Source organism: Pan paniscus, chromosome 6 (genome assembly GCF_029289425.2).
Source record: "Pan paniscus chromosome 6, NHGRI_mPanPan1-v2.0_pri, whole genome shotgun sequence".
NCBI classification, from domain to species: domain Eukaryota; kingdom Metazoa; phylum Chordata; class Mammalia; order Primates; family Hominidae; genus Pan; species Pan paniscus.
In genome coordinates this window covers 23,955,690-24,244,047 of record NC_073255.2, presented here as the reverse complement: position 1 = coordinate 24,244,047, position 288,358 = coordinate 23,955,690, and the positions used below count along the sequence as shown (strand labels likewise).

The window sequence follows — 288,358 nt, the reverse complement described above, 5'->3', positions numbered from 1 at the left end:
AATATCTGACTTCTGATATTTAGTAGCCATGTGACCTTAGCCAAGTTTAGTTTCCTCATCACTTAATAGAGTAACAGCACCTGCATAATACAGTTTCTATTCTTTTTCAAAGACTTGCTGAATGCTGACTACATCAGTTAGGCATGGAAGATAAGATAGTATTTAGAACACCGGCTCTCAGTGTAATCACTGGCCCAGCAACATCAGCAACACCTGGAACTTGTTAAAAATGCAAATTATCAGGCTCCACCCTTGATCTACAGAGTAAGAAACTCTGGAGTTGGCACTTGGCAATCTGTTTTAACAAGCCCTCCAGAGAGCTCTGATACAGGTTAAAGTTTGAGATTCACTGGTTTCAAATGGACGGTCCCATCATCTTGGACCTTAGATTGTAATACACTGTTGTGAGCATTTTTCCAGTCAATACATATATAAGCACTCAGAATTCTTCCAGGTACAAACTTGGCAATCATTAAATGTTTGCTATTATTTTTATTATTGACTACTACTAGTACTGATATAACTATGAAGTAGGAAATACTAAAAATTTACTTTCATGAGACATAACTTCTATGATATTTAGTAGATATTTACATTATGAATATGGAGGAACATTCATCATAAATAAATGTCTCAGTACAAACTTTAAAATATGGTTTTGTAAATTTCAGAGAAGAAAGAGATCATTTAGAAGTTAAAACTCCAAGTGCAACAGGTAATGTAAATGACTCTTAAAAGTCCTATACTAAAGAGGGAATTGCACGCATTATATAAGGGGCCACGGCTACTCACCTGCACCCAATTGTTGCTACGTGGAAACGCAAGCCCAGCAGTGCCAGATTTTATGATTTTTCAAGTGAAGCTGGAAATCTGGAGTTTTATATAAAGTGTCCTGCCTTTTTAGTATTTAAACCTAATTCAATCTGTGGATCCAATTAAATGTTTCTGTAGGCCACACTTGGCTCTAGAGCCATCAGTTTGGAACTTTTATTTCACCTATTCCTTTTCATTTTACATGCATACAAACGAGGGCCCAGAGAACTTCAGAAACTTATTTAAGATCACAGTGTCAATGAGGAATAGAAACGGGAATTTATGACTCTCTTTTCATAATCACAGAGCCTCGTTCAGCCTTTTCCTATTCTGAATGACATTTACCAAAATTGGGTGGGGTAGAGGGGAGGAGGATCAGAGATGAAATTGTATGAAATGAGAAATTACCGCACAATGTAGGATTTAAAAAGCGCTTATGAGTTAAATTCCAACATGAATTGGAGTCTTTCAAAGATCTAATATTTCAAGTACTCAAGTTCACAGGAGAGTAGCTTTGTTTTTTTTCTTTTACTACACCAACCTGGTCTGCTTCTTGGAATAGAGTTTCTGTTTTGTTGAGGAAAATTCATATTGCTTCTTTTTGTCTCTGAATGTTTTCACCATCTTTATTCCTTTTTATTGTCCCTGGCGGCTCAGGCCTTAACACAAAACTTTAAGAATTTTGCTTTGTAAATGCTGTGTTTGCATGCAATTGAGAAGAGGCCACTTCATTTGTATGAAAAGAGTTGAAAGACTAGCAGATCAATACAAGGCCAGATTCCATATGAGGCACCTCACACTGCACCCAATATGGCATTTCCAGGCCCCAAGTGAAGCTAAAGTTAGCCATACTATACACCATCATTCAAACTTGTTTAGATTTTTTCTTTTGATTCATGCCTTTGCTGCATTTTGTACATCCTCCTGACCATTCTTAGCAGCTGTAACAACACTTGTGGTATTACCAGTAATTTGCAACTTATCAAACATGATTGAACCTTGTTCTTTTGTGTAAACGAAACAGAACTCTTTGGTTGGCTTTCTTTATACTTTGGACATAGTGTAAAGGAAATGGAGACTATATTTGCATGCCAGACAATGAAACATAACACACAGTGTATACATGCCTTTGACATTGTAATTACTAGCTGTTGTTTAGATTCCATGTATGGTCACTGGCTTTGGCTGTGTTGAAATCAGCTGTATCAACATTTAATCAAAGTCTTATAGATTTTGGTTGTATATTTTTCTAACGTCAAAATAGAAATGCTGAGACTAAAAAATAGGTTGGAAGGAATGGAAATGTGTATGCGATACATTGCAAAAATAATGAACATTCACGGTATAATAAATGAAGTTTTTCTGATTTTGTCAGTAATGAAATCAAACATCACATGGAGCTCATTTAAAATTATGATTATTTCTCTAGAAGTCAGCAACTACTAATTAATTTTGCTTCAGTTTACATTCAAAATAGCCCCCTTTGCAACATATTCTATTTAGGTATTTTGTGATTTAACAAGAAAATTTTTTTTAATTGTAGGATTTTTCTTTTGGCAAAACCATAATATATAACTCTTGAAAATAACACAGAATATACAACAAACACCATATCATTTAACAGTATGTTATGTAATGACATTGAGCACCATAATGTCTAGTAGTACTTTGCTCCTGGGATAAATTTGTACAGATTTATACCTGGGACTTCTAAAGCTTCAAATGCAATTTTTTTTTTTTTTTTTTTTTTTTTTTTTTGGTGGCAATGGCTGGGGAGAGAGGTTGGGGGGAAAGGGGAAATGACCTGTGGTGCCAAATCCAGGCCTATTGCTCTATGCATTTTTAGAAAACTCCCAAGATAATGGTATTCTCCATCCTTTATTACTCAGATTAATGTCCCTTATTGAATATACAGGGTTCCCATAAAATTTAAGGCTACAAAACCATATACCCATAACAAGTGATGAATATATTTATTATCTCTTATACTACATGATGCTATATCCAGAATTATCTTTCATTTACAGGATCATGTAATTTTTATGTACCATATAATGCAACTATGGTATAAATATAATGAATATTAGGTTTTTGTACTCATTAACCGATCATCATGTGCTTTTGATATATAAAGCCCTGGAAGAATCACAATAGAGAATATAAAGGTAACTGAACCTGAAATCTGTCTTTCCTGAGTTTATAATACCAGAATACATTGCAATTACACAATATAGAAAGCAAGTCATGCAGAAACATGATTGCATTATGTGCTAGATCAGAAAAGAGAAGAATCTCTTCTAGCCATAGTGATCAGGAATGTCTTTATGGGGAATTATATTGAGGAAAGACAAATATGGGACATGTAGGGCTAGAGGGACTACCACTGATGTTCTCTCAAGAAGACAAGGCTGCAAAGCTGAGTTTCAGGAGATGAGGTTTGTGAGTCTACAAATATGATCAGAAACATGATTTAAAACTAGATGAATGCCAGGCACGGTGGATCACTCTTGTAATTCCAGCACTTTGGGAGGCTGAGGCAGGAGGATCACTCGAGCCTGGGAGTTTGAGACCAGAATAAGCAACATAGCAAGACTTCATTTCTACGTAAAAAAATTATTTAAAAAACCAATAAGGTGGTCATGGTGGCATGGGCCTGTAGTTCCAGCTACTTGAGAGGCTGAAGAGGGAGGATCACTTGAGCCCAGAGACTGAGGCTGCAGTGAGTTATGATACCACCACTGCACTCCAGCCTGGGCAAGAGAGTGAGACCATCTCTCAAAAAATAAAAAATAAAATAAAATAATATAAAAATAGATGAATATATGCGAGCAGGACAAATTTAGGGGTACAAAAGAAAAATGAAGTTGCTGTAATGATTTCTGATAGATTATAAGAGACTGATGTGTGAAAGAGGGGATATAGGAGACAGCAGTAGAATTAACAAAGGAGGCTAGGAAAATATTGTTGATTAAAACATCAAGCTTGCATGAGTTGGGGAGTGGTGGAACAATACTGCAAACACAAAAAGCTGAATGGGGAGGAGAAGTAACTTCAGAAAGAGGTATATGAAATTTACAAATAAAGGAGTCAGCTAGTTGTCATGCTCAGCTAGCACCTGGGAAAAAGAACCGGGCTAGAGATGTACATTCACAAAATAGTTTTCCATTGGTTGACGAAATTACCAAAGGGTTATAAGGAGTCAAGAACAGAAACTTGAGTAAAAAGTAGAAGGTCCAAAAGCATTTGTTGTTGAACGTGCCAGACCCAGAGAAAGAAAAAGAAGACAAACAGAAGTCAACATAAGAGATTTTCAAGGAAAGCTTGGTTTTAACAACATTAAATTTTTTAGAGAATATGGGACTATGTGGACCGAAAACAGTTTGTAAGTAAGACATTATTGCAAGTTTTTGCAAGGTGGCTTAAATTTTTTTCTTAGCTTGCTAGACAGAAACCACTGCAAGAATAAGTAATGGAAAAACAGAAATAGTAAAAATACAAGGATAGACGTTTTTAGGTGAATTGTAGCGTGGAAACACCAAGAAAATCCTTTTGCCATTCTCCATTAATATACTTAAATATCCCCTTTTATAGAAGAGCATGTTAAACCCCCACAACAATTATAAACTAAAATCTGTTTGCCACAGACTGTGTAGGATTATTCAATAACAAATGAGCACATGCCTCTATAAGTGATTTTAAAATAAAAAGCACAATTTCAATCTGTGAATTAGTATTGTCATCATCCTCACAATAAACTGACCCACAAGGCAGCTAGCCTACTTAGGCTGTTCTCTAACTTCAAAGTTAAGCAAATGGGCCTTAAAAGTAGCCCTTAAGACTGGGTAAGGATTAGCAAATTAAACTCAGAGACGACTCAAATGTACTTTAACTATAAAGACATTAAGAGAGGCTTGTCGGTGGCATAAAGGGTCAGTAGGATACAGAAAATGTTGCTGCTTGTTTGCTTTAATTGTACAAGACTCAGTTATATTTTAGACTGAAAAGAAGGATCCTTTAGAAAGACAGCTGGTATACAGGAATACTTGATGGAACTAAATCTCTTAGGATATAAGAAAAAGGAACCAATGGGCACTATTTGAAATCTCACATTTGGAAAAGGAGTCTATTTCTTCTTCTGATGCAAGATAGAAAAAACCATGATGGTAAGACAGTCTGAAAATGAATACTGAAGTTGCATAATTATATGTGCATATGAAAATTTGGTTTTAGAGTTCAACATAATTCTAGGTAAAATTAAGGAATCCATAGCACACCAATTTTTAAAAAATCAAATCTCTTGGTAACATTTCAAAATATTAGATTCTGTATTTAACTCAACACACTTCTAATCTTAGTATAAAACATAGCCAGCTTTTGTACTTTGGACTATATATGAATAATGTTAATCACTTGATGCTTAGCCAAAAACCACTATCTGGGGCTGCTGTGGACTGGCTCTTCATGCTGGCAAAGCTCCTCAAAGCAAGGGAGCAATTTAGCAGGAAGCCTGACTTATTATTCATCCTCAATTTGTATATCCTTTTTTTTTAGGGACAGGCAAAGTTTACCAATAGTCTCTAAATACAGAGACAAATATAAATATATAAATTTATACAAATATATAAATATAAACAAAATATCCTTCCCTATTAATCCTACTAATGAGAAGTTAAATGCCTAAATTTTATAAAGGCAGATGCTAGCAATAAATTTACAGCTGCTCCATTGGACTCTGAATGAGACATCATTTGTCAATACATAAAAATAACGATGCTGGTGAGGTTGCAGAGAAAAGCAAAGACTTATACACTGTTGGTGGGGGTGTAAATTAGTTCAGCCATTGCGGAAAGCAGTGTAGCGATTCTTTAAAAAACTTAAAACAGAATTACCATTTGACCTGGCAGTCCCATTATTGGGTATATCCCAAGGGAATATAAATTGTTCTGCCATAAGGACACATGCATGTGCATGTCCACTGCACTGCTGTTCACAGTAACAAAAACATGGCATCAGTCTTAATGCCTGTTGACAGTAGATGAGATAAAGAAAATGTGGTATATATACACCATGGAATACTATATGCAGTCACAAAAAAAGAATGAGATCGTGTTCTTTGCGAGAACATGGATGGAGCAAGAGGGCATTATTCTAAGCAAACTAATGCAGGGACAGAAAACCAAATACCACATGTTCTCACTTATAAGTACGAGCTAAACCATAGGAACACAAGGACACAAAAAGGGGAAAAACAGACACTGGGGCCTACTTGAGGGTGGAGAGTGGGAGGAGGGAGAGGATAAGAAAAAAATATCTACCTAGTACTATCTTTACTACCTGGGAGACAAAATAATCTGTGCACCAGACCACTGTGACAGGCAGTTTACCTATATAACAAGCCTGCATATGTATTCCTGAACCTAAAAGAAAAGTTTTTACAAATTGGTACAGATTAGAGAGCCCACACATGAGGCAAAATGGAACAGCTATGAGCCCCTTTTGGAGAGCATTAAAACACGACTTTTTCACTTTCAGAGATTTCAAAGGCTATCTTTGTTTTCTGTAAATGGGAAATGATTTTTCAAATCAACAATGCTTCCTTGTAGTAGTAGCAAAACACTTTCTAAAGAGGACTTCTCTATAGGATAAAGTCTTCTTTTTATTTAATCAGAAGACTTGGGGTGTTTTGAGATATGACAGGCGTTGTCCTGGCTAAAGCAACTCAAAGGCAAACACAGAGCTGCACTGGTAACTGTTACTCTAAGACATAAGAAGACGTCTGTGCAGAAAACATTGTAACAGTCCTTGAAGTGTTTTTGAATGATGGCAAAAGTCAGCACTATGTCTTTTTAATCTCGCAGAGAGAGAGAAAAAAAAGAATGACAAGTAACAGCACCCAGATCACCCTTTGAGGAGATAACATTGACTTGAAATTGCTCTAGACAGAGGAACTCTTGTCTAGAAGTTGAAGGTTTTAAGCCTTTAATTGTATGCTCACAGGAACAAAACCAATCTTTACTTAGTTTGGAAATTATTCATTCAAAACATAGTATTGACACCAACTATGTGCCCGATGCAAGAGTTGGGAATATAACAGTAAACAAAATATAGAAATCTCTACTCTTACTGAGGTTACGTTTTAAGACAACAGACTGAATAACCAGAGTAAGCAGGTAGATATTGTCTGGTTGGGGTGCCTAAGTGTTTTGGAGAACATCAAATCAAAGAAGAGAGATGAGGGAGGATGGCCTAACAGAGAAGGAATTGAGACCTGAAGACAATGAAGGAATGAGCCATGTGAAAATCTGGAGGGTTCTCCAGGGGAACAGAACTGAGAGTACAAAGGCTTCAAGGCATAGATGTGCCTGGCAGGTTTGTGAAAAAAGCAGAGGCCAAGGCTGCTGAGGCAGAACAAGCAAGGAGAGAAGGATAAGGAATAAAATCATAGGAATAGTTTGTAGTTCCCTGTGGTCCATTGGAAACACATTGGCTTTTACTCTTTGTGAAATGAAGAGTTACTGAAGAATGTATAAAATGATGTGGTATTCTAGGAATCGCTGGCTGCTCTAGTGAAAATAGGAAAGGAAATCAGGAGCAGAAAGCAGGGAGACCCACGATGAGGCTATTACAATAATCCAGGTGAGAGATGATGGTGGATCAGACTAGGATGGCGGCTGTAGAAATGAAGAAATGTGATTGGGTTCCAGATGTATTTTAAGTAAAGTGCTGACAATATGTCTTGATGGATTTGATACGAGGTATGAAAGAAAGAGGAATCGGGAATGATCCCAATAGTTTTGGTCTAAGCAACTGTAAAAATAAAATTACCATTGGCAGAGAAGAGTAAGACAGAAGGAGAAGATGATTTGGAGTGATGGAAAATGTCAATAATTTACTTGTAGGCACATTAAGTTTGAGAGATGCCCATTTTACATCCAAAGAAAGATGGTGTGGGAGTAGTAGGATTTAAGATTTCAGAGTTCAGGAGAGAAGTTTAGGATGGAGATACAAATCCTGAAGCTGTAGGCATACATGTGGTATTATATCCCTTAGCGATGATTTAATAAGGGATTTAGTGTAGATAGAGAAAGGAGGAGGACCCATGACTAGGCTTCAGAGATGAGAAGGAAATAGCAAAAGGGAGTGAAGAGAAAATGGCTACAGTAATTGAAGAGTGTGGGTCTTAGCCAGAGATACATATGTTATAAAAGGAGTGCTTCACAACAATGACAAAATCAGTATTGAGAATAACCACCGGAAATGTTAATGGTGAGGTCAGTGGCGGCCTTAGTAAGAGCAGTTTCAGGGGAAGTGGAAGAATAAAAGCTCGGTTAGGGTAAACTAGAGAGAAAATGGATGGAAAGCTGTAGACTAAGTATAGAAAGCTCTTTCAAGTACATTTCCTATCAAAGTAAGGAGAGAAAGAGACGCTCAAAGAGGGATGTGTCAGGACATTTTAGTTTTTTTTAAGACAGAAAAAGAAAACATGTTAGTATGCTGATAGAAAAAATCTAGTAGAAAGGCTAAACTTGATGATACAGGAGCAAAACAGAAATGCTGTCACAATGTTCCGGAGTAAGTCAGAGAGGTTGGGATATAGTGCACAAGTGATAGATTTGGCCTTTGTCAAGAGCGCAATTTATCTAGTGAAATAGGAAAACCAGAGTAGAGGCCAAGATGCAGGTGGAGAAGGACGTAGTGGTGGAACAAATGGAAATTCTCTTCTGATAGATTTTTATTTCCTTAGTAGAAAGGAAGGGGTCATCAGTTAAGATTGAGAATGGGAGATGAGGTGCTGGGGGTTTGCATGGAGAAGAAAAAGCATGGAGAGTCATCTAGAAGGGTAGGAATGGAAATGGGTTAGGGAAATAATTGCTATAATTCATTAACAGTCCAGCTGAGTTTGGTAATCATAAAATTAAAGTGTGACTATTTTTGTCTTTATTTTCCAGCCTCCTTCAATCAGCTGCTTGGGTACATCCACAGAATTTACAGAGCTGGATTCAAGCCAAACTTTACATGTTCAAATGGTTAAAAATATTGACTTCACTTTTATTTTTCAGTTGTATCATCATGAAAAAGTGATACATATGAAATGTTCTTGATCATCAACAGTGCTAAATTACTCCAGTTCTAATCCCTAATTTTTTATGCTGTACATAGATTTGCCTACGTAGATTGATTTAAATTGTTTCACAATATAGTATGTCTTTAAACCATGGGTCAGCAAATTTTTTTATAAAGGGCTCAATAGTCCACATATTAGGCATTGTGGGCTATATGGTCTCTGTCAGGTATTCAATAGCTATCAATAAAATATTCAGATAAACTTAAAATTTGTGAAAACATCTACAAGGGTGCCTGGCATTAACAAAGATAATTAGAACATTTTCCTTCAGTGGAATGCATAGTTGGAATCCTTGATGTCCAAGGGGTAATATACAAATCAACAGGATCAGCTTTACCTGGGAATTCCTTAGAAATGCAGAATCACAGGCTTCACATCCTGTCTTATTAAAGAGTCTGCGTTTTAAAAAGAGCCCTATGTGGTTGTATGCACATTAAACTTTGAGAGCTTTAGTTCAGAAAGCAAGACTAGGATTTTCCGTATGTGGAATCAAATAACCTGTAACAAATATCACAAAGTTAACAAAAACTGGAATAATATGAAGCAAAACGAGAGAAATAAGAAAAGAAGAAAAGAGGAGGGAATTCATTTCCTGATCAGATGTCCATCAAACAATAAATGGATAAATAAAATGTGGTATATCCATAAAATAGAATATTATTCACCCATAGATGAATCTTGAAAATATTATGCCTAGTGAAAGAAGCCAGTCACAAATGGCCACACATTTTATTTCCAATTATATGAAATGTCCAGAATAGGCATATCCATAAAGACAGAAAATAGATTAGGAGTTGCCAGGAGCTAGAAAGAGGGAAGAATGGGAAGTGATGGCTAACGGGTATGGGGTTTCTTTTCCGGGTGACGAACATGTTCTGGAATAAGATCATGATAATGGTTGCACAACTCTGTGAATAAAAGCTAAAAACCACTGACATGTACACTTTAAAATAGTGAACATCATGGTATGCAAATTATATCCCAATTTTTAACATCCAAAGAATTGAAAAATGGAGACAATAATTTAAAAAGTGATGAAAGGTTTCCTTCCATGGCAATTTTGTGGCAATTGTGTTTAAAGAGTTCTAGAATTTCAGGAAGGAGAGATGAGCAGAGACTGCCATTCCTATAAAACTGACTGAATCTATAATCAGAAGGAGTTTTTCTTTAGACTTTAGGTGAGTTTGATAAGGATGAAAAACTGCAGAGAAATTGGTTTTCTAGTGTACCTAAAGTAACCTACCTTGGGCCAAGTTGGCAGGAAGGTTGCTGGCAACTACTCCTGAAAGAAAGAGAGGGAGGGAGAGAGAATTTGCAAGTTTGGTATGTTACACTGAATGTAACTTGAGTATCTTCCTGTATTAACTAACACCACAGATCTCTGCCACCAACCCCACAACACCACACCCTGTAGCCACAAACAGCCTTCAGGTTTTTCCTCCCCGCCTTCATAACGGTCTTAAGGCCAACCTCATAATCTGAATTGGAAGATTTAAGTTGTTTGTATATGCTCCAAAAGGAATCCCAACTGTTTGAGTGTTTCACATACTTCGGAGTCAGTAATCACACAGCCTGGGTGATGACTGAATGAGTCACACTGAGGAAAACACAGACTGAAGTTGAATCTGGACTACAATTTGCAGATGTGCCCTCACACCCACTCAAAATGGGAATCTCCACTTATTTAAAGCCTCTAACTGTAACTTAGTACCCATTCCCTTACACTGAAACTTTACAAAACCCACAGGTTTTCTGAGTTGAAAATTAATTTTCAAATAAAGCTGAAAGTTAAGTAGCAAATTCTTTACATTTTGAAAAATATATATGAAGAGAGCAGTGAGTGCATTAGTTACTAATATTTAGCAAGCTGTGATTTTTAAGGTTTTTAAGGATAATTTTCATCTTAAAGTCAATAACACCAAGCTTATCTATTAAGGAGTAAATCTTATTTCTTCTTTTCCTGCACCCACAGTAAAATGATAGTGGTAGGACAGCGTATAATCACTTTCACAAGCAAAACCTAACTTCCTAAAAAATTCCATTTTGGGCCGGGCACAGTGGCTCATGCCTGTAATCCCAGCACTTTGGGAGGCCGAGGCGGACGCATCACGAGGTCAGGAGATCGAGACCATCCTGGCTAACACAATGAAACCCCGTCTCTACTAAAAAAAAAAAAAAATACAAAAAATTAGCTGGGCGTGGTGGTGGACGCCTGTAGTCCCAGCTACTCGGGAGGCTGACGCAGGTGAATGGCATGAACCCAGGAGGCAGAGCTTGCAGTGAGCCGAGATGGTGCCACTGCACTCCAGCCTGGGCAACAGAGCGAGACTCCATCTCAAAACAAATAAAATTAAATTTAAAAATTCCATTTTGGATTAACTCAATAATATAGTTAACTCATTTTGTAAGAATGAACGAACGTAGGATGAGCAACGGTGACTTAGAAATAAAACAGATTATAGGCCAGGCGTGGTGGCTCATGCCTGTAATCCCAGCATTTTAGGAGGCTGAGGCAGGCAGGCTTGAGACCAGGGTTCAAGACCAGTCTGGGAAACATGAGGAAACCCTGTCTCTACAAAAAATATAAAAATTAGCTGGGCTTGGTGGCAAGCACATGTGGTCCTAGCTACTTGGGAGGCTAAAGTGGGAGGATTGCTTGAGCCCGGGAGGTCAAAGCTGCAGTGAGCCGAGATTGTGCTACTGCACTGCACTCTAGCCTAGATGACACAGCAAGCCCCTATCTCAAAAAATAAATAAATAAAAGATTATAATCTTTTAGGGAAATTCTGTTAAAGTCTCTTTTAGTCATAGTATGTTTACCATAGTTCAATAGCTTTAGAAGAAAAAGTTGCACTATACCGCTGTATATTCTTCTCGAGGGCTGGTCCTTATGTCAGTGAAGCAGTAAGTAAATGTTATCATCTCCAATGAAGAGAAGAGAAAGAGTAGATATTAAAGCTTAGAATATAAATCTAATGTGGAATGCCAAATAGATTTCATCATTTGAACCAAGAACTTAATGGTGGCTGCCTTGAACAAGGACTTGTGGAAGATTCTCAAGCTATATCTAGTTCCCTAATCAATTAGATAAGTCTGCTACGAGCTTTAGAAGTGAAACGTGGGTAGAATTTCTATATGATATTTATTGCTCAGGTTATAATTTCAGTCCTGAATATATAATCCCTCTCAACCTCAGGTCACCATACTAAGTCAGGGTGAAAGCTCAGCCCTCAGTTAAAATGATTTTACGAAAAAAGAGCATTTTCAGGAAAACTAGAAATCATCAAAATGAGAATATCTTGAGGAAAACTTAACAATCAAATGCCAGTTTGAAAAAAAATGCACACATCTGAAAAGCGGGTGAGCATCCAGAGAATACCTCCCAGGGAAGTTAATTTGTGTAGTCTAAGTATGCATGGTAATGCATCAAAATGCAAGTCCTTAGAAAAATAACCCGCCTTGTTGTTCTTGATTCTTGTCTGCTTTCATTTGTTCCTTGACTTTAGGACTCCCAAGATTAGTAGGGTCTTTTCTTAATGCTTTTGCTGTTTAGGTATTTCCTTATAAATTTGCCCATTTTTCTTAAGGATTTTTGTCATTTCTTCCAGCAAATCAAAATATTTGACATGGGATAATAATCAATCAGAACTACATCTTGAAATACATAATATATAGACATGCATGTTTGGTTTTGTGAATAATGTTATATAGCTGTGGTCACTAAAATAACTTAAAATATACATTTTTTTGTTTTACTTGTGCAGCATTTGCAATTTCAGTCATTAAATGAGCTTTGCAGGTGTGCAAATACCCTGTTAATCCTGGTGTTTTCTGAAAGACTGCTAGCCACATCAACCAATATTTTGGAAGACTGGCAAAATGGAGAAGCTTTTGCAGAACCCAACAATAAATTAATAAGACGAGTTGTATAACAACTGGAACTTTGTTGAGTTAAAAAATAAGACCACCTGAAATTTTATTTTTTAAGCCATCAAGGATTGGATTTTTAAATGCAAAACCAGATATGACCAATCTTGTCTGTCCTTTCCTTTTTCTTACATGTAAACATTATTTTCTTGATGGGGGGAAGTCCCTAACCTGTACTTCTCATTACAAAAATAATAATAATAATAACATTCAGACTGCTTTGTTGAGTTTTGGTCTGGGGTATTTCTTTTAAGGGGCACTTGTGTGCAGTAGAGAGAAACCATCTTTACATCTTCAGGGTGATGTGTGGCTTTTAGAAAATACCAATGAAACTACTTAGATGGCATGCAGAAACAAGTAAAAAAATACCTTTACCTTTTCAGTGTATTTTTAATGGTCTTTCCACACTGTTTTTAGCTGATCACACAAACAGCTTTACAGTAACAGTGTTCTTTACTGTTTCTACAATAGAAAAGTAATCTGCACAATGTGCACATGTACCCTAAAACTTAAAGTATAATAATAAAAATAAATAAATAATAATAAAAAAGAAAAGTAATCCGATATGTAATTCCCATTGTAGAGTCAGCCTAAGCTGTGAACTTTAAAAATGTGTCAGTAACAGAAGTCAGGCTTTATATTACTTTGTAGCTGCCAACAATTCAGGTTATATTTTGGGCCCAAATTCTGTAAATTATGAAGGAAAATAATTCACTCAGTTCTACGTAGAGCTTGAGAATACCTCTTCCACTTGGATGTCATGAAAATGACTGGAAAAATGGCAAGTTCTCAGGTATTATCGCCACCCCAGTGGCAGCCAGTTATCCATTGTTTTCAAATGATCCCATACATTTTTAGTTCTTATGAATTTGCAATCATTGACTCACTATGAATTTGGTAACCCTTTGTATAAATAATTCTCCTCAAAAGAGAGGACGAACTTAGCACTGAGAAGCATATAGGCATCTTAAACATCCTTTGAAGACCAGCCTAAGGGAATACTGTTTATTTTTTTGCTGCATGTGAAAGTTCATTCTCAGGATCAAGTTTATTTTGTCCGCTAACTTTGTTAACCTTTCCAATTTCTTCAGTATTTGGTATCCTTTCACAAAGAGCTGTTAGGATAGAACAGTTGCATCAGGGTTAAAGGCCAGAGCCATTACCACGTTAACCTGAGGCATATATACTATTTCTTGAGCTCCCAATGTGTTTCTGATTACTTTTTTAAAATAAAAAATGCCAAGAGTATTATAGCATTGTACAAGGCATCTATAAAACCTCCTATATCTAGTACATGTTACGTAAATGCTTAAAATATTTCTATTTGTAAGGTCACTCCAAAGGGCAGGAAGAATACAGTTTTTTTCATTAAAAGAATCAGTTTTGATGATTTTATTTTAGATAACATAGCTGAATTTGTGATGAAATGAGAAATTTGAACTTTTTCAAAAAGTGATGTATTTCTACTGATCTTTTAAAATAATATTTATCTGAGCATGGTTAATGACTGAAACAATATCCATTCTTATTGAAATCATACTATCATAATGAATAACTAACTGAGAGATATTTTCTTGTAAAGATTTACTGCTAATCCCTTGGTCGTAATTCATTTCATTTAAGAGACATTCAGCCTATCGCTTAGAAACAGTATTTGCAGACTTCACCAGGGTAACAGCTCTAATCCTTAAGGTAATCATCTTTCACCCTCCTCTCCAGTTCTTTCTCCTTTTAAGTCTTCACTGGTCTTTTTAGAAAAACAAAAACTAGAAGACAGCTATTATTCTCCTCCATGGGACAGTCTACTCCATTCAGGCAAGTAATATCGTCTTCTGTTTACCTTCATCTAAAACAAGTGCACAGGGTCACCCTCTTCATGCTGATATTTTCCCAAAGCCAAAAGAAAGACTATGTCAGGAGACAGTCAGATTGCCAACTATAAGAACCTAAGAAGTAAGCTCCATTTGCCTTTTTATTTTTGTATTCAATACCCAAGGGAGAGGAGAAAGAGAAGATGATAAAGAGGGGAAGGAGGAGAAAGAGAAGAAGGAGAAGGAGGAGAAAAGAAAAGCTATGTTTCTACATCAGAACTCATCCTAAATCAGTCTGAATGTCTTCTTTTACTTTTGCTAATATTCATTAACAGCATTCCAAAGCATACTATGATCAGCAACAAGGCAAGAATAATTAATACTTCGTTATTTTATTTAATACTGGCATATTCCAATATAATTTCAGGCCAAGGAAGTATTAGTACATAAAGAATGGAAAGTACTAGTACATAAAGAATGGATTACCTGCTTTCATATACCATAGCAAAGGACAGGATTTCATAAAGATTTTGTGTGTATGTTTATGTCAAAGAAACAACTGTCAAAAAGGAAAAGTATTTCAGAATTCTGTAGCAGGCATAGGTTCTTTAGGACCCTGAAACTGTTTAGTTCCTTTTATTACTTTTTAGTCATCTACCCACATTTATCATCGGCATTGGCTAGAGAAATAAAAGTCATTCATAGCCTTGAACAATAATAGACAGTTGACAAATGCATGCAGTTTGGTAATGAATGCTAGCTTTTTTCAAACAACTAGCCAAGGTCTCTGACATCAAAAGACCTTCTACATGAGGAAAAGATAAAATTTTGATCCTGAATCTCAAGTTTGTGCTAGGTTCTAGAAGTTATTTAAATTTCTATTTTTCAAAAACATAACTTTAGTCCATATAAATTTAGAAAAAGCACTATTCTACTACCAGAAAATTTATTTGCAAACCACTTCCATGTGAGGCAATAAGAATTAATCTACATTTTAGACTTAGCATATGCTTCCAAATATTTGCTTTCTCCTATACCTTTTTATTTGAATCTGCCCATGATTCTAAGCTAGAAACCTTCAAATCTCTGACCTCCTCTGCCATTCAGTTTCCACATTATCTAAACTCCACCTCCTAATCTCCCTACTGTCCATGAATCTCCACTGCCATTGCCTTAATTCAAATTCTCATGGAATGCTGGGCTCAACTACCTGGTGGGCAAGAAAATCATGTTCTTCTGGTGTCAGTAAAGCAAACACAATATAAAATATGAGAAAAGCTTAGGTTCAATGAATGTATGCAGAAATTTGAAATTTGAAGCTCTGGAAAGCAGTTATAATTATATAAATTGTGTGTTATTTTAATTTCAACATTTGTGTATGCTTTGTGTATTATTTTATTTTTATTTATTTTTATTTTTTGAGATGGAGTCTTGCTCTGTCTCCCAGGCTGCAGTGCAGTGGCGCAATCTCAGCTCACTGCAAGCTCCTCCTCCCGGGTTCACGCCATTCTGCTGCCTCAGCCTCCCGAGTAGCTGGGACTACAGGCAACCGCCTCCATGCCCGGCTAATTTTTTGTATTTTTAGTAGAGAACGAGGTTTCACCGTGTTAGCCAGGATGGTCTCGATCTCCTGACCTCATGATCTGCCCGTCTCATCCTCCCAAAGTGCTGGCATCACAGGCGTGAGCCACTGCGCCCAGCGTGTATTATTTTAAATCGTATAAAAGGGGCCCCTAGAATCTTTTCAGTGTTCAGGTCTTTTAAAATTTCTTTTCAAGCCTTTATCCATCCTTACTATCACCAGTGACATTTTTCCGAAAACTCACCGATTGTGTCACTTACTTGTTTAATGATCTTGATGGGTCCCTAACAACAGAAGGAAGTTTCACATGCCTTAGCTTCACAAACCAGGCCCTCAGTGGAATAGCCAGAGCTTGTCTTTTCAATCTTATCTTCACACATTCATCCTTTATCCATTAATCACACTGAACTGTAAGTTCTTCAGGCATAGATGTTTTTTCTTTAATCTTTCTCTTGAATTTTCCAATAGGATCTTATACATTGCTCTTTCTAAAAGCGCAGTGGCTCATACCTATAATCCCAGAACTTTGGGAGGCCGAGGTGGGCAGATCACTCGAGGTCAGGAGTTCAAGACCAGGCTGCCCAAAATGGCAAAACCCCTTCTCTACTAAAAAAAATAAAATAGTTGGGCTTGGTGGCACATGCCTATATTCCCAGATACTCAGGAGGCTGAGGCAGGAGAACTGCTTGAACCCTGGATGCAGAAGTTGCAGTGAGCCAAGATCACACCACTGCACTCTAGCCTGGGTGACAGAGCAAGACTCCATCTTAAAAAAAAGAATAATAAAAACTAACAACAGGCATATAGTCATTAAGACTTCATTAAATTTAGATTATTTTCCTTTGGACAAGCGCTGACACTTCTTTTGCCTATTCTTCTTTGACATTTTATCCATTCAGGTTCCAAACAATCCTGCCTTTAATATGCTCTACAGATGACATTTCGACTGGCAACATCCTTCCTCAGACATTTTGTTTTTATAAAGGCAGGATGTGGCTTCTTCATTCTGACCTTTGGGCACTTATTATTATGAAAATACATAAGTGAATTATAAAAATCCATTTATTGACTCACATGTTGGTTCACCATATAAAATCAGCAAAAATGTCACCACAACTTCTACATACCACACCCCAAAAGGAGAAACTTCATGTACTACCATACTATTAAGTAGCCTCAGAGATCTCTACCCACTGTTTTAATGCTGAGTTCCACAATGAGGTCATGTGAACAAAACCTCAGGTTCCCACATAGGGTGGCTCACTGTTGAAGGAAAGGGAGCTTTCACTTCCTCGAGCTGCAGATAGCCTCATGCACAAACCTTAGGAACAGGGCCAGACCAAGATCCGTGGGTACTCAAGACAAGCTAATAATTTAACATCCTTTTAAACCTATACTTTTCAAAGTCTAGCTAGATCACTATGTATTTAGAAAAGAGGCTGGGAACTCAGTAAGAAAAAGAGAAAAAGCAGAAAAGGAGCATTCACACAGCTTCTCTTGTCATGAAAAATCAACATGAAAACAGCAAAACTCTGGGCTTGTAATGGTCACTTTTATGTGTCACCTGGACTGGGTCATGGGGCACTCAGACCTTTGGTCAAACATTTGGTTGTTTCTATGAGGACATTTTTGGATGAAATTAACTAATAAAGCAGTTGCCCTTCCTAATGTGAATGAGCTTCATCCAATCAGTTGAAGGACTGAATAGAACAAAAAGTTTGAACTTCCCCTGAGTAAGAAAGAATTCCTCCTGTCCAATGACCTTCAAACTGGGACATCAGCTTTTTTTCCCTGCCTTTAGACTTGAGCTAAAACATCAGTTCTTCCTGGGTTCCAAGAATACCAAGCTTCAGGCTGGAACTATACCATTAGTTCTCTTGCAAATAACTAATTCAGGAAAAAACAAAACAAAATGCAACATAATATTAAAAGAATATTAAAAGATGTAAAGGATGTTTATTTCCAAAAAGCAAGGATGTTTCCATATTTTAAAAATCTATTAATTCAACATACAAGTAGATCCAAAGAGAAAAATCACACAATTATGAAAATGCTAAAAAAAGTTTGATAAATCATCTTTAATAATTTCCTATAAGTATGTATGTGTGTATATATACATGTGCATATGTATACACATACACACATATATACACACACCTGTATTTCAGGCTTACTGCAGAAATACCAAGAAGATCTTCAGTAAAGTAAAAATTGAGACAAATATGCCCACTACCTCACAATCATTTAACACTATATAAGAAGTATTAGCATTAGAGTTCAACTAGGAAAATAATTAGAAGCATAAAAATTAGATATACAAGATCAAAAATAGAATTAGCTACACTGTCATGATTGCATACATAGAAAATCTAAGAGATTAAAATTCTAGAGAATTCAGTAAATTGGCAAGGACAATCTGAAATCAATATCTTTCATATAGACACACAATAGACTAGAAGATATAATGGAAAAAAATCCTTTTTTACAACGAGTAACTAAAACAATAGAAATATTTTAAAATTTGTCTACTGATAAGCTTGCAAGAAATGCACAAGATCTATAGAAGGCAAATTTTAAAATACTACTATATTTTATAAGAGAGACCGGAAAAAATGAAATTTTTATAAAAGGAAACCCCCCAGAATTTAAAGTAACTGATAAATCTAATGCTACTTCTATGAAATATTAGAAAGATGTTTCTGTTTCTTACCAGACAAACTGATTTTTGCATTCATATGGAAAACTAAAAACAAAGGATTAAAATAAAATAAATTATGGGAGAGCCTAGTACTACCACATTTTAAAACACATTCAAAAGTAATAGTAGTTAGAAGTGTAAGATAATAGTGCAGGAAGAAATAAACAGATAATTTGAAAAGAACAGAATTTCCAGGAATTAACCCAAATACATTTAGGAAATTGCATTCCGAAGGTTGGAATTCAATCACTACAGGAAAAAATGGATTACTTAAGAAATTGTGTTGAGAAAGACAAATAGCCACTTAGGATAAAATATTTTTGGTTACGTACCTCAAGTCTTACACAAAAGTAAATTTCAAATGTATCAAAGATTTGAATGTGATAAATTAAACTGTATAAATGCTAGAAGAAATAATGTTAGCATGTTTTATAATCTCTGACAGTTAAAGACCTTTTTTGACCCCCAAAAAAACTACATAAGACACTGATAACATTATTAGATTTTTAGAAAGGTGTGTTGGTTTTATTGATTTGTCAACTTGGCTAGGCTATGTAAGGTCTCCAGTTGTTCAATCAAGCACTAATCTAGATGTTGCAGGTAAGGTATTTTGCAAACATAAATATTTATTGATTTGTCAACTTGGCTAGGCTATGTAAGGTCTCCAGTTGTTCAATCAAGCACTAATCTAGATGTTGCAGGTAAGGTATTTTGCAAACATAAATAAAATTTCTAATCAGTTAACTTTAAGTAAGAGAGATTATCCTGGATATTCTGCATGGGCCTGACTGAATCCACTAGAAGGCAAAAACGCAGGAGAGAGATTTCCTGAGAAAAAGAGACCTTCTGCCTATGGACAACAGCCTCTAGCTGTTATTGTGGAGTTCCCTCCTGCTTGGACTCTTCCTTTCCTGACTACCTTGCTGTACAGGCTAATAGCTCAAGCCTCCACCTGTGGGTTTGAGACTGCCCATAATCTCACTCTTCCTGACTGGCTGCCCTGCAGATTCTGGACTTGCTTAGCCAGACCCCACAATCAGGTAAGTCGACAGACAGATAGATAGATAGATAGATAGATAGATAGATAGATAGATAGATAGATAAAAAAATGTATACTACTACCTCCAACTGCTTCTTTGTTGAACCCTGGTTGATACAGGAGGGTAACTATGTGTTTAGGATGAGAGATCTAGGAGATAAACTTTTGGCTGTATCTACTCTTACATCTTTACAATTGGAAAAATGTGAATATATTACAAATTCAACAAATAAACCAAATACATTTAGATAGTATGCCCTAAACACAAAGTATTGAAAGCTCTGCATTAATTAATAGAAATGTGTTCTAACCTCTTAAAAGGACTTACAAACCTGCTATTTCGCTATTTTCTACCAAAATTAAATTCAGTATTTTCTCAAACCTTTGATAGTTGCTGTTTGCCTACACATGGTTCTACCCCTAATTCTATCTCAAGTACCTGCATTTTTAAAAATGTATATTGAAAACTTAGTATTTATCTTGACACATAAAAATGAGCATTGGCTTATTCCAAGGCTTCAAACTGACCTCCTAGCATGAATTGGCCTTCATTTATCTACTTGGCTTGCTCTCCCCAAAGCCCTACCTCTGCCAACAGCAGTACAGAATGGTAGAGAGCCCTGCTCTTAGAGTGTAGACATCTGGGGTTCAGTCTAACCATAACATTTATTAATTTTGTTATATATAATATCTAACCAAACTGCTCTAAATTCAGAATAATCTTGTGTAATGGTAATAGAAACAGTTGCTCTGTCCACACCACATAGCATAATAAACCTGGAAGCATTTGCCAACTGTGGAGTGCTGAGTAAATGCAAGTGACTGTTTTTATCCCTGTTAGTTATTTTAGATTTGAGTCTACTTGCACTTGGACTGATGTAGCTACAAATCAAGAAGGAAAAGAAAAGAAAGGGGTAAGTTATTTGATAAGTTGCCCCGCCTAGGCTGCTTTCTTAACCTCATTTAGTATAGTAACTCCTGAAGGGAGGTTAACTCTGCCAGAGTTCCAGAACAGGTAAGAAGGGAAGCTAAATTTTAAAGAAAAAACTGTCCGGCTTTGAAGTTGGTACTACAATGGAATGGCCACACAAATAACTTTCCTTGTTTATTTATATATCACAAACATAAATATACATGTAAATTAACCCAAATCCTTAAACCCAAAGAACCATGGATTAAAGTTAGTTAAAACAATGTTCTACATTAGAACCATCCAGTTTTTTTTTCTTTTTAATCTTGCCGTTTCATTTGTGTTGGTGTTTCGTATACTCAACAATAAAAAGAGACTGGTACTTCCTTGAGATTCCATTTGATAAGGAAAGAAAAATTAGACTAGAAGACTGAGATTGCATTAAAATGTCCATTTAGGTGGTTGAAGAGAAACATTGAACACTTTGTTCAAAATCATTCTGTTCACAGCCTTGTGGATTTTCTCAGAAATAAAATTACTTCAGAAAACAAGTTTTTAAAAATCCCTCCGATTAACTATAGATTTATTCTAATAGGGCATACATTGGATTATATAAAAAAGGTATTTTTTTTCTGAATGTGGGATAATACTATAAACATATGGCTTTTGCCAAATGTTAATTTTCTCTGGATAATCTTACTGTAAAACTAAAAACTATATTTATTTTTAGACTCACTTTATTTTTGAGGCCATGTATTAATATACTATTATAGTAATTATAATTGGATTTGTATTTTAGATTCAGATGAAGCTTAGTCATTTGAGTATCTACTATGTGCCATATCTATTTCTATTATTTCATAATTTTTATAATAATCATGTGTTGTAGTCCTATTTTTCTTAATGAGGTAATAGGCAGAGAGGTTGTGAATAAGTAAAGCCATATTACATATTTGAAATTTGCTAAGGGAGTAGATTTTAAGTATTCTCAAAAAACGGTAACTATGTGAGGTGATGAATGTTCTAGTTAACCTGATGGTAGTCATTTCACAATGTATATATATAACCAATTATAGCACTGTACACATTCAATATATATGATTTTGTTTGACAATTATACCTCAATAATGCTGAAAAAACAAAACATAAACAACCAAACTGTATATCTAAACTGGGAGCACTTTATTACATACAGATTATACCTTAATAAAGTTGATTTTAAGAAAAACTGACCCTACTTCTGGGGACATGTCTAGAACTTTACAATGTGGTTAGAAAGATCAGTCTTCCTCATACCCTCAAGCTGTGAGACTGGCCTGCTTCTTTTAATTCATTTGTCCTACAGATAGAAGACAGAAGAGACTTCCTCAAGCAAATTTTTATTTGCATCACTTCCCTGCTCAAATCCTTCTAACTATTCCCAATTATTTTAAAATCAAGTTGATACTTTGAATTGGGAAGCCAACAGTTAATTACTTGATTACTACAATTTGACAGAGCACTTATTTTCCAAACATATCATTCAGAATTCTGTCTTCTAATTACAAAGTGTCTTCCTTGTTTCCTACCAATTCTTCAGGAATTTGTTTCAAGTTCAACTACTTTCTAAAACTAGTCCAACTAAAGGCAAGTGCCTCACTTCTCCATGTTCACACACTCGCTCATGTGCACACACAAATGCCTATGACTGATCATGTATATATATATGTATCTGTTTTTTGGTTGGTGGTGACTGTGTTGCATGTAACTTATCATGCTTCAAGCATCCTTTGTAAGTGCATGTAAAATACTGTAAAATTGGAGGCCTTTGTAAATGTTAGTTTCCATCCTTTTTACTTTTTTCTGATTATAAGCACCTTGAGGGCAGTGTTGCCATTTCCGTTTACCACCTGGCTGGCTATAGCTCTTCTAATATGGCAGGTGTTCAATAAATTGCATTGCATAAGGATCTGTGGTTGACTGATTAACTTCTTGGCAAATGAAATTTATTTAATATTCCCCTTGAGTTCACAAATGGTTTATGCACTTCACAAAGCACCTTTTACTTAGAATCATTCTGGCCTTGCTTGAATCTGACCAATAACCTCTAAATAAAACACTAAGGTCTCTAAAAAGAAGACTGTCTTTTAGCCACATGGAGTATTTTCATTTTCATTACCCTATTGTTGCACACATATCAGACTGGAATATGGTTTACATACTAGAACCTTCCAACCTCCAACCCAGCAGTCTTGCACTGGTCTTTCTGTGCTCTGTTTTCTTTGTGAATCACGGATTAGTAGTGTAGCCTTTCTGACCTGCAATAAAACTCACACATTCCCTTAAACATATGCTACTCTACAATGAATTTCATTGAAGGAAAAAATACACGTGAATTCTACCTGACTGATTTTTTTTCAGCTTTGGGGTACTGTGGTTAGATCAAATAATGCAAGTTATGTCGGAGAGAGCCAGGAACTTCAGGCCTCCATAAATTCTGATCCTGTAAATCCAATTACAGAATTAGAATATTTTTCTTTGTCGAGGCTTCAACTTCTTTTTGTTTAAACATCAGGGCTTTCTAATCAACTTGCTATTGTTTCTCAGACAAAACAGAATCAGAATTTATATTCTAAGGAAGGATGTGGCACAAGATAAATGATGGGAAATAAAGCTTACTACTGGAAAATACTCTTTAATAGTTTTCACTTGGATACCACACTTTTGTTTACTCTCTCTCTCTCTAGCACTAGACTTTGGAAAATACACATTATCCATACCACACCAGCATAAAATGAAGCCTGATTCTGTATGTATTAATACTTATTTACATTACTAAGTCAAACAATTTTTAAGTCACATTTAAATATGTTCATCATTTCCAAAGCTTTTTAAGAAAAGGGATATTATTTATCTATCACTAGAAAATACTGCTATGAAACTCTCCTCTGCCCTCTCCACACAGAGAAAAGATATATACACACATATTAATTGTTTGCCTTTTTCTACACAAAAACTCTGGAAGAATAAATTATTAAATTTTTAGCAAAGTATTTTAGGTATACTTCAGCCTCATTTTTTAAGGGAAGCATTTCTATGAGTTATAGCAATTTGTTTCTATTATGAATACACACAAAGCACTTCTAATCTTCTTTTTGAAAGTAGACACTGGGGGGAGTTATTTTATCCCATCATGAATTATGGCTTTAAATTTACTTTGTTTTTAAAAATATTTTTAAAATTAATATACTTTGGGGTTTTTTGAGTAATTTTACATTCCCAGAAAAACTGGGTAGCACATACAGTTTCCATACATTATTATCCAACCCTCCCCACTTATAATTTCCTGTGTTATTAACCATTTGCATTAGTGTGGTACATTTATAATATTCTTTTAATATATACCTTTGGTAGCATTTATATTAATAATAATCTATGCTTAATAGCAGCTGAAAGTACATTTTTAAATGGATATTTTACCTTTATGTTAAAGATAAACAATAAAGATCTATACAGAGTTACAACTATATATTTTTATGAGATATAAATAGTACATAATCCATCCCATTTTTATGATACTTTATAAGATTTTAAGCCTACCTTGATGCTTTTTGAAACACACACACGCACACACACACACACACACACACACACATGCACACACAAAACTGCTTGTTTATTTTCTGAGGCCTGCGTGGGCACTTTACTTCACAATGTGCTAATTGCTCTGACTTCGGCCCGGGCTCTTTGCTGGGCTGCACACCTCTGCCTGCTACATCTGTGTTTACATAACTTGTGGGATCACTCAGAGTCCTGCTGCAGGTCCCTTTAGCTTCTTTCAGGACCAGGCCTCAGTGAGTCTAACCAAAGTCAAAGTCACCCAGATCAGTTACTCCCGAGAGCTTACTCTGGTCAGAATCTACCTTTCACTAACAGTTTGATGCAAAATCATACACAACATATTCCCTCAACTGAGGACATATGGTTTGCACGACTGTAAATTTAAAAAGTAGTTGATAAATTACTTTGTAAGATCTTTACTATTAATTTCTGTCAGGGGACAGAAAAATAGTAAAGGGCATCTACCATTGTTCCAAAAACACCTCCTGCAACAGGACAGAACTCTCTGCAGTGTCATATTGAAATTAATCTTGCTCTCTGCTGGTTACTGAGTGCTATTCAAAATTATTCAGCTGAAGTTAAACAGAAGTATTGTTCTTACATAAGAGTATAAAACCAAATTCATATATTTCACATATAATTAATGTCTGCAACACAGGTCTAATAATGTCAGCAACAAGACATGGATGGAAGAAAGACAAATATGTAAATATTAGAAGTCAGACCCACAAATATAATGAAATAAAAACTAGTTGGAAACTTATGCCTACTCTAATACAATGGATATATCATTTGTTGTGCTCTGGGGTGTTTTTTAGGTAAAGCACAAACTAATTTGTCAGTTTAAGTGCCTGACAAAGAATTCAAAATAATTGTTTTAAAGTAGCTTATCAAGCTACAAGAGAACACTGTTATACACCTTAATAACATCAAGAAAAAAATACACAAACAAAATGAAAAAATCAACATAGATATGGGAAAAAAACAACAAGGAGAAACACTGGAATTGAGGAATACAAATGAATGAAATTTAAAAGGCAATAGAGGGTTTCAACAGCAGACTTAATCAAATGAAAGAAAGAATCTGTGAACTCAAGAGAGACATTTGAAAATATCTAGTCAGAAGAGAGAAAATGAACAGTGAAAAGGGATGTACACAAAAGCCTGTGGGATTCATGGGACACGTTTGCACTACAGGAATTTCATAAGATAAAAGGACAAAAGTTTATTTAGCTCAATAATGGCTGAAAACTCCCCAAATCTACTGAAAGATACAACCATCTAGGTACACGAAGATCAAAACTCTCCAATCAGGTTCAGCCCAAAGAAGACTTCACCAAGAATTTTATAACCAAACTGCCAAAAATCAATGACAAAGAGAATCTTAAATCCAGCAAGAGAAAAGTGGTTTGTCACATACGATGGAAACACCGTACTGGCTACCAGATTTCTCAGCAGAAACTTTGCAGGCCAGGAGAGGTGTAACAATATTTTTGAAGTACTAAAAAAAAAAAAAAAAAAGGCCGGGTGTGGTGAGTCACGCCTGTAATCTCAGCACTTTGGGAGGACAAGCTGGGCAGACCACAAGGTCAGGAGATGGAGACCATCCTGGCTAACACAGTGAAACCCCATCTCTACTAAAAATACAAAAAATTAACCGGGCGTGGTTGCACGCACCTGTAGTCCCAGCTACTCGGGGGGCTGAGGCAGGAGAATCGCTTGAACCCAGGAGGTGGAAGTTGCAGTGAGCAGCCCACTGCCCTCCAGCCTGGGTGACAGAGAGAGACTTCATCTCAAAAAAAAAGGAAAAGAAAAAGAAAAAGAAAAACCTGCCAACCAAAAATAGTTTGCCTGGTAAAGCTGTTCAGCAAGGGAAAGATCAAGACTTTCCCTGAGAAACAAAACCTGAGAGAATTCATTATTACTAGACTTGCCTTACAAGAAATTCAACAGGAATACTTCAAGCTAAAAAGATGGATTCTAATTAGTGAAATAAAGTAATATGAAAGCATAAAACGTACTGGTAAAAGTAAGTATAGAGTCAAATTCAGAATATGTAATACAGTAATGGTGGTATGTGTATAACTTATAGCTCTAGCATAAAGGTTAAAAGACAAAACTATTAGAAACAAATAGAGCTACAATAATTTGTTAATCAATACACAATATAAAACTATGTAAATTGTGTCATTGGAAACGTAAAAATTCGGGAAGAGAGTAAGTATGTAGTTTTCATATGCAATCAAATTAAGATATTAGCTTAAGATAGATTGTTAAGATTATAAGATGTTATATGTAAGCCTCATAGTAATCACAAAGCAAAAAGCTACAGTAGATAAAGCAAAGATAAAGCAATCAAACCATGTCATTAAAGAAAATTATCAAATCACAAAAGAAGAAAAATAAGAGGAGAAAGGAACAAAGGATCTACCAAACAAGCAGAAAATAAATAACAAAATTACAATAGTAAGTATTTACCTAAAAATAATTACCTTGAATGTAAATAGATTAAATTATCCAGTAAGCAAAACATGGAGTGGCTGAATGGATTAAAGAAAAATATATACAAGATCCACCTATATGCTGCCTATCAGACTTACTTCAGCTTTCAGACTAGACTGAAAGCGAAGGATCAAAAATGATATTCCATGCATATGGAAACCAAAAGAAAGCAGAGGTAGCTATACTTACATCAGACAAAGAATACTGTAAGTCAAAACTGTAAAAAGAGAAAAAGAAGGTAATTATATAATGACAAAGGGGTCAATTCATCACATATATAACAATTATATATATGTGTGCACTTAACAGCAGAGCACCCAAATATGTAAAGCTAATACTAACAGAACTAAATGGAGAGATAAACAGCAATATAATAACAGTAGGGACTTCAATACCCTACTTTGATCAATGGATAGATTATCCAGACAGAAAATCAATGAGGAGACATTGGACTTGAACTATCTCAACAAATATATACAGAACATTCCATTCCACAACAGCAGAATACACATTCTTCTCAAGCATAAAACAGAATATTATCTACAATGGATTCTATATTAGGCCACAAAACAAGTCTTAACAAATTTAAGCAGAGTGAAAGTAGATATTTTTTTCCAACTATGATAGTATAAAAATAGAAATCAATAACAGGAGAAAAATTGGAAAATTGACAAATATGTGGAAATGAAACATGTCCTTTTACCCAAAGATAACAGTCTTTTATCCAAAGATAACAGCCTTTGGATAAAAGCTATCTTAATTGATGTGAAGTGATATCTCATGGTGGTTTTGATTCACATTTCTCTGATGATTGGTGATGCTGAGTACCTTTTTATATACCTATTGGCCATTTGTGTGTCCTCCTTGGAAAAAATACCTATTTAGTTCCTTTGCCCACTTTTTTAGATCAAAGATGTTATCACTTTATATTTATTTTCCAAAATCATGGAACCAACCCAAATGCCCATCAATCAACAAGTGGATAAAGAAATTGGTATATATAAATACAATGGAATATTACTCACCCATGAAAAGGAATGAATTAACGGCATTTGCAGTGACCTGAATGAGATTGGAGACCATTATTCTAAGTGAAGTGACTCAGGAATGGAAAACCAGACACCGTATGTTTTCAATGATATGTGGGAACTAAGCATGAGGACACAAAGGTATAAGAATGATACAATGGACTTTGGGGACTTCGGGGGAAGGCTGGGAGGGGGCAAGGAATAAAAGACTACAAATAGGGTGCAGTGTTTACTTCTTGAGTGATGGGTACACCAAAATCTCACAAAGCACCACTAAAGAACATACTCATGTAACCAAATACAACCTGTAACCAAATAATGTATGGAACAACAAAAAAAAATTTAAAAGGCTATTATCAAAAGTTCATGGCAGCATTATTCACTATAACCAAGATATGGAAACCACCTGTCTCTTGATGGATAAATGGATGGATATATCGTGTGTGTGTGTGTGTGTGTGTGTGTGTGTGTGTGTGTGTACACAATGAAATATTAATAAGCCTTAAAAAAAAGAAGGTCCTCACATTTCCAACAACATGAATGAACCTGGAAGACATTATACTAAGTGAAATAAGCCAGACACAGAAAGACAAATACTACATAATCTCATTTATGGGTAGAATTTAGAGACGTTGAACTCAGAAAGAGAGAGAATGATGGTTACCAGAGGTTGGAGGGTGAGGAAATGGGGAGATTTTGGTCAAAGGTTAAAAAATTTCAATTAGGCAGGTTGAATGAATTTTGGAGACCTAATGTTCAGCATGGTGACTATCAATTTTAAAAATGCACTATATGCTTGAAATTCAGAGACACTAAGAAGGTATGTCTTAAGTATATAGGCATGTTCATTAGCTTCATTGTGAAAATTATTGAACAATGTGTATGTTTATTAAAACACTGTGTTATACTACTTTAAAAGAAAGAACTCATTTGTTCCAGTGTGGGATTCTTTAAGGTAAAGCAAAAGCTGATTTGTCCACAAATTTAGAAGCAACACTTTACATTTAAAGAACTAAGTAAAGCACATACAAATTAATAACATGCATTTCTAATAACACAGGAAAGAATTATAATTAAGAACTTTTAATACAGTTCTAAAAATATTAATAAGTCATTGGCTTTGTGGATTGATATGTGTTTATTTTACATTTTTAATCCTTTGAAAGTCTTTTTACAAATCAGTGGTCTTTAAAACTGACCTGCTAGTATTATACTCATATAAGTTGACAAATTCATTCCCTACCTATCATGAAGTAGCATTAAGATGAAACATACATTTTGTTAACTGTCTTTTGTTCAAGGCAGTTACTGCTGTTCTATATCACTGCAGGTAATTCAATGACTATATTAGATATTTTCTCTTCAAAATATTGCTCAAAACTCACCTACACAGAATATGTGAGGTTTAAAGAAATATAATATTGATCATCTTGAAAGGAAGCTGTTTAATACTCATTTTAGCAAATATTTTCATCAAAAATGTGTGTTACATGGTAGAAATAGCCTATATTATGTCTTTGCAATAGAATTGAATTCTCTTTTTTTTTAAATTATACTTTAAGTTGTAGGGTACATGCGCACAACGTGCAGGTTTGTTACATATGTACACATGTGTCATGTTGGTGTGCTGCACCCATTAACTCCTCATTTACATTAGGTATATCTCCTAATGCTATCCCTCCCCCCTCCCCCCCCTCCCCCTACCCCACAACAGGCCCCGGTGTGTGATGTTCCCCTTCCTGTGTCCAAGTGTTCTCATTGTTCAATTCCCACCTATAAGTTAGAATATGCAGTGTTTGGTTTTTTGTCCTTGTGATAGTTTGCTGAGAATGATGGTTTCCAGCTTCATCCATGTCCCTACAAATGACATGAACTCATCATTTTTTATGGCTGCATAGTATTCCATGGTGTATATGTGCCACATTTTCTTAATCCAGACTATCATTGTTGGACATTTGGGTTGGTTCCAAGTCTTTGCTATTGTGAATAGTGCTGCAATAAACATATGTGTGCATGTGTCTTTATAGCAGCATGATTTATAATCCTTTGGGTATATACCCAGTAATGGGATTGCTGGGTCAAATGGTATTTCTAGTTCTAGATCCTTGAGGAATCGCCACACTGACTTCCACAGTGGTTGAACTAGTTTACAGTCCCACCAACAGTGTAAAATTGTTCCTGTTTCTCCAAAACAGCATGGTATTTCTACCAAAACAGAGATATAGACCAATGGAACAGAACAGAGCCCTCAGAAATAATGCCACACATGTACAACCATCTGATCTTTGACAAACCTGACAAAAACAAGAAATGGGGAAAGGATTCCCTATTTAACAAATGGTGCTGGGAAAACTGGCTATCCATATGTAGAAAGCTGAAACTGGATCCCTTCCTTACACCTTATACAAAAATTAATTCAAGATGGATTAAAGACTTAAATGTTAGACCTAAAACCACAAAAACCCTAGAAGAAAACCTAGGCAATACCATTCAGGACATAGGCATGGGCAAGGACTTCATGTCTAAAACACCAAAAGCAATGGCAACAAAAGCCAAAATTGACAAATGGGATCTAATTAAACTAAAAAGCTTCTGCACAGCAAAAGAAACTACCATCAGAGTGAACAGGCAACCTACAGAATGGGAGAAAATTTTGGCAAACTAGTCATCTGACAAAGGGCTAATATCCAGAATCTCCAAAGAACTCAAAAATTTACAAGAAAAAAACAACCCCATCAAAAATTGGGCAAAGGATATGAACAGACACTTCTCAAAAGAAGACATTTATGCAGCCAAAAGACACATGAAAAAATGCTCATCATCACTGGCCATCAGAGAAATGCAAATCAAAACCACAATGAGATACCATCTCACACCAGTTAGAATGGCAATCATTAAAAAGTCAGGAAACAACAGGTGCTGGAGTAGAAATGAATTCTGATGAATGTTAGTACTACTTCTTCATTGGCTTTTGACAATGTTAGTAGCTCAGAGAACAGATTATAAGGGTATCAGAAAGCCCATTTAACCTTGAGGGTGGCTCAGTGAGGTTGGATCCAAGGCTAAAACAGAAGGAAGGATGATGGACCTCTCTGATGTGACACATGGTGGTGCCCTATTTACTCTACTGACTAAAAGGCTAAAGCCACGCATGTGACCACCTTACAAGCCATTGTTCCTCTTACTCTCTATGACATGTACTTGGCTTCTCAGCAGAACACATCTACCCTGGCAATACATCCAGCCTTCTGCCGAACTGGCTCAAATTAAAAAATAATCATAAGAATAATAAATAAATAATAAATAAAAAAAAATTATTCTACATCCGAAAGTGCACAAGGTGTTAGGAAACTAAGGTTCATTGCATGTTAACTTTAACTCAACAAATTCTTGTTATAGTGAATGGAATATAATACAGAGAAAAAGTAATAAATGTTTCATATTTTATAAGACCTAAGGATTTTATGTGAGATTTTTTATTTAGTTTTTACTCAAGAGAAAATTTTAAATCTTTAGTTTTATTGACTACCCTCTTAGGAGATTCCTAATATGACTCAGAATTTTTTTCCCAAAAACTTTTGCCTATAAGTATTAGATATTAATTTTCAACCATCAGTAGGTAACTTTTTCTTAGTGTCATCGTAAGTTGGAAGATGAGCTATGTGCCTTTTATAGATAATACCAATTACCTATAGCTTACAAGTATTGTGCTTTACTGAAGGCTCTTTAGGACCTCAGGATTATACTTTCTATCAGCTATTCTATATATACACATGATAAGCATTTTGCTACTTTTTAAGATTTCTTAACACTATACAGAAAAGTTTTTTTTTCTATTATCTTCTTTTCACAACTATTTTCTAATTTGAGGTTATATGCTTTTGTACCTGCCTATGATTTTTCTTTCATACAGCCTTCCCAGGCATTCTGTAACTCTATGTCTACCCACTCAGCCAAAAGCAAGTTCCTAACTCTGAAAGTCTAAGATTTTAATTATTTGGTCATGGCATTATTGACAAGATATAAGAAAACAGGTTTGCAGAGACTTAGGTTGCAACAAAAGTTACATCTACAAACTTTTAAGTAGTATGTGTGCACATGTGCATGCACACATGTATATAAGTGAAGGGAGGTTTTGCTTCATTTACACTTGACCAAAAAAAAAAAAAAGATTATCTAGCATATTTCATCCATGCACTGTTTTAACAGCTTTTAGAGTCAGTTTTCACTTTTGCACCATTTGGGGTTTATGTCTAGGAAGCATCCTCTGGCAAAGGCTGTGCAATATTTGTGAAAGGAGTAGCACATAAGTTACCAATAAATCAAATGAACTTCACATTTGAAGTCTATAAAGGAAATTAGAGTGGTTTACATCATGGGTGAACCAAGACTGACATTATTTAGAAGCATTAGATTGGAAAGATAAGGAAAATCTACATCCTCTTTTGCAGAGGGACTGTTGATAATGGTAGCAAGAAAAGAAAGTGAGAGAGGCGGGGTTTCATCAATAGTACAGAATGCAAAGGCCACATTGTTTATCTGCACTTTCCAAAAAAAGGAGAGTTTTGTTCCAAACCAGTATCATAATTCTCTTCAGGTAGATGGTGTGGCCGTAACAATCTAATCATGGAAAGAAAATGGCAGTGAAAGCTTTGAGAAGAGTACAAAAGTTTGAAGGGAATGAAAACTAAAACTATATGCAGACCAGCATATGCTTTATTGCTGCTAACTTTAGGGCAAGCTCTCAAAGTGTTTTTTAAATTTAATTTTTACTGGTTCTTGATGAAATGAGAGCAGACATGGACTGCTAAAACTTTGTTTTTACAGTAATGAAAAAAAGCTGAAAAGGAAATAAGCAACTACATTCATTTTTTAAGTCAAATGACGAATCCTGCCACATATTTCAAAAGCAGCTAAAGAAGAGAATAAAATAACAGCTAATTTAATCTGATTTATTTGAAAACCTAGATGTGTGTGCAAGTTTTTAAAACCATGGTTTAACTCATGCTGCGTTTTAATTTGATATCTTTTCTTTTGAATTCAAACGCACTAAATTCATAGTATTATCTTCTTTGTAAAACTTACATATATTTATGTTCCCATGCATAATTTAAATTCCCTTGTCCAAAATAATAATCAATTGTTTTATCAGAACTTAGTAGCAACCTAAAGAAAAATAAAAGAATCCAATGGAGCACTTCCAGTTATTATGTATGGAGATAGCTCTGAACAAATTCATATTTATCTGTTGGCGGACCAGGTATTTTTTTGCAAGTCTCACATCACCTGTTAAAATACAGTAATATACTTCCAGAATACAACTGCCTAGTGGAGTGAAGTTTATTTGTAGGATGAAGTTGTATTTAATTCCTTATTTTTCTTACTTACTCAAAATGGCCTCTAAATCTGATTTCAACTGTTTTACATAGGTTAATCCTTCTCTGTCAGTGGACAAATGTTTGCCACAGAAAGAATCACGATTAAACTTATCAATAAAATAATATAGAAATAAATCATTCAATCTACTTCCTCCGAATTTTTCTATCCAGAGCTCCTTTTCTAAGTCCCTTTGGCCATAAAACTCGGTGAATCTACTAGATAACAGATAGTTGATCTAGAAAGCTGTTCATTATACCTTGAAAAAAGTACTTCTTGCTAAAGTTTCTAATTTATTTTCAGTCTTTAAAGAGACCATAAGAGAAATTGAAAGTCATGCTTAGCTATATTTCTTGTTTTATACTTTTTTATCCACTTTACATTTAATGCATTTTCCTCTTATTTTTATATAGTGTCTGCATCACTGACCTGTTCTCACTTGCGGTAAAAGTTTGCAATTTTTTTTCCCAAAAGTAATATATGTGTTTGGTAGAATATCAATTGTTGAATTGATAAAGGTATTTTTACTCTTGAGATTTTCTGGTTTACTCTTCTTTTTACTATTACTACAAGAGGGAAAAAAAGGCATATCTACCCTAGGTTTAAAATTTTCCCTGAACTCTGAAAACCTTCCAGCTGTATCTTAAAAGGAGACTTTGGCTTTTGACTCTCTTTCCTGTCTTATGGATAAGAGCCTAGCTGTTTTCATAAACAGTGACCAGCTGTTCAACTTCTAATACTGTTCAACTATCTCCTACTTTTCACAGGAAAAATACATCTTGATTGCATCTTCTTCTCCCGCCTAAGTTAGGAAACTCATTAAAGATTTCAATTTATAAATGCTTCCTTAAGCTGGACACGCAAAAAATGTATTCAGCTGCTGGTGTAAACCTAGCAGTTGTCTGTAAGTTTCAACAACCTCCCTGTAGTTATTAAGCAGACTATTTGGGGATATTTTAGAATCTTTAGAGTAAGACACTATCAATGTAAGAGGACAGCTGAGGGACAAGTATACGTTGAGCATTTATGAGAAATAGCCTAACCATGTAAATTTGTTTCATGCAATTAGCAAAGTTGGCTACATGGAAATGTTATGGGAGCAACAGATACTGCTTGTCTTTACTGCCTGATCCACCATGTAAGGGCCTTAAGAACAGTAGTACAATTATATGGGGTGAACAAACTAATTGTCACAGCTAAAGAATAATCAGAATACAGGGAATATAAAACTCTAAGTTGACCCATCACATAGTAATCTAAATGCTAAATGCTTTATTTATTTATTTTAATTTAATTAATTATTTATTTTTTGAGACAGAGTCTTGCTCTGTCACCCAGGCTGGAGTGCAGTGGTTCAATCTCGGTTCACTGCAAGTTCCACCTCCCGGTTCAAGTGATTCTCGTGTCTCAGCTTCCCGAGTAGCTGGGATTATAGGCACTGCTACCATGTCTGGCTAATTTCTTGTGGGTTATTTTTTTGTTTTTTGTTTTTTTTGGCTTTTTTTTTTGAGATGGAGTTTTGCTTTTGTTGCCCAGGCTGGAGTGCAGTGGCGCAATTTCAGCTCACTGCAACCTTCACCTGCCAGGTTAAAGTGATTCTCCTGCCTCAGCTTCCTGAGTAGCTGGGATTACAGGCACGTGCCACCACACCCAGCTAATTTTTTTGTATTGTTAGTAGAGACGGGGTTTCATCATGTTGGTCGGGCTGGTCTTGAACTCCTGACTGCAGGTGATCCACCTGCCTTGGCCTCCCAAAGTGTAGTAATTACAGGTGTGAGCCACTGCGCCTGGCCAGTTTCTTGTATTTCTAATGGAAACGGAATTTCACCATGTTGGCCAGGCTGGTCTCAAACTCCTCAAGGGATCCACCCGCCTTGGCCTCTCAAAGTGCTGGGATTACAGGAGTGAGCCACCACACCTGGCCAATGCTTTATTTTTTCAAGTGAAGACTTACTTAAGATTAAAAAGATGGCAGGCAGAAAAGAAGGAGAAAAAATACAGGTAAATTTTTAAGAGCAGATAAAAAATAGACAGTTTTTTTCATTAAGCTTTTCTAATTGAAGAACATTATTAATTATTCTCAAATAAAATATTTACTTTTGTGCAAAAACTATCAGGTGAAGAAAGTACCACTATCATAATCCAAATGATGAGAGCAGGTATTCTGGGAACACCTCTTATTCTGATTAGATAAAGAATAAATATATATGTCTATATCCATACGATATATGAACTTGAATATAGACATGGACAAGAACATTGTTACAGAGATGCCTCCTTCTTGAAATTAGACTGCCATAGGCCAGGATTATAGGGAGATGGAAGGAGGAAGGAGATGAGAGAGGAAACTGGAAAATATTTTCCACATGTGAGTTCAAATATTTGACAAAGAAAATTCCTGTATGAATAATTGTTCAACCATTGTTCCCTCAGAATATTGTGAATCGCAAAGGTGTTACATGAAGTTCAATGTAGCTCAGAGTCTGTTACTTGTGAGGCTATATGTGTATTTTCCTTACTAAACAAGTACCTGTAAGTTTGCAATTCCATGGGACCTAGTAATCTAAGGAATGTTAGCAAATGAAAGAATAAATATCAGAAGGTTTCCTGCTACGTACATTTAAAATGTCAACAGAGTGTGATGTTTAGGCATCTTGGAGAATTCTGAAATAAGATCCTGGGCACTCTGTCTGAATAGTTACGGCTAGATTAATTGGATTGACTACTAAAGTAATACTTTGCTTATTTTTTCATTATATTTCGGGTACCTCTAAATTTTATTAAGAGACACAACATAAATGTAACCTTTACAAAAATGAATTTCTGATGTCTGACTTGAATTTTCTTTGAAATTTAGAATTTGCAACTTCTAGCAGCTATGGATTTGCCATGAAAGTATGCCCTCAAGAAGGAAAGGAAAAGCTCATATATCAAGGATAATTTAAAACTTTGGAAAAATAAGGCTATTTTAGATTTATATAAAATGTCTCCATGTATAAAGCACTTTGACAGCCATTATATCATTCCGTTCTCTCAACAACTCTGTAAGGTTGGCAAGGAAATGGTATTTTTCCCATTTCCCAGATGAAGAGGCTGAGGCTCCAAATGCTTTCATGCGTTGCCTTAGAACAATGTGCTAGTTAAGCTGCAAGACTTGAATTCTGACCAGCTTTGTCCAGCTCCAATAATCTTCCTTTCCTACACCATCTGCCAGAACAGCTACACACAGGGCATGAAGGGTGACCAGTTATTTAAAATATCAGAAATTAATAAATACACTACCTTTGCTTTCCAAGTAAAACTTTTTTCCTGGTAGGAAAAAAAAGATAACTCGGGAATATTAAGCATGCAAAAAACTTTTCTTCATCAGTTTGGTTCTTTTCAAATTAAAGAGATTTAGTGAACTTGCTGTTGGAGATGACAGTAAACAACTCAAAATACAAACACACCAATCAAACCTATAAGTACAGTCATAGTCATTGATATTCAGAATCGCTGTTCCTTGTCTGGTTAATTAATACAATTTTAAATATTTCATATGAAAGAATTTTTTGGAAAAAAAATGAAATGAACTTAAGATTGACTGGAATTTACAAGCTCATTTAAAGAAAAGTCTCAGCTATTTTTTTCTTAAAAATGTAATATCTCCCCAGATGGCAGTCTTTGTAGTTTGTGGCACTGATTCAAAAGGCATATTAACTGCCACTCTACTAGCTGCATCAAGCATTTACAGGCCTCCCTACAGAATGGGTTCAGCAGTAATTAAAATAACACCCTTCCTCAGGGTGAAGTTACACTTGAAGACTTCTGGGATGTTTTTCTTTCCTTCCTTTGGGTAAATTCCTTCTCCCCGAAATATAAGAAAAAGATGAGAGTGGAGAGAGCTTAAGAGAAAGAAGATGGGGAGAGAGGGAGAGAAGTTTAAAATAGTACACCAAAGCGTGTGTCACATAAACTATGTTAAAATGTTAGTATTTCTTCCATTCCCTAGCAGACATTGATAGACAAACAGGTTAAAAAAAAAGCAAGGGGGAAAAATATCATTTACTCACTGTAGCAGCAGGAAATCAAGGAAAGAAAATAAACAGGGCTTGAATTGTGGGCCTTTAACCTGCTAGTCAGACAGTTTCATTCTGTGTGTATTTGTGTGCTGGTAAATGGCGAAGGGGAGCTACAGGGACGGGAGGGCTGTGGGATTCTCGGGACTCCCACAGCTACCAGTCCAGCTGTACAAACACGCACAAGCTTTGTTAAGGTACGGTGGGCAACAAGCTCAAACTGCTGAGCTATCTGACCTATAAATCCCTCGCAAAAGCTCCACTTGAGGGGAAGCCAGAAGTTATGTGTAAATTTTTTATCCAGCCAGAAGCTAGCTATTGGTCACTTCCGTCTCCCCTGTCTTTTTCTCTCAATGGATCCTCTGCTCTGGCGGGCTACATTTTAAGTATGTGTAGATGCATAAATGGCTATCTTAAATTCTACTTCTCTCTAGGCTAAACAAGAAAGGGGATGACTCAGAAGCACCCCCCCCCCACCACTTCATGACACAGCTTAGAGCATATGTTCCAAAATTATGAGCCATAACTTTAGGCAGAGCAATGACACTTTCTGTTATTGTTTTTATAAATTTCTTTTTCAAACTCAGTAAGCGCATCACTTTAAAATACCATAAATTTACAAATACAATTTTTTTAAACAATGCAAGCACAAGAGACTTGAGATATTCCCTTATATATGACACAACTTACTTTGCTCTGTTTTTAACTTTGCTTTTTTCCTGATTCAAAACAGATAATCTTAGCTTGGCATATTGTATCTTGAATGCAAACAAAGAGGTTCTGAATTGCTAACTCCAAAGAGAATCTTCCTAAGATTTTTTTTTCTCTTTTCTAAACATTTCTGAACTCTAAGTGACCTCCTTTTATGAAGCTTTCAAATGGCATCCAAACACCTTAAACATCGTGCAGTTACTAAACTGTATACACTATTAAAAAGCTGAAGAAATTACATAAAACTATAACACGTGAAGCAGGCTTAATTTAAGTAGAAATGGCTTTTGTAATCATTCAGAAACCTAGAGATGTCTCTATGTTTAAAATATTTAGAAGCCACTTTGGGCTTTCCAAAATCCTGAGGAAAAAATATAATCCACACTAAAAACAAAAGGCATGTACCCACAGAGAAATGTTTACTCTATGCACCTTCTGTTCTGATAACTTAGAGTTACGTGATTTGGGTAGCATTCAAACAATATTGAATATTGAGAGACATTAAGCAAAAGTTGCATTATACTGAAATAATATTTCATGTTAAAGATTTATTTCAATAATTGTCACTGAATTTCTACAACACACTGAGCACCAGACTAGAACTAAAAAGGGTGGTAAGTGATGAATCATTGCTCTTGCTATCTTATCAGAATGTGCACTCAGGGAAAGAAGATAAAACAAGCACAGCCATAACTACACCACACAACTAAAAGAGAGAAGTACACCAGAAAAGTAAAAACGCAGAACTATGGACATTCAGAAGTGGCAGGAAGGACTTCCAGAAAGAGGAAGTCAATGAAAATTATGCCTTGGACCTTTTCATCTTCTCAAAATATATCATATATATCATATGAAGGATGGATAACTTCCATCACATTAAAATAATTATAAAGAAATAGAGACGACTTGTGGCAAAAGAGTTTGTAAACATTCTCTGACAAGGAATTTGAAGGAAAGAGATTTTGTTTCAGTGAACCAAATCCTGGGAGATGCAGCCTCTAGTGTAAAAATGAAGGTGCACATTCTAGAAAACAAGGAGAGGGTTCAAGTTTTATAGCAAGAAATTCCTGCCTGGGTTGCCAATCAGATCTGTTTATGCAAATGAAAGATTGAATCTTCCTTAGTTCTGATTGGTCAGTGCAGCTGAGCCTTGATTGGTTGGGGCAAGTAAGAGCTGACTGGTTTGTTTCAAAGCCCCAAACCAGAAGTCTCTGTCTTATGTTTCTTTCAAAGGGCAGTGGTGGGTGTGCAAGAGGGCATGTGATGGCATGAAGCTGGGTGAGGTTCTGGCTTTCTGATCCAGGCCTGACAATAGGAACTGGTTTTGCTTGATTGTAGAAAAGAAGGTTCCATGATATTCTCACAACATCTTTCTGAGAACATAGAGTTACTGATGGCTCCCTCACCCAGCTATGGCTGCATAGTTCTGTTTCAACTTTAAGCACTTCTGTTAGCTGTGGGGAAGTCCATTTTGTCTGTTGGCCAGGAACACACTTTAGCAAGTTAAAGGCTAGAGTAAGTGACTTTCTATTGAAAAAGATAGCTCAGCTAGGATAACCAAAAAAGAAGTAGATTCCTGGTCCCTGACTTCCATTCAGAAGGCAATATCTGTTCATCTCTCTGATATAGATTCAGAGAACACAGTTTTATATGATCTCTTGGAACCCAGAAAAGTCTAGTAATGTCAGCATTGATTATATGCTTTATCAAATTAAATTGATATAAAATAATACAACTTATCTCACCATCATTTATCCCTAGTTCTAAAGGCCAGTTTTCCAAGTGTTCTCTTGATATCTCTAATATTCTAGGAAATGACAAACAAACCCCAATATATGGCGGCTCTAACAATAAATAATGTATATAGCAATTCTCACATTTAAACAAATTTACAAGAAAAAAACAACCCCATCAAAAAGTGGGTGAAGGATATGAACAGACACTTCTCAAAAGAAGACATGTATGCAGCCAAAATACACATGAAAAAATGCTCATCATCACTGGCCATCAGAGAAATGCAAATCAAAACCACAATGAGATACCATCTCACACCAGTTAGAATGGCGATCATTAAAACGTCAGGAAACAACAGGTGCTGGAGAGGATGTGGAGAAATAGGAACACTTTTACACTGTTGGTGGGACTGTAAACTAGTTCAACCATTGTGGAAGTCAGTGTGGCAATTCCTCAGGGATCTAGAACTAGAAATACCATTTGACCCAGCCATCCCATTACTGGGTATATACCCAAAGGGTTATAAATCATGCTGCTATAAAGACACATGCACACGTATGTTTATTGCGGCACTATTCACAACAGCAAAGACTTGGAACCAACCCAAATGTCCAACAATGATAGACTGGATTAAGAAAATGTGGCACATATACACCATGGAATACTATGCAGCCATAAAAATGATGAGATCATGTCCTTTGCAGGGACATGGATGAAGCTGGAAACCATCATTCTCAGCAAACTATCGCAAGGACAGAAAACCAAACACCACATGTTCTCACTCATAGGTGGGAACTGAACAATGAGAATGCATGGACACAGGAAGGGGAACATCACACACCGGGGCCTGTTGTGGGGTGGGAGGAGGGGGCAGGGATAGCATTAGGAGATATACCTAATGTTAAATGACGAGTTACTGGGTGCAGCACACCAACATGGCACATGTATACATATGTAAGAAACCTGCACGTTGTGCACATGTACCCTAAAACTTTAAGTATAATAAAAAAAGAAATTTTCAAACTAAAAAAAATAAATAAATAAAAAGTAAATGCAGATGATGTTTGGGATCACTATTCCTGGTGACTGTGGCCTGACTACAGTTACTATTGCTTCTTGCCTTATTTCTGTGAACTAAGAAAGACGTAGGTAATAATACTGACCAGGACCAAGGTAAATTTAGAAAAAAAAAAAAATCGTGGCACAAAGTCACAGAAAGTAAAGCTCTGACTGCTGTTACAGTGACTCTGAACTTTAGGTGTACACATAATAGTACATCACCTCACTCTGTCATCTTTTAGCGCACATAAAAGTTTGCCGCTTCAAAACCAAGTATATCACATACAGAATTTTATCTGACTTAAGCCACTTGGCAATTCAAATATAAAGAAAAAGGAACACTCTTAGCTAAACAGAAAGAAGGAAGGAACTAGATTTAAAACAGAATAGATGTAGCTAAACTAACCATGACCTTCAGTGGAAAAACTACTGACCGGAGATTTAGGACACTTAGTTGTTCCACTGAGTCCCTCTGTAATACACAGAAGTTACTCAATTGCTGTTTGCTTTGCTTTGTTCATTTGTAAACTAAAAAAAAAAGAAAAATTGTTTTCCCTCCCTACCTCGTATGGATTTGAAAATATTTTTAAACCAATTGCAGTATAATTATTAACAAAATGCCTTAAGACAACAATAACTGAAACAATAATATAAAATGACAGAGCAAATTAAAAAGTTATTAGTCATCCATTCATGATCAAATGTAATTTTTTTTAATTTTATAAAATTTATTATTTAGATTCACCAAATATGCCAAATACCAAAGACAAATTATAATTATTGCAAAATTTGTCTCATACTCATTTTTATTATTCTTGCAACTTTTTAGTAAAATATTAATACAGTAAAGTGTATTAGAATTATTATTTAATGGCCTTAATATATTTACTTTGCTCATTTTTCTCAACTAATACACTGGACACAAAACAAATTTTCCACTGAATTCTAAGCTTCCATCTTCCTGTTGTATAAACTTAATAAGTGATGTTGTTTTGGATTTTTAAAAATATTAGAGAGTAGAGATTAATATTTGAATACCATAACTGACAAGATACTCCATAACATCAATGAAAACATTTTCAATGCAAGATGATATATAGGCAATCGTTTTTAAAACTGCTGACCAACCAATATTTATGTCTTCATAAAGCATTTTAAAATGTAATATATTTCAGATGTCAGGAAATATTTTATATAACTTTATTTGGTTATTCTGAGTTTTGATATTAACCCACAGTAATTCTCATAATTTCACAATATAAGATTAATTATTCATCATGATTATCTCATATCCCATCATTATATGTATTTTCTTTGGAGTGTAGACCTCCATATACATACACACACACACACACACACATACAAAGATATTCAAATGGCAAGTAAAGATCCATGTACTAAATTATAGTTTATAAGGGAATTTGATATTTCTTGAGTGACCATGTGCCATTAAGTTGCAACACTAGACACCTCACACATCACTGAATTCTCCTCCAATCACGTGAAGTAGTATACTTACTCCCTGTTCATTCTACCGATCTACCAAACTAGTGGATATGCATTTATGCTAAGCATGTCCTTCTGGGGCCCTGCTGTTATCAGACCAGTTTTGCTTTTATTTATTTGTTTATGTGGCCATGCAAGGTTTCATTTCAACAAATATTTTTCATGGCTAGCAAGAGTTAGAAAATTACAGAGACTCCCAAGCATCTGGGATTAGTCCTTTCCAATCCCGTAGATTTATAATTGAGAAGTCAGGAAATCACCACTAGAAATTCATTATAGCCACCTGACTATTTTCAGAAGGAAGCAAATTATTGCTGAAGTTATGTATCCTTGATTTTGAGAATTTAACTTTGCTATGTGATCTACATATAACTTTATGGTAAGCAATGCAGTTAACATCCATGTTTCCAGGAGACCCTTTAACGTGTACTTTTGTGAACATAAACAATATCTGCAGTGTGAAAATGGGAAGGTAGAACAAAACAATTTCCTTTACAAATGTACTTGGCTTCCTCCCCCAAATCTGCAACTCCAGTCTAATCATAAGAAAATATCAGACAAACACAAACTGAGGAACATTTTACAAAGTATCTAACCAGAAATCCTCAAAACTAGTAAGGTCATCAAAAACGAGGAAAGTGTGAGGAATTGTCACAGCCAAGTGGAGCCTAAGGAAACAGGACAAGTAATCTTAAGATGGTATCTTGGGTGGGACCCTTGGACAGTAAAACAACAACAGGTACAAACTAAGGAATTCTCAATAAATTATAGATTTCAGTTAATAAAAATGTATCAATATTGATTCATTAATTGTGACAAATGTCACAATATACTACAGAAGATACTAATAGGGTAAATTGTGTGGGATGGTATCCTTACTATCTTTGTAATTGTTCCATAAATCCAAAACTATTCTACAATATAAAATTTTTTAAATGTGAAAAGTGTGCTTGGTGAAAAACATGTATTTTCAAAATTTTGAGTAATCCGGAGGCTGTAGAAGCTATGTACAGTTTTCATAAAGGAGAAGGAGAAATATTTATGTTTAAAAGAGATTAACTGTAAATTACATTTTGTTTCTGAATCCTTTGCTGATGCTTCATTTCACCTGTGTTAACAGGAGCAAAGGAGATATTACAAGTTTAAATTTGTAAATTAATTAACGGATTGAGTAAATTACCTGCATTTTATTAAAATACATTTTGCCACTGAGGAGCACCAACTTAAAAAACCATTCCTCAAAATTGACATTTCTTTATAGAAAAGTAGTGGAACAAGAAATCTAAATATAACAATCCAAAGTTTTAGTGGTGCAAAGGAGAAGCTGTTATATACAAATAAAATATTTTTTTCTAATATGTGCCTTCTGAAGTTGATATGAGGGTAATAATACCATTATCTTTACCTAAAGTATAAACAGTAAATTATTTTCTGATCACACGTTTATGGAATGCTCACACAATTGTACAGCACAGCTCACACATCCTTTAAAATGGCTATCTGGCACCAGAGATGGATGGGGGTGGGGATCTAAATATTCATAAAATGCCTCTAGAGAAGCAACCATTTTTTTCTTGGACCTGAGAGATGGAGTTTATCTATTCAGTACCCATAGTGGGAAGGTCACGTTGTAAATTTGCTGTAGATCTGAAACTAAATTTACATCACTGAACAGACTCAAACCTAGAAGAAGGTATCACATCTCTTTTGGATCATCCTCTAGTCTTCATATAAGTTACGTCTAAAACATCAAGGTTAAAGAAACTTATTCTCTAAGGATTTCTATGATTGACAACTCACCCTTTCTTGGAGGATTTATCAACCTCAAAGCATTGCTTCCTTACACCTAACCAACATCTCTTTTAAGTCAAGCCTTCTTCACCTCTTATAGTTCTTTACTGACAGGGAGCAAATTGATTACCACTCCTCCATCTCAAAAAAAAAAAAAAGAAAGAAAGAAAAACTTATTTTAGGCCTTAGCGTGTAGTAACAGTTGTTAATTTTCAATTGCTAATTATAGCATAGATTAGACCACGCAAAGCTAGCACAGAACAGTGTAACATGAGTAAACTGTATGACAGCAGAGACATCATTACTATTATGGTGGCATTATTAACAGAGTTCTTCCTGTATTAGAAGATCATGCATTTCCCCACCTTAGGGACTTAACTCATCAATTTGGTGAAAGTTCTAAATCTCGACCTGACTAACCTAGACTGAAGCAGCAGAGTTACTAATCTCTCCTCATAATGAGTGCAGAATCTCGAACCACTCATGTCACCTCTGCATTGTCAATAAGCAAAATAATAGTGAGCAATGGCAGATGGAGCTAAAAAGACATCTAAGATCTTGGTCTCCTTGAAAGAGAAAAAAAAGCCCATTCACAGATACAGTAGTATGTGTGTGTTTGAGGTTGAAGTACTGAGAAAGGAGGAGCAAGGAGAATGAATGACAGATGTGAATATTTTGAAAAAGTAAACTGGATTATTTTTTAAAAATACAATAAGAAGTAACTACAAACTGTCATGATGGAAAGTAAAAAACTATCCATTCATCAAGACTCAAACACACTTATTTTCTTTCAACCTCAAGAAAACACAGTACTTCTTTTTGTCTGCTCAGGCCCTTCTTAATCATCTTTAGCTACTCTCCTTAATGCAACTGTGTGCATCTACATGGGTAAGACTTTCCTATTTTAAATAAAAAGGAAACATCTGGATTGATGGAAATGATGAGCATGCTTTAGAAAGGTGCTGTTGAACAGCAGATAATAAAGTACTCATAGCCAAAAGAATATTAACATTGTTTCAAGGTCATGTTTTATATAAAAGATAATGCTTTCCTTTTGGAATTTTAGATGTTCCCAACCATTCACACTGTTTGAAGTGCTGAGAACCATCGACCCAACTCAGCTCGTAATCTCCTTCTACTTTGATGTTTCGCCATGACCAGGCTCCAGGAGTTGCTCAAACAAAAAGATGACATATCCTAATGACCTGTGTGTTTTTCTTAATGATAGACTCATAAAAAGATGCTGAAGGTAGAATAAAAATATATGTGCTTACCTTTCTATATTCCTTCTCATGTGTACTTGTGCATAAGAACATAATTATGTCTGGTTTTGTGCCTCTGGCAGACACTATTGTTTACTCACCCAGCAGGTACATCTCATCTCCTCCCTATTTGTTGAACTGCTCCAATTTTTTTCAGGTATGTTCTCTCTCATAAGCTTACAGGAAGTTACCCAGCCCCGAAGAGTGAATGCAGATTATTCGTTCTAAGCAATCATGGTCACTCCAGTCCCTTTCATGGTAATTAGTTTAGGGGTAGGCATGAGATGTAAGCAAGACCAATGAAGCATAAGAGAATTTATGGATTTGTGGGGAAGCTTTTCCTTCCTAAATACAAATTGTAAAATATAGCTTGTTCCTGCCTGGATGGCATCCAGCGGTACGTTAGAACCAACTTATACTGACTCGTGATGGTGCATATCTCTTCCCAGCTCCACATTCAGAGACATCATGTTGGACCTGGGAATCGTTTGACCCTGGTGGGAAAATTTACAACATGAAAATCAGCAAATGCTGCAAATTAAAACGCTTTTTATTTTTATTTTCCAGATAAAAGGTGATTAAACATTTACCAGACCATCACTGAGTAGTCTCTGGAAGTGTGATGTTTGGCTCTAGTGACACCATCTCGTTACCAGGAATACAGACATTAGTGGCACACTGAGAGTGCAGACGGTGGAGGTGGGAGTGTGATAGTGATGAGAAATCCTGAGTTCTTTATAGCATTCTTCAGCTGCCTAACCAGCCCTGGAAGCACTTCACCTTCAGATCCCTTCTTATGTTAACTAATAGATCTACATTGTTTAAATATCTACTGCTGAATATCTTGTTACTTGACTTGAAGCTGAAAGTAGCATGTACAGTCTGTGAAAACAGACATAGAATGGACTCAATTTCTCCACTAAAGAAACTCTGAAATTATGTTTCATTTTACTAAAAGAGGTAAGAAAAGAGAGTATTTATTGCAAAGTATTTTCATTTAAAGCTTTAAATTTAAAAGGGGTGGGGGCATTAAGTGAAAACAATAGTAAAACTGCACCCACTATTTCTTTTCTAAGTTAGGAATATGATCACTAACATTTTCCTTAATTACATGATTAGGGATACATTTAGTATTTGTAAAACAAGATGTTCTGAGGGAAATATAAGAGTAATAGCCAGAGCAGCAGGGTGAGCACAGCTAACCACTGCAATAACATTAGACTAATCCTTCTTACCACACAGGGACTACCAGGACACAATCGCATCCAATTCAGACCAGAATTTTAGTGATGGGATTTCCATGAAGCTGGGATTCTGCCCTGAATATGTTATATTACGTCCTTCTGTTCCTCGGGCAGTGGGACGAGGACGGTGTGAAATGAGTTGTTCTGGTTTCATCTGAAACCAATTACCATGAGTGGACCCAAATTGCTAAGACTGCTGCCGAGCAGCCGCATCCCAAGTACAGCTGGGAATCAGCTGGGGAGTGCTGTCAAGAATTCTCCCTATCAATTGATTCCAGGCCAGTTTGTGATTGCCTTTCACCTCTCAAGCATCACTTTTCTGTTCTCCAAAAACTGTTCCAAATGGCAAGAATTTGCGAATAAAATTAAGTAAGGAGGGGGAAGGGAAAGAACGGGCGAGAGAAGACTCTGGAAGTAGGACCGATCAGGAAAGGAAGAACTTGGCATGAGACCGCAGTGAATTTATTTTACTGGTGAATACTCATGTATCTGGGATCAATTTTATAATGAATGAATTCTTTTTCTTCCCCCTGCCAAAACAACTCTTCTTCATAAAAGCAAAAACTTGTTGGTATTTAAATGAATTGTCTAAAAGCAATAATTATTGATTTATTAATTACAAATTTGGGTTTCTAATTTTCTCCCTTATTCTGATTATTTCTTAGTTTAAACAAAAGACCCCTGATTTCATAGAGAACTTGTTTCTACAGTACTCTGTGGCTTTCATGTAACAAGTATAGGTGAAATGCACAATTTATGAGTTTCCCAAAAGGCATTAAGGGACAGTCTTTTTAAGAAACAGTAGATTTTAACATACATTACAGGAAATAATATTTTTAAAAAACAAAACAAAAATGTTTTATTCTTGTAATCAGCAAGAAAAGAATGAATGAGCTAACAAATGACTGATATTTCCCAGTGGTTTCCAAACTTTGCTGCACATGGGAATTATCTGGTGATTAGAAAATTTCTAATATTCTGATTTAATCATTATGGGCTTGAACTGGACATCAGGATTTTTAAAAGCTCCCTAGGAGATTAGGATGGGCAACCAAGTTTGAGCTTTATCAATAAGACAGCAATAGCAACAATAATCTTTATTTGCTGGAGAAAAGGTTGTCAATTTCATTATATTTAATATTCCATACATGCCATAGGTATTCTTTTATTTCATAATGAAATTAATTTATATAAAGAAAATTTGAAAACATATTCTAAGCACTCAAGAATACTGAACACCAGGCCAGGCACGGTGGCTCGTGCCTGTAATCCCAGCACGTTGGGAGGCTGAGGTGAGAGGATTGCTTGAGCCCAGGAGTTTGAGACCAGCCTGGGCAAGATAATGAGAAAAAGAAAAAAAATTAGCTAGAGGTGGTGGTGTGCACCTGTGGTCCTAGGTACTTGGAGACCTGAGGCAGGAAGATAGCATAAACCCAGGAGTCTGAGGCTGCAGTGAGCTATGATTGCATCACTGCACTCCAACCTGGGTTACAGAGTAAGAATGCATCTCTAAAAAAAAAAAATCAAAATAAAAATTGAAGATAAATATGATCAACACAAAATAAATTTGAGAAAATTAAGATTAAAGCAGAAATTACTAAAATAAAAAACAAATGAAGACCTCAAAAAGAAGAGTTGATCAAAACTCAAACCTGTTTCTTTTAGAATGTTATTTTAAAGGCCTAGTTAAAATTCTTTAAGAAATAAAGGTAAGATAAATATTTTTAAGAAACATAAAAGAATCATCAAAATGAACACATCTGTCAATAAATTTGAACATTTAGTTATAAATATAAGTTTTTTTGGAAAAAATAAATTACAAAAAAAGACTCAAAAACATAAACTACCTCATGTTAAAAACTTGGTTTCTAAGTACTATCTCACCTACTAAGAACTATGGTTTTGGGGAATAATTGTTGTTTCCAGGGATGTGGCTAGAAAAGTACAGGACAAGCCTAGCACACCTTGAAGTGCCACAGAATAAGAACGTTCCAGGAGTGAGGGGGACATGTCAAAAGGACCCAGGAGCCAGCTTACAGTGACTCCTACTCACCAAATCTAGGATGAGATCAAACTAGACAAAGGCAACACCGGACAGTCATATTAAACTAATCTTACTGATGAAAGTGAATGGAAAAAATGTTAAACAAAACTTCAGCAAAAGATCTCAGCAATATTAAAAAATCATAATGATCATCTTCCACTCCTGCTCCTCCATTCCTAAAGAGCAGAGTGACCTTTTAAAAACAGAAGTCAGATCATGTCACTTTCCCTCTTCAAAACACTCCAAAGGCTTAACATGTCCCTTGGAGTAAAAGTCAGTTTTTACAATTTCCTACAAGCCCTCTCCTGATCTGCTCTCCTTCCCTTGACCTCTCTTATCTTTTCTTCTACTCCTTTCCTGTATACTATAACACTGCCTGGCTTTCTAGGTGTTTCTTGGTCATTCTAGGCTTTTATGCTGTTAAGGTCAGATCTACTTTGAAACATTTTCTGCTATTAACTCATTTTAAAATTTCTGAGATAAACTGTATTTGTTAGACTCATTAATAATTGCTCTCTCACATTGTAGCTTCTCCAAAGAGCTTGCACTTAGTATTCAGAATCATGCTTTTGTTTCTGTTTTATTGATGTCTCTTTCTCCCTAGTAGACTGCAAGTTCACTATTTTATACTCAGTGGAGAATACAGTGTCTAGCAAGTAATACCAGTTCCTAAGTATTTGTTAATTTTTATCAATCATCACTAGCATAAAAGACTTGACCTTCATAAGACAAGAGCCAAAAGTCCTGAAGAAAAAATAGCATGTGCTGCAAAGGGAAATTGACGATATCAGAAATTTAAAGCTGAAGAGAAAAACCGAAATCTGAACTGAAAATAGGCAAAAACTGCCTAAACAAATGGCAAAACATTAAACTTATATCATGTAGAACAAATAAGAAATTCAGAAAGCAAGAACAAAAAGACAGGATGCTATTTGGAGGGGCTGGGGATTTAGAGGGACAGGGATTGGATACCAAACTTTAGAATTATAGATATAGATATTTTTATTAGAGAAATTATAATTACACATAAAAAATTTTTTTAGATAACTTAAGACAACATTTTTGGACTTAAACCAAATTTAAGCATAAGAGGGAAAAGTTTCACTATCTCCCAAACAAATATACAACAAAATCCTTGAAGAGATATACCTTAGAATTTTTACATATCAAGAACAAAGAAAGCATTCTCCAAGTGCTTTGGGAGAAAATAAAATAAGCAGAGAAAAATGCCAGAATAAGACAATGGAGGAAGAACATTTTAAAGATACGTGTTACATAGTAAAATCTTTAATTGGGTGCAGAGGAGGATGATCTGGTTAGAAAGGATACTTTTTTTTTTTTTTTTTTTGGCATCTCTCTACTTTAACACAACCATTTTGTATTGACTTCTTTTTAACTCTACCCAAAATTGTTTTATTAGACTTCCCTCCAAATACCCTAGAAACCACTGGGTGCAGTAAATAGAAGGGGAATAGCATATTACCATAGCCATTCTTGTGCTAATGACATTCTAAATTGTCTTCAAATTTTGAGAGTTTTGTATACACAAATGAGTGACGAGTCACTCAGGAGATATTTAGTAAATGAAGGACTGAGGGGATTGAAGAAATATTTGTTTAGGGCTAGCTAGGGAAATATTTGCCCGACCTGTATTGTTTACTCCTCTTCTGTCATCAATTCTCTTGTTATTTGAAAGCATGCTTTTTTTCCTCGAAACACCACTCTTAAATGTCATTTCTCATTACACACAATCAAATATCTCTAACTACAGTATATTTGTTTTATCTTTCAGCAGGATAAATAAAAACTACCCCACAGGATCTCTAGTTCTGGTAATGCAACAGACTAACTCTCTGACAGCTGACAATGAGAAACCATGCACGGACTAATGAAAATAAAACATTTTGAAGTCTCTGGTGTACAGTGAAAATCAGGTAGGGATCACAGAGGATTCACCCTTAAAAGTAAAGAATCTCCCCGGATGAGATCCACATATTTATGACCTTTCCCTTGTGGGAAAACTCTAGTCCTGTGGCACAGGTTGAATAGAACTCGAAAAGAAAGCAACAGTCTCTTGAGTCTGAGAAACCTGATGAGGTATAGAGATGGACTAAATGGAGGCATAAAGTGAATTCCTAGGGATTTGGAAATGTTCTATATTTTGAGTTGATCATTGGTTACATGCATGTCTACATTTGTCAAGCTCATCAAATTGAACACTTTGGATATGTACATATCTTTGTATGTACATTTCTCTTGGTTTTTTTTTTGTTTAATAAAGGAGAGGCAAAAATATTTGTATTATACAAGCCAAGAGCATTTTTGCCTAAAGATTAAGGCAATCTGAAACCAGATGAAAATTAAGATGCAAAAATAATAGCCATATGTTATGAAGTTCATAACAAATGAAGAAGTAACATATATAAAAATAATAGCAAGACAGTAAAATATATAATTATTATAATGCTGTAAGATTCTTACCTTGTACACAAAGGGGTACAGGCCGTAATAAGATAGGCCATAAGACAGGCCATAATAAGATAGGAATGTATACTGCAACTCCTGCAATAACCACTATAAAACAATATAAAGAAAGATAGCTAAAAAGATAATAAAAGAGATAGGATAGAATACATTTAGAATACATAGAAATTTAAAACACAGAACGGAGGCCCAAAGGGAAAAAATAGATGTGGGGCAACTACAATTCTTATACATTACTGGTGTAGACAGAAAATTGTCCAATCACATTGGAAAATAATTCATACATTTCTAATACAAAGTTGAGCCCACATTTATCCCAAGTCACAGTAATTCATCTATCGTAAGACATATCCCTATGTAATTACCCAAGAAAAATGAAAACATGTCCACAAAATTGCTTCTACAAGAATGTTCACAGTAGTTTTAATCATAATCTACAAAAACTGCAAACTATCCAAATTTCTGTAAAAGGAAAGTGGCTAAACAAATTGGTGTATTCATAAAATTGAATATTAGGAATAAAAAGATTAAACTGCTGATATATGCAACACTATGGCTGACTATCAATGACATTTTGTTGACCTCAAGCAGTCAGACACAAAAGAAGATGTGCTGTTTGATTTCATTTGTATAAATTTTTCGGTCTGCAGACTATTCTAGACAACTCTATATCAACTATAGCAATGGAAATCACAAGTTACCCTGGGGAAATGTAGATAAATTGGAAAGTGTCTCTGGGAACTTAGTGTAATGGAAAAGTCTTACATGTTTAATTGGTCACAAAGATGCATTCATTTGTCAAAACTCTTCAAACTTTATACCAACTCTGCTCATTTTGTTATGTACAATAATACCTCAATAAAAAAGAAACAAAAGCACACTGTACCTTACTGTTTTGACTTTTTCTATTGAAATATTCCATTTACATACACTGTCTACATTACATATTGTTCCATGATAAGTCATCCTTAAAGAAGAACTTTAATTGTTCAATAAGTAAGTAATGTGTTCTCATCCAAGAAACGCTTTTTGTAGAAAGGGACTTGGTAAATTTTTGTACATTGTACTTTACATTTAAAACAGACCAGAACATTTGTATAATTTTTGGTCTTTATTTGGATACTTTTAAGTGAATATTATTTCACCGATATGTTAATATATGCCTGATTAAAATAAAATGTCAGGGCAAGGAGGGGTGACTACAGTCATACTTAGAAGTAATTAACATCATTTTTTTAAGGGTCCTACAATGCATATATATCCCTCAATGCTCTGAAAGTAGCAAAACCCAACACCGGCTTACTTAAGCAGAAAAGAAATGTGTTTAAAAAATGTGTGTTCAATCACAGGATCTCTGTGCTAGTTTCTGTCCTCCAAGAAGGAGACACCAGGACAGAATTAAAAGTTCAAGTATTTCATTAAGGAAAATATCCCTTTAAATAAAATAGGAAGGGATCTGGGTCAGCTTGGAGAGCCATCAGACCTTGCAGCAATTCCATGCCTGTGAAGGAGAGAAGGGGAAAGATCAAATGGGGGATTCTGAATACAGGCTAAAGAAAGCTTGGGCCAACAGACGGCCCATTGTTGCTGAGTTCAGTCACTGATTCGATGCAGCTTTTTTTGGAAAGCAAGGACAAATTCAGTAATGAATTCAGAGCATATCAGCTATACCCTTGCTCAATTAAGCTTTTAATAGTTGGAGGTCTGTGAGAAACATTCTCATGGCCACCACAAGCACCAAGTGGACTAACAAACAAGTGTCAGAGTTATAAAACCAGGAATAACTATCAAAATTATATTTCAGAACTGTCTAGTGAAGACCCGACCAAGTCACCTCTTAGGATGGCGTAAGGCAGCTTGCATTACTAATAATGGAAAGTACTAGATTTTAGATGCCACCATTAGCAGTACAGACATTGACTCGCTAGGAGCTGAATCTTTCTGCAACCTCCAACAGAAAGGAGTTCTGGCGCTCCTTGCATCACCAACTCCTGATTTGATGTCTGTGCCAAGTGAGTCAGAAAAGTTGAAGTCTAAGTCATTGGTCCACACCCTACCTAGCATGACATCTGGGAAATCAAGTATCAGACATTTGGTGAGAGGTGTTGCATCTTACCAAAACTCAAAGATGAGAAATATTTGAAAGATAGGTGCCAGGCAGACAAAAGAATGACAAATATCCACAGCAATATGCTACTAAGAAGAGATGAAAATAGTATTTCCAAAATTGTCAGTTATAGGTATACTGTTCAACATTTATTTCTGAAAATTCTAAATGATCTCTATCCATCATTTGTTAGGTCAAGGTAGTTACTGACACTAACGTATTTTTTTAAGAGAAATTCTTGGGAAGAATGGACATATAGCATATATCTAAAGAGGATTAGAAGGCAACACATTTGTCAAACATCTGGAATTTTCATTGAAAAATCTTTCTGACATGAATATTTTGACTATACCTGTAACCCTAATAATGCCAAAAGAAAATTCCCAGGTGTCAAATATTTCCTAACTTTGCTGACTAAAGGTTACTTGTTAGACTCTATAGCTTTAAGGACTTAATTTTAAAAGCTGCATATAGTTTTGCTCAAGGGCTATTTCCACAGCCATTTGATTAAGCACAACTTAAAAATTTCAGGAAATATATTTGAATGCACTGATTGAACAAGCCACAATGCTTGTACTTATAAAATTAGACATAATTTTTTTTACCCCTGAACTTTAAAGTTGCCTTCTCATTCAACTCCTTCCACCTTATTCATTATTTATATTTTTGACATTAGAAAATAATGCCAATGTTGCTAAACTACAAGAACATTTTCAACTATAAACCGTACTATAAATGGGTTTTCAAATGTAACTACTATATACACACAAATGCAGATAACAGGCAGAGAGTGCAGGGAGAAAAAATATCTTCTAGAAATGCAACAAAATATTTCCTAGCCATAATTAATTAATGTAACAAACGTAGAGTGACTCATATACTATATTTTTGAATCCTAAGTGTAAGAAAAGTATAAAAAATACTAACGGATAATTTCACAAAATCTGCTATATTTTTTGAAAACATAGTACAACTACAAGAAAATTATTAAAATTTAGGTGTAATATTTCTAGTTTTGGAAAACTATAATCATTTTATAATTGTATGATATGCTAAATAAATTAAATTTATAATATTTATCTTGTTCTTGTTTTATGTTTTCACAACAGGTATATTTTAAGACATGAAAACAACTAAATATTTGGCAAGTCTTAGTTTAATATATAGAGAATTTCTTCTATAGAGTTGAGTGTTCATAATAAGCTACACTAAAAATATTTTTGAAGTACAAAATAAGCTTAATGTGGCTTATTAATATAAGTTCAATTATAATTTATTGAATTAAGTTCAATAGTAACTTTAACATATAATTTTTTATTTAAGCCATAAAAGAATATGTTTAATCTTCTTTTAATTTTAAACAGAATCATATATGATAATCAAATCCAGGTCAGGCCTTATATCTATTTAATTAGCATCATGAGTTTTAGAGTGAGTCAATTAGAACTCCAGAGATACAACTTATCAGTAAGAAACCAAACACCAGGCAGGAAACAGAAGTTGTCCAAAGTCATACCACTCACTAGTGGTGGATATTACAGAATTTTGTATATTTTAACTACTATGCCATTGTTGTTTTATTGTACTATATTGGTTTTCTGATCATATTAATTCGATGGTTGTTTTATAGTTTTTAGATATTTTCCTTTATATAGCACAGGAGTTATATAAACACAAACATAAAAATGTTCAAATAGAAAACCAAACGCTGCACGTTCTCACTCATAAGAAGGAGACGAACAATGAGAACACATGGACAGAGGGAGGGAAACAACACACACCATGACAGTCGGGGCAGGGGAAGGGGATGCGGGTGAGGGGAGGGAGAGCATTAGGACAAATAACTCATGCATGCGGGGCTTAAAACCCAGATGACAGGTTGATGGGTGCAGCAAACCACCATGGCACACATATACCTATGGAACAAACCTACACGTTCTGCACTTGTATCCCAGAACTTACAGTAAAACAAAATTTTAAAATGTTCAAATAAACTCTTAACGTTTTAATTCTCTAGACTACGTAAACCAGTACTTTTAAAAAGTATTTTATCTCTAACATTATTTTGCATATATTTTAGCTACCTAACAGATTACGTACTACCATGCTTGGCATATATGCCTAAGATTTTGTGTTGAATAAGCATAAAATGACCTTCTACATATAGCGGATATTTGAGGAAACCATGGCATTCTGTTACCTATTCAGCAACATCTCCGTTTTCTCTGCCCTTCCTTGATACCAGAAATTTGGTTATATTCAGAGCCGTAATATACGAAGCCCCTAGCAATGAATTATGATTAATCCAAACTAAGCATGATAATCCTGCTTCCCATTGTCAGACACAAGATATTTCTTTTCTTACAGCTACAACTGATCATGTGACTCAGTTCTAGCTCACCGACAAAAGGAAAAGTTCGGTAGGGATATTTCTTGGAAATCTTTAGCTTGCCTACTAAAGGAGATGGGTATGTTTGGGGCAACATGTCTCTCCTTTTTTATATTCTAAATACGGTCATGATTTCTAGAGTTGGAGCAGCCATCTTGCCATCATAAGGAAAAGACCAAGAAAATTGTGGAGATATCTCTCCTGATGTCGTTGCACATAGTAACCATTATCACAGCTCTGATTTTTTTTTACCAGAATTATTTATTACTATTGTTGTTATTATACTTTAAGCTCTAGGGTACATGTGCACAACGTGCAGGTTTGTTACAGAGGTATACATGTGCCAGGTTGGTGTGCTGCACCCATTGACTTGTCATTTACATTAGGTACATCTCATAATGCTATCCCTCCCCCTTCCCCCAACCCCATGACAGGCCCCAGTGTGTGATGTTCCCCACCCTGTATCCAAGTGTTCTCACTGTTCAATTCCCACCTATGAGTAAGAACATGCAGTGTTTGGTTTTCTGTCCTTGCGATAGTTTGCTCAGAATGACGGTTTCCAACTTCATCCATGTCCCAACAAAGGACATGAACTCATCCTTTTTAAAGGCTGCATAGTATTCCATGGTGTATATGTGCCACATTTTCTTAATCCAGTCTATCATTGTTGGACATTTGGGTTGGTTCCAAGTCTTTGCTATTGTGAATAGTGCCACAGTAAACACAAGTGTGCATGTATCTTTATAGCAGCATGATTTATAGTCCTTTGGGTATATACCCAGTAATGGGATGGCTGGGTCAAATGGTATTTCTAGTTCTAGATCCTTGAGGAATCGCCACACTGTCTTCCACAATGGTTGAACTAGTTTACGGTCCCACCAACAGTGTAAAGGTGTTCCTATTTCTCCACATCCTCTCCAGCACCTGTTGTTTCCTGACTTTTTAATGATTGCCATTCTAACTGGTGTGAGATGGTATCTCATTGTGGTTTTGATTTGCATTTCTCTGATGGCCAGTGATGATGAGAATTTTTTCATGTATCACAGCTCTTATTTTCAGATATAACTGCTACATGAAAAAAATGTAAGCATAAATTCTCTTTTAAGTCACCTTAAGTCAGGATTTCTGACTTTCATCTGAATGTGTTCCTAAGTTATACACGCAAATGTAAGCATTGTTGTAAATGCAATGAAAATATTATTATCATTTAGGGATGTTTGCTGATATGTTGTTTCCACCCACTAGTAAATGTTTGTTTTAGTCTGTTTTCTGTTTATAACAGAATACCTGAACTTGGATAATTTGTAAAGAAAATAAATTTATTTCTTACATTCATAAAGGCTGAGAAGTTCAAGGTGGAGGGATCACATCTAGTGAGAGACTTCTGGCTGGTGGGGACTCTCTGAAGAGTCCTGAAGTGGCACAGAGTACCACGTGGCAAGGCGTCTGAGTATGCCAGAATGCATGATTAGGTCTTTCCTTCTCTGTTTATAAAGACACCACTTTCACACTTTGGGAGGCCAAGCTGGGCAGATCACGAGGTCAGGAGATCAAGACCATCCTGGCTAACACGGTGAAACCCCGCCTCTACTTAAAATACAAAAAACTAGCTGGGCGTGGTGGCAGGCGCCTGCGGTCCCAGCTACTTGGGAGGCTGAGGCAGGAGAATGGCATGAACCAGGGAGGTGGAGCTTGCAGTGAGAGGAGATCGCGCCACCGCACTTCAACTTGGACGACAGAGCAAGACTCCGTCTCAAAAAAAAAAAAAAAAAAAAAAGACATCAGTTTCACTCCCATGAACACCCACTATTCCATTAATCCATGAATGGATGAATCCATTCACGAGAGTGGAGACTTTATAATCCAATCACCTCGTAAAGGCCCCACTTTCAATACTGCCACATTGGGGATTAAGTTTTCAACACATGAAATTGGTGAACACTATCAAACCCTAATAATATTTAATATTCAATGAATTTTATAAAAAATTTCTTTGATCTGTGTTATGCGTCACAACTAGAAGCACTATAACATAACCAAATCTCTACTTACCTTATATCAGATAGACAAACCAAATAGAAGTTATTATGGTTATGATTATTGTCAATTCTGTGTATGCTATAATGATTATTCTTTTTCTGAAATTGTGGAGTGGAAGCATTGATCACACTACTTAGCAATTGCTGACTTTGTTGTTGCATGCCAAATACTATTCAATTTGGCCTTTTAAACTTCTTTAGTTTCTAAAGTAAGACTGTAAGCATTGAGATTATATCAATTCAGAGATCCACCATTCAATAAAGCTTCTCACCCTGTTGCAAGGCATGATTAATTACCAAATATTTTCTTCACAGAACCCAGAGGCTTCCTGATTGGTACATACTGTTTTCCTAGGTGGACATTCCTTATATGAGGTCCTCTTTTACAAGTGGGTTGCTGTCAGGACATTCTAAGTACAAGAAATGTATCCATTACGCTGTATTTCAGCTCAACTAACACATAGCCCTCAGCTCTAGTGACATCTGCACAGCCTTAGTCCTAAAACAGCACCCTCCCTGACGGAGTGAGGAGGAGTTTACAAAGCCCTTGTCTCTTCTGCTTTTGTTTCTTAATCATTGTTCTCAATCTGACCTCTGTTGAAAACCTCTCATTTTTGAGTAGAATAAAATTTAATTTCTCTTACTCTATCATTTTGTTTGGATGTTTAGGATACTCTTCAGTTCCAAGTTCATTTCTACTTAGGATATCTCTACCTTTAATTTTCAAACCCTGTACCTAGGGTACACTCCGTGTAATCTCAGCTCATGGAATCAAGTATAAATAAATACCCAGGCTATTTTTCTCTTTGAATGAAAAGAAAGCCAAGAATTTTCTCTAAGATTAGCCACAGACATTAATTCCAAAAGAAAAATAGCGAATTTTCCTAAACAGGCTATTATGAAAATGCCACCTGACATGGGGGATAAAGATTTATGATAAATATTATCTAAACTGGATTGAACAACTTAAATCCTCTACTAGATTACAGTGTAATTATGTTTCTAACGCAAATGTACTGGATTAATCTTCACTACATTTATACACATATAAAGTACTTAATAAATACTTTTTGATATTAGGAGTTAAGGAATTTTACAACTAAGTAATAATTTTCTGTACAACTTTATTTATTAACTTATTACTGCTGTGATGTAATCAGCACTAAAAATATTGACCCTCTACTAAGTATCTCTGGTTGTTTCGGTACTTACATAGGGTGCATAGCACTGCCAAATAATTTTTAAAGCTGATCCAATAAAAAAAAAAATGGCTGGGTGAGGTGGCTCATGCCTGTAATCCCAGCACCTTGGGAGGCCGAGGTGGGTGGATTACCTGAGGTTGGGAGTTTGAGACCAACCTGACCAACATGGAGAAACCCTGTCTCTACTAAAAATACAAAATTAGCCGGGTGTGGTCACACATGCCTATAATCCCAGCTACTCAGGAGGCTGAGGCAGGAGAATCACTTGAACTGGGGAGGCAGAGGTTGCAGTGAGCTGATATTGTGCCATTGCACTCCAGCCTGGGCAACAAGAGTGAAACACTGTCTCAAAAATATATATATTTTTTTTTTCTGAAAGGGGGGATAAGTGTACTTTTGGAGGTGATGGAACTGTTTACTAGCTTGATTATGGTGATGGCTTCATGGGTGTATGCATGTGCCCAAACTTATCAAATTGCATACATTAAATATATATAGGATTTTATGTCAATCATACTTTAATGAAGCTATTTTTAAAAAGAAAAAGTAGTACTTTTTCAAATGCCAACAATGTTTTATTTCAGTTTACACAAAATCATTCACTACTAGTGTTACAACATTAGTTACCTCCTTGGGATCCTATGAAGATTCTTTGCCAGCTTATGAAAACCTGAGTTGCTAGAAGAGTGGTTTTTAAAGCCAAACTTGACAGAAATTTAATTTGTGGCATACCAAATGTAGCGATTTTCCATTCCTCTTAGAAAAGTCAAAGGGTGATGTAGCCTTATGGGTTACAAATATATCAGCAGGCTAAATCTATTCCTGGAGCTCATTCATCATTATAACACCCCTTTGACATGGGAGGGTGACAAGGATTATTGTTCTTATTTTAAATAGGATTGAAAAGTCCTTGACTAAATCCTGGTTTGAGAGTGAAAAGCAATTGGACTAGACTCTTATCCATGATTTTACCTGAATGCGGATCTCTAAATATTAACGTAAACATCCTTTGCTACTAAAACTCATACTTTCTAGATTATATATAAAGCCTATTCTCATTCAAAAAATTCTAAATAATTAATGCACTATGAAAGGTTATGTATGTCTTTTTAAATTTTACTATCATTTTCAAAAAATTAGATATGAAATAGTAAAACGAAACCATATAATTAAAACTGAGATTTAATTAATAAATATTATGCCATATTTGCTTCATCAATCAAATTGATATTTTTTGCTTACATGTTTTAATTACATTTATCATGACATTTTATCTTTAAATATTAAGGTACATATATTTAGAAAGTAAGCTATGTTTCTATATGACTGTGACACTTGTATAGATTGGAATTCTCCAGAGAAACCAGGACAATGGGATATATATACATACACAGAAAAAGACTGATTGTGAGAAACTGGCTCACTATTATGAAGGCTGAGAAGTTCCACAATCTGGTATCTACAAGCTGGAGGCCCAGGAAAGCCAGTGGTGAAGTTCCATTCAATCCCCAAGGCCTGAGAAGCAGGTGAGCCAATAGTGTTAAGTCCCAGTGATATAGTTTGGTGTCCCCACCCAAATCTCATGTTGAATTGTAATCCCCAATGTTGGAGGAGGGGCCTGGTGGGAAGTGATTGAATCATGGGGCAGAATTCCCCTTTGCTGTTCTCGTGACAGTGAGTTCTTACAAGATCTGGTTGTTTGTAGTATGTAGCACCGCCCCCTTCACTGTCTTCCTCCTGCTGTGGCCTTGTAAAGCATGTCTCCTTCCTCTTCACCTTGCACCATGATTATAAGTTTCATGAGGCCTCCCCAGCCATGCTTCCCATACAGCCTGTGAAACCAAGAGCCAATTAAGCCTCTTTTCTTTATAAATTACTCAGTCTCAGGTAATTCTTTATAGCAATGTGAGAATAGACTAATGCACCCAGACAGAGTCCAAAGGCCTGAGAAATGGAGTTCAAAGGGGCCTGAGAACCAAGAGAACTAATGTCCAAGGACAGGAGAAGACAGATGGCAAAGCTCAAGCAGATAGAGCAAATTTGACCTTTCTCCACCTTTTTGTTCTATTCAAGCCCTCAAGGAATTGAGTGACGGCCACCTCCATTGGTAAGGGTGATCTTCCTTAGTTTACACATTCAAATGCTAATATCTTCTGGAATTACCCTCACAGAAACAGTATGTTTTATGAGCTATCCCTTAGCCCAGTCGAGACATAAACTTAATTATCACAACATCTTTATCAAACGTGACAAAATAATAATTTTTAAATATAGTCCTCCCTTACCCATAGGAGAGATGTTCTAAGACCTCCAGTGGATGCCTGAAACCAAAGAAGGTAGCAAACCCCATATATACTATGTGTTTTCCTATAAGTACATACATACTTATGTTTAATGTATAAATTAGACACAGTAAGGATTAACAATAATTAACAAAACAGAATTAGAACAATATATTGTAATAAGTTATGGGAATGTGCCCTCTCTCCCTCTCTCAAAATATCTTATTGTACTGTACTTACACTGCTTCTTGTGATGATGTGAGATGATACAATGCTCATCCGATGATATGAAGTGAGGTAAGTGATGTAGTGATATAGTGTTAGGCTACTACTGACCTTCTGTGTTCCTGAATCTTAGTAACCACCCCTTATGTGAAATAAATCGCTCCGTGTCACTTGTTTCAGGAGATCCCATTGCTAAAGTCTTCCTTTATATAGGATCGATGCTTTCTGGCTCAACACACTGCCATCAATCAAACATCATTTCTATTCATGTCTTCTACCCACAAATGTAATACCTTTTCCATCTTAACTAAGCACTGATCAAGCACTGCGGCTTCGCCTTTGGAGTCTGAGGTACAACAGCAAAACTAGCATGAATTTCTCCTTCTGCACAATTTCACAGATAGAAAGTTAATTCTTACCTTAGAACTTAGCATCCTCAGCATATGATGTTTTTTCTCTTCTTCATCAGTGCAAAACTTTCACATTTTGACTTAAAGGAAGCATTTTATGGCTTCTCTTTGGCATATCCAGATTGCCAGCATCACTACTCTTGTACTTTGGAGCCATTATGAAGTAACATAAGCATTATTGAACACAAGCACTGAGATACTGTGACAGTTGATCAATAACTGAGAGGACTTGTAAGTGACTCAGGGGCATGTGGCATAGAGAGCATGGATTTTCTGGAGGAAGGGGTGATTCATGTCCAGAGCAGGACAAAGTGAGACGCCACAAGATTTCATCAAGCTACTCACAATGGCATGCAACTTAAAACATGAATTGTTTATTTCTCGAATTTTTCATTTAATGTTTTTGGACAATAGTTGATGGCTAGTAACTGAAACTTCAGAAAGCAAAACCAAGGATAAAGGGGAACATCTTTATTGTCTAATATCCAGTACATATTTAAATTTCTGCAATGGCTCCAGAGTTATGTCTTACAGCTAGTTCATTCAAACCAGGATTCAATCAAGGACTATATATTTCATCTGGTTGTTCTGTCTCTAAAATCTTTTTTAATTTGCTAAAGTTTCCCTTCCTCAACTTGTCTTTTATTCAATATATCAGCTTATTGAAAAGACTGGGACTTGTAGGTGGTCTCATTTTCTGTTGTTGTTGTTTTTTTCTTTTTTAATCGGTTGCTTATTCTGTTGTTTGACTTGTTCCTCTATACCTTGTATTTTCTGTAAACTGGTCCAAAGAAATGACAGATTTAACATTTTTGGCAAGTGTACTTCTTTAGTGATGCTGGAAAGCCCCTATTTATAATGGAAAAATAGTAGAATAAACCTAAGGTTTTAATTTGTTTTTGCAAGGATAATATAATCATTTCTGAGTTTATGGCAACGAATGGCTTCAAATGCTAGGAACTTTGGAAGATTTTCTTATTCATTAGGTGACAATCTGGATCAACGGCTAGGCAGTTAAAGGTCTTCAAGAGCTATAATATGGAATAAACTTTGCAAAAATTCTGATGTCAAGAGGTTTCCACTTCAGTTAATAAAATTAAAAGGATCAAAAGGGGCTCTGAGAAATCTACAAACCAGACTGGAAAACATGTTTCTACTCTGGATGACACACACTCAATGGAAGCTTCATGACTAAGAAACATGTTCTCAACAGAAAAAAAGACATCTGCTTAGTTTGGATTCGTTTGGGAATTTCTCCTTGGTACGGCTATAGGTAACTTCAAGGTAACCTCAAGGCAACAGAAAGGTAACCTCAGCCTCCTCTCCTTCCAATTGTGTACCTGTTCCTGAAATTATGGTTGTCACTGGTCTTTGTTGCTAGAAAATACTGTTTTAGTTGATTTGAAAAGGTGTAAGGAATTTTTCTCATTTTTAATTTTTGAATTGGGATCAAATACATATAAAAGGAAAGCCTTGGTAATTTTACTCTCTTGAGTGGATAACAGAAGCAACTATGAATATGCAAAGCAGAGTACAGACACAGTAGGAAGGGGTATTGCTGTTTCTCTAAGCTACAAGTAACATTCTTCTATTCTTGATTCTTAGAGTTTAGTTCACACTATAGTTTGCTACTATGTTGGGGCAGAATTAATGAAATATTTATAAAGTCAAGGACTCACCCTTGAGGAATGGCTAAGCTCTGTTGAGCATTTTATTTCTTCCAGACCACACAAGACTCCATTTTAATCATGCTCCTCAGATGTTCTTTAGATCATTTCTACCTAAATGCATTTTTAAACTAACATCTATGCAGAGTTTATTTATTGCTGCTTCCAATTCCTCCCTCAAGGTATTAACATAATGATGACGTCTGCCTTAAAACTTGTTTCATCATTTTGTTTTAAAAATAGAGATGGGCTTATGCAAAATTGCTAAGTACTTAGATTTAAGTTATTATTAATTTCAGTTTTATATGGAGTCTGTACACACATCTGCCATACAGATACAAGTTTAAGAACTTCAATATCAATCTCCAAAATCCTTTTCATTTGGCCAGGACCTTCTGCTTTCCTCATTTTAATTCTTACTTGACAGTTAGAGGTGGTTTCCTAGTTATCATAGACCCAGCTTGGTGGGTAACTTGTGGTATTGCAATGGTAACTACATATTAAACCACGCTTTATCTACGCAGTGTTATACTAAATAGTTAGAGGAAAATTATCCAGTAATTTTTTTAAAATTAGCTATACAAATAAAAACATAATTGTTCCATTGTATTCAACTATTTACTTGAAAAAATATCCATTCAATGTAACAAACTTTAAGAGATTGATTTATTTGGGAATGTTGGCATGAACTATTGCTACATAAATTCTTTAGACAAATTTTATATTAAAATTGGAGTTTCAGCTAAATTTATCATTCATTTTAAAAAACACTTTTTCAGTACCTAGTACTGTGCCAGGTCTATAGCAAAAATTCTTAAACTCTAGAATTTATATGAACACTTGCTAAGGAAGAAAATTTCCAAACACATCCCTAGCCTCTGTTTCAGAAGCTCTAAGGTAGATCCAAACATCTGCATTTCAAACAGTCTAGTTGTTTCTGATACAGATGGTCAGTGTTACATGCTATGAAAAGCACAGGTCTATACGGAACAAGGATTTTAAATGAAAAATAGAAGAAAATCAAAAGAAATATAAGTCAGGTAAATGTTCAACACAAAAGAACTATGGGATATGCCATTTAAGTGGTATAAAATGTTTCACGAGATATTCCGATTGAATAGATTCTATCCAATTCCATGTTACATAAAACAAATAATTTAAAAAGTATTTATTATGATGAATAAATACCTAAAGACCTTTAAAACTGAATTACAGCCAACCCTTGAACAGCAGGGGTTTGCACTGCATGTGTCCACTTATACACAGATTTTTTTTCAACCAAACGTTATACATGAAAATACAACATTTGAAGGATACAGCCTACCTACATGGAGGGCTGACCTTTCCTATTCATGTGCTATGCAGAGCTGACTGCAGAGCCTGAGTATGTGTGGATTTTGGTATACATGAGGGGGTTGAGGAACCAATCCTCCATGTATAACATCTTTTAACATTTTTATTTTTTTATTTTTATTTTTATGGTTTTTTTGAGACGAAGTCTTACTCTCTCACCCAGGCTGGAGTGCAGTGGCATGATCTCAGCTCACTGCTACCTCGGCCTCTTGGGTTCAAGAGATTCTCCTGCCTCAGCCTCCCAAGAAGCTGGGACTACAGGCACGTGCCACCACACCTGGCTAATTTTTGTATTTTTAGTAGAGATGGGGTTTCACCATGTTGGCCAGGCTGGTGTTGAACTCCTGACCTCAAGTGATTTGCCCTCCTTGGCCTCCCAAAGTGGTGGGATTACAGGAATGAGCCACCATATCCGGCCTTAAAATTTTAGAATAGTGTTTGTATGACTCTTCACCTCTGAAATAAAATTTCAGTTTGAAGTACATCATATTCAAGCCAACTTAGAAACATTGTAAGAACACTATTTTCCACCATATTTCCTTTAACTAATTACTTTCATCACACTTGAAATTTCATCTAGTACTCTACATTTTGGCCTGCAAAATAAAATTTTTATACACTGGACCTAAAGGATTTCATCTATTTTTGCCAGAATAATTACAACTAGTATTATTCCAATTTATGGCTTTTCCTCTCCCCTTTATTATATACATCTGCATAAAAAACTACTTCAAACTTAGTGACTTAAATCAAAAACACTTTCTTCACTCATAATACTGTGGGTTGTCTAAGCTGCCTCTGTTGTTTGCTAGGGATCTACTCAAGTTGTTGGCTGAAGACTGGATAGTCAAGGAAGGCCTCAGCTGGCAGTCTGGAGACTGGCCAGAGGGAAAGCGACAACTACAGCTCGTGTGACCTATGTTAACCAGGTATATACAGAAAGTGGTGTTCTGGGAAAGCAGACTTCAGCATAGCCCTGCTGACACTTCACAAAGTAGCATAATGCAACAAAGCCATTGAAATACCAGACAATGGGGCCAGTCATGGTGGCTCACGCCTGTAATCCCAGCACTTTGGAAGGCCAATGTGGACAGATCACATGAGGTCGGGAGTTTGAGACCAGCCTGACCAACATGGAGAAACCCTGTCTCTACTAAAAATACAAAAATTAGCTGGGCATGGTGGCACATGCCTATAATCCCAGCTACTCGGGAGGCTGAGGCAGGAGAATCGCTTGAACCCAGGAGGCAGAGGTTGCAGTGAGCCGAGGTTGCGGTGAGCCTAGATCGCGCCTTGCACCATTGCACTCCAGCCTGTCAACAAGAGCAAAACTCCGTCTCAAAAAAAAAAAAGAAAGAAAGAAAGAAAAAAGAAATACCAGACAATGTTAAACATGCACATCCCAGCAATTAGAAATTTGGAGTCCTAACTCAAAAGGATCATGAATCCTAGTTATTAAATGCAGACAGGTTTTATATACTGAGGGTGTAGCCTCTAAACTGAGGTTATAATCTGGTAGATGTTAGTGTTCTTTTCTATTAAGATTTGCACTTATTATAAAAATTACTGTCACCTTCTTAAAATTTAGTAAAAATATGTTATCTGTGGATAAATGAATGGGCAAATGAGATCTAGAAGTACAGACAGAAGATGAGCTGAGAGAGAATGAGAAAATGGGAGGCCAAGGCAGGGAAATATAAAACATACTACTTACTTATTATCTGGATATGTTTTAATATGTAATATTATTTTTAATCTTAAAAGAAGGTGCTAAAATATCACACATGTTATTTTTCTGCATAATCAAAATTTAAGCTCTTTACATTGGGTTTTTTCTCTGTCTTCTATTGACTCTAACCTGGTGCATCTTGAAGGTTACCATGTTTGATTTATTCACTTACATAAGTGTGGTGCCTTACACAGTGCCTGGTCCATATTAATGACATAACTCATGAACAAATAAACTCCTTTTTGAAGGTTTTTTTTTTGAGAAAACATGGAATTCCTATATAGGAATGAGTGCAAGCAATAGCATTTGCAAAGGAAAAAACAATGAAAGGTTTTGGATAGTTTACAGCAAGAATTAAATCCCCACTTGTTCTTGTCCATATCATTTTACTTTGTTAAATTATTTTCCTTTCTAGTAATTGTCATTTGACCATTGGCAGAAATGATTATAATGAACAGCATCTTTTTATTACTACCTTTGTGTGAAAGGATTTTTGTTTCAGCTGACATAATAAGAGTATCAAGAGATTCATAAAATTTAAGCTCTCTAATTTTGAAACATAACAGGCAAATTACGTACTGTAAAAAAATAATATGGCTTGCCTTATTACAGAAGGTCTTTCAGAACTGAGAATCTGGCAGATTTATTTATGCATTGCTTTCAGGCATTCCTTAAATACCATCCTGAGACATGTCAATTAGATGACAAAAAAAAATCAGCTTCAAAATTGATAGACCCTGAGTACAATCAGAAACTAACCTAGGCCTCAATAGAATTGTTCCATTTAACATTCTGAAGATATGATATCATCTTTATCAAACTACAAAGGAATGAGCTTTGAAGTTAGACATCAAAACTTTTCAATCTTTTCCTGATTATAATATAAATTGACTTACAAAGCCATCATTACCTAAACATGTAATTCCTATAAGCATATATTGAGAGCAGGGTGTTTTGTTTGGTTTTCTTTTTCACTGTAAAAATTAAGCAAGACTATGATGGTTATAGAGTATTATTTTTACAAAATAAAAATTTTAGGCATTCCTATACCAGTGCAAGAAAAAAATTATACAGTGATTTGAATTTTTTTTTCAGCGTAGAGCAAAGGGCATGGGATAAGCAAGAAAATGTATTTACATTGGGCCAAACCGTTAGTTGAATTAACACTAAATGATAATACTGAAAGTCTGTTACAGCCCAGAAATAATTCTCAGGTGAGTATTGTTATCCTTCATTTTAAAAGGAGGATGTTGAAGCCTCAAAAAGTCAATTAACTTATTTAAGAACATGCTAGCAAAAGTAGTAGGACCTGATATCAATTCTGTCTGATTTGAAAGCAAATTCCACTTCTGGTGAGGGAGCAATTGAGAAAAGAGTCTTAAAATTAATCGTGGCCAGTCTGGCATGTAAGGAGCTTGGAAGCGGCTGCTCCACTACAAGTAAAAAGGTGAACTGAAACATCAATAACTCTTCTTAGACCCATGAGAGAAGTGAGACCACAGGGCAAATGACTGACCCCAAAATTGGAGACACAGACAGGCGGATACAGAGACTCGCAACTTAGTAGGGCAGAAACCCATCAACAGGAACCTCCGTGGAAATTAGTTCCAGGGTAGAAAAACCTGCACTGTGATGAACTGCTGGAGGCTCAGAGGGAACAACTCTTGAGAGTTAAAAATTCAATTCCAGGGAAACCTAGACATGGAGAACCTCACACTCTCGTGAGATTTACCTCCAGGAGCTCTACCAAGTCCTCACAGTGAAAACTGGAGAAAATACCTTTTGCTTCTAGCAGGGATACAGGAAAAGAAACCATTTTGAAATACACCAGAGCACTCTGTTCTTCAAAAAAAAAAGGTCATCTCTTAGGAGAAACTATTTTACTGGAGCCTAACCTACCTTAGGTAAGTTAGGAAAAAACCCAACTCCAACCCCCTCCAGCCATCCTGTCCCATCTAGGGTCAGGGGACTGAGATGCCCCAGTGACGTTCATATTCCAGCTTCACAGGTTTATCAAAAGACTACGACATAATCATAGGACTATACAAACACTTGCCCTGCCCCAACACATTACCACCACAGTACTAAAGGCCTGTGTATTGCAGTTCCTTTTACTCACTACATACTCTTCGCCATTCAACAAGATATTACAAAGCATGCTAAAAAGCCAATCACAGTTTGAAGAGACTGAACAAGCATCAGAATAAGAGTCAGATACAGTAGGAGAAGTTGGAATTATCAGACTGGGAATTTAAAACAACTATATATTTTTTTTTGAGACAGGGGCTTACTCTGTCATCTAGGCTGGAATGTAGAGGCATGACTAGGGATCATTGCAGCTTTTACCTCCTGGACTGAAGGGATCCCCTTGTCTTAGCTCCCCAAGTAGCTGGGACCACAGGTACACATCACCAAACCCAAATTTTTAAAATTTTAGTAGAGACAGGGTCTCACTTTCTTTCCTAGACTAATTTTGAACTCCTGGACTTGAGTGATCCATCCGCCTCAGCTTCCCAAAATGCTGAGCTTACAGATGTGAGCCAATGTGCCTGACCTAAAACAACTATAATTAATATGCTAAGGGATTTAATAGAAAAAGTAAGTAGACAATAAGCAAGAACTGATGAATAATGTAAGCAAAGAGATGGACATTCTAAGAAAGAATAAAAAAGAATTATAATCTCTATAATCTCTTTTATAGAGATTAAAAATACTATAAGAGCAATAGAGAATACCTTTGATTGGCTTGCTTGCTTGCTTATTTATTTTGAGAAGGAGTCTCGCTCTGTCGCCCAGGCTGGAGTGCAGTGGCATGATCTTGGCTCACTGCAACGTCTGCCTCCCGGTACAAGCGATTCTCCTGCCTCAGCCTCCCGAGTAGCTGGGATTACAGGCAGGGTGTCATTGTGTTAGCCAGGATTGTCTGGATTTCCTGACCTCGTGATCCGCCTGCCTTGGCCTCCCAAAGTGCTGGGATTACAGGCGAGAGCCACCACACCTGGCCTTTGGTGGGCTTATTTACAGACTGCACACAGCTGGGAAAAGATCTCTAGGCTTGAGGAGCTCTGAAGAAAAAACCTCCAAAACTGAAAAGCCAAAAGGAAAATGTCTGAAAAAAAAAGAACAGAATATCTAAGAACTGTGGGACAACTACAAAAGGTGTAACATACGTGTAATGAAAATACAAGCAGAAGTAGAAACAGAGAAATGAACAGAATATATACGTGAAACAATAATGAGTGAGAATGTCCCCCAAATTAAGGTCAAACAGCAAACTACAAATACACAAATCTCAGAGAACACCAAGCAGGCTAAGGGAAGGAAGGAAGGAAGGGAGGGAAGGAAGGGAAGGAAAGAAAGAGAAAGAAAGACAAGAAAACTGCACCTAGGCATATCATTCTGAAACTATAGACCATCAAAGATAAAAAAAATCAACTTATTTATCAAGTAGGAAAGATAAGAATTACATCTTCTCAGAAACCATGCCAACAATAAGAGAGTAGACTGATTTGAAATGATGAAAGAAAATAACCTTATGTATTCTGTACTTTGAAAAATTATCATTAAAAAGTAAAGGAGAAACAGACTTTCTCAGGCAAACAAAAATTGAGGGAATTTGTTGCCAGTAACTTGCCCAGAAAGAAATGTTAAAAGAAATTTCTTCAGAGAAAGGGAGACTGACATAGATCAGAAATGTGGATTTACAGAAAGAAAGGAAGAACATTAAAGAATAAGGGTAAAATTAAAATTTATATTTTTCTCATTATTAATTGATTTAACAGATAACACTTGATTCAAAATATTTGCCACAATGTATTAGATTATGTATGCATATAGATATAAATACTTGTATCTTCTTATGTATAGTGAAAGGAATGACAGCAATGATACACAGGATGACAGGGAAGAATTAGCAATGTTTTGTTATAAGATACTTCCACTATCTGTGAAGCAGTATAGTGTTATTTGAAAGTTAACTTTGATTAGTTTTCAACGTATATTGCAAATTATAGATAAACCACTGAGAAAAAGCATTACATATCGAGGAGGAAGAAATAACGCTGTTTTTGCAGATGATATGATTATTTAGGAAACCCGAGATAACTGACCAAAAAAAACCCTCCTGGAGTTAATAAACAATGATAGAAGGTTGCAAGACACAAAGTTAATATACAAAAGTCAATCACATTCCTATATACCAGCAATGAAAAAGTGAACTTTAAAATTAAATATACATTACCATTTACTTTAGCAGCTAAAAAATGAAATATTAAGGTATAAATATTAAAAAACGGCCGGGCACAGCGGCTCACGCCTGTAATCCCAGCACTTTGGGAGGCCAAGGTGGGTGGATCACTAGGTCAGGAGATCGAGACCACCCTGGCTAACACGGTGAAACCCCATCTCTACTAAAAATACAAAAAATTAGCTGGGCGTGGTGGCGTGCGCCTGTAGTCCCAGCTACTCTGGAGGCTGAGGCAGGAGAATGGCGTGAACCCGGGAGACGGAGCTTGCAGTGAGCCGAGATCGCGCTGCTGCACTCCAGACTGGGAGAGAGAGAGAGACTCCGTCTCAAAAAAAAAAAAAAAAAAAAAAAAAAAAAAAAAAAAAGTTCAACATCTATGAGGAAAACTATAAAACACTGATAAAAGATATCAAAAAAGAAATAAAGAGATACTTCATGTTCATAGATAGGAAGACTCAATATTGTCAAGATATCAGTTCTTCCCAGCTTAATCTACACATTCAACACAATCCTAATACAAATCTCAACAAATGATTTTGTGGATATTGACAAAATGTAAACCGTATGTACAGATGACTTCCTCAGGGATACAAGTATGGGAGTTAATAGAGAAGCCCGGTACTATGCACTAGGGGATACATACACTTAATGGGAGAAAGAAGGATTGGCACAGGAGAATCAAAACTTTCCCCAATACTTCCTGTTTAATACCACATTTAATATTTATAATTAACATTAAATGACTATATTCTTCATTTGCCTCATAATTTTTTCTAGTTGAACTGAATAATTCCTAAGACTTTCACATATGTGATAATATTGTACATAATAAACAAAAAGTTGTAATTGCCAGATACTTTGGTCATTATTAGCATGATCAAGTCAATTTTTCCTTTATTATCAGATCCAAAAACATGTGATTTCTTTTGTAAATGGAATCTCTAAGTTAATATATTTAGGATAAAATGTCTAATTGTTAACAAAGTACACACCAAAATGGAAGAATCTTTCCCCACATTCTGGAATAACTACTTCTCCAAAAGTTCCTTTGCAAAAACTCCTCTAAGGAGGAGGGTTTTCTAAACCAACAGTGGTCAATTATTTTTTCGAAATTCTTTCAACCACGCTCACCTGTGCTGTGCCTTTTAACCTCTGTTGCCATCTTCCTGTGGATTCCTAGGATCCGGTTTTCTTTCTAGGGCTTTGACCGGAAGCCTGGAATTGACCTCTGGGACAAAAATATGTCTCTGGGTGGGGGTTGCATTAACTCCTTATAAGCTAAATGCTAACTCCTTATAAGCCAAATGCTAAGGTGAAACTGTGGAACTGAGTCCTCCTCCAAAAAGGGAGAGGAAAGGATGTCTTGTGACACACCAGGTAACTGGTAGCTACAGTTATGCTTGCTAGGATTTGGGTGTATGGTGCTTGGCTTTGGTTAGTTCCCTTGGTCTTACTTTCCCAAAAAGGAAACCTTTGCATGATGGGCATCCCATTTATTCCCTGTTTATTCCATCATATGGAAGACTTTGCAGGATAACTGCTCAGAACTAAAATATTAATCCAGATTTCTACATTATCCATCCCTTTTGTTCTTTCTGAGCTGCAGCCAGAGATTCTTGGTAGGTTCACAGGAACAAGCAGGGTTAGTCTAAAATGCAGGCAAAAACTTAAAAACAACTAGTGGGTTTAGAATTTAATGACAACTATATAAGTTTTTAAACATAATTTCTCTCTCTCCAGTCCTCTATTTCGTTAAAAAACAAATGATCCTAGGACTGAGTTGTTTAATAGACTTTAGTCTTATACTTGACCTCATTACTTGCATAAAGTAGAGCAAGAATAATTATTTCTACATAAGCCTTTTGGATTGGCTTTGATGGAAATGTGTTCCAGAAGGAATCACTGATAAGACCTTTTAAAGCTCAGCCCAGCCAAGGGTTTGCATCCTCAAATACCAGCGAGTTGGGTGATCCTCTCCTCCTAAGGCCCCAAGATAAACTTGGAGCTCCTGGACCTGTTAGAAAGTGACAGTCTTTACTGACGACAGTCAGGAACCCTGTTCAGGACTGTGTAGGAAAGGGTATGAGGCCAGTTTCCCCATTAACTTTAGTCTAGTTAAATAGACTAAAGTCTATTTAAACAACTCAGTCCTATGAGCTTTTATTGGCTCTATGAGTCCAGCTTGACTCCTTAAACGGAAGCATACCCTTCCAGTCAAAGCCTTGGTAAAATAACCACTTTCTCCAACGTGTCCTGCTGCAAAACAAAAATGGATTCTTACCGCACTGATGCAAACAACTATATTGCCATAAGAATAAGAATATTCACAGAGGCCAGGGGCGGTGGCTCACGCGCGTAATCCCAGCACTTTGGGAGGTGGCCAGATCACCTGAGGTCAGGAGTTTGAAACCAACCTGGTCAACATAGCAAAACCCTGTCTCTACTAAAAATACAAAAATTAGCTGGGCATGGCGGCGTGCGCTTGTAATCCCAGCTACCCAGGAGGCTGAGGCAGGAGAATCAGTGGAACCCAGGAGGCAGAAGCTACAGTGAGCAGAGATAGCGCCACTGTACTCCAGCCTGGGCGACAGAGCAAGACTCCATCTCAAAAAAAAGTAAAAAGAATACTCACAGATATTTTCCAAATTCTAGAAGAATGAGGCAGACAGAACAAACGTGCTCCAAATTTTGATCACATTAGTATATACCTTACTTAATTATTAAGGCTGTAATCAGTTCAAAATCAGTTTCCTTGACTCTGAAAAACAAAACACGGATCAGCGATATTCTAAGCAAGTCAGAAATGTTGCTTCAGCTTTCTGAGGTCAGTCCATTAGTTAATTCTTGTTTTGCTTGATATTCATGAGCATTTCAGCTCTTTATGTCCTATACATTTTCCTTTATTCCAGTGTTACAGTCTCTAAAGTTATCAGAAGCCTGTATTTGAGAGCACCTGTTAAAAGTTCTACAGCTCATTATAAACCGTCTTTGAAAAGGATTAAAACAAGACGACAGTTATCTGTGAATAGCATAATGTCCAGGGTAGTTACAGTTAGAAACACAATTGACAAAGAAGTTTGGTTATCTCTGTGGTCTACAATACCTTAACAACCCTAATTATTATTGATGGCATATACTTAGCCATTAGAATTTTATAAATCCCATACAATTTTGGAACATATATTAGCATTATTCACAAAAATATACCTAAAGAAGATTGAACATCATTTTGGCAATCTCATGTATCTAAACATGTCAATCCTGTTTACCTCTCTTTTCTGGACGCTTCATGGGCTCTCTGAAGTATGCGAAAAGCCAGGTGCCAGGGAAGACAATTTTGAAACTGAAGTTTGATTTTGGGAAGGCTGTCAAATATGTTCGAGGTTTAAAACACTTGATATTATGAAACAGAATTCCAGATTACCATGTTATTTATTTTGCCAAAACAATTACTCAGAAATTTTAAAGAAGCAAAAATCTTTTAAATCCCCTTCAAATTTAGTCAATATGTCCACACAAAGAACCTCTTCTGCAAGATTGATTTCCACAATTCTTCTACCACTTCTTTGAACCTTCAGCTTTTCCTGTCTAACTCAAAACAATCCTTTAACCCTAGGCCAAAGTTTACATTTCCATGCCTCCTTATAACCTTTTACTATAAAACACATTTTACTGTTCTTATACCCCTTGCATGTAAATCTATTTTCAGTAGTTTCAATTATAACTAGGAGTTGTAATAGTAATTTCTGCAAGTTTTAATTTTAAGGTAAAACTTGGTAAATTGCTTTAATTGTGTGCTAAGTGGAGCCAAGGTTTACCTTCTTAGTTAAGGGTGTGTTTTAGTTCATATGCCCCGGCGCCTTACCAATAGTGAAGCCAGAAAGTCAAATAGTTCTCAAAACCTAAAAAGCAGTTTGTAGCCTCAAAACACTTAGCCAACCTAGCATCTGACCTGCATTTTACCAAGTCTTTAGGGCTGTTTTTATTTCTCAAAGATTGAAGTCACAGTCACGTGAAATGAAAGGTACCATAGCTTTTAACTTCCCTTAACAAAATACTTGATCCCAGCGCTTTTCTTCCGGCCAAATTATTTAAAGCTCTTTTTAGAGCCATCGCACACAGTGCACACACATACAGGCAGAAGAAAACCCAGTCACTGGGTGAGGCCCTTTAAGAGACAGGGCTAGGAAAACATGCAGATATTGAACCTGAGAGGGCTCATCCCCTCAAGCAGGATTGCTAAACAAAGCCTTGCCACCGGAGTTACAAGCCATGCCCTCAGGGTGTAAAATAAGAGGGAGGCTTGATTTCACAACCACAACTTTGCAGAAAATATAAACAGTGCTAGTTGGGTCGGGGGTGAGGGGGTCTTGGCCTAGTAAAACAGCTTCTAGGCAGGGCGTGGTGGCTCACGCCTGTAATCCCAGCACTTTGGGAGGCTGAGGCGGGCAGATCACGAGGTCAGGAAATCGAGACCATTCTGGCTAATGCGGTGAAACCCAGTCTCTACTAAAAATACAAAAAAATTAGCCGGGGGGTGGTGGCATGTGCCTGTAGTCCCAGCTACTCAAGAGGCTGAGGCAGGAGAATCTCTTGAACCCGGGAGGCCGAGGTTGCAGTGAGCTGAGACGGCGCCACTGCACTCCAGCCTGGGGACAGAGCGAGACTCCATCTCAAAACAAAACAAAACAAAACAAAATCTTCTAGAAAGAAAATAAAATTTTAAAAGTTAACTTGCTGACAGGGTACAGAAGGGGAAAGAAAAGAAACAGTTTAAAAGTGCATGGGGAAGAACCTCTTATTGTTATGCAAGTGGTTCCTCCACCAGGAAGATAAGTTTAAGCTTACTGTCCGATAGAGTTAAACCCCTTGGCCATGGAAGGGGAAGGCTGGGGCAGCCTCCAGTAGCTGGGAACCAGCCAGCCACCTGTGCAGGACCCTTGGGGTCATGCGTCCCAGCCCCAGCAGCGAGTGGGGAACGGTGGGAGCCGCTGCTCACCGGTGGGTCCCCAAAAAGGAAGGAAAAGGCCATGAAAAGGCCCGGGAGCTACGGGGGTTGGGGGCATGGTTTCCCCCACCCTCTAAAGTCCGAGGATGAAAAGGCTTAGAAGCAACAGCGAGAAGTTTTGAGTCCCCATTTCACTCACCGCTTCTCCAGCCCCCATGTTGTGCGCCAAAAATGTTTCAGGACTTTTCCTTAGTTCAGCTAAAGACGGGGTTCTTTGTCCCACGTCCATGAAAATTTTGCCTCGCAGACAATTTGAATGGTAAGACAGGGTTTGATTGGGTGAAATGGAAGAAAAGGAGAAACAGGGAGTGTCAGTAGGCCAAAGTCCCTGCTAGAGTGCTTACCCACCATAGCTTGAATCCCAGGTTCCACGCAGGAAGAGGAGGGGCCAGCCTCCTCCCTGCTGCAAACCTGAGGCTCCACCTCAGTGGGCAGGGTGGTTAGAGTTTCCCCAGGGACCCCCTCCCACCTGGCTGTCTCATTACTAAGACATCTTGAACAAGGAATTTACTTTCTTCCAGCTTCAGTTTCATTGTCCAAAGAAATGAGGATAAATAATGTCTTCTTATAGGTTTATTATTAGAATTAAATTAAATGAGATACTTGTGTAATGCTATCCCAATATCTAGCATACATTATTAAATATTACTACTTAAATATTTACTATATTTACATATTTAATATTTAATAATTGGTAACTATTACTATTTCTTAAATAAGTTCAATATATAGTTCTTACTTCCCAAATTGGATTTCAATGTAATTAAGAATAAAGTTTATATCTCTTACTTATTATTAACAATAATAGTCATCACTTATTGACTACTGACCACTTTATATGAAGTGTCTCATTAAAATTAGTAACAATCTTATGATGAAGTTATTGTGAACCCAGTGAACAGATGAAAAGGAAAATGTGACTTCGAAAGATTGAGGAATTTGCTCCAGGTGACAAGTTATTAAAAAAAAGGAAGTGGGCTGGGCATGGTGGCTCACGTCTGTAATCCCAGTACTTTGGGAGGCTGAGGAGGGTGGATCACCTGAAGTCAGAGTTCAAGACCAGCCTGACCAACATGGAGAAACCATGTCTTTACTAAAAATACAAAAATTAGCTGGGTGTGGTGGCATGCGCCTGTGGTCTCAGCTACTCGGGAGGCTGAGGCAGGAGAATCACTTGAACCTGGGAGGTGGAGGTTGCAGTGAACTGAGATCACGCCACCGCACTCCAGACTGGGTGACAGAGCAAGACTCTGTCTCAAAAAAAAAAAAAAAAAAAGGAACTGGGAATAAAGAATAAATTTTAAAGCCTGTGCAACTAATAGCAAAACATAAAACAAGCAGCAGAACATAACCTTAATTGTATATGGAGGTAGACATTCAGTAGATCTTTGAGAACCTGATGTGAACCAACAAATGTGACCTCTTCTGTTGAAGATAAAATAAGCAATGGTTCAATGTGAACCAACAAAATGTGACCTCTTCTGTTGAAGATAAAATAAGCAACGATTGGTTGTTAAAGAAGCAGCAGTAAGACTCTCAAAACTAACTAGTAGAATAAAACCAGAGTCCAGATTTCCAACTCCTATTCTGTCATCAAGAACAGTGACCTCAAGCAAAGCCAGTATCCTCATAGCCCTCCGTGATCTCAGCAGTAAGAGGAGCAGTAGAATGGCACAGTCATGTGGAGATGAATATGATGAAAATGATACGGTGTACATATATTTCATGCAGAGTAGTGAATGCCAATCAAATCATTGTGATACAAATTTAAAGAATAACTCATCAAAAGACATTTAGATTCATATGTAATAAAACCTTGCTTTGCTTAAAAAAAGAGAGATAGAGAAAGGGTATTAACAAATGAACTGTTGAAAGTTGAATTCTGAAGAAGAATAATTTAGGGAGGTATAAGAGGGTCTAGATCTCATAGAAGCCCCTTGGGCATTTCCCACGTTTTAGTTTGACAAGTCTTAAATGCGAAGATAGTATAACGTGGAGTACAAGAGCCAAAAAGCAAGAAAACTTGAACAATGATAAGGGGACCCAAGAACAATTAAATACAGAAATAAAGTGGTTGTGTGATATTTTCTTTGTAAACATATTTTGTTAACTTTTTCACAAAGTTTAGTTGTTTGCAAAGACTTCTTTAAATGTCAGTGTATATATGAATAACAAAGGAGAGAATGTAAAAAGAACACTAGAAATAGAAATAATTCCTATTAAAAGGTACATGTTTCTACTTTTCTGAGGGAATGATATTCCATCTACTTAATTGTGTGGATAGGCACATCCTTTTGAAGAGATGAAGAAATTGCTGTATCGTATCAAGTATAATTTTGACTTGTGTCTTGTCCTGACCAAAGAGAGAGAGAGAGAAAAAAAAAAAAAAAAAAAAACAAGGAGTGGGAAAAAGGAAATAGAAAGCCAATTATATGCTGATTTGCTAATGTTATTTTTCAGATTAAATGCCACTTCAAATTACAAAACCTCTGGTACTTGAAGCTGTCAGTTTTCTGAGCACTTTCTTGAGAAGTCTTGTCTTAGCAAAGAGAATGTTGAAAAACAGGGCCCCTCAGGGGGCCAAGGAAACTTTGACAGAGGTTTAACAGTCCTTGAAATTATATCCCCAAACCTTAGAGAGCCTGCTGATTCAGTGGGAAAGGACATAAACTGAGCAAGTTATAAATAAACTCTTTTATCAGAGGCGATGGTGTCATGGTGACTTCAAAGACCAAACCATGGATAGTAAGTTCTCTGATGTCCTGAAGACAGTAAGAACTTTATTATATTGGACAGGTCATTCTTGGACCTAAGCTGAAATTTGATAACAGTAGTGGGTTTTTTCCTCTATTTGTACAATTTTGAATTAATTTCTAGTCAATCAAGGTCACTAATGTATATCATTAAATTTTAAAGTAACATGATAATGTATATTTTATGATATATTATTACTGTTTCTGTCTCACAAGAGTCAAGATTTTTCCAGTGTACAATATCATCTTACATAATACTCTCCATAGTAAAAATTTATTTTGGGTAGCAAGTTTTTGAAGAGGCACTGAATAGATTACCTCAAGTCTGTCCTGTATAACTTATAATCTACAATGTGCCTTTCTGTGTCCCATAGTAACCATGAAGGAAATAAGACAAAAGTGGGGATCTTGCTAGTTAGATTGAGTTAGTGGATTCAATTTCTGTGCAGTGACTTTACAGTCTAAGAGAAGAATGAAGATAAATGTAATAGTAGCCAAAAAATGTGTTATTGGAAAGATAAATACGGATAGTTATCCTTTGGTTAAGATAGATTTTTAAATGTTAGTGGGAGAATAACATTCAAAGAACTTTTTGAAAAATATTCAAAGTACAATTTAAAAAGCACTTGTAGAACAATTTGAAGTCCAGCTACCTCAAAATACACTGTGAGGGAATTAAGCAATTCAACACACAGAAAATATGTCATACTATACTGAAATAGCTAGCACATAAGCAGTCAGATATGAGCTGTGGCCCTCGTGTATAAGTTAATAGACTTTATAAAAGTGATACCAATAACCACTTAAAACGTAAGACTTTAGGCTTTTGTATCTACTAACATGTATTAGAGAAGTAATAGGAATAAATTTATGATGACATGGCTATAACAAATATAGCAAAGATCTGTGTAGCATCTGCTTTGACTCTATTGCCAATTGGAGCCAAGTACATGGGTCTCATGAACACTTAGTGTGTGTGTGTGTGTGTGTGTGTGTGCATGTGCATTTGTTGCAAGGTAAACCTTGTAAGACGGATATTCAAAAGAACTAAAAAATTGAGAATATTGTCATTGGCAAAGGAAAAGAAATAAGTTGAAGTCTTGCCAGCATCTGAGGAAACTAGCGGAAGGGGCTTCACTCCAAAGGATACAGAGCTTCTAGTGCAGAGGTGTTAGGATCATCTATGTCAGACAAAAAAGTAAAGGAAAATAAAGCAAAATAAGTAGAAAGGTTGCACCTGTGCCTTATACCAGGGAAGCCCTTAATTTAGGCATACGGAATGGTTAAATGTTGGGCATATACTCATTAATGCTGTCCTTTGCACATTTCTAGGAGGTACACACACTTTCTGCTAAAACATATAAACGTCATGTCGCAGCCCTCCACAGAAAAGCAGAATGGACAGAATAGCAACATTCACACAGAAAGCATGTGAGTTTTTAACACATATTTGTTGCTGCTTTAGTGTACTGAACGAAGCATGTAAGCCACTGTTCTCTGTAATTCCTTCATGGCTTTACAATGAAGCCAATGCTCTTTGTGTGCTAACAAGATGGCAGGCCAAAATTTCCAAAGAGAAGACCCACAATGTAAGTAAATAAATAAATAAAATGGTGGCAAATGTGAAGTGATATGAAGGAAACTAAGCAAGAAGCAGAGGTAGAAAATAGCAGGGTTTAATCAATAAACTTCTTCCTAATTAAGTAATTCTTGGTCTGAGGCCTTAGTGAGAAGGAGGGAAGGGGAGAATGGGAAACAGTGCAAGTGAGGAGGGGGGCAAATTCCAAGAGAAAACAAGAACATTTACAAAGACTCTAAGGAAGAAGGATTGAGGAACAGAAAGACTTGTTTGGCTGGAGTAATTGAGCTTGGTGAGAGCAGCTCCAGACGACACAGGTTGGAGAACTGGTTAGAGCCAGATGGAGAGAAGTGAGAATTGTATTCTAGCTGATAAAGCCATGGAAGGATTTCATGCAGAAAAATCCTGATGGAGTTTATATTGTAAGATCACGCTGATGCTCCACCAAACAGAGCAAGCAGGGACACAAAGTCTGAGTTGCGAGTCACCTAGGGGCAAGAAGTGCTCCTTTGCCATTGCCCAGTTCTGGACCTTGTCTCCTCTCCTTTAGCCTCCTCACTTCCCAACCTGTCTCTTGTCTTTTACCCACTTAGATGATTCTACACATAAGGGCCAACTTGATCTTTCTAAGGATGGAAATTTCCTGATGTTCAGTTTTCTTTTGAGTAAAGTCAGTCATCAGCCTCACACAGAGTATCTCAAGGATATGACTGCAGCAGCCTAACTTACTAACATGGCTTGCCCAGGTGAATACAGTTTAAGGTGCTAGTGATTTGGTGTCCCAATTCAGTGTTTGGTTTTATTAAATTTTATCATGAGAGGAAAGGGAAAGCAAGAATAAGAAATTTTCCATTTAATGATAACTTGTAAATAAATTTTAAGAAAAAAATGATGTTCTCTCTGATTTAATATTTAAATACTATATTTTCAATTTTTCGTTATTGCCAATTATCACAACTATAAAGATGAAGGTTGATAAATCCAGAGTCATGAGACAGATAGAAATGCATTGCTATAATTAAGAACTCTGTATTCTGGGACGTTGCAAGATCATTTATTTCTAGGTAAATTCTCCCGCTACCTTCTAAAAATCTGAAGGCAACAGTGCTCACACCACCGCAGCATTGATGCTCACGTCTCATGTCCTTTACAATCACTCAAATTCAACATTAAGGATTTCAATCATTAGTACGTTTACTCATACCTAATAATCTAATGAAATTTTGAAATACTTCTGGAAAAATCAGTATGTGATCAAATAGAAACATTTTCTAAGATATCCTTGAGAAAGTGACTTACTTTTATTGAAATTATTTTTTGTGGTTATGTATGTAGGAGTGAAGTGTTTTAGTTGTCTGTGTTTAAAGGTCCTACTCTCTGCACCTAAGAGCCAGTGAGCTCTCACTCTTCCCCTCACTGGGAGCCTCTCTGATCCATCTGGAATAGAAGCCCTATCAGCCCCTCCTCTTTTCAACCCAGCTTGCTGAAGGCCTCATAATATCATCAGCAATCCCAGCTGTGGCTTTCTGAACAATACTTTCTTTTGTGGTAGTTGTCAACTCTGCTTACAGTAACCAAACAGAAAAAAAAAGAGTCCCAGATAATCTAAAAGTCTTCACTCTAAAGCAGCTCTCCTCAGCACCTGATAGACTATAGAGAAGTGGTCTACGCTGATAATTTTGAGTTGAAATAAAATGGATAAATTGTAATACCAATGTAAACAAGGTGATCTTAGGTGATATTCATGTATAAATAAGGCATTTACAGTCAAATTAAAACAAAATCAGGAGCACACACAAATTTTCCTTTTGACCATAATTAAATCATCTCTTCTGAATATGTATATTGTATGCAGAGGGGGACCCTGAATTAATATTTTTAGTACATTCATTATATAGAAGGTGCTTTATATTTCTAGTTAAATTTAGTTCATACTGCACTATTTTAAAGTTATTTCTTTTTATAAACAAGGAGTAAGACTTAAATAAGAAATTAAAAGAGTTTGAAGCCAAGGCCTGTAGCATATTTTCACTTCTGTGTAGAATAAGAAAAGATTTCCAAAATCCTTCTCATTGATATTTTTGAATAAGTCAAAGGAAGAGAGTATTCTTTGCGCAATATTAATCTTCAATCTTTGTCATGGTATAAGCCCATCATACATTACAATATGCAAAAAAATGTATAAGAAGATAAGCTTGCAGACTGTCATAAATGGATCCAAACATCCTAGAAGTTAGGGTAAAATGATTCTCCTTTTACATTCAAGTAAACAAAAACATAAGCATTCATATTCTTCCTTTTTAACTTTACTGTGATACGATTAATCCTGACTAAAGCATCTATTTAATTGACTTTAACATATCATAGGAAAAATGCCAGCTAATTACTAGGTAAATTTGAGGGACAACAAAATAAACTTGGTGGCTAGTTTTTTACTTTTTTAAAAAATTATTTATCCTCTGTGCCCATTTATTTAAGAGCTTAAGCACATTGAAGGATTAATGACTTAGTTATTCCATCATTGGTTAGTGGTTCCAGAAATAGATACTGCCCAATGAAAACCCATAGTACAACTTATTCATTATTATTTTTCTCTAAAATTAAGAGTCTAATAAATAAGTTTCTGCTTTACTCTTTATTTTAACAATGAAATACATATTTCTGAATTGCACATGTATTTCTATAAATAGTACTCACTATATGCAGATATATGTAAGAATCAATAGTAAAAGAATGAAATACCTGGTTTTGATTTTTAAAAAATAAGCACAAAGCCTTAAACTTACATTAAGTAGGGGGAAAAAAATCCACTCCGGTATCCAGTGCTGGGTAGAATACTCCAGGCTCTACACAATACACTATTAATGGGGGACGAAAGGGAATAAATGGTGGAAATTTCAAGAAGATATCCTAATATTGACATCTATAAAACAAACAAATTCAAGCTTCCTAATCTTCTCAACATTAATTGAGTCCTATTATTGCAATTGTTATATAGTTTATGTAATAACTAGAATTTAGGACAATGATACAAACCTAACAATTGTGAAATAAAAATTTTAGTTACTAGTTTGTGATAATTTCATTCCATTGTTGCCATGTGAACACCAGTGAGTCCTTAGGTATTTAGAATTATCTCCCCAGTGTTTTGCTGTGATTTTTACAAACTAACAATGACAGTAGATTCAGAGTAGGTTTAACAGTCACTTTCTATAACAAATGACAAACAGATCCTCAAAGATCTCTTACATTAAAAATAAAAGGTTTCAGCCACCTCAAATCCATTAGGACGACTACTATCAAAAAAAAACACTGGAAAATAATAATGTTGATGAGGATGTAAAGAAATTGGAACCCTGAACCCTGTTAGTGGGAATATAAAATGATGTAGACACTTAGGAAAACAATATGGCAATTCTCCAAAAAAATGAAAATCAATTTACTATCTAATCAAGCAATTTCACTTCTGGATATATACCCAAAATAATTGAAAGTAGGGTCTCAAAATGTTATTTATGTAGCTATGTTCATGGTATCATAATTCACGATAATCAAAAGGTAAAAACAACCCACATGTCCATCAATGTATGAATGTATACACAAAATGTGGCATACATATGCAATGGAATATTATTTAGTCTTACAAGGAAGGAAATTCTAACACAAGCTACATCATGGATGACCCTCAAGGATGTTATACTAAGTGAAATAAGCCAGTATAAATAATACATGATTCCACTTATATGAAACACCTAGAGTAGTGAAATTCATAGAAATGCAAAATAGAATGTTGGTTGTTAGGGGCTAGTGGGAGGAAGGAATGGAGAGTTGTTGTTTAATGAGTACAGAGTTTTAGTTCTGCAAAATGAAGAATTCTGCAAATAGAGAATAGTGATGGTTGTACAACAATAAGAATGTACTTAACACTGCTGATCTGTATACTTAAAAATGGACAAGATGGTAAATTTTGTATTAAATGTATTTTGCCACAATTAAACATAATAATAAATAGAAAATAACAGATTTCAAAATTCAGGACTACTTGCTATACCATGCATTGTACATCGTTATGGTTATCTTCAGGTTGCTAATAATAGTGAACATTCTTTGAGTGCTTTCTACGTTCATCAGTTACATACATCATCTTCTTTAGTTCTCACTCCAGAAATGGGTACTATTATTATCCCAAGTTACAGGTAGAGAAACTAAATGACAGAAAGGGGAGGTGCCTGCCCAAGCTCACACCCATTGATGGTGAAGAATAGATTTGCATCCAAGCCTATTGGCCTCCCAAACCCATACCACTAAGGAAATTCTGATTTACTCAGGTAATTGGGTTTTTTTTTTTTAAGTGTAGAAAGAAAAGTATACAGAGACATGCACTTTCCTTAATAAAATCATTTATACCAAATCTTCCATGAGAGGCTTCATGTATTCATTTGTTGATAAATGTATAAGAATTTTACTCAGTATTATTCATGATACTCACAAATGAACATTTGGAAATGTAGGCCTTGCTGATCCAGTGCTGGGCTGGCAATCTGGTGGTCTGGGTAGTTGATATTTGTGCTTCTATTGCTGACATCACAGCTTTGGATATTTCTGAATCTTAAATTTTTCATTAGTAACGTGGGATACTTTCATCTTTCACCTACAGTATTGTGTATTGGAAAGTGCACTGCCGTCAGAATCAAAATACTTCATTTTAATTTTAATCGATATTAGTTATGTTACTTTGGAAATATCACTTCTTCAAGTCTTGCTTTGTTACTACAAATTGAGGGCTGTGTACAATCCTTTAAGGTGTATGTTCATAATGTTATTTCAACAAAATAATATAAGGATTGACTATAGTCACTTTCTTGAGTTACTTATTATGGTTTGATATAAATTAGAATTCAATATATTTCAAAATTAATACTTAGATATATAGGTGAACAAATACTGCTTTCCAAAATAAAACCTAAACAGTTTTACCAGAAAACATTTTTACCATGTTGATTTTTCAATAGGATAATTTTTATATTTATTTCTATCCTTAGAAATACCACCAGGAAAGAGAAGGAATTTATTAGCATGGTATTCACTTTCTTTCTTTTCCCCTTGCATATCACGATGACGTTCCTCATTCCATCATTCTATCACCATCTTGACAGTCTCCAAGCAATATTTCATCCTTCCCTTTTCATCACCATCCTTATTTTGTACATTCCTTCAAGAAGCAAAAACAACTCTCTCCTCTCAAACACAAATAACTTAAGAAATTCCTATATATACACAAAGTACAGCCTGTTCCACTTCTCATCTTGACATCTTGCATTTCCATGCAGTTCCATTTTTCTTGTTGAATGTGGGAAACTTGGTTGCCCCCTGTTTCAGGACACATTTCTACTTAGTGTCTTCTTCATCCTCTGTTTGCAGTGAACATGATATTCGCTAATCAGTGAAGAGACATTAAACTATGAAAGGATGGTCCTCTCAAGTCTTCTGCAGGCATTTCCTCAGAGAGCTAAGGAAAATATCATGATGACTTTGATGAAGACGTAATTTGTTAGAGTCTTTAGAATTTGCAAATGGTCAATTCAGTTCAATGTGTGTAATGTCTCTTGAATTCCTCCAAGTTTTCTCTATACAGTGCATGGCTTTATTTTTAATTAAATATAATCCTAGTTCAACTTTTTGACCAATATTACTTGTTATTTAAATTAAACCTTAAAAAACAAACAAAAATCCTTCCATAAGAAATTCATTCTCTTATACAGTTAAGTACACACATATATATACACACATATATACATATGTACATATATATATCTTACCATTAAATCTAACATTTTAGCTAATTTAATGTTGGCCATCTATTTATACAAGTTCAAAAGTACAATTTTGAGGGCAAATTAAAGATTTGTGAGTAGATCCTCGCAAATTCAGAAGACAATCTATGGTTCGCCCTACCCAGAGAAAAGTTACTAATTCATAGAATGAGCTCTTGTGGAAGCATGTCAGTTGCCTGCACAATTGCATAAAATGCTGTCCCTGCCACTGTTACTCTCACTTGCAATCTTCCCTCCCACAAAAGAATGAGATTGGTAGAAATTTTTCTTCAAAGGTGAAAACACTGGACCAATGGCTTCAACTACCCTCTCAAATTCTTTTTCTAAACTGCTATAACCAAATTCTCTTCAATTTTAAGCAGTACACATAAGCACATAAGTTAGAAAATTTGTTATGTAAAACAAGACATGGGAATTGTTTGGAAGCAGTTTGACTAAATTTTATATTACAACCCATGTTATTCTGTTAGAAGGTCAAAAAAAGAGTCTTGGTATATTTATATTAAATATGTATTAGATTATGTAATGATTGCACAAATAAGATTTGAACAAAATGGCTTCTGATATTCTACCTTCTTTAATAGAAGAATTAAGCAAATTAGTGAAATTGCCAGAAACATATAAGGATGCTTTTGATCCTTGCACAATCTCAAAAATGACCTCAATGTCAGCAGTGTGAGAGTTCAGAAAACATAGGGTTCAAGCAGCTTAGGAATTGGTAACACTAATAATTAGGAAGTACTGTAAAAATAGTTTCCTTCATTTCAGTTGTAAAACTTTGTAAAAGATACGTATCAGAGTATCCACGAGTATGTTCAGTTAATAAGAAAATCTTAAAAAGAAATGAAGACATCTATCTTATAAGAGCCTGCACAATGTCTCCAATTAGGTAAATCCTCTCATTACATTTCTATTCTTTAAAACCTATTATACAGTCACTTAGATAATTATTATCAAAACAGGCCTCTCAACTGATTTATCTAGAAGAATGGTTCTTATCTTCTTTTGGAAACATAGTACTTCATATTTTAACTTTTCTCAAGGACCTTAATTGTCAGCAATTTGTCACTAAATCATCTGCAAAGGACACCACAAAAAAAGTACAGATAGGAATTCTGGGCAGATTAAGCATTTTAATTAGTCATTCACTTCTGCTTTCAATGATTTCATAGCCAGGGGATTTGGCTTTCAAATGTTTCAGTCTGATATCCTCCATGTCAGAATACTTACTCCGTGAAGAAGAAAAAGAATACTTAAAACATTAAGGTGCAGAAAAAGATTGTTTTGAGGTGAAACAATTAATCTCACTTTCTGCCTGGACTAGATATCACAGTGTGAACTGACACTAATAAACACTTGATTACAAAATAGAGAAGTAATTGTTTCCCATGTTTGCCTGCATGCAAATATTTTCCCATATTAAAGTATTGTTCCTTAGTTTTACTGATTTTTTTCTCCTTTCACCTCATCAGTAACCCTACAACTAACAGAACCATTTATAATGTTTTTCAAATTGATAACTGTTTTATGTTTAGGCTTACAAAGTCATTTTCTCTCTGTGGTTCCTGAGAAAAGTCACATATTCTCTACAAACTCCAAGGAATATTTATTGTAGAATCATGTAGAAAGAGTAGTTGTTTTCTTGTTATACAAATAAGTTTAAGAACTAAAAATATAATCCACTGCATAGGTAATAAGGGTTTAACTTAAGAACAATTGTTTTCTGAGAACACACTGCATTTTCTGTAAGTGCTTTGATGGCCACCAGTCTCTCATTCTGGGTGGGTTGCATTCCACTGCTGATGTACTTAAGTTTTGTATTTCATTCAAATGTCACTATTAGGGTTGTTGGTTTTTCAATGTTTTAGTCTTGGAGACCCAACAAATCTGCAGCCAATGAAAACTCATTTTTTTAGTTTTGTGCCCAAAATATATCATCATGTAACTTAAAAAGATCATACTTTTATTGCAATATCAGATGGGCTAAGTTTGTTACCTCCCAGCAGATTAACCTCCAAGTCTGTATCAATTCATTAAACATGCACATCAGTCACCGTACTGCAGCATAATTTATTGCAATTAAGCACTTCCGTGTTGGGGAACCCAAATGAGATTGACCATTATCAGTGCTGTTAATGGTTTTCTGAACAGTTGCCAGTTCATTCACCCCACCAACCCTTCAATAATAAAATAATTTTGACAAAGGGCCCATGTTTCAACATTTTTAATAAAAACAAAATAGAAAAACCATCAGTAACTGAGCAGTAAAGTTTCCTCTCTCTTTCTTCCTTGCCAAAACTAACAGAAAAGAAAATGTCAGTCTGGCTCCTTGCCAGAAAAAGAGGAAATTGAATGGTCTCAGTTCTTATTCTTTGACTAGTAGCACTGTGTACATAGAATGCTTGGCTCCTGGGTTCATTTTGACAGAACTGAAATAGAGATAAGAAGTTTTGAGGACTCCATTCTGCAATTTATAGACCTTGATTCTGTTTAAGATCTTTCAATACCACATAACAAATCAATGTGATTTAGAAAATAACATTGTTTCTGCCACTGACATAAGCCATATGTGAACTGCTAAGCTACTATGCAAGCCACAGCTATAAATTTTGGTCACTTGCAGGAGAATCCTCATTATTTGGGGCATCAAAATAATTCAAACCATTAACATCATCTTGAATGATGTCTCACTAAATTGCTGTCTGGTAATGAGCTGAAAGGTTTCTCACACTAAGGGAAGATAAAGCTCTTTTGAAATAAATTTCCCAGGTAATTTATTCAGAATGATAGGACCATGGCCTCTGTTTAAAAAAAAAACAGACTCTGATATATTAAAGTCATTAATGTCCCATTCACATATACAGTGACTATAATCTAAGGAATACAAATATTAGATACAGACAATGTTCTTTTCAGACAGTAGAGCTATTAATTACAAAGATGCCAGAAACATACATATATATGTGTCTATATATATATGTATATATATGTGTCTATATATATGTATATATATGTGTCTATATATATGTATATATATGTGTCTATATATATACATATAAAGTGTGGAAATTTGTTCTTCTATAAAAAACAAAATGGGTTCTTCCTAAGCTGTTAAACTTACTCCACATATCCTACTGAGAAGAAATCAGAACTGCCATCATTTTTGCTGGAAATAGCTAAAATAATGTATGTGGCAAAAAGGGTACATGAAATAGTGACTTTGTAATTTTCTACTTGTTACCCTCGTTTTACAGTGCATACAAAGCATAGTACTGGTATGGCTTAGCCAGTGGGAATCTAATCTCACATAAAAAGAAATCTAAATTTTTAGACCCTCTTCAGATTTAGTCAATTATTCTATGTTTCTGGTATATGTGCAGATGTTTTTTAAACTGTATAGAATCAGAAAGTATTTTTAACATAATTCACTATTAAGCTTCATTTGTAAATATGGGAGGGGAGGAAGCTGTGAGATTAGACAAATAAAATGAGATTAGAATAATGAATCAAATTCAAGATTCCAAACAATACTCAAGGGCTATATTCTCAAAAGCCATCTTAATTGGAGTTCTAGTCTCTCTCCATTTCTTCTTTTCTTCTCTTAAAAGTGCAGCTACACCCAAAACTGGTCGGTTCTTTTCCATTTGCACAGAAAGTCATTCAATTCAGCCAATTTCTAAAGTCAGTCCAAATCCACCTTCATAATAACTACAAAAGATGTATTTAATTTTTCATAGAAATTTTTTTATTCCCACATTGTAGGAATGTTGGGTTCAAAATACACATTCAATTAAGTTTAAATGTCCATATAATCATCATAAGGCTAACAATAATCAATAAATTATCTGCTTTAAGATTTTTATTTTTCAAAATTAAATACTTTCAGATGATTGGGTATTTAAAGATAATTCCTTATTTAATATGAAATACCAAATATGGTGGTCCAGAATTCTTGGTTTGAAAAGTAAATGTTGTCAAAAACTAACCTTATGAAATACAAAATAGATACTGAACTAGGATTTTAAATTAATGTCTATCCTTTTATCTAAAAAAAGATTTTTCAAATTTAAAAATTGCATAGAACACAATTCAAAATGTCATTTGCCCCAGTTTAAAAATAATAGAGAAAAAAGTTAATTTTGTCTACTAATTTCATATAATACACAATGTAAAACACATATATAATGTTTGTATTTATTTTTATTTATTTATTTATTTTCATATAATACCTTGTATTAGGAATGGAAGAAGAAATTTATTAGAAGCCTAAGACGTAGATCACTAGATGAAAGCATTTCCAATACATTAAAGAAAATAAAAGAAATATCCATTAAGGGTCCTTGTGTCATTTGTCAAATGGGAAATTTTAAGGTTAGTTATGAATTGGATTTAAGGTAGGAAAGAAAAGGATTCAGCTGTTAAAGGTGGAGTAGTTTTCTAGAGTGGAATGTGTGCAATAAAAAGCAGAAGGTTTGAAGGTGCACCCCACAGGTGGAAGGGAGAGAAGCCAGACAGAGTAGTCATCACAGTGGAAGCTGAGTCAAGTTACCAATTAAGAGAAGATGAAATAAAACCTGAGTGGGAAGTGGTAGTTTTCTAATTATAAATATCCTCGGTTAGGATATATTATAGAGCGTAATGCCACCAAATAGAGATGAAGTGGTATATGATTGGTGTGGATTATATTATCATCTCATTTTTAAATGAATGGTCTCATGTTAATGTTGGGTTTGAGAATCAGAAAAAAAAGTGGGGACAATACTTGATTAACTTCTAGTTTGGGGGAGAAAATGTAAATAATGCTGAAATTATTACCATGAGATTTTTTACATGGCACTGAATGACATATAGATTAGAAACAATTTGCGAAGAAAGGAACCCCTTAATGAAAGGACTGCAGTTTAAAACCAATTATCTATGAGTTGGTAGTGCTTACATGCCTCTCTCTCTCTCTCTCTTTATATATATATACATATCTATATAAAATTTCACTTAAAATATCCCATTGAGCTATATAATACATAACATATACACATATATGTATCTATACACTTACATACATATATACTATGTATGTATATGTATGTGTGTGTAAGAATATAATATATATTAATCTTAATGGGTTATTTTAAATGAGATACTAATACAGGTTGCTAGATTACAGTAGAATAAAGAAAACACAATCCCATGATGAGGCAGGATCCTGCAAAACATCAACCTTTGCTCATTCATGCCTCTGGAAACAGAGGTTGGTTTCCCTAATCCCTGTTTTTCCAACCCTATCCAATCATGTTCTAAGCATAAGAGTACTACAATGTCAATCCCAAGATAATGGTACTTGCAAGACCCGCTTCAGAGCTGCATGAAGGAGCTGGCATGGTGAGCTGGTTACAGAGAATACAGACTTTGCTGAAACGGTCTATCTGAAAGTTGGCTGACAGGTGGCAAAAGAACTTCTAAGAGAAGCAAGACGGTGATGAAAAATTAATTAGATGCTAACATGTTTGATTTTCCTTCCTCCTCCCCTCCCTCCTCCCTCCTTCCCTCCCTCCCTCCCTTCTACCTTCCTTCCTTCCTCCCTCCCTCCCTTCCCCCCCTCCCTTCCCCCCTTCCTCCCTCCCTTCCCCCCTTCCTCCCTCCCTTCCCCCCTTCCTCCCTCCCTTCCCCCCTCCCTCCCTTCCCCCCTTCCTCCCTTCCTTCCTCCCTTCTTATCTGACTTTCTTTCTTCCTTTAAAATTTCTTTTTTCTTCTGTCCCTCCCTCCCTCCCTCCCTTTGTTCCATTTCTGATAGGAGACGTACCTTTAGCCACCAATAAATTATCAAGAAAAAATTTGAAGCTGCTGACATTGAAGATTACCAGATTCTCCCCTGAACCTTCAGTATACTTAACTGAACTGACAAACATTTTGCCTATGATCAAATTAGACAAAAGGATTAAGACCACTGTCATTACAGTTTTTCCCTTCTGTTTAATTTTAACATACCTTCTACACAAATGAGATGAGGTGAAGAGAGCATTTGTTTTCATTACCCTGTACCTAACTGAAGTTCTCAGTATTCGCTCGCATTTTGTCTGCCTCACAGATGTTTAGGCCAAGGACAGCAGAGTGGATCTGTGATGTTCACAATATCCATGAAATCACAAATACACTGTAGCACCAATGAGATTTCAAATCACGAATGCACTGTAGTATCAATGAGATCTAAAAAATTAAATGTGTGAAACTTAATTTATCCACCCCAGAAGGATTAAGAGTAGAGTTTAGTCTGCCAGGATGCAAGACTTTGATTCCGGAGAGTCTAGGTACTAAATACTTGTGCTGAACTCTCCCTCCAGATACAATTATGCAAGTTGTTTATGGGGAAAAAAAAGCTATCATAAGAGTCACAATTTTTAATCATTATTCTCTTTTATGGGTGTATAATTTTCTGGGTAAAAATGCTCTGGTTTGTCGGAAATTTTCTTCTTTGGTATTTCACCATTCTTTAAAAAGACTTGGATAAATAATGGATCAGCTTCCTTAGAACTAAGATTCTATTTTTTAATTACAAAATAATTAAAGGTTTAACATTTTTATTTTGAGGCTGAAATTTGTATTGCCATTGTATCTCACCTCTCCCCGGCTAAACTATTTCCTCTTCCAAGGTAAGTCCCCTTGAAAAGTTACCACAGTCTTTTCTCGTTACTAGACTATTTTAACTTTAAAAAGAATTTAAGCATTTTAAGAGAGAATGTGGGGAAAAAATAACTCACAAACTATTAACCTGAAAACTTTACTCCAAAGGAGCATTCTTTCTTATATTCAGTGAATTCGGTATGTGTATGTGTCTTTCCCCAGTTTAATTCTAATTTCATGATGCCAAGGTCCATCTGTGATGTCACTGTTTCTCCCATGACACCAGGAACAATATCCAGCATGTGTTAGGTCCTCAACAAATATTACTGATTCCCTCAAATCCAGGAAGATATCTTACTTTCTTGAAATTGTTTATCATTTATAAGTTGACTTCAATTTTACTAAACTAAATAACATTTATGGGATCTGAAAAAATAAACTTAAAACACATGGGACACGTGAGACTGGAATTTTATTGTAGATTTTGCAAGTAAAAGATAAGCAAATAAAACCATGCAATTAATTAAGAGGAAAAATTGTCATAAGTCTTATATAGGTGCAAGTAACTGTCGGTTGTTGTTATAAATGGAAGCAAACGGAAAAGTAAATAACCCAAGCTGGCAAATCTTCCTAGGAAAGCTTGTACTTTGAATCAAGCAATTGTGTTTTTACACTGACATTTGACTAAGATGGAATCTGCTGCGCTGGGGATCCACTCCAAGGGAAATAATAATGTCCTACTGTAAAGACACCACACAGGAGGCTCAATAAAGTTGTTCAATGTCTTCAACCTTTTTCCTTCTTCGCATTCCACCCCATGCTGGGCATATACCATTATGGAACAAATTCACATAAAAATTTCCCTCTTGCGCTTGGCCCCCAGAGGATTGCAAGTAGTTCAGTTTTCAAGTTTCAAAAAACTTTCGGTAAAAGCTAAGGCAGAAATGACAACAAAAATGTCACTCAAACACATAATACACAGTCAATAATTTTTGCCTGAGGAGTCACTAGCAAATATAATGGTTAGTTATGACTGTAATGCATATATTTATCCCAGATAATATGAGATTTGTGTGTGTGTCCTAGTCTTGGATGTTCACTGGAATGAAAGTATTTTTTTCTCCCAGAATCTTTTTTGGAAAGCTCATTTCACAATCCTATGCCAAATATATTCTTTTCAATATCTTAAAGGTTTTACTTATTATCACTGGAATTAATAATCACAGAAGCTGCAAGTAATTAAAGATAATTTTCACAATAAAATTAAACTATACTCCAAAATTTCTTGACAGCCTCTGAAACACAACAAAGGAATTTATTCATTTTAATGTTCTTATAAAAATAGAAATTAAATTAGTCCCATAGAAATATGAACAAATTTTAAACAACCCCCCATGACACACATTGATCTATGTAACAAACCTGCACATCCTGCACATATAACCCCGAAATTCAAAGTTAAAAAAAATGAACAAATTTTAAATTAGACATTTCAACCTGTGCTATTTAGACCTGTGCTATTTAGACAAACTTTACGAGATGCAAATGATGAAAAATAGGCTACCTTCTCTTTGAATCAATAGACAGTGCAAATACCAAGAAGGCAGAGGACAACTCTGTTCATTTCTCTTCTCCACACTCAAAGCCCAGAACAGTGTTGAATGAATTTTAGAAGTATTTATTACATGAATGAATGAATATTCCACAAACACATCAATAGGTTTTTCACAGAGAGGCAGAGATGAGATGAAGGAAGTTAAAAAATCTGAAGACCTTATCTCAATATTAAATATTATCTTAATTACTAAAGCCAATCTCTGGAACCTTGAACTAACATGCATTTGAGTGTGTGTGTGTGTATAAATGATATCAGTCAAGCTGATTGTGACCCAATCACAACTTCTCACCCTTATATTACAGGCAGAGAACAGAGATTATTATTGAATATATTGTTCTCTTTATAACATTTGTACATATAGGTTGAGTATGTCTTATCCGAAATGGCTAGGACCAAAAGTGTTTCAGATTTAAAAAATTTTTTAATTTTAGATTATTTGCAAATGCATAATGAGATACCTTGGGGATAGGATCCAAATCTAAACACAAAATTTATTTATGTTTTACATACATCTTATGCACAGAGCCTGTAGGTAATTTTATTCAATAGGCTTAATAATTTTGTGCATGAAACCGCGTTTGTGAACATTAAACCCTCAGAAACAAAGGTGTGACTATCTCAGCCACCCATGAGGCAATCTGTGGTTATTTGGCATGACCATCATTCCTGACTCTGAATTTGTATGCTACCTGTAAGCCATCATTTTCTTATACTTATTCACACATAAGTACTTAACAGTAAAAAAAGACATACTATTAATACAATGATAAAAACAATGTGTTCAGGATAATGAAGCAGCCCAGTAGCATGACCAGAATACCTGTATCAGCTATCAAACAACAGCAACAACAAACAATGGCAGGCTTTCAGTCCCCACCTACAGTGCTGTGCTTTGATGAAAAGATTGCTGTGCACTGTATTTTTTGTTGTTTTTTTTTTTAGGTGAGAAGAAACATCAGAAGCAGTTGAGGGATCCGGAAGTGGGTCCTGCAGGGATGAGGAAGCATCCTCCCGGATGGCTTTTTTAAATGTTTCCTCCAGAGTCATCTGCCTCATTAACAATGGTTTTGTTTTAGAGAGTTCTTTGATTTTATCAGCTTACATCATTTATTTTTCTGTTACAAACGCACACTGCTCTAGTCCCTCAAAAAGCCCACCACCACACATTTTCACATTTCACCATGCCATTTATAGACTCTTTTTCTACAGTTAACAACGTCATTTTCATTGTCACTGTTATCACAATCACCTTGATTCAGAACCATTCCCTGGCTATTTCGCCATCTGTTAAGGAATTAACAACCGGAGCTTGATTATTGATGTTAAAAACTTCTTCAATATTGACTTCTGCCAGCTTACTGATGGACTTTGAAGGTACATTTTTTTTGCATATTTAAGGAGGTCAGACATTATTTCTTTCTCACTTGGCATATGAAATCCTTCTACGTCGCCACCTTTTTCATCATCATCACTGAATACAGTTTCAGGCCAGATATTGTGCCAGGCATGCACAACTGTGTCTTTAGTCACTGCGTTCCAAGCATTTGCAACAGCATATACAGCACCCTTCATGCTAAACTTTTTTGAAAACCTTCCACATGCTCTCCTCTGTTCACTGCTACTAGCATGCTGTTTGAGAAGCTGTTTTTATGTTTACTCTTCAAGGTATTTATATTTACTCTTCAAGGTATTCTTCTAAGAATATGTTGGTCATTGTTGAATTAATACAGTCACATTTGGAGGAAAGTACATGGGATAAACGTTATTTTTGATGAGAATTTCAGCTGGAGGATGAGTGGAAAAGTTGTCGAGGAATAAGAAAATCTTGCAGTTGTCATCCAGTCCAGCTTCCTTGCAGTAAGCACAAGCCACTGGTATAAAATGTTTGTGAAACCCACCAGCAAAATTGTCTCTGATGATCCATACCTTTGGGTTAGCATAATAACGGTCTAGTAAGACATTCCCTCCTTGAGAACAGCAAGGGTGCAAAGGTCTGTCTATCACAGCCAGTTTACACTTATGAGTGCCTACTACATTAACACATCTCAGCACAATTATTTTGTCCGTGGCATCCTCAATTTCTATAAAGGCTGTCTCACCTGTTGTAGTCAGTGTCTTTTTGTGGTAAAAAAGCCAAAAGCGTGATGTAGTCAGTGTCTTTCTGGGGTAATAAAGCCAAAAGCATGAAGTTTCATCAGCATTATATGTTCATTATATGTTCCAGTGTCATATTTTCATCATCAATGGCCTTGGCACACTCATCAATGAATTTCTCTGGTGTTTTATGATGAGCAGCTGCTTTATACCTAATGTCCTTAAAATTTTAATGTCATGTCTTTTAAAAAAAATTCTGCAGCCAGTCTGTTGAATATTCACAGTCCCTTTCAATTTTCAGTTTATTGTGATAGATCTTTTCTTGTTTTACCATCAGTATACGAGAAAGTGGATGTGTTCACTGCAACACTTAGGGTTTACTCTTTCAATACATGATTGAGATCTTCATTTTTAGCTTTATGTAGTGTTTCTCTATCTTTCACTAACTTCTGTTCATCACTTTCAGAAGAACTTCAATGGTGTATCCTTCTGTTTCTTCAGGTTATATACAGGAGTCAGTCCAACACCATACTCTTCTGTAAGACATTTCACACTATACCATTGTCTAGTTTCTTCAACAGTGTGACCTTCTGTGCCATAGATCAACATAAGTTCTTCCTCTTTTTCTTATTCCTGTTAGCCATTGGGGTATGTACACACCTTTTTGACATTTTTAACAATATATTTACACCACAGAGCAGAGAATAAGCAAAAAGTACAGTGAGCAATGTCTGTAGGTCTTGGCCCCATGTGAGGCATGAGGAAGACCCTGCTGTTGGCTTACCCGGCCTGCACACATGCCATTTTATTACCCTTTGTGGGTGTGCTTGCATGGAGGAATCTGGGCGTGTGGGAAACAGATCTATCACAGCTGATGCGGGCTGGGAGGGTGTTTTCTCCCTTGGAGATGCTGAATAAATTGTGTGTTTTGTGCCTGCATTTTAATACGACCCAGCACATGAGGTATAGTGTGAAATTTTTCACTTCTGGTATCATGTCAACACTCAAAAAGTTTCAGATTTTGGAGCGTCTCAGATTTCAGATTTTTGGATGATTCAGATTTTGGATGAGAAATGCTCAACTTGTAATGCTGTAATATTGACCATCTTACAAAATAAACAAGCAAACAAAAAATTCTCCAGGCCCTAAGTATCCCCCACAGAACTTCTCCACTGCTGTTTTCCTTTCTAAAGAAACTCCTGCCTGCTCAAAATATACCTATATTCACTCTCTCCAGTTTCTCACCTCTCCTTCTTTATTCCACCAACTCCTGTTGGGTGCTCATCCCCACTCATTATGGAAACCATTCTTTTAAAGATCTCCATGGATGTTCTTCTGGCCAAAGCAACTGATCAATGTTCAATATTCATTTTAAATGATCTCTCTGCAGTGCTGAACACGGAAGATCATCCCCTTCTTCTTGGACACTTTGTGCTCCAAGGGTTCATAGTCCCTAATTTTACTTCTTCCTCAATGGCCAAGGCATCGCAGGCTCCTTTGCTGGCTCCTTCTCATTAGAGTTGCCTGTGTAACATTCAAGTGGATATGCCCAGGTAAATAATCCAGTCCTCTGTCTCATTCACATGAGCTCACCACATTGGCTATTTTGCTCATCCTTGAACTGGCCAATTTCATTCTGGCCTAAGAACTTGTTTATTTGCTGTCCTCTCTGCTTAAACCATTGTTCTACCAAATAGCTACATGACTCATTCCTTTGCTTCATGCATATCTCTACTTAAATATCACTGTGGAGAGGCCTGATTTGATGTAGCCCTTTTCTTCATGGTCACTGCAAGGACGCTGTTTCATTTTCTTTATAGCATGTTATTAATAATGGCATGTCACATATTTATTCATCTCTTTGTTTATTGTCTCTCTACTAGAATATAAGACCTATGAAGTCAGAAACTCCATCTATTTCATTCACCACCACTGTGTTGGTATCAGAAACAATGTGTGGCATACTATGGAGCTCCCTAAATGTTTGTTGAATGAATAAATAAAAAAGAATAGCATCACATTTAAGATGTGGTGTCAGTATATTCCATGTTTTGATATGCCACTAACCTACCTTGACATACATATTCAATATAAACATTTTGACATCTACAATCTACCTTGGAAATATTCTGAGCAAGGTACTGTGTATATGTATGTGGGTGTGCACACTTATAAGTGTGGAGGAGGGGATGTATTTCTACATTATATCCCTCAAGGAACTTACAGTTTATTTGTACACAATTTAATTACAACATGAGGCAATATATGGTAGATGTAACAGATGAATTTGTTTATTTTTTCATTTATTCAACAAATATTTGCTGAATATCTCCAAAGAACCTACACTAAGAAAGGCAATAAAAAGTGGGAAGAAACAAAAAACAAAGAAGAGAAATGATAGGAAATAGGTGGCAGTATTTTAGATAGGTTAAGACTTATGCAAGCAGCAGGTTGAAATTAAAAGAGTTCATAATAGACATGACACAAAGGAGATTTTAATACATTAAAAATACAGTAAGGAGTAAAAATGAACTGAGTGACATTTCTAAACAAAAGCACCTGAAAAAGTATAGGTGGTGAAATACCCCATGTAAAGAAGCATTTTCTTCACTCACTCCCTAGAGAAGGATGATATTTTTGTTCAGACTACATAGTATATAGCAAAGATGTAAACTCCAGAAAATTTATTTCAGGCATGAGGGGGGAAAAGCTAAACACCAGGGAAAATACATTCCAGACTACGACAATCAGATCAAATCGCATAATTTTATGAAATAGTATGTGGAAGCATCCCACATATCTTTTTATCCTAGATTTTTTTTTAGGACCAAACTAGTAAAGTTTTCATATAGAATTATTGTCTTGTTTTGAATCTGTAATGGTAGACATTACAGAATTGTCAAAAGAGGTTAACTTCAATTTTTGGCTATTTACATTCTTACGCATTTTAAGAATCACTCCACATGAATATCTGACTTTAACTTTGAAAAGCTTTTCACTTTGAGAAAAGTGTTAGGTATCTTAGAAAACCACAAAATTTATTTGTGACTATATGAGAAATACAGTGCTCAGTATTTTTTTTTTCCACTGGGAATGTTTGTTTGTTTGTTTGAGTGCTAAATAAAGTTTCATAAAATGGTTGCCATATGGGTCTGGGATAATGTCTACGGCTTAATTCTTTCTGAATATTTTAGATCAATTATCAGTCTTTATAAATAAATATGCAGACAATTATCAAGACAAAAGTTTTTTTCAGAACTAACTAAAACATTTTAAAAATTTAAGGAAGCTGTATATACTTTATTCAAATATATGGCCAAACACTCTCTCAGACATTGTTCAACTGGGGCTTTGGTTCTTCTTAATTCACCTGAGCACTGATTTGTTTGCCTTCAGTGGCTATGAATGCCAGAATCCTAATATTATCTTAGAACAAACTCTTGTAGTTAATATTCAATAACTATATGAAAAGAAGAGCAGCACCTGTCTGCGGTGGGGAAGGATTAGGAAGACCTGGACTTAGCAGACACAGAAAGTGGGCTCAGAAGCAGAACACCTATAAATTCACATTTTATTAGCCTGGTTCACATCCTGCTGGACTCCTCTTTCACTCCACAAGAGAAAATTCCTGTTTACATCTATAATCTCCTTGGGACCATGGAGGAGTATGAATTGTGCTCTATGGAAAGAACCAAAGTCATATTTGGGAATAATAAGCTTAATATGACCTGTGAGGGCTGTACATTTACTAATCTAAATTCCTCTTAAGAGATTTATCATCCTCAGTCCAATGAACTTAAACAGGAACCTCCTGTGATCATCAGTTACTTTAGTATTCTACAGTTAATAAACCAACAAAACTGACAGTGGAGTATGGCTTAAATTCTTATTTTAAAAATAAAGATAGACCAGCATGGCTAGAGCATGAAGTTATCTCTATTCTCTCAATGTAACTGGGTCTCTGAAACTTAGATATAGAGTGTTGTTAAAATATGTTTTTGTTAAATAAGCAAATACTTCTATTCATATGAATTCTATTTCATAGGAGACTGAAATTAAACAACTTGGGAAAGTAACCTAATTAGAGGAAGCATAGAATGTAAAAATCAGTGTAAATGTCAAAATATTCTATCCAAGCTCTTATCAGAAATAAAGACTCTGTCTTAGACTGAGTTATAAGAATATGTGGTCCTTAAAGATATAGATGGTATAATTCAAATAAAATATTATAAACATATCATCCAACTTTATCTTTAGTCGTTTAAATTCTTGTTTCAGGTAAACTGTTTTCTTTGAGCCACCCTATACAGAAATGGAAAGCCCTGAGAACAGCAAACCACAGGGTGCTAGCGTAGGGGCGAGAATCCAAAGACAGTTTAAGGGATTTTCTGGGGCTGACTTTGAAACAGTTTTTTAAAAATGGTGAGAAGTCACCTTACAGGGTTAATTTACACTATTATGGTACATTTGTTATGACTTTTGTTATGACGCTGGGGGTTAGAGTTTTTACTTCTCCAATCTCTCCTAGCTCTTATTATACTTATTTCATTAATAACCACATAGCCTGCCTTGTTCTCAAAAGCATTTGTAGTTGCTTATAAAAATTCACATAGTAAAATAAAACTTTTTAAATTAGGAAAATCAGGACACAGAGAAAATGAAGCTCATATTTTATGAAGATGCCAGAGAGTAAGAACTCGGAAATAAATGTGTATATTTCTGCAAAAGAATTAAAAATGGATCATAAATTCAGCTCTGACTCCCCTATCAGACAAAATAAATTGAGAAATATGATCAGTTATAAATTATCATTGTGCGTAAGATAAAAAAATACCAGCTCTTCCAGAGAAACACACATTTTGCTACACTGAAGTCTACACAAAACTCTCCTACGGTTCATCACAGAAGGGACACTGAGGAAATTTTGGGGAGCGTCATCCTCAATAATAAACCTGCAATACACAGAGAGCTCCACAGAGCTGTTTCTCACTGTGGCTGCCCCACCTTATTCACCGACTTCATGCCAAAGCACAATTTAATGTACAGAATTCAAAAGGACTGCCAAAACCACACAATCTAAGCAGGCAGCTTTCTGATTGCCTAACTTTATTCAGGGATACATTTTTATGCTATTTAGCAGACTAGATGGATCAGGATGCATATACTTCAGGCTATTTTTTTAGTATTAATTTTCAAAAAACGAGCTTTAATAAGAGTTGGATAACCAAGGCTACATTCTATGGCAATACCCTAGAGTTTAGGCATTGCATACAGCTGATCCTGACTGACAATTTATCCAATCCAAACTTCCAAAATCGCCTCTGTCAGAACCTTACAGGATCCTAGTCTGAATCATTTCCCACCCTAACTCTACAAAAAAGGTTAGCAAGGCAATATCTTCATGTAGGGCCAAGATTATTTTAGAAAACAGTTCTGGCTGTGCTACAACATATACATTATAACATAATATACATGACACCAAAATTTAAGCTCCTCAAAAGTGGGGATCTTTGTCCATTTTCTTTACTGCTACTAGAAATAATGTCTGGCATATGGTTGATGTTCAACCAGAATTTAATTACTGAATGAATGAATGCACAATGAATGATATGAGTAAAAGTAGTCCAAATCAGTACCCCACAAAATGGCAGTTCTTAGGATTTTCAAGAACAAGAACCCCTTTTGAAAGTAAAAAATCACAACAATAACTTTGCTAACCCCACATGTTTAGAATTATTCCTTTTTGACAAAATTGCTTAGGAAAATTATAATGAACAAAGCTCCTAAAAATCAATGGTGATTAATAATTGGATTTATGTCTTATTATTTATATGCATATATTTACATTTAATAAATGTAGGATGTAACAGCTTCATTGTATATAGATAATGCTTGATGTATATTTGGATTTATGGATGCATTATATTAACTTGGATATCTCCCAAGGGTACATAATCCATAGGTTGGGAAACACTAGATAAAAGCTTTGTCTTTATTATGTTGACGTTGAAATTGGTCTCAAAGGATATTTCAAATTGCTCACCAAAGCTATAGAAAATGGTGTGGTTAAGTGCATGTTTCGTGAACTCTGCAGTCCTACATTTGAATCATGGCTTCACTGTGTTCTAGCTAAATGGCCTTAAGAAATACACTTTACTTCTCTGAAGTATCTGAAAAGAACATAATTATACCCACATCAAGAAAGTATTGTGGCTGAGTGTGGTGGTTCATGCCTGTAATCCCAGCACTTTGGGAAGCCAAGGCGGGTGGATCACTTGAGGTCAGGAGTTCGAGACAAGCCTGGACAACATGGTGAAACCCCGTCTCTACTAAAAATACTAAAATTAGCCAGGCATGCTGGTGGGTGCCTGTAATTCCAGCTACCTTGGAGGCTGAGGCAGGAGAATCACTTGAACCCAGGAGGTGGAGGTTGCAGTGAGCCAAGATTGCACCACTGCGCACTCCAGCCTGGGTGACAGAGCAAGATCCTGTCTCAAAAAAAAAAAAAAGGAAAGAAAGTACTATAAGGACAAGTGAAACAATATGTGCAAAGGGTTTCACAAATAGTAAGAGCTCTGCAAAGTGCTCCCTTTTTTTCAAGAGATACTAGATGGATAACGAAAATTAATTCATGAGAATACTCTTAGTTCCTTGCAATACATTCATTTCACTAGCACAAAGAGGCCTTAAATGCTGCATTTGAAAGGATTACCTGATCTGCCAGGGACCTCCTGTTGCCCCTCACTCTTGCAATGTCATTATGATAGAGGTTCTAAACAAATTCAATATCTAGATTAGATACAGCTCTTGAAACTTATCCTATAAGCAGTGCCCTGAACTCAGGGGTGGAAAGCAAAGGAAGAATCAATAAAAGATCTCAATGTTCTTCTATGCTGCTGTCACATTTCTCCACAAATATTATATACTGAATGAGCTAATTTCATACCAGGCTAAAAGGGCAAATAGTAGCCCCGACAATTCCCTGGTGAAACATTGACAATCGATATGATACTAATGAATGAATATTGCTTTAATATTTTTTTACTCAGTATTTTGTTTTGGTTTATCCAAAAGAAAATCTCAATAATCAACGTGCCTTTAGTGTGTCTGTAACAGGGACTCAGGGATCCCTTTCATCTCCTTTTCTCCCAGCAACAGACAATAGTCTCTTTATTGTAGTTATTACTGACATTAATGCAAATATTTCTGACAAGTGGAAAATCTTCTTGTAATTAAATTTCTGTTGTACTTTAATGTTTGTTCCCTAAAGAAAGTTCCTGTTAACAGATTTCAAGCTGTGATAATAATGTTTTCTTCCTATGTTATCAAAAGTTGTAATCTGTTTTCTTTCCTGGACAGCACTCAAAGTAGCTTTAAGATTTTTTTTTAAACTGGAAATGGTACTTTTTTTCAAAGTTTGCATGAATTGTTCTTAAATATCAACTTAGAGTTTCAACAGAGTGAAGGAGATCATTGGGAACCTAGTATAATAACTTGATTTAGAATATTAAGTCTCAGCAAAGGTCACAGTCTAGAAACTACGGAGTTTTTTAGAGGTGGATGGGGAAGTAGGAAAGAGATACATTAACGGAAGGGAATTTACATGTGCTTTTAGACTCATAGTCTGTGATAAATAAGTTACTACTTTTCAATATCATATAAATCAACTCTGAAAATACTTTCATTGATTTAACTCCTCATTTTCTTCAGCTTTTGACTAATTTACATATGAACAGTCCATCTTAGCATAAATATACAATGACTAATAATATTTATCACAATAAAATTTCAGCTTCGCCAGATAATTACCTTTGAGCCAACTATGTATACTACCAAATTTATTCATGAATAAGACTGAATTCAACATAGCTAAAAGTCAGCTTTTTAAATTCTCTTATTTGATGTTATCATATACCTATTTTGAGCTTTTTTTTGGGGGGGAGGACCGAGTCTTGCTCTGTTGCACAGGCTGGATTGCAGTGGTACGATCTCGGCTCACTGCAACTGCCTCCTGAGTTCAAGTGATTCTCCTGCCTCAGCCTCCTGAGTAGCTGGAATTACAGGCACCCACCACCATGCCCACCTAATTTTTGAATTTTTAGTAGAGACGGGGGTCTCACCAAGTTGGTCAGGCTGATCTTGAACTCCTGACCTCAGGTGATCCACCTGCCTCAGGCTCCCAAAGTGCTGGAACTGCAGGCATGAACCACTGCACCCGGCCCTATTTCGAACTTTTTAAGATTACTTTTAACTTCTTTAAAAACTGGAGCCCCTCAAATAAAACAAATCCTTTTTAAAATGTTCCAATTAAATAACTGATTTTTTTAAAAAATAGGATTATAGTATATAAAACATTAATAGAAAAAAATCTGTCATCTCCTCTACATTAACCAGTACTTATAAAACATAGATGTGATAATAAAAAGTGCTGCCGAAACAACGAAACCTACAGCAGCTTCATAAACTTTAGGCTTCATCTAGTGTCACTAAACAAGCCAAATACTCATTTCTCAGGATGTAACAAAGTGACAAGCGCTCACAGCCACAGGAATGGCAATGGGCACACTCTGGTCCCAAACAAAACTGGAGGGGACAGGTAGTCATTAATTGAGTTGGAGTAAGAAGAGTCCCCAGAAACTGAAGTTTTTGTTTAACAAATGAAAATAATAGCGTCGGGGAAATTAAGCGATGTAACCAAGGTGTCAGGGTGGTTCGACATTACACAAGAACAAGAATTTAAAGCTGTTGACTTCCATTCCAATAGTCTTTATCCCAGACTCCTCCTCAATAGAGATCTCATGCTAGAAAATTTTTATTCATAGATATTTTACAGCCTTGTGAATGGAGAATCCATATTGCCCAGATGGAAATCAAATTTTAGTTTTTAAAAAAATATATTGGAAATTCTTCCTTCTACTAGATCTGCAAAACTAACTCATGGCTCCTGCAGAGATAAGCTATCAACTGACTAAGGACGTCAGGAAAATGTATCTCTAGAACATTTCATGAAAGGAGGATGTATTGCTTATCACAAACCACTTACATAGCCAAGTAGTAGAAAAGTTCAGACTTCTAATTTTCATTAATAAAGTTATACAACTTGTTCTCATTTCAAAGATGAAGTGCCTATTTGTAATAGTTAAGCAAATAAAAATAACCATGGAATAGACTCCGAGGTTTCACAGTCTTAAAATTGACCTGAGTTATTAATATTTTAGGCAACAGGTGTTTCCTTCAATGAAAACAGAGCATTAGCAGCATTGGAGGTTCCTGATCAAGGTAAAAATGAGGCAGGAATTGGCACAGACTTTGTCATAAATATTTGACAAATTAATTTTGCTACCACTATTATGAACTAATTGATTTTTGAAGAAAATGTTTACAGGTACTCACCACTAAAATTTTGCTATGCTAGTACTAATTCTAGGCATTTGGTTATTCTCTTTTGAAAACAAAAATGTAAATTCCCCATCCACTAATGCCATGAGAGAGATGCTGAAGCATGCTAAAGATAGACTTCAGTGTGCACCAACCAGTTAATCACAATCAGAAGTCCCAACTCCCAGGTTATCAAACTGAACAATGATCTAAACCCAAAGGCTTGTTTCTGGTGCCATATACTTCTTCCCTAGAACCCTAAAGGAATTATTACCAGGGCAAGGAGATCATACTCAGCAGTATTCAGCATCCTTCAGTCTGGTGAAGAACTCACTCTCAATGAAATCCTTTCTCCCTTACCTGTCCTGCACACACACACACACACACACACACACACACACCCTCATTGTTAGCCTTCAGCAAATTGGGAAATATGACAGACAACTGCTATTGAGGAATATCCAATGGCAGAAAATTAATCTCTCAGTGGCAGAACTAACCAAAATTGTAGGCCATAAGCACTATAGCTAATGCCAGTATACATGAAAATTATCTTGTTTTCTGAGAATTCTGTTTTACAACCATGTGGAGCTCAAGATTTTCAATTATAGTCCCACCATTTACAATGTACCTTCATTCTAGTTACTTGTTTTCAAACCTCTTTTTTAATCTTAAAATGAGGATAAAAATAGTTTCCATCTTTATAAGGTTATTATATGAGCAAAAATGAGATTCTGTGTGTGTGTGTGTGTGTGTGTGTGTGTGTGTGTGTGTGTGTGTGTGTATGGCTTAGCCCAGTGCTCAATAAGTATTACCTATTCACATTGTATCCCTTTAAAAAAAATCCAACAATATTAAGATTATTGTATTTGAGAACACATTTACAGATCAGGACCCCCTACACACACACACACACACACACACACACACACACACAAAATAAAAGCTTTGTGGCTATTGGCAACATACTTCTTAAAATGCATGTTCTTTATATGGTAGATGTTATTAGGAGTGCATAGTATTAAATATGCATGACATTAAATGTGTAGTTACATACACAAATCTGGTTACAAAGTGAATTTCCAAAAACATAAAATATAACTAAGAGTAAGAGAGTAAGGGAACATGAGAATATGAGAAACAAGGTTAATACATGAAAAAAAAGGACAGCAATAAGTAATAGGAATTTACCCAGGCATAAATAAAAATATGCTTGGGAAAAGATATGGCACTATACTATGGGATTTCATACAACAACTTATATTATTTCTCTCACCACTGTTAACTAGCATATTTATTAGGTGATGCAAAAGTAATTGCTGTCTTTACCATTAAAAGTAATGGCCAGGCCGGGCACAGTGGCTCATGCCTGTAACCCCAGCACTTCTGGAGGCCAATGGATCATGAGGTCAGGAGACTGAGACCACCCTGACTCATATGGTGAAACCCCGTCTCTACTAAAAACACAAAAATTAGCCGGGCGTGGTGGCGGGCGCCTGTAGTCCCAGCTACTCAGAGGCTGAGGCAGGAGAATTGCTTGAACCCGGGAGGCGGAGGCTGCAGTGAGCAGAGATCATGCCACTGCACTCCAGCCTGGGCAACAGAGCCAAACTCCATCTTAAAAAAAAAAAAAAAGTAATGGTCAAAACGGCTATTACTTTTGTACCAACCTATATGAAATCTTATATGAAAATGATTGTGTAGTACTGTAGTATTTTGGTCACTGTATAGTGATAAGTTTCTTTAATTTTTATGTTATATGCATTTAATCAAAAAATTGATGTAGGTTTCTGACAGTTTTGTAAATCCTGATTTTTTTCTAGGTGAGCCACATTATATCATGACTTTCAGAAAGCATTTTCTAAAAGAGCAACTTCTGAGAAGTGAATAATTTAAATCTCTATTTAAATTATTAAATCTCTATTAAATCTTAAATCTCTATTCTTAAATTCTGTCCCTCTTCTTCTCTTTCTCTCCCTCCCCCTCCATCTCCCTCTCTCTGTTCTCCTTTTAAAACTGAGTCCTAAAATCTAGAGTTGACTGCTGATACATAAAGGTTGAAGGCGGTTACTAAAGTCTTAGGAAGCCTATTGGCTTTACAATATCAACCAATATAATGATGGAGGGTCCAATCGACCACATGATGACTCAGCATTAAACAGATCTTTTATTATAACATTGTATATTTTTTAAAAATTGAGCTAAAAAACATGAAAATTTTATACAGTGAGGGTTTCTATTAAAGAAATAAAGGCTGAGGTAATGAAATAAAAAGATTCTTCCATGTCATTTTTGATCTAAATTCACATGAAGAAATGTCAATATATGTGAATCACTTTAACCAAATTCTCTGTTACCTAACATAGAACATAACATTGGAGATGTTTAGGGAAAATTCATCTTTTCATCATGTACCTCCTTCTTTAATGCTTGTTTAGGCTTTGACCAATCAGGATAACTTAAGGACATCTTAAAATAGAGATACTGTCCCTTGATCTTTTACTGCCTAAACTCTCCTTCTATTTACTTATTTTGAGTGAAAGATTTGGAGAAAAGGACTAATCATTGCTAATGAATTTGGTGCTGGTGAAAAATGCCAGATGGGCAGTCATGGGGACTGAAGTTCTTTTACTCAGAGGCTAAACCAGAACATTTTCCCCTGTTCTTTGCTTTCAGATGCAACCTAGAGTTTTGGGCTATCTGGCATTTCCAGACCTATACAATCTCTCCTTCATTAATCAGCATTTTCACATTTCATCAGGCATCATTTCTGATAGGCATATTCTAGCTACATAGAAATGACAATTTCTCATTACTCGTTTCTTAGACAGCTTTTACAAAAATAGGAGATTCAAATTAGCAATATCCTTTGGGATATGTTATACAGTATTTTAGAAAGATGAACTTAGAAAAAGCAAAGTTATTCATATAATGATGTTTTGTCCTTTCAGGCATCTAATTGAGAAAAGATTTCTCCACACAAATCGATACTTTTGCATGTGTTAGGCCAAAGTACCCATGTTAGCACATTCCTGACTTAAAAAAAATCATATTAACTCATGATGGTGTTCTCAACTAGTAAGCCAAAGACAATCTTCAATTCAAGTGAAACAGCAATGGAGATGCCATAATAAATTTTTTGATAATGATTATTTCTTCAGAATAACTAACATTCCACTTGTGCCTACAAAGTGCTAGTCACCAAAATTTTGAAAGACAATTTTTATTTTCAAAAAATCTAAGACTCCAGGGATTAGATGACTTAGGTGAGGTCACCCAGATGACAAAGAGAAAGGATCAGAATAAGCCCTAAATTTGTATGAACGTTAACTCACTATGTCATAGTGTTTCCCTGTTGTCAAATCTCCATCTTCAGAACAGACCACTAGTCTCACGTGCTCAGCTACTTCTGAGATATTTTCAATTTACTGTCACTATGTTCAAAATGGAATTTTAATATCCACTCACTACCCAGCTCCCATTCTGTTATTTGTACCACTGTTACAAATGCCTTTTGGAGTCACATTTAATGTTTCTATCATTTACAGCCATACTACTCAGGTATTTAAGCTCCTATTTTTTCCTTCAAAATTCCTTTTGGTTTTCAACAATAACAGGACTTTTTAAATTTTATATACTAAAGAAAAAAATGAAAATTCAATACCTCTTTGAATACTATTATACATAGAAGAAATAAGTTCTGGTGTTCTATTATGCCACTGGGTGACTATAGTTAATAACAATGTATATTTCAAAATAGCTAAAAGAGAGGATTTGGAATGTTCTCACCACAAGGAAATGATAAATGTTTGACGTGACTGATACTACATTTTCTTTCCAAGTCATTCTGCAAAACTTCATCCAGTTGATCTATAACAAAGCTTTTTAAGAATAGTTCTTACCTTAAAAACCTTCAGCAAGTTGTTCTAAGTCTAAAACACTGCTACAAAAATAAAGCTGTCTGTAATCTTGGCTTACTTTCTGTCTTCAGTATCACTTCTCCAAAATGAGCACATCACTCTGGCTAGCCGTGACATAGTTTTCCTTCCATTCTTTGTTTATGTCTGACAAGCTGTTGCCACTTTTCCTTAAATAATACCTTTTTGTTGAGCATTCATTTAACATGCCAGCTCCTTTATAAACCCATCTCCAAGCCTCACTTTCTGCTTCCTTCATGTCTTGGATTGAAAGTATCTATTTAAATACTCGTTTACTTAACTCTACCTTAGAGTATTCTCTTTGTATTTTTTGTATGTTTTTCTTGAGAGCAAAACCAGGTCTTATTCGCCCTTCTCTTGGTTGTACAACAGCATCCAGGAAGTAGAAAAGGATTAATAAACTCTGGCTGATTGATTGATTGGGACTGATGCTGCCTTCTACAGCAGACGTTTATTTTAAAACATAAAGCTGTGACTTTTAAAATATTTTATAGGCCAGGCACGGTGGCTCACGCCTGTAATCCCAGCACTTTGGGAGGTTGAGGCGGGTGGTTCACGAGGTCAGGTGATTGAGACCATCCTGGCTAACACGGTGAAACCCCGTCTCTACTAAAAACACGCAAAATTAGCCAGGCGTCATGGTGGCCGGCACCTGTAGTCCCAGCTACTCGGGAGGCTGAGGCAGGAGAATGGCGTGAACCCGGGAGGCAGAGCTTGCGGTGAGCCGAGATTGCTCCACTGCACTCCAGCCTGGGTGACAGAGTGAGACTCTGTCTCAAAAAAAAAAAAATTTTCTAAATTTTCTCTAAATTCAAATATTAGCATATTAGAAAAGTTTTAAAACAGCAAGGATTGGATAAAGGGTGAGTTCCTTATCCACATAGGTTAGGTTTTAGATGTGTGAACCGTTCAATAATTTACTATACAGACAACTAATTTCAAAAAATTATAATTATATTTTAATTCTATGTCTTTAATAAAACAGAACCTCAGTAATTTAGCTCATGTTTGTGTGTTGCTTAAACAAAACCTGAAATCATATCATTTAGTTATCCCAAAGTCATAGATTCTTGGTAAACTTATGCTACTATTTGAAGTCATTGTTAAAAATACTCACTGCATCATAAAGGTAAGCTCTGTTTTCATATATTTAATTCTACTAAGGTTATTAAACTTGATGTTAGAAAATTTAAACATATATTGCCAAATATTAGCACTTCAGATATTTCTAGCAAAGTTTACAAAGCTAGAAGAAAAAACCTAGCAAATGAAAATACAAAAACATGAAAAATGAGCAAAACAACTGTATAATTTCACAAATGTTACAGAAAGCACCGACACTTTGTAGTTAATTATCTGATTCTCTATTCTGGATCACAGAAATTATAATGCAATAAAATATAAAGCAATAAAATAAAAGGGAGGAAATTTTCTAACATTTATTACAAGCAGATAGTTCAAATTTAATTCTATCGTTAATAAGTACATACCCTGGACAAGCTAACACCTCTGAATTTCCAGTTTCTTCATCTGAAAAATGGTGCAATAATTCTTATCTGTAATTATAATGAGAATTAAGTGTGACAATATATATGAAGTCTCTAGAACAGTAAGCAGATGCGTATGAGTCATTTACTTATTTTCTTTACCAGCTCCATGCAATTCTGAATGACGAATGACCTAGAACTGGCATCAACTTTTACTGCTCTGTCTTCCCTTTCAGATATTTTTTATTCACTTGCCTGATCTCATTGTTCAACTCTAGAAGCATGAATATCATTTCTAAGTGGGAAGAACATGGCCTCTGTTTCCAAGTTATCTATCAACTGCATACATTGACTTCCTTGCTTAATGTTTGGCTTCTTCGCCCACTCTGTCTGGTTTCCTGACCAGCTCTGGGTTCCTCAGGCCTCAGTGCTTACCTTTCCTGTTACCTCGAACTCTATGTATATGTATGGATGTTATTTGTTTGTTTGTTTTCCCTTCAGTGTGATAATGCATCTGCCTACAGCCTCTGCTGAATCCCTTGGAACTAGAATCCAACTCGACTTTTATCCTTACAGTGCTATCAGTTTTTATAATCGTCACAGCAACATACCACTTTTTTAAGTGATAAATGTCCCAGAAGCTGGTGCCTCATCATCCCCAGGACAGCTAAGTGAAGTCTATATCCAAGTTGGTGAAAAATGCTAGCGTCTAAGAAGCTCTATACAATCAATTCAATATAATTTAGAGCTTGTTTCTCTCTTATCTCCCATGGCATGGCTGCAGGGATTAACAGGAGAGATGAGAGTGATCAGAGTTTGTAGATATCCAGGAGCTTATCTCTTAGTGGAATCATCATTGTGATTTCTATCCTGCTTGAAAAATCCAGTCACTACCGTATTGGTAACATCGCTTTAATGGCTAGAAATAGGTAAAAGAATCCAAACCAGATCACAGTGAATATCAGATTCACCTAGGGAGATTGTATAAGATGCTTCTGCCTGGTCCCTACCCAAACAATTAAATCAGAATCAGTTGGGATATGATGTCCTGAAAGAAGTCGAACACACACATTTGTTCCTGGGACTTCTGTGCGTGACCACCTCTCTGGCTTCTAACTGAGCAGGCTAGGGTTTCAGGTTTGTAGTATATTAATAGATTTAAAAGTTCCCGAGCAATACAATTGTATTTGCACATTTTCTCAGCTGGGAGGAAAATTTCATGGCAATGGCTGCGGCAGATGCATGGAAAACACACAAAGTAAAACTTTACAAGTTTCATTGACTTCTATTTCCAGAAAACATGACCCAAGAAAATGCATTTTGGAAGATTAATTTTTATCTATAGTTTGTTGTCTTTGATGATAAAACCTTATCTGAGAATTGCTGTGAAACTTTTGTGAGTTCCTCTGACCATTTTGAAACATCAGTAAAGTAGAAAATGAAACCACTTATTTACCAGAGTGATAAAGCATACAAGATTTACATGTAGTCTCTACACAGTTTTTCTTTAAACAATCTGGTTTCTTTAAGGCGCAGTGTAAGGGGCTGATATCAGTTCATGTTGGCTGAGTTGTGTTTACCATGAGATTTAGTTTCTTTCTTAAGTACTTTAAACTTAGTAGGTTCAAGGATGCTCAGTGGGTCCAGACACTCAATAAATGCTTTTTGATGATGATAATGCTGAAGATGCAACATGAGTGTTCTTGTATTCACTCACACTGAATGTCTTACTAAGGTTCAGACTGGCCTGGCGCGGTAGCTCATGCCTGTAATCCCAGCACTTTGGGAGGCTGAGGCGGGTGGATCACGACGTCAGGAGATCAAGACCATCCTGGCCAACATGGTGAAACCCTGTCTCTACTAAAAATACAAAAATTAGCCACATATGGTGGTGCAAGCCTGTAGTACAGCTACTCGGGAGGCTGAGGCAGCAGAACTGCTTGAACCCGGGAGGTGGAGGCTGCAGTGAGCTGACATCTAGCCACTGCACTGCAGCCTGGGTGACAGAGCAAGACTTCATCTCAAAAAAATAAAAATAAATAAATAAAGTTCAGACTTTTTTCTTAAGGTTATACAATGTCATTGTTTCTTAAAGTTATATAATGTCAATGTATTAGTCCACTGCTTCCATGTCTTCATTTTCTTAGTGCAGAATCCAAAAACACAAGAAAGGAAATAATGGCTGTGTTTTCTTAAAACAAGCTGGGATCTTCTATCCATAAGACAGGTAACACAGAAAAACTCCAACATGCTGTTTCGATGCTGTTATCTTTCTCTAGTACCTCCACCTTTTTTTTTTTTTTTTTTTTTTTTTGCCTCCCCTCCCTGATCTTCCTAAATACTGCTCTTCAGGCAGTGTTCCCACAGGTAATGCTGTGAAGTAGGGGCTCAGGGTCAGGGGCCAGTGGGCTCGCTTTCATGTATGTAGCTCTAACTGTAACCCAATGCATCTCTTTCCCCTGAGCAAAGCATTTGTCTTCTCAGCATGAATTGCTACATGCAGAGCAGGATAGGATCCTGCAGACTGTCTGAGGATCAACATTTGGAGACTTAAGACTCACACAAGGTTTAATTGTATTACAGTTGATGAGAAAATAAATATTGAACCATTGCTAGCACCTCATCATGCTTTGAAAATTTAAAATTCCTGATTGGCCTAAGTATCAAGAAGTTGGTCTCTAACATCTGACTCGACTAGAGACTGCATGCTGAAAGAGTCATGCATAGCTAGTTGTTGCAGTGGCTTCTCTATAAAACAAAGAATAGCCAAAAACACTACGCAGACCCCTTCCAATCAAAGAGACTGAACTTTAAAAGCTAACTTTACTGACTGATTCTGAAGTTTTTATTTTCTTTGCCAGACAGGTTCAAAAAGAATGTCTGTTTTCGTTTCATCAAGCTTAATCCATACATAACATCCTTTCCCACTATTTACTAGACTACAGCTATCAAATGAAGATATGATGTCTGTGTTTGGGTTAGTTACTTTAAATTCTAATGACCATGATGTAATCACTGTAATCAAGAAAAGCTTGTCTGTCTTTAGATTTAGGTCCTTTGCCATTGGCCTGGCACACTTTTGAGCCTTTTCATTAAGCTAACCACAATTTTGCCTAATTTGTAATTATCTGAGCTTGCTTTACACAATCTGTGGTCCTAAATTAAAGCTTATTCCATTGTGTGTGTATGTGTGTGTTTTGTGGTAATTTTTGTTCTGGCAAAACCGTTAACAAATATTTAGATAAGAAAGCTTTATCAGCAGGGTATTTTTTTACTCGACTGATGTGTTTGTGCATTTGAGTGTTTCTTTCTAATTATGCATTTTTTGGTAATTATATCTAAAGTGCAGATTATTCTTTGCTCAAGCAAATGTTTAGAGAAACTTTAAAGTTTAAAAACATTGAAGTTGAAAAAAGATGAAAATTGCAATGAGTATACACGTGAATATAAAATGTTCTTTCAATCTTTATTTCTTTGTGTTTTTTAAACAATAAAGGTTTGTATGAATAAAATAGAACCCATACACATATTCCTAATATGGGGAAAGTTAAACTATTGTAATGAAAACCCCACTATGTTCCCATTCTACACACCAGCTTTTAAGAATTACAGAATTGGCCGGGCGTGGTGGCTCACACCTGTAATCCCAGCACTTTGGGAGGCCGAGGCAGGTGGATCACCTGAAGTTGGGAGTTTGAGACCAGCCTGACCAACATGGAGAAATCCCATCTCTACTAAAAATACAAAATTAGCCAGGTATGGAGGCGCATACCTGTAATCCCAGCTACTCAGGAGGTTGAGGCCGGAGAGTTGCCTGAACCCGGGAGGCAGAGGTTGCAGTGAGCCGAGATCATCCATTCCACTCTAGCCTGGTCAACAAGAGTGAAACTCAATCTCAAAAAAAAGAAATTATTACAGAATTATCCTTTTGGTCGGTTGTTCACTAAAAAGGAGCCCTAAGAACCCCTCCACTCTTTTTACAAAGGAAAAATACTTGCTTATAAATTTGGAAAGCACAGATCATTAAATAAATTATTTTGGTAAAAATATCCCATTCTATCTGATAAAGTTTTGCTACTCAAGCACACTTAAATCCCATTTCATCAGATATACCCTAGATAACATTAGCATTTAGCTACATTCCTGACATCCCTTAATGTATGAAAATCTACTGAATTTGAATGCCTGTGTATTTAATTTACACATCTGGGATAAATATTTTTCATCTTTTAGGTTGCAAGGTGAGTAGAACAAATGGGGAAAGGGAGAATGATTTAGTTGCTAAGTAGCAGACTGCCAAGGAACAGAGATTATTAAACCAAGGCCTGATAAGCTTTCAGTAGTGACCTGGGAAAGCGATGGAAAGGGAGGGAGCATTGTCGCCTCTCTGTGCCTCTTTTCTACTATTTTAAAGCTGGGAATAATGGTCTATTCAAATAGGAACGTGTATAATTTTTGCTATGCCATATGTAGGTATGACTGTGGAAGATTGTAAATCTTCCAGTTCCTAGTGATGCCTTACTCCTTTGCCTCAGCATTGGCAGAAGTATATAGATGGATGGTTAGCATTAACCCCACAGGATGCCATACAGCAAGGTTAATTAATTAACCTACATTAATTAATCACCAAGTTGGTTGAGATAAATGAATTGCCATATATATTCTAGTACAATAATCTTTAGCTATATGCTATTTTATTTTGACCAACATAATTCATGAAAATCAATAAAAAGAAAGAGGCAGCAGCATTAATTCAGTTTAAGCAAAACTCCATTTAGACCTTATTTATTATATTAAATAATCATTTAAATGCCTGATGTCAATATGACCAATAGAGGAACTAATTTTAACATGATAATAATGACTGACTCCCAGGAATATTAGGGAAACAGCAATTTACTTAGGTGGGAATGCTGAAAATTGAAATAAAATCAATCAAATATGATTAATATAATAGGGTGTTTAGGTTAATTGGTGTGATGCATGTTTATTATAAAAAGTTGTTGCTGAATCCATGCCTGTTAACCTTTAACCCTAGAGACTTATTTAACAGTTAACTTACTTACCAGCAGGATATCTTCAGGATTTCTCTGCTAGGTCTAAGCATGGAGAGGCAAGTCCTGACAGTGAGAGAAATGAGAAAAAAACAATTTCTCTTGTTTCCTAGAACATATTTTTTCATGGCAATAAATTCTTCTGGGGAAATTCTAATATAGTGAGAAAAATACCGTGTTCTTATTTAGATGAACTAATAGAAAACAACTATAAATGTTTTCATAGTATTAAGTTTAAAATTGCAAAACTTTGAAGAACCACTGACCAAGAAATTGGAAGAAACATGAACTACAGATGCATGCTTTTAATCTTCATTAACTTCTAGTAAACGTGCATTATGTATTCTTTATGTGCGTATGTATACATGAAATTGAGATGTACATTGTGTTCTTAGATTTTAAAAATTTAAATGCATATATTTTTAACATTGAGATTTTAGTGAGACCTTGAAATAAAGCTACTCTTCCATGACAAAAACCAGGATTTACAGTCTCTGCTTAAAGGAAATGCAGAAGATGTGGGCAACTCATGAAGGTTTTCATGGTGCCATTGGTTATACTGCCTCATTACACCATTCTGTCACTCTCGTGATCTGTTATCCAATGCACTATATGTTTAATTTAATGTTTATGTGTTATATCCCCAAAATATTGTAATCTCCTCATGGGAACGGATTCCAGCAATGTCCAACACAATGGCTCCCACACAGTGGCATTTAAGAAAGTGTCTGTTGTCTTACTTTGACTTAACTCTTTTATTTGGAAGGTTTGATTAGACTAAAAAGAGTCAGGGGGACCTCAAACATCATAAGGAAAGAAAACAATGCGATCAGGCAAACACAAATGAAGAGTTCTCTGCTGTGTTTGAAGAGTAGAGAACTTATAGAGAGAGACAGAGAGATGAAGCTAAAAATATAGGTTCAGTGGGCATTGTCAGGGGCTGGGTATAGGATTAAAGAAGAAATTTATCCTTTGGATATACAAGTCACATATCCAACGTCAAAGAATGCCAGGGAGTTAGAGGTATAGGTGAAGCATGCCTGGTAGAGGCAATAATAGGAACAGTGGCAAAGTGAAACACTATCACTCAGAGGAAATGGACAGCCAATACTCAGCTCTAGCAATCAGTGATGTTTAGAAATGCAGGCACAGTGACGCCAGACCTCCAGATACCATCAACAGTAACCAGAAATCCATGACTTTGTAAAATATTCTAATTCTTTTTTGTGAAATGTGTTGGTATGAATCTTTTTGTCATATTTTTATGGCATTAAGTTTGAACATTTTTATTGTAAATTGACAATTTATAATTGTATATATTTATGGGGTACAAAGTGATGTTATGATTTATGAATACAATGTGTAATCATTGAATCAAGCTAATTAATATATGCACCAACCCAAATATTTTAACATCTTTTGTGGTGAGAACATTTGAAATTTATTCTCTTAGCAATTCTACGATGTACAGTACATTTTTCTTAACTTTAATTTTAGGTTCAGCGTACATATGCAGGTTTGTTATGTAGGTAAACTTTTGTCACAAGGGTTTGTTGTGCAGATTATGTCGTGACCCAGGTACTAAGCTTAGTACCCAATAGTTATTTTTTCTGCCCCTCTCCCTCCTCCCACTCTCTACCCTCAGGTAGGCCCCGGTGTCTGTTGTTTACCCCTTTGTGTCTATGTGTTCCCATCATGTAGCTCCCATTTATAGGTGAGAACATGCAGTATTTGGTTTTCTGTTTCTGCATTAGTTTGCTAAGGATAATGGCCTCCAGTTCTATCCAAATTCTTTCAAAGGGCATGATCCATTCTTTTTATTGCTGCATAGTATTCTATGGAGTACATGTACCACATTTTCTTTATTTAGTCTACCATTAATGAACATTTAGATTGAAATCCATGTCTTGGCTATTGTGAACAGTGCTGCAATGATTATCTTTATTTTTAAAAACACTGCTTGGGTCAAGAAAAACTTATGTACAAGCATGTTGTGACCGGTACAGCATTAGTTTATGACTTCTAGCACTGGCAAAGAACTATGAAATAATTTTGATTTTTTTAAGCATAAGGAGTAAAGGTTTTACTGCCACTTTCTGAGTATAATAAAAGTTTTGATATGACATCACATGACACAGGTATAGTGATGCTGCTCAATAGACAACCAGCAATTTTAATAATGAGTCCAGAGCTTTGCTGAAAGTATAGATGGGTCAATGTACTCAAACATGCTAAAAAAATGTAGCTCTTCTTTTAAACTTATAAATAAGCTAATTTTCTTCTTGAGCCATCACCTACTGGTTAGTGGAGGGAAAAATTAAAACTTTAACTTTATCCAGTTTAAAACTCAGCCTGGTACACTTATGCAAATAGTCTCTTTAGGTAATACTGCTTCTTATCTGACAATCCCTATCCCAATTCTTATTTTAAACAGACCTCCACATGTTTACTGGCTGTATCCATTTGTTTCTAGCATAATGATCCCCATCCACCTAATTCCTGGGCACCTGCTGGCATCTATCTCTAAACTGTTTCTAAACTCCACAGCTGATTAGCTCATTGCCCATTGCTTGGGTGAAGGGGATTCCCCTGGCACATCCACCATCTGTCCTTTGCTGACTTTCCCCACAGTTATCACAGGTTTCATTGCTAAGTCTCTGCTGGGTCTCCATCAGTCCCCAAGCCTGATGGCCCACTGCAATCTTGGCCATGGCTCACCAACACCCAACGCCTGCACCCCACAAGCCCCCTGGATCTCATCTCAGCAACCAAACACAGGAGGTGAAGGAGGCTGATGTGTGCCAGCCCGACCTATCCTCTGTAACTATGCTGCTCTGTCCTGTTGGCTAGACCAAACAAACTGCCCTATATTGGAACCCCCTCCCTCCTTGTTTCTTACAGATGGGGAGTTAGCTGATGCCATCTCGTTCTCAATGTCCTACCCTAATTATATAACATACCTCATGGGCAGATGAATTAGAGACACTACCATGAATTAGAGACACATGAATTAAAGACACACATCTGACTACTTTTCTCTCTTCCTTTCCCTCTTTCTCCAATGCTTTTCATGTTTTCCTGAGGCTAGAGAGAGGAAGTTGCCTTTTACTTTCTATATGTCCTGTTTTCTACCATGAAAGTGCCTCACTGGGGGAAGAAGAGGGGACATTCTATCCACACAGAGGCCTAACTCTGTGTATGGCTCCTTCAGGCTGGATCTTTGATATCTTAATGTGAGTGAAAGAAATTTGGACAACTCTTTCCCTTCCCCTAAACCTGGCTTTCAAGTTTATTGTCTTCTGTGCAAACACAGCTAAATATTAAGTCTCTCTCTCTTCAGAAACATGTCCAATGTATTAATCTATACAACACTACCCAACCCCAAATCCCATCCCCAGAGGCAGGGAAATGCTCAAGTCCAATAAGCAGGAAAGTCATGTAGTCAGAAATGCAAAAGAGAAAAGCATATGAGAACCCTCAAAATATTACTTGCGTTACTTAAATTTTATAGAGAGTTATAATAATGAAAATTAAATAAAGCTACAACTCCCTTCATCCCAAACTTACTTAAATCTTTTTGCAAATTTTGCTTCTCCAGTTGCATTCCAAGGCAACTTCTAAACATTCAAGGCTTCTACATTGCAGGTCTGATATAAACATGCCATGAACTTTTTTGATACTGGGGAACATGGGTTCTGAGGCTTTTGGACATATTGAACGATTTATCTTTTCATTCTAACTAATTTTTACTCTCTGAATCTAGAAAGCCCTCAAAACACAAAATGATTTAATACAAATGATGTAATGCTGTGTATATATTTTAGGCTTTTCCTTGCCAAATTTCCATTTAAAAAAAAGAAAAGAAAGAAAAAAATATTCTCCGAAGACACTGCGCACGATGAAAGCTATTTATATCCTTCCACTCCTCCATTGCACAAAATGAAAACCTCCTTTTAAAAGCTTGTCAACAAATGCTTCAGTATAGTAAAATACAGTAAAGCATCCTTTTTTAGTGTGTCACAATTAATAACAATGACTAAATATATTGCCTCCATAAAAAACAAATATTCTCTGATCATGTAAACAGAATCAACATTTAAACCCCAGTGTTTTTATGTTACTTCAGGAATACAACAGCAAACTAAAATTATGTGTTAATGGATTTGAAGTTAATGTACTGCTTTCAAGTCTATTCATCTATAGATTTTGATTAGGTGGAGAAATTAATATATAATCTGTACTAATTTAAGGATGTAGATTTTTCTTCACAGCATTATGAGAAATTAATTTTATTTTTATAGGCAAAAAGAAAACATGTACAATTTCTATTAATATCTATCTCTCAAATTTTAACAAACTGCCATCGAAATGAAAACTGTGAAGAATTGTAACTATTGAATGAACATAAAAATAGAAAATAGCAACGTTTAAGACATTCGCTGTTCTTATTTTAGAAGATGACTACACAAAGCCAGCCTAAAGAGAGGGATAAGATTTCACATTTTATTGGCGTTTAGGGAAACTTTATACCCTGTCTCTGGAAAATCAGAAAGGGAAGTGGTTAAAAGGAATCCACATAATAATGTATGGGAAAGCCAACTAGAATTTACAAGGGAGGGGACTCTGCTGGTGAATCAAAGAGCTGCCAAATCACGTTGCACAATTTATTAATCGTGGGCTGTTCCACCAGCCAGCAGTTTCGCCATTTTCTCCTCATTTATGACTCTATTCCCACTAACCCACTAAATTATTTTTGGTGCAAAATATGTGTTATGAGTGAAAACACAACACAGGACAAAATTAGAAGAAAGTAAACATTTGGCAGCTTTCAAAAGCAGGTGGAATAGGTCCAGATTGTACATTGTGTACAAGTGGAGCATTAGATTTTGGCCAGGGAATATTATTTGTTGTTAAATGCTACATAATTCTCAGTTTGGTTTTTAAGAAACAAGGACTCGGCATGGTTTTGAAGTCCAATTACTGTGGATCTGTTGGTGCTAAGAAATGCTATGTGCCCTTGACCCTGCTCCAGTTTCCCAGCTGTGACACCAAGCCAGGGAATTTTGCAGATGACTACTGACAGAAAAGATTTTTCTAAGAGTTCACTTGAAGACTCTCTTTATTCACTTTGAAAATGTCCAAACATCACGTTACCACTGCTATGTTCTACATGTGTATAAATTTTCTCATTAAAAAATATTAAGCTATCTTTGTAATCCCTTTCTTTGATCTTTGTATGTAGCCAATATTTTAAAACATTGCATTTCTATGTACCCTAGATTCTCTAAGGCAGGATCAAATCAGACAAGAGGTTTGGCTCAGTACTTCTCACCCTGCTTTCCTTTCTACCCTCTATCAAAAGCTAAGAAACTGTCAACTGTGATAATTTGGGCTCAGCGGATGTAAAATTGTGGTGAGGAAAATCCTCTCTAACAATCTATGTATACCACTTACTTAAAATGAAGGGCAATGGATCACAGAAACATCATCTCCCTTTCAGGTCATATCAAATGCTTTTTGTCCCATGTCAGGCCTGCATGTCACTGGACTTTTTAGCCTCAATTAACCTCACTGAAGAGGGCTACAGGACAAGTACGTTCATCTATGAATATCTTTTTAAACATTCTGGATTAACACTCTCTGCTTAAGCAAATCATACAGAGAGGCCATGCAGACAAAGGAATGTATAGACACAAAGGAATCTGCTCCTCACTGCTATTTGGCAATTTTCAGTGCTTCTCTTGTCTATTGCACTCCTGATATCAGATGTTACTGATTCCTCCAGTTCCCTCTCCATACCCCTTCATTCCCAGAAGGGAAATGTCACTTGTTAATTTACTACTTGGGCTGAGCCCAATGAAATGCACTTCTTCAAATCCCCTCTCTAGCCTTCTTCCATCTTTACCCAACTCCTTTTTCGCCAGTGCTCCTGTGGAGCTGCATCAGCTTGCCATAGCAGATATCCTCATCTCCGCTTTAGCTCTCATCCAGGGATCTTGCTCCATCTTTACCATTTTTTTCCCTTTGTCACTGTCTCTTCCCTTGCTGACCATTGCCTTTTAATAACAAATAAAATCAAGCCTTCCTTATACACAACACCTCTACTTATCCGCTTTCCAATCTCTCAAGAAGACCTAAGATTCACAGAATCTTAGACTTCCAGAATATTAAAGCTGGAAAATAACTTGTGGAACTTTATTTAAACTAAACCATTTTGTAAAATAAAGGAAAAATCCCATGTCCCTTTGTAGTCTTTCCTCTATGCCCATAATTTTGAAAAATCTATTCGTCCAAAGGTAAGAAATGAGTTTTGTTTTTTTGTTTTTTTTTTTTTTTTGAGACAGCATCTCACTCTGTTACCCAGGCTGGAGTTCAGTGGCATGATCATGGCTCACTGCAGCCTCAACTACTCAGGTTCAGGTGATTCTTCTACCACAGCCTTCTGACTAAGATGCAACTACAGGCACCCACCACCATATCCAGCGAATTTTTTTCTATTTTTTGTAGACACAGGGTCTTACCATGCTGCCCAAGCTAGTCTTAAATGACTTAAATTGTTCTTAGTGTTTATCTTTCCTGGCTTTGCTATTTTTGGTAGTTGTTTCTTCTCAGATAAATTATTTCTTCCCAGTTACCCGGACCCATAAAGTTGTTCCAACACATAGTCATCGGGGATGATCCCAGGCCCACATAGCTGTCACCAAACTTCCCAGAAAGTGTCTGACCCAAATTCTTAGAACCGTCCTTGGCTCCTTCCTTCCTTTCATCTTTAATTTGAAAAATTTGAAAATAATATGAAATCACATCCATTCTATTCCTTCTTTTCTGCTGTCCTTTATAGCTTCCATTTTCTCTTTATTGATTATTATAATACAGTTCTAAACAGGGTCCTCACAAGCATTTTCTGTCCTCCTCAGTTCACCTCATATATTTGTATCTCATTAATTTTCTTCAAGTGAAACTCTGATATGATCATTTTACCCTTAAAACCATATTTAAGCTTATAGCTCCAACCCCCAAGGAGGTTGCCAACTAAGTAAACTACAATTCCTAGCGTTCAACATTCTTCCGAATCTGTTCCCAATTTTTATTACAGATTATTATTCACTAGTCTCCTTTTCGAATCTCCAATTGTAGTCAGAATGAAGGACTGGAATAGCTATAAATGTATTCCACACACCCTGCCTCTATACCGTGCTGCTTTCTGTTGTATCTTTCTCTAGCCTCTGTTTCTTCCTTCCTTCCTTCCTTCACCACCATTTCTGCTAACCAAAGCACTCATGATCCAGCATGGCAAACCTCAAGGAATATCTCACTCATGCTGCCCATCCTGATCACACAAACAGAAGAGAGTTTTCTCTTTGATAAATCACAGCACTCTTTGTTCCTGCTTGATGTCACCTAGAAATCTGAAAGATACTTGGGTGTTTGCATTATTCCTTTCCAGAGAGAAAAATTGCTGAGGCTCAGAGCTGTTTGATTTTGAATTTTTCAGAACTCTTAGTATAACGCCTTGTGTTTCTGTGCTCAACTATATGTTTAGCTGTTATCCTATAGGTTCTAGGAAATTCAACAGGTCCAAGACTAAACTCCTTCCTCACACTCTCATATGATCCCTCATTAAACATTTTTTCACAAAATTCTGTAGACCAGGCTAATGGTTTTACCAGTGACTCAGTAATCAAATCTGGAAATCTGGAAATCTTAAATTTCTCACCTTTCAGCATAATTCTTATTGATCACTCACATTTGTAAACAAGTCTTGTTATTCTCATCTAAAGTCCTTATAAATTTCTCACTTTTTTCCATCAACACAGTCTCTGTCTGAGATCAATCCTCAACATTTCTTACTTGGATTATTGTCATAGTCTGGTGGCCACATTTGACTTCTTTGTTACCTATCCTCCAGGCTACTATTAGGATGATTTCTCTAAACAGCAAAACAGACCATTTAATCCATCTTCTTTAAATTTTCCCAGACTTCTTATAACCTACAAAGAAACACCTTAACACTGTGTATGGTTTGCAAAGCTCTTCACCATCTGGCTTCTGCCTCCTTTCCAGCTTTCTTTCATACGACCAGTTTACATATATCATGCAAACATAAAAAAAACCTTGGAATGCCATTATCCCTTGTTGCTTAAGTAAATCCTGCTCATTCTTCAAGGCTCAACTCAGTCTGCTCATTCTTCAAGGCTCAACTCAGTCCACTTGCTAGTATGTATCATAAAGCATTAGGAGTCGTTTCTCTGTCAAATCACATAATAACTATAAGTTTACTTGTCTGTGTTCATCAAAAGAATGAGAACCCCTGCAAAACTGGAAGATTGCCAAATTTTGATTCATTTCATAGAGCCTAATAAAATGTCTGGGATATAATACACTATTTGTAGAATTTTGTAAGTATGAATTAATTAATTCTAAGCATACACTTATTCAGTTCTGATTCATATTACACTACATTTATAAAACCCCTTTTGTAAGTTCAGAAACTAATAACTAAATAACATATTTTTAGGCATGCATATTTGAGTTAAAAGGAAATTACAAACACAAATGTCAAGATAATTCTGTGAGAGGTACAATAGAGGAGCAAAACCAGGCAAATGTTAGTTACCGTTCATCTAGTTCTTTGTCCAGGTGGTAAGTTCACTAATGTTCATTCTATGACTAGTTAATTATGTTTTTTAAAATATGGCCATTCATGGGTGAACAATGATAGCATATCATGAATCAAGATGTGGGATTAATCTAATTATCTGGGGAGTTTGGAAATCATATTGGGCATCAGATTTATTTGGTTCTAATTGACAAAACTACTGAACTCATCATTTTATTAGATTAATAATAATCTTACTTTTCTAAAAAGTGATGTTTTATAGATCCATGTACCTTTTTACTACATTCGTTTTGATCTGAAAACAATTAGAAAAATATGATAGAACAGATAAACCACTACAGGTCTGAACATAACCAAATATATCTACTCTAATATTCACATGTGTATCTATTTTGTGATGTAGGCTCCACAAAATAGATATCTTCTCTAAGGAAAAAGCAACTGCACTGGAAAGAATAACCACAATTGAGTATTCTCCTGGATACCCTGAAGATATACAGGCACTCAGTCATGAGGAATTTACTGAGCAACCACCATATTTCAGGATACTGGATGCTGAGGACACAGAGATAAATAAAATATTGTTTCTGCCAACAAAGAGCCTACAGAGGCAGGAGGCTCCTCTTTGTATCACATTTATACCTTGGAAAATTGACTTAGCAACTTGAGAGACTGCAATTCAGAAATAACTGTCTCTTTAATCTAGTTCAAAGAAAATTCTTAAAAAATTTGTGAAATGTTTCCTTATATCAGTTTAATAGAATGTATTATTTATACTCAGAAGATAAGATGTTTTTTTCATTTTCTACCACAGAATTCAATATTTTATAAACTATAATTATAGACTAATTTCTTGAAAATGAAAAGTAATTGTAATAATAGCAGTTAGATATTTACATTACTTTTTAAAGCCTTATTGTTCAACAGTTTATAAGGGGGCATTATGTAATTTTATTTAAAATGAAGTAATAAATTTGTTTCACTTTATAATGATTTTGCAATTGTCTAACATGAAACTAAAATAGTAAGTTCCGACTTCTTATTTCTTTTCAGAATTTTATAATAAAGATTTATAGACCTTCTTTTTGAGACATGTACACTATTCATTCACTGATTATTGATTATATTTTCTATGAGAAACAAAAAGTTATGCAAAATTTCCATTAAATAAGAGTGGAAAGAACACATGCACTTTTAGAAAGCAAATTCAATTCACATTTTCTTATGGTAAGTAAGAAAACTGATGGATGCTGTGACAAAGTAGAAAGGTGATAGATTTAAAATGGTCTGATTCTTTTTACTTTCATTTCAGTAGTATTTAACACATATTTTACAATTACCATGTGATTATCATGTGACATGCTTTAGAGGGCGAAATCCATGTTTAATGGATGAAAAACTACTGTATGTATAACATTACTCTTAGAAGTGCCATGTGTAGTCTAAGTTATCTAAGTCATCAAAACTTTATAGAAGAAATGAAAATTTAAACAAGGAAAGAAAGGAATGATAGGTTTGCTGTAAGGATAAGCTTTGTGATTTTAGTGATTTATCATAATGGAAAGGTAGTGAGCAAAGCAGAGGAAAATGAAAGCTTTAGCAGAAAGTACTTAGCATAAAACTTCAAAGAGGCTTTCCATAATGTCTGTGATCCTGGTTATAAAGAGAAAATAAAAGAAAATATCTGTCCACTTAAATGTAAAACAAATGGTCATTTATATGGCATAAGTATCTTTTGTCCAGGCAGGAGGACCAAACCTTAGAAAAGAAAGAAGGTAACTATTCCTTCTTTAGGACGCAAAACAAACTACATTGCATGGTTACATTTCATAGTGTTAGCTACAGAATTTTAAGCTTCATTATTCTAGATTTTCTACACGATCAGTTTTACAAACTGAACAGGCCATATCTGTACACATCCTTATTTACATTCATATATTTGTTTCTATTCCCAACCATAGTACATCACTAATTATTAAAACATTGGAAGGTAAGAAAGGATAGTTTTGCTTTTATTCAATATATTAATGGGTTTATAGCCACAAAAAGTGACTTGTAATGATTTATGAGAAGTTGAATACTATTTTAAATGTGAAATGCTAATTTTATGCTTATTTTTTCAAAGCATGTTATCTCTAGTAAACTCTTTTGATCATCTCAACAATGCAGTGATGGTGCTTTGTTACATTACAAAAAAAAAGCACAAAGACAAAATTATTAAATGACTAATAGGAATCCAAATGTGTCAAACCTCTTCAATCATATTTTCTGACACGAATTCTAAATCATTTCCTAGAAATTATCTATGCTGGTTTACACAATCTTTGAATCATTAGGTCCAAAAGCCTATGATTACTATGGAAGCCTAGTTCTAGACACATCCTGTTGCCTTCAAAGAATACATTTTGAAAGCACCAAATAGCTCAAATAGCTTCTCTCATTACTATTAGGGAAAATTCAGATGACCATGAAGACTTTCCTTGCTTATTTGGGGGCTATGAATTAGCAGGTCACATCTATATTCTATATATCTCCATGTACCATTTCAGGTCAACCTTTTAGTATTTGGGTTCTCCCTCATCCTAGTATCAAATGATCACACAATTGTAAAATTACAGATTGTGTATACTGGTTACTAAAAGATGAAAGGCAAAATAGACCAAAAGTCACGATGCCTAAAATTTACTTTGAAACTCTTTGGTATAAGCAATCTGACATATTGTGCATATATATAACATATTAAACCAACACCCTAGTACCTATTAAAAAAGCATATGTGAGCAATGGTCAGCTGGCATGTTAATCATGAATGCACAGTCCTGATGCAATCTAGCTGCAGTATGCTATCAGAAAGGGTTATACTTGAGCAGAGACTAACAGAGCTCTTCTGAAATTTTTGTCTTTGATCAATAACCAATATTTTGCTAATAGGTTACTGGATACCTAAAATGGGTTTTTGTTGGTGAAACTAGTTATATACCTTGCTAACTTGAGTAATGAAATGGGTTTTTTTCTTGATGAGATTAGAGGTCATCAAGACATGGATTGCTTAAATTAACTTTACAACTTTATTACTCAAGTAAAGTTGAGGTCCAAGGTCCAACAGCATCAGCATCACCTGGGAGTTTGTCAGAAATGTAAAATCCCAGGCTCCATTTTGGCCTTACTGTATCAGAATCCCCATTTTAACAAAATCCCCAGGTGATTCACATACGCTAGTTAAAAAGCATTCTAACTCTAGCAAGACCTGTGACTTATAGCCTTAGGAATAATGCTTGAGGCTTAACCTTAAGGGGTCTATCCAATCATATCTTTGAATGCTGTTGGTCAAAAGGTGACCTAATGCTAGGACTGGGCATGGTAGTGCATATCTGTAATCTTAGGAACTCTAGAGCTGAGGTGGAAGGATTGCTTGAAGCCAAGAGTTCAAGGCCACAGTGTGCTATGATCTGGCCTGTGAATAGCCACTCCAATCCAGGTGGGCAACATGTGAGACCCCCATCTCTAAATTTGAAAAAAAAAAAAAAAAAGGCATAATGTTGCTCTGGAATTTTGCATTTGCTTTGAATAAACCTTTTATTCAAAGTGCTGATGTGAACACATAACAGGGCAAAGAGTTTCGATTCATTGAACTTTGTTGTAAGTTGGTTGCATATCTAAGACAGTATCAATTCAAGCCTATTGTCTCAGTGTAATTATGCCCTATTTAACTCTCAAAGGTTTCTGGGTTTAGATAATAAACTATATGATCAGTCTATGGACAAGTCATATGCATTTTTACTTTCATATGTTTATTTGTTGATAATAGACCCCCACATTGACAGTTTTTACAGAGATGAGATGGGAAATTTTTCTTTTGGGAGCCTCCAGCATCTATGATGTCTCAAGGTTACCAGCTTATTCTGCCATCCTGATATGTCATCCAATATTTAAAAAATTATTATATAATAATGAAATTGGTATTGATAATTGATGGAAGAAATCAAATATATTTTCAAACCTATAATCTGTGGCCCATCATCTCTAAGTCTTAGCTTCTCTACACGATTATTCTGCAATTTAATAAAGAAGAGGATAGAAGATGCTCCAGTTCTAAAAATCAAAGTATTGTTGATGCGGAAGTGAATCAAAACTAAATTTTAAAGTGCCTTGATTCAAAAACTTAATTCAAAAAATATGTTTATTTAAAAAATCAAAATAACTCGCTTTTTATCCAGTCACATCTATGGTAGTATTTAATCAATCATCAAAATCAAACATATTTTAGCCAATATTAAATCTTAATCAACATTTTGAATCCCTATCACAATTTTTTTTGCAATTAATAGTTACACTGGTGGAATTTTAATGCTTCCTAAATGCCAAAAATTCAACTATATTATCTACACCAAAATGTGTTAGTAGCAATATGATTCAAGGTCATCATTTAGTTCTAAGTTACTGTTTTCTGAAAGTAAATAAAAAGATTTAGAGCTCTCATTTGAATAGATAGTAGATCTGTGGTACAGTTTTGGCAATGATGTGTTTTCTTAGTACATCATTGTTACCATAATGGCTAAGGATCCTATGAACATAACATTTGTGGTAAGTAGATTACAAATGAAAATGAAAAGATGCATTTTCAAGATCATAAATAAAGCTAAATACCCTCTTATTCAAGGGCAGGAATATCTAAAACCTGACCAATTGTACAAGGATCCCAATTAACTAAGACATTTCTTACTAGTGTGCAGAACAACGTGTGATTACCCTACAAGTATGGAAGCAGATTGCTGTGGATTTACTATCTCAGAAAATGCCCCTTTTATTTTCAACTGGTTTTAATTATTCTTATATCAAATGTGGCAGATCAACTTAAATATTAAGAAATAACCCAGAAATGTATTTATCAGATAAATTTGCCAAGAAAAAATGATAAATTGATTAAAATATTGTATCAATAGGTCTCAGATCTTTGTTAAAAAGATCATATTTTTTGAGAATGCTTATAATCATCAAGGAAAGCCCACAGTGTACCCAGTTACAATGTTGCAACTGAATGAAATGAAAAAAAACACTTATTTCTCATTTTAATTCATGGCATACTCATCACTGAATGGTTCTGTGTTAGTTTCTACTGGAAATTTATAAAGCACTGCTTTCAGAATTTTGACAGGGTACTGATATATGTTTATAACTGATGAAATATGGACATGAAATATCATAAAAGAAATCCATCTAGGAAATTCAGCATTCATACTAAAACCTAGAGAAAAAGGAACACGGACAATGAAGAATTAACAAACTTATAATCAACAAACCACATTTCTTTGCTTTCCAAGCAATTAATACAGAGTGCAAGAGTCTACAAAATGAGTTACAATTTAATTCTAACCACTCTCAATATAACTGCCATGTTAAGTGTATTAAAGCTTAAGTGCTAGTATTGCCTTCCAACCCCCAAATATTTAAGTGTAAATTATTTTAACTTTCAATTTAGCAAAATGAAACTAATGGACATCAACAACTCGTACTTGGTATCCACAGGAAACAGATGACATAGAAAAAGCAATAAATCAAGTGTTAGGACATGTCACTGAAGTCTCACCTCTATTTGATCATTCTTATTCTATTCTTAAATAGTGAGAGTCCAGTATTTAACTGTGTTTATATCCCAGCTCAAATATTTACTGGTCATGTGACTTGGGTAGGTTACTCCCCCTCCTTTTGCATCAGATTGCTCATCTGTAATAAGGGTATAATTTTTAAGTGTGTTTTAAATATATAACATATTAATTCATTTAAAGGAATTTAAAGCAATGCTTGGCAAAAAGAACTACTGAATAAATACTATGAGTGGTTCTTTAACTCTGTAATGTAATTTGTTCTACAAAGATTTTAAGACAAAAAACTTTACAAGTTCTGGACTGTGTCTCCTTACCCTTAAATTCTCACTTAAGTTGGTCAATGTCCCTTAAACTTCTAAGAATGTGCACATTCCTTTAAACTTCTAAAAAGACATGAATAACAAGGTAGTCATCTCCAAAGATTATATCTTGCTCAATACTGCATTGCTGAGGTAGTCATAAAGTGTTTTATCTAAACTTGTATTTTCCAAAAAGAATTACATGTACCTACAAGGAAATTCCAAGAGAATGTATAAAGTCACAGAATAACTGCAACAAATCTATGCAAAACTTTAATTATAGAAAAATATTTGGAATATTTTTTTCTAAAAAAACCCAGTTGATTAAATGATTTAAACACACACGGCTATGAAGTAGAAAGTATCACTATATATATTTTTTAAAGCATGATAGGCTACTTCCATAGAACAATTTGAGACTTATTGCTCAAAACTATTGAAAAGAGTGGCTATTTTAACATTTATATCTCTATGATTTATGCTAGTAAACATAGGCCATGGGTACTACCACTGACGTGGCTGTTGACTTGATTTCAGTCAACTCTGCCACTAAAGGCTAAGAAATTTCAGCTGTCGTTCTTGACAAACTACTTCTTTTATTGAGAGGTTCTTCTCTAGGGTTGTCCTTATGTTAGCTGAGACATATCAATTTTAACATAACTTAAGACTCAAACTCACAGGATTGTTTTGTAAAGCAGTCTAAAAGTCACATATATCAGTTTTATTTTTGTGATGAAATTACTACTAAAACCATGTACTTTGGAAAGCTCACAGTGGTTTGAACCAAGAGAAAAACATTGCTTTTGTCACCACACTAAAAGCAAAAGTACCTTTAAAAAAAACTTCAAAACAAAAAGTCATATATTAAGTTTATCTTAGAAACTAGTCATGAGTTGTCTGGCAATGTAAAATTCTGAACTAAGACAGATGAACTCTTTCCTACTCAATACATTAAAATTTTCTATAAAAATAATCATATTAAAATTTAAAAAACACATACTAGAGTTTAAAAGAAAGGGAAATACCAGGTTCTACAATTATGGAGATAGATAAATCAAACTTAGAGTGGTAAGAAGTAGGAGCACACGAGAATTTCAACACACTTGGACATTCACGGGTCTGATGGGAAATTCCATTTTTACGTGGATATGGCAGATGAGAAACATGACCGCACCATTCCAAGGAGAGCATCTTTAATGAAGCCTGAAAGCGTATTTTCTCCTTGAAAAGAGAACACAATTGTTGACTCTGGTCTATGGAAGGATCATAAAAAACAAAATAAAGGAAAACAAAAAACAGAAAACCAAAAATTTTAAGAAGTCAAGTATGAGTATGAAGTCTGAATTTATACTGTTTTATTTTAATTTTATTATTTTTATATAGTTGTTTTTTCTTGTATTGGCTTTGGTTAAAATCCCTTTTATCTTAAATTGTTAAGTCTATATATTCCTAAAATACTGTTAACATAATTTTATATTTTACTATACATTTTACTTCACATCATGTTATTCCCCATCAGAAAAATGTATGAGTAAACGCAGAAGAAAGGAGTGCTATGCAATGGTGAACAAAGCAATTGTGAAAACATTAGCAACACTAAATAATTATTTGCTAAAAATGAAAAAAAAATAATAGTAACTAATTTGGATGATTTAAATATAAAAGGTTAACTAATATGCTTGACAAAAATAGGAAAATAAGATGGAGGAAATCAAAATTAAGGCATTCTTGAATTATTTTATTGTCCCAGGGAAGAATAAAAAGGGTAATTAAGTTTAGACTTGTTAATTCCAATACAAATGCTTAACTCTCATACCAGTAGAGAGAAATAAAAGTAAGAAGGAATTATAAGGGATAGGCAAATAGCATCTACAAAGTAAAGTGGTTGAAATTATTCCAAATACATCAGTAATTATAAGCATAAAGAAATAAATCCTACCCATTAAAAGATACAGTTTCAGCCTAGATGTATAAAAGAAAGAAAATCTATGTGTATGCTGTTAAAAAAAAAAAGTCTCAACATTTAATAGCAAACACACATACACAGTGTAGGACAAGAAAATCAAATAAAATTATAGAAAATTAAAAGAATTGAACTAAACTGCTATTTATTGCACACAGTGTGATTTTATGAATAAATGATGTGTAGACATCTAAAGAAAAATTATGACAAACAATAAGAAAGTTCATCAAGTTTTCTGAATTAAAGGTTAACATATAAAAATAACCTGCCCTCTTATACAGGAGAAACAAGTAATTTGAAAAAGATAACTTAAAAACATTTGAAATTCATAAAAAGTTTGCTGTGAGATTTCTCTATGAGGAAAGTAATAAACGAAAGGTTTTTTTTTAAGTATTAAATAACTGCAGTATTACACCATGTCCATTGTGGAGAAATTTTGTATATAAAAGACCTCAATTTTCCTTAAATTAATCCTCAAATAGGATGAATTTCAATTGTAATAACAAAAGGGTGTGGGAGGTGATATGCAACCTAATAAGCTTATATTTAAATGTATATGGAACCATGACAGGAAAAAAAAAAAAGCATGAAGAAAAAGTAAAAGGAGTTATTTGCTTTACCTTTATAAGGTTATTAAACCTTGTTATAAGGCTAACGTATAGTTGTCCCTCCTTATGTGTAGGTTCACTTTCTATGGTTTTAGTTACCCATGGTCAACCATGGTCTACAAATACTAAACGGAAATTTCAAAAATAAACATTCATACATTTTAAATTGCATGCCATTCTGAGTAGCATGATGACATCTTACACTGCCCCACTCTGTCCCACCTGGGGCCATGAATAATTCCTTTCACCAGTGTTTCTATGCTGTATTTGTTACTTGTCTGTTAGCAATAAACATTGTTTGTCTCTGACACCTAATCATCTACATTTTCAAGGCTCTAAGATCCAAGATCGCATGAAGCAGATGAACCTTCTTCTGACATGTCATCAGAAGGTCAATCATAGCCCAATACTACATCACAAAGGCTAGGTGTAGTACAGTACAGTGTTTTGAAACAGAGAGAGAGAGAGAGAAAGAGATCACATTCACATAACTTTTATTACAGTATCTTGTTATAATTGTTCTATTTTGTTATTAGTTACTGTTCATCTCTTACTGTACATAATTTATAAATTGAACTTTATCATACATATGTATATATGTACAGGAAAAACCATAGTGTATATAGTAGATATAGGGTTCGGTAATTAGTATACACGGCTTAAAGCATCCACTGGGAGTCTTGGAATTTGTCCCCTGTAGATAAAGGGGCACTATCATCAATGAAAAGGCCTGGTAATAATTCATGTTTTAAGAAAATTGATCAGAACAGAGAATTCAGAAAGGTACTTATTCAAACATAAGAACTTATTATATCACAGAGATATTAATAGCATTATAAATCAACAAAGAAAAGTGTCTATATTCAACAAATAAAGATCAGAAAATTGGCTAGCCATAGGGAAAATAGTTAGATGCTTTCCACGTATCTTCCACAAAATAAACTCCAGTTGATTTAAATACAAATCGAAATATTAAAAATAGAGCATTAAATCTTTTTTAAAAAAGAAGATATATTTATGATAGCCATATAAGTATTATTATCACCATTTTCCAAATAAGGCCCAGAGAGGTAAATAAAGCTACATAAGGATTTAGGACTTACATGTAGCCAGGACTTGATTCGAACTCCATATGTTTTAATAATCATTTTATTTTCTCTATTTGACTCAATAAAATGAAACTCTTCAATATATCACAAACTTATTTTTAACACAAGCAAGAAACTGAGAGTAGATTGTCAAGCTCTAACATGCAAATGATTACTGAAATTTCATAAAGAAATCTCACAAATCAATAAGAAAAATATTTCTGTAAAGGATCTTTGATATATCAGTAATCAGAGATATGCAGATTAAATCTACAATGATACACCCTTGTATGTCCAGTGAATTGACAAAAACTTTTAAATATGGCAATACCAAACATTTTTAGGGTGTGAAGAAACATTCTTATAGGCTGCTGGTAGGAATAAAATTGAAGCATCTCTTCTGAAGAGTAATTTTTCATCTAGTAATATTCCAAGTCCAACTATTTATAGTATTAAAGAACTTAGGGAAACTTCTTACACAAGGAGATATATACAAGGCTTATTATCAGATTGCTAATAATATCAAAGACTTTTAAAAGTTAAAAGTCCACCAGTATAAGAAGAGTAATGTCAACAAGATGGTGGGACAGTAAGTCCCCATCCTTAGCCTCTGGATAAAAACACTGATAAAATAACAATAACTGGGCCAAATATCTTTATGAGAGCTCCAGAATCCAATTAAGAAGTTGACACAACTCAGACAAGCACAAAACCAAGAAAAATCTTTTTGAAATGAGTAAAAAGAGTAGTTTCACTTTACCGGTGCCAACCTCTCCTCAAGCCAGCACAGCTCAGTGCTGAGAGAGATCCACTTGGCCGACAATTTCTCCTTCAGGAAAAAGAGTGAGTGAAGTATGCATTCAACATCCCCAGTCTTTGGGGGGCACTGCCCAAAGACCTATTTCTGTCTTACCTTACTCAGAGTACTCTGGCAACTGGCACAGTTAGAACACTTGGAAGCAGCTAGGAAAAAAGAATAAGGTCAGAGGCTCTCAGCAGCCTGCACAACTCAGCATAACTGAGAAGAGTATACAATTCTGAGATCTATCCTTTTGGAAAGAGGAAGAAAGTGAAGTTAGCACCCAACATTCTGGCATTCGGCCACATTGCTCTAGGTAAAACAGATGGGTAATTCTCAGCATACAGCACAGTTCTGCAGGATAGGGAGAAAGCATAAAACCCAGAACTTTTTCTTTCAGAGGAAGGGAAAGGAATCGAATTTGCCACAAATGCTTCAGCATTTCAGTGCACTACCTTAGAGAAAGGGGCAGAAGGTTTACCATGGTCCACACAGCTATGTAAGGTTGTAACCTTACATAGAAAGAGAAAAATCTTGAAACTTCTTCCCCAGGAAAGAGGAAGAGAAGTAGAGTGTGCATCTTATGTCCAATCCTTTTGCTGTTCTGCTCTACGGGGAAAAAAAGGATGAACTGTAGAGACCACTACAGTCCTATGAGATAAAGAGAGGTTATACACCCTTAAAATCCTCCCCCAAGAGGGAGAGAAAGAAGTTGAGCATGCACTTCCATAGAAGATGTTTGAGAGGCTCTTGGAATCTCTCTCTGCTCAGGCTGGTTGGTGAAGGTCTTTCTCTGCCTATACCATTCCGTAAAGACTGGAAGAGGTGGCTACATCTTCAAATGCACAGACATCAATGCAAAGCTACAAGGAACATGAAGAATCTGGGAAAAAGGACAATACCAAAAATAAATAAATCACTAGTAACCAACCCTTAATAAATTGAGATCTATGAAACGCCTGACAAAATATTTGAAATTATAATCTGAAAGAAACTCAGTGAGCTACAAGAGAACACAGACAACTAAACAGATAGTCCAGAAAACAATAAATGAATAAAAATAGAATTTCAGCAAAGAGATAGAACCAAACAGATATTCTGGAGCTGAAGAACACAACAATTAAATTGGAAATTTTAATAGAAAACTTTGCAAGTAGACAAGATCCGTCAGAGAAAAAAAATTAATAAACTCGAAGACAGATCATTTGAAATTACCTAGTAGGAAAAGCAAATAATAATAATAATAATAATAATAATAATGAAAAAGTGAACAATACATATGAGACTTATGATAAATAATCAAGTATCCCAATATACACATCATGAGAATTACAGGAAAGGGGAGAATAAAGAGCAAGACTGCTTATTTAAAGATATAACAGCTGGAAAATTTTCAAATCCAAGAAAGAAAATGAACATACAAATTGATGATGTCCAAGGGATCCAACATAGAATGAACCCTCAGAAGTCTACATAAAAACACATAATTTAAAAGCAGCAAGAGAAAAACAACTCATGACATGCCAGGGAGCTTCCATAAGACTATAAGCAGATTTCTCAGCAGAAACCTTGCAAGTCAGAAGGAATACAATGATATATTCAAAGTGCTGAAATAAAAAAAAAAAACTTTTAACCAAGAATATCATACCCAGCAAAACTTAGCTTTGAAAATGTGAGATAAAGACTTTTCCACACAAACAAAAGCTGAAGAAGTACAACAGCACTCAACCTGCTTTATAAGAAATGCTTAAGACAGTTCCTCATATTAAAATGAAAGCTGTTAAACAGCAACATGAAAATATACAAACATATAAAACTAACAGGTAAATGAAAATGTGTAAACAAATATAGACTACTATAATAATGTAAGAATAGTGGGTAAATCACTTTTAATTTTAGTTAAAACAAGAAAAATATTTAAAAATACAGCTAGAAGATTTGTTAATGGATTCACAGCATAAAAAGATGTAAATTGTGATGCCAATAATATAATGTATGAGGGGATAGAAAGTAAATATGCGGAGTTACTGTATGTAATAAAAGGTAAGTTGCTATCAGCTTAAAACAGAATGTTATGTTTTATGTAAGCTGAATGTTAACCACAAAAAATATATGAGAAGCTACATAAAAGAAAAAGAGAAAGAAATAAAAGAACATCACTATGAAAAAAATCAACAAAAGAAAAACAGCAAGAGAGGAAAAAAGGACCAAAGTAACTATGAAACAGCCAAAAAAAAAAAGAACAAAATGGCAAAGGTGGGTTCTTCCCCATCAATAATGACTTTAAATGTAAAATGTAAACAGGAGTAAACATTAACCTCCTCAATCAAAAGACATAGAGTGGCTGAATGAATAAACAAAATTCAGCTATATTCTGAAAGCAAAGTGAAGAAAAAATATATTCCATGAAAATGATAAACTAAAGGGTAGAAATGGCTATATTTATTTTAGAAAAATAGACATTAAATAAAAAACTGTCATGAGGGTTAAAGAGGGACATCATATGATAATAAATTCATCAGGAAGATATAGCAATTATAAATATGTATGCAACCAACATCAGAACACCTAAGTATATAAAGCAAATATTAATAGAACTGAAGGGAATAATAGAAAGCAATATAATATTAGTAGGGGACTTCAAAACCCCACTTTCAACAAGGAATAAAATATCCAAACAGAAAATCAGTAAGGAAACACATGACTTGAAACAAACTGTAGACTAAATACGCCTATCAGATACATACAAAACATTCCACCCAGCAACAGCAACATATACATTCTTTTCAACTGCACATAAAACTTTCTCCAGAAATGATCACATGAGAAATGATCACATATTAGGCCATAAAACAAATATTAAAATATTTACAAAGATTGAAATCACATCAAATGTCTCTTCTAACCACAAGTGTATGAAACTAAAAATAATAAAAGGAAAATCAGAAAATTTACAAATATTTGGAAATTAAACAACACACTCCTAAACAACCAGTGGACCAAAGATGAAACAAAGGGAAATCAGAAAATATCGTGGGACAAATGCAAATAAAAACACAGTATACCAAAACTTATAAGATGCAGCAACAGCAGTACTAAGAAGGAAGTTTATAATTATAAATACTTACATTAAAAATGAAGAGCATTCTCAAATAAGCATTCTAACATTAACTTCAAGGGACTAAAGAAAGAACAGACTATGTCCAAAGTTAGTAGAAGAAAGGAAATGATGATGATTAGAGAAGGAATAAATAAAATGGACGCTAGGAAAACAATAGAAAAAAAATCAACTAAACCAAAATTGTTTATTCAAAAGATAAACAAAATTGACAAAGCTTTAGCTGGAATAACTAAGAAAAAGGAAACAAGATCCAAATTAATAAATAAATTAATAAACAGGATCCAAATAAAATTAGAATTGAATTTATAAATAAATTAATAAACAAGATCCAAATAAAATCAGAATAGAAGGAGACACTACAAGTGATGCCACATAAATACAAAATATCATAAGAGACTACCATAAACAATTACACCAACATGATAAAAATGTTCAACAAACTATGTGAAGAAGGATGTACCTTAACATAATGAAGTCCCTATATGACAAACCCACAGCTAACATCATACATTAGTCACCCCTTATTTGCAGTTTTACTTCCTACAGTTTCAGTAGAAAATTTCAGTAGAGTGTGGCCAACCACAGTCCAAAATATTAAATGGAAAATTCCAGAAATAAATAATGAATAAGTTTCCAATTGTGTGCCATTCTTAGTATGATGAAATATCTTGCTGTCCTGTTCCATCCCAGCCAGGATGTGAACCATCCGTTTTTCCAGCACATCCTTATTGAACATATACTAACCACCCATTAGTCACTTAGTAGCTGTATCAGTTATCCAATTGACTGTTATGGTATTACAGTGTTGGTGTTCAGGTAACCCTTATTTTACTTAATAAGGTCCCAAAACATAAGAGTACTGCGTCTAGTTTAGAAATTAAACTTTATCATAGTTATATATTTATAGAAAAATACATAGTATACATGAGACTTAGTACTATCTATTGTTTCTTACATCTACTGGGGGTTTTGAAATATATTCTCCAGGATAAGAGAAAGATAATGCACTCAACTATGAAAAATTGAAAGCTTTACCTCTAATATCAGGAGGAAGACTAGGATTCTTACTCTTGCCACTTCTATTCTGCATTATACTGGAAGTCTTAGCAAAACAATTAGACAAAGAAAAGAAATAAAAGAATCTAAATCAGAAATAAAAAGCAAAAGTATCCCTGAGGACATGATCCTATGTGTAGGAAACTTTAAAGACCATACCCCCACACACACATAGTATTAGATCTAATAAATAAATTCAGCAAACTTGTAGAACGCATAATCAACATACAAAATTCAGTTGTGCTTATATAGACTGAAAACAAGCCATTCAAAAAGAAAATTATTAAAACAACTACATTTACAATTGCATCAGAAAAATAATAGACTCAAGATTAATCAAGGAGGTAAAAGATTTGTACACTGAAAAAAACGAAATTTGTAACAAATGAAATTAAAGTGGATGTAAATAAATGGAAAGACATCCCATGTTCATGGATTGGAAGACTTAATATTATTAAATGGTCCACATTATCCAAAGGAATCTACAGATTCATTCTTATCTCGCCAAAATCTCAGTGGCAAGATTTTGAGTGGTTTTTTACAGAAACATAAAAAGTCCTAAAATTTGTGTATAACCACAAACTAAAAAATCCAGATAGCTAAAGAGATTTTGAGCCAGAACAAAGCTGAAGATATCAAATTCCTTAATTTCAATTATGCCACAATTATTCAGTAAAACCTGAAGTATGGGTCCAGCATAAAGACAAACATATACACCAATAGAACAGAATAAAGAGCTAAAATAATAAATCCACACATATTTGTCTTTGACAAGGATTTCACGAATACAGATGGGAAAAAGATAATCTCATCAATAAATTATGCTGGAAAAACTGGATATCCAAAAGAAAACTGACAGCAAAGTAAATAAAATTGAATCCCTAATTTACCTTATACATAGAAAAACTCAAAATAGATTAAAGAATTAAATGTAAGACCTGAAACTGTAAAACTCCTAGAAAAAAAACACAGTGAAGAGGTGGACACTGATTTTTGCAATGACTTCTTGGATGTAACACCAAAAGCACAGGCAGCAAAAGCAAAAATAGAGAAGTGAAACTACATCAAACTAAAAATGTTCTGCCCAGCAAAGGAATCAACTAAAAAAAGGCAACCTACTCAATGGAAAAGAAAATACTTTCAAACCATATACCTGATAAAAGGTTAATTTTCAAAATATGTAAGAAACTCCTATAATTCAATAGCAAAAAAATTAAAATAAAAAACCCAATTAAAAATGGGCCAAGTATTTGAATATACATTTCTTCAAAGAAGACAAACAAATGTCCTAAAGGTGTATAAAACATGCTCAACTCATTAATTATCAGAAAAATGCAAATTGAAATTATAATGAGATATCACCTCATATCTGTTAAGATGGGTATTATTAAAAAATGAAAACAAATGTTGGCAAGAATGTGTATTTATTGGAACCCTTCTACACTTTTCGTAAGAATGTAAAATAGTTCTGTACCTATGAAAAACAGTGTGGTGATTGCTCAAAAAGTTGAAAATAGAACTACTAGATGATCCAGCAACCTCATTTCTACATATATATTTAAAAGAATTGAAAAGAGGATATTGAAGAGATACCTACATTCTCATTGTCATGGCAGCATTAATCACAATAGCCAAGACACAGAAGCAACCCAAGAATTCATAGACCAATGAATGGATTAAAAAAGTGCTATATATTAATACATACCATGGAATATTATATAAACTTAGAGAAGAAGCAAATCCTGCCTTTTGCAACAACATGGGTGAACCTGAAATTTGGAACTCTAAGTGAAATAAGCACGTCACAGAAGGAAATATACTATATTATTCCTCCTGTGTGAGGTATCTATAATAGCCAAACTCTTAGAAGCAGAAAATACAATAACAGTTTATGAGGGCTGGCAGATGGGCATGGAGAGTTGTTTAATAGGTATAAAAGTTTCATTTATGCTAGATGACTAAGTTCTAAAGATCTGCTGTATAACATACTGCTTATAGTTAACAATATGTTAGTATACACTACAGAATTTTGTAAGAGGGTAGATTTCATGTTAAGTACTCTTACAATAAAATGTATAATGGTATTTGTATATGCCCAAATTCATCAACTTGTAGACATTAAATATGTTTAGTCCATTGTATATCAGTTATACCTCAAAAAAGCTGTTTAAAAATGTCTGTCAATACAAGAAAATATTAAATATTTGGTTTCTTCATACAATGCAATGTTATATAACAGCTAAAGTAAATGCAAAATTTGACAGCATAAAGAACATAAAGGTTCAGAAAATTTGCAGCTTGATAATGCGTAGAAAAGAAAAACCCATTTTCTGAGGAATTCAAGCTGCCTGCATAAATTTGCATAAGTAATGAGAAGCCAAATGTTAATTGCCAAGACAATGAGGAAAATGTCCCCAGGGCATGTCAGAGACCTTTGCAGCAGCCCCACCCATCACAGGCCTGGAAGCCTAGGAGGGAAAATGGTTCACTGGCAAGGGCCCAGGGCCCTCCTGCTGTGTGCAGCCTAGGGACTTGGTGCCCTGCATCCCAGCTGCTCCATCAATGGCTAAAAGGGGCCAAGGTATAGCTCTGGCCATGGCTTCAGAGGGTGCAAGCCCCATGCCTTGACAGCTTCCATGTGGTGTTGAGCCTGCAGGTGGATGGAAGTCAAGAATTGAGGTTTGAGAACCTCCACCTAGATTTCAGAGGATGTATGAAAATGCCTGCTTGTTCAAGCCGAAGTTTTCTGCAGGAGCAGGGGCCTCATGGAGAACTTCTGTTAGGTCAGTATGGAAGGGAAATGTGGGGTTGGAGCCCCCCCAGCAGAGTCCCCACTGGGGCACTTCCTAGTGGAGCTGTGAAAAGAGAGCCACCATTCTCCAGACACCTTAATGGTAGATCCACTGACAGCTTGAACTATGCACCTAGAAAAGCTGCAGATACTCAATGCCAGCCCATGAAAGCAGCTTGGAGGGGGGCTGTACCCTGCAAAGCCACAGGGGTGGAGCTGCCGGAGACAATGGGAGCCCACCTCTTGCAGTGTGACCAAGGATCTCTGAGACCTGTGTAAAAACAAAGTGTTTGAATGCCAGCAGGCTGGAGGAGGTCTTCAAACACCAACAGAACCTTTACCTTAGCCGGTATCCCGGCTCTTGACACCATTGCAAGAAAGAATTCAAGGATGAGTCAGAAAATAGTGAAAGTATGGAGATTTATTGCAAAGTAAGAAGTATACCTTACTCAGGAAAGGGAAGACTGGGCATACTCAAGAGAAAGTCCTAAAATGGAGTTTGGAGCTTCTACCTTTATGAGTTTTTTTAACCAAAGGGTAGAATATTCATGTAGACTCCTGGGAACTGTGGTGCCACCCATTTTTACACCAAATGTTGGTGTTTCTGGAACTGTCATTTTGCTGGTGGGTATGTCATTTCATTTTAGTTTAAGTTTTTGAGACAGAGTTTTGCTCTGTCATCCAGGCTGGAGTGCAGCGGTGTGACCATGGCTCACTGCAAAATTCATCTCCCAGGTTCAAGTGATTCTCCTACCTCAGTCTCCCAAGTAGCTGGGATTACAGGGATGCGCCACCACACCAAGCTAATTTTTGTAGTTTTAGTAGAGATGGGGTTTCACCATGTTGGCCAGACTGGTCTCAAACTCCTGACCTCAAGTGATCCACCTGCCTCAGCCTCCCAAAGGGCTGGGATTACAGGCATGAGCCACCGCGCCCAGCCAGGTGTGTTATTTGGTATGTTAATGAGCATATAATGAAGTACTAGGTGAAACCTAGGTCAAATCCAGTAACATGTTGGGTCCAGTTAGTCTCAGCCAGTTTGTTCTCCATTCTGGTTATTCAGATTCTTATCAGCCTGTGGCTTCTTCAGCTATTTCAACAGTTTTCTTTTGCTAGTCATGTAAAACAGTTGCCTGAAATTTTCTATTCTCCTGTGACCACCCTGTATTTTTACTGTCTCTTTTTCTGTTATTACTTCTGGAATAATATAAGAGCATTAATTTTTATAGTATGTATCTCAATATTATTTAGACATTGGGTTCACACCCTTTTGAGAGGAAAAATAAGAATAAGCCAATTAGTAATTAAGGAATAGTTTAGCTAATTAAATTGGTAAGAGAATGAGGACACCAAAAGATAAAATTACATATTTGAGCTAATGCCACTAACTTTGACCAGTATCTTGAAAAGTGGTTCTCTAAGAAATGCATACAGTTTTTCTTGCTTTTTTATTCAATTTGGCAGTCTTCATCTTTCAAATGGAGTTATTAGAACATTAGCATTTAGTGTAGTTTCGGAAATGATTAGGATCTTACAATTGATTTTTCATTTATCCCAATTGTTGCTTTTGTTTCCCTTTTTTCTGTTCTTTTTGCAATTAACTGAAATTCTTTAATGTGGAATTCCACATCATTAATATTATCTGCTTATCACCTAAACACTTAATTTGCTTTCTTATTGGTTGCTTATTTAACTTATCACAGTCTACCTTTAAATTATATTATACCACCTTACATATATTGAAAGAATTCCTCCCATCCTTCATGCTATTTTTGTCATGTATTTCACTGCTACATATTTTATAATTTTCAAAATACATTGTTATTAGTTATGCTTTAAGTCATCAGTTATATTTATAGTTTTTTAAAAGTAGGAGAAATATTTTGTATTTTATACTTAAATTTTATATTTAATGAATATTTATTATTTCCGGTGTTCTTCAGTCCCTTATGAAGTTATGAATTTTTCATCCATTGTCATATTTTACCTGAATTTAATATTTAGCATATTAAAACTTTTTATAGTATAGGTTTGCTGATGAGTTTTGTGTGTGTTTATCTGAAAAAGTCCTTATTTTTTTTAATTTTAGGGAGACAGTTTTGCTGCATATACAATTCTAGGGTGAAAATTGCACTTTTTTTTACCTTCATTACTTTAAACATGTTTCTCCACTGTCTTCTTACTTCCCTAATTCATGATGACAAATCTGCTGTTATTTTTAAATTTATTTTTTGTATGTAATACCCTTTTATCTCTACCTATCTAAGTTTTTCTCTTTATAGCTGTTTTTTTGATATTTTACTATCATATGGCTTCGTGTCGTTTTCTTCACATTTTTACTTCTTGGTGTTTATTGAGCTTTGTGGATCTATGTTTATACAGTTGTCAACAAATTTGAAAAAATTATGGTCATTAATTCTTCCATTATCATTTCTGTTCCTCCACATTTTTTTCAGGGTTCTTATTACACATGTGTTAGAACACTTAGTATGGTCGCACAAGCAAATTTTTAACTTTTTTAGGCTTCTTTTTTACTGTTCATCATGGATAGTATTCATTGCTGTTCCTTCAATTTCAATGAACTTTTCTGCAAAGTTTAATCTGTTATTAATCAAATACAGTGTATTTCTCATTTCAAATATTATACTTTTCATCTCTAGAAATTCACTTGGGTCTTTCTATATCTCTTTTCTATGCCAATAATGTTCATTTTTTCTTTATCTTCTTGAACATATGGAGTGCATTTATAAAAACAGTTTTTACATCCTTATTTGCTAATAATGTAATTGAGCTCATTTCTTGGTCTACTTCTATTTACAATTTTTTTTAGTTCTCATGAATTCTATTTCTCAGTTTATTTGCACAAAGATGCAGATAACTTAAATAGATCAATTTTAACCTTTGAAGCTTCCTTTTAATCATTTTTTAAGCTCAGATCCAGAAATTCTTTTAATTGAAGATAATTTTGTTTCACCACTGAGACAATACTCTTCAGCAGATTCTACCCAAAGTCTTGTATACTAGATAGTTGCACTTTGCCTGGGGGCCATATGGATTATTACTGGCCCTGTGTGAGCTACAGAGATTACCTTGCCTATTTATTTCTGTTGGTTCATCTCTTTGGTGTCATGTACTTACCTCACATGTGTGTGCACAGCGATACTGAGCTAGAACCTCAAAGGGATCCCTGCAAATATTTGGAACCCTGCATCAGTGCTGTTCCCTCATATCTAGCATTTTGTTCTAAAAATCCTAGGTGCCTTGGCCTCCTCAATTTCTATCTCCTCAGCTTCACAAGCTCTTTGAATATCATTCAGACTTCTCTCTTTCTTATGTCTCCTCCTGGATGCTCCAGGCCACGAATTGGGACAGCTGTAGGACTCATCTCCATTGTTTTCCTTCTCTCAGGGATCAATGTTCTATGCTTCTTTTTGGCCAATGTCTAAAAACTGATGTTTCATGTTTTGTCTGGTTTTCTAGTTGTTTTTAATGTTTTAAAATAAATCTGGCCCCATTATTCTATCATAAAGAAAAAAGAAAGTCTATATTATTTGTGAGTGTGTTATTGAATGTTCAAAAAACATCTTAAAATTTAATTATATTATTTCTATGTAAAGATCTTGTCAATGCACAGTAAAATTTCAAATAAAGTCTTCTGGGAAAATAAGTGTATTTGAAACTTTGTTTTCATTGTATATTTTAATCATACGTCTTAATATGTAATCAAATTGCTACATAACAGTGGGATTTTTAGAGCAAAAAGTGTTCTTAAATTCAACTCTATTTTCCTTTTCTAGTGGAAATTGAGATTTTAAAGTTCTAAAGATATTTTCAATAATTTTATCTTCCTAAAATGTAAGCAGAATTAGAAATTATGACACTTTTTAAAAAGAATTCCCCCATGTAGGATTGCATTTTTGAAATTCCATGCCTACTGAGCATGAGCACTCTTCAAAGGTTTTATGTTTGTTATTTTATTTATGGCAGGACTTGAAGGGCAAATGCAACATCTCTGCCTATGTTGGGTCTCTCTGTTCTTGGTTATTTATAGATAAGGGTTAAAATAATTTTCTATTCATCTCACAGTTTAGGAGTAAGAGAGGTTATATGCTATGAAAAAAATTCATAGCTTGAAGGAGCTGTTTTTGTGAAGACAAGTTTATTTACAAATAAAACTATTCATCTCTCTGGGACTTCTCTGTCAATCTCCAATGCAGTTTCAGAGACAACAATAGAATTTTTAGTTTTGTGCAACAGAATATAAAATGAAAGTTACTCTTGGTATCGTATTCAAAACGGAATGCTTATTTCATCACATTTTGTTTATTTTCATTTTATTTTTTTAAGCAAGCATAGATGCTTTTCTTTGTTCAGAAAATTGAAATAAATCCACCGAGTCATCTAAAAAATTGAAAAAAAAAGTGACCGGAGGTAGACTCACAATGATTGTTCTTTGGGTTAAATCCCCGTAGCTCAATCTAGCTCAGCTAAGCCTTAATCTTTCATTTACAGGGTAAGTGCTTTTGAAACACATGTACTAAGAAAAGATTCGCTGGCAAAGAATGACATGTTCAGTGGTTGGGTAATATGCAGTAATAACATTTTGATTCTGTACTACAAAGAACTATTATGTCATTATGAAAGCACTAGGTAACATTTGTCAAATCTAAGAGGAGAAATTACAAAGTTGCACCTATAATTAGCACAGTGTGAAATTTAACATTCTTTCATTTTTTACTTCCAAAACCAGATTTTTGAAAGTGGTCAGAATGTGTCTTCCAAGGTTTTGAATTAAATTAGAGGGCACAAACATTTTCTTCCTCTTAAAATGACAGCAAAGAGAAACAACTTCTCAATTAGGACAGAACTTAGATATTGACTATTGACAATGGCTCCAAGAGAATTACTTGCCAGTCCCAGTGATTGTCAAATCCCTTGATGTATGAGCCTTGACTAAAATTATAGTAGGTCCATTGCATTTGAGCAACAATTGACATTTCCAATTTAAACTCAAAAGAAAACTTTAACCATTCCTACAAGTCTCTGAAACTACAATATATTTTTCTGAGCAAAATATTTAAATTTTATGGGCTTAGAGGCTGAGGTGGTAGAGTGAGCTTCAATGCTCACCCACAGTATATATATATATATACACACACACATACATATATGTATGTGTATATATATGTATGTATATATATATATGTCTTCAGTGCACTGATTTCAAAGTTTTATCTTTTTCCCTTGAGATTTTTAATAAATCTTGTCAATGAATAAAGCATTGTCTCTGTTGCAAATACCAAAGAATGCCAAGAACAAGTCTTGTTGATAAAAGAGAAAAGAAAATAGAGCGGTCTAAGAAAGCAATGATTCCTGAGGCAGAAAATAAACATGTAGACAAATTAGAGCATACAAATCAAATGTGATGGTTGTATTAATGAATTCACCATGCATTATGAAGAAAAACCAAAAATCCAACTAAGAAAACTACCTTGGCAAATACTTCCTTCAGTGCAAAAGTGATCATTAAATGAGATAAAACTTTAAAAGAAAACTTGTGGTGTGAGGTTATACATAGGCCACACATAATTCTAAATGGAAATGTGATTCAGGAAAAAGCCAGCCTGTCTAAGTATCCTATAAAGCAACAGGTGGCACAGACCCTGGTATGTTTTAGAAATGTAAAAAATTGGAGGCTGTTTCATAAAGTCAGGAGTAGCCCATGTGAAAATGAAGTATCTTTGCCTACATGAATCCCTCCAGTGCTTAACCTATAATCCATCAACACCATTCAGAGTTAGTATTTTAATTTTGCATATTCACGTAAGTTCATGGTTAATGTTTTCTCAGAAATGAGGTAATGTAGCATAGAGTGTGCTTTACTTACATTTATTGTAATAGCTTTTATAAATGACTTTAGCTCTTTTATTTATAGAATCATTAGGCATCTGAGGTGCTGCCTTATATTTTTCAGTTTTATGTTGCTGCTTTTCTTGAGGGCTTTATAAGCTATGGTGATATTTTCAGACTTTTTATTTACTGAGAATGATGGGATAAGTTTTTTGGAAACAGATGAGTTTCATAGCAAACTTTCCTTAAAGTTTAAAAATAATTTTACAAGTCTACCCAGGTTCAAGATGAAAGAACATAAACTCACTTCTCAAAGTAACAATGTAACCGAAATATAGGATGGGAGATATCATTGTGGCTGTCTTTGGAAAATACAACCTATCACACATGTTTATTTATCTATTCTATATTTCCCTCAAGTCTTCTTAACATACAGCATCAAAAGTAATACTTACATAAATGTATTATTATTTCATTTATTGCTATTATAAGTAGACTTTTTAGTCACTATATTTACAGTTTGTGAAACAAACAGAAATGCATTATTTTACAAAGTTAGTAGCATTATTAACATGTCTCCCAGGTGAGACTGATACAGCTACTGAAGGTTTTGTTGAAAGCACGGCAATGCTACTAGGGGTGTGGAATCTGTGGATGGATCTACTAGTAGAGGATGATGGCTTGAGTTCTGTTGTGATCTCTGTCTCCAACATAGCCCTGAGAAAGACATTTAAAATTCCTGGGTCTTTTATTTTGATCCTCAATAAAAAGTCTTTTTTAAAAAATTATATACTTGTATGATGTTGTATTCTCTCTCTTTGACTGCAGAGAAGATATATTTCTTCTTTAGAGATGAAGCAAAAAAAATTTAAGGAGATATTGTATTTGTTTATAATAAAAAAAAACCAGCATTAAAGTTAAGACCTGAACTTAACTCCAAGTGTGCTACTCTCAACTGCACAACCTATTCAATCAAAAAACCAAAAGTCAACATCGTTGTATCTAGAATAACTATATCTAGAGTGACTACAAAACTGATTGCAAATTCACATCTGTGTTACTGAGAAGGTCAGTAATTACTCTGTTTCTGTCACACTGATGATACGATTGATCTAGGCCTATCCTGCTTGCCCATGTTTGCCAGATTCATGTCTGAAGGATGCTAGCAGGCCACTCTAGAAATTTACTTCCATGTCTGTTTCACACAAGATCTACTAAACTAGACTGCCATAGGTCCACTCTATTGTATTTTTGGTATATCCCATTGTATTGCATGTTCTCTCTCTTTTTTTTTTTTTTTTTTTTTTTTTTTTTTTTTTTTTTGAGACGGAGTCTCTCTCTGTTGTCCAGGCTGGAGTTCAATGGTGCCATCTCGGCTCACTGCAAGCTCTGCCTCCCGGGTTCACGCCATTCTCCTGCCTCAGCCTCCCGAGTAGCTGGGACTACAGGCGCCCACCGCCACGCCCGGCTAATTTTTTTGTATTTTTAGTAGAGACGGGGTTTCACCGGGTTAGCCAGGATGGTCTTGATCTCCTGACCTCGTGATCCGCCCGTCTTGGCTTCCCTGTTCTCTCTTAATCTTTCCATTCCCCATCATCCTAAAATTAGATGCACATATGTTTATAGAGCCTATTAATTTCACAGTTACTATGTTAACTTATTTGGAAGATGATATACCAACATAAATCTGCCTCAATTAGTATAGGCATTGTTCATTTTTCAAAAATCACGTTTTAATATTTTGTAAAGTAAAAACATGAACAAATGCCAAAAAGTTAATGGTTTACATTCTTTGAACAATTTTTACATACATTAGCCTTCTTAAACAAAGAATAAAAAGGAAAATCCTTTTTGGCATATGATTCAACAATTGCATACTATTTTTCTTTTCTCTTATTTTAAGAGCATTTTTGAGATTCCATCTGTCACCCAAACACATCATTCTAAGAGTAGATCTATCCAGAATATTATAACACTTTCTTGAAATTAAAATTCAGAAGGTTTGTTCAATGTAATTATGAGATTCTTGATTGTATTGACAATTTTCTAGGGGGAAACAGCAGTTATCAACATTAGCCCAAGGAAAAACAAATAACTTGAATAGAACATTTAACCATAGAGAAGATTGCAAATAAAATCAACTAATTATTTTCACAAAGCTTTCAAAGACAGAAAGCTTTACCAGTGACCTTTTTAGAACTGCGAAAACATTTAATAATTTGTTGTAAAATTATTGAGGTTTCTAAGTGTATAACCGTATCTCTGCAAATAAAGATAACTTTGTTCTCCTTTTTTTTTAGTTTTGTCCTTTTTTTTTTTTTTGAAACATTCTCACTCTGTTGCCAGGCTGGAGTGCAATGGCACAATCTCAGCTCACTGCATCCTCCACCTCCTGGGTTCAAGCTATTCTTATGTCTCAGCCTCCTGAATAGCTGAGTTTACAAGCATGCACCAACACACCTGGCTAATTTTTGTATTTTTAGTAGAGATGGGGTTTCACCATGTTGACTAGGCTGGTCTCTAACTCCTGGCCTCAAGTGATCTGCCCACCTCAGCCTATCAAAGTTCTAGGACTGTAAGTGTGAGCCACCAAGCCCAGCCATTTTCCATTTTTTAAAATATATTATATTGTAGATAATCGTTACGAATACTGTTACTGGTGTCAGACTGGCCCATGTTTACATGCTGGCTCCACCATGTGCAAGATGTGCAACTTTGATCAAGTAATTGGACTTCTCTAAGCCTCAGTTTCTTTGTCAGCAAAATGAGAAAAATTAAAACAGTACATTAAATAAGATAATTTCCATTAATTTCTGACAGCATCTGACACATGGTAAGTGTCAGTAGGTATCAGGTACCAGCACATTCATTGTGTGTTGGACATTCTGACCAATTCTATAAGATGTCAAATGGAAATAAAAGGTATGATGAGAAATGAATGGATTAAATGACTATTATTATTGACAATTATATGATTTATGTACCCAAAATTTAAGAGAACTACAAATTTATTTGAATTATCCTAGACTAGAAAAGTGGTCAACTATAAGATAAATAAGTAAAGTACTTTATTTTCTAAATAAATTATAATAGTAATTATAAAAATATTTCATTCCCATATTTAACAAAATTTTCCTGGAAGAATAAATGAAAGGACAGATAACAAATTTGAAGAGAAGAATAATAAATATAAATTTATCTTACTATAATAATGGTAATAAAAATTGTTCTAATAACTGACAAAGTGACTAATGTATTAGGAAATCTTAGTGGAGCAATATACACACTTATGAGTTTAACATAAGACAAAGCAAATATTATAAATTAGTAAAGAAATGATAGAGCACCAATACTTTTTGCGAGGAAAGCTATTTGAAAAATAATCAGGTTAGGTCTGCATCTCTAATGACCACTCACCTATTGATCATCTCCCCAGCTCAAAAGATTTTTCCTCCTCTGGTAACTATCCTTCCTTGATTCATTGGGATATGGAATATGATCCTCAGAGAATGGGCTCCTAGCAGCCAGGATTTATCCAACGTGACCTTGTTTCAGAGTGATATTTAGCACCGTATCCAAATTAGAAAAAGAGAGTCACTTTGCTAAGAATTTGGATTGGGAGCGAAAGCCAGATTTAATCTTTTTTTGGATGATTGGATGGTACCTACTGGGACAGGGAAGTAGAGAAAACAAGCGAGATGGTTGAGGAAGTACACTGAGAACACAAGCCAAAGAAAAAGATACAGAGACACGGAGTACCAGTGAATGGCATGCCTGCCCTGTTTCCCTATATCTCCCTGAGCTGTGGCTGCATCCAGAACATGGGTTCTGTGAAATTCTTTGTCCTTCTCATAAGAATACCCCCACCTTTGACAGCTCCAGAATTCCTGTGATTTGCAAGCAGAATATTCCAAAATGAAATTGTAAATTCCAAAAGCAGTAGAGGTTACATTTTAAAACGAAGCATAATGTGACTATAAAAATATTGGCAAATATTTTAGTTCATTTTGGGAACATAAAGAACATCCTGATAGTAAAAACTGTGTGACAATAAAAAAGAAACGACCTATTTAATATATCACACATGAAGCATTACTCCAGTATATAAACAAATGACAAACAGGAAATATTTCTGCACCAAATATGACACAAATACATATAAGACTTATTTGCGTGTTTAAGGGAAAAAGATCTCTAAAAAAATGAAGAAATATACTAGCATCCTTCGAATTCAAAGCAGACAAAGGTCATGAACAGACAAATCACAGAAGAAATATAAAAGGTTCCTAAGCATGTGAAAAGAATTCTAGAAATGTAAAGGAATATTTTCACATATAAAAATACATATTACTTGTGTCAATATTGGTGCATAGATTTAAGTACTACATGGCTGGTAGTGCTGTCTGGAAATTAATGTTAAAACATGTGTAAAGATCTTCAAACATATTAATACCCTTTTGAGTCAATGCACTAAAACAGCTCCCCTGCTTCCAAGTGCAAAAACCCAACTCAAAATGCTCTAATGAGAAAAGCGATGGGTTGGCTCACTCATAGGTAAAAATTCCAGCAGTGCTTGTGTTGGATACCACTGCTCCAATATGTGATTATGGCTCTTTCTCTTCATGTCACTTCTGTTTTCAACAGGCAGATGGCTCTCCTTCAAGATGAAAGATGGCAAGCTAAACTTTAGGCTTACATTCTACCAGTTTAATAAGCTGACTGAAAAGTGGACTTCAACTTCTCAATGATTTTCTGTAAAATCACAAGATAATACCTCATTATATCTTAATGGCAAAACTTTGGTCACGTGTGTCTCTCTGAAACAATCACTATAGTCAGAGAATGAGTTCAACTCCTCAGTAAAGAGCAGGGTATGAGAATAATACTGCCTGAATCAAAGTGATGGACAGTAGATGGAGATGGATCACAAACAAAAATTCAGGTGCTGTTTCCAGAGGAAGGAAAATGCATGCTGTGCACAAAAAAATAATAAATGCCCACCATACTCTCATACCCACTCTTTTAACTTTTAGGAATCTTGTCTGAGAAAACAATTGGAAAGAAAGTAAAAATTATGGTATACAGTATTTAAATAACAGCTGTATTTCTTCCTATAGTACAAAAAATGAAAACATTGATAGGGAAATGGTTAAATAAACTATAACAGAAACATAATAATAAAACTATATACAGTTTTATAATGTTCATAATATTTACCACATACAGTTGGCCCTTGAATAACACGTTCAAACTGCATGGATCCACTTATACGTGGATTTCCTTCTGCCTCTGCCACCTCCGAGACAGCAAAATCAATCCCTTCTCTTCCTCCCCCTCCTCAACCTATTCAACTTTAAGACAAGGAGGATGACCCACTTCTACTTAATGAATATAAATATATTTTATCTTCCTTATAATTTTCTTAATAATATCTTATTTCCTTTAGTTGACATTATTGTAAGAATACAGCATATGATATATATAACATGTAAAATATGCATTGATTGACTGTTTATACTATTGGTAAGTCTTCTGGTAAACAGTAGGCAATTACTAGTTAAGTTTTTGAGGAGTCAAAAGTTATATGTGCATTTTCAACTGTGGCACCTCTAGCCCCCACATTGTTCAAGGGTCAACTGTTTATTATATTTATATTTATATATGTATATATACACATATGAATATCAATATTAACATATATACACATATTAATATCAATATTAACATATATACACATATTAATATCAATATTAACATATATACACATATTAATATCAATATTAACACTATATTATTTACATTATTTATACATATATTACATACACATTATAAATATAAAATATATATATTATATATATAACATATATATTATATATAAAATATATATATTATATATATAATATAGATATATATATAATATATATATATATATTGCAGCCCCTGGAAAAACACAACAGTATATTAAAAGGTAGGATAAAAATCTAATTACATTGTATGATCCCAGTTTTATTCAATTTGCATTTGTATAGAAAAAAAACTGAAAGGAAATAGACCATAGAGATAATCTAATGTGGTGGAATTTAGGGTATTTTCTATATGGACAATGACTAGTTCTTAACAAATAAAAACTCTCTTATATGGTTTCAAAATGCAAGAATTTGGTAGATAATTATTAAGATGCTCAACACCTACTGGGCTTAGGCAACCTGAAGTTATGAAATATCTGAGTGCTAGTTGACCTCTTAACTATAAACCTGAACATTACTTGAAATCTTTAAACTTTAGTATCTACATCAGAAAAATTGGAATAAGAATGTCTTCTTTGTGCATCTCATATGAATATTATGAAAGTCATGTAATATAAATAAAAGCACCTTTATTGATAATATTACAATGTGCTGTAAAAAGTGATAACATTATCATTTTTTTAAAAATAATTTCACATTTTACTTTACATTCAGGGTGCACATGTCCAGATTTGTTACAAGGGTATATTGTGTGATACTGAGGTTTGGGATACAAATGATACTAATGATACCGTCATCCAGGGAGTGCAGTACCCAATAGGTAGTTTTTCAGCTATTAACCTTCTCCTCCTCTCCCCTCTCTAGCAATCCCCTGTGTCTATTGTTCTATCTTGACATCCAAGTCTACCCATTGATCAGCTCTCACTTGTGAATAAAAGCATGCAATATTTGGTTTTCTGTTCCTCATTTGTTTATGGTAAAGGCCTCCAGCTGCAGCCATATTGCAACAAAGGAAAGAGTTTTATACATTTTTTATGACTGTGTAGTGTTCCATTGTGCACAAGCACCACATTTTCTTTATCCACTCCACCACTGATGGGCACCTGGGTTGATTCCATGTTTTTGCTATTGTGAATTAGTGCTGTAATGGACATGTGAGTACATGTGTCTTTTTAGCTGAATGATTTGTTTTCCTTTTGGATATATACCTAGAAATGGGATTGTTGCATTGAATGGTAGTTCCATTTTAAGTTGCTTGAGAAGTCTACAAACTGCTTTCCACAGCAGCTGAACTAATTTACCAACAGTGTATGAGTGTTCCCCTTTCTCCACAGCCTAACCAGCATCTGTTATTATTTGACTTTTTACTAAGAGCAGCTACTCTGACATTTGGAAGTTGATATCTCATTGTGGTTTTGATCTGAATTTCTCTAATGATTAGGGATATTGGGCATTTTTTCATATTTGTTGTCTACATGTATGTCTTCTTCTGAGAAGTGTCTGTTCATGACTTTTGCCAACTTTTCATGAGGTTATTCGTCTCTTGCTTGTTAAGTTGCTTAAGTTACCTATAAATTCTGAATAATAGACCCTTGATGAATGCATAGTTTGCAAATATTTTCTCCCATTCTGTACATGTCAGCTTATTCTATTGACAGTCTCTTTTGATGTGCAGAAGCTCTTCAAGTTAATTAAGTCCCACTTGTCAATTTTTGTTTTTGTTGCAATTGCTATTGAAGACTTAGTCATGAATTACTTGCAAGACCAATGTCCAGAATGGCATTGCCTAGGTTTTCTTCTAGGATTTTTACAGTTGGAGATATTCATATTATATTTACATCTTTCATCTATCTTGAGTTAAATTTTGTATATTGTGAAAGGAGGGATCAAAGACTACACATTGGGTACAGTGTATACAGCTTAGGTGACAGGTGCGCCAAAATCACAGAAATTACCACTAAACAACTTATCCATGTAACAAAAATCCATCTATCCCCCAGAAATTATTGAAATAAAATAAAATTAATGAAAAAGAAAGGTAGGGGTCTAGTTTTATTTTTCTGCATATGGCTAGCCAGTTATCCCAGCACCATTTACTGAAAAAAAAAAGTTCTTTCCCCATTGCTTACTTTTGTCAACTTTGTTAAAGATCAGATGATTTTAGATGTGAGGCGTTATTTCTTGGTTCTCTTTTCTATCCCAGTGGTATGTGTCTGTTTTTGTACCAGTACCATGTTGCTTTGGTTACTATAGCCGTACAGTACAGTTTGAAGTTGGGAAATGTGATGCCCATGGCTTGTTCTTTTTGCTCCAGATCTCTCTGGCTATTTGGGCTTTTTTTTTTTTTTTTTTTTTTTTGGTCCATAAAACGTTTAGAATACTTTTTTTTTATTCTGTGAAAAATGACATTGGTAGTTTGATAGGAATAATGTTGAATATGTAGATTGCTTTGGGCAGTACAGTCATTTTAACAATATTGGTTTTTCCAGTCCATAAACATGCAATGTTTTTCCATTTGTTTGTGTCATCTATAATTTCTTTTAGCAGTGTTTTGTAGCTATCTTTGTGGAGATCATTCATCTTTTTGGTTAGATGTATTCCTAGATGTCTTATATTTGTTTGTGGCCATTGTAAATGGAATTGTGTTCTTGATTTAGCTCTCAGCTTGGACATTATTGATGTATAGGAATGCTACTGATTTTTCAACATTGATTTGGTATCCTGAATTTTACTGAAGTTGTTTATCAGTTCTAGGAGTCTTTTGGGTGAGTCTTTAGGGTTTTCTAGATACAGAATCAGATTGTCAGCAAGGAGAGATAATTTGATGTCTTCCTTTTTATTTGGATTTATTTTATTTCTTCCTCTTGCCTGATTGCTGTAGCTAGGAATTCCAGGTCTATGTTGAATGCAAGTGGTGAGAATGGCCATTTTTATCTTCTTCCTGTTCTTATGGGAAATGCTTCCAACTTTTGCTCATTTAGTATGATGTTGACTGTGGTTTTGTCATAGATGCTTGTATTAGTCCATTCTCACATTGCTATCAGGAAATACTCAAGACTGGGTAATTTATAAAAGAAAGAGGTTTAATTGACTCACAGTTCTGCATGGCTGGAGAAGCCTCAGGAAACTTACAATTATGGTGGAAGTCACCTCCTCACAGGACAGCAGGAGAGAGAATGAGTTTCAGCAGGGGAAATGTCAGACACTTATAAAGCCATCAGATCTCCTGAGAACTCACTCGCTATCATGAGAACAGCATGGGGGAAACCACCCCCATGATTCAATTACCTCCACTGGGTCCCTCCCATAACACGTAGGGATTATGGGGATTACAATGCAAGATGAGATTTGGGTGGGGACACAGCCAAACCATATCAATGCTGTTATTATTTTGAGATATGTTCCTTCAATGCCTAAATTCCTGGATTTTGTTGAAAGCTTTTTCTATCTATTGAGATAGAAAAAGGAGCCTCTCTACCTAATTTTTTTAGAAAAAATAATTTCAGTAGAACTGGTACCAGCTCTACTTTGTAGGTCTGGTAGAACCTGTCTGAGAATCTTTCTGGTCCGGGGCTATTTTGTTAGATAGAATTTTTTATTAATGATTCCATTTTGGAACTCAAAATTTGGCTGTTCAGGTTTTTAATTTTTTCCTGATTCAATCTTGGAAGGTTTTTATCATACAGGGAGGTTGGATTTTGTTGAAAGCTTTTTCTATCTATTGAGATAATCGTATAGTTTTTGTTTCTAATTGTTTATGTGGTGAATCACATTTATTGATCTTTGTATGTTAAACCAACCTTTCAACCCACAAGGAAAGCCAGCTTGATCATGGTTAATTAACTTTTTGATGTCCTGTTGGATTCACTTTGCTAGTATTTTGGTGATGATTTTTATGTCCATATTCATCAGGGTATTGGTTTGCTGTTTTCTTTTTTCATTGTGTCTTTGCCAGATTTTAGTGTAAGGGAGATCTTGGCTTCATAAAATGAGTTAGGGAGGAGCCTCTCTACCTAATTTTTTTAGAAAAAATAATTTCAGTAGAACTGGTACCAGCTGTACTTTGTAGGTCTGGTAGAACCTGTCTGAGAATCTTTCTGGTCCGGGGCTATTTTTTTAGATAGAATTTTTTATTAATGATTCCATTTTGGAACTCAAAATTTGGCTGTTCAGGGTTTTTAATTTTTTCCTGATTCAATCTTGGAAGGTTGTGCATTTCTATAAATTTATTCATTTCCTGTAGTTTCTGGTCTTCTTTGGACTTTATTTTTAATTAACAAATGGGGATAATACAACCTCCTTGTTCGATCCTCTGTGAGTTAAACCTAATTGATGTGAGGCAACATTGAACACCTACTAGTGCCTGGCGCATAGAAGGCATATAACAAATGTAAATTATCTGTCTGCCATCTTCTTATATCATGCCTATTGCCTCATCTATAAAATTTGTTAGACATAAATGCACAGAGTTGGTGAGAAGTAGGTAGACGATATCCAAGAATGCTTTCCACCTTTTGGTTTGGATTTTTCCATGAAAGACAAATCTCTTTCACATAGTAGGGTAGTGGATTATACCATACAAATGGCCAAATCAGTGGCTTCACACATTAAACACTATCTCTGCCTAGGGTTTGAGGATAAAGAAGACAGCACACAGAGCTGCTGTGCCCGTGTGCCCAGCAGATAGTAATTCTTATATAAAGGACCACTGAAATTCAGGTCCTCCCAATATACCTCTGCCAGGATTGCTCCCCTAAGAAAACTGGGAACCTTAAACACACATGGATTCTATATGGAGTCATAGTGAGGATATAGGCTACTGGCCGCATTCCCACAGTTTGCCAAATATGCAAGTTTGGCTCACTAAAGAGTGGTCAAGAATAATAAAACAAACTACTTGGGAAAGACATAGAACTTTCTGAATTTAAACTATAACTTTCCCTCTTCTCCCATAAAATTTAGACTACCCCTACAACCTTGTGAACTCCTCATTACCTAGACTCTGTGCCCCTCCCTTCTCCTGCAACAGCTAGAAAAGCATGTATACAATGGGGATTCACTGGGGCCACCCTCCGTTGCTCTCATCTTCACCCTGTGGCAGTTTTTCAACACTCAAGACAAGAGTCTGCTTCTTTACTGAAATTGCTAGAGAGTGCCTAAAATCTTGGGCAACTGAGAACCTAGCTTGTCCCCACAGGGTAGGAATGTATTAACCACCCTATATAAGTTATTTTTAAAGTTGTATTTAAGGAACAGCAGCTGGAGAATAAAAAAAGGAAAGGTGAAACACGATTCCTGTACAGCCAGGCTATAATCCCTCTCACGTTCAATCCCCCATGGCTTTCTGTGGGAATTGCCTCCATGTAAATCTTTAAATCTGACCTCAAAAACTGGAAACTGAAGAATTCAGAGATAAAGCAAAAAGGAAATACAAAAAGGCCATGTTTGATCAGGCCCTTGCTGAATTATATTAGGGGAGTTTGACAACAAGCTTGGAATTCTTTCATTAGATTTGGAGGTAATTACCAGAAAAATTATAACAACATTAAAATACCATCACATATAATGAGCTCACTACCATTTCGAAATTATCTCCAATCAATGCATTGTAAATGTTAGCAATGGGAGGTTTTCTAGCAGTTTCTGTGCTGTGGTTGAGAGAATAATCATTTGAGTAATGGGGAAAAGAGATTTAACAAATTGCAGAGTCATGAAATGAATAAATACTGATGCAGCCCATATTCCATTAATCTCTAAATTATGTTGAGAATTTATTCTAATTTTTATTGTTATTCGAATAATGCTACATTTGAATTATATGACTGCTGTATCTTTTTTCTTTAAGAAAACAATGCCTTGCCAAGTTGGAATTTATCTCAGTTCAACAAGAATTATTGAGAGCACCTACTGTATGTGAAAAGCCGTTCCTACCTCAAGATATTTATGCTACTGCAGAAATAAAATATATATGTGCATGCAGAAAACTGAATGCATGCGATGCAAAGAACAGGAAGGAACAGTAAAAGCAGGGGCAAAATGTGGGAAAGCACTGTTTAGTCCAGAAAATAGCAAGTAACCCCTCAGCAGCACGAGATGAGCAAAGATTTCAAAGGAAAATCAGGCTCCAAGCCTAGCTCCACACTTGCTAGCTTTTGACTTTTGGCAAGTTACGTAACTGTTCTAAGCCTCTGTTTCCTCTGTTTAAAACTGAGCCACTAATAAGTATGCTATAAGAGTAAGATCATGCATGGGAAATACCTATCATAATGAGTAGTATATAGGGAATACTCAATAAACGTTTAAAGCCAAAGAAGAAGAAAGACAGGGAAGTAGTAAGAAAGGAAGAAAAAGAGGGAGGAAGGAAAAGAAGGAAAGACATAGGGAGGGAGGGAGGGAGAAAGGAAGGAAGAAAGAAAGAAAGAGAGAGAGAAAGAGAGAGAAGAAAGAAAAGAAAGAAAGAGAGGAAGGAAAGGAGGGAGGGAAGGAGGGAGGGAAGAAGAAAGGCAGGAAAATAAGTCAGAGATTTCTGAGAGACTTAGGCTTAAGATATGTATTTTGTATCAATGTGCATATAGGCCTAAGACATGAAGACAAATACCACAAGCTAACCAGGGCAGAGGATAGAACTTTTGTGGTGGAAGATATGTAAGTGATTGTTTGGCTGTGTCCCCACCCAAATCTCATCTTGAATTGTAGCTCCCATAATTCCCATGTGTTGTGGAAGGGACACGGTGGGAGATAATCGAATCATAGGGGCAGTTTCCCTCATACTGTTCTCATGGAAGTGAGTAAGTCTCATGAGATCTGATGATTTTATAAGGGGAAACGCCTTTTGCTTGGTTGTCGTTCTCTCTCTTGCCTGACGCCACGTAAGATGTGCCTGTTACCTTCCGCCATGATTGTGAGGCCTTCCCAGCCATGTGAAACTGTGAGTCCATTCAACCTCTTTTTTTTTCTTTTTAATAAATTACCCAGTCTTGGGTATGTCTTTATCAGTAGCATGAAAACAGACTAATACAATAAGATTATGTGATACTATGAAATAAGAATGGAATGTAGGTTCAGATTTGGGTACCACCAAGGTTTGTGTGGCTTTGAAAAAGTTTCTAGAACTTCTTGGGTGGAAAATATCTTTCTCACAAAATCATTCTGAACAATACAAGTGATAAGATCTATAAAAGCATGTAACGCCATGCCTGACATTATAGAAAAACATTGATAACTATTAGGTCCCTCTTCACTCTTTTGCTTTCCTCCCCTACAGACAGAAGAAAGGAGTAGTAAATTGAAAGAAGAAGAAAAAGCTGGTAGAATACAAGGAGTTAAAGTGACTATAATGGAATAAAAGAAGACAGGGAATAATAAAGGAATGTTGTGAGGGTTGTTGTATACAGTTACTATTCATCTTTAAGATTTTGGTTTCAGTGGAGGGTTTGGAGAAAGAAGCCAGATCATATATTGAAAATATGAAATGAGTGATGAACTCCTGCAGCAGAAGTATTACCATTTGGTGCGTTCTCAACTCCTGTCAGACCACGAAACATTAAGAGAAAATAATACCATGCATGAGTGTTAAGGTTAAGTGAGTTGTGTTTTATCTAGTCAGTTATTTTTAGGGAATGGACAATATAAAACCAAAAGGAAAACATAAGGAAAGAAGAGATTGAGGTTGAAGACAAAAGTGATGGCATGTTCTAGTAGACGTGAGTTAAGTCTAAAACTTGGGTTAAAAGTTAGTCTCCTGGTAAGTCAAAGATATTCATAGTTGGTAGAAATACACAAATTTCTTCAGGGGGTGAGGAAAATGGCTGAGAAAGGTCATGCCAGAAAGAGTCTATCTTCTGCATTAACAGTGTTCCAAGGATGACTTCTGTAAATGCTTGACACTCTAGAGTTGGTGTGCTGCCAGTCACTAAGGATTCGCAAATACTAATGAGAGCCTTATAAAAATTGCTATCATGTGGTCTCAGAAAAACACATGGAAACAAAATAAGAGTGATGGACCAAATTTTTGAGTGTGTGGAATCAAGCCTTGAAAGATCTGTGATCAAAGTGTACAAATAAAAGTGCAAAAGGCAGAACACTGAGATCAGAGAGGGCCATTTAGAATTCAAAGGGTGTAACTATAAGTCTAGAATTTTGATTGGGCCTTCTCTTGCTCAAGGGTGTCAGAGAGTTAGTAAAATGAGAAGGATTCCCTTGAGTTTAGAGATTCTTCTCACCTGAAGCTTCAGGGGGATGCTAACATCAATAAAGCAGAGAGAAGGCTGATTAACTAGGAATGGGTTAATGTTTTCATGGTTAATGTTTAGAGGGATTTAGTTTAGATGGCTAAAACTAAGGATACTGAAAGCAAATACTGAATGCTGAGGAATAAGCCAGTGTCCAGAGAACCAATAGAGAAAACAATCAGGGGTAGGAAGTATTCCTGGGTACCTTCCAGCAGGAAGGAGCAGCTGCAGCACAGCTCAAAGGTAGGCCTGCCAAAGGGACAAATGAACTTGGCAAAAGCTTTTCTATCTTCTTGGGTGGCTGAAGTGAAAGGAACACAAAGGGTTTGGGAGAGGTGAGAAGCTGTACAATCAGAACGATATAAAGCTCACTATTAAGTTTCACGAAGTATTCAAAATGATGATAAGTGCATGATAATAAATGATAATGCTAGAAAGCTCACTAATAAGTTTATAATTATTCAAAATATTGGTTTCTTCTGAGGGCTGTGAGAACAAATCGGTTCCATGTCTCCTCTTCTGGCGGTTTCCTGACAATTTTTGGTGCTCCTCAGCTTAAAGACTCATCTCCCTGATCTCTTCACCTGGCATTATTTCTGTGTACCCATCTGTCACCATATTTCTTTTTAATCATCTTAGATTAAGTGATAGATATATTAGATTAAGGCCCACCCTTGATGACCTCCTTTTAACTTGAGTACAACTTTAAAGACTGTATATCCAAATAAAGTCACATTGCAAAGTACTGGGGGTTAGGACTTCCACATATGAATGGAGGGGGTCATAATTCAACTCATAGCTCTTTACCGTATTCAACACAAGGAAATTGGGAAGTCATTTCAAGACTGTATGCCTAGAAATCCACACAACGCCCTACCTACTCTCTTACTTACAACCCTTGCTGGACCTGTTGCTTGTTGCAGGGTTTAGTAATTTCCCAGCTTCTCTCCATAAGTGACACACTTTCCTTCTGCTTTCAAACCCCCAAATGCTGTATGTCTTGATCACAATCAATCGGGGGGCATGACTCTACTCAGAAACATACTACTACCTCAAATCATTTTGCTTTCCATGTCAGGACTCTTCTCTTCAGAGCAGGAAAAACTTACTGTAAGACATCAATGCCCAGCCTTTCTACTCTCCTATTCACAGTGTAAGCTGGAAACACTGATGCTTTCAGGGCTAAGTGCTTCATCTGAAAAGCTTTAACTTCTGAAATTCAAAATTATTTGTCTTGTTTTTTGACATTATTATGTCTCTCCTGTGGCAATGAATGGAGGAAATGGAGGAAAGGTCCTGGAACAAAAAGAACTACCAGGAATTAAACTTGCACCAGTTCACATGGTCATACCTAACATGCTGATATTTTTTCCTACTAGAACCGGTATTCTCCAAAGTGGGTTTCTCAAAGACTTGTCTTTCAGTGTCAAAATCAGGTTATCAGAAAGTGCAAAAAAAGAAGAAAAGTTTTATATTAAAATATATTTCAGAAATGCTGAACTAGACAAATGAATTTAGATAAGAAAGAGACCTTAGGTTTAGTCTAACTTTCTTTTTTGGCAGTTGAAATACCAGATCACAGAGGGGAGAAATAACTTATCCAAGACTGCAGCTACTGATACAAATTAGAATGCAGCTACTAATACAAAGTAGATTATAGCTACTAATAAAAAACTCAGTATTTGTACTGAATACTATATTGCACACACAGATAAAATGTATAATAGAAAATAATAACATAAGTATTATTTAATTCAACCAACATCATTGACACCTAAAATATACTGTCAATAGCCTAGACACTAAAGATAATAGTAAAGAACAAGACATGAATATTGAGTTTCAGGCATTCATCAGGTAGATGTAGTATAACCCTACAATTTCACTCGGATGACAACCATAATCACCACACCTTAAGAGGACACAACTATGCTATAGTATAGAAAGCATTGCACAATATCTATTATAATGACTTGCCACTCAAACAACTTAGATATACTCTATAATGTGAAAACAACATTAGTTAGTGGAAATCATACCAAATTAACCTGTTAATATGCTTATAAAAATTCTTAGAAAATATGCCAACCCAAAGACTATTGATAAGAAACCCCTTTGTTGCATATATGGAATTGTTTTTAGAAGGGTAGATAAAAGTTTAGAATAAATAAAAATTTACCTCCATGAAAACGGAGAAATAATAACTTCAGAGAACTGTCAATTCCAATTTTAAGAAAACCACACACATTCAGAATTAGATGGGATCTTAGGCATTAACTAGTCCATCCAACTCTTTCATTGATGATATAACTGAGGTGAGAGGAATTAAGGTACTTATACATGTTTATAATTATCTTGAAATAGTGTGAGAATACATAGCAAAACCTTCAAGTTTTGTAAATAAAATGATATACTAAAAAAACCAAACAAGAGAAGGGGAAAGAAATGTAAGCAGGAGTTTTTGATGCTGCATGAGTAGAGATAATGACAAATATATGTCAATGTGAACAAGTACATTAGTGTATTTAAGATAAGTAACACAAACTACTACCACAAAGTATTTGATTAAAACATTAATTGTGATTTGAAACGAGATCTAGAAGATATTATAATCTCTTCCTTACGGAAGTTAACATACTATTACAACAGAAAAAGCCTACTAAAGGCCAATCAACAAGATCTGTGAAAGACAAACCTTGTAATTCTCATATAATATTTTATCAACCTAAGGGATTGATACCAAGGGGTATCTTCACCTATATCATTTTGTGTAATTTAGGTGAAATTTGTGATAACTCGAAGAAAATTAAAATTCACCCCAGGAATCATGATCACCATATGTAGAAAAATAGAAGAAGAATCATTTTTTGTTTGTTTGTTTGTTTTGTTTTTTGTTGTTGTTTGTTTGCTTTTTTAATTATTATTATACTTTAAGTTCTAGGGTACATGTGCACAACGTGCAGGTTTGTTACATATTATACATGTGCCGTGTTTGTAGGGACATGGATGAACCTGGAAACCATCATTCTCAGCAAACTATCGCAAGGACAAGAATCATATTTCTGAGACAAGAAAGGAAAAGACAGAGAGAAAATATCATGTAAGTGCATTTTTCACATATGCAATGGATTGTGTATGAAGTGGCTTTCTGTAGTGGTGACATGATGAAAGCAGAAACGCTCTGTAACTTGATCAATGTAATAAGATATATAAAACAAGGTTATCCATTCAGCAAATAGTAATGTGTGAGGTCCATTGTTATAAGGTGTGACAGTCTGATGATACTCAGACCTCACTCAACAGGTAGTTTAGGTAAAAAGAGTTAAAATATTATATTTCATGACATAGCTGTTTAAAAGGTAGATACCTAAATACTTACCACCATATCATGTGGTACTACTAAATACTTACCACCATATCATGTGGTACTACTACGTAGTAGTACGTAGTGCTTTTACCACAGAGATGTTGTCTGTGAATAAGACATATTAACAAAAATCCCATGCCCTTTTGTAAGATTCCAAAAATTCTCACATAAGTAATTCAGAGGGCTAGAATACATGAATCTTTGAAATGAGAATAAAAGACAAAATTTTCCAAACACCTTGGTTTTCACCATTTGTACTAAATGAATTGGCAACAGCCTGTGATTGTAGAATGAGTAAGATCACTACAGTATTAGTTGAAGACAGCTGCTACCGTAATGGGAAAAGGAAGAATAATGTATAGCCTGTGGCCTAATCTTGTGGGAACAAATCTAGATTCAGTAATAACAAGGCAGTGTTACTGGGAGCAACCCTCTTTAAAATAACACCATAGGTTCTGGTAAATTCATGGTAAATCTAATGTTTGTGTATCCTATTTTTTTTTTGTAATTGATTGCAAGGACGCAAGAGATTTTGGTTTTAATAAGTATGTATCTTCACTCAAAATGAAATAAAAATTGCATAGGTGATACAGAAAATTTGGCCAAAACTTAGACATCATCATTTTTTTAATGAATAGGAGAAAATGAATACTTGTAAAAGATATACTACCACCATTTCTTCTGCCTTCAGCTCTAAAGCCACCAGCCCGAATCAAAGAATTTGAGACTTTGTCTTTCAGCTCAAACTATGTATTTTCTATCTTAGTACTCCTACACATTTAACTTTGTTTTACTCTCAATCTCGTGTTATTTTAGAAACTACTGAAATTAATACTAGTAGAAAGCTGATGGAAACTCTCTGTGGATAAAATACGTATTTTTATTAAGCCACTTTACTCCTGGCAACTGCTCTCGTGGTGTGGTGGTGGTAGCATTCTTAAAATGCCAACATTCCACTGGTACTGAACGCTGGCACTTTTCACAAATAACTGAGAACTCAAGTCTAACCCATATGAATTTCACACCTCATGCCTAGAAAAGTACATGATTTCAGGGTGGAGGAATAAAATGATAGAACCTCATGATGAATATACTGATTAAAAGGTAGGTTATCACTCTCTGTCTTTACTCACACCTGATAAAATTTTAACAGATAAATTTTTAAAAACCTATTAATGGAATCTTAGTCCCTCAGCTTCTTCTTGTTGGTAAGTTAGCTGTTAGTTAAATCGGTCTCTTTCATGAGAATGTCCTGGTCTTTCAGATTTCTCTTTTCTAATGCCTTTCTTCATAATGCCATCTGGGTGTGTTATACATTTGACTCTCTAGCATCAGCCTCTACAGCTCCCCCTTCTACCTCACAAGCACCCAAAAATGTGTGGATCTTTTGCACGGGATAAACAGGCTGTGGAGAATGAGGAGGCAGTTTTTTTGGGTTCATACATCTAGCTGCCCTCTTGCTCCAAGAGTGGCCAAGTCTCAGCAGAAAGTTATGTTTCTGCTAGAGTCTGAAGCTTCTCTGAATCATGTCTAAATGAGCATGTTTCAAATGCCAATACATATTCTTCAGTATCTCCATACATATCTACATGTTTACACAACCCCTTCAAAGTTTAACCACAATATAAGAACTTTTGCATCTGACTTCCTCTCCCAATTGCCTATCTGTTCTGTTCTATGTATGGTATTTAGCAACCTAGATATGTTGATATAAGTTTAAAGTAAAAACTCTTTAACTCCTTTAATACTATTTTCTGACATGGATTTAAAAAAAGAAACATTCCTTTAGTCAAGGTAACATCTACTTTTCTCTTGATGAGAAGAAAATTGAGAAGAGAGTCAAAAGAAAGTAGGATTTCACAGCATGAAAATGCATTTGAAAATATTTTGTATTGCATCCCCAACAAATAGCTATACTATACCATCTACTTTCTCAATATTGATAAATTTCCCAAACTCAAGGAGAAAAAAGGCCTTTGTGGGTAATTGGCTTCAGAACATTACAGCACATCTTTTAAAGCTGTTTGAAGGGAAACACTATATAGTTAATGATGACCAATAGTGAGTGATCACACAGAGCATAAAAGAGAGTGTACACAGCGTCTGTGGACTCCAATATTTTCAAGACTAGGGTATGTACACACCCTAGGGCAGTTTTTAAGAGTGTAGTCCAAGATTTGCTTACGTCAATAAGCTAATGTGAGGCAGATTTCATGGCCCCAGCTTAGATCAATTGAATCAGAATATTTTAGGTTGGGAGTTGGTATTATCCATTTTCAACAAGTTTCAAGGATGACTCTTATGCACATTTGTGACTGAGATACTCTAAAATTTGATGTCTCACAAAGGGCTATTGACATTTTTTTCTCCTTTGGAAAAGTTGGTGAAGCCTAAACTTCACCAGTCTATAATGATACAATTAATTAATACTAGCTTGCTTGTCAGAGATTAGAAAGAAAGGAATGTGTATGTTGGATTCTAACAAGTGATAGAAAAAACACAAGGCAAAATATACTATTTCTAACATTCCTCGTTTCATTGCTGCTTGACATGTCACAAATCTTACTAATCCTTCATAAATTATCACCTATGAAATTTACATATAATTAGTTTATGAAAACTTCACAAAGTTGTTATAATTTCAGACTTTATAAACTTAAAATTTATCAAATACATACATGGATTGAATGGCATAAACAACAGTATTTTCTTCCATGTATGCAGACCACAAAGGGCTTCAGCAATATTACCATAATTTTTGACAAACCCGTGCACGCACACAAGCACACACACACACACACACCTGTGGTATACATTTCTTGTCCTTTTTCTTCATATTTCCTCAAACATTATTTTTAATATCCTATGCTCTAGTTTAGTTATTTATTTTACTCATAAAAAGACATACAGTCACTAAGTTTCCCCAGCAATGAGTTTTAAGTTATGCACTGTTAGAAAGAAATATTTATTCCCCACTTTTCAAATTTCCTTGCAGAGGGATTTCCCCTGAGCATTTTTGATCTCTCTCCATTTCACTGGGAGAAGAGAAAGAGGCAGAGAAATATATCGGATTGACAAAATGTGGAACAAGGAATGGAATCTGCATGGCTCATCCCTTACAGGTTTCCCCCTTCTGAGAAGTTCACTGCCATGATGGTTAACATTAAGTGTCAACTTGATTGGACTGAAGGATGCAAATTATTGTTTCTGGTTGTATCTGGGTGTTTCTGGGTGTTGCCAGAACAGATTAACATTTGAGTCAGTGCAGCTAGAAATAAAGCAGGCAAAAGAAGGTGGAAATAGCTGACTTGCTGAGTCTTCTGGCCTCCATCTTTCTCCTGTGCTGGATGCTTCCAGCTCTCAAACATCAGACTCCAAATTCTTCAGCTTTTATACTCTTAGACTTACACCAGTGGTTTGCTAGGGGTTCTCCAATCTTTGGCCACATACTGAAGGCTGCACTGTCGGTTTCCCTACTGTGTCCGGAACTGGTGGGTTCTTGGTCTCACTGACTTCAAGAATGAAGCCGCAGACCCTCGCGGTGAGTGTCACAGCTCTTAAGGTGGCGCGTCTGGAGTCTGTCCCTTCTGATGTTCAGATGTGTTCAGAGTTTCTTCCTTCTGGTGGGTTCGTGGTCTCGCTGGCTCAGGAGTGAAGCTGCAGACCTTCGTGGTGAGTGTTACAGCTCTTAAGGCAGCGCGTCTGGAGTTGTTCGTTCCTCCCTGTGGGCTCGTGGTCTCCCTGGGCTCAGCAGTGAAGCTGCAGATCTTCGCAGTGAGTGTTACAGCTCATAAAAGCAGCGTGCACCCAAAAAGTGAGCAGTAGCAAGATTTATTGCAAAGAGCGAAAGAACAAAGGTTCCACGTTGTGGAAGGGGACCCGAGCGGGTTGCCAATGCTGGCTCGGGCAGCCTGCTTTTATTCTTTTATCTGGCCCCACCCACATCCTGCTGATTGGTAGAGCCCAGTGGCCTGTTTTGTCAGGGCGCTGATTGGTGCGTTTACAATCCCTGAGCTAGATACAAAGGTTCTCCACGTCCCCATCAGATTAGTTAGATACAGAGTTTGGACACACTGGTTCTCCAAGGCCCCACCAGAGCAGCTAGTGCATTCACAAACCTTGAGCTAAACACAGGGTGCTGATTGGTGTGTTTACAAACCTTGAGCTAGATACAGAGTGCCGATTGGTGTATTTACAATCCCTGAGCTAGACATAAAGATTCTCCACGTCCCCACCACAGCAGCTAGATACAGAGTGTCGATTGGTGCACTCACAAATCTTGAGCTAAACACAGGGTGCTGATTGGTGTATTTACAATCCCTGAGCTAGACATAAAGGTTCTCCAAGGCCCCACCAGAGCAGCTAGATAGAGTGTCGATTGGTGCACTCACAAACCTTGAGCTAAATACAGGGTGCTGATTGCTGTGTTTACAATCCCTGAGCTAGACATAAAGACTCTCCACGTCCCCACCAGACTCAGGAGCCCAGCTGGCTTCACCTAGTGGATCCCGCACCCGGGCTGCAGGTGGAGCTGCCTGCCAGTCCTGTGCTGTGCGCTGGCATTCCTCAGCCCTTGGGTGATCGATGGGACTGGGCGCCGTGGAGCAGGGGGTGGTGCTCGTTGGGGAGGCTCGGGCCGCAAAGAGCCCATGGAGTGGGTGGGAGGCTCAGGTATGGCGGGCTGCAGGTCCCGAGCCCTGCCCCGCGGGAAGACAGCTAAGGCCCGGCGAGAAATCGAGCGCAGCGCCGGTGGGCCGGCACTGCTGGGGGACCCAGTACACCCTCCACAGCCACTGGCCCCGGTGCTAAGTCCCTCATTGCCCGGGGCCAGCAGGGCTGGCTGGCTGCTCCGAGTGCGGGGCCCGCCAAGCCCACGCCCACGCGGAACTCCAGCTGGCCCGCAAGCGCCACACGCAGCCCCGGTTCCCGCTCGCGCCTCTCCCTCCACACCTCCCTGCAAGCTGAGGGAGTCGACTCCAGCCTTGGCCAGCCCAGAAAGGGGCTCCCACAGTGCAGTGGGGGGCTGAAGGGCTCCTCAAATGCCGCCAAAGTGGGAGCCCAGGCAGGGGAGGTGCCGAGAGCAAGCGAGGGCTCTGAGGACTGCCAGCACGCTGTCACCTCTCACTACTATTGAGGTTTTGGGACTCGGACTTGCCCCTCAGCTTGCAGACGGCCTATCATGGGACTTCACCTTGTGATTGTGTGAGTTAATTCTTCCTAATAAACTCCCCTTCATATATACACATATCCTATTAGTTCTGTCTCTCTAGAGAACCCTGACTAATACACCTGCCTGCAGAGAGTATGCCTTCTGGTTTACTCCTCCAAGCCACAAATTTTACAAAACAAGCACTCTCATCTGAAGAAGTGCTGTTTAATGCTGTCTGTAACTTGACAGGTAAGCCTAATTCCAATGTTCAGTATTAGAAATCTCATTGTTGCCATATCCTGCAATACACCATTTGTCTGCAGTAAGCTCATATTTTGATATCCATCTGCTTGAAAGTTTTTTGTCTATCTCTAAATTGGTTTCAAACTCAGAAGGAAAATAAGAGTAATATTTATTGTACTTCTCCAATCCCCAAAACTATTACATAATTTAAGTAAATATATGTATAATTTGTAACATATGGCTACTCTTATTGTATTTTCTTCATATTCCTCTTTGTCAGCCTCCAAAGTAGGCCTTGTATTTGTATTTAAGAAAAAACTATGGCATCTACAAATAGTGACAATATTCCAGAATAGAAGCCATATAACCATATAACAGATTGAAGGGTTAAATGTGGCAGCATCATTTCAACTTTTTTTTAACCTCAGTGTAAAATAATTGATAACAATAATTGGAGAATTTTCATTCCTCAGTCCTTCTATTTCTCTGTGAGGGAGGTTTCTTCAGACTAAAATCCAGGCCTCTTTCCTGGTCCAATCATTATTCCCACTTTTTTTCTGGAGGATGAAGTTATGAAGAACCTAGGAATGTGTGCCCCAGCATTTCAGAATCTAATCTTTGGAACATGCCTACCTCACAGAGCATATGCGCCAGCAGTTTCCAATAAGCAGTATTTTGTGTGGCCTGTGCCTTTCTGGCATTTCTTGTGCCCATGCAGATAATTCTGCTTATGAGTAGGTATAGTATTATGAAGCTTATTATTTCCACTAACCTGAGCCATATTCTACAAACAGTTTTGTCAGCAATTAGGGATCTGTTTCCATCTACAGTTTTCTAGTGCCTATCAGTTGTTTTCAAATCACCTTGGAGATAAGGGAGTGTTATTTACTAGGTTCCCTGAAACAAAATGCCCCAAATCACTAGAATGTAAGCTGCACTGAAGCAGAAGCTTTATTGTTTTTAAGTATTGCTATAGCATCAGCAACTAGAATAGTGTTTGTCACCTATTAGGCAGTCAATAAATATTTGCTGAGTTTGTTAAAGGAATCGGAATTTTATCTTTTTTTACTTGATTCAGTAGCAGTTATATGTGTCTTTGGTTTTTCAGGGAAGACTCAGAAAATAGGAGGAACTGAAATTCTTCTTTAGATATTTACATAACTTCTGGTACAAAAATCTTTTTTTAAGATTCCTTCAATCTTCACAATTCAATGAAGATTTGAATGATTTCATCTTACAGAGACAAAGAATCCTCAAAGCGAGAATTTGTAATGAGTTTTGTTTCATCACATAACCTTAAAAACACACTGAGTACCTATGATAACAGCTGAAACAACAACAACAACAACAAAATAGTGCCCATACCAAATGCTAAAAGAAAGCAAAGAAACTATATTACTCGTACATTGCTGGTAAGAATGCAACATGATACAGTCACTCTGGAAAACAGTCTGAAATTCTTTCTAAAAAAATCGAAGGAGACATCTAACATGTCACCCAGCAATTGCACTCCCACACATTTATCACAGAGAAATAAAAACTTGTGTTCACACAAAAACCTGTACACAAATGTTCATAGCTGCTTTATTAATAATAGGCAAAAACTGAAAACTATCCATATGTCCTTCAATACCATGGAATACTACTCAACAATAAAAACAGATAAACTACTGATACAATGAATATCTTTAATTAATCTTTAGATAATTATGCTAAGAAGAAAAGGCCAATCCCAAATGGTTACATATTAGATGTTTCCATTTGTATAACATTCTTGAGATGACAAAATTATAGACATGAATAAGAGAACAGTAGTTGCCAGGGGTTAGGGACAAGGCAGGTGAGAGAAGTAAATGCTGTTATAAAAGAGCCATAAGGGATACTTGAGGAGGTGAAACTCCTTTGTATTTTGAATGCAGAGATAGACAAAGGAATCTACATAAGTGATAAAATTGCATAGAAATAAATACACACACATCTACATAGGTACATGTATAGCTGTGGAATTCTGAATAAAATGTTATTTGACCTTACCTGGAGCTGAGACAAATTTAGTGAAAGTGAAATATAGGGGTAGAGAAAACAGCAGGAAAAGCCCTGTGGGTACTCTTGGTCCCCAAGAAGCCATTCTGACTTTGTCTCACAGAGGTACTTGGGGGTGAGGGGAGTGGGTCTGCCATTGAAACTGGGGAAAGACCACAGGGAGATGGAAACTTCTAGCTGAACTTTGTAACAATTTTGATTGAACACGAAGTTTCCTGGATAGAACCTGGGGGAGGGGGCAAACCTGGAGTTTGATATGAGCACAGAAGGCATGGCAGGCAGGGAGGTACAAAATGTAAAAGCTTTGCTTGCTTTCTCAGAGAGGAGGCTTGTAGCCTGGGGTAAGTTCTCAGCCCTGCTCACCAGCTGCCTGAAAATAAACTTGGTGCCATTGGGCTGTGGTGGAGCATGATGGCAGTGCAACCAGCCTTTCAGGCTGCATGTGAGCTGGGTGAGACCTGTCACTGCCAGATTTCCCCACTTTCCTGGTGGCCTGTATGACACAGCAGAGGCAGCCATAATCCCACTGGGAACATAATTCCATTGACCTGGGAGCCACACCCCCATTCCCCACAGCAGCTGCAGCAAGCCCTGCTCAAGGAGAGTCTGAGCTCAGACACATCTAACCCAGCCCCCACCTGCTGGTCTTTCTCTGCCTGTCCTGGTAGCCAAAGAAAAAGAACATAATCTTTTGGGAGCTCTATGGCCCTGTCCACTGCATGAGAAACCCAAATACTTATTCAGATGACCTAGGGCAAGCTGGTATCCTCCCTATACCACCACAGCTGATGTTCTTTCGAAAGTGCCACATCCTTGCTGGAGGCCAGCCAACACAAAACTAGCATACTAAACAAAGATACAACCAAGAACCCTAACAGAGACCACTTCACTCCCCTGCTACCTCTGCAGGAGCAGGTGCTGGTATCCATGGCTGACAGACCTGAAGACAGATTACATCACAGGACTCTTTGCAGACACTCCACAGTCCCAACCCAGAGCGTGGTAGCTCCATCGGGTGGCTAGATCCTGAAGAGAAATAACAATCACTGCGATTCAACTCTCAGGATGCCCCATCCCTAGGGAAAAGGAAAGAGCAGCACATCGAAGGATCACCCCATGGGACAAAAGAATCTGAACTGCAGCCCTTGAGCTCCAGATCTTACCTCTCACATAGTCTACCCAAATGAGGAGGAACCAGAGAAACAATGCTGGTAATATGACAAAACGAGGCTTATTAACACCCCCAAAAGATCAAACTAGCTCACCAGCAATGGATCCAAACAAAGCAGTCTCTAAATTGCCAGAAAGAGAATTCCGAGGGTTGATTATTAAGCTACTCAAGGAGGCACCAGAGAAAGATGAATACCAACTTAAAGAAATTAGTTTAAAAATGTTACAGGATATAGATGAAAAAATCTCTGGAGAAATAGAGACCATAAATAAAAAACAATCACAACATCTATAAATTCAGGACACATTTAGAGAAATACAAAATACACTGGAAAGACTCAGGAATATAATTGAACAAGTAGAAGAAAGAAATTCAGAGCTCAAAGACAAGGCTTTCAAATTAACCCAATCCAACAAAGACAAAGAAAAAAGAATTTTTAAAAAATGAACAAAGTCTCCAAGAAGTTTGGGATTATGTTAAGTGACCAAACTTCAGAATAATTGGTGTTCCCAAGGAAGAAGAGAAATCTAAAAGTTTGGAAAACATATTTGAGGGAATAATTGAGAAAAATGTCCCTGGGCATGCTAGAGATCTAGACATCCAAATACAAGAAGCTCAAAGAATACCTGCGAAACTCATCACAAAAAAGATCATCACCTAGGCACATAGTCATCAGGTTATCTAACGTCAGGATGAAGGAAAGAACTTTAAGAGCTATGAGGCAAAAGCATTACCTATAAAGGAAAACCTGGCTGGGTGCAGCGGCTCACACCTGTAATTCCAGCACTTTGGGAGACTGAAGTGGGCCGATCACTTGAGGTCAGGAGTTTGAGACGAGCCTGGCCAATATGGTGAAACCCCATCTCTACTAACAATACAAAAATTAGCTCAGCATGGTGGCACATGCCTGCAATCCCAGCTACTTAGGAGGCTGAGGCATGAGAATTGCTTGAACCTGGGAGGCAGAGATTACAGTGAGCTGAGATTGTGCCACTGCACTCCAGCCTGGGTGACAAAGCAAGACTCTGTCTCAAAAAAAAAAAAAAAAAAGGAAACATATCAGATTAACAGCAGATTTCTCAGCACAAAACTTATAAACTAGAAGGGATTGTGGTCCTTTCTTTAGCCTTAAACGAAACAATTAGCAGCCAAGAATTTTGTATCCAGCAAAACTAAGCTTCATAAATGAAGGAAAAATACAGTCTTTTTCAAACAAATGCTGAGAGATTCGCCACTACCAAGCCAGCCCAACAAGAAGTGCTAAAAGGAGCTCCAAATCTGAAAACTAGTCCTGGAAATACACCAAAATAGAACCTCCCTAAAGCATAAATCTCACAGAACCTATAAAACAATAACACGATGAAGAAAAGGTATTTAGGCAATAACTAGCATGAGAAATTGAATAGTACCTCACGTCTCAATACCAACATCGAATGTAAATGGCCTAAATGCTCCATTTAAAAGATACGAAATGGTGGAATGGATAAGAATTCACCAACTGATATGGTTTGGCTGTGTCTTCACCCAAAAATCTCATCTTGAATTATAGTCCCCAAACCCCCATATGTCGAGGGTGGGATCATGTGTGTGGATGTCCCCATTCTGTCTCTTGACAGTGAGTAAGTCTCATGGGATTTGATGGTTTTATAAGCATCTGGCATTTCCTCTGCTTGCACTCACTCCATCTTGCCGCAATGAAAGACAAAGGAAAAAAAATGTCCCCAGGGCATGTCAGAGACCTCCACAGCAGCCTTCCCATCACAGGGGCCTAGGAGGGAAAAATGGATTCCTGGGCCAGGTCTAGAGCCTCAGGACTATGTGCAGCCTCAGGACTTGGTGCCCTGTGTCCCAGCTTCTCCAGCTGTGGCTAAAAGGGGCCAGGGTACAGCTCAGATCATTGCTTCAAAGGGTGCAAGTCCCAAACCTTGGCAGCCTCCACGTGGTGTTGGTCCTGCAGGTGTACAGAAGACAAGAATTAAGGTTCAGGACCTTCTCCTAGATTTCAGAGGATATGTGGAAATGCCTGGATGTGGAGGCAGAGGTGTGCTGCAGGGGCAGAGCCCTCATAGAGAACCTCTGCTAGGGCAATGGGGAAGGGAAATGTGGGGTGGTATCCCCCACACAGAGTCCCCACATGAGCACTGCCTAGTGGAGCTGTGAAAAGAAGGCCACAATTCTCCAGATCCCAGGATGGTAGATCCACCAACAGCTTGCACCATGCCCCTTGAAAACCTGCAGATACTCAATGCCAGCCTGTGAAAGCAGCCAGGAGGGGGACTGTACCCTGCGAAGCTAAAGGGATGGAGCTGCCCAGGGCCATGGGGAGCCCACCTCTTGCATCAGCATCACCTGATTGTGAGACATGGAGTCAAAGGAAATCATTTTGGAGCTTTAAGATTTGACTGCCCTGCTGGATTTTGGAATTGCTTGTAGGGCCTATAGCACCTTTGTTTTGATAAATTTCTCCCCTTTGGAAGGGTGCATTTACCCAATGCCTGTATCCCCATTGTATCTAGGAAGTAACTAACTTGCTTTTGATTTTACAGGCTCATTAGTGAAAGGGACTTGCCTCGTCTTATATGAGACTTTGGACTTGGACTTTTGGTTTATTGCTAGAATGAATGAAGACTTCATGGGACTGTTGGGAAGGCAAGATTGATTTCAAAATGTGAAAGGGACATGAGATTGGTGGGAGGAGTAGGGACTGAATAATATGGTTAGGCTTTGTGTCCCCACCCAAATCTCATCTTGAATTGTAATTCCCAAAATCATGGGAAGAGATAACTGAATCATGGCGGTGGTTTCCCCCATGCCATTCTCATGATAGTGAGTGAGTTCTCAAGAGATATGATGGTTTTATAAGTAGCTCGTCCTCCTTTTCTCAGAGCTTTTCCTTTCTGCGGCCTTGTGAAGAAGGTGCCTGCTTCCCCTTCACCTTCTGCCATGATTGTAATTTTCCTTAGGCCTCCCCAGTCACACCCAACTGTGAGTCAATTAAACTTCTTTCCTTTATAAATTATCCAGTCTCAGGCAGTTCTTTATAACAGTATGAAAACAGACTAATACACCAACTAAGCATTTGGTATCTTCAAGAGATTCAACTATCACATAATGACTGATATAAAGTAGTATAAGGTAAAATGATGAAAAAAGATATTGCATGCAAATGCACACCAAAAGGGAGCAGGGGTAAGTATTCTTATATCAGACAAAACCAACTTTAAAGCAACAGCAGTTACAAAAAAAAGGGGGGGACATTATATAAAGATTAAGGAACTTCTCCAAGAGAAAAATATCAAAATCCTAAATATATTTGCACCTAACACTGGAGAATGCAAATTTATAAAACAATTACTACTAGACCTAAGAAATGGAATAGACAGCCATACAATAATAGTGGGGGGACTTCAATACTCTACTGACAGCACTAGACAGATCATCAAGACAGAAAGTCAACAAAGAAACAATGGACTATTACCTAGAATAAATGAACTTAAGAGATATTTATAGAACGTTCTACCCAACAACTGCAGAATACACATTCTATTCATCAGCACTTGGAACATTCTCCACAATAGACCATATGATAGGCCACAAAAATCTCTCAATAAATTTAAGAGAATTAAAATTCTATCAAATAATCTCTCAGACTACAGTGAAATAAAATTTGAAATGAACTCCAAAAGGAACCCTCAAAACTATGCAAATACATGAAAATTAAATAACCTGCTCCTGCATGATCATTGGGTCAACAATGAAATCAAGGTGGACATTTAAAAGTTTTTTGAACTGAATGATAATCATTATACAACCTTTGTGATAAAGCAAAAGCAGCGCTAAGAGGAAAGTTCATAGTATTAAATGTCTACATCAAAAAGTCTGAGAGAGTACAGATAGACAATCTAAGGTCACACCTCAAGGAACTAGAGAAACAAGAACAAACCAAAGCCAAACCCAGCAGAAGAAAAGAAATAAAAAAGATCAGAGCAGAATTAAATGAAATTGAAACAAAAAATACAAAAAATGAAAGAAACAATGAGCAGGTTATTTGAAGAGATAAGTAAAATCAATAGATCATTAGTGAGATTAACCAAGAAAAGAAGAGAGAAGATCCAAATAAGCTCAATCAGAAATGAAATGGGAGATATTACAACCGATACTACAGAAATACAAAAGATCATTCAAGGCTACTATGAACACCTTGATGTGCATAAAGTAGAAAACCTAGAGGATAAATTCCTGGAAATACACAACCCTCCTAGATTAAACCAGGAAGAAATAGAAACTCTGAACAGACCAGTAACAAGCAGCAAGATTAAAATGGTAATAAAAAAAAATGCCAACAAAAAAGTCCATGATCAGACAGATACAGAACTGAATTTTTCAGACATTCAAAGAAGAATTGGTACCAATCCTATTGACACTATTCCAAAAGATAGAGAAAGATGGACACTATTCCAAAAGATAGAGAAAGATGGAATCCTCCCTAAATCATTCTATGAAGCCAGTATCACACTAATACCAAAACCCGGGAAGGACATTACAAAAAGAAAACTATTGACCAATATCCCTGATGAACACAGATGCAAAATCCTCAGCAAAATACTAGTTAACCGAATCCAACAGCATGTCAAAAAGATAATCCACCATGATCAAGTGGGTTTCATACCAGGGATGCAAGGATGGTTTAACATCCATAAGTCAATAAATGTGATACACCACATAAACAAAGTCAAAAACAAAAATCACATGATCATCTCAATAGGTGCAGAAAAGGCATTTAACAAAATCCAGCATCCCATTGTGATTAAAATCCTCAGCAAAATCAGCATAGAAGGGACATATCTTAAGGTAATAAAAGCTATCTATGACAAACCCACAGCTAACCTTATACTGAATGGGGAAAAGTTGAAAGCATTTCCCCTGAGAACTGGAACAAGACAAGGATGGACACTATTACCACTTCTATTGAGCATAGTACTGAAAGTCCTAGCCAGAGCAATCAGACAACAGAAACAAACAAAAGGCATCCAATTTGGTAAAGAGGAAGTCAGACTGCCACTGTTTGCTGATGATATGATCGTATACCTAGAAAACCCTAAAGACTCATCCAAAAACCTCCTGGAAGTGATAAATGAATTCAGCAAAGTTTCAAGATAGAAAACATATTGAAATTTTAAAAAAAAGATGTTACCATTGGGAGAAACTGTGTAAAGAGTTCATAGGATCTCTGCATTTTCTTACAGCTTCATGTGAATCTGCAATTATCTCAAAATGAAACTAATTTAATGTCTAATCCTTAGGATGGGGGAGGGGGAATTAACAGCAACTACCAGAGAAGAAGCTTCTATATTTTTCCTAAAGTAAGCAGTTAATGGTAACTTCATTATTTCTTTTTTTCTTTTTCTTTCAATTTTTTAAAAAGGTTTTTTAAGTTACAAAACAGTTATGCATATTGTGAACAAGTAAATAAAGAAGTGTGTAAAAACATGTTTGTAATCTCTTGCTTTCTGACTCCGATCCCCTTGACCCCCAAGTAACAGTAACAGGTTTTAATACTTTTGGATATATCCTTCAACACACGTATCTATGCTCATACAAGCATGTATACACACATGTACTTATATGTAGCACTTTATAAACAGATTTAACAACATAATATTCCTTAGTAGAGATATACCATAATTAGTCATTCTGGTACATAAATAGTAGTTTTCCCATTTTCCTGTAGATACTTAGTTAAAAAAATATGCTGTAACAAATATGCTTTTATCTTTGTCCTTACATCTCAGTAGTTTTATTTTTATAGAACAGTTTCCCAAGGAGATTATTTTGTCAATATATTCATTTTTTTAATGGTTATTGGTCATATTTTGAAAATCTAGTTACACAACACTGAACACTACTTACGAGTATATCCCTCTTGTGCGTGAGGTCTTTATAACTATCTAAGAAAAATTAGAATGGCTGGGCATGGTGGTTCATGCCTGTAATCACAGCACTTTGGGAGGCTGAGGTGGGCAGATAACTTGAGCTCAGGAGTTTGAGAACAGCCTGGACAACATGGGCCCCGTCTCTACAAAAAATTAACTCAGAATAGTGGCACATGCCTGTACTGCCAGTTACCTGGGAGGCTGAGGTGGGAGTATCACCGGAGCCTGGGAAGTCGATGCTGCAGCGAGCTGTGATAATACCGATAATACCAGTGCAGTCCAGCCTGGGTGAGATACAGTAAAACCCTGTCCCCCGGCCTGCTAAAAAAAAAGTAAAGAAAAAAGAAAATGTAGAATGACCAAACTATAGTCAGGTACTTATACGTGTAATTTCTGTACACTCAGAGAAAAAAAGACCTGAATTTCAGCATTTTATCTCAATAGTACATTTAAAAATATGCTTATACTTGCTTTTAATTCTTTACAAGACTGCATTATGATAAATTATTGGTTTCTTTTACATCTAATATTATGGGGTTCAATCCTTCCTATAAAAACTTACAGATTTATGACAGGCATAGTGGTTTATGCCTTAATCTTAGCAGTTTGGGAGGCCAAGCCAGGGGGATCTCTTGAGCCTAGGAGTTTGAGATCAGCTCAGGAAACATAGGGAGACCCCATCTCTACAAAAAATTTAAAAATTAGCTGGGCATGGTGCCGTGTGCCTGTGGTTCCAGCTACTTGGGAGGCTAAGGTGGGAGGATCTCCTGAGCCGGGAGGTCCAGGCTGCAGTAAGCCATGATCGCACCACTGTACTCCAGCCTGGGCAACAGAGTGAGACCCGGTCTCAAAAAGAGAAAAGCAAACAAACAAAAATGTACAGATTTAGTATTTTTAATAAAATTTAATTTTAGTTCATAAGTACTCTAAAAAGCTAAGAAATTTGAGTATGGTACACTATTTCCATTATTATTATGTTTTAAGATATATTTGTTGTTAACTTGAACTTTCCATTAAAAATAGCTTTTATCGATAGTACCCAGTATTAGTAGAAGTGCAAGGAATTTCATTGCTTGGTAGATACTTCCAGAAAATAATTCATAAATTATTTGACAAAAAAATAGCTGTGCAAATGTTCATATTTTAACACAGTAACTCCTGAAACTTTTATAAGCAAATAGTTACAATGTAAAAGTAAATTTTAGAAAAAAAAATTAATGAGATGGGGAAATGTCCATATATATTGCTAAATGAAACAACAGTTTTTAAAGATATATTAATTAAGCTTCTTTTGATATTGAAGTAAATAAAACCCACTCCCGTTCAATTAAGCAAATTGGAAATATACCAAAAGAATGAAAGTCAGGAATTTAGCCAAGCCTTGTAAATACACTAATTGTGGCTGCACAGTAGTGAAGACATTTTCCCTGTTTCTGAATCTCCTCCTTTCTTCTGGCCTGTCTTACTTTTCTCCCCTGCTGCATCCTGCCTTCTTCCACCTTCTACTGTACATGTCAGAAAATGTTGGTTTTTCCTCTATCCAATAGACCAAGGAGTGTGAAGCTGGAATCTGTTCTTTCCAAATCCAAATCCCCTAGAGAAAGATCTCATTCAGCTTTCTTGGATCAGTTGCTAATCTGTGTGAGTATGGGAGTGGGGGAATAAAGAAAAGTTATATGAATGTAGATACATAGAGTCTTGCCTCAAGATTTTTATGAATAGAAAAAATATATGTATATGTTTATAGAGGACATCTACGGAGTGCTGCTCAGCACTTCTGTAACGCATAATATGTATATCAATACAGAGAAATCTATAGATATTAATAAATATTATGCTACATATGAATATATATAAAACATCTAAACGCTAAGCAAATATTATCTATTATTAAAGTGATAAGTGATTTTAATTTCTTCTTTATTCCCTCTACTTTCAATTTTATCAATAAATATGAATCACTTTTATGATCAAAGCAAATATATTCAAATATGTATCAAGTAAAATTAAATAGGTATAGAAAATACATAAGATTCACAATGTTATGGTCATTTATTGTTTCATAAATAGATGTTCTGAAACCATGCTTGCAAACTTTAAATTAAACCAATTCAAAATATGCAAAAATTTTTAAAGTAAATGGCAATTTAATGAAATGCAAAATTTCATAAACACAAAGGGTTATTATATATGGTAAAACAAAAGTGGACCGGTCGCAGTGGCTCCCGCCTGTAATCCCAGCACTTTGGGAGGCCGAGGCAGGCAGATCACAAGGTCAGGAGATTGAGACCATCCTGGCTAACACGGTGAAACCCCGTCTCTACTAAAAATACAAAAAAAAAATTAGCTGGGCGTGGTGGCAGGCGCCTGTAGTCCCAGCTACTCGGGAGGCTGAGGCAGGAGAAAGGCATGAACCCAGGAGGCGGAGCTTGCAGTCAGCCGAGATCGCGCCACTGCACTTCAGCCTGGGTGACAGCGCAAGACTCTGTCTCAAAAAAAAAAAACAAAAAAACCCACAAAAGTGTTCTTCAGTTAACATTCACTTTGTTAATATGCAGAAAAAGGAAATAATTTTAATTACTGAAAATTACTAAATTATGCTGAAAAATAAACTTAATAAAGCATTTTAGAGATGTAAGTGCTATATATTTTCCTAGGATTATAAGTACTAATCGTATCCAGAAAATTAACATAACAATTATTTTTTGGCTTATTTCCACCCACGTTTTAGAAAGAAAATATAATATTTCTTTTAAAATCTTTAAAAGGCTTTCAAAAGCCACATGTATATGTATATATACATATATATTTTATACTTCAAGTTCTGGGACACATATGCAGAATGTGCACATTTGTTGCATAGGTATACACGTGCCATGGTGGTTTGCTGCACCAAGCAACCCATCATCTACATTAGGTATTTCTCCTAATGCTATCCCTCCCCTAAACCCCCACCCCCTGACAGGCCATGATGTGAGGTGTTCCCCACTCTGCATACATGTGTTCTCATTATTCAACACCCACATGCGGTGTTTGGTTTTCTGTTCTTGTGATAGTTTGCTGAGAATCACGGCTTCTGGCTTCATCCATGTCGTTTCAAAGGACATGAATGCATCCTTTCTTATGTCTGCATAGTATTCTATGGTGTGTATGTGCTACATTTTCTTTATCCAGTGTATCATTGATGGACATCTGGGTTGATTCCAAGTCTTTGCTATTGTGAACAATGCTGCAATAAACATACGTGTGCATGTGTCTTTATATTAGAATGATTTATAATTCTTTGAGTGTTATACCCAGTATATACTTGGGTATATACCCAGTAATGGGATTGCTGGGTCAAATGGTATTTCTAGTTCTAGATACTTGAGGAATCGCCACACTGTCTTCCACAATGGTTGAACTAATTTACATTCCCCCCCCAACAGTGTAAAAGCATTCCTATTTCTCCACGTCCTCTCCAGTCCTCTGTTCTTTCCTGACTTTTTAATGATTGCCATTCTAATTGGCATGAGATGGTATCTCATCGTGGATTTGATTTTCATTTCTCTAATGACCAGTGATGATAAGCTTCTTTTCATATCTTTGTTGCCGCATAAATGTCTCCTTTTGAGAAGTGTCTGTTCGTAGCCTTTGCCCACTTTTTGATGGAATTGTTTGTTTTTTTCTTGTAAAATTGTTTAAGTTCTTTGTAGATTCTGGTATCAGTCCTTTGTCAGAGAGGTAGATTGCAAAAATTTTCTCCCATTCTGTAGGTTGCCTGTTCACTCTGATAATAGTTGCTTTTGCTGTGCAGAAGTCCTTTAGTTTAATTAGATCTCATTTGTCTATTTTGGCTTTCGTTGCCATTGCTTTTGGTGTTTTAGCAATGAAGTCCTTGCCCATGCCTATGTCCTGAATGGTATTGCCTAGGTTTTCTTCTAGGGTTTTTATGGTTTTAGGTCTTACGTATAAGTCCTTAATCTGTCTTGAGTTAATTTTTGTATAAGGTGTAAGGAACGGGGTCCCTTTTCAGTTTTCTGCCTATGGCTAGCCAGTTTTCCAAACACCATTTATTAAATAGGGAATCCTTTCCCCATTGCTTGTTTTTGCCAGGTTTGTCAAAGACCAGATTGTTATAGATGTGTGGTGTTATTTCTGAGGCCTGTGTTCTATTTCATTGGTCTATATAGCTGTTTTGGTACCAGTGCCATGCTGTTTTGGTTACTGTAGCCTTGTAGTACAGTTTGAAGTAAGGTTGTGTGATGCCTTCAATTTTGTTCTTTTTGCCTAGGACTGTCTTGGCTACCCTGGCTCTTTTTTGGTTCCATATGAAGTTTAAAGTAGTTATTTTCTAATTCTGTGAAGAAAGTCAATGGTAGCCTGATGGGATAGCATTGAATCTATAAATTACTTTGGGCAGTATAGCCATTTTCATGATATTGATTCTTCCTATCCATTAGCATGTAATGTTTTCCCATTTGTTTGTGTCCTCTCTTATTTCCTTGAGCAGTGATTTGTAGATCTCCTTGAAGAGGTCCTTCACATCCCTTGTGGGTTGTATTCCTATGTATTTTATTCTCTTTGTAGAAGCAATTGTGAATGGGAGTTCACGCATGATTTGGCTCTCTGTCTGTCTATTATTGATGTATAGGAATGCGTGCAATTTTTGCACATTGATTTTGTATCCTGAGACTTTGCTGAAGTTGTTTAACAGCTTAAGGAGATTTTGGGAAGAGACAATGGGATTTTCTAAATATACAATCATGTCATCTGAAAACAGAGACAATTTGACTTCTTCTCTTCCTATTTGAACACCCTTTATTTCTTTCTCTTGCCTCATTGCCCTGGCCAGAACTTACAATACTATGTTGAATACAAGTGGTGAGAGAGGGTATCCTTGTCTTGTGCCAGTTTTCGAAGGGAATGCTTCCAGTTTTTGCCCATTCAGCTGTGGGTTTGTCATAAATAGCTCTTATTGTTTTGAGATACATTCCATAAATATCTAGTTTATTGAGAGTTTTTAGCATGACAGGCTGTTGAATTTTGTCAAAGGCCTTTTCTGTGTCAATTGAGATAATCATGTGGTTTTTGTCATTGGTTCTGTTTATGCAATTGATTACATTTATTGATTTGTGTATGTTGAACCAGCCTTGCATCCCAGGCATGAAGCCAACTTGATCATGGTGGATAAGCTTTTTGATGTGCTGCTGGATTCAGTTTGCCAGTATGTTACTGAGGATTTTTGCATCGATGTTCATCATGGATATTGGCCTGAAATTTTCTTTTTTTTTTGTTGTGTCTCTGCCAGGTTCTGGTATCAGGATGATGCTGGCCTCATAAAATGAGTTAGGGAGGAGACCCTCTTTTTCTATTGATTGAAAGATAGTTTCAGAAGGAATGGTACCAGCTCCTCTTTGTACCTCTGGTAGAATTCAGCTGTGAATCTGTCTTGTCCTGGGCTTTTTTTTGATTGGTAGGCTATTAATTACTGCCTCAATTTCAGAACTTGTTATTGTTCTATTCAGGGATTCGACTTCTTCCTGGTTTAGTCTTGGGAGGGTGTATGTATCCAGGAATTTATCCATTTCTTCTAGATTTTCTAGTTTATTTGCATAGAGGTGTTTATAGTATTCTTTTATGGTAGTTTGTATTTCTCTGGGATCAGTGGTGATATCCCCTTTATCATTTTTTATTGTGTCCTTTTTATTCTTCTCTCTTTTCTTTGTTAGTCTGGCTAGCAGTCTATCTATTTTGTTGGTCTTTTCAGAAAAACAGCTCCTGGATTCATTGATTTTTTGAAGGGTTTTCTCTGTCTCTATCTCCCTCAGTTCTGCTCTGATCCTAGTTATCTCTTGTCTTCTGCTAGCTTTTGAATTTGTTTCCTCCCGCTTCTCTAGTTCTTTTCATTGTTATGTTTGGGTGTCGATTTTAGATCTTTCCTGCTTTCTCCTGTGGGCACTTATTGCCATATATTTCCCTCTATAAACAGTGCTTTAGCTGTATCCCAGAGATTCTGGTACATTGTGCCTTTGTTGTCATTGGTTTCAAAGAACTTATTTGTTTCTGCCTTAATTTTGTTACTTACCCAGTAGTCATTCCAGAGCAGGATGTTCAGTTTCCATGTAGTTGTGTGATTTTCAGTGAGTTTCTTAATCCTGAGTTCAAATTTGATTGCAATGTGGTCTGAGAGACTGTTATGGTTTACATTCTTTTGCATTTGCTGAGGAGTGTTTTACTTCCAATTATGTGATCAATTTTAGAATAAGTGCATTGTGTTGCTGAGAAGAACGTATATTCTGTTGATTTGGGGTGGAGAGTTCTGTAAATGTCTATTAGGTCGGCCTGGTCCAGAGCTGAGTTCGAGTCCTGAATGTCCTTGTTAATTTTCTGTCTCATTGATCTGTCTAATATCGACAGTGGGGTGTTAACGTCTCCCACTATTATTGTGTAAGTGTAAGTCCGTTTGTAGGTCTCTAAGAACTTCCTTTATGAATCCGGGTGCTACTGTAAGGGATGCATATATATTTAGGATAGTTAGCTCTTCTTGTTGCATTGATCCCTTTACCATTATGTAATGGCCTTCTTTGTCTTTTTTGATCTTTGTTGGTTTAAAGTCTGTTTTATCAGAGACTAGGACTGCAACCCCTGGGGTTTTTTTTGTTTGTTTCCCATTTTCTTGGTAAATATTATTCCATCCCTTTATTTTGAGCCTATGTGTGTCTTTGCACATGAGATGGGTCTCCTGAATACAGCACATCAATGGGTCTTGACTCTTTGTCCAATTTTCCAGTCTGTGTCTTTTAATTGGGGCATTTAGCCCATTTACATTTAAGGTTAATGTTGTTATGTGTGAATTTTATCCTGTCATTATGACACGAGCTCATTATTTTGCCCATTAGTTGATGCAGTTTCATCACAGCATCAATGTTCTTCACAATTTGGTATGTTTCTGCAGTGGCTGGTACCAGTTTTTCCTTTCCATGTTTAGTGCTTCCTTTAGGAGCTCTTGTAAGCAGGCCTGGTGGTGACAAAATCTCTCAGCATTTGCTTGTCTGTAAAGGATTTTATTTCTCCTTTGCTTATGAAGCTTAGTTTGGCTGGATATAAAATTCTGGGCTGAAAATTCTTTTCTTTAAGAATGTTGAATATTGGCCCCCAGTCTCTTCTGACTTGTAGAGTTTCTGCAGAGAGATCTGTTGTTAGTCCGATGTGCTTCCCTTTATGGGTAACCTGACCTTTCTCTCTGGCTGCCCTTAATATTTTTCCCTTCATTTCAACCTTGGTGAATCTGATGATTATGTGTGTTGGGGTTGCTCTTCTTGAGGAGTATCTTTGTGGTATTCTCTGTATTTCTTGAATTTGAGTGTTGGCCTGTCTTGCTAAGTTGGGGAAGTTCTCCTGGATAATATCCTGAAGAGTATTTTCCAACTGGGTTCCATTCTCCCTGTCACTTTCAGGTATACCAATCAAATGTAGGTTTGGTCTTTTCACATAGCCCCATATTTATTGGAGGCTTTGTTTGTTCCTTTTCATTCTTTTTTCTCTCATCTTGTCTTCATGCTTTATTTCATTAAGTTAATCTTCAATCTTTGATATCCTTTCTTCTGCTTGATTGATTTGGCTATTGATATTTGGGTATGCTTCATGAACTTCTCATGCTGTGTTTTTCACCTCCATTAGGTCATTTGTGTTCTTCTCTAAACTGGTTATTCTTGTTAGCAATTCCTCTAACCTTTTTTCAAGGTTCTTAGCTTCCTTGCATTGGGTTCAAACATGCTCCTTTAGCTCGGAGGAGTTTGTTATTACCCACCTTCTGAAGCCTACTTTTGTTAATTCGTCAAACTCATTCTCCATCCAGTTTTGTTCCCTTGCTGGCAAGGAGTTGTGATCCTTTGGAGGAGAAGAGATGTTCTTGTTTTTTTAATTTTCAGCCTTTTTGCACTGGTTTTTCCTCATCTTCATGGATTTATCTACTTTTGGTCTTTGATGCTGGTGACCTTTGGATGGGGATTTTGTGTGGACTTCCTTTTTGTTGATGTTGATGCTATTCCTTTCTGTTTGTTAGTTTTCCTTCTAACAGTCAGGCCCCTCTGCTGCAGGTCTACTGGAGTTTGCTGGAGGTCCACTCCAGACCCTGTTTGCCTGGTTATCACCAACGGAGGCTGCAGAACAGCACAGATTGCTTCATCCCAGATGGGCACCTGTCAGATGCCAGCCAGAGCTCTCCTGTATGAGGTGTCTGTTGACCCCTGCTGGGAGGTGTCTCCCAGTCATGAGACATGGGGGTCAGGGACCCACTTGAGGAGGCAGTCTGTCCCTTAGCAGAGCTCGAGTGCTATGCTGGGAGATCTGCTGCTCTCTTTAAAGCTGGCAGGCAGGAACATTTAAGTCTGCTGAAGCTGTGCCCACAGCCACCCCATTGCACAGGGAGATGGGAGTTTTATCTATAAGGTCCTAACTGGGGCTGCTGCTTTTCTTTCACAGATGACCTGAGGCAGTCTGGCTACAGCAGCATTGCTGAGCTGTCATGGGCTCTGCCCAGTTCGAACTTCCCAGTGGCTTAGATTACACTGTGAGGGGAAAACTGCCTACTCAAGCCTCAGTAATGGCGGATGCCCCTTCCCCCACCAAGCTCAAGCATCCCAGGTTGACTTCAGACTGCTGTACTGGCAGGGAGAATTTCAAGCCAGTGGATCTTAGCTTGCTTGGCTCTGTGGGGGTGGGATCCACTGAGCTAGACCACTTGCCTCCCTGGCTTCAGCCCCCTTTTCAGGGGAGAGAATGTTTCTGTCTTGCTGGTGTTCCAGGTGCCACTGGGGTATGAAAAGAAACTCCTGCAGCTAGCCCACTGTCTGCCCATAAGCCCGCCCTCTTTTGTGCTTGAAACCCAGGGCCCTGGTGATGTAGACACCTGAGGGAATCTCCTGGTCTGCAGGTTGTGAAGACTGTGGGAAAAGCATAGTATCTGTGGCTGGAGTGCACTGTCTCTCATGGCACAGTCCCTCAGGGCTTCCCTTGGCTAGAGGAAGGAGTTCCCCGACCCTTCGCACTTCCCGGTTGAGGTGAAGCCCTACCTTGCTTCGGCTCACCCTCCATGGGCTGCACCCACTGTCTAACCAGTCCCAATGAGATGAGCTGGGTACTTTAGTTGGAAATGCAGAATTCACCTGCCTTCTGCGTCAATCTCACTGGGAGCTGCAGACTGGAGCTGTTCCTATTTGGCCATCTTGCCAGCCACTTCTCCAATGCCTTTTAGACAGTAAGTACAAAGTATTTAGGCAGTATTTAGTAAATAGACAGTAAATACAAAGTATAATTTGGAAAATCTGTGCATTGCACTATAGCTTCTTTTGCTCATTTTCAGTAAGTCTTCATTAAAGTTTAAACTGAATGTTCTCTAACTGTTAGAGTTCTCTAAGTAATAGAGGCCAAAAGTCAGCTGAAATAAGAAGATTGACTCCCAGAATGGGAAATTATTCAAGACGTCTGATGATCTTGACTAATGATTTCAATTATTTAAAAATACTTTGATAATTTTAGTTATTGATTTTGAAAATATAAAATGCTATTTTTTATACCCATAGCAATATATTGCAATAAGAAGTATGTAAACTGACTTCTTGATTGATACAACCATAATTGCATTACATTCGGTGAAATCACCAGTTTAATAACTCATTGCTTTTGTGACTTCTCTTTTGATAAAATGGAGATCCTACCTCTTGGTCACCCATGTAATATAACATTAAGTTTCCCCTAGAGCCTGTGATTGCCCTTAGAACGCCTGTGCCAAGCAGGCTTGATAAGGCCCTCACTATAAAGGAATAGATTACATTTTGCCAAATTTTGCCTGCATCCATGAGTAAAGAACTGCATAATTTTGTCTTGGAATTGTCAAGGATCATATAGATGTTTGAGTAGTTTTGAGATTGTCTAAGGACTGTGATTATCTCAGAAAAGCACTTAAGTCTTTTGAAGGAAAATAAAACTGATAAAATCTCTCCATAGAATATTTTGAGTTAGAGGTAGGACGAAGGAAGACAGAGTCTGAAAATACAATCCCCAAAAGATGTAGCATGTAGAATGTAGGAAATTTCCCATTCCATCCACCAATCCCCTTCACCATGTGCATCCCCTCTAACATTCTGATATATCTACCCAAAAAATGTAATAGAACCAGGAGCTGGATAAAGTCATCTATGTACACTCTAAAATATAAAGCATGGTTTGATTCTATATGATACGCTATATGTTGCTAGTTTTCCTTCAAATTGGAAATTAAAGTAAAATTACAAACTGTATCTCATGAAAGACATACTGTTACCATCTTCACAAGTGTTTTCTACACTCTACTGTGCCTTTTTTTCATCCTATCTTCTGCCTCTTCCCCAGAATACTTTCCTTTTCTGAGGCTGGAGAACAGGAGTGGCTGTGGGTGATTTTTGTACCTTTTTACCTCTAGTGAAGGGATATCTACCCAGAAGTACCCAAAGCTTTTACTCTGATATCTGAATAACAGGAAAAGCTAAAAAGTCGTATAGGGACACATGAAGCTAGAGGAAGGGATTATATAGGTATTGAATTCAGATTTCTTTTCTGTACCACAAAAGACAGATTGATGGCAGAATCCCGGAAGTCACTGGCCTTGAGCCCAGAGTTGAGCTTAGCCAAGGGGTCCAACAGTGAGTGACCTTGACTACAGGTCTAAAATCAAGTAGGTCTGAGAATGGAAAAACACTGAATCTCCTCAGCAGGATCATATGTTTTCACAAACTCTCAGCACATAGTTTGAGTTTTTCTTCCTATTAGCTACAAAATCCTGGGTAGGTGTGATCACTAGACAGTTTCTTTCAAGGAGCCTATTAGAGAAATAACATTTTGTCCATCAATGCTACTGGGAAGAAGTAAAAATATGTCATTGCCCTACATCAATGGTTAAAAAAAAATTAAAAATAACTCAATAAGATGGAAATGCTAGAAATAGAAAACCTTTCTATGAAGTTTAATGCCTGCAGTGCTTAAAATTACTCATTAATCCAATTTGCAGAGTTGGTAATCTGATTAAATAAAGCTCTTATTTAGATATGAACTAAATTCCTCCATCTGCTAGAAAACAACTATCATTTAAGTTGCTTTTTCATTGAAATGTGTCTATTTCAGGTCTTATAACCACTAATATGCTTGAATCATAAAATGAAAAAGCCTAACATTTCATGTAAGATAACATTTCCCCAACACGCAAAATACTTTGCAATGTGATCCTTTTCTTAGTTGAAAAATCAAACTTTGGTTTACATCAGAAGAAGTATGAATAATGAAATTGCTATATAGTAAGCTTGAAAACAGATCAGAACAGAAAAAGGCAAATTGGGAAGAGAGGATGCCCTAACTAGACTACTTCAATCCAATCCTATTGCCTGCATAAGTGTTCATTAGTCTTAGAGTTCAGAGCACCAGGACCACGTATGGCCTCCCTCCTTCCTCTGCTCTTAATCTTTATTTCTATCTTTCTCATCCAGATAAAATAAAAATAACTAAAATGCATTATTAGGTGATTATTTCATGCAAGTTATTACATTAAATACTTATTAACTAATTTAATTCTCACAAAATCCCCATGAGGTAGATGCTCCTATTATCTCTACTTTAAAGATAAGCAAATTGAATACACCCATGTTAGTAGCAACATTATTTGCAATAGACAAAAGGTAGATGCAACCTAAGTGTTCATCAAGAGATGAAAGGATAAACAAAATGTAGATATGGACAACGGAATATTATTCAGCCTTGTAAAAGAAGGAAATTCTGACACATGCATGAAACTTAAGGACATTATGTTAAGTGAAATAAGCCAGTCACACACCAAAAAAACTACTGTATGATCCCACTTGTATGAAGTATCTAGAACAGTCAAATTCATAGGACTGAAATTAGAAGGGTGGTTTCCAGGGGCTGGGGAGAGTAAGGAAGGGAGATTTATTGTTTAATGGATATAGAGTTTCAGCTTTGCAAGATGAAAAGAGATCAGAAAATTCGTTGCCCAACAATGTGAATGTACTTCACGCTACTCAATGATACACTTAAACATGATTAAGATCATAAATTCTATGTTATATGTATTTCTATGTTATATGTATTTTTTTTTTTGAGATGGAGTTTTGCTCTTGTTGCCGAGGCTGGAGTGCAATGGTGTGATCTCAGCTCACTGCAACCTCCACTGCCTTGGTTCAAGTGATTCTCCTGCCTCAGCCTCCAGAGTAGCTGGGATTACAGGTGCCCACCAGCATACCTGGCTAATTTTTATATTTTTAGTAGAGACGGGGTTTCACCATGTTGGCCAGACTGGTTTTGAACTCCTTACCTCAGGCACTCTGCCCGCCTCAGCCTCTCAAAGTGTTGGGATTATAGGTGTAAGCCACCGTGCCCAGCCTGCTATATGCAATTTTAAAATAAGCAAACTGAGACACAAAGAGGTTAAGCAACTTAACTTCACTCAGTTCTGTGTTTCACATGGAATACTACACAGCCATAAAAAAGAACAAAATTGTGTCCTTTCAGCAATATGGATGCAGCTGGAGGCCATTATCCTAAGTGAATTAAAGCAATAACAGTAAACCAAATATTGCCTTTTCTCACTTAAAAGAGGGAGCTAAACCTTAGGTATGCAAGGACATAAAGTTGGGAAGAAGAGACACTGGGAGACACTGGGGGCTCCAAAAGGAGAAAGGGAGGGAGGGCAGCAAGGGCTTAAAAACTTCCTACTGGGGCCAGGTGCAGGGGTTCACGCCTTTAATCCCAGCATTTTGGGAGGCCGAGGCAGGCAGATCAGTCGAGGTCAGGAGTTCGAGACCAGACTAGCCAACATAGTGAAACCCCATCTCTACTAAAAATACAAAAATTAAACAGGTGTGGTGGTGCATGACTGTAATCCTAGCTACTTGGGAGGCTGAGGCAGGAGAATCTCTTTAACCTGGGAGGCAGAGGTTGCAGTGAGCCAAGATCGTGCCACTGCACTCCAGTCTGGGCTACAGAGTGAGACTCCATCTCAAAACAAAACAAAACAAAAACTTCCTACTGGATATTATATTCACTATCTTGCTTATGAGATTAATAGGAGCTCAAACCTCAGCATCACACAATAGACCCTTATAACAAACCTGCATATGCGCCCCAAAATCTAAAATTAAAATTGAAATTGAAAAAATAAAATAAAACAAAGAAGTTCTGTGTTTCTACAGATGGCATATTAAAATGGCTTTATTATAAAAATTGATTTTTAAAAGTTTAAAAGAATTATGGTTGTACAAGGAGTCACTCCTGTAGAATATAACTTTCATTCAGACACCGAAGCCATAATCTGGACATTTTCTTCTTTTTTTAAAATTTTGTTTTGTGGGGGGACATTTTCTTAACATCAACATAATTTCCTCTCCTTCATGCCCAACTTCCAGTCAGTCACTGATTCTTATTAATTTAACCAATAAAAATATCTCTTATTTCTGTCTCTTCCTTTCTTTTCACTACTTCCACTGCTTTAGTCAACAGGGACCATTGCAATCACTCTAACTTGTCTCTCTGTATCCACCAAGACTCTTCATTATAGACGTATCTCATTATTCCCCAGTCTAATATCCTGCAAAGCCACCCCCTTTGAATGAATGAAATAAAAAAGTCCTTCACATGACATATACGGTCTTGCAAAGAACTTATTTTATGTCTCCCATCTCATCTCATGCTACTATCTCTGTTCCATAAGCTCTGGACATAACCAACACTTTAGAGGTGACAAATAGACCAGGTTGCTATTAAATTTCTCAATCTTTGAACAAGCTGTTTCCTCTAGCTGCAATTGCTCCCTTGCTCTCTCCACTACAAAATATTTCTACTCATTCTTTAAAAATTATTTCACAAGTGTCTAGGCCGGGAAGCCATACTTGATAACCAGGATTGCAAACGACTCCCTCAAAATGATTTAATAGTATTTATAGAATGTCATTATAATTATTTGTTTTTGTGTTTGTCCCATGAGTTTATGGATCCCTAAAAGTGGTCAAAATGTCTTTTTCTGTCACTATGGCTGCCATCTAGCCCAGTGACTACCATATAAAATAAGTGCTTGAATGCATGAGTGAACACAAAATGAATGAATTAATAAATTAATGGTTATTCAGCATGAGTCCCAGCCCTATACTCAACAAAACAGCCACATCTTCCTGTTGGAATGTGGGTCACTGATTATATAGGCTAGTCCCTGGATTGCAGAAGAAAGTGGATAATACTGAATAATTCTTCTATATTTTCCATCTCATTAAGGAGACTAGAGACTTGCTCAAAAGAATGGAAGACGTATTTAGCCCCAAAAGCATAAAAAGAAACAGAATCTAGGAATAAGATAATTCACAGCCAGACTCAAGGGTTGGTCACTAGAAAAAATAGTTTGACAGACTAGAAAAAGTGAAAAAAATTCTACATTGAACTACTGGAGCAACACAACATATTTGAGACTGTTTCCACAGAAGCTACAGCTAGATTCTTCACAATAGAACAAATGATACCCCATTCTTCAAAAAATTCATTAAAAGGATGCTGGGCCCCTGAAAATTCTGAATATCATTACTGATCTAAAAAGGAAGAGGTGTACACTAGTAACTTACAGCTTCCTGCTGAGAAACACAAAAACAGCAGAACAAAAAACTGCTGTGGCCAATCAGGAGGTGAGATATGTTGCTGTACCACATGTAAGAAGTATGAATAAAAACCATTATTATTAAGCAAACCCACCAATGGCTATCAATTGCTGCTGATGCCAGCTCACATGGGAAGGTTTAACTCAAACAAAATAGAGGATGCATTTATATAAAGTCCCTGCTGGAAAAACTGGAGGACTTGAGGGCATATGCAGCATTTTCTTTTTTTCCATTTGAAGGTCATGACTTTAGAAAGAAACTAATAATGAGGTTGAAAAGTAGCTTGGGTCAGAGCATGGAGCAAAGAATTCCGACAGATTTGGAATTTACCCAATAAGCAGTTAGGAGTCATTGAAGTTCTTTGTGAAGGGAAGTAAATTTGCATTCTAATGTTTAAATTAGACTCATGTACATCGAATTTATGGAATCAATTAAGTGTGACATAATGCACCTAGAATCTACTAAAACTAAATCATGTTCTAAGACTTGAAAGACAAAGTACTAAATTTTGAATAATAATAACTGTACTAAGCTTCATTGAACCTTGGAATCATTGGCCAAATGTTCTTTAGTTCACCGTCCATCACTTTTTGTATTTTTAATCCACAGTGCCTAAGGGTACTTATAAATAGCAAATGTACATCAAATTTCTGGCAAGAGTGATGTAGGAGGGTGAGAATGGTGCTCAGTCCCCCTCTGAAAAGTTACATCTAAATCTCCAGTCCATTGTTCCTACTAATAAGCGTACTAAAATAGTAGCAATAATAATAATAGGGTTATAACACATGTGCACACATATCTACATGTCTTTTACAAATTACATATTTTAAAAAGGATGAATATGGTTTCTCAGATTTGGAGAGTACATTTGGGGTATTCTTAGGGTCGGGCACAGTAGCTCACACCTGTAATCTCAACACTTTGGGAGGCTGATGCGCGCGGATCACCTGAGGTCAGGAGTTTGAGACCAGCATGCCCAACATGGCGTAACCCCGTCTCTACAAAAAATGCAAAAATTAGCCGGGCATGGTGGCATGTGCCTGTAGTCCTAGCTATTTGGGAGGCTGAGGCAGGAGAATTGCTTGAACCTGGGAGGCAGAGGGTTGCAATGAGCTGAGACTGTGCCACTGTGCTCCAGCCTGGACAACAGGTTGAGACTCTGTCTCAAAAAAAAAAAGTATATATACATATATACAAACATATATATATACACACACATATATACAAACATATATATACACATATATGTATATATAACCATATATAAACATATCTGTATATATAACCATATATATGTATATATAAACATATATAAACAAATATATAGAAACATATATATAGAAACATATATATATATATATATATATATATATATGTTTATACCACGAAGTTTTCTTTAGGGGGACCTCAAAGTAATACCAAGGCATAACAAGATGTTTATATGCCTGTCAGCTGGAAAAAAATGCCATTTTTTTTTTTTTACTATACTTTAAGTTCTAGGGTACATGTGCACAACGTGCAGGTTTGTTACATAGGTACACATGTGCCATGTTGGTTTGCTGCACCCATTAACACGTCATTTACATTAGGTATTTCTCCTAATGCTATCCCTCCCCCGTCCCCCACCCCACAACAGGCCCCAGTGTCTGATGTTCCCCACCCTGTGTCCAAGTGTTCACATTGTTCAATTCCCACCTATGAGTGAAAACATGCAGTGTTTGGTTTTCTGTCCTTGTGATAGTTTGCTCAGGATGATGGTTTCCATCTGCATCCATGTCCCTGAAAGGAGATGAACTCATCCTTTTTTATGGCCTCATAGTATTCCATGGTGTATATATGATGCATTTTCTTAATCCAGTCTATCATTGATGGACATTTGGGTTGGTTCCAAGTCTTTGCTATTGTAAACAGTGCCACAGTAAATATATGTGTGCATGTGTCTTTATAGTAGCATGATTTATAATCCTTTGGGTATATACCCAGTAATGGGATGGCTGGATCAAATGGTATTTCTAGTTCTAGATCCTTGAGGAATCACCACACTGTCTTCTACAATGGTTGAACTAGTTTGCACTCCCACCAACAGTATAAAAGCATTCCTATTTCTCCACATCCTCTCCAGCATCTGTTGTTTCCTGACTTTTTAATGATCGCCATTCTAACTGGTGTGAGATGGTGTCTCATTGTGGCTTTGATTTGCATTTCTCTGATGACCAGTGATGATGAGCATTTTTTCATGTGCCTCTTGGCTGCATAAGTGTCTTCTTTTGAGAAGTGTCTGTTCATATCCTTTGCCCACATTTTGATGGGGTTGTTTGGTTTTTTTCTTGTAAATTTGTTTAAGTTCCTTGTAGATTCTGGATATTAGCCCTTTGTCAGATGGGTAGACTGCAAAAATCTTCTCCCATTCTGTAGGTTGCCTGTTCACTCTGATGGTAGTTTCTTTTGCTGTGCAGAAGCTCTTTAGTTTAATTAGATCTCATTTGTCAATTTTGGCTTTTGTTGCCATTGCTTTTGGTGTTTTAGACATGAAGTCCTTGCCCATGACTATGTCCTGAATGGTATTGCCTAGGTTTTCTTCTGGGGTTTTTATGGTTTTAGGTCTAATATTTAAGTTGTTAATCCATCTTGAATTAATTTTTTATAAGGTATAAGGAAGGGATCCAGTTTCAGCTTTCTACATATGGCTAGCCAGTTTTCCCAGCACCATTTATTAAATAGGGAATCCTTTCCCCATTGCTTGTTTTTCTCAGGTTTGTCAAAGATCAGATGGTTGTAGATGTGTGGTATTATTTCTGAGGCCTCTGTTCTATTCCGTTGGTCTACATATCTGTTTTGGTACCAGTACCATGCTGTTTTGGTTACTGTAGCCTTGTAGTATAGTTTGAAGTCAGGTAGCATGATGCCTCCAGCTTTCTTCTTTTTTCTTTGGATTGTCTTGGCAATGAGGGCTCTTTGTTAGTTCCATATGAACTTTAAAGTAGTTTTTTCCAATTCTGTGAAGAAAGTCATTGGTAGCTTGATGGGGATGTCATTGAATCTTTAAATTACCTTGGGCACAATGGCCATTTTCACGATTTGATTCTTCCTATCCATGAGCATGGAATGTTCTTCCATTTGTTTGTGTCCTCTTTTATTTTGTTGAGCAGTGGTTTGTAGTTCTCCTTGAAGAGGTCCTTCACATCCCTTGTAAGTTGGATTCCTAGGTATTTTATTCTCTTTGAGGCAATTGTGAATGGGAGTTCACTCATGATTTGGGTCTCTGTTTGTCTGTTATTGGTGTCTAGGAATGTGTGTGATTTTTGCACGTTGATTTTGTATCCTGAGACTTTGCTGAAGTTGCTTATCAGCTTAAGGAGATTTGGGGCTGAGACGATGGGGTTTTCTAAATATACAATCATGTCATCTGCAAACAGGGACAATTTGACTTCCTCTTTTCCTAATTGAATACCCTTTCTTTCTCTGGCCGATTGCCCTGGCCAGAACTTCCAACACTGTGGTGAATAGGAGTGGTGAGAGAGGGTATCTCTGTCTTGTGCCAGTGTTCAAAGGGAATGCTTCCAGTTTTTGCCCATTCAGTATGATATTGGCTGTGTGTTTGTCATAAATAGCTCTTATTATTTTGAGATATGTCCCATCAATACCTAGTTTATTGAGAGTTTTTAGCATGAAGGCTGTTGAATTTTGTCAAAGGCCTTTACTTCATCTATTGAGATAATCATGTTGTTTTTGACGTTGGTTCTGTTTATGTGATGGATTATGTTTATTGATTTGTGTATGCTGAACCAGCCTTGGGAAATGCCATATCTTTCAAAGATATTCTAGATATAAATAAATATGAGTTCATATTTCAAATTGAAAGTCTCAACAGTAAGCACTCTTAATAGCAAAAACTATATTTGATTGATCTGCTTGTTATTCATACAATTCCATATAGTTTGATCCAGAGATCCAGGATTTTGAGTGCATGTTTGTTTTTTTATTTCACAGCATTTAATGAGTCTCCAAAGCAACCTCAGTGAGATTAGAGTAATATGTATTTAACACACTGCTTCCAGAAAAGATGCTTATCATAGGAACTCTGAATTTTTATGTTTCGGAAACATTGCCCAGTGAAGCCAAGGGACCAGAAGGGCCAGGATTGTGGTATAAGATAAACCATTTGACAGCAGAAGTATTACTGCCCAATATTTATCACAATAACAGTTCATAGGTATACAGCACCTGCTATATGCCAGGTACTATTCTAATAAAGAGAATAGATAGATAGTTAGATAGACAGATAGATAGGCATTTATTTAATCTCCACAGATAGCAAATGTGATTTTCATAAGACCGTATAAACTAGAGACTTACCACTTACGCTTTACAGAAGAGGAAATAGAGGCACAACATTCTCTTCTACCAAACTTCGATGCCACTTCTATAAAACATAAACCCCTTTTCCCCTTGTTTTTACTTGTGTAGCACCCTCTAACTGCCTCTATTATAGGGTTTCTCATAGTACAGTAAAATTTTACATATGTATATGACCACATATTACTCTGTGTATGTGTACAGTAATATAACCCAAAACTCTCTATGAGCCCACCCTGCACAAGAATAAAGAATACTCTATATATTTTTGCCCCCATCACTCCTAACAGAGGGACTCAATATATGGTAAACACTCAATAAATGTGTGCTAGTCAAAACTCACCTGAACTCCCTGGCTGCTGTTCACTACTATTGGGTACACCTGCCTGCTCAGCTGGCATTTGTTCTGTCTTTACAACAGTTGACTTTCACCTTCAACTTCTGAACCTCGGTCTTCAAACTCCTTTCAGATTGCTAGGCCCGGATCATAATTATTAATAATATAATGTCTGCTAGCACAAACACAACAAAAATAATTATAATAACAATAATGACAGGAGCTAATATTTATTGAACATCAACAAAGATTTCAGTCTTTGTTAACCTGGGCTATCCTAGTGCCTGGGTTGTATGCAATGCAGATGATTTTGGTCTTAGGCAAGCTCCATATGCTGTGGAATTGTCTAAAGGAGCAATCTAAAATGAAATATTTATTCAGTAAAATATTTAATCTAAAAACACCTAAAACTGTAGTTCTTTGCTTTATAAGAGAAACTACAACTTTTTAAAATTTTTATCAAACCACAGATTCTTCTTTTGCATCTTAGAATATCAGCTGTGGCCAGAAATTCATTAAATTGAATGCAAAATCCTACTGTGTATAATTTTAGTTAACATTTCAACCTACCTTTGGAATGCAATTAAGGGGCAGTAACAATTTATCTCAATATAATGACTTCTGGCTCTTATAAAAAAACTATTAAAGAATGAGAACAAGAGCTTTCTTCTTCACAATTAATATTTACTAAGTCTCCAGGGCTGAAATGACCTCAGTCTTTTTCTTCAAGTCTACAATCACAGCTGCAGTTTTTTTCCATTACTATAGCAACCACAGGAATGCAAGCATTGTACTTCCTTCTCTGTCCAAAACATATAAAAGGGGCCAGAGTAGCAACAACCACCAGGAGACAGATAAATGCCCTTAAAATGATCATAATTAAGAACTTACATTTATGGGAGTATTTTGAAAGCACATCTGACTTCAGAGTACTTATATCATTCAACTATGACCAAATACATATTCATTTAGGTTTATTGAATCAAGATTCATTAGTTTCAATTACAGAAACTTTCTACAAAGAAATTCTAAATTTACCAGTTTTGTCTTTTCATCTAAACAAATGATAGAAAAAGTTCTCCTCCATTAAGGTTATAGAGAACTTTTTAAATTACATAAAAATGATATCTTATTTATACCTAAAGGGAGCTAGAAAAGGACCAAAATATAAGAAGTTAGTGGTTTAATCCCTAATTTGTTGTTTATACTTCAAAATCATAGTAATAGTAAGGACATGTCTGTATGCCTATATTTGTGTCTTTAATCTAAGTAATTATAAAGTAACAGTAGCACAGTATTCTAAAAAGATGTCAGTGGAACTTTCAAACACATGACTCCCATTCTGTATATCTACAGTTAGATGACTTTAGAAGTCCCAGGCCCAATTTTGCTATATTAGAACACACTTTAAGGTGAAAGACCCACGGAACAAGTAATAGCATTCTTCATTATAAATACAATGACTTTAAGCTTTGGACATAGACACATCTCTAGAATTGGTTGGTATATTATACATATGGGGAAACAGAGGAGGAAAAGATTTCGAATATTTCCCTCCACCATCTATTCGAAAAAAGAAGAAACTGATTCAAAGATAAAATGATGAATAAATAGCCAATTAGATGACAGACAGACCAGATAGATAGATCCCCGTAGATCCCAGTTGACACAAAGGGAGGTTTCTATTACTTAGCAATTTTTTCCTTTTAAATTTGAAAAATGAGACTGCTACTCTATTTCTTTTCTAAAGAAACACATACTAACTACTTGCATTCGTCCTGTCAAACTTTTCAAGGGCTCTTTCTTGGGAGCTGGGCTCCTACCTCAATGTGTAAAACTTGCTGGGATATGTGCTACATTAGACGTATTAAGAGTGCACAGTGGAAACACATAGGATGAGTCTCATTTTTCTGGGAGCAGTTGCACAGAGCAAGGACTGTTTTTGTTTAGGATTAAACATATTTCATTCAGCCGCACAGGGAGCAGTGTGGAGGAAATATGCTGGAAGATGGAATCAGAAGAGTGAGCATGAGATCATTTTGCAAAGGGCCTTGAATGCCATCCTAAAGAGTCTGGACTCCTGAGGGTAACAGGAGGACTCTCTTTAAGCAAGACAGTGGCTCTATTAAAAGGATAAATGGGGAGATGACGTGCAGTGTGGAGAGATGATAAAACAGGAAGTCTGTTGCATTAAACAAAGAAATTAAATAGAAAAGTTACAGTGAAATAGAGGAGATGGATTAGAAAGGTATTTAGAAAAAAGACTTCACAGGACTCAATAATATCTAACACATCTAAGAGTGAATGACATAACTAGTTGAAGATAACTGTGCCAAATTCTAATTAGAGAAACACGGAGGGCAGAAACAGTGAGTCATATTTAAACTTATCGATGTGTCAACACAATTGTGCAGGTGTTAGCTTCTCTACTTTGAAGTATCCTCCACTCTATGCCCTGTCTTTGCCAACTAGATCATCACGAAGGTTGTAAAAAGCAGAGTTAGTTTAACATCTCTGCTCGTCTTCTCTCAATTTTTGTAGAAAGTTAAAAACACTTAACGAAGTAGTCCATGTAAAAATACCATGAAAAAAGAAAAGAATTGATCTCTTGAGTTCTTAAATAAACCAATAATTTTAAACACTTTATAATTACTTCTCCTTAAACCTTTAACCTCCATCCCCTCCTCAGAGAACAAGAAAAAGAAACTTTAAAATAGGAAGCAATCCAACAAATATAGCTATAAATTTTAAGAAAAGAATAGCAATCTTCTTTCTAAAACATTTTTTTTCTCACGTTCATACACTGTAGGGGAAAAAAATCTACCTTTACTTGCTAAATAAATGCATTTTAATATCTAGCTTCCTAAGAAATAGCTATAGCTTTGGAATATGTTACATAACTCTGTAACATTACTATAGATAATTACACTTTGCTAGCAGCACAAGAAGAAACTGTAATTCTGTTATTTCATTGCTATAAATGCATGAGAAAGAAAATGGTGTATTAGAAAGTATACGTTGCATTTTATTTCTTACTTCTTTTTACTCAATATTATGTATTATGATTTGTACACATTGTTGTATGCCAATCAATTCTTTTGCTTCTAACTGCTGCATTATGCTCCAGAAATTGCATTCACTACATTTCTGATCCAGTTTGCTTGCACTGAACCTCTAGGCTGCCTTTATCTCCCTGCTACCACAAACAATACGGTAGGAAATAGGATTAATTTTGCTAAGTACTGTAAGATTTCTTTCCAGAACGACTGCATGGTCTACACTTTGACTAGCAGTGCAAAAAATTTATATCTTTCCACATCTTTCTCATCACTTGATATTAACCATTTTCCTTAATTTTTGCTGCTGTTATTAAAGTAAGTGCTGTCTTATTGATATTTTAGTTGGCATCTCTTGCATTGAGTTGAGTTTCTCTTCCAGTGAGTTGGAATTTCTCTTTATATACTTGAAAGCCATTCATAGTTCCCTTTCTGTGAATTGCCTAGTCATGCTGTTTGCCCATTTTGCTATTTAGCTTCCTGCCTTATACACTTGTGATATAAATTAAAGTTACATATGCATACAAATTACATAACATGTTTTACACAGATAGCTGAGTATTTAATTACTCCCCTAGTATACAGAACACCTGCCTGCAAATAGCCTCACTATTGTACTATTTTTAATTCTAATTTAAGCTAACAATTATAGGGTGTTATTTATTAGAAATTTTATTCTAGAATATTTACATTTCCTGAGAATTTATACTACTTGAAAAGTTCAATTGAAATAAAAATCTACACGCAGACTGATTGGAAATCTCAAAATCTTCCACAGTAACAGAATGATAAAGTAAATTCTACTGGAGAAATATGGTAGAATATACTGTTGCAAAAAAATTATAGTTATAAAGGTTGTGTAATAATTCATTCCAGAAACATTCATTGGGGTCTTATAGAATACTACGTACCACATTCAGTTCAGGAACTACACACGTTATATTTCAGGCTACATACAAAGAGCACATCATCTAGTTCACAAAAGTACATGCAAACAATGATTATGGGTTATCTGTGTACTGTGCAGATATGCTTACATGGAATGGGCTGTGGGGGTTCAGATGACAGGAACCCTCTGCCCAGAGTCAAGAAATTGAAGTGCTTTGAAGAGGAGTCTAATGTGAAGCTGAGTTGTAAGAAATAAACACCGAGTGCTCCAGTGGAGTAGGGAGGCAGCCTTCAGTTGAAGAATAGGAAAGCATATGCAAAGGCACTGGGGTGTGAAAGAGCATAGCCTGTTTCAGGAATTCCTGATTGATTTTTATGGTTAAAGTCCTGGAGAGATGTCCAAGACCTGCTGGAATGAAACTGGAGACTAGGAAGATAGGAGGAGGCATGTGATGAAGATTCTTCTATGCCTTTTCCAAGAGGTCTCCAGATGTTGAATATAAACCTATCAAAGGCACATATGCACAGTTATAAGGCACTGGGCTGGGAGTTGAGGATGTGGTAGTGAATAAGACTGGCAAGCCTCTGTTGCAGGGTCTGAAGTGAAGAACTGACATCCTATTTTATGTTTTCAATCGTTAGTCTGGATGAAGTGTAGAATAAAAAGTAGGAATTGAACCACGGAGGCTAGTTACATTGCTTTGGCAATAATCCAGACCTGAACTAAAGCAAAAATCATTTATGGCATATTCATGGAAGTAAAAAATATAGAATAAAAATTTGCAATAATTAGCATAATCTTATTTTGAAGATGACTTCATAGTATTAAAACTTTTAAATGCGAAGTCTAATTAACTCTTGCAGTAGTCTCTGAGAATAATTTTATCATCACCTCCACATTCTAGATGGAGACTCAGTGAGCATCACACCCAAGGAAGACAACCAGGAAATGGCAGAACAGAACTGCTGTCTCCATTCACTTGATTTGATACTAATTCATTTATTCACCAAACATTTAATGAATAACTTGTATGTGCCAGGCACTTTTCTATAAGCTGGGGTAAAAATCCTAACAAAATAAAACCCTTTTCCTTGCAAGAGTTTGCTTTGTAGAGGAGACCAATAAGTGAATAGCCAGTTAGAATGCACTTCAAAGGGCAGTCTGATAGGGTGTGAGTCTGAGCGGCCTGTTCATTCAGAGCCCTGTAAAGTATAAGGAAGTGTAACGTCAAACTGGGAAGGAAAATCTGTTGCCCAAGGGTGGCAGGAATGAAATGTATGTGTTTCCTCATAATTCATTGAATGTTATCATGGCAGTTTTACAATTTAAAAGGCTAAAGGAAGATAAACAAGAGAGAATAAGCATCCAACACAGAACAACCATGACTTCATGGCAGCTATTTTATCTCTTTCTATTAACAGAGTGCATAGAAACAATATATGTGCCAAATTCATAAGCAAATGTTTGAAACATGAGATAGCTATAGAGAATTTCCTTAATTTAAAGAGCTAAGTGTTTAATAACCAATGCCAGCAAATAGACTGAAGAGGTAAAATATAGTAAAATAGAACTAAGGAAACTGGATCAGATAACATTGTTTGCACTAAATGATAAACATGTCAAATTGGACGTAATTACCAATGAAACCTGCAGTTTTGCCAGCAGCATTATAATTCAAATCATTCGTCCATTTCTTTGTCAAAATATGTTTGAGAATTTGTTTTGTGATATATGAGAACATCATGTAAGAAGTATCAATTCTAGACTGAGTGTTTTTTAAAAACCACAAATGCATTTTTTAATGCATGAGGGCATATTACCCACAAAAAGTGCTCAAGTAAATTAAGAAGGGTGTTTGGCTGTTAAAGATCGATATAAAGGTGTAAGGTCTGTGGAACTAAGTTTAATAGGTTGGAAGGTTTGCCTCTGGTGATCAAACCACTCGTTTTATCATTAATTTCACCATATAGGTTTTGCTTTAGGCAGTATCGTACATATTGATCATAATGTTCATCAGATGTAACTCTGGGGGATAATGATTATCTTTCTCTTTGATGAGGCTGTAGTGGATACTGGAAAGAGGATGGGATTTGAAGCTGGAAAGTCTAAGTTTTGGTTTCACTTCTTGTCAGTTGTGTGTCCTTGGGCAAGCCTTTTAATAGCTCTGAAATCTGAATTCCTCAGGCAATTTCACATAAAGTTTTTGTGATGTTTAAGTGAGATAACATGTGCCAGCATTTGCAAAACAATAAAATGCCACATAAATATCAGTTATTTATTACTCTACATATAATTTTAAAGGAAATTATTAAGCTTTAATCAAAACCAAAACAGAGCTAAGTTACAAAAAAGAAAGAAACTCTGACCAGAAGCAGACTTTATCTGCTTTCATTACCTTGTCACCTCATAATATTCATTTCAAAACATTTTTTTGGAAGATGGAGGGTCATAATTGATGGGCTCCAACAGAACACAGTCCAGAACTTTGGAGGAAAAGGAAAAGATTAACATCTTTCAAATACTATAGAGAAAATGTAGTAAAGAATATGTTCTTTGAGAATCTCAATACTCAAAATCCCTACATAATTAACCATTCCTCTTTCTCTTATTGGTTTGTGTTAGTAATCATCTCTTCTTTTTAAGGGAAAAGAAACAAAGGTTAAATGACTGATACAAAGCTCAAGCTAGTAGCAGTCCTTAGATCCTCAGACTCTGAAATCCGGCCTGTATTAGCTAAGTCACCAATAAACCTTTCAAGTTGCCATTGACTTAAATAAAACCTTCACATCAACCCATTTGTGTCATTGTTGCTTTATCTGCTGTACCCACTTGAAATATTACCTTCTTTTCTAATGGATAGAGCTGTGACCTAAAACAGGCACATATTCCTTCTGCTACCACTTCTAAACCTTGAGAGGCACAAACCACATCTAAAAAGCCTCAATGAGAAAGTTCCTGTGAAGAAAAATGACAGAGTGCTTGGAAGCATTAAATAGAAAAAAAAATTCAGTAGAAGTTTCTTATGATTGTATAGAGTCATAATTGGCAAGTTGGAGTTTTGGCAGAGGTAGCACTAACTGCTTTTCTGAGTTCTTCTATGCCAAGACTGTTTTAGGGAAAAGTTCATTTTCTCTACATCAGTAGTACCATTGTAGTCTCAAAGAGAGTAAAAACAGCAATAATAACAATAGTACCTGACAATTACATGGCATTTTACTTTGTGTCAAACACTGTCCTATGCGCTTTTTATATTAAGTCATTGTCCCTACATATCATCAACAATATCTCCAGGGTACAAAAAAGCTGATATTTTATCCAACTGTTAGCCTTTAGGTAAACAATAATTTAGGAAACTGAAGCAGTTTATAATGACCAGTTTCCCAACAGAGATACACACACATCCCATCTTCTTAGCAAAACCTCTATGAAGAAAGCAAGTAAAACAATTTTAATCCCCTGTACTTGTAGTTCAGTACATTTGCTAGTAAGAGGCAGAAAGATATTCTGAGAAGCAAAAGATTTGTTAAATAGTCTAAGAGAGGGATTGTCTTCCAGGTAACATAAAAATGAACTTTTTTGTATAACTTTTCTCTGGCTAAATTGAGAGAAGTCAATAAAATCCTACTTACCCCTGATGCAGAAGGCCTTCTGTAGCAGACAGATTTTTACAAAGTGTTAGCAGAATAATTCACATTGAAAAAACATCTGTTTTCCAAAAATTGCACTTATTTGTGCCATTGAAAATAGGAAGAGAAATAACTGAAGCCAGTAGAAATACAGGCACAACAGCTCGATGCTTCACAGATGGCATTTGAGCAATTGCAGACATAAACAAAGCTCTCTGCAAAGCGTATATGGGATTGGGTTCAAGGAAGTGATCAGTAGGATGTGGGTCTGTGAGATGTGTGGGCCAGTACAAATCATGGAATTGAAGACCGAAAACCATGATGATGTGATGATGACCAGGGGAGACCTTGAGTAACCACATGCTCCACTGATATTTTCGTGGGTGAGCAGGTAGTAAACACCATACTGTTTGCTCTTTTGTTCTGTTTTGTTTTTAACCTAAAACCTCAATTTGGCTGTTTAGAAAACTACATAGGATGAATTCAGCTCATTTTAACCAGTCTTTTTTCAAATTTATATAATCTTCTATCATGTGTTGCCTTTCTGTATTTTAAGAAAGGAGTTTCCCAGCCTGTTGTGACCAACCAAAATTGTGAACACTATGTTTGGAGTCCCATATGGAGCAGAGCAGGCAGCAACCTTTTTGACAAAATGCTTTCTTTGAATTATCACACTCTTCTTGTTTGTATCCAGAGCAGAGCATGAAAAGAGAGTGTAAGGAATTACTTCCACTAAGCCCATAACCCTTCACTCAGAAGCAGAAATGACTGCACAAAAGCAAATGTGTACTAGGCAGCTTTAATTCTGATGTAATTTAACTTTTACAGTACTTTTAAACTAAATCTGAAGTAACACCCAACCTCAATAGTATTAAAATTCAATACTGTTGGCTGGGCATGGTGGCTCATGCCTGTAATCCCAGCACTTTGGGAGGCTGAGGCATGTGGATCACAAGGTCAGGAGTTCAAAGACCAGCCTGGCCAACATGGTGAAACTCTGTCTCTACTAAAAATACAAAAATTAGCCGGGTGTGGTGGTGAGCACCTGTAATCTCAGCTACTTGGGAGGCTGAGGCTGAAAATTGCTTGAACCCAGGAGGTGGAGGTTGCAGTGAACCGAGATTCCACCACTGCCCTCTAGCCTGGGCGATAGAGCAAGACTCCGTCTCAAATAAAATAAATAAATAAAATCAAAACTGTTTTATTCCCAAACAGTGTTGATTCTAGAAAGAATGAGATAAAGGCATAGGTTGTCTTTGCACTGGTCAAATACTACCGATAAGAAAGTAAACATTATTCCCAAAAAAAGCAATTATTATCAGGGCACAGTGGCATGCACTTGTAGGCCCAGCTGCTCAGAAAGCTGTGACAGGAGGATAGCTTGAAACCAAGAGTTCAAACCTATTCTGGGCAATGTATCCAGACCCCTTCTCTAAAATAAGTAAATAAATAAAAATACAAAGTTTCCAACACATGAGTTTAAGAGAAGAAAATAAAACAGATATCTATTTATTGAAAAAGTAATTATGATGCTCTTTATAACTATTAAAGGCTGTATCAGAACACATGGCCCCAGTTATTTAATTCCATTAACTATCTGCTTTATATTGCTAAATGCAAGCAAAGCACATTATTGTTGCTGGATAAAATAAGATGAAATGTTAAGCTCTTTAGAGAATTACAAAGCAGTGATGCCAGATTTTCATACTTATAACTCAATATGACTATTCCTATAGAATAAATATCTGGCTTAACTTGTGTAATCATTTAAAAGGTCCCAAAGTCTCCTTCCTGGCTCTCTTCTCGCCTCTCAAATGTTAAAAACACATTTCCTGACACAGCTATGTTGCGGGCCAGCTCCCTGTCAATGTAGAGTAAGAATGAGAACTTTGACACGGAGGCCATCAACAACTCTCCATGGACCGCCACTGTTTGGAGTCTGTTTCTCTCTTTGGAGATGAGGCATCTTCTTGGTCCAGCACCTCTACTCTTCGTTCTACATCATTTTCCAGCTACGGTCTCTTTGTAGGAATTCTCAAGATTCCAAATAAGCCTACTCTTGGCCAAACTTGGTTTTGGAACACAAAATCATTTCTTAAGATGATCAGGCACCAAAATAATCAAACCGTTAATTTTCTAGCATTCCTGTAATTCTGCAGTGACTGGAAACTTAAAAGAAAATACACACCCCAGGAATTAATTCCATAAACAAATGTTAAGCTTAGCAGAGGTTTAGGAATAAAATGATAAATAATAGAAAATAATAAAAAATATAAAACTAATGTCAGAGATGAGTAGAATTAGACAATTCTGATTTGCCATTTTATTCAATAAACTCAATGTTTATTTATTTACAATAATGAGCATATAGGTATTCAATAACCACTTCATGTTAGCCTTTATAGTAGTGAATGGTCATCTATGTATCTATAAATAGCTGTGAAAACGAAAGCAGAAAAAGGGAAAAATATATAGCATTTTATATATATAGTATTAATGCAAAAATATTAAGACCATAATAGTAAATATTCCTGGGAGATATTCCCTGGAAAAAGAATATGTCATTGATCTATATCTCTGTTTTGGTACCAGTACCATGCTGTTTTGGTTACTGTAGCCTTGTAGTATAGTTTGAAGTCAGGTAGTGTGATGCCTCCAGCTTTGTTCTTTTGGCTTAGGATTGACTTGGCAATGCAGGCTCTTTTTTGGTTACATATGAACTTTAAAGTAGTTTTTTCCAATTCTGTGAAGAAAGGCATTGGTAGCTTGATGGGGATGGCATTGAATCTGTAAATTACCTTGGGCAGTATGGCCATTTTCACGATATTGATTCTTCCTATCCATGAGCATGGAATGTTCTTCCATTTGTTTGTATCCTCTTTTATTTCCTTGAGCAGCAGTTTGTAGTTCTCCTTGAAGAGGTCCTTCACATCCCTTGTAAATTGGATTCCTAGGTATTTTATTCTCTTTGAAGCAATTGTGAATGGGAGTTCACTCAAGATTTGGCTCTCTGTTTGTCTGTTGTTGGTGTATAGGAATGCTTGTGATTTTTGCACATTGATTTTGTATCCTGAGACTTTGCTGAAGTTGCTTATGAGCTTAAGGAGATTTTGGGCTGAGACAATGGGGTTTTCTAGATATACAATCATGTCATCTGCAAACAGGGACAATTTGACTTCCTCTTTTCCTAATTGAATACCCTTTATTTCCTTCTCCTGCCTAATTGCCCTGGCCAGAACTTCCAACACTATGTTGAATAGGAGTGGTGAGAGAGGGCTAGCCATATGTAGAAAGCTGAAACTGGATCCCTTCCTTACAACTTATACAAAAATCAATTCAAGATGGATTAAAGACTTAAACGTTAGACCTAAAACCATAAAAACCCTAGAAGAAAATCTAGGCATTACCGTTCAGGACATAGGCCTGGGCAAGGACTTCATGTCTAAAACACCAAAAGCAATGGCAACAAAAGACAAAATTGACAAATGGGATCTAATTAAACTAAAGAGCTTCTGCACAGCAAAAGAAACTACCATCAGAGTGAACAGGCAACCTACAAAATGGGAGAAAATTTTCACAACCTACTCATCTGAGAAAGGGCTAATATCCAGAATCTACAATGAACTCAAACAAATTTACAAGAGAAAAACAAACAACCCCATCAAAAGGTGGGCGAAGGACATGAACAGACACTTCTCAAAAGAAGACATTTATGCAGCCAAAAAACACATGAAAAAATGCTCACCATCACTGGCCATCAGAGAAACGCAAATCAAAACCACAATGAGACACCATCTCACATCAGTTAGAATGGCAATCATTAAAAAGTCAGGAAACAACAGGTGCTGGAGAGGATGTGGAGAAATAGGAACACTTTTACACTGTTGGTGGGACTGTAAACTAGTTCAACCATTGTGGAAGTCAGTGTGGCGATTCCTCAGGGATCTAGAACTAGAAATACCATTTGACCCAGCCATCCTATTACTGGGTATATACCCAAAGGACTATAAATCATGCTGCCATAAAGACACATGCACATGTATGTTTATTGCAGCATTATTCACAATAGCAAAGACTTGGAACCAACCTAAATGTCCAACAATGATAGACTGGATTAAGAAAATGTGGCACATATACACCATGGAATACTATGCAGCCATAAAAAATGATGAGTTCATGTCCTTTGTAGGGACATGGATGAAATTGGAAACCATCATTCTCAGTAAACTATCACAAGAACAAAAAACCAAACACTGCATATTCTCACTCATAGGTGGGAATTGAACAGTGAGATCACATGGACACAGGAAGGGGAACATCACACTCTGGGGACTGTTGTGGGGTGGGGGTGGGGGGAGAGATAGCACTGGGAGATATACCTAATGCTAGATGACGAGTTAGTGGGTGCAGCACACCAGCATGGCACATGTATATGTATGTAACTAACCTGCACAATGTGCACATGTACCCTAAAACTTAAAGTATAATAATAAATAAATAAATAAATAAATAAATAAATAAATAAATAAATAAATAAAAAGAATATGTCAAAAGATAATTCCATGGAGAAGACTCAGCCTTCTTGTTCACTGCTTATCTATTATGTGCAGAATACAGAACTGAAACATACAAGCACTACTGTATCCTCAAAGAAGGCAAGTTCCATGGGTAATATTGATATGTAAACAGCTCATTGCAATGAAGCCAAACCATAATGAAGATGTTATATTTATTATCATAAATATTTAAAATACATTAAAACATACCTATCTTTTATATACTATATTACCATAAATGTTATAATATAATATATTAATAAATATTGTACTTTATGTTATAATCTATAATAAACATGTTATTTTGTGATTGTATAACAAGGTATATTGCCATAATAAAATAGAAATTTTATTGAGGGCTAGAGGCTCTTGTAATAAAACCATACTTACAGAAAGATAGTCAAGGTAACTGGAGCAATTTTTAAAAATCTATTCTTAGTTTAGCATAAGATTTTAATAGATTAGATACATGAAAATGAAGTATTCTCCTTTCTCTTCTAAATCTTCTCACTTTTCGATTGTATATAAAGCCACTGAGAAATCAGATTACTGAAAGAATATTTTGCCATGTTAGAGTCATAGCATCTTATTTTTAAGCCAGTAAGAAGGATAGCCATCAGTTATTATAAATTCCTATTCTCAGGATGACCAAAGAAACACCTGTTTAATTATTTTTCTGTTTCTTTCCTCATGTTTTACATAACATTGTTCCAAAAAATAATTAAAGAAAGCTTACAAAAATATATATCCTCCAACGTGCATTGGTACTCAGAAGTAAAGCTGAAGTTAAAGGTCTGTGGCATTCTAACAGCCAAGGACTCTTCTGATATTCATAAAAAGACATAGCATGTCCCAATCGTACACAATCTCTAAATGTGTTACTCTATCTTAGTTTTTTAAATATCTTTTGAAAGCCCTAATAGAATGAGGCAGGAGAATAGGGTCTGGCGGCAGGGAACCTAAGGACTTTCTAGAACTAAATCAAACGGAAAAACCCCAACTTTCTACAACGACGTAAATAACTTTGTGACTTCATTTCAGCTATGGCAGGAAACATCATCTTCATTTGCATAGAGTATACACCAAGTAACCGATGGGAAACCTCCAGAGGGTATTTAAACCCCAGACAATTCTGTAACCAGACCTTGAGCCACTTGCTTGAGCCTTTTCCCACTCTGCAGAGTGTGTTTTTGTTTTCAATAAATCTCTGCTTTTGTTGCTTCATTATTTCCTTGCTTTGTTTGTGCGCTTTGTCCAGTTCTTTGTTCAAAGCACCAAGAACTTGGACAACTTCCACTGGTAACAAGAACAGCATCTCACTCTATAAATAAGAATTAGGGCTTGGACTTGGCCAGAAGTGGAAAGCAGAATATCTATTATTACTATAGGTAATAATGACAGGTGGCAGTTATTAAGTCAATTCAGTTTACATGTAATATAAGTCCCATGTATTACATCAATTGGTTCTCAAGAAGTCTCTTACCAGATAGAATAAAACTAATAATTTGTTTATCTAATGAACAATATTCTACAAGGAGTGCTTGAACCTTTACATCTATTATATATCATGTAGTTGCCAATAACATATACAGGTTGGTAAAATATCTTTATTAAAAATATAAACCTTGGAGGTTTGGAGAACAATGCTGACTATTTTCAAAGATTCTCATCATTTTCCCAAAACAAAAAGATCTAGAAAGATAAGAATTCATCCACACAAGACCCATGACTTCAGCATTAGATAAACAACACTCTAAGTTCTAATTATCTGTAAGTTGAAGAAAGAAAAAAACATCCCAACAGAGTTTCCACCACTGGCCTACCCCTGCAACCAGCCTGTGGATACAGAGAGCAATGGAGAGGAAACTGAAAAGACTCCGCCAAAAAGCAGAGGATATACTTAGAGGAAACAAGCAAAACATCCACAGAAAAAAAAAGTGAAACAATAAATGCAAAACTGATGTAAACAGGTCTGGATTTGGTAGTTCATAGGCCTGGCTATGGGGAAGGAGGTGGGAAGTGTGGGGTACCGGAAGTGATGAAATGGTTATGTAGTAACATTTCTGAAATTATTTAGGTGGGGGATTCGATGTGGGGGGATGAAGGGTTAGGGCTTGTTTAACTAAATTTCATAGTGTGTGTCTTAAGGGTCCTCCACAGGCGGATGCATTTTTCAACTCTGGAGCTAATTATAAAGAGCAGGACATTCTGAAGCCTTCCTCTTTCCAGTCACCACAGCACTAGATGACCAGAGGACATGATACTCTGGTTAGAATGTTCACCCACAGTACCAAACACACAGCAAAGTCAATGCTGGAGTATTAAATGACTCATAATATTCCGCAGTGCTTACTGAGAAAAAAAAATTCCATAGTAATGGTACTAACAAATATGTAGACATCCTAGAGGCATTACAGTAGTAAAGACAAAGAATTTTTCTGCAAATAGAAAGAAGGCCGCTGAAACAAAGAAACAATTAGGCACGCAAGAACATGAGATAAGAAAATTTGGGACACACAGAAAAATATCAGAGATACCTGTGACTGTTCAGAATGTACAATTCTCTTATCCATACTCTCTCTTACCCATATCCATTTTAGCCAGTTCCTGAATAAAATGATTTAAGATCTTCAGTATTTCCTCTGTGAGTTGTTGTATAATAATATTTAGGTTAACTGAATAGAAATCTGTATTATTTCTGGCTGCATTCTCATCAATTATGCATATCCCTTCATAAAGTCCTGAATTAAAGACTATTTCCAGCTATTTACATTCAAATGTCTGTGGTGTGTAAATTTACCTAATTACTATAATCATTAGGGTCCAAGGTCAGGCAAGCCAGTTTAGTTATAACCTTTAGAAAATGTGCCTTAGCCACATTTATTTCTATTCCCATGTGCTAGATGTAACACCTTTACTTGTTAAGAACTTCAACCAAAATGGAGAGAAGCTAGTTTTGCAGAAAAACAGGTAATTGTGTGAACAAATTCATTTCCATGTGTTTGTTGTGGATCCAATTACAGACACCTACTTTAAGTTGGTAAGATAAAGATACTCCTTTGTTTTCATCCAGTAAAGTTTCATGCAAGGGACTGAAAAAAGGGTTTATTTCCAGGAGACTGTTTTTGCCATTGAAAACTCTGTCCTCTTCAGACATTTGGCAAATGATACATTAGCAGCAGCCACAAGGATCACATTGTTTCACACCGAATAGCTCCTACACTTTGATTCATATATCACACATGTTCTGTTTCTTGCATTTCTGTTTCACACCCACTGCCTAAGTGCAAAGGGATTTGAAGACAAGCAACACAGTTTTCTAACTTTCAGCTGCTTGGTTGTATTGATGGAGGAAGTTATGGAACATGTAGAAAATAGAATCAAGATTAAGGAGATCATATTTCTGTTTTATGCCCTGTGATACAGTGAAGGTCACTGAGTAACAATTACTCAGAACATTCATTTCGGATCCTTTAGTTTCACTGAAAATCCCATAAATTGGCAAAAACAATAAAAGAAAAGATTATTCTAGAGAAGAGAGAGCCAGAGGTGTGACTTCATAGAATGTAAAGGAGGCTATAAATAACAATAAATTGTTGTTTTATAAAATAAATTGACAAGCAGTTCTCCGTATCTTTTGAGAAATTTAAAACAAGGAAGTGAAATGAAATGACTCCAGGAATGTTTGTTTCTTACAGATAACAACAAATAACAATAATACTGAGATATAATAATGAGGATGATTACGTAATTTCCTTATGATGTTTTAAAATGCACAAATAGTCTATTAATGAGTCTTGAAATTTTGAGTAGTTATACTTCTGGTGATTCCAGGAGTCTTAAAAAATGAATTCAACAAATAGCCTTAGGAAGTCCTATCTGATCCTATTAATTCACATTTTTCAAATAAATTTAAATAAGTTATTGATCTACCAGATGAGTAGCTAATAGATGTTCAACTCCAAAGACATTATTCTTGAAATAATATAATTAATTTTACAATTAATGGGACCGTGTGACCATACATCTAACTAAACCCATTTTTTGGTATATATAAAGGTGTTATAGAGGAGACAAGTGAGGCTGGAAAATAGGACAGACTTGTTCAGTACCACATAGTGAATTCTGTAGCTCAGGAATCCTGATTTCCAAGTCAACGCTTTTGCCACTGTATATCATTTCACACACAATCTGCAATGACAAATGTATATGGATGTACTGCTACTCCTCAGGTCCACCTTCTATGCAGCCTAGTTAACTTCCAGAGGGACTGGAAAGAGATTTAAACATCAGTTCTTCCACCACTGCAGAAAGATCTTTTGCATAATTTCTTAATTACCATCATGGAGAATGTAGAGTGAAACAATAAGAGCAATACTGTCAACATTAACAAAATGAGAAGGAGGAAAATTGAATAGGAAGGGTAGGGGGTGACTTAGCCACAAATTAGATCAAGTTTATGAAGGAAGAGGTGAGAGTGGTTATTGCTGACAAGAAAGCACCATGCTTCAAACATAGAAGGCACTTAATAAATATTTTTAATAAATTAAGAGAATGATACAGTGTGGCTGGTAATAAAGGATAAATATATGGATTCTTGCCCACATCCTTTTATCTATCATGATTCACAATTCTTCCTTAGCAAGTTTCCCATCCACTGAACACCACTAACAATGCTACTCTGCTGTAGAAATTCAATGTTCATTTTTCCTCCTTTGTAGAAATATTCATGAAATACAGCTTAGCACAAATATCTTTATTCATTACATTCTGACTAATATTTTTTAACTCTATGAAAGCTCAGAGAAGCTTTTGAAGTACTATCTACTAGACCCTAAAACAGACTTTCTAAAATATTCTTTTGAAAACGTAACTACAGCAAGGTAAAAAAATCCATATATATTCATTGTATGTACGTGTGTGTATATATATATGTTTATGTATATATGTGTGTGTTAATATGCATTTATACCCACACACATATATATATACACACACACACACAACACAAAAATTTGGCCAAGCTGCTGTGATGAAGAAAATACTAAATATAATGTTACTTAGTACACAATGACTTTTAATGACACATCGTCATTCCACATGGTTCTAAACATATATTGCTAGAAACAAAAAGCTAACAAATAAACAAAAAAGTTCTAATTCTTTCCAAACAAGATCTTATTAAAATGGAAATTTGGACTTCAAAACTCATTGGCAGCATATACCAGGAGTACTGATGGCAAAAACACATTGCCTTTGAAGAAATATAAATTCTACATAGAAACACTTCAATGTCTTTAAAAAACAAATTAAAAACCCCACTGTTATGATTCATGAAATCCTTATTTTTTACACATTAGAGCTATAGATACCCATGGTGTAATCATGTAATGGACAAGTAATCACTGTCCATTAAAGCACTTGAAAAAGCAGGAAGACAGTCACGCTAAAAAATAAGAACCCTGACTATGATGAATATCATAGTCATATATCAATATCATATATATGGAATTTTTTAACGTTACAGTAGTTATGTTTTCAAAAGAATACTTTGGACAGCCTGAGAGGCCCAGCAGGGCTATATCTAGAAGTCAACTTCAACAGGATGGACCTGCCCAGGATAAGCTGATTCAAATGAGCTATGTTGTTGCATCTTTCTTCGGTTCTTTGTATTATGATTTTCCATTTTTAATTGATACTTAATAACTGTACATATATACATACAATATGTAATAATCAAATCAGGGTATTTATGATATCCATAATCTCAAACATGTATCATTTCTATGTTTTGGGAATATTTCAAATCTTCTCTTCAAGCCATTTTGAAATAAACATGAAATTATTATTCACTATAGTCACCCTATTGTGCTATACAGTATCACAACTTATTCCTTCCAACAAGTTGTATGTTTGCACCCAACTTCTCTTCACTCCCCACATCCACTCTTCCCATCTTCTGGTAACCATCATCCTACTCTTCACTTCCATGGGATCAACTATTTTTACTTAAATAGATTAGTGAAAATATGTGATATTTGTGTTTCTGTGCCTGGCTTATTTCACCTAACATAATGTCCTCCAGCTTTATCCATGTTGCTGCAAATAACAGAGTTTCATTTTTTCCCATGGCCAAATAGCATTCCATTGTGTAACTATACAACATTTTCTTTATCCATTCATCCATTGATGGACACTAAGGTTAATTCCATATCTTGGCTATTGTGAACAATGCTGCAATAAACCGGAGGCTGCATGTATCCCTTTATATACTGATTTCCTTTCCTTTAGAAAAATACCCAATAGTGGGATTGCTGGATTATATGGTAGTTCTATTTTTAGTTTTTTTTCTAATATTTCTTTTTTTTTATTATACTTTAAGTTTTAGGGTACATGTGCACAATGTGTAGGTTAGTTACATATATATACATGTGCCATGCTGGTGCGCTACACCCACTAACCCATCATCTAGCATTGGGTATATCTCCCAATGCCATCCCTCCACCCTCCCCCCACCCCATAACAGTCCCCAGAGTGTGATGCTCCCCTTCCTGTGTCAATGTGTTCTCATTGTTCAATTCCCATCTATGAGTGAGAATATGCGGTGTTTGGTTTCTTGTTCTTGCAATAGTTTACTGAGAATGATGACTTCCAATTTCATCCATGTCCCTACAAAGGACATGAACTCATCATTTTTTATGGCTGCATAGTATTCCATGGTGTATATGTGCCACATTTTCTTAATCCAGTCTATTATTGTTGGACATTTGGGTTGGTTCCAAGTCTTTGCTACTGTGAATAGTGCCGCAATAAACATACATCTGCATGTGTCTTTATGGCAGCATGATTTATAGTCCTTTGGGTATATACCCAGTAATGGGATGGCTGGGTCAAATGGTATTTCTAGTTCTAGATCCCTGAGGAATCGCCACACTGACTTCCACAATGGTTGAACTAGTTTACGGTCCCACCAACAGTGTAAAAGTGTTCCTGTTTCTCCACATCCTCTCCAGCACCTGTTGTTTCCTGACTTTTTAATGATTGCCATTCTAACTGGTGTGAGATGATATCTCATTGTGGTTTTGATTTGCATTTCTCTGATGGCCAGTGATGGTGAGCATTTTTTCATGTGTTTTTTGGCTGCATAAATGTCTTCTTTTGAGAAGTGTCTGTTCATGTCCTTCACCCACTTTTTGATGGGGTTGTTTGTTTTTTTCTTGTAAATTTGTTTGAGTTCATTGTAGATTCTGGATATTAGCCCTTTCTCAGATGAGTAGGTTGCGAAAATTTTCTCCCATTTTGTAGGTTGCCTGTTCACTCTGATGGCAGTTTCTTTTGCTGTGCAGAAGTTCTTTATTTTAATTAGATCTCATTTGTCAATTTTGGCTTTTGTTGCCATTGCTTTTGGTGTTTTAGACATGAAGCACTTGCCCATGCCTATGTCCTGAATGGTAATGCCTAGGTTTTCTTCTAGGGTTTTTATGGTTTTAGGTCTAACGTTTAAGTCTTCAATCCATCTTGAATTGATTTTTGTATAAGGTGTAAGGAAGGGATCCAGTTTCAGCTTTCTACATATGGCTAGCCAGTTTTCCCAGCACCATTTATTAAATAGGGAATCCTTTCCCCATTGCTTGTTTTTCTCAGGTTTGTCAAAGATCAGATAGTTGTAGATATGTGGTGTTATTTCTGAGGGCTCTGTTCTGTTCCATTGATCTATATCTCTGTTTTGGTACCAGTACCATGCTGTTTTGGTTACTGTAGCCTTGTAGTATAGTTTGAAGACAGGTAGTGTGATGCCTCCAGCTTTGTTCTTTTGGCTTAGGATTGACTTGGCGATGCGGACACTTTTTTGGTTCCATATGAACTTTAAAGTAGTTTTTTCCAATTCTGTGAAGAAAGTCATTGGTAGCTTGATGGGGATGGCATTGAATCTGTAAATTACCTTGGGTAGTATGGCCATTATCATCATATTGATTCTTCCTACCCATGAGCATGGAATGTTCTTCCATTTGTTTGTATCCTCTTTTATTTCCTTGAGCAGTGGTTTGTAGTTCTACTTGAAGAGGTCCTTCACATCCCTTGTAAGTTGGATTCCTAGGCATTTTATTCTCTTTGAAGCAATTGTGAATGAGCGTTCACTCATGATTTGGCTCTCTGTCTGTTATTGGTGTATAAGAATGCTTGTGATTTCTGTACATTGATTTTGTATCCTGAGACTTTGCTAAAGTTGCTTATCAGCTTAAGGAGATTTTGGGCTGAGACAATGGGGTTTTCTAGATATACAATCATGTCATCTGCAAACAGGGACAATTTGACTTCCTCTTTTCCTAATTGAATACCCTTTATTTCCTTCTCCTGCCTAATTGCCCTGGCCAGAACTTCCAACACTATGTTGAATAGGAGTGGTGAGAGAGGGCATCCCTGTCTTGTGCCAGTTTTCAAAGGGAATGCTTCCAGTTTTCTCCCATTCAGTATGATATTGGCTGTGGGTTTGTCATAGATAGCTCTTATTATTTTGAAATACGTCCCATCAATACCTAATTTATTGAGAGTTTTTAGCATGAAGGGTTGTTGAATTTTGTCAAAGGCCTTTTCTGCATCTATTGAGATAATCATGTGGCTTTTGTCTTTGGTTCTGTTTATATGCTGGAATACATTTATTGATTTGCGTATATTGAACCAGCCTTGCATCCCAGGGATGAAGCTCACTTGATCATGGTGGATAAGCTTTTGGATGTGCTGCTGGATTCTGCTTGCCGGTATTATACTGAGGATTTTTGCATCAATGTTCATCAAGGATATTGGTCTAAAATTCTCTTTCTTGGTTGTGTCTCTGCCTGGCTTTGGTATCAGGATGATGCTGGCCTCATCAAATGAGTTAGGGAGGATTCCCTCTTTTTCTATTGATTGGGATAGTTTCAGAAGGAATGGTACCAGTTCCTCCTTGTAACTCTGATAGAATTTGGCTGTGAATCCATCTGGTCCTGGACTCTTTTTGGTTGGTAAGCTATTGATTATTGCCACAATTTCAGAGCCTGTTATTGGTCTATTCAGAGATTCAACTTCTTCCTGGTTTAGTCTTGGGAGAATGTATGTGTCGAGGAATTTATCCATTTCTTCTAGATTTTCTAGTTTATTTGCATAGAGGTGTTTGTAGTATTCTCTGATGGTAGTTCGTATTTCTGTGGGATCGGTGATGATATCCCCTTTATCATTTCTTTTGCATCTGTTTGATTCTTCTGTCTTTTTTTCTTTATTAGTCTTGCTAGCGGTCTATCAATTTTGTTGATCCTTTCAAAAAACCAGCTCCTGGATTCATTAATTTTTTGAAGGGTTTTTTGTGTCTCTATTTCCTTCAGTTCTGCTCTGATTTTCGTTATTTCTTGGCTTCTGCTAGCTTTTGAATGTGTTTGCTGTTGCTTTTCTAGTTCTTTTAATTGTGATGTTAGGGTGTCAATTTTGGATCTTTCCTGCTTTCTCTTGTGGGCATTTAGAAAGGGTATCAGTGATGGAAGATGAAATGAATGAAATGAAGCAAGAAGGGAAGTTTAGAGAAAAAAGAAGAAAAAGAAATGAGCAAAGCCTCCAAGAAATGTGGGACTATGCGAAAAGACCAAATCTACATCTGATTGGTGTACCTGAAAGTGATGGGGAGAATGGAACCAAGTTGGAAAACACTCTGCAGGATATTATCCAGGAGAACTTCCCCAATCTAGCAAGACAGGCCAACATTCAGATTCAGGAAATACAGAGAACGCCACAAAGGTGCTCCTCGAGAAGAGCAACTCCAAGAAACATAATTGTCAGATTCACCAAAGTTGAAACAAAGGAAAAAATGTTAAGGGCAGCCAGAGAGAAAGGTCATGTTACCCTCAAAGGGAAGCCCATCAGACTAACAGTAGATCTCTCGGCAGAAACTCTACAAGCCAGAAGAGAGTGGGGGCCGATATTCAACATTCTTAAAGAAAAGAATTTTCAACGCAGAATTTCATATCCAGCCAAACTAAGCTTCGAAAGTGAAGGAGAAATAAAATCCTTTACTGACAAGCAAATGCTGAGAGATTTTGTCACCACCAGGCCTGCCCTAAAAGAGCTCCTGAAGGAAGCGCTAAACATGGAAAGGAACAACCGGTACCAGCCGCTGCAAAATCATGCCAAAATGTAAAGACCATCGAGACTAGGAAGAAACTGCATCAACTAACGAGCAAAATAACCAGCTAACATCATAATGACAGGATCAAATTCACACATAACAATATTAACTTTAAATGTAAATGGACTAAATGCTCCCATTAAAAGACACAGACTGGCAAATTGGATAAAGAGTCAAGACCCATCAGTGTGCTGTATTCAGGAAACCCATCTCACGTTCAGAGACACATATAGGCTCAAAATAAAAGGATGGAGGAAGATCTACCAAGCAAATGGAAAACAAAAAAAGGCAGGGGTTGCAATCCTAGTCTCTGATAAAAGAGACTTTAAACCAACAAAGATCAAAAGATACAAAGAAGGCCATTACATAATGGTAAAGGGATCAATTCAACAAGAAGAGCTAACTATCCTAAATATACATGCACCCAATACAGGAGCACCCAGATTCATAAAGCAAGTCCTGGGTGAACTGCAAAGAGACTTAGACTCCCAAATATTAATAATGGGAGACTTTAACACCCCACTGTCAACATTAGACAGATCAAGGAGACAGAAAGTCAACAAGGATACCCAGGAATTGAACTCAGCTCTGCACCAAGTGGATCTAATAGACATCTACAGAACTCTCTACCCCAAATCAACAGAATATACATTTTTTTCAGCAGCACACCACATCTATTCCAAAATTGACCACATAGTTGGAAGTAAAGCTCTCCTCAGCAAATGTAAAAGAACAGAAATTATAACAAACTATCTCTCAGACCACAGTGCAATCAAACTAGAACTCAGGATTAAGAATCTCACTCAAAACCACTCAACTACATGGAAACTGAACAACCTGCTCCTGAATGACTACTGGGTACATAACAAAATGAAGGCAGAAATAAAGATGTTCTTTGAAACCAACGAAAACAGACACAACATACCAGAATCTCTGGGACGCATTCCAAGCAGTGTGTAGAGGGAAATTTATAACAATATTTTTAGTTTTTAAAGAAACTTCTAGAACAGCTCCGGTATACAGCTCCCAGCGTGAGCGACGCAGAAGACGGGTGATTTCTGCATTTCCATCTGAGGTACCGGGTTCATCTCACTAGGGAGTGCCAGACAGTGGGCGCAGGTCAGTGGGTGCACGCACCGTGCGCGAGCCGAAGCACGGAGAGGCATTGCCTCACTCGGGAAGCGCAAGGGGTCAGGGAGTTCCCTTTCCGAGTCAAAGAAAGGGGTGACGGACTCACCTTGAAAATCGGGTCCCTCCCACCCGAATATTGCGCTTTTCGGACCGGCTTAAAAAACGGCGCACCACGAGATTATACCCCGCACCTGGCTCGGAGGGTCGTACGCCCACGGAGTCTCGCTGATTGCTAGCACAGCAGTCTGAGATCAAACTGCAAGGCGGCAGCGAGGCTGGGGGAGGGGCGCCCGCCATTGCCCAGGCTTGCTTAGGTAAACAAAGCAGCTGGGAAGCTCGAACTGGGTGGAGCCCACCACAGCTCAAGGAGGCCTGCCTGCCTCTGTAGGCTCCACCTCTGGGGGCAGGGCACAGACAAAAAAAAGACAGCAGCAACCTCTGCAGACTTAAATGTCCCTGTCTGACAGCTTTGAAGAGAGCAGTGGTTCTCCCAGCACGCAGCTGGAGATCTGAGAACGGGCAGACTGCCTCCTCAAGTGGGTCCCTGACCCCTGACCCCCGAGCAGCCTAACTGGGAGGCACCCCCCAGCAGGGGCACAATGACACCTCACACGGCAGGGTATTCCAACAGACCTGCAGCTGAGGGTCCTGTCTGTTAGAAGGAAAACTAACAAACAGAAAGGACATCCACACCAAAAACCCATCTGTACATCACCATCATCAAAGACCAAAAGTAGATAAAACCACAAAGATGGGGAAAAAACAGAACAGAAAAACTGGAAACTCTAAAACGCAGAGCATCTCTCCTCCTACAAAAGAACGCAGTTCCTCACCAGCAACGGAACAAAGCTGGATGGAGAATTACTCTGACGAGCTGAGAGGAGAAGGCTTCAGATGATCAAATTACTCTGAGCTACGGGAGGACATACAAACCAAAGGCAAAGAAGTTGAAAACTTTGAAAAAAATTTAGAAGAATGTATAACTAGAATAACCAATACACAGAAGTGCTTAAAGGAGCTGATGGAGCTGAAAACCAAGGCTCGAGAACTACGTGAGGAATGCAGAAGCCTCAGGAGCTAATGCGATCAACTGGAAGAAAGGGTATCAGCGATGGAAGATGAAATGAATGAAATGAAGTGAGAAGGGAAGTTTAGAGAAAAAAGAATAAAAAGAAATGAGCAAAGCCTCCAAGAAATATGGGACTATGTGAAAAGACCAAATCTACATCTCATTGGTGTACCTGAAAGTGATGGGGAGAATGGAACCAAGTTGGAAAACACTCTGCAGGATACTATCCAGGAGAACTTCCTCAAACTAGCAACGCAGGCCAACGTTCAGATTCAGGAAATACAGAGAATGCCACAAAGATACTCCTCGAGAAGAGCAACTCCAAGACACATAATTGTCAGATTCACCAAAGTTGAAATGAAGGAAAAAATGTTAAGGGCAGCCAGAGAGAAAGGTCGGGTTACCCTCAAAGGGAAGCCCATCAGACTAACAGTGGATCTCTTGGCAGAAACCCTAGAAGCCAGAAGAGAGTGGGGGCCAATATTCAACATTCTTAAAGAAAAGAATTTTCAACCCAGAATTTCATATCCAGCCAAACTAAGCTTCATAAGTGAAGGAGAAATAAAATACTTTACAGACAAGCAAATGCTGAGAGATTTTGTCACCACCAGGCCTGCCCTAAAAGAGCTCCTGAAGGAAGCGCTAAACATGGAAAGGAACAACCGGTACCAGCCGCTGCAAAATCATGCCAAAATGTAAAGACCATCGAGACTAGGAAGAAACTGCATCAACTAACGAGCAAAATTAGCAGCTACCATCATAATGACAGGATCAAATTCACACATAACAGTATTAACTTTAAATGTAAATGGACTAAATGCTCCCATTAAAAGACACAGACTGGCAAATTGGATAAAGAGTCAAGACCCATCAGTGTGCTGTATTCAGGAAACCCATCTCATGTGCAGAGACACACATAGGCTCAAAATAAAAGGATGGAGGAAGATCTACCAAGCAAATGGAAAACAAAAAAAGGCAGGGGTTGCCATCCTAGTCTCTGATAAAAGAGACTTTAAACCAGCAAAGATCAAAAGAGACAAAGAAGGCCATTACATAATGGTAAAGGGATCAATTCAACAAGAAGAGCTAACTATCCTAAATATATATGCACCCAATACAGGAGCACCCAGATTCATAAAGCAAGTCCTGAGTGATCTACAAAGAGACTTAGACTCCCACACATTAATAATGGGAGACTTTAACACCCCACTGTCAACATTAGTCAGATCAACAAGACAGAAAGTCAACAAGGATACGCAGGAATTGAACTCAGCTCTGCACCAAGCGGACCTAATAGACATCTACAGAACTCTCCACCCCAAATCAACAGAATATACTTTTTTTTCAGCACCACACCACACCTATTCCAAAACTGACCACATACTTGGAAGTAAAGCTCTCCTCAGCAAATGTAAAAAACAGAGATTATAACAAACTATCTCTCAGACCACAGTGCAATCAAACTAGAACTCAGGATTAAGAAGCTCACTCAAAACCGCTAAACTACATGGAAACTGAACAACCTGCTCCTGAATGACTACTGGATACATAACGAAATGAAGGCAGAAATAAAGATGTTCTTTGAAACCAACCAGAACAAAGACACAACGTAACAGAATCTCTGGGACACATTCAAAGCAGTGTGTAGAGGGAAATTTATAGCACTAAATGCCCACAAGAGAAAGCAGGAAAGATCCAGAATTGACACCCTAACATCACAATTAAAAGAACTAGAACAGCAAGAGCAAACACATTCAAAAGCTAGCAGAAGCCAAGAAATAACGAAAATCAGAGCAGAACTGAAGGAAATAGAGACACAAAAAACCCTTCAAAAAATTAATGAATCCAGGAGCTGGTTTTTTGAAAGGATCAACAAAATTGATAGACCGCTAGCAAGACTGATAAAGAAAAAAAGAGAGAAGAATCAAATAGACACAATAAAAAATGATAAAGGGGATATCACCACCAATCCCACAGAAATACGAACTACCATCAGAGAATACTACAAACACCTCTATGCAAATAAACTAGAAAATCTAGAAGAAATGGATAAATTCCTCGACACATACACTCTCCCAAGACTAAACCAGGAAGAAGTTGAATCTCTGAATAGACCAATAACAGGCTCTGAAATTGTGGCAATAATCAATAGTTTACCAACCAAAAAGAGTCCAGGACCAGATGGATTCACAGCCGAATTCTATCAGAGTTACAAGGAGGAACTGGTATCATTCCTTCTGAAACTATCCCAATCAATAGAAAAAGAGGGAATCCTCCCTAACTCATTTGATGAGGCCAGCATCATTCTGATACCAAAGCCAGGCAGAGACACAACCAAGAAAGCGAATTTTAGACCAATATCCTTGATGAACATTGATGCAAAAATCCCCAATAAAATACTGGCAAAACGAATCCAGCAGCACATCCAAAAGCTTATCCACCATGATCAAGTGGGCTTCATCCCTGAGATGCAAGGCTGCTTCAATATACGCAAATCAGTAAATGTAATCCAGCATATAAACAGAGCCAAAGACAAAAACCACATGATTATCTCAATAGATGCAGAAAAAGCCTTTGACAAAATTCAACAACCCTTCATGCTAAAAACTCTCAATAAATTAGGTATTGATGGGACGTATTTCAAAATAATAAGAGCTATCTATGACAAACCCACAGCCAATATCATACTGAATGGGCAAAAACTGGAAGCATTCCCTTTGAAAACTGGCACAAGACAGGGATGCCCTCTCTCACCACTCCTATTCAACATAGTGTTGGAAGTTCTGGCCAGGGCAATTAGGCAGGAGAAGGAAATAAAGGGTATTCAATTAGGAAAAGAGGAAGTCAAATTGTCCCTGTTTGCAGATGACATGATTGTATATCTAGAAAACCCCATTGTCTCAGCCCAAAATCTCCTTAAGCTGATAAGCAACTTTAGCAAAGTCTCAGGATACAAAATCAATGTACAGAAATCACAAGCATTCTTATACACCAATAACAGACAAACAGAGAGCCAAATCATGAGTGAACTCCCATTTACAATTGCTTCAAAGAGAATAAAATGCCTAGGAATCCAACTTACAAGGGATGTGAAGGACCTCTTCAAGGAGAACTACAAACCACTGCTCAAGGAAATAAAAGAGGATACAAACAAATGGAAGAACATTCCATGCTCATGGGTAGGAAGAATCAAAATCGTGATAATGGCCATACTGCCCAAGGTAATTTACAGATTCAATGCCATCCCCATCAAGCTACCAATGACTTTCTTCACAGAATTGGAAAAAACTACTTTAAAGTTCATATGGAACCAAAAAAGAGCCCGCATCGCCAAGGCAATCCTAAGCCAAAAGAACAAAGCTGGAGGCATCACACTACCTGACTTCAAACTATACTACAAGGCTACAGTAACCAAAACAGCATGGTACTGGTACCAAAACAGAGATATAGATCAATGGAACAGAACAGAGCCCTCAGAAATAATGCTGCATATCTACAACTATCTGATCTTTGACAAACCTGAGAAAAACAAGCAATGGGGAAAGGATTCCCTATTTAATAAATGGTGCTGGGAAAACTGGCTAGCCATATGTAGAAAGCTGAAACTGGATCCCTTCCTTACACCTCATACAAAAATCAATTCAAGATGGATTAAAGACTTAAACATTAGACCTAAAACCATAAAAACCCTAGAAGAAAACCTAGGCATTACCATTCAGGACATAGGCATGGGCAAGGACTTCATGTCTAAAACACCAAAAGCAATGGCAACAAAAGACAAAATTGACAAATGGGATCTAATGAAACTAAAGAGCTTCTGCACAGCAAAAGAAACTACCATCAGAGTGAACAGGCAACCTACAAAATGGGAGAAAATTTTCGCAACCTACTCATCTGAGAAAGGGCTAATATCCAGAATCTACAATGAACTCAAACAAATTTACAAGAAAAAAACAAACAACCCCATCAAAAAGTCGGTGAAGGATATGAACAGACACTTCTCAAAAGAAGACATTTATGCAGCCAAAAAACACATGAAAAAATGCTCACCATCACTGGCCGTCAGAGAAATGCAAATCAAAACCACAATGAGATACCATCTCACACCAGTTAGAATGGCAATCATTAAAAAGTCAGGAAACAACAGGTGCTGGAGAGGATGTGGAGAAACAGGAACACTTTTACACTGTTGGTGGGACTGTAAACTAGTTCAACCATTGTGGAAGTCAGTGTGGCGATTCCTCAGGGATCTAGAACTAGAAATACCATTTGACCCAGCCATCCCATTACTGGGTATATACCCAAAAGACTATAAATCATGCTGCCATAAAGACACATGCACACGTATGTTTATTGCGGCATTATTCACAATAGCAAAGACTTGGAACCAACCCAAATATCCAACAATGATAGACTGGATTAAGAAAATGTGGCACATATACACCATGGAATACTATGCAGCCATAAAAAATGATGAGTTCATGTCCTTTGTAGGGACATGGATGAAATTGGAAGTCATCATTCTCAGTAAACTATTGCAAGAACAAAAAACCAAACACCGCATATTCTCACTCATAGGTGGGAATTGAACAATGAGATCACATGGACACAGGAAGGGGAATATCACACTCTGGGGACTGTGGTGGGGTGGGGGGAGGGGGAAAGGGGGAGGGATAGCATTGGGAGATATACCTAATGCTAAATGACGAGTTAGTGCGTGCAGCGCACCAGCATGGCACATGTATACATATGTAACTAACCTGCACAATGTGCACATGTACCCTAAAACTTAGAGCACAATAAAAAAAATTAAAAAAAAAGAAATTTCTATATTGTTTTCCATAATTATTGTAGTAATCTACATTATCATGAACAATGTATGAGAGTTCCGTTTTCTCCGCATGCTTGCCAGAATCTTTTTTTGTTTTTTTGTTTTTATAGTAGCCATTCTAACAGGGATAAGATAATATTTCATTGTAAATTTGATTTGCATTTCCTCGGTGATTAGTAATATTGAGCATTTTTCATATACCTGTTGGCCACATGTATATTGTTTTTTTAGAAACATCTATTTAGATCCTTTGCCCATTTTTTAATGGGATTGTGTTTTTTATTTGTTTGTTTTGTTTGTTGTTGAGTTGTTTGAGTTTTTTGTATTTTCTAGATATTAATCCCTTATCAAATGACTAAAAATACCATCTCCCATTCAAGAGGTTGTCTCTTCACTCCATTGATTATTTCCTTTGCTGTGTAGAAGCTTGTTAGTTTAACATAATTCCAATTGTCTATTTTTTGTTTTTGTTGCCTGTGCTTCCAGAGTGTTAGCCACAAAGTGTTTTCCTAGACCAATGTCTTGGAGTATTTTCTCTATGTATTCCTCTAGTAGTATAACAGTTTTAACTCTTATATTTAAGTGTTTCACCCAATTTAAGTTGATTTGTGTATATGGTGAGAGATAGAGGTCCAGCTCATTATTCTGCATAGGGATATACAATTTTCTCAGCACATCATTTATTAAAAAAGGTGTCCTTCCCCAGTGTATGTTCTTGACACCTTTGTCAAAAATCAGTTGGTTGTAAATATATGGGTTTATTTCTGGGTCTCTATTCTCTTCCATTGGCCTATGGGTCTGTTTTTTGTTTTGTTTTATTTTAGAGACAGGTTCTCACTGTCACCCAGGCTGGAGTACAGTGATGCAATCTTTGCTCACAGCAACCTCACTCTCCCAGACTCAAGTGATCCTCCTGCCTAAGCTCCCCAACCAGTAGCTAGCACTACAGCTGTGTGCCACTATGCCTGGCTAATTTTTACTTTTTTTTTTTTTTTTTGGAGAGACAGGGATTTGCTATATTGTCCAGGCTGGTCTCAAGCTCCTGGGCCCGTGATCTGACCACCTCACCTCCCAGAGTGCTGGAATTACAGGTGTGAGCCACCATGCACGGCCTATGTGTTTGTTTTTATACAAACAGCAAGAAGTTTTATTTACTCTATGATTGTAATATATTTTAAAGTCAGATATTTTGTGAATCCAGCTTTGTTCTTTTTTTTTTTTTTTTTTTTTTTTTTTGAGATGGAGTCTCCCTCTGCCACCAGGCTGGAGTGCAGTGGGCAATCTCGGCTCACTGCAACCTCTGCCTCCTGGGTTCAAGCAATTCTCCTGCTCAGCTTCCAAAGTAGCAGGGGCTACAGGCACGCGCCACCACACCCAGCTAATTTTTGCATTTTTAGAAGAGATGGGATTTCACCATGTTTGCTGGGATGGTCTTGATCTCTTGACCTTGTGATCCGCCCACCTCGGCCTCCCAAAGTGCTGGGATTAGAGGCGTGAGCCACCGTGCCAGCCTTTGTTCTTGTTGTTTAGGATTGCTTTGGCCATTTAGGCTCTTCTTTGGTTCCATACACATTTTAGGATTTTTTTTTCTATTTTTGTGACAAATGCTATTGAAATTTTAATAAAGCTTGCAATGAATCTGTAGATTGCTTTGGGTATTATAATCATTTTGAGAATATTAGTTTTTCCAATCCAAGAGCATAGGATGTCTTTTCATTTGTTTGTGTTCTCTCCAATTTCTTTCATCAGTGTTTTGTAATTTTTCTTCTGGAAGTCTTCTACTTCCTTAGTTAAATTTATCCCTAGAGTTTTTTTTTTTTTTTTGTAGCATTTGTAAGTGGAGTTGTTTTTTTTTATTTCCTTTCCAGCTAGTTCATTATTGGTGTGTAGAAACACTACTGACGTTGTGATGATATTGCGTCCTGCAACTTTACTGAATTTGTGAGATTTCAGAGATTTTAGTGGAGTCTAGGTTTTTCTAAATATAAAGTTATGTCAGGTAGGCATGGTGGTTCCTGCCTGTAATCCCAACACTGTGGGAGTCTGAGGCAGGAAGATTACTTAAACCCAGAAGTTTGGTACCAGCCTGAGCAACATAGCGAGGCTTTGTTTCTATTTAAAGTAAAAAAAAAATTAGCCAGGACTGGTGGCACATGCCTGTGGTCCCAACTACTTGGGAGGGTAAGGCAGGGGGATTGCTTTAGCCCAGGAGGTTGAAGTTTCAGTGAGTTATGATTATGCCACTGCACTTCAGCCTAGGCAACAGAGCAAGATCCTGCCTCAAAAATAAAAAAGGGACAACTTGACTTCCTCCTTTCCAATTTGAGTATCTTTCATTTCTTTTTCTTGCCTGATTACTGTGGCTAAGAGTTCCAGTACAATGTTGAATAGGAGTGGTGAAAGTGGGCATCTTTGTCTAGTTCCACTTCTTACAGAAAGGTTTTCAGATTTTCCCTTCATTATGATGTTAGCTGTGGGTTTGCTATAGATGGCCTTTACCGTGTTGAAGTATATTTCTTTTATGCCTAGAATGTTGAGCATTTTTATCAGGAAGGGATGTTAAATTTTATCAAATGCTTTTTCTGTATCTGTTGCAATGATCATATGGTTTTTGGTTTTTGTCCTTCATTCTGTTGATATGATGTATCACATTTATTAACTTACATATGTCGAACCATCTTTGTATCCCTGAGATAAATCCCACTTGCTTATGGTGTTTTATTTTATTTTTGGATTTGCTGTTGAATTTGGCTTGCCAGTATTTGTTGAGGATTTTTGCATCTATGTTCATCATGGATACTGGCCTGCGGTTTTCTATTTTGTTGTGACCTTGTCTGGTTTTGGCATCAAAGTAAGGCTGTGTCTGGGTTCAGTGGCTCACATCTGTAATCCAAGCACTTAGTGAGGCTGACACAGGCAGACTGCTTGAGCCTAGGAGTTCGAGACCAGTTTGGGCAACATAGTGAGATGCCCATCTATACTTTAAAAACAATTGTAAAAATTAGCTAGGAATGGTGGCACACACCTGTAGTCCCAGCTACTCAAGAAGCAGAGATGTGAGGATCGCTTGAGCCCAGGAGGTCAAGGCTGCAGTAAGCCATGATCGTGCCACCACACTCTAGCCTAGGCAACAGAAAGAGACCGTGTCTCAAAAACAAGCTAAGTAACTTAAAATCAAAGTAATGCTGGCCCTGTAGAGTGAGTTAGGAAGAATTGTATCCTCCTTCATTTTTTGGAATAGGTTGAGAAAAATTGGTGTTAGTTCTTTATAAATTTGATAGAATTCAGCAGTAAAGCTGTTCAGTCTTAAGTTTTTCTTTGATGGGAGACTTTTTATTGCCAATTCACTCTTGCTACTTGTTATTGGTCTGTTCAGGTTTTCTATTTCTTCCTTGTTCAATCTTAATAGGTTACTTGTGTCCAGAAATTTATTAATTTTCTTTAGTTTTTCTAATTTGTTATTGTATAGGTGTTCATAATAGTCTCTAATGATCCTTTTTCATTTCTGGTTTTATATATTTCAGTCTTCTCCCTTTTGTGAGAGGGTTAGTCTAGGTAGCAGTTTATCACTTTTGTTTGTCTCTTCAAAAAACCAAGTTTCCATTTCATTGTGTTTTGTTCAAGTTTTCTTTTTTCTTGTCTCTATTTTGGTTAGTTCTGCTCTGATCTTTATTATTTCATCCCTCCTACTAGTTTTGAGTTTTGTTTGTTCTGGCTTTTCTAGTTCCTTGAGGTGCATCATTAGGTTGTTTATTTGAAACCTTTCTACTTTTTTGATGTAGATGTTTGTTACTATAAACCTTCCTCTTGGCACTGCTTTTGCTGTATCCCACAGGTTTTGTTACATTGTGTTTCCATTTTCATTTACTTCTTGAAATTTTTAATGCTTCCTCAATTATTTTATTGACCCATTGGTCATTCAGGACCATGTTGTTTAATTTTTATGTATTTGTACAGTTTTCAAAGTTCTACTTGTTATTGATTTCTAGTTTTATTCCATTGTGGTCTAGGAAGGTACTTGATATTATTTTAATTTTTAAAACTTTGTTGAGACTTCTTTTGTGGCCTAACACATGGTCTATCCTGGAGAATTTTCCATGTGTTAATGAGAAGAATGTGTATTCTGCAACTGTTGCATAAGATGTTCTGTAACTGTCTGTTAGGTCCATTTGGCCTAAAGTGCAGTTTAAATCCAATGTTTCTTTTTTGATTTTCTGTCTAGATGTTCTTTCCAATGCCATAGTGGGGTTTTGAAGTCCCAAATTATTATTGATTTAGATTCTACCTGTCCCTTTAGATCTAAAAATATCTGCTTTATATATCTGGGTGCTTCAGTGTTGCATGTATATATATTTAAACTGGTTATACCCTCTTGTTGGATTGATTCCTTTTTCATTATATAATGACCTTCTTTATCTGGTTTTATAGTGTTTGACTTAAAATCTGTTTTATCTGATGTAATTACAGCTACTTCTGTTCACTTTTGACTTCCATTTGAGGGGAAAATCTTTTTCCATCCCTTCACTTTCACTCTATGTGTGTCTTCACTGATGAAGTGAGTTTCTTGAAGACAGCATATTATTGGGTCATGTTTGTTTATCTGTTGTCAGTCTACATCTTTTAAGCAGAGAATTTAATCCATTTACATTCAAGGTTTTTACTGATAGGTGAGAACTTACTCCAGTCATTTTGGTAATTGCTTTTTGATTGTTTCTCTATCATTTGTTCCATTCTTTTTCTCTCATTCTTTATCATTATAGTTTGGTCATTGTCTATTTTTTTTTTTTTTGATGGAGTTTTTTTCTGTTCCCCAGGCTGGAGTGCAGTGGTGCAATCTCATCTCACTGCAATCTTCATCTCGCAGGTTCAAATGATTCTCCTGCCTCAGCCTCCTGAGTAGCTGCGATTACAGGTGCCTGCCACAATGCCTGGCTAATTTTTGGATGTTTAGTAGAGACAAGATTTCACCATGTTAGCCAGCTGGTCTCAAACTCCTGAACACAGATGATCCACCCATCTCAGCCTCCCAAAGTGTTGGGATTACAGGCATGAGCCACCATGTCCGGCCAGTTTGGTCATTTTCAATAGTGGTAATGTTCGACTTCTTCCTCTTTCTCATTTGTGTACCTGCTTTAACAGTGTGTTTTATACTTTCCTGTGTATTCATGATGGTAGATAATGTCATTTTGCGTCCAGATATGGGGCTTCTTTAAGCATTTCTTGTAGCACCAGTCTAGTGGTGATGAATTCCATTAGTTCTTGATTTTCTGTGAAAGCCTATATTTCTCTTTCCTTTTTAAAGGAATGCTTTGCTAGGTATAGTATTCTTTGCTGACAGGGTTCTTCTCTCCCCCTAAACACTTTAAATATATCATTCCATTCTCTCCTGACCTGTGAAGTTTTCCTCAGAACTCTGTTGTTAACTTGAAAAGTATTCTCTTACATTTTACCTAACTCTTTTGCTAGTTTTAGAATTGTCTCTTTGTCTTTGACTTCTGACAGTTTGACTATAATGTGCCTTGGAGAAGACCTTTTTGCACTGAATCTACTTGGGGAATCTCTGAGCTTCCTGTATCCCGATGTCTATATTTTCTACAAGACTTGGGAAGTTTTCAGCTATTATTTCACTAAATGGATTTTCATGCCTTTGCTCAATTCTTCTTCTGGAATTCCCATAATTAAATAACTTATTTGCTTTATGGTGTCCCATATGTGAGGTAAAGTTTCTTCAGTTTTTTAAATTCTTTAATTTTTTTAATCTGACTGGGTTATTTCAAAAGAACTGTCTTCAAGTTTACAAATTCCTTCTCACATGATCTAGTCTGTTGTTGAAGCTCTCAATTGTATTTTTTAATTTTATTTAATGAATTCTTAACTTTCAAGATTTCTGTTTGGTTCTTTTTTATGATACATGTCTCCTTATTGTATTTCTCATTTAGACTATGAATTACTTTCCTGATTTCTTTGTACTGTTTATCTGTGTTTATCTGCATTGTATATCACTGAGTTTCTTTAATATAGTAATTTTGAATTCTTTTTCAGCCATTTCACATATTTTCTTTTCATTGGTATTTATTACTAGAGAATTATTATATTCTTTTGGAGGCCTCATGCTTCCTTACTTCATATTTCTTGTGTCCTTATGTTGATATCCGTACATATGCTGTAATAGTCATTTCTTCCAATTTTATGGATTGGCTTTCATAAAGAAAGACTTTTCTACAGATGTACATAGTGTTGGTTCAGTAGGGTGCTTTGGCTTTGATTATGAGTGGGCACAGTAATATAGTCTCCATATGAGTTCTTCAGCTGTAATCAGTATCAGTGTATTCTTTGAGTTTTTCAATGGTAGGCTGTGGGTATTAGTGAAGGCTATGGAGAGGCTTTTCTGGGAATGAGGAAACTAGGTAGGGTAGTTCTTGTGCCCTAGGCAGCATTTGTGAGCAGTGGTGATGGCAGGGTCAGGTGGGTCAGTCCTTGGGCTTTCAGGTGGTTTGTTTGAATGCCAATGATGGCAGTAGTAAGACAGGTGGGTGAGTAGATTCTTGGGTCCCTGGGTGGTATGTGGGGTGCCGGGGGTGGTAGTAGCAGCATGTATCAATACTCAAGTCCCAGGATGATGTCCATAGGTGCTGGCAGCAGTGGTAGTGATGGAAGGGGCAGACCTGTTGCTAGGCTCCTGGATAGTACATGTAGATACCCAAGGCAGTGTGTAGGACAAGTCAACCCCCAGGCTCCCTGATGACATGCACAGGTACTGGCAGTGGTGAGTAGAGCAGGTGTGTCCTCGAGTCTCCTGATGGTTTGTATGGACACTGGCTGTGATGGCGGAGGCAGGTCGATTCTCCAGGCTTCCAGATGGTACACTCAGTGCTGGTGCCAGTGGGTGTGGTGGCTCTCCTCAGACTCTGGAATGGTTCCCTGAGAGTCTGGTTTCCAGGCTCATGGAAGGCCTATCCTGGTGCATTGTGGCCGTGCCACTGGAGGGGGCATAGTTGCTCTCAGTGGCAGTGGCTTGGTCCCTCATATTATTAAAACAAAATTTTGAAATTGAATTTTAATGATGCTCAGAAAAGCAAAGCACAGTCATTCCTTTACACCTCACCCTGAGCAAGCCCCATCCAGACTGGCTTCTGCAGTTGCCAGATGCAAGAGATGAATATATATTTAATCAACTAACCACAAAGGAAGAGGGGTCAATGTTAGATCTTCTTGGATGTCTTCAGAGGGAATTAACATACCAACATTTGTGTTTTCTTTTGTGAATGACTAGCACATCTAAACATACGTGAAGTAATTGCAAGCCTCTTTAAATTTATTTATTTTAATTAAAGATAAATTTATTAGCTTCTGGATCATTTATATTAACTCATATGTATATTTCCATATTTAGATTTCTCCAAAAAGACACATAGGAGCAAAAAATCTCACTCCTGTGACTTGAAAAATCTAAAGGCCATTGGGTTAGAGCCATAATTTTTCTTTACATAGGGGCTACATATAAAATTAGTAGTTGATGAAGAATTATAAAGAGACACATCTAGTCTTAAAAGCTACAGAGAGAAAGAATATATTAATATTTGCAAACCATATTATCCAATAAAGGTCTAGTATCTATAATATATGCATATTCTCAAAACTCAACAGTAACAAACAAAACCAACTGATTAGAGAATGGGCAAAACATACAAAGAGACATTTCACCAAGGAGGATATACAGACAGCAAACAAGTACATGAAAAGATGTTCAACTTCACTAGCTATTAGCGAATTGCAAATTAAAGCCACCACGACATATTTATATACACTTATATAAGTGGCTAAAATAAAAAATAGTGGCAACACCAAGTGCTGACAAGGATGAGCAACAATGGCTCTCTAAGAAACAGGCTGGCAGTTGCTTAAAAACCAAGCATGCAAGCACCGCACAACCCTGCAATTACACTCCTGGCATTTATCCCAGAGAAACAAAAATGTATGTTCACATAAAAACTTGTAAAACAATATTTATAGCAGCTTTATTCCTAATAGCCCCAAACTGAAAACAACCCAGATGTCCTTCAATAAATGAATAGTTAAAGAAATAGTGGTATATCCATACAATGGAATAAAAAGCAACCAAAGTAATCTATCCAAACACACAACAATCGGCATGTGTCTCCAAAGAAATATGTTGAGTCAAAATAACTTTCTTGAAATGACAAAAATTAAAGAAATGAATAACAAATTAGAGGTTTCAAGGAGATGGGACAGAAGTGGCTTTGGCTACAAAAGGACAGCATGATAGGTCCTGTGGTGACATAAATTTTCTGTATCTAAACTGTATCAATGTCAATATCCTGGTTGTACTATTGTACTATAATTTAGCCAGATGTTACCACTGGGGAAACCAGATAAAAGGGACATGTGTTCTCTCTGTATCAATTCTTATCACTGCATGTGAATCCATAGTTACCTCAAAAGAGAAAAATAATTTTAAAAAGTTTCACACCCACTGTTTCAATTAACTAGCCTTAAAAAATAGTTTCAGTGTTAACTTCCCCAAAACAATTAGTCTCCACCTCTTCTACAACCCTACTATCCAGCATTTATCCCAAACATATTCAGAAAAGTGATATTAATTATAAAACACCTCATAGTCTATTGGAATTATTATTTTAACCATCTACTTCCACAAATCTTTGAGGCAGCTCTACACACTAGCTATAGTTACCATTGTAAGCAAAGATGTTTATATCTGTTTCTCTCATTGGATTACAATCTTTTTGTCAGCAAGAATAGATCTAGTTTATTTTTAGGTCTCCAAGATTAAATTTTTCTTAATAAGCTAAAAAAAGAGATATATCTAATCTGAAAGATAATTTTTTCCTGTGGTCTTTCCACATTTTATATGCCACCACCATATTTCCTTGTGCATAAAATGCTTTTACTTACTGGAACAAAAGGGCATAATTCTCAATGAAAAAAAATTAGTCCAATCTAAAACAATGTATAAATCCTCTACATTAGAGGCCATATGATTCATAGAAGTCCTAATGATTTGCCACAATACATATACCAGCTGAATATCCAACAAACAGGTAACATTACCTAAATTCTTTATTAAGGGGCTCCTAACTGACTTTTAAAAGTTGTGGCCTCAAACTGTCTTACAGGTAGTAAAGGCTACAACAATCTCCTACAAAAAGACACAGCAAATATTGCTAAACACTACCTAAAAATCAAATATTTGCATTTTATATACATACTCTTGTCAGTGGCTGTTCAGTTTTGACACACATAATCTAACTGAAATTCAGACAACTAATAACATACTTCCAGAGAAAAACCTGTATAAATGCAGAAGACAGTGCCTGAGAAGCCACCTTAATGTAATTGCTTAAATTTCCATCTTTTTGCTTTAATAGCATACATAAAAGTTTTAAAAATCTGACAGCGGAAGGCATTATGGTTCTTATACCGCCTGTAGTCTAATGTTGTTCAGTTGTGCACGGCAGCCAGACTTAAAGAGCGAGAACTGACAAAGTGAGAAGAACAGATAGAATCAAGAAAATATAAAGTCTTAAATCTCTCTCTCTGGAATTCCAGGGCCTCATATGGTTCTACATCCTGACGGTTTTTGGTTTGCAAAAAAGAAATGTGTATCTTACTATATATCCTCTATTATAGACATGCACAAAATTATGATTTCCCTGTGATTTAATTAGGTTTTCTGTTAATTTGAAAATACCTGGAATAATGACATATTATGGTTTTATATTCGCTTTTAATTTTTCTAGTTTTTTTAAGTAGGAAAATAAATTTTTGCTTTCTTACTGACGTGCTAAGGATTTAGCTGTAGCTACACAGACCTCATATTCCCTCATATCAGTAAGTGGAGAGAATTGACGTAGTAGCTGCACAGTTTACTAGGAATGAGTGCTTTCTTTTGTCCCTAATTTTCAATAGGACACTTTTACCCATTCACTACTACTCAGTCCCTGTGAACCATTAGTGTGTGACCTAAATAAAAAGGTAAAATAATGTTTTAAAATAAAATAATCTATACGTTGGCAGATACAGAATAAACGGGTGGAAAGATTGTCAACCAAAAAGCAAAGGGGTAACATTTTGTCACTGATAATCTCCGTGAAGTCATATTCATTTTTTTCGCACACTTCTGTTCTATCCACTATTATTATGACATCATAGTTTTAATTTTTTTAGGTGAAGCATACAACATATCTCCAAACATAGCTCAGTCACCACCTCCCTATTTTGGATCTTTTAACCTTATTTTGATATATTCCACCTCTTTATCCTACTTTCTAATCTTAAATATGCTTCTATCCTTTACCTATAACTACTTTTCCAGCTTTTACTTATCTTTAAAATGAGAATAGACAAGGAAATACCATGGAAAAAAATGTGAAAAGTTATGCTGATATTATGGTTAAGCCTATTACAACTTTGAATATGTGGTCATGGTTTCCTTTATTTTAAACATTTCATACACAAAGAAATTCTACGTAACTTCATGGGAGAATCTAAAGAAGAATATGAACCCAAAAATACAACATAGGGCAATTTATTCAAGACTTTATGCTAAAACAGAGAGTTATGCTCCCAAACCCTTAAAACCAATAAAGAGTAGCCACATTCTGATGGAATAGCATATCTGAATGTAAAATATGAAGTGAAAATAAACTGGGAGGATCAACACATGTTAGAAACAGTATAAAATGCAGCTTGAACTAATAAGTGCTTGAATCTATTTAGTTATGCCACCTTGAAATATATCTAGAAAGTGACTCTGGTTTCCTAAGGTCTAGATGCATTAAATATTTAAGCAGATCTCACACTTTAATCACTTTAAATCATGCTCTTTTGGCCTAAGGCTACTGACACTTTTGGGCACATGCACGAGACACTGAAGTTAGGAATAATACACACTTAAATTTTTAAATCAAATTTAAAATTATGAAAAGTAATTTTCCGAAAATTTTTTCCTATAATTTCTCCTTGTTATTGTTGTTTATCTATCTAAATTATGAGAACCTTAAGGCACTTTGCATGATTTGCTGCCATCTTAAGGCCTAGAAACAACGCCGACTATTAGATCAATAGTATAGCCTTGAATAACCAAATCTTGTCTAATATATATATATAAAATATATCATATATGTAACATATATATATGTGTATATATATATTACTGAGAGTGATCCATGTTGCTTTAAGCACATCACAATCTATAACATGCTCACCTTTCTGGTAGCACATGTCTGGGGTGGAAAGTTATCTGTAACAGGTCATTTTCTATAATAATCACTTATGTTGGTTTAGTCAGAACACTAACATTTGTTTCACATATCTTTTCTTTTACCAGCTGAACCTCAAGCTGAATGTGTTTTTTCTAGAAAATGCTAAATTGCCTCAGAGAGACTTGGTGGTTACACGCAGGGTGGTTCCTGCAGCCAGAATTATGTGCGTTGTAATTCTTGCATGCCACATCATGTTGCTGCAAAAGCAACCAGAAGTCACAGTTGTCCCTAGAAAACCACAGTGACTGGACACATTCCCTTTGTGGCTGTGCCAGAATGAGTTCCTGTCATCTGTTCCCACCTCATTTATGAGGCATCACCTTCCACCTTGAGTCTAAGCTTCACTGTAGTGTGATGTGACTGCAAAGAAGAAAGTAAGTGTCCTTAAATGAATGTCATCCTGAGCTTACACACAAACCTTTCTCTAGTTATCAGAGCTTGCTATTCACACAGGGATAACTTCTTATGCCTCTAGTATTTCACAAGCACTCACTGAAAGGTTGATAAATTGAAAAGATGGCATCTCCTTCTCTGTGTAGTCTTTGCCAGTGTCCCCAAAATTGCTGTGCTCTATTACATAATACTTCCTTAGCCAGATTCCAAGAATTCTATAGGCTGTAATTTTATCCTAGGAAAACCAGAGGATATTAAATGATCTAAACTGTCTTAGGCAGAAATCTCTGACTTGGCTGCCCTTTGAAGTTTGTATCTGAAACTTTTTGATGTCTTAATATTGTTTTAGAAATTGGGGGGTGAGGAGCTGACTTTGTAAATCATTTTAGGATTGCAAAAATGACATTATGATGATGAATGGCACAAGGCTTTAAAAAAAGTTTCTCTGAATATTAAATTAATCACAAACCGAGGCTGTCTAACATTAGCTCCTGATAACTTAGAGATCCTGTGGCATTCCAGATGCTCTATGAAACAGAAATATTCTGTCTTTATTATGTGCACCTTTCCACATCTGCAATTCTGTTATACAATAAAGTCTTGTTCTTTTGTTGCAAGATTGCCCTGGCTCATTTTTTTATTATTAATTTAAACCATGTGGGTAAAGGGTAATCCAGTAAGCCATAGGATTTCAGATCAGAGCTTTCATACAATCATAGGTAACATCAAACATCTGGATATTTAGATGAATAGGGGTAGGGGGGAAATTAACAGGAACTAAAGCATTGTATGAATTAATAAATTTTAATTGTATATAATTTTATTCACTTTGAATATATTTTCTTAATGCGTCTTCTTTAAAGATAGAAGGAAATAGAAATAAAAATTCATAACTCAATTGCATCAATCACATATGAATGCCTAATAACCAAATAGCTTTCAATGAAAAAAACCTATGGCTATTAATATGTTATAAATTGCTTGACTAGCCTAAAATCACTTTTATTATACTGATTTTATTACATTTTATTATATTTTAAAGGCATGTTTAACAATCCACTTAAAGAGAGCATGATCTACTAGCTTTCTTAGAACGCTAAGTCACATGGTTGTCTATTTAGCATAAAACCGTACCAGAAATATTTTGCCTCAAAGTACTGAGATATATTGTGGATTTAAATATCCACATTACTTAATTATAAATAATAAATAAATATTTGTCTTTCTCTGTTTTTGTTTTTGTTCTATATCCACATTACTTAATTATAAATAATAAATTAATATTTGTCTTTCTCTGTTTTTGTTTTTGTTCTATTGCCAATTCCTGTATTTTTCCTAACTCCTCTCCCATGAAAGCTTTGGGAAAATAAGTCAGGATGATGTACAATTAAAAAAACAGTCTTTTGCCAGGTTTCAAATTTTGACATTTTCCCAAAGGACATAAAATTTCCAGACAATAAATAGCATAAAGAAAATATTTAGATATCTTGCTAATTAATAATTCTCTCCTGCCTTTATAAATCTGTTTGAAGCAGAAAGTTACACGGAAACTTTAAGAAGCAAAACTCGTCATTCTTACAAATAAACTAGGTTAATAACACTCTTTAGTATTAAAAGTTGAGAATAGTAAATGATCCTACTCAGTACCAAAAAAGGAGGAATAATAGGTCCATCTAAAAAAGAAAGTTAAGGTTGACCCCAAAAATCATGGAAAGTTTTTCCTGCAGTCCAAATCAATTTATTTTCAAGCAGTTATTCTTAAAGATGTGCCTGAATGGATGTTATTTGCATTCTTTAATCCAGATGCTGTGCATTTTACTGCAGGTGCCAGGTGTGGACATTCAAAGGTAAAAATTTAAAGATCAAAGAAGCAAAGGTTGATCCTGTTGAAATATTTAGCCACAAGTCATTCATATGACTAGAGACTTTTTGTTTCATGAGGTGTTTACGTCCTTTGTTGTTAAAACTATTTATTACCTTTGAAAACAGGTCACCTTCCTTTTTGCAATACTATAGAGTGTGATATGGTCTTAATGTGCATTAAGGAAACATCCACGTTTGCAATGAAAATCGCCACCATTATTCCTTCAAATGTAAGGTCAATCTTTTTGATTAAAAAATAAAAACAGGTCAATGTTTTACTTAGAGAGAAAACTGAAGCCCTTAAATAACGTGTGATGAAAAGTAGAAAAATAATGCAAAAGCTAAAGTAAATAAAAAGAAGGAAAAAAATATAAAATTCAGTTAACTCCAAAAGGTCACTGGATGAGGGTCATTGGGCAAAAGTCAGAGTCACCATGCAGCATGCTTTCTTTCCTCAACAGATTTGACCCTCTGACTTTAGCATCTCTTTAATCATTAACAAACATTTTTTAAGTACCTTCTGTATGCCAAGCAATGTACATCCCAATGAAAACAAAAGAGTTACTTCTTTTTAGCAGCTTACAGTCTGTTTGAAAGAGACAAATATACCAAATTTTTCAGTATACTGTAAGACATATTAGTTTGAACAAAGTTCAGGTAGTCACACAAACGTTAAGAAAGAGGACACCTATTTTACTGGATCAGAGCAGACATCCCAGAGTGATTTCTACTCTGAGACTAGAAAAATGAACATTAGGCTTAGTCAGAGAAGGGGAAAGAAGTGAGTGATCCTGGGAGAAAGATGTGTGACTTCCCAGAGATGAGAAAGTACAGCAAGTATATATATGCACATGCAGAAAATGAGGGCTCTAAGGCAATAAATGGAAACAATTAATCATGAGAGGTAAAAAATCTCCAGATCATGAAGAATTGTTTTTATTTCTTCTCATTTCCACTACTCCAAGAAGGAAATATTATCACAGCTCAACTCGCACTATTCATTACTTAGCTCCATCTTAGGCAAGGAATTATTTATTCCCCTCTAGTCTATATTGCATGGCATATGTTCTTCTGAAATGTAGACTTAGTCTATTTTTTAAAAATAGAAATCCAGAATGGACATTTTACATTGTTGTCTCAACAGTCACTTACTTATGAAAATATTATGCTAGATCTTTAGGACAAATAGCAATGGGGAAGGAGTAGGGTTCCGCTGGAAATTTTGCCCTGCTGAAGTTTGCTTGAAAATAGAGAAACAGTGAACTTAACCCTTTTCTAAACAATCTGCCTTGCTGCTACTTTTCATTATCTATTATCATTTAAATGGGCATAATAGTAATATTAATTATAGTAATAACTTTGAGAATTGAGTGTCTGTTAGACATTCTCCGGAGTTTTTCATGCCGTCTTTCATGTGTTCTTCACAATAAAGACTTCTGAATTGGTTTAAGTCATTATCTTCATTTACAGATTAAAATACTGAAGGTCAGTGATCTAGGTTGTTTGCTGGAGATTACAAGTCTCCTAAGTACAGATCCAGGACTCAAAGATAGAACGTGGAAAATATACCAATATTCAGAGATAAATTTTCATATACTCTGATAACATATCCACACTTCCAAATAGATAGGAGTGTAGATTCAATTACAAAATAATAATTTCCCAAGTCTGTATAGTCCCTCAGAGAAATGCTAAATGTTCTCTGTGGGGACGATGAAAGAGTTTCTGGGAAAAAAAAACACTCTTTAGCGCTCTAACAATCTCTCATTACTCTTAATCACTTTCAGACTCATTAACCTTATCCTCAGTTGCAAACATATGTGTCTCTTTTTCTTTCTTGTCTTCTTTGGCCAATAGATCACTGCAGTAATAAGTTTCAAACACAGTCCAATCTTTAAACATTCAGAAACTACACACTATTTCCTGTTTCCTCCTGCTTTTCATCTCAGTATCACAGATAGACACAAACTCTTAGTAAAAAAGATCACATGACCCCCATTGATAGATTTTATTTTTGCATAATTACCATAACATCTTATAATCCTGAGTAACAATGTGGAGATGAAGTGTACCTGTTGTCAAATGCTTCATATCAATCACCCCAAAACTTAATGGCATAAAACAACAATTCATTATCTCACATCATTCTGTGCGTCAACTGAGCTCAGCTGACTCATTCTTGTTTGGGGTCTCTCATTTGATTACAGTCAGATAGTGGCTGGGTCTAGGTTCATCTGAAGTCTTTTTTACCCACACGTCTGATGCCTGTACTGAGATGGTTGGAACAGCAAGGAGTTGACTAGACATCTTTCTCCAAGTGGCTATCCATGTGACTGGCCTGGGCTTTTCCATAGCATGGCCCTCCCAGCATAGTCAGATTTCTTACCTGGAAGCTGGCTGCCCTCAGAATGAGCATTCCAAGAGGTTAGAATTGAAAACTAACTGCCACTAATTCTTAATAGGTGAGCTTGGAAACATACACAATGTCACACTATCATATTCTATTGACCAAAGATATCAGAAACTCCTCAGATTCAAGAGGTAAGGCATAGACACTACCTCTCCATGAGAAGTACGTTAAATAATTTGTGGCCACCTCTAATTGACCATACATAGCTCTCAGCTGGAAATAAAAACAATCTTAAATTTTATTTTGAAAAACAATTTTTTTAACATTCCAAATTTCTAAAGCAGTGAAGTAAAAAAGTGTCATCATTCAATATGCTTAATCATTGTTCATAAGGAGAAAGTAATGTATATTCTGTTAGAAATTTAAACTTTAGTTAGGTTACAATTAGTATATAATGTTGACCAGTGTCCAAGTTGGTTATTCATGTTAGCCATGAGACTGAAAATTTGATAGATGGTATTATTTATGATTCATAATTTCAACTCATATGAGATGAATTGTCAAAGATGTCAAGATTCATGATTACAGGGCAGAAAATGGTAATTCTTTCATAGTACTTACAAGTATCTTTTAAGTAAGAAGTTATGACAGACTGCATAGCAAATAATACGCTACTTTCAAATGAGTTTATAACAATATCAACAATTTTCATATACTTGCATGGGAGAATTTTTCTTTCCATAAGTACTTTTTAACGACTACTTAAACAACACTCAATATTCACACAGAATTTAAAATACACCATAATGGCTTGATTCACTTCATTAGTAAGACTGTGGGAAAATCAGTAGACCCTTAATTTGGGATTAAAAGGTTTCTTCCTATGGCCTTTTATTTAAATTGTCAGGGAGAGAAAAAGGACATGAGTCTTTAAAGTTACATATATTAATGTAGCCTATCTCAAATACAGCGTTTACTGACCTGTTTCATGCTGAATAAAATGTATTACCCTATCTACAAGGGAAGTGGTAAACTGATTGTTTGTTATGGTGAGAAGTTGGAGATCTGTGAGTCCACCACTGGGAAAGGAGATAGATAAAAATGTAGATTTGCACACTATAAACTACATGCAGAAACAGGGAAAATATTGTATGCATATAAAAATAGTAACATACATATGTCTTAAAAAACATAATGCTAAGTAGAGAAACCTAAGAAACAACCAGATCTGTACAAAATAGACGTTGTATAAAATTAATCAAAGACCAAGAAAAAGTACAAATGATAATGGAACCAAAATCCATGTACATGCCAAATATTAAATGTTTCATGTTTGTTTCAGATTTGCAAATTAAAACCTAAAGCTAAGGTGAAATTGTTTATATTCCCCTCCTACTCCTTTCTTCCCATTTATTTCGTCAAAAAAAAAGCTATGGTAAAATCATAAATCTGATATGCATCTAATCAATGTTTTTAAGTAAATTGAGTAGATATAGATATACAGGTATTGTCGAAGGTTGGGTCCTGTGAAGGCAGATGTTGAGACAGAATATTGGATGTAAAATATTTTTTAAGGACCAACGTCTATCAAGGGAGTGGAGAGAGAGTAGGGTTGGGCAGAGGAAGAAGTCACTGGGGTGCAGGCTCAACAAAGGCTAGGTCAACCCGGCAGGGAGTTCTGGATGGAATGTTATCCAAAAGAATCTCCTTCACTGGGCTAAAATAACCTGGCCCTCCTCATTCAATCACTAGGTGTGGGATGCCACAGAAAGAGCATAACCTCAAGCAAGATGGGCCCCTGCACTGTGGAAAACTCTAAAGCAGGGTATCCCTAACCTCTGGGCCATGGACTAGTACTGGCCATGGCCTATTAGGTACCAGGCCGCACAGCAGGAGGTGAGCAGTGGGTGAGCGAGCAAAGCTTCACCTGTATTTACAGCCATTCATCATCACTTGCATTACCTGAGCTCTGCCGCCTCTCAAATCACTGGCAGCATTAGATTCTCATAGGAGCGCAAACTCTATTGTGAACTGTGCATGTAAAGGATCTAGGTTGCGTGCTCCTTATGAGAATCTAATGCCTGATGATTTGTCACTGTCTCCCATTGTCCCCACATGAGACAATCTAGCTGCAGAAAAACAAGATCAGGGCTCTCAGTGATTCTACATTATGGTGAGTTGCATAATTGTTTCATTATATATTATGATGTAATAATAATAGAAATAGAGTAGCAGAATATAATAGAACAATATAGAAATCTCATTATATATTACAATGTAATAATAACAGAAATAATGTGCACAATAAATGTAAAGTGCTTGAATCATCCCAAAACCATCTGTCCTATGCCTGGTCCACAGAAAAGCTGTGTTCCATGAAACTGGTCCCTGGTAACAAAAAGGTTGGAGACCACTGCTGTGAAGGATCCAACAACTGGAGGCTCTCTGCTGATATTCCTTGCAGTTGGGCAGCAAAATCTCTTTAAAGTGGAATCTGGGTGGCATCTCTCTGTGTCTATTACATATAGATAGATATATAAATATAGATACAGACATAGACATAGACGTGGATGGATATAGATATAGATATTACAGATCTATAGATATAGATATATACAGATACACATATAATTATTGTATGAGGGTATATATCCAAAAAATAATATATAGCATTGTGTTTGGTTATTTATTATTGCTTTAAAAATTACACCAAAGTTTGGTGAATTAAAAAGAACTCAATTGTTCGCTCATGAGTTTGCAGTTTGGGCAGACCTCAGAGAAGACAACTTGCCTCCACTCCATGGGGCATCAGCTGGGGTGTCTTAACTAAGTCTTGAGTATTTACTTCAATATTGGTTCACTCGTATAACCAACAAATTGGTGCCAACCATCTCCTGGAACATCAGCTGGGCTCAATTACACTCAAATTGTGTATTTTGATGTAACAGCATGGGCTTGCTCACAGCATTGAAGCTGAATTTTAAGAAGGAAAAAGAAGCTCTCAGGCCTTTTATATCCTGGGCTTTGCAATCCAGACCATCACTTCTTCTACATTCCATTGGAATTATGTCCCAACCCAAGTTCAATGGGAAGGGAACATAAGCTCCACCTCTTAATGGGAAGAGAGGCATGCACATCCAGGGAGGAGAATAATTATTTGTGGATCTCTGGAGACTAACTATCACAGCCTAGCTACTGGCCACAGAAACTCACATCCCTCCATGTACAAAACAATGTCACCCATTTCAAGACCCCTAACAGCCTCCTTTCATTATTGCATCAACTACAAGTTGAGAATTTCTTCTACATCAAGTCTAAGTAGAGATGAGTCTAGGCACAGCTCCTTGGAAGAAGTTCCTTGAGAATGGTTCTCCTCAATGTGAGGAAACAAGGCATCTGTTCACATACAATGGTGGAAAAGAGACAGGAAAACTTCAACGTGTGCTCCAATTCAAAAAGGGAGAAGGAGGGAAGGAAGGTTCATAGTAATGACAAATCTATTACAAAGCTAAACACATTAAAGTTACTTAATAAAGCCAACTGAGTTGCCTGAGAGTGGCTTACCATGACACATGGCTCTATCTTCACCTGTGTGTAGAGCTAAATAACTTTGTCTGCTTCATGTCTACAGAAAGTTAAGGACCTAGATACATCTTGTTATAAAATTCCTCTGTTCCTTTAAATTCAAGCTAACATAATTTATTTAAAATTCTGACGGCTTCTTTTTTATCAAATTATAAGCCATATTAAATGGCACACAAATAAGCTAAATTTGAACCTCCAAGGAAAGGAAAAGCTTATTTGTGACTTAGCTAAACAGATATGATAATTCATGTTAAAATTCAAACTTCATCTTATAATCAAAAATAATGCTTTTATTCATTTATCTAACATGGATCTAAATGCAAAACTTTAATTGTATTTGACAGCATTATGTAAATTGAAAAACTGCAAGAAATTTTGAAGAACATTTGTTGATATTGATAAATTCATAATTTTCCATTTTGCCAAACCCTTTTGAATTTAATGTTAATAATGTGAAGTTATTGAAGATTTAGTGAATTTACTTAACTTGGACAGATACCATCTTGAAATTAATATACTTTTGTTTTAAAGTTCTATCAATTCCTCTAATAACTGAATCAGTTTTATCAATATGCATTTGAATGTTAATAAAAATGATTTGGGGTTCTCAATTAAGTTATTGGAAAACTGGTAAGTAAATGTGACATAATTTGAGTATATGAATCTACCTTTTCAACTATACATTTTATGAAATTTAAATATACATCAAATATATACAATGAAAATTTGGTGTCCAAATTATGTTGTAGGTGTAAAATATACATTGAATTTTGAATACTTGGTATTAAAAAAGTAAAATATCTCATTAACAATTCTATATTGGTTAAATGCTGAAATAATGCGTTGTGAAATTGCATTCAATATTATATTTATTTATTTCACCTGAGTTTTTCTAATATGGCTGTGTCCATTATCAATTTATTGCATCTGAGTCCCAAAGTCACCCTTACGTACATGCTCTGTGATAATGAACTGGATTCTTAAACATATCTCCTTTATAGGCAATATGATTTTAGGCTTTGTGAGTTGCAGGTGCTAGAGGGACATTGCAGGATGCAGAAGACTTCTCTTCCCGGTTCTGACTGCTGAGCTTTGGGGTTTTATCTTGTTCCTGATAAACAATCACTCCACATGTGGGTGCTTGAGGACATTTATTTGTTGGTGCTCAGCCCTAACTATGTATCCGGGGTGCACAGGCCCTCATCACCTTCCCATAACCCTTCTGATACAGACACCACACCCACAAGAGTGCCCCAATCCTTTCTGAATACCCACCTACTAGCCTCAGCTTGTCACAATTGCACCCTCGAGGATTGTTCTTTGCTGCTCAGCAACTGTAGACCATCACTCTTGCCCAGGTAATCTAGCAAATTGTCTGCTGTCCAGTGAGCTGAAATTATACTTTTTTCCAGGAAGTATGGACCTCAGCCTGAAAGAGGTCCCCCACTTTCAAGGTTATCCTTCCTTGACTACTCTTCCTCAGCTCTAGGATACCTTGTAGAGTTCTTTTTAAATCTTCATAGTTTTATCTTAGCTTAATAATTCTTTATATTAAGCTTCCCCTATTTAAGTTACTGTGTGATTTCTGTACTTGATTAGACTCAGATTATTACAGGGTATATGTGAAGAAAAACTTCAATTACATATATGACTTACATTATATTTTTATTAGATAGTGCTGCTAAAGAGTATATACCTAGAGAAGATAGGGAGAGTGCAAGTAGTTGGAAACCTTGAAAACAATGACAAAACATTAAATTATATTTTAATAAAATTAAGAATTAAAAATCAGGTCAAGCTTCAAGAGACAGATGAAGTATTTGAATTGGCACATCAAAATGGCATTGAAATATGATTATTTCTACCACGACTCAAATATTTTTCTGGGAAAAGTCTGAAAGTCTACCTGAGAGGTTAGCATTCTTGTCCCATTGAAAGATAGTTTAAGTGCCAAACTACAGCTGTAGCAAAGAATGGAGAGGAAGAGATAGATATGACAAAAACAAAAACAAACAAAAGTTAGGAGTAAAATTGGCAAACTAGTCTTTAGACGAAATAGATATGTCCGGCAAAGGCCAATGTGATATTAACGATAACACCAAAGTGTACAGTTTAGCCATTATTAGAATAGTAATATCTGAAAACAAAGTTTGTTCCTAACAAACTGCTAGTCTAGATCTCCAGTAGCATGAATGAGTACGAGCTAACCTACAAAATAGAAGCATATTTTAACCTTATCACTTGAATTTAGGTAAGCAATGTTATTCAATTAAAAATCACCTGCTTAACAAATCTGTAAAAAAGATTTTAAAAGGGCTTTAAAAGGGGTCTTTTTAAAAAGGGCTAACAATTATAGACTAGTAAGAACTGCCCCACCAAACTGTTAAAAGTTAGATAGAATCTCACTATTGATTGTTAAGATAAGGCCTAATACTGTCTATGTGAGCAAGGTTATATAATAATATTGATTTCATGTTTAATGCGAAATAAATATATTATTACTTTTCAATTTTTAAAAATCCTAATTAATTTTGTTCTATGTGGCTTAAAATATGATTATTTATGTACTTTATATATAATAACTGAATAATCTTTATAACATTAGGAAAACTAAAAGCCATCAGCTAATTAAAAGCCATACCCATTGAGCAGCAAAGGAAAGGAATTTTACTGCAATGTAAATTCCAGTACTCCAACTATAATTTCAGTCATGCAAAGACCAGAATATTAAGCCATCAGAAAAAATAATCCATGGAAAAACTGCTGATTCCATGTATTTTTGACTGAATATAGCCCTAAAAACATGTTTCAGAAAGTTTGTTTAGTATTATCTAACTACTTGGGTTATGTGGTTTTCATATTTTTTAGTCTATTTACTAAAACCATTGGTCCTACATTTAATTGTTCACCACAAATAGAGACTTTCCAAGCTATCAAAATAATGGAATTACATTAAATATCATCAATATTTAGGATGAGAATTGCATTAGGTTTCATATTGATGATAAATGTAATCAAGATATTTTTAAAAACATGTTCAGTATGTGTAATTCACTATAAAATTTTATTTAAAATTTTTCTTTGAAAGCCTTTTTCAGAGTTACCAAAATCAATTAAGGCAAGTACAAACTGGATTCCACAAAATTCTATCTGCATTGGGTGTTACAAACATAATCTAAACAACAGGGTCCAAAGCAATCTTACTGAATTGCAGGTGACACAAAACTAGACAATATAAGAAATGCATAATTAGATCATGGGCCAGATAACTAAACTGATAACAGCTTATAAGATTTTAAGAATTTCCAGGTTTATACTTCAAGAACCCAGATCCATTCTCAAGTCAATAGAAGTCACATTCTCCAAACCTTTCAGTTAGCAACTATTAATCTTGGTAGCACCCCACACATTCTGCTGAGTAATTTCACCTCTCATCAACTCAGGAGAGCTACAGAAGTAGCTTAAGGGAAGCTTTGCCTATTAGACACATTCTTTTCTTTTTTAAGATAAAACAGCTTTATTGAGGTATAACTGACATATAGTAAACTACACATTTAAATACAATTTGATAAGTTTTGATATATGGATCCACCTATGGAATCATCACCACAATCAAAATAATAAGCACATCCTTTGCCACCAAAAGTTTCCTCATCTCACTTAAGAATTCCTCTCGGTGAAGCATGTACCCCTAGTTCACTGGCCACTGACCTGCTTTCAGTTACGATAGATTAGTTTGCACTTACTAGAACTTTACACAAATGAAATAATAGAATATGTACTTTTATCTGTTTTCTTTCAGCATATTTAAGATTGATTTCTTTTTATAATGTGTACTAATAATTCATTCCTTTTTACTGCTGAGTAGTACTCCATTCTTCAGATGTATCACAGTTTGTCCATTCATTTGTTGATGAACATTTGGATGGTGTACAACAAAATTATAAGAAAGGTTGCAGCTATTACAAGTAAATCTGCTATAAACATTTGTGTGCCACATATATACTTTTATTTCTCTTGGCAAAATAACTAGGAGTAAACAGCTAGATCATAGGGCAGGTATATGTTTAACTTATTTAAAAACTGATAAAATTTTTATTGTGCAGTCATAACATTTTACATTCCAACTAGCAATGCATAAGAAGTCCAATTTCTGCACATATTTGCAAACACTTAGTATAATTAGTCTCTTTCATTTATCCACTTTTGATAGGTGTATAATGATATCTCATTGTGGTTTTAATTTATATTTCCCTGTTGACTAATGATGTTGAGCCTTTCTTCATGTACTTATTACTACAAGTATTTATTCTTTGCTGAATTTTTGCAATATTTGTTCAAAAATTTGCACAGCTTTTTACTGGATGGTTTATTTTCTAATAATTATGTTTTCAAAGTATTTTCAATATAATTTAAATACACTTCCTAAGTATTTGAATATGCAATTTGAAAATCGTTTCTCCTAGACTTTGACTTTTCTTAACCATGCTTTGAAAAGCAAAAGTTTTAATTTTGATGAAGTCTAATTTATCAATTTCGTATTTTTATGGATCATGCATTTGAAATCAAGATCACAAAGGTTTTTTCTTATATTTTTTTCTAGGAGTTTTGTAGTTTTATGTTTACATTTATGGCTTTGATTCTTTTTGAGGAGAATTTTATTTGATTTTAATATACATAAAATTAAATTTACTGATATGGCATTACAGAAGAAATGCATAGTGGCTAGTTAAGTGACCAAAAGTTACAACCACAGGTTAGGTGACAGGAAGATTTTGCAGATTGTTTGAAAATCCGACCACCTGAGAAGTTTTTCATATTTTTTTTTCCATTGTCTCTTTTTTTCAGGTAGTAGGGTAAATTCAGTGCCTTTTGCTCCACCTTGCCTAAAAATGGAAGTCACTTGTTTTTTATTTTATTAAAAACATACCAACACTAGAATCTCTGTATTTCCTACCTGAAGAACTGGAAAAAATCAGAAGGATGTGGTGGCAGAGGGCAGGGAAAATGTTTTACATGTCAGATGTCCTTTTAGGTATTATGGCCTATCCCTGGAATTCAAAAAGCATAAACATGTCTAAAGCAAAGAGAAAAATTGAGAGATGGATACAGGGAAGTTGGCAGTGATCAGATTACTGGAGGCTTTGTTAGTCATATCAGAGATTTCTTAATATATCCTAAGAATGATTAAAATCATTTAAAGTTTGTAAGCAGGGTGGTGGTGATCAGATTTCCCATGTTAAAATAATCACATTTAGCTATTGAATGAAATATATGTTACAGCAGGGCAAGATATTCAGAGACCAATTAGGAAATGGGAAACATTTTGGGCAGAGGAGTGAAATAACGTAAGTCAGGGGTGTAGAATGAGAAGAGTAGGGAGTACCAGGGCAAATAATCAGGAATGAGAAAATGTATTCTTGGGATGGCTAAGAGAGATGAAAGAGGGCAGGTGAGGGTAAAAGGTAAGTAAAAATACAGGGTGAGTCTGAAGGGTCTTTAATAGTACTCAAAGGATTTGAGGATTTTATATGTATACGATTTTGTATATACACATAAAAGTTTATTAATTTTGTTATATAGATACAATATTTTGTATGTATTTTGTTATATAAATATATTTGGGTGTATAGCTATACAATAAAATAAATAAACTATTAAGAAATTGAAGGTTTTGTGTGAAAGCATGTCAGAGAAGTTCTTTATTGATAATAATATGTCACATGGATTAAGAGATAGAGATAACCTTCAAAGACATTTGGAGATAACTGCAGATAGCAAATCAAAATAATCTGGGATTCAAGTAGATTTGAGAAAATGGAAATTGATATTAGGGCAGAAATTTATTTAGATGGTTGTTAAAGCTTATATAATTTATTCACACTCCCTCATTAAACCAAGCTCATTTCCCAAGTCTGCCGTAGATGTAGATGATTGTGTCTTATAAACCTAAAATATTATTTAGCTACCGAAAATGTTTTAAGAGCTTTAAGATACCCTAAACATAGTATTTTGTAACTCTTTTTGTAGTATGCAAACTTTTTACCAAGTTTAGCATTATTTCAACCTACACAATTTTTCTTAGAATTAGCATCTTAACCATAAAAACCATATCCTTTTATTGATTTCTACCCTAATCTACTTAAGCATTTAGTAGAATAATGGCAGTAAAATGATTTAAAACTGAAATGAAACAAATTAACATCTTCACAATTATCATTATTTATCAATAAAGGCAATGTGATAATGGATCGATGCATATAGATTTTTCCTTCCCTTTATGGATGAATATTCTTAGCAAATTCAGCTCTCTGATGAACAAAATATATCCAGCGTGCTGTAATTTGAGATTTGGGTTTTAACCATTTGATTCAAACATTGCATTACACAAATCACTGCTGATTTTTCTGTTTGTTTAAATTACCATTACTGTTTTCAAAACAAGAAAGCTAAGTCACATCAATGAAATGAATGCTCAGATTCACTAAAATTATTATCACCAAAGAAATAAAATTTATAAATGGCAACTTCAGTAACTATATAGACAAATATACATATTTCAGAGCACTGTGTGTCTGTGTGTGTGTGTGTGTGTGTGTGTGTGTGTTACATTTGAATATAGAATCCTTTAAGAAAATATGCCCCATACCTAAGAACCCTGGGAAGCCATATAGGAGATCACCTGACACACAAACATAGAACATTAATCTGAGTACTGATTTATGCCTTAGCAATATAATGGTGATTTAAAAACCCAGCAGCAGTTGCAGTAATTGGGACTTCATGCATCAGATTACTATCACCTACAGGAAGAATAAGACAGAGAAGGTTTTTCTTTTCGTTTTAAATGATACTCTGATTATTATCTTTCAAACCTCAGAGGAGAATTATTGGTTTAATACGCTTAAAAATCTATTCCATTTTTTTAGTAAACAATGTATGTAACTTGAATTTACCTCATGATTGTATTTTTAGGTTTATAACTTATTATAATAAAGTTTCCCAGGCTAATAGCTCAATACAAGTATTCTAGTTCATATTTGTTATTATTAATTCCAAATATGTCTCATATGACTTTCTTCCTGTTGGAAGTGTTGACCGCACTGGTTGTATAAGAATCCAGCTTTGATTGGACCATACCACAGGGTCAGAAAGAAAGCAAAGCAAGTCAAAGGTAAGATTGTACTATTCAGGTAACACTATTTTCCTAACCCATGGCTTTCAAATCTCACTGCATTTTAGAATTCTTTGGAGAAATTCAGCTTAAACACTGATTTAATTTCTTAGGAATGTGGCTCCACTATCAATAGTTGTCAATTCACAGGAAATTCTAATATGCAGCCAGGATGAAGAATCACTGCTAAACTAAACCTCAATTCTTAAGCATACGTAACAATCTCCTAAATAGGGTAATCTCTGTATACCATTAGATATTCTGATTCTTTGTCTTCGAGTTGGGTCCAGGAATCTACTCTTTAGCTAATTGGTCATTCTGAGACAGGCGGTCTTCGGTTCAAATGAGAGTCATCGCCTTATGTTCAAAGCTGAGCTTTGCATTTTTCTGATCTGTGTTCATTAAGGCTTGTCTAAAGAATACCCCCACTTCCATAGAATAAAAAGACTCACAGACTCAGAAAGGAGGAAAATGAAATCAGAGGACAGGTTGACATGTGAGGACTCCAGAAATCTTATTACTTTCATACAATAGAATAAAGAACAAGAAGAAGAAAGAAAAACCAGTAGGTGGGCAGAAGCTTCACCTTTGCAAGTTCTGCCCACTAGGACGATGACCCAATAAAATGTCCTAGAATCTCCATGAGAAATTACTTATCTTCCTTGGAAAAGAAGTAAGAGAAGGACTAGAGAGAGGACTTGTGCTCTTCCTAAAAGCCAGTGTTCTCTCCATTACTGTTACTTAGAAATATATCTTGATTGATTTCTTCAGGACTATCACTGTCACATTATGAACCTAATTCTCCATAACGTTAAATAAATTAAGATCCTAAAGATAGCATACTTTAAATGATTGGATATGTGATATATAAAACTTCATCCTACAATCACACAAATATGCATCAAAATTACTCTGCTCTTCTTAGAGAACGCTGCAGTGGAATATTCCAGGCCAATATTTAACCTAGGTAATTAAACTAATCCACCAAAGCTTTAATCAAGTTATTAACCATAGTCATATCATACTGGAAAAAGACTAATTCCCTCTGGAGATACATGATAAAGAATGAAACTAATCATTCAAATACAAGAAAATTTCTCAGTCTAGATAGAATGCATATCATGGTTGAAGACAAGGCAGAATCAGAGGTAAAGAGACTGCACATGCACTGTGCCAAATACATGGTAAGCACTCAGTAGTTTTAAAAATTATTTTAGTATTATAATATCAGTCATGGTGGAGCCCCTAGCCTAGTGGAAAAAGAGAGTTTTATGAGATCTGAGGATCACTGAATGAAAATATGAGGTGAGAAAAATGGGAAAAGAGAAAAGATACAATATGGAACCCTAAAAATTCTAAGGACCCAGGGTCCCACTCCACTATAATAGTGTGTGTATAGAGTGTTTCTTCTCAGATGACAGAAAGTAAATTGACAATGGCTAACAACATTATGGTATTTCTTTATGTTGTTAGTTTAGTAATTCCAAGGGTATTACTGAACCAGCCTATACTTGCCCTACACAGTTTTTGCCTTCCATAGAACATCAAGTTCAAACTTGATATTCAAGCAAGGTCAAGGTCACCAGATTATGAGCTAGAGTTAGAACAAAACAAACCTTGCAAGTCTTTATCTATAAAGTACAGATAAATTCTCAAAATTTTTTTAACCATTTGATCATTTTTTCTCTAGTATCTTAAAAAGCTTTTTTAATATCTAATAATCTCTACCATCTTTACTTATGTCTACCATCTTATAACTTTACCCTATAATGAACATAAAAAATTGATCACAGAATCCCTAATGCATTCACAGAGAGAAAGAGAGAGACAGAGAGAGAGATCAGTTAGCCTATAGCAACCATCAGAATTAGAATTCTGTAAAGAAGAACCTCAAGCAGAGATTCCTACTGAAGATAACCAATCTGCTGCTAATGGTTCCAAGAGCCACTTCAAAGTCATCTAACCATGGAGGAGAATAACAGATCAAATCTAGAGTATAATAATCCAGGTGGGAGTAACATACTAAATTCTGAAGTCTGGGGAGATAGGGAGAAAGACTGAGACTGCATACATAGATGGCACAAAAAGGGAGTGAAAGACTCCAGAACAGTTCTATTGATCCAGCAGCCATACTTGGGTGTGGGCACTTTGCTTTTAAAGGGTCTTTAAGTTAATGCTGTGTAGGGGGGCCAGTGTGGCTCTCACATAAAGAAACAGGATAAGCTCAAAATTCAATCTGAATACTGCATGAAATCCCAAGGGAATGTATTGAAAGAAGTCTTCTTGAGTCTGTACTCTAGGAAGACAATAAAAAGAGTATATCAAATCACTTTGCTAAACAAGATGATTGATATAAATTTAAGGCTACTTGGATAAAGTGAAGGGGGATTTGTTTTAAAATTTTGAATTTTCTCTTGGCACAGAGCAGCACTTGTGAACATGCTCCTGAAGGTCATCATCTTTCAGGACCCACAGGGATCAAGAAGTAATAGCTTCCACCATGTTAATGGTTTTCTCCATCCATGATACTAACCAAAAGGAGATTCTGTAATCCTCAAATGATAGCTATCAGAAGCCACAAAGAAGTTAAAGACAGTGGCAGGATAACCAGAAAACCCTTTCCGAAGTTTGGTGAGTCAAGAAGCAGGAAAATGGTTAGGAAGCCTTCCATTTCAAAGTTGTTAGTTCTGATACAACCAGCATTTTTAAGCTTAAGTAAATCCCTTACATTTAGAAGAGATAATATAAGACAGAAATAAGGACAAATAATACCCTTAGTATCATTGTTTGAAATTATTTAATGGAAATATCTAATGAACTTATTGCAATATTCTTCCTTGAAAAAATGATACCTGGGCATTTGCACATTGTAAACTCAATCTATTGGAGACTTGCTTAAAAAATGAGGAAAGGAGAAACCCTTCTATACAGGGTTAAGGTAAGTATTAAATGAGGTAATGTAAGCACAGCACTTAACACATAGTAAGTGCTCAGTAACTATTACTATTATTATTATTATTATCATATCAGTCTTGAGAGAGCTTACAAACTAATGAGAAGGAAGATAATTATCATGTGTAACTCAGGTTGCAATTTTCAAAATTTACTTATTTAATGCCTGTAACTTGGAATATACTGTTCAAAACATTGGAAATTTAGTTCAGAATTAAAAAGATAACTCTTGCCCTCATACTGAGAACAGTTAGGAATGCAAGAGGTAAATACATGTGGTGGGGTAAGGGTAAGTGAACTATGAACTATAAAGAGGAAATACGCAGAATTGGGCAAGAAAGGCTTCAGACTGTCATAAAGATATAACATCTGTGAAAAGAAAGAGGGGAGGAAGTAAAACTGGGCAGAAAGAGCATTAGACTGTGCTGCAGATACAGCGCTGTCTCAGCCAATACAAGAAACAGCTACAGCACAGAGCTTTTCTATTAGAAGAGTCTCATACTGGGCAAAAATGGCCAGGCTTTACTACTATCACCATGTTCAGTCATTGGCTGGAGACTCAGTGAGAAGAGCATGTCTTCAGTTTGAAAGTTGCAGCGGATTCGGTAGATGTTGCAGTTGAAGGCAGTCAGCTAAGTGCACTCCTTAGAGCTGAACAATTTCTTCCTAGAATAGAGATCTGAGCATCACACCTCTGCAGATGCCACACTTCACTCTTTGTGCCATGTGATTCACCTCTCTATACATGAGTTGGGTGTTGGACCCTTCAAAGTTCAGTTAGTCTCTCTTCCTGAGCAAAAATTTACAAGAGAGGGATTAGTGGAACCAACTATAATCCCATCACTGCAGTTCTTGAAGTTATAATTGGTACTCCTTGTCTTCCTTTTCCACTCCATATTCTAAATTTTCCCCACCTCAGGCATCATCTCTGATGGTCTTGGGAACTTACCTAGTGATGTAGCTCAAACTAGCTTTCCTGAGAAGTCTGAGTCTGGTGTAACCATATCCTCCTCAGTCACGATTGAGCAAGGGAGGGCCAAGAGGCACCAAAGTGGATCATCGGAGTTCGCTACATTTTCCTCCTACCTCCTCCTGCTTATCAAAGGATGACGACTCCTCTTCCTGACTGCTATCCCTGGAAACAACACTCCAAAATGTCCAGCTGGCACCCATAGCTTATGATTCAGCAGGACCTTTGCTCTCTTGGTGGATCATTTAATCGTTTTTGAAACTCAACAACTCTAACTATTAAGTCCTAAATTTGGTTTTCAGCTTTTTCTCTTCTCCCATTGCAGGAGATAAAACTTTGGCCTTCACACTTTTTAGAAATTATTTGTTAACTGATTGCAACTTTTCTCTATTTTTCATTAGGACATCATTGCGGTTTATTAACAATCAGTCAATATCATTATCCTTTGTGTCCTCCACACTTTTATTACACCACCTAGTATAATTCCCTCCACTCAAACATCCTTTCCAGTCACCCTAGTGAAATTTTTAGCAAATGTACCACTTCTTTGTCCCAGGGACTATCTGCATTCTACCCACCATCCAGGATGAGATTCTCAGTGTCAGCCATGGGCGGGGTGGAGGGCGGGTAACCCAATCCCTAAACCCCAAATTACTACTTACTTAGAATGCTCCCAGTAACAACTGTCTCCATTCAGATACTTCATGAATAAGATACTAAGACTTAAGAGCAAGTCAGGAATACAAGAGATTTGGGAAGGGTGGGAGGTGGGATGGTAAATCTTGTGAAATATAAAGGGGAAAGAAACGGAATTGATGTGGGCGAAGCTTGAGGCCAGAATACGAATCTGATATTTATGAAAGGAAACAGGGAAGGAATCAGGACTAGGCAAGAAGAACGTCAGACTGTGTTGCAGAGCTGAAAAAAGTCTCATCAAAGACAATGGGGAGATCTGGAGCAAATGTGGGACTTTGGACAAGTCCCACATTGGGCAGGAATGACCAAGCCCTAATATTCCTTTTCTGTTGGGGCTGTCCAAAGAGAACATGGTCTAGGCTTGAGTACTGTATTGGCTCTCTAAGGCACTGCAATAGAAACATGTTAGCTAACTGCAATCCTTGATGCTGAAAGAAAAATCTGAGCAGCGCAGCTCCATGGCTACCATTTGGAACTCATATTCTAGTGAAGAAAATCCAAACTAAACAAGTAAATACGAATATATATTTTGTGCCAGGTGGTTTGTGTGCTATGGAGAAGAAAGCAAGGTAAGAGTGTTAGGGAGGGCAAGACAGAGGAGGAGAGTACTAGTTTATATAGGGTGGTAAGGGATCACCCGATATAATATAGAGCGCTTCTCTGATAAACTGGGATTATCGAGGGACCCGTTTATCAGAGTGATGGAAATGATAGAGTGAGATATGTGAATATCTGAGAAAGAGTATTACAGTCAGAGGAAGCAGAAATGCAAAGGCATTGAGTCAGATAATATTTGAGAAACAATTGGCTGGGCACCGTGGCTCACACCTGTAATACCAACACTTTGGGAGCCTAAGGCAGGAGAATTGCTTGAGTCCAAGAGTTGCAAGCACTGCTTCAGTCCAAGAGGTTGAGACCAGCCTAGGAAACATGGCGAGACCTCGTCTCAATAAAAAATAAAAAATTAGCTGGATGTTGTGGTTCGTGCCTGTGGTACCAGCTACTGGGGAGGCTGAGTGAGAGGATTGCTTGAACACAGGAGGTTGAGGCTGTAGTGAGCCGTGTTCATGCCACTCCAGCCTGGGTGACAGGGTGAGACCATGTCTAGAGAGAGAGAGAGAAAGAGGAAGAGAAAGACAAAGGGAAAAGAAACCAACATAGCTAAAAATGAGTGAGGGAGAAGGGAAAAAATGAAATGTGTTCTCATAGGTATTAGGGTGTAAAAATAGTGTAATATGTAGCACCCTGTAAGACATGAAGATTACTTTTACCCTGAGAGAGACAGAAACTTACTAAGAGTTTCCACTTGTCTGTCAAATAAATATATTAAACTTAAGGTGATTGAAATGGATCTCCTGATGTTTGCCATGCCCTAGATCTCCTCTTCCTGGGGTTTTTCTTAGGTTAGTTGATCACAACTCTTTCTTTCCAGGTACACAGGCCAAAACTTTGAGATCATTCTTGACTCTTGTCTTTTCTTCACAATCTACACACAATCCATCAACACATCTTGTTGAACTTTCTTCAAATTACATCCAGAAAACAATCCCTTGATATCACTGCACCCACTACCAATATGGGTTACTGCATAGCCCCTCATCAGGTTTCCCTCTCCCTCCTTGTCTCCCATAGATTCTATTCTCAACACATTAGCCAGAGGGAATCCTTTCAAACTGCAAGTAAATCGTCAAAAGTTTCCAATGGATTACATCTTACTCAAAGTAAAAGTCAAGATCCTTAAATGGCTAAAAAGGTCCTTCATTGTATAATCCTGACTCCTGTTGCCAAACTGACCTCATCACCTAGTATCCTTCTTTCCCTTCACTTCTTTCTGTCATAGTGGCCTTTGTGATGTTACTCCAATATCCCCAGCATCTTTCTACCTTATCTTCTTTGAAATGTCAGTTCTTTCTGCCTGGAAACTTCTCACCTGATATGCACTTAACTAACTCCCTATTGCCTTCGAGTATTTATTCGAATATCATACTTCTTCTTAATAACCCTATTTAAAGTAGCAACTTGCCCCCAAATTCCAGCACTCCTGATCACCCGTATACTGAACAATTTCTCCCATAGCACTCGCCACCTTCAACACAATAACGATTTTTAAAATTCAGATACCTATCTTGTTCACTGATTTATACCCAACTCTTAGATCAATTTCTGGATCAAGGCTTAAATCAAGCATTTCATAAGCATTCAATAAAATTGTTTTGAAAAAAAATTGTAGAATATATTGTCAAATTTACTTTGCAATAAACTTACTGTGCAATAGGATAACATTATTCTAATCTGTTATATGTTAATGCAAGTAGTATAATAATGTATAATATGAATTATATTTTAAAATTTTACTTTTTCATTAAGTGGGAGTACCTCTTAATAAACTAGGCTCAATCAAATGAAACTGCCCATTTTTTAGGTTAAAAATAGATTGATTTTTGTCAGTTTCCTGTGTTTCAACTTATACTAATACTTTCTTCACATCATAAATGAATAGTATAATAGCAAAAACATTTGAAAAAAATATTAAATTACAAAATCACACATATAGCATTTAGTCTCCAAATATACAAATAACTTATAGATTTAAGGATTAATGTAAAACCTATAACATTTATTACAAAGAAAATCACTTTTAAAAATAATATTCCAAGATGTAGTATAAGAAATGAGAAAAAAATTATTTGAGCATAGTAGTTTATAGCATCCTGGGGGATTTTTTTCCTTTATACCTCTCTAATTTTCCACATTTACAAAAAGGAACAAAGATTTTGGAGAGGGTTCAAACAACAACTAATGTAAGAACTAATATAACTGAAAATTTGAAAGATAGATTTACCCCAAAGGCTAACTGAAATGGAATTATTTCATAGGAAGAGAAAAAAACCTGAGATGAAAAAAGTAATGACAGATTTTAAGCAGTTTTTATAAATTATACTTTAAAAATAGATGTAAAGAAGCATATCTATCTGCTTAATCTTCAAATCATCTTCTGGATTTTTAGGTGCCAGCAGAAAGCATACCACTTTAATAAAGAGATATGAGATGCACTAGAAGTATACTCCCACCTTTACTCTCTATTTGAGAGCTACAGCTCTACTCTGCAGGTCATATGAAGTCCCAGTTTTCTGTTGCTCTGCCATTCTCTAAGGCAGGTGTAAGCAACCTATTACCTGAGAACCGCATTCTGCCTTCCTTCCACTTTTGTAAAGAAAGTTCTTAATAGCTACACCCATTCAGTTATGTATTGTCTATGCCACTACAATGGCAGACTTGAGTAGTTGTGGCAGAGACCATACAGCCTGCAAAACCTAAAATATGTACTATCTGGCCCTTTACAGAAAAAAACTTCCCAAATCTTGCCATACAGTGATATCCTTTGCTACGTGGCTAATTCTAGCTCACTACCAACATTCCCACATTTTAGGCAATGAGAAGAAGGCAACAAAACCAAGCAGAGGGCACATCATTTGCTATCCAAAAGACCAAATTTAAGTTGCACATATCGATGCTACTCATTATCCCATTGGCATCAAGGTAGTGGGGTAAAAATATGCCACTTAAAATATGTGTGGGTGGTTCTATTACCAAAAGGCAGAAAGAGCAAGTAGATGTTGAGGAACAACGTGCAGTCTCTACCAGATTATCTATGGCACAAAGAAGGTAATGTAGGTGGATAGGATCAGCAGTTGCCTACATCATTTAATTTGGCAACATTACACAATGAGATTAGTTCATCTTAACAAAGAGAAGCACTTCACACAGTAAAAGACTGTTCTGTCCAGTAACTTTACCTCTTCCTTCCTTATTCCTAGTTGAATGTAATTTACCTACAGCCTGCTAATACTAATATTTGAAAGAGTAGATCATCAGATTTGGTGTTTCTTGTCAGTGATTAAAAATAAGCATTCAATCTCTGCACTGGTAACTTTAAGGCAGTATGCACACCTCCTGCGCAGAGCTGCTTCTTGTTACTCTCTAACACCTCAGTGTAACTTCAAAGACAGAAGCTACAGATTCAGTTGTTTCAGGAGCATTTTTATATTCTCTTTTCACCTCCCCCAACCCATGTGAGATACATATATACGCATAAATCTAATATACACTCAACAAATTCATATTCACTTATATTTTTGATGGCCTTACCTTGGCAATTATACATATTAGGTGTACCAGGGTACCAGGGAATATGGAGATAGGCTCAATAAATGGAGCAGGAGTGAGAAAGCTATAACCCAAGGGCCAAGTCCAGCCCACTGCCTAATTTTGTAAGTGAAGTTTTAGAGAACACAGCGATGCTTATTCATTTGCACATTGTCTGTGGCTCCTTTTGTACTACAAAACTGGAGTTGAGTAGTTCCAACAGGACTCATGACCTGTACAAACTAAATTATTTACTCTTTCATCCATTAAAGAAAATGTTAGCCAATCCCTAAACCACAGCATTCTAGAGTCCTTATTTTTATTTGAACCTAGATTATAATCAAAATGGCAAGAAATTAGTTGGACTATAAGCAAGAATTTTTAAACTATAAATATAGTTAAAAATATAGACAAATCCTAGAATTGATTTCCTTTTATATTTGAATTCTTTTCCTAGCACTCCTAAGAACAGAAAAAGTTCTTATTTAGTTTAGAAATTTTTTCATAAAATGAGTAAGTTTAATAAAATATGATAGTCTTTTCAATAAATGTTTCTGGGTCAATTGAAAACCAAATAAATTTTGACCACCGCCTTCATTACTCATACCATACAAAAATCATTTCTAGGTTGGTTACAGTTCTAAATGTTAAAGAAAAAACAGGCTTTTAGAAGAAAGCATAAAATAATATCTTCATGATGTTAAAATATGTTAAGATTTCTTAAACATGATATAAACAACACTAAGGAGTAAAAAATCATAGTTTTGACTACACTAAAAATAAGAACTTCTTTTCATCTAAAGATATTAAATGATTCATACTTCCTGATTTCAAAATTTACTACAAAGCTACAGTAAACAAAACAATGTGGTTCTTACATAAAGACTGGCAAATAAACCAATGAAATAAAATAGAATGCCCAGAAATAAACCCTCACATATATGGTCAAATGATTTCTGACAAGGATACCAAGATCATTCAATAGAGAAAAGATAGTTTTTTGTTTTTTGTTTTTTTTAACTAACGGCATCAGGAAAACTGAATATCCTCATGTAAAAGAATGAAGCTGGACCCTTACCTAACACCATATACAAAAACTGAGTTGAAACGGATCAAGGACCTAAACATAAGAACATAAGGCCTAAAACTAAAATCTCTTAGAAAAAAAAAAAAAAAGATTTACAACATAGGATTTGGCAGTGATTTCTTAGATATGATGCCAAAGGCCCAAGCAAAAAGAAAATATAGACAAATTGGACTTCATGAAAATGTAAAACTTTTGCACATCAAAAGACACCATTAATAGAGTAAAAAGACAACTTATAGAGTGAGAAAAGTATTTGCAAATCATGTATCTGATAAAAGATTGATATCCAGGATATATAGAGAACATTTTCACTTACATATACATAAAGAAACAATTATTATTTTTCTCAGAATACTTTTCAGATGTATACAAGGTTTCAAAATGTATAACACATAGAATGAGTCATAGAAACTTTTTGTCCGGTAAAGTTCTTGGAAAAAAAAGAAACAACCCAATTCAAAAATGAGTGGAAGACCTGAAGAGACATTTCTCAAAAAAAAGATACACAAATAGCCAACAGGCATATAAAAAGATCCTCAACATCACTAATCATTAGGGAAATGCAAATCAAAGCTGTAATAGGACACAAACTCACACCCATAAAGGTGGCTACTATCTAAACAAACAAACATAAAACAAGTGTTGGTGAGAATATGGAGTAACTGGAGCCTTTGCACAGTGTTGGTGGGAATGTAAAATGGTAGAGCCACTGTGAAAAAGAGTTTAGTGGTTCCTCAAAAAATTAAAACTAGACAGCAGCACAAATGAGCCTGAAGGACATTATGTTAAATGAAATAAATCAGGCACAGAAAAATACCACATGGTCTTATTCACATGTAGGTGCCAAAAATGTGGAGCTCATGAAGTAGAGAATGGAATTGTGGGTTTTCAGAGTCTTGGAAGGGTAGTGGGAGGGGAGGATAGAAAGAGGTTGGTTAAAGAATACAAAATTATTTTTAAAATTAAAAACAGAGTTACCAAATTATTAGCAACTCCACTTCTGGGGACACATCCAAAAAAATTGAAAGCAGGGTCTCAAAATGATTTGTAGATATCCATGTTTATAGCAGCATTATTCACAATAACTAAAATCTGGAAGCAACCCAAGTGTCCATCAACAGATGAATGGATAAACAAAGTGTGGCATATACATACAGTGGAATATCATTCAACCCTAAAAAGAAAGGAAATTCTAATGTGTGTTAAAATATAGATGGCTCTCTAGGACATTATGCTAAGTGAAATGAGCCAGTCACAAAAGGACAAATACTGTATAATTCCACTTGTATGAGTTACCCAGAGTAGTCAAATTTAAAGAGACAGAAAGTAGAATGGTGGTTGCCAGGGGCTGAGGAAAGGAGAGAATGAGGAGTTACTTTTTTAATGAATATGGAGTTTTCATTTTATAAAATTAAAAGAGTTCTTGAGATGGATGATGGTGATGCACAATATTATGAATGTATTTAATACCACCGAACTGTACACTTACAAATAGGTAAAGCGATAAATTTTATGTTATATGGATTTTACCGCCATAAAAATTGGAAGAAATATAAATGAATTTTTTTTTTTTTTTTTTTTTTGAGACGGAGTCTTACTCTCACCTAGACTGGAGTGCAGTGGTGTGATCTCGGCTCACTGCAAGCTCCGCCTCCCAGGTTCACGCCATTCTCCTGCCTCAGCCTCCCGAGTAGCTGGGACTACAGGCGCCCGCTACCATGCCAGGCTAATTTGTTTGTATTTTTAGTAGAGACGGAGTTTCACCGTGTTAGCCAGGATGGTCTCGATCTCCTGACCTCGTGATCCGCCCGCCTCGGCCTCCCAAAGTGCTAGGTTTACAGGCGTGAGCCACTGCGCCCGGCCTGAAATTTTTAAATATACCATAAAGAGAGTGAAAAGGAAAGCCACAGAGTTGGGAGAAGATATTTACATTACATACGTCTGACATGGAACTTATACCCAGAATATTCGTACAAATCAATTTTTTAAATTAGAAAAATCCAATAAACAGTGGAGCAGTACTTTATTAAAGAGTCAGTAACTAATCGGCTAACATGAAATGGTGCTCAATTTTACTGATCATAAGGGAAATGTAAATTAAAACTGAAATGTGATACGCATACACATCTTTAAGACAGCTTAAATTAAAAAGATAGAAAATGGCAAGTATTGGCGAGGATGTGAAGAAATTGGAACTCCAATATATCATTTGTGACAGTGTCAATTATTACAACCATTTTGGAAAACAATTTTATAGTAACCACTAAAACTGAACATATGCATAATCTATTCCAATTCCAGGTGTATCCCAAACAGGAAAGGATAAATGTACTCACAAAAAGATATGTACAATAACCTCTATGACACTGCTATTTGTAGTAACTAAAAATTGGAAACTATCCAAATGTCCACCAACAAGAAAAGGAAAGAACAAATAAATAGTGGTATATTTACACAGTGAAATATTATTCAACAATGAGAATATGCACAAATTGCATAAATAAAATATTGACTGAAAGACACAATAGTATACAGAATATAATTTATTTTTATAGATTATGCATATGCTCACTCTGTGAAACAGTCTCAAGCTATAAACTTAACTGTTTTTACATTACCTCAAGCTTCAAAAAGGCATTCCATTTCTTGATTTGGGCACTGGTTTCATGGATACATTCACTTTGAAAATTCAAGAAGCTGCACGTATATAATTTGCGAATTTTAAAGTACATACACTGAGCTTCAAAAAAGTTTACCTAAAATATGAAATGAAAAAAAAAACAAAATAAATGGATATATATTCTTCTATCTCTAAAACCAGCCATGGTCACAGCCATACATAATTTGAAATTGAATAGGAAGAAGACACTGGTCCCTTCTCCAGGTCAGTGGAAGGAGTACTTCTTATGCCTTTCTCCTACAATCATCACAGACATCTACCTTCGTCATATCTTTATCATTTGCCCTAAAAGTTAATGTTTCCGGAATAAAAGACGAAGGGACATGAGGAAGAAAAGGTAGCGTTTTTTTAATTGGGGGGATTTATATATTTGCTTTACTCCCTGGATGCTTTATTTATCTACCTTTCTCCCCTTAGCACCATTAAACCCAGGCTTCAGCTCATTCAAGAATTACGGCTTAAGTTATTCTTGGTCATTTTTTTTTCTTTTTGCTTTGATTCTGAACAGTTTAATAGTATAAACAAAATGTTTTATGTCTAATAGGAATGGTCAATAGAAATAAACTAGATAATCAAATAAGCAAAACTGATTGTCATTTCATAATCATTTCTTGAAATATTTTGAGTAAAATTTGTGAGGAGTTATCAAACTTTTTATAAATGCTTCCCTATAGGTCACTGAATAACTATAAACTATAGGCCTAGAACACAGAGGAACTGTGTTGAACTTAGCTTTTTTTAATCCTCAATTGAGTTTTTAAAAAACATCTCTCTCTTAACTTTCAAATCTAGAAATGAAAATAATGATTCCTTCCAATAGGAAGAACTGTAACATCACTTGGTACTTTATAAATTTACTGCTTTTGCCATATATATTTACTGTGGAACCAAATACCCACAAAAGTCTTCTAAAAATAAAATGACCATTTCACAATAAGCAGAGAAAAAGAATTTCAGTTATTCCTATAAGTAATTATAATTATAAATGAAATAACTATAATTGTTAATTTATATAACTAATTATAATTATAAATAAAAACACTCATAACTTAGATTTTAACATTTTTTGCTTTAATTATATTAGCATGATTATAACCTTGTAAGATAAACAGAAATTAAGGTGTATAAACAGAAGTGTTTATCCTGGGATTTTTATGATGAAATAAAAAAGAAAATATTTTAAAATAATTGCTGTAGGTGTACCTATTAGGACATTTAAAAAATTCCTAATACTTTAATACAAGTATTTCAACCCAGTTCTAGGCACTGGTTCCATTACTTTTGCTACAGTTCCTTTTGTGATATGATTATTGAAATCTCCATTCTCTGCCAGGTGCAGTGGCTCAGGCCAGTAATCTCAGCACTTTGGAAGGTCAAGGTGAGAGGATTGGTTGAGGCCTGAGCAAAATAGTTAGACCTCCTCTCTAAAAAACAAAACCTTTAGCCTGATGAGGTGGCCAGTGCCTGCAGTCCTAGGTACTCGGGAGGCTGAGGCAGGAGAGTTGCTTGGGCCCAGGAGTTTGAGGCACAGTAAGCTATGATTGTAGCACTGCGCTCCAGCCTCAATGACTGAGTGAGGCTCTGTTGAAAGAGAGAAGAAGGAAAGAAAAAGAAAGAAAGAGAGAGAGAAAGAAAGAAAGAGAGAGAGAGAGAGAGAGAAAGAAAGAGAAGGAAAGAAAGAAAGAAAGAAAGAAAGAAAGAAAGAAAGAAAGAAAAAGGAGTAAGGGGGAGGGAGGGAGAGAGGAAGGAAGGAAAGAAGGGAGGGAGGAAGGAAGGAAAGAAGGAAGGAAGGAAGGAAGGAAGGCAGGCAGGCAAGCAAGAAAGATTCATTCCCTTGGCTAAAATCATAAAGGAGTTCAGTCCAATGAAACTATCTCTTTAGTCTCATGAAGACTTCTGACCCCCATTTTATGAAATTTTAAATTTAAATATCAACCATATTTTCCTTCATTGTTTTCCAGTGTATTATATTGCGAAACCAGATTCTCAATTGACTGAGGTGTTTAATCCACTTGCAAATAGGTTGTAAATGAATAAAAAATAAGTCACTGAGAAGCATTTAACATAATTTTAAAATCAACAATAAATTTGTCCAAATATTTAATAACATATTAATTTAAACAAGGGTTAGAAAGCATGTTACTACTTTTTTGAAACAAAAATCAGTTCTCCCATTTACTAGCTTCATAGCCACTGTTGACAATCCTATTATTTATTTTTCAGCCTTCCCTTTGAAAGAAGCTTAGCAAAAATCAACTAAGTAATAACCAAAGATCTCATTCTCTTTAACATCTTCCAGGATCACAAATTTCAATTATTCTCTGCCTGAGTTATCACAATTCAAACTGGAGAATGAAGAGTAAACACAAGCAAAAGAAGATAAAATCTATTAAAAGATCGAGAGACACCAGACACAAATGGGTTAAAAGAAGAAGAAGAATTAAAGGTTATACTGTTTTGATTACACAGATAGAGGCTAGGAAGAAGAAAATGAATTGAGATTACCTGTTAGAAATAGGCGGTTTCTGGTTTCTGGGAGCTGTCCAATGTACTGAGTGAACCATCATAACCACAACTTAACCCTCTTAATAGGGACTGATGTCTTGGGCAGTTCTCTTTTGAACCGGGATGTTTCTACATTCATCTTTTTAGGCTATTTCTTCTAATCTACCTTTAAAATTATCTTCTAATCTGTCACTTTGACACAATGGGTCTTTTAAATAAATCTTTGCACAGTACTGAATAATTAAGTAAATATAGTTATTGGCAAACAAAGAAAAAGAACCCTTTTGTTAAAATATTTGGGATACTCGAGATAATATAAAATGAGTAAACTCTTATTTTTCTTATGCCAAATTTAAAATCTCTTTCTTATCTCAAAAATAACGATCTAACGATAGCCAAAAAGCTCCCTTAAATATACTTCAATAAATCATTGTTTCTGCACTTAAATCTTACTGTAGGACAATACAAATCAATGAGGAAAATACGCCAGATGGAAGTGTTAGGTTTTTTTCTTTGTTCAGGAACAAATACTCGATCCGCAATTTAAAAGTCCGAAGACTCCTCAGCAGAGGGTGAGCTGATTGACTCTTTGGCTTATCAAGGGCAAATCGCATTTCTGAAAAGAGCTTGAAGTGGTTTTGTTTGTGAGGAGAGTTTGCTTTGTCCCCCACACTGAAAAGTATACAGCAAAGCCCGAGCATAGAAAATATCCTGAGCTTAAATTTCTCATTTTATTGCCATCATAACTTTTCCTCTTGGAATAAAATCCTCTATTTTATATGAGTAGGAGATAAAGGTAGGGAAAGGAAAGTCAAGTATCTCAATTGTTAGGCTGATTGCATCCAAACAGACTTTAGAAGTCAGGGTTTGTAACGTGGCAGGAGAGCTGTTTGCGATGCCCTGGAAAGAAAAGAAAGCCGGTTCCAACAGCGACTCTGGGGAATGCACTCTCGGTCCCCCTGCCATGCTTACTTAAGCTAATTGAAGGTCTTGCCTTTCAGCAGCCGCTGCACTGGGATACCAGACAAACAGCTCCCCTCGATGCCAGGCAGGCAGGGCCCCTCTTCAGGACATCATTAAAAGCACATGCACTTGCTCCACATCCATTGGCAGATGGTGGCAAGATTCAAGACTCCTACCCTGAAGTCAAGGAGAAGCCATCGCGGTGGAAAACATCCTCGCTTTGAAAATCCAACACGAAATTAAAGAACTACACGAGATAAGGAGCCTGGAGAACATTAGTTGGCTGCAGGGGTGAAGACAGACACAAAAAGCACAGCAGGTAAGACCTGGGGGTTGTTGCCAACAAGGAACTGTCCCGGGTGGCGCAGAGAAAAGGATCTCAGAACTGGAGGCCTGTCCCTTTGAGTCTTCCATGCGTGCTCAAGCTTGTCATCTTCCATAAGCTTCGAGAGAAGGGACGTTGTCAGAGCATTCCTTATCGGTGCGACTAATCCTGTTATCAGCTTGGTTATAAATATTTAATGTTCCCTGGCCTTTCGGTGATGGTGCCCCATCAGATTCAAGGCTGTTAAGAATCCCCACCAGCAGCCTCGCCCCTCCCTGCGGAAAACCGATGAGAGGCAGGGCCAAGCCGAAGCGATGGCGGCCTATCCGGAGAGCTGCGTGGACACTACGGTGCTGGACTTCGTCGCAGACCTGTCCCTGGCCTCCCCGAGACGCCCTCTCCTCTGCGACTTCGCACCCGGGGTCTCCTTGGGGGACCCAGCCCTTGCGCTCCGAGAGGGAAGACTCAGGAGGATGGCGCGGTTTGAAGAGGGGGACCCAGAAGAAGTGGAGTGCGAAGTGGACCAGGGGGACGGAGAAGAGGAGGAAGAGGAGCGCGGAAGAGGTGTCTCCCTATTAGGCCGCCCCAAGAGGAAAAGGGTGATCACCTACGCCCAGCGCCAGGCCGCCAACATCCGCGAAAGGAAGCGGATGTTCAACCTCAACGAGGCCTTTGACCAGCTGCGGAGGAAGGTGCCCACGTTTGCTTACGAGAAAAGGCTGTCCCGGATCGAGACCCTCCGCCTGGCCATCGTCTACATCTCCTTCATGACCGAGCTCTTGGAGAGCTGTGAGAAGAAGGAAAGCGGCTGAGCCTGGTGTGGAGAGTCTGCCCTTCCTCGTCTGGTAGTGCTGGGGTGTGTCAGGACCGGGCACTGGGTGAGGCTAAAGGGCCGGGAGGGAGGCCCCAAGACGGAACGTCTGGTCTTCTGGAGGTCGGGGTCGAGATTGTAAGATCCCCACATCCGCTGAGCAGAGTGGCTGCTGTAGAGTTCCTATCTACGCGACCGCCCTAAGTGAAGTCGGGGTCAGGGGCGAGCGGGGAAGTCAGAGAGCGTGAGGCTGAGTCGGGGCCGTTCAGGCTGCTCCTAAGAGCTTCCGAGGGCTGGGTGGGTGGGAAGTGAACCCTCCTCGCAAATGGCAGACTTTGGAGCTTCTATAAAATCTAACCTCTCCTCTTCACATTTTTTTTCATAGAGATAATAAAGTAGAAATTCTTACTTTTTAAAAAGCCTCAAGGGTCGGTGGTACGCCATCCCCAGCAGGCGCTCCAGCGGGCGCCTGCGTGGAGGGTCTGAAGCAGACGCCGCAAGGGTGCGGGGGTGCGAGCTTTTCTGATAGCCAGAGGGTTCTGCCTGGTCCTCCGAGGCTTGTCCAGGAACTGAGGAAAGGAAAAATGGAAGGCAGAGCAGTCGAGACGAACTGCTGACAAAGTGCGACCTCTGAGAAGGGACACCCTTCCTGTCTTCCATTCCCTCTCCCTCCCGTCCCTTCCTCTCTCCCGCGCGCAAGCCCTCTCTCTTCCTTTCTCCCTCCCCTTCGCCACCTAGTTGATCCCAGACGGACCATAGCTCCTTGTCCCAGGGCCACAGTGGTGTTCATTCAGTGCCTTAGCTAGAGTGCAAATCTACGCTTTGCATCTAAAGTGCAGCATCAGCTTCCGTGTTCCAGTGCCTTCAGGCCCCAGGCCAGAGTAAGGGGCGAGTGCACTCGGGTCACTCCTGGGCCGCAGGGGGCCTTGGGCGCCCTGCAGCTTCGCCACCAGCCACCGCTACCAACTGTCCCCCGGCCAGGGGTTGGGGTATGAAGGGGCCTGGATCTTTCTAGGAGCAGGGCCGCCTGAGCGCGCTCACTTTTACATTTTTAGCGGTAGGTAGGAAAGATAGCTTTCACTCTAATGGCTTCTAGAGACTACCAGGGGAGACAAAAAGTCCAAAGAGGAGATGCCTTCTGACGCCTTGCAAAACGCCTGCCATGCAGATGAGGTTGAAGCGGGTCCATGCTGAGAGGCCGCCTCTAGTTTGGACCCGTGCCATTCCAGGATTCTTCCTTCTAGGTGACGTGCTAATACCAGAACTGGGGTCTTTCAGAAAGGAGTGGGTAACTGAGTAGAGGAACCCGATTGAATAATGCCCACCTAAACATAAATTCAGTAATCCTAAAGGATAATCCCCAGTGATTATTCCAACACTTTATTTCGCCCCTCATTGCACACAGGAATAGGCGGGAGCCTGTGCGAACACACAATTCTCTTAATCATGCTTTCGGAAATAGAATTCATTTAATTAATAAGTAACATATACTCATCCTAGAAATTTTGGAAAACAAAATTTCAAAAAAGAGAAAATTCGAATCACTCCACGTTACCATACTGTTAGCATTTTCATCTATTTCTTTCCAGTCTTTTTTTCCCTGTGCAGTTATAAATTCAATATATTTAACTAATTCGAGATACTTTGGGATACTGATATTTTTCCACTTGGCATTATAGAAGGTGCAATGTTTTCCCTTAACTTTAAAAATTATTCAAATGTGATTTTGATTACCATATCTTATTGTCATATCCATGTATCACACCACCAGCCCTTTACAGATAGATAGCTATTTCCTTTTTAAAAAATAAATGATGCTGCTAAGAGCATTCTTGTAAATGCCTTCTCTGTCTATTATTATTTCCTAACATTTGATACCTAGAAGTGAAATTTCTGGATTCAAGTTTGTGGATATAAATGGCCAGATTCCCTTCTTGGTGGGTTCTGCCCGTTCACTCTCCCACCCTCTAGCATTGCAGGGATTTGCCTGTTTCCCAGCCCCTTCATTAGTACTTCGAATATTTGAAACTTTTCTTAGTTTTCCTTTTCATAGGACCTGGATTAGTTCTGAAACGAGTCCCCACTCCCAAGATGTTTTTTTACTTTTACTGTGTCTTTCCACCAATAATTTTTTCAACTGCGCCATAAGAACATCAGGATAAACAGGTAAACAAAAAAAAAATACATAAACAGCTAACACCAAACAACAACAAAGCCCCATAGAGTGTTGTTTTTTCTTATTCTTCCACCAATTCAATTTCTCCTGGAAATTAAACGTCATTCTTTTTTAAAAAATCATCTGAAAGTGTTGAATAAATAAAAAGAAAAAAAAGTAATTCCAATCTAGGAATTCTTAATATTTTGTTGAAAGAACCAGTTTTGAAAACCAGAAATAAAGCAAAATTGTGTAGACCAGGGACCATCAACATTCCTAAGTCGTGAGGAGTCAACACAGCCACCCATTTTCCTTAGTCTTCTCCATCATATTCTAATACATTTTGTTCCTAGAAAGCAAATAATATTCCTCCAGTGAATACCTCTTCATCATAGTAAATGATACCTAAAAAACTTCTAAATTAAAAGTTATTTTCTTATTATCAATAGAGGAATTATCCACCCTTCTTAAAAAAAACTTTAATCGTTTATAAATGCTTTGCTATTTGTAAGTTTACATGTTTAGGAACTGCCTCAAATGTAGCCTTTTAAGATATTTTCATAATAATTTTACTCAGAGTAATTTGAACCCAGGTAAGGATCAGAGTCACATAGAAAGGGATTGACATTCCTTTCATCAAATACCAATAGAGGTAAGACAAAATGATCCACGTCCTGAACTTAAATCGAGTATACCTCCATATTTTGACCCTCAACTTTTCTAAGCATTATTTTAATTTTAGTTTTCCTCATGTCAGATGCATAAAATCAGTGCACCTTTAACACAAGTTTTTTGTTTGTTTGTTTGTTTGAGATGGAGTCTCGCTCTGTCGCCAGGCTGGAGTGCAGTGGTGCGATCTCAGCTCACTGCAACCTCCAACTCCTTGGTTCAAGCGATTCTCCTGCCTCAGACTCCCAAGTAGCTGGGATTACAGGCACACGCCACCACGCCCAGCTAATTTTTAATACAAGGGTTTTTGAATGTAACACCCACTACATTAAAATAGTTTTACTGTTTATTATCTCCTAAACTAATATTGATAGAAATATGAGTAGATATTGCCTTTTCAGTAACTTCAACCAGGTTTTTTTTAAGACCTAATGGTGTCAGTTACTTCTGGAAAATTAAAATAATTTGTTTTTGAAATCTTAAAGTCATTTGAACATTTAGAATCTAAATACCATCTGAGATGTTGCTTGGAGGCGATTTATTTATATACTCTCTACTGATGGAACACTGCCTTTTGGTCTCAAACTAAGTTCCCCATAGCTATCAGATTACTATTAGTATTCAGACATCTAAGCCATAAAAAGATCTAAATGAAATCATATTTGAAAGACATAATTAGGCTTTCTGAGGAATCTAAAAATAATGAGAAGCCCTTACCATCAACAGGGAGTCATTTAGGCTGATCATTTTTTACAGTTAGTTGCCCAATGTTAAAGCAGATTTTGGCAAAATTAAGTGCTGGAAACTGAACCAAATATGCTGCTAGTATGCATAATTCCTACATGCAGACATATGATACAATTAAGACCCTTGGATTAGTGTTTATTATCACATTTGTCAGCATTTCCATTATAAAATAATCTTTTGGGAGGTTGATAACATAGCTGTAAAAATCCTGAGACGAAACTTGATAAGCATGATTTTAGGATACATTTTTTTCTTAATTACAGATCTTCAAAGGAAACTTCTAAAGTAACGAAGCCACAAGTACATTTTACGTGTGCATTTCCAAAATATACCTGATACTTTAAAAAAACAAGAGAATCTATTTAATACAAAATACAAATTAGACTATTATTTTATTTTTATCAAAAAGAGCTAGCAGATTAGTATTGAATGTTAAGTATGAACTTGACTTTTTATAGGATGATATTATTTCATGAAATTATATTTTAAATGTTTTTGGAAAACTGGTGAAGTTTGCTATATATCATTAACTTGGCACAAGTTCACTCAAAGGTTTCTGAACTTTGCCAACATTTTGGGTGAAGTTAGGCCCAATTTCTGGTCAGCACCCTCTCTTCCTGTGAATACTGGACTAAAAAAAGATCACAAAACAAGAGTCAGCAGTTCTGACCATTTTGTTTTGACTTTGGGGTTTCTTTGAATCCAAAGCTTAAAACCAAACCTGGCGGAGGAAGAGAAGGAAAGAAAAGAGGCAATGCAAACTGACAGGAATAAAATACCAGAAAGGTGGAAAAACTTCCTCAAGTCTCTATAAACCAAAGCCTATAAATTTTCACAACATTTTCTGTGACACCAGATTGTCAGTTCTGTGTCTATACCACATTTCTTAAAGGAGTATGAGGAAATGCAAAGAAAAATATGAATGTATTTTCAAACACTCTTCATGGCAAATATGTGGTAGAATCCCACCCTTAATCTGGCAGAAGGCATGGAACATTCGATATGCTGTGAAATCAAGAATTTGACAAATACGACATGATGGAAATGATTACAATAAACTGCTTTAGGTTTACTTAGTGCTTTATTGGTTTCAAGGCACCATTCACATACTTTATCTCACTTGATCTTCACAACTGGATTTCAGCAAGTTCTAGAGTCTCTCTATTAAACTGAGTCATCAGTGTAGCATCTTAAAAATTCCTTCACTCACTATTGAAATCAGCAAGATATTGGGACTCCCAAAAAGGACCAATGGTCACACATAAGCACCACAGCACTTTGAAAGATATTGCCTTCAAAGATCAAAAGCACCTTAACATGTTCTGTGGATGATAAATTATACGAAAGGCTGGTTTGGTCTGGCTCCCTCAAAGGCCAAATTTTACAACCTTCTATTTCAGGCTGTGTGAAGGAGATTTCCACCTGCAGCCAACAAATGTAGATGACCTCAAAGCAGCTGTTATGGACAGTTTTTTTATGATTTCCAGTCTTCAAAAGAGAAGAAAAATGTCTATGAGAATTTGGAAATAGATCAAACAGTTGGTGAACAATAGAAGAAAAAACATCATCTAAACGTGTTTGAATGAGTGAACGAATGAATGATAGCACTATTACTTTACTGCAGATAATTTTGTAACTTCTTCAAAAGATAGTAATACAAATCTATATTTGGTACGGGCTAGATCTTGAACTCATTGGCTATATTGAATACCAGAGTTCAGTGAAATATTGGAGAAACCAGAGAGGGTCTCAAAGAGAACAACAAAATAATTGGATTATTGGATCTGAATGAAGTAATATTATCCATAATAAGGAGTAGTAATATCTGTAATAATATAACAACTGTATTGAAAGCTTATGACAGCATATGTTCTAAACACTGTGTTGAGTTCTTTATATGTATTAAACACTGTGTTAAACTTGTAAAGTTCTCATAAAAATTTTAGGATATACACACTATTGTTATTTCCATAGTGATGAGGACACTAAAGAATATGGAAGTTAAATAATTTTTCCAAGCTCAATCAGCTAACAAATACTGAAGCTAAGATTTACACCCAGACAAGGATTTCAGAGACCAAACCCTGAGGGATTAAGATTAATTGGTGATGATTATATGATCATTATATTTAAGTAGAAATATTGTAAAAAATTAAAATTGTCCATCATCTTTGCATAGTCTTGTGAATCTATAATTACTTCAAAATAAAATTTAAAAATTAAAACAATCAGATAATTACTATGACAATCCTTTGAACCTATAAAACACCATAGAAATATAAATTATCATTAGCTTTAATGAGCCATTCACAGATACTTAACTTATGTCTTGTTCTACTGTAATTTTTCTTCACATGTTTCATGAAAGTGAAACCAACATTTTGTGCCTGGCATTATGTGGTTTCTGGAAGAGAAATCGAGACTTGTTTTTTCACTCTGACCCAAAAGAATATAGACGAGCACTGAGTGCTTGACTCTGGATTTCTTGGTCTGTGCTGATATTCTTGGTCAGCTACATTCTAAATATGGATTTGTAGTATTTGCACATCCTAATTCTGTTGCTTGCTAAATTAGATTACTAACTTAAACCTACTCATCCTGATTTGTAAAGTGGAAATCATAAACACAAAACTATTTAAAGACTCAGAAGAGATCATATAAGTGCTCATATAAGACTCAGAAGAGACCATATAAATACAGTGCCTCACACAATATAAAAATTTAGCCAATGCCGCTATTGTTGTTTACGTTATTTCAATGTTGAATGTGTGTGTAGGACAAAATTATAATTCAGCCTTTTAGAAAGGCTCCTGATAACACATAGAATAGGAATATGAAATACCTGTCCTGTTTCTCCTAAGTATAATCAAAGTTTTTTAAGTAGTAAGATATTTTGTGCCCAATCTAAGTTGCTGCCTTGAACTCTTTTATGTTTTTAAACATATAAATTTAAAGGTAAGGCTTCTGGTCCATGGCATATGTAATCACAATCTTCGGTCTGCCAGGAAGGTCACTGTAAACTCTACACTCCTGAAATATCGGCCGAGCATGGTGGCTCAGGCCTGTAATCCCAGCACTTTGGGAGGCAGAGGCAGGTAAATCACCTGACGTCTGGGGTTCAAGACCATCCTGGCCAACATGGTGAAACACCATCTCTACTAAAAATACAAACATTAGCCAGGCCCAGTGGAGTAAGTAAGCCTATAGTCCCAAATACTCGGGAGGCTGAGGCAGGAGAATCACTTGAACCGGTGAGGCAGAGGTTGCAGTGAGCCAAGATGGCACCATTCCACTCCAACCTGGGCAACAGAACAAGACTCCATCAAGAACAACAACAACAACAACAAAAAACTCTTAAATTTGCATATAAAGCTTTTTATATGAAAAAGTTACCACAGGTTTGGCAAATCCTCTGGGAATTTACTTTCGAGTAAATTAACTACCTGATCTAGGCTGATATGAAATTTGAAAACATAGAACCCACTCAGCCTGTTCAACTGGAAATGAGGTGGTGTGCCATGCTTTTTTGTAGGTTCCCTGAGACATATGCCTCTGTCTACCCAAAAAAGTTAAGAGGCTTCTCCCTGCCTCCCATAGAAAGGAATCAGAGAGGAAAAAAGAAAGGGCCTCTTCTTGGTGCATCAGAGAGGCAATGTGAGTCTTGAAGTGGTCTTTGGACATCCTCTGTTGTATGTGCCATTTACACAGTCTTTAAAAATTTGACACCTAACCTATCCTCTTTATACAAACAGATTTTTTGTTTTTTGCACTTTAACATTAGTGGCTTTATACAATATCATGGCAAAAGCTTTGTATTCTTTGGCCTAGGTTTACCTGCAATCTAAGTAACAGTTTTTGCAAAGATAAAATTGGCCTTCACTTGTACATAATCTCTCAACATTTAAAAATGCATAGCTCTTTTTACATATGTAGCATGTTATATAATAAATTTTCCTCCTTGCCTAGAAAGTTAAAAGGAGAATTATTAAATATCCCATTTCTTTTAAAAGCTTTGATTCAACTTCAAGTGGCTCATTTGAGGGTTGATGGTAAAGAGCTTTCTGAAATGTACTAAAATGTTTCCAATTTGGGAAACATACCCAATTTCAAATATTCTGACCATCGGTTCATATTTTTGGCCAAAAAATGTGGTGAGTATAGTTAACAAGCATTTGACAAGTAGTGGTTTTGTTAATTGTAGATCTTATTGAACAAGCCAGGCCATTTCTTTCATCACTATTTATTTGCGTAATCTCGCCAAAGCCCATTAAAATTAAAGCATATGAGTTCAGTTAAAAAACATATATTGGATGCCATTTTGTTTCAGATGACAGAACCACAAAGTAAACTTCATACGCTTTATTATTATACTACATTTTATCAAATTCATTCAACTGCTTCTAAAGTTAACATAAAACAGGCTGAAAAAGGCCCAAACTCAAAGCATTACGTAACAAAACACAACAAGTTCTTCCCAAATTACACGCACATGAATATGTGCATCATACTTCAATCCAAACCTCAGGGTCCTTACACTGAACACCCTCAGAACTTCTGCTTCTCAATTCCACAATTCCCCTGCTCCCTGCTGATTGTATGATTCACACACATGGAAACATACCTACATGCAAAACCAAAGTATTTCAATCAGAGTGCCTTCGCGTGTATTTCAGAATGAATTCTGCATATGTAAAGTCTTTTTTGTTTGTTTGTTTTTGGCTTTTTGTTTGTTTTTTTTTTTTTTTTTTTTTTTGAGACAGAGTCTCACTCTGTTGCCCAGGCTGGAGTGCAGTGGCAAGATCTCAGCTCACTGCTACCTCTGCCTCCCGGGTTCAAGCGATTCTCCCACCTCAGCTTCCCAAGTAGCTTGGATTACAGGCACCTGTCACTATGCCAAGCTAATTTTGTATTTTTAGTAGAGAGGAAGTTTCACCATGTTGGCCAGGCTGTTCTCGAACTCCTAACCTCAAGTGATCCACTCACCTCGGCCTCCCAAAGTGCTGGGATTACAAGCATGAGCCACTGCACCTGGCCTGTAAATTGTTTTTATTCCTAGCTCAAACCTTAAAAAGGATTGACTTTTCTTCCTTTTCCTCCATGATTTGGTAGGCAGTTTTACTCTTTTTTCATAATAGATGTCTCTTTCTTGAATAATTTATGTCTTAATAATAAGGATTATTGAATATTTCTATCTATTGTAACCAAAACAGGTATTTAAGTGAGCACCAGTATTATTCTATGCATTGAAAACAAGCCCAGGAATTTTGCTAGTTCTTCACCAAACATTGGCCCCACATATGTATATCAGGTCTAAATATAACTACTAAGACCAACAGCCAGACAATGGTAGAAAAGAAAGTGTCTGGAATTGCTATTCGGAAAACCTACAGAACACTCATTGATTAGATGAGGGTCATTGACTCAATGAGAAAAACAGAATTTTCCTTGGGAGTAAGACTGTTTCTTCTTGGGGAGATTCAAGAGTATCTGAAGTTCAAATAATTTACCATATCAAGAAAGGAGTTAGAAGGCATTCAAGAATGCTCTCTGAACCTTGGCTCTGATTGGGAAGATCTAAGTCATATATATAACATTATGACCTTTTGTGTATTCTTACAACTTGCCTACAAAAATTTCACTTGCAGGAATTTAGCCTAAGGAAATAATCAAGACCATGCACAAAGATGGCACTACAAAATATGCACCTCAGTGTTGTTTGTAATATCAAAATATGGAAAATAGCCTAGATGTCTAAAAAAGTAAGTCCTTAATTAAAATTGTTCCATCCATTAAAAGGATGAGTTATCAAAAAAGTTTGTAGTGCAGAAAGATAATTCCAAAAATTGATCAGAAAAAAGTATTTTATAAAGCAGTGTGTAAGGCATAATTTTATTTCTGCTTCATATGAGAACATGTATATCTGTGTATGTGCATATTTTTATATCTATAAATATACATGTTCATTTTATATATGCTAGAGGGGGACTGATCATTTTTTGTGCTTGTCTGTATTTTCCTGGTTTGTAATCAGGCCATCCTTTTGTAATCAGAAAAATAATAAAGTTATTTTAAACTAAAAAGAGCAACACAACAATACAATTTATGATATCTACTCTTAGTTGAAGAGCAGGATCTAGTTATCTAGGTGAGAACTCTTGTCTTTTTAACTCTAAAACATTTGAAGTAGGTATTTAAGATGCTTAGCAGTTATATTGTATAACTTTTTTTTTGGATACTTGAGAGTAGAACCTTCCCAGCACTCTACAGGCCCCCTTCCAATCATTGCCCCTCTCTTCTTGCAAGAATATTCAGTACCCTGACTTCTAACAGACTAGTTTCCCAGTTTTTATATTGTTTTACATAAAAGAGATCATTGGTTTTGGGAAAACATTGATTTTTCATTTATAAATCTGTCTTCAACAAAACATGTATTCTGACAGCCTTCCCCAAAAAAGGAAGTTAAAATTAATTAGAAAGATAAGGATTAAATTTACCATTAAATACTCAGAGTTTCAAATTTTAAAGGAAAACCATTTAACAAACATGCTCTTTCATTCTACTGACACTTAAATGGAAAATTTGATTAAACTTTAAGGGATTTCATCTAAAACACAGCTCAGTTTATCTATAATTTACACACACACAAACACCTTCCCCAAAACAAACAGGTAACAATAATCTATACTAACACTAAGGCATTTATTGACTAGTCAGGAATACACTTAACATTTCTAATGAAATTCCAGACTTTTAAACAATTAGTAAACAGTTTTTCTTCCTACTTAGCCCCAGTGTGTGTGTGTGTGTTCTGTGTGTGTGTGTGTGTGTGTGTGAAGGTGCATATAAATTGTGTAAAATTTAATATCTACTTTCTAAAAGAATATATTAGAACCTGATAAATGTGACCTCCAAGAGCTTTTACAAATTCATAGTCACATGTTCCTATGCATATTCATTTTAACATATTTTGCATATTCATGTTTTGAAAACTCTGCCACAGAACAAAAGAAAAAACATCAACTTTTCTAGCATAATTTCAAAATATTTAAAATCCAAACTGCTTTTAATAACTTGTGTTGTTTTTAACATGTGACATTTTATTCCCATTAGTAATAACAGATGTCTAATGCATTAAAAAGGAAAATCCTGCACATGTGTTGAAATAGAGGACTTTACTGAAAGGAAAGCATGTGCTTTGATTTATATTAGTCAAAATTTAGATACTGTACTTGGCGCTATTTCAGGAAATGAAAAGGTGAGGAAACAGTTATATACCAGTAAACCAGAACAAAAAATCTCCTCAGAAACCAAAACAGTTTGCCACTTACGCTAAATTAATACCTAGAATATGGTCATATTAGCCCCGAGAGAGAGCTAATTCTAACAAAACAAAACCCTATCCATTGATTCATGTGAATTATACTGTATTTACAATTATTCTTTGCTCACATTTAATTGTCAAAAATTAATCAGTTAATTACATAATCAGAGATTATGAAAACTTGGGTGAATTCTAAAAAGAAAAAGGTCACGAAAAACAAGTGTTTACTTACTGTTTTCTGACTCCATTATCTTCACTACTGGTGTAAAGGAACACAAAGGGCAAATTCAAAAATAATGAGCCATAAATCCAGTATTATTTGTCTGGCTGGTTTTTGCGTCTGATTTTAAAGGCACCTTCTCTCCTGCGGACTGTTCCAGTGAGCTGTTGCCACTCCCACTGCAGCCAGTGCAGAGAAAGGCACCTCAAAGCCAGGGGGCAGAGCAATTAATTCATGGGACAACTACTGGGCGCCAGCTGTTTACGTAAGTTATACCATTCAAACCTCACAAAGACTTACTAAAAAGGATATTAATATATCCACCTTACACAGAGAAAAATAAATTCGAATTGGTTAAAACAGCTTGTTCATGCAGAGACAAAGGTGGAGCCATATTTTGACTCAATTGTTACCTTCTCTAGAGGTAAATTTGACAAATGTTGGTATAATGAAAGCTCCATGTCCATAACAATTAGGCATAGGTTTGCATACAATCTACAATCCTTGCAAATATGGACCAGAATTGCTGGAGTGGACAGCAATTTACAAGCATAAACAGAAGGACTCCTTTACAAAGTTGCTGTGAGCTCCTCTGTTTTCTATTTATACTACTTTTCAAATAGTATATCTGTTGCTACTGAGATGATTTCTACTTCATACAATTTATATGATGTTTCCCTACTCTCATTTTATATATTAGTACTGCTTCGTGTTCACAGAGTGAGAAAGAAATAATTCCTTTAATCTGACTTGGGCTATTTCTTAAATGCTTCAGAAATACATCTACCTTTATGTGTGTCTATATGTGTTTGCTATATATACATATATATATATGCATGTGTATATATATATATATATATGCAGTGTCCCCCTGCCTGTGCTATAATAAAAAGATTATTACTGCAAGACCATATAACACGTGTTATTTCCTTTAGGTGATACATTTTATTAGAGTACTTCATTATTAATAATAAATATGATAAATAGGGTACTTTAGCTGAAAACATAACATTATCATATTAATGCCTGGAGCATGAATATGAGAGAGAGGAAAAAATATGACTATTAGATAAACCCATTCTGTGTTTTAGGCCACGTCTGGCCCACTACAGTCAAATTTGATATCAATACATTTGTACAATTTAATTGAGATGAATTTCTAAAGGTTAACTTTGAGCATTATAACAAAGAACATTTGTGTGAAATGTTTGTTTCATTATCTCAACAAAAGAGAAACACAACTTCTGAGTGAAAAACTAAGACTGTTTTATGTCATATGCAGTGCTAGTATAAAAAAAAATTGCTAAGTTATACTGTCATACCCAAGAAGCCCAAATCAATGACAAGAGCAGCACTGAGCTCAGAGATGCTAAAGAGTCCTGGCCGAGAGGACAGTGTGAACACCACCTAAGTAAACACCTTTTAAGAGGAAAGGACACTACTCAGACAAACAGTAATTTTCAGTCTAAGGTCAGGGGGACACCCTTTATGGAGGCTCATACAAAATGTATTACCAAATGGATCAAGTGACAAAAGTGAATACAATTCTCAAATTTATGGCATTTAATTCAGAAATAGAGGTTCTCTTGAAATAAAGTTCCAAGCATTGGGAGAATTTCCAAGTCAGATGATGTGATTTATAACATTTTCTTCATCAGCTTGAAGTATAATGCCATTATTACATCTATGATTTTGCAGATGTTCTTTAAGAGTACTTCACTTTTTCATAAATCTAATATTTTTAATACTCTGACTGATTTGCTACAATTTAGCTGTAGTTGTTTTTTAATGCTCCTATATCATTAGTAATTGGCTTTCAATGTATTATACTGTATTACCATTCTACTAGTTGTTCATTTATCATTCATGGCACAAGATAAGTAGCTATGAATAACAATGACTTTTTAAAAATCATAGCTCTCTTCCTCTCTCTCTGTCTCTCCCCCCTCCCCCTTGTCTTCAGTCTTTTTTCATTTTATTGACTACGTTTCCGGTGCTGCCATATAAAATTAAAAGTTTATTTTCAAGATTCTTTTCTTCTATTAAAATGAATGAAAATTATATGTTTTCTACAGAAATTATATACAAAGAAAACATGAAGATATGTTTTATTTCAGCTTAAGAAAGTCGTTGGGCTACATAAATGTCTCCTTTGGGAAAGAGGGGTTGACAAAATGATCAAGAAGGTGAACAATTTCCTGATTCCCCTTTCCCAACTCAAATGTTCATGGTCATTCTTATGTGTAGCCCTAAACTAAACAAGCATATAAATGTCATAGTGAGGAAAGAGTGAAAAGCAGAAATAATGTAGGCTCAGTTGACATTTAAATTGGACAGGATCAGATTGAGTTTTCTTGCTCTGTTCAGCATCCAATTCTTGTGCTAACTTTCATTACCAATTTAATAAAAATGTATCAAATATTTATTGGATGCTTACTATGAACTTGGCTCTGCTCACCACAGTTTTCTAGTTTGGTCAGGAGTTCACAGTAGAATGAGGGACATGCACTTGGCCAACTTGAGTAGATATCGGTTGAGGTATGTGGGGGAATTAGTAACATGAGCCACTAGGATGGGATAGAAGAAATATAGTCAACATATTTTAAATTCTATACTATTTTATACTTAAATGCCCATAAATTGAGATTGCAGGGGAGAGCAGCATTGGCAGGCTAAGTAAAATGGTGTATAACTAGCATGAAGAATATGAATAGAATTAAAAGAGTAAATTCTAACTTTTGAGCCAAATTTAAGCCAAGGATCATGCCTACTTCCTTCTCCACATGAGAAAGGGCCTGTTTTAATTATCTGACAATATTTATTCTCCCCTTCTTTGTCAGCAATAGAACCTGCAGAGGTTATGCTAAACATGGCCATCCAGCCACGGGTACATTTCACAGCCTCACTTGCAGTTAGCTACGGCCATGTGACTAAGATCTAGCAATAGGAAATGAGCAGAAGTCACATATGTAATTTTTAGATAGTTCCCCTTAAAAAAGCAAGGGGACATGTCTTCTCCTTGTTTTTCTCCTTTACCATTGGCTAGAATGCAAAATTGACATGAGACCTGGAGTGGTCTCTTGGTCCATGAAATTGAAGCCACATTCTGAGAATGGCAGAGCAAGAAGTTAAATCTCCAACATGGCTGAGCCACTGCTACACCAAGCCTGTAGCACCTATCCAAATTTTAAAATAAATAATCGCCTTGTTTAAGCCACTATACTTTGGGATCTCTTTGTTATAGTCCCATATCCTACCTAATGTATCTCTTCATCCCAGGTGCCTTGAGGTAGTGCCTGACACATAATAAGGTCTCATTTAATACTGTGAAGCACCAAGGAGCAGAATGGTTCCAAAATACACACAAGATTTTTAAGCCTATGGCTAGAATACAAATAGGCAAAGACCAAGCTGAAATTCTTATGAGCATATTAGGCTGACATGAGAGAGGGGATGCTATACGCAATGCCTTTTTCCCACTCCAGCTTATAACACATAAGCTGTTCCTCACCCCCTCACTTCATCTCACAAGGTACTATTCTGATGTTTCAGACCAGAAAAGCAATCTAACTACATAAAATGAAAGAGAACATGACATGTGATGGAATAGAACGCAGTTGTATACATTATGAAATACAATTCAAAGTTACGTTTATCCCATGACAGTATGAACAGTATAAATTTAAATGCAATAATGTTTTCCAAAGATATAGTAAAATATATCTTACCTAAATTCAAATTTTAAAATTATAAGAAATGTTGCCTACTTTTATATCATGTCTGATGTGACTTTCTCTGTTTGACAATTCAATTCAATACTATTAGATCTGAACTAATAGTTCAACTATTTGAACTATTTGAACTAATAGTATTGAATTGTACCATTAGTTCTATACTATTGAATTGTACTATTAGTTCAAATATAATAGTATTGAATTATAGATGATGATGATGATTGAATGGTTAATTATTATGTCCTTACCTCCAATGAGGGGCAAGAAAGCATTCCAGTTAAACATGCCTTCCATTTAAGATTTTGTCGAGTTCAGTGATTCTCTCAAAAGAATATCACCTCACTGGTAACCTAGATTATAGCATTTTATTATCAAATTTCAGGAAGCACAATCTCAAATCACTTCTCAACAATTTCAGTGTATCAGCTAAGAAAGACAATATCTACAAATGATGACTAGAAGAATATATATAACTCTAGACACTCAAAAATCTATAGCAAGATTAAACCACACAATCAGAAAGAATTAGCCTTTGGTAAAAATTACTTGGAGTAAATCATTTTTGCCACTATATCATAAACCTATATTAGGTGACATTATTTAAAAAAAAAAACAATTTTGGCCAGATATGGTCGTTCACACTTGTAATCCCAGCATTTTGGGAGGGTGAGGTGAGTGAAATGCTTGAGAGTGCAGTTCAAGACTAGCCTGGGCAACATGGCAAGACCCTGCCTCTGCAAAAGAAAAAAAAAGCCAGTATTATGAAACTTAGTGGATATTTAATATGCATGTGTTGTCAAGGAGTCAAGGATACTGTCCTTGATGATATTCAGTGTTTATTTCTCCATGAACTTAAGTGAAAAAACTTTTTTTCAGGTCACAATACCAGGAATAGTTGGGATTCTTCTGGACAGTCCATGTGTGTATGTACACATATTTCCTTAGAGGCCGTATGAATCTTGACAATTGTTTGTAAAACCTGTTCACATTATTTACTAGACTTTCTTAGAGCTAGTTGTCTGGCCCACCACTACAAA

The 288,358-nt window shown here is 36.0% G+C and overlaps 1 protein-coding gene and 1 long non-coding RNA gene across 5 annotated transcripts; one reads left to right on the top strand and one right to left on the bottom strand.

Moving 5' to 3' along the window:
- Positions 1–93,204: 93,204 nt before the first annotated feature.
- Positions 93,205–268,653, bottom strand: LOC117980887 (uncharacterized). 4 transcript variants are annotated; one of them, XR_010112728.1, is made up of 6 exons: positions 267,810–268,653; positions 266,796–267,053; positions 116,327–116,380; positions 115,033–115,154; positions 111,264–111,329; positions 93,205–97,981 (listed from the first exon to the last, which is right to left on the bottom strand). It is a non-coding gene; the product is annotated as an uncharacterized LOC117980887 (long non-coding RNA). The 4 variants fall into 4 exon arrangements; XR_010112726.1 differs by having other exon boundaries at positions 266,796–268,653; XR_010112729.1 differs by lacking the exon at positions 266,796–267,053.
- A 1,726-nt stretch (positions 268,654–270,379) lies between these two features.
- FERD3L (Fer3 like bHLH transcription factor) lies at positions 270,380–275,589 on the top strand. Its single transcript, XM_034963774.2, has one exon. The coding sequence runs from the start codon at positions 271,979–271,981 to the stop codon at positions 272,474–272,476; it is 498 nt and encodes a 165-aa protein (XP_034819665.1). The 5' UTR covers positions 270,380–271,978; the 3' UTR covers positions 272,477–275,589.
- The last annotated feature ends 12,769 nt before the right edge of the window (positions 275,590–288,358 follow it).

Bases quoted from the DNA above. Each gene is read 5' to 3' on its own strand.
- FERD3L (XM_034963774.2), top strand. From the start codon at position 271,979: ATGGCGGCCTATCCGGAGAGCTGCGTGGACACTACGGTGCTGGACTTC.